At 41.2% G+C, this 288,358-nt stretch overlaps 7 protein-coding genes and 1 long non-coding RNA gene across 10 annotated transcripts; 4 read left to right on the top strand and 4 right to left on the bottom strand.

The window, feature by feature from the left end:
- Positions 1 to 111,465: 111,465 nt before the first annotated feature.
- Positions 111,466 to 121,286, bottom strand: ap5s1 (adaptor related protein complex 5 subunit sigma 1). The gene is made up of 3 exons (XM_075447699.1): positions 121,010 to 121,286; positions 116,035 to 116,326; positions 111,466 to 112,528 (listed from the first exon to the last, which is right to left on the bottom strand). The coding sequence occupies exons 1-3, from the start codon at positions 121,189 to 121,191 to the stop codon at positions 112,400 to 112,402; spliced, it is 603 nt and encodes a 200-aa protein (XP_075303814.1). The 5' UTR covers positions 121,192 to 121,286; the 3' UTR covers positions 111,466 to 112,399.
- Positions 121,287 to 128,693: 7,407 nt separating this feature from the next.
- Positions 128,694 to 136,119, bottom strand: cdc25b (cell division cycle 25B). The gene is made up of 15 exons (XM_075488099.1): positions 135,510 to 136,119; positions 135,253 to 135,350; positions 134,750 to 134,798; positions 133,491 to 133,532; positions 133,290 to 133,323; positions 132,964 to 133,092; positions 132,162 to 132,278; positions 131,923 to 132,060; positions 131,692 to 131,769; positions 131,426 to 131,614; positions 130,815 to 130,919; positions 130,667 to 130,729; positions 130,424 to 130,522; positions 130,053 to 130,298; positions 128,694 to 129,772 (listed from the first exon to the last, which is right to left on the bottom strand). Exons 1-15 carry the CDS (start codon positions 135,716 to 135,718, stop codon positions 129,632 to 129,634), a joined length of 1,737 nt encoding a protein of 578 aa, XP_075344214.1. The 5' UTR covers positions 135,719 to 136,119; the 3' UTR covers positions 128,694 to 129,631.
- A 35,090-nt stretch (positions 136,120 to 171,209) lies between these two features.
- On the top strand, positions 171,210 to 173,325 carry noto (notochord homeobox). The gene is made up of 4 exons (XM_075488047.1): positions 171,210 to 171,564; positions 171,667 to 171,854; positions 171,941 to 172,142; positions 173,195 to 173,325. Exons 1-4 carry the CDS (start codon positions 171,210 to 171,212, stop codon positions 173,323 to 173,325), a joined length of 876 nt encoding a protein of 291 aa, XP_075344162.1.
- Positions 173,326 to 181,509: 8,184 nt separating this feature from the next.
- Positions 181,510 to 184,503, top strand: emx1 (empty spiracles homeobox 1). Its single transcript, XM_075448114.1, has 3 exons — positions 181,510 to 181,858; positions 183,322 to 183,506; positions 184,336 to 184,503. Exons 1-3 carry the CDS (start codon positions 181,510 to 181,512, stop codon positions 184,501 to 184,503), a joined length of 702 nt encoding a protein of 233 aa, XP_075304229.1.
- A 3,772-nt stretch (positions 184,504 to 188,275) lies between these two features.
- Positions 188,276 to 211,944, bottom strand: sfxn5a (sideroflexin 5a). Of its 2 annotated transcripts, XM_075488119.1 has the most exons (14): positions 211,813 to 211,944; positions 210,040 to 210,108; positions 208,418 to 208,495; positions 207,679 to 207,705; positions 206,230 to 206,284; positions 205,585 to 205,610; positions 205,356 to 205,409; positions 204,316 to 204,372; positions 204,171 to 204,236; positions 202,507 to 202,597; positions 198,264 to 198,379; positions 198,075 to 198,160; positions 192,495 to 192,612; positions 188,276 to 190,378 (listed from the first exon to the last, which is right to left on the bottom strand). In XM_075488119.1, exons 1-14 carry the CDS (start codon positions 211,858 to 211,860, stop codon positions 190,301 to 190,303), a joined length of 969 nt encoding a protein of 322 aa, XP_075344234.1. In that variant the 5' UTR covers positions 211,861 to 211,944; the 3' UTR covers positions 188,276 to 190,300. The 2 variants fall into 2 exon arrangements, with proteins under 2 accessions (XP_075344234.1, XP_075344235.1); XM_075488120.1 differs by lacking the exon at positions 192,495 to 192,612.
- A 1,106-nt stretch (positions 211,945 to 213,050) lies between these two features.
- On the bottom strand, positions 213,051 to 244,191 carry rab11fip5a (RAB11 family interacting protein 5a (class I)). Its single transcript, XM_075448764.1, has 6 exons — positions 243,351 to 244,191; positions 225,477 to 225,988; positions 224,494 to 225,091; positions 218,774 to 221,239; positions 215,975 to 216,119; positions 213,051 to 215,817 (listed from the first exon to the last, which is right to left on the bottom strand). The coding sequence occupies exons 1-6, from the start codon at positions 243,725 to 243,727 to the stop codon at positions 215,560 to 215,562; spliced, it is 4,356 nt and encodes a 1,451-aa protein (XP_075304879.1). The 5' UTR covers positions 243,728 to 244,191; the 3' UTR covers positions 213,051 to 215,559.
- On the top strand, positions 243,399 to 251,399 carry LOC142366791 (uncharacterized). 2 transcript variants are annotated; one of them, XR_012766878.1, is made up of 3 exons: positions 243,399 to 243,575; positions 247,232 to 247,367; positions 250,458 to 251,399. It is a non-coding gene; the product is annotated as an uncharacterized LOC142366791 (long non-coding RNA). The 2 variants fall into 2 exon arrangements; XR_012766877.1 differs by lacking the exon at positions 243,399 to 243,575 and adding an exon at positions 246,760 to 247,138.
- Positions 251,400 to 285,562: 34,163 nt separating this feature from the next.
- Positions 285,563 to 287,195, top strand: LOC142366297 (G-protein coupled receptor 151). The gene has a single exon (XM_075448133.1). The coding sequence runs from the start codon at positions 285,738 to 285,740 to the stop codon at positions 286,869 to 286,871; it is 1,134 nt and encodes a 377-aa protein (XP_075304248.1). The 5' UTR covers positions 285,563 to 285,737; the 3' UTR covers positions 286,872 to 287,195.
- Positions 287,196 to 288,358: the final 1,163 nt, after the last annotated feature.

The raw sequence follows: 288,358 nt of genomic DNA, 5'->3' as shown, positions 1-288,358 counted from the left end.
TGGAGGAAGTGGCCGGGGACAGGGACGTCTGGGTCTCTTTGCTTAAGCTGCTGCCCCAGCGACCCGATCCCCGGACCTGCGGAAGATAATGATGGATGGATGGATAAAGGGTATTTTTAAGGTAAACCAATAAAATTTAAATTATTATCTGCATATGGAGTCATTTGTGTTCGTTGAACATTATTTTTACTTTAAAGGGACACTCCACCCATTTGGATTAGGCTTTGCATGAGTGGCATGTTCATTGCACAAATGGCTTGCAGTTATGCAAGCTACTGTGACATGCTAGGCTCAAATGCCATCACTCACTTTGTGATCAATGTTTTGTCAAGACAATTTCGTCTAACAGCCTTCCGGCATTTTCTTCAGTGGGTCCTGCCAGGAGAGAGGTTGGGCAGAGGGTGTCGTATCCTGTTACCTGCTTGTGTCGTGCAGGCTATCCACCAGAACTACCCAGCTCCAGACGGCCATACTGCGGGCACCAAGAAGTGGAGGACGCTCAGGAGAAGCTATAGTTTCCTTGTTTTATATTCATTCAACAGTTGTATTGTTTGTTGTATAGTTATTTAATTAAATGGTTAAAATGTACTTTGTTGTGGTTCTTTCTTAGTAATTAGTAATTTAGTAATTTCCAGGTAGCGTAGAGTCGGGTGGAGCTAGTACACTCTCGGGGGAGTGGCCTGCAGATCTTGAGCATTGCAATGCACTATGGGGATTGTTGTCTGCAATCCACAAGCACAAAAAAGTCATTTTCTGCCTTTTCTCGGTCAAGACGGCACCAAATTAGAAATTTATGCTACTATTGTACTACATATATGGCCCACTGTCAATACATATTAATGTCTCCACTGGTGGAATGTCCCTTTAAGTCCCATTCCAGCAGTCAATGCTACAAAAATCTTTGTTTTTTTATAGTTTTTTCCAATAAATAATATCTCATACCTTTAAAATTGTTAAGGATATGACTACACCTTCCTCATTCTGTAAATGGGGATCTATGAATATGTTAATCTGACCTGGCCCACATATCTGCCTGCCCTTAGCATACACCAGCTGTCTCTGATATGTTAAGCAAGGACCGGTTCTACTATTCGGAAAAAGAAACGGATGGAATTATACAAGGTTGTATGCAAGTAGACGTATCAGAATGGAAAAGTATTCACTTTCTATTGCTGTACCCTTTTTCAGAGCTGCTAGCTCCTGGAGCCAGGACCCAGACCAGCTCTGGGACTTAAATAGTGACTAAGTCAAATTCTATATGTATCACACAGGATAAATATCACAAAGTGCATCACAATTAAAGGTTAGAATATAATATATATATCATGTGGGACCTGTGCCATGTGTATCGCATGTTCACGCACACACAAACACAAACACATTCATCAGACCAGTAGCATGCTCGCTAAGCAGTTGTTGTGTTGTCCTGTGGTTTGAGGTCATCTGTATCCACAGTTGTGCTGTATGTGATTGCTGCTTCTTGTGCTTTTTGTTTGTTTGTTTCTTTGTTTGTTTGTTCTCTGCTTGTCTGCTTACAGGTGCTCCTGGTGGCTCTAAGGCTGGATTCCCCACAAAAGGCCGTGGATTGTCTTCTGTTTTGTTTTTATAGGTGTAACAGCTGGTTGTCTGGTTTTTCATTGTTTTCTCTGATTGTTTCTTCCTATTTCTGTTCTGTTTCTTTTTCTTTGCTCTCCCTCTTTCCCTGTCCCCCGGTCCGGTTCGGCATTATTACATGTTAAGTATTGTAACAAAAATAAATAAATAGGCAGTTGATGGGCATCAAGGGGATCTTTACATTAATAAAGCTTCCCTTGGCATAGGAAACGTGTTTGGCATAAACGGTATTCAGATTACAATTCTGCTGCCATAAAGCCGGACAGGGCAAGGGGTAAAAAAAAAAAAAAATGCTAGAATATAAAACAGGTTAAAAAATTCTCCTACATTATACTCCCAGAACTACCCCCATGCTCCTTGGATGAGCAAGAGTTCCTGCTTAGCTCCTAGAGCTAGCATCATTCCTGGAGCCACGAGCCCGACAGTCTCGGAGCCAGTTATGGTAATGTTGTGGAGAAATTAGAGTCGAATCCCGCGTTGGTCAGCCGTCCATTGGGGAGTTTATTGAACAAACCGTCACAGCAAATGTGCATACAGAATGTACAAAATGTCCGACGAGCTCATCTAGTGACACCCTTTTATACCGTTTTATCATAACAAGTGTACGTGGCCCTCTCCGGAGGCGCCTAGCTTTCGCAGTTTATCATAAACACGCTCCTTCTAACTATCAACAATATTCTGAACCAGTCAACAAGGCCCAGGATGTAACTAGGCCAGAAGTCATGAACATGTCATGACATCCTTCTCCCACATAGTCCCCCCTGAAATCACTTATCAGTGATTTAATAAAGAAATAATCTAAAATAAAAGAAAATCATCCCACATAGTTAATTAAGAATTAATTACCATAATAAACACTAAATTATTCTAACAATTCTACAATATCAATCAACGGGACCATTTTGAATACATGAAAAGGAATATATATATGTGTCTACTCGAATCATATTAAATGATTAACTTAAATTACGCAATATTGATTTCAAGACACTACAAGTTTTACATTGCCATCACACTTGTCCACTGTTCGCAGTGCATAGGTGCGAAAAACCCACCGGCTGCTACTTTCGTAACTCATGTTCTTATCTTGGGAAAATTCACCTACGGCCCCCCCCACTGGCGACCGACCACTTTACCAAGGTCGCACTCCGAACAGTTGACTAACACAATTGGCAATGGACATATCAGTGATCAGTTTTGATTGATAATACACATAGACTGAATACACCACCTTCAAATCAATTAATCACCGTTTTGTATCAAGTACAATACATAAAATTATGGATTATCACACAACAATAGTAATAAAATGCAATGTAATGCAGCTCCTCCAGTCCCGTCCCATCTCCTGTACTCTGGGGTCGTCTGCTTCTGGCCGAACATCCGTCCGGCTGGGTCTGGAACTGCTAAGCTAACTCTGGGAGGAGAGGTCGCCAGTACGTCACTCCCAATCAAAGAGATCTTCAGCATCTCTTCTCCCTGTCAGACTAAACTTGGTTCCACCCTCGAGGAAAGAAACTTGTGAACCGTCCGTTGATAACCTTCATTCGTTGACCCGCTCTCCCATGCGTTGGTCCTCAGGCCTGGTCTCGCATGGTCATCTGCCTCCAGATTCCTTCCGCTGTTTGTTTGAACATCACTTGCAGCAAACACCTTCTCAGAATGGGTATAATGCAACACACCAATAGGGAAACCATCCTCACTATCAACAATATTGCTATTCCCGCCTTAACTGCCATCGCTCCCCCTTCTCCCAAAATCCCAAACAGACCAGTCCACCACCGTTCACCTCCACCAGCATCACACGTCAGCTCCTCTCTCCGTTCTCTGAACTCCTTCACGGCCGTTGTGAACGTTCTATCAGCTGCAGTGTTCCCGGTTATAAATGTACAACATTTTCCCCAACCATCTGGCACGCACCATTTTCCCTTCTAATATACCTTCTAAAACTTGTCTGTTCTACCAAGCCATCATACTCGTCTCATGTCGTTGTTCTCCAAAGCCTGCAAACCCTTCACTCGTGTAGCTAAGAATTCTCTGTTGGTTGTATTATATGTGATTAGTCCATTCCCCATTTTGTTAAATATGATTCCCTGCAAACCAGCCTCAAATCCAGCTGCAATCTCCCTGCGTGCTTTGAGCTCAAAAGGAATCCCTTTCGGCTGTAATATAGCATCCAAGTAAACGTGCTTATCCCTGATGTAGCCATCACTCGATCTTTTAACTCTCCCTTCTTCCACATCCAAACCTAGCATCTCGTTTACCTTGTCATACACTACCACAACTGATGTGTTCCTCCTCACCAGTGCCCAAAAACCTATCTCCCTGTTGGGTAGCACATTTAACAAAACATGATCTCCACACATCCAGTAACTCTCAGCCACTGGGTGTGTCTGATCCCCAAAAAGATATAGAGTTAAAATGATCATTTCTATATTTTCACATTTTGATCCAAATAAATAAATCCCAATAAATCTTGTTTTCATTTAACAGTAGTACTACCTACACGAGTTCCAAAAGCATTCAAACTCACCATTGTAATCTACTCTATAATCAGTGGGAGGCCCCTCCTGTGATGTACCCAGATTAAATTCAGCACAAGAAGACTCCAATTTGTGGCCCTCCCTTATTTTGAAAATAATTATGTAATTTATTTGGCCCGAACATCAATCTGCACTTAATACCACACATAGGAAACAATAACCGTTTATCCTCTTCCGATGTGAACCTACCTTCTCTGCATTCCCGTTGCTGGACCACTGCACAGTCCCTGAAGGTGTGTGGCTCTGGAACAACAACAGGCAATGCTCCTGGAGCGTCTGCGCATATGAGACACTCCGTCGCTGTCAGTTCCCTCGTAGTGTACCATGCCCAACTATACCACATATCCTGTGCTGCCTTAACCCATTTTCCACAGTTACACTGTTTTCCCGACTCCACCTGTGCATGTACACTCCGTCTGTTCTTGGATTAACATGATTATTCTGTCCTGTAGTGCTAATGGTATCAAGTCCCCCTAGATTTTCCCGTGAAATCTTTTTGTTCTTACCACCATAGTGAACAACTCCTTCTGACCCAATCTGACATGATCTTACCAGATTGCCCCTTTGTCGTGGCGTCCAAAGGCGGTGATTTGGTCGTCTCCTCCACCGGACCCATGATCCACACTTCCTCACACTTACCCCTACTTACTCATACTTACTCATCCTTCCTCATACTTCCACCAACCTTTATTCCCACGTACTTAAATTCAAGCTTAACATCTGCCTTTTCACGACTAGCTCTAGTGTGTATTGCTGGCAAAGTTCGTGGCGTGGCATGGTCTGAGTGGGTGTGTATTGTTGCATCATACTCATCTGACCCAGGCTGGCTACTTCCCTGCGGGGTGGCTTCATCACTGGACCCTTCCAGCCTCTCCTGTCCGCGGTATCCCGTCCAACATCTCCAGGCTTTGTTCTCCTGAGCCCATGCTGTCGGCCAACACCCACACCTGGATGCTCACAGTGTCAGAAATCTTAACCTCTTCCTTTTGTTCATCCTTTCCCTCGGACTTAACTCCGTCTGTGTCTTTAGTCCGAACCTTAGTGCAGTGATTCAAATGGTACCATGTGTTGCTACCTTCCACTTGAACTGCTGTTGACGTTGCTCGCACCATTGTGTACGGCCCTTCTTGTCCTGGCTCAAGCCACTTCCCTCGGAACACTTCGATGTGCACCTGGTCACCTGGCACCACTGGCCTCTCAACCAGCTGTTTGAGACTCAAGTCTCTGAACTCCTCCTGTAGATAGATTGTTCTGTGGACTGCAGTTAGTTGCTTCATGTGAGCTGTCCACTCTGTTTGCACCTGCTCAAGTGGGAACTGAGGTGGCGGCCTGGGTCGACCCGTTAGCATTTTATGCGGTGTTAGTGCGTGACTCTATGAGTCTGCATAGGACATCTCATTAGTGCAAGCGGCAAAGCATCTAGTTAGTTTAGTTGAAGCACAGATTCAATTCAATTTCACTTTCCAGGTTCCATTGATCCTCTCATGCATCCCTTGACTCTGTGGACGATAAACGGCCCCACAGCGCTGCTTGATTCGCAGCTGCTGCAGAATGCCTCTTGCACTTTTATACACAAACACTTAACCATTATTTGAGCTAATCTCTGATGGAATGACAAACAGATGAATCAATTATCTTACCAAAAAAAAATTTACGACTATTTATCCAATATGTATGACCAATATCCTTGTGATGGCGTGACATCTGGCTCCAGTAACACCATTGGTGCCAAAACAGCAAGCTGGCACTTTGATGCTACTTTCGCTGCTTCATCAGCCACGATATTACCTTTACCAACCATTTTGTTACCTTTACGATTATTTGACACTGTATCACTGCCAATTTTCAATTTTCATGACTGCAATCCGCTCCTTCATTTGGACCTCCTGTCGCACTGGACTTCCGTCTGACCTCCTGAACCCTCTCTGCTTCATAACTGCTCCAAACGAAGAGAAAATATCATGAGCATATGCAGAATCTGTGTATACATTCGTAACCTTACCTTCCACCAGTCAACATGCCTTCAGTTCAGCCAACTGTGCCGAACATGGCCGTTCACACTTCTCAGCTTTCACCGTCACAAAGTTTCCACCTTCCTGTTTCACAACTGCAAAACCTGCATGATCACCCAAATGATCTCACAACATGAACCATGCACAACATAAGTGACATCAGCCTGCACAAGTGGAGTTGCTCCTATGTCAGGTCTCAGTTTAATGTATCTCACAGCTTCTGCCACACGCTCATGTGGTTCTCCTTCAAACTCACGTGGAATGACATCTGCAGGACCCGATGTAGTACACTTCTGTATTCTCACATCTGGACGTGTCAAAAGATGCACAACCTGCAAACATCCTGTCCGAGTCTCAACATACCTACTCTGATTTATTAGTTCTGAAATCTTATGGTTTTTATTGGAGACATATAAGAAAAATGGCTTCTCATAGACTAATGTTGCCCGTTTTGGATGACTTTTGCTAATTTCGTTTCAAATTTTCAAAGTTGTGCTTTCAACCTTTGATCTTTGGATTTTTCATGATTCCTTCCAGAGGAAGCGCATTTTATTGCATCATCCTCCCAAAAGAAGATCATACTTGTTGTATTTTAATTTTACTTATTTATTCATTAGTTATTTATTTATTTATTTTGGACATGGCGCTTTTCTTACTCCCTCCAAGTGGGATGGAGAGATATCAGTAATTCCCTATGGGCTAACTAGATACTCTAATTCAGACTATCAATGCTAAAATTTAAATTAGAAACTTTGTTCCGTTCAAATTTTAGAACTTCGTAGTAGTGGCACATTTAAATTTTAAATTCAGAAACTTTGTTTTGTCCTAGTAACAGTGACCTATTTACATTTAAGTTTTAGAAACTTAGTAGTCGTGATACATTTAACTTAAAAACTTTGTTTTGTTCTGTAATAATGACACGCCTGAGGGCGGTTTTTAAACCCTTTTGAGTATGTCTGATGTAAGTGTACTTCTTACCTCTATATGTCAATGTAAACCAATACTGGGATTCCTCTGCCAGAGGAACGCCTTGGACCTGCCGGGCCACTTGCTCCGCCCCCCAGGGACTGGCCACGGTCCTGCCGAACACTCGGGTTTCTCGGTGCTCTCGGACAGCTGTAAACAAAGTGTCCCCTCTCGCCACAGGCCCAACATGCCCCCGAGGACCTTCGTCCTCCAGGTGCACCTCTTCTTGACCTTTGACAGGGTCGACGATGGACTTGCCCCTGTGATGGCTGTTCAGCGGCCCCCGCTGTCATGGCCTCATTTCGTACCTCTTGCTTCGCTTGCAGTTCTTCTAACTGCAACCGTGCCAGTTCCCTTTGCAGATCCTTCTCCTGCTCCTTCCGTTTCAGTTCTTTTCTGTATTTGTTTACTGCATGCACCACGTGGTCTCGGAATTGTCCATGTGACATTGAATTCAGCCCCACCACATCCTCCAGCCGCCCCTGAACTGGGGCAGGCAGAGCCTCTTTGATGGAAACTCTGAACAATGTCACCCAAGCTGGGCTCTTCTCGATTTCTCCCTCAGACTCTTGTCTCCATTTCTTCAATTGTTGTGCAATGTACACAGCTGGACTCTCTGTTCCTGACAGTGGCTCCCCCTTTAATGCTTCGAGGTCCACTCCCACAGGAAACTCAGCTCGTAACGCTCTCCAGAGTGCAGCTCGATATGTATTAAAGTCAGTTCCATCAGCTCGGTGGCTCAACATCCAGTCATTCTCACTGTGTCTCAAAATGCCCTCCATGGTAGAAGTTCCAAAACACAGTGCCCACACTGCCTTAATGTGTCCCACAGACAACAGTTTATGCACAGTCTCTTGTTCAAACGCTCTTATCCATCTACTTGCACCTCTGTGAATGTCCGGCAATCGAGCAACCAGCCCCCCTAGGTCGAGCGTCTGCCACGGCACATACTGTCCCTGCGTCATTTCTATCAAACTCGGTGCTGACGCTGTTGGACTCTTATGTTCTTCAGAAGATGCCTTTTGAACTGGAGGTGCCAGTTCGGGTGATTTTTGGTATTGTGGGAGCTGTCCCCTTGCCTGATCTGAATTACAGATGGCGTCTGGCTCAGGAGCTCCATGACTGCTTGATGTAGCTATTTGTAGTTCTGGACGTTCATGAGATATTTTATGATCTTTTATTTCAGAATCTCCTTGTATGTTTGCTGCTCCTGGCAGTGTTGGAAATAGTTCTGCATTTTCAAAGAAATGTAAAACTTTTAATTCAAGCTCTCTTTTTTCCTGTCTCTTTTTGCTTTTGTCCTTTGGTTTGTAAGCTTTAATCCTTTGTTCCATAATCTTACAGGTAGTTACATTGAAAGTGCCACCTTTTGGCCAGGGTGAGACGTTATTTTTTGTTCGTTTTTCCCATTTTTGAGATATCTTTTTAATATCTTTGGAATGTTCAGGATGTTTGGCGCTGATGGTTATTGTTGGTGTTACATCCATTGTTTAAACTAGTTAGTTCCCTTCTATTGTCTTTTGACTTTTTCTTTTTATTTACTTATCTATTTTCTAAATTTCCCTTATTTATTATTCGAATTCCCCCTTTTTTTTTTTTTTTTTTTTTTTTTTTTGAAAGTCGATTTAAATGCACTAATTATTTAACTCTAATCAATGCTAATTTAATGCTCGGCTAAATTTAGCTTAGATGCAGCTAATTACTGGATTGGATGTTGTCAATGCTAATGTTAAGGTTAGCCTACGTTAGCTTTTAAAAGCTTATGCTCTAGGTTGTTTTTTTTTTTTTTTTAAATTAAATTAAACCAATGTTAATTCAATGTTAGGCTAATTTAGCTTTTTGACTTCTGGTTTGGAGTTCGGTTCTAATGTTAATGTTTGCCAACCAATGCCAATTGATGTTAGCTTCCTAGCTGTTGCTAATAAATGCTAACCTATTGCTAATTAAGATTTCAACCAATATTTGCCTTATTGCTATTGCTAATCAATGCTAATTGTCTTTCTGATCAATGCTAATTATGGCTAATGAAATGCTAACAAATGCTACTAATGCTAACCAATGCTAACTATTGCTAATCAATGCTACTTATTGCTAATCAATACTAGCTTCCTTGTTGACCAATGCTAATTGAATGCTAATTATGCTATTCAACGCTAGTGATTGCTAATCAATACTAATTATTGCTAATCAATACTTGCTGTATTGCTAATACTACCCAATGTTAATTTATTACTAATCAAAAGCTCAGTTAATGCTTACTCTGTATGAAGTGACTCAGGCTAAAGGCGTTGCCCCAACTTTTGCTCACCTCCGGATGCTTCCGATCCAATCCACACACAATGTCCTCCACCAATCCAGATGATCCAATGTACGTCACAGCTACGTCAATTCTGACCAATGAAATAAAAATATTTTTTGACCAATGAAATCTGAACACACCTCTAAATCTAACTCCAGTGAAACACATCTACGACAGTAACTTCTAACCAATAAAATATGAACACACCTCTAAGCCTGCCTCCAATGAACCACGTGAATTTTTAACAAATCAAATATGAACACACCATCACATCTGCTTCCTAGACTGGTATTAACTCCTCCCAAGCATAACAATTGAACCAGACATAACAATTGAACCACACCCCAACTCAAAATGGCGTTTGTCACACTTTGTAACAAGTTAAGAAAAAGGAGGAAATACAAACTTTCAGCTGGACAGAGAAGAAATACAATTTAACACAGAAATAACAGTTGCCCTATTCTTCACCTCGAAATGGTATTTGTTAAGAAAGAGAAAGAAATACAATTTAACACGCTGTGGACAGGGAAACTACAAATCAAAAGATACAGAAACAATGCATAAGCGAGAAACTTTCTTTATCAGGAATGTCACATTCACGTCGAACGACGTGATGACTCAATGGCCTACGGACAGAACCTCTTCCTTAGGAATTGCGAAACCCTCATTACTCGACTGATAACAACTCTGCAATTAGCACATTACCTAAAGAAAACTAATAATTATTACAGTACAACCATAAATTGCCCCTGGAAGACACAAGGAAAGAAAGTGTGATCACACACGAACATTTGCAGCAGCAGAGAACTGTCAAGGCCAGAGCACGCACCCACACACTAGCCGCGGGAGCGCGCAGCCCCCTCTGTCCCCCTGAGAGCCAGAACACATTCACTCGCCTGTTAAGAATAGAACTTTAGAAACTTAACACCAATCACAGCAGTACTCAATAATAACAAGATGCACTCAACGAAAATATAGAGTCTTAAAGAAAGAAACCCACAGCGTTTAAAAATAACCGCACATTTCGGCAACAACACCTTATTTCCCCAAGTTATTAATGCGGCAACTATCACAATTAAGCAGATTATACCAATGAAGCAAATTATGACCATAAAGCCAGTTATAATAATGAAGCAAATCTGAGTGTGAATTAAAATACTACGAATACTCAAAAGTCAAGGGATGATATGAGTCAGAACCTTTTCTCTTTTCTTCTCTTTCTTGATTCACACAAACATCAGATTTCACACACACATTGACAGACAACAGAGACCGGTCCCACACACTCAAGTCAGTCGGTCAAAAGTTTTGTGTCAGTCACCGTTCAAATCTTCACATTTTTAAATTATCAATTTCTTTCATTTAGACTTTTAATTTTTCAGGAGATGTTGGTGTCGGCAATATATGGAATACAAAATGTGTTTTCCCTACAAGCCTTGTGATATGGTCTCTGACCAAAGCAACAGATGCTGACGTGTACTTTACCAGCTTCGCTGTGACCTCTTAATAAAAATCTCCTGTGGCCAATTTCATAAACGAATTTGACTTTTCTTCTCCAAATGTCTTTATACTGAGGTCTCGGATAACTCCAAAGAGTTCTAAGCAGATATATAAAATGATATAAACATATATACTTAAAATGTGCCCGTATAGAACTGGAATTGACTTTTTCAGAGTTTTCTTGAACTGCTGTTTTGATTCCACCTCCAAACTTTTATGTTCGCAAGTCAATCAATTACCAGCATTCGTCTACTCCTTGACTAGTGAAAATAATTTTTCACATATATTAATGACTAATGCAAACCATAGTCCCACGGTAGCCCGAACCCCCAATGCATTAAAGGTCGGCCGTCGGCTCTATGACATCACTTATGGACGAGTGATAAACACTCTGCCCGCTCTAAAAGCGTATTATACTATTCCAGTTTAAACTCATCGATTTATTTCCCTGCCCGAGCATTAGCGACTAGCCCTTCTTAATTACCACAAAAAAAAACATCAACACAATAGGCCGACCAGCTGCTCACAGCTGTCTGCTTTACAACTCACATAAGCTGCTGTTCACCCAATTTTATCCAAATTCACACATACGGCACCTCTTGGCCCACAGTTTCCCAAACAATTTCAGCAGCCCCTCTGCGCAGAAGTAAACAATGGAAGGGCTTACCGTGTGCAGGATCCGTCTCTCTCCTGTGTTCTTTTAAATTTGGGGAAGCCGGAAGAAGCCGTCAGCTGTGCTCCACTAACCGAGATCAACTGCGTAATGGTAGGAACAAAATCCCACCTGCCGGCTTGTAACAGCTGATGTCGGCTGTCGGGGCACAGCGAACACGCTCCGCCGGGATCCAGATGCAAACTCTCACGAATTCGGGGTCACCATTATGTTGTGGAGAAATTAGAGTCGAATCCCGCGTTGGTCAGCCGTCCATTGGGGAGTTTATTGAACAAACCGTCACAGCAAATGTGCATACAGAATGTACAAAATGTCCGACGAGCTCATCTAGTGACACCCTTTTATACCGTTTTATCATAACAAGTGTACGTGGCCCTCTCCGGAGGCGCCTAGCTTTCGCAGTTTATCATAAACACGCTCCTTCTAACTATCAACAATATTCTGAACCAGTCAACAAGGCCCAGGATGTAACTAGGCCAGAAGTCATGAACATGTCATGACATCCTTCTCCCACAGTAACAGGGAGCTTCCAAGTGTAGTGAAAAAGAAGATTAAAGAGAAAAACTTTCTCGTTTTGGAGAGTCCTGAATACGTATTGAATTTTGCTAAATCTAATCAACTGCTTCAGGTGCTGTTTGTTTAATCAGCAAACAAGTTAACAAAGATCGCTCGATTGTTGTTGTTAAATTAAAATCCTTCAACTTTTTGGGGAAGTGAAGCTCGAATCACAAACATCTTCGCAAGACTCAATACATACAATATCTGTGAATACTGAGAATACACTGAGACATAGTGAAATTGAAACGGTTGATATAAAGCCACAACACCATTTATAATTTAAGCCAAAACACCATTCATGATTTATATAATGATTTATGCTTTGAATTAAAATATAATATATATATTACAAGTGAAATATTAAAATGATCAGAAATACATTAATTTAGCTGCACTTTTTGTCTTTTGGTCATTACACATCCATGACTCATTGATAATTACATTGTTGGTTTTCCCTTTTTAAGTTTTTGGGGTTATATTTTTTCTCTTTTTTTTCTCATCGCATCATGTATGTCACAAAGAATAGTTGGTTTTATTTTTTGTTGCCCCCCCTTCAACCAGAACTCTTCTGAGCTACATCTTACAAGCATCCTGCATGTAAACTCTTTAAAACCACTCAACTCTCGATGGGGCCATTTGTTCTTAGAGCAGACAGCTACGCTGCTAACAAGCCTCTAAAAGAACATTATGAATTATAATTCAGGAACATTATGTGCTAATTTCTCCAGGGGTAACTCTACTAGCCGAGATGTGCTGGGCTCCATGTGAGGCCTTTTTTTATTTCTTCCTGTCCTCACACACACAGTCACAACAGAGAGAAACCATAACATTTCTCACTGTGCCTATATTTTTGCACTGTGGTGAGTGGGAGCCCATTAAGTCACGTATTACCACAGTCAAGCCATTTCTACCCAGATCCACCCACACCTGCCTGCTCTGCAGGGCATTATTCCATGCCTTTTAAGCCTTGAATACACATGGGTTCACGTGCACACATTAATAACCATCCACAAAAACACTGCAATACACACAGAGACACAGACACGCATTGGTAAAATAGGCACCACCATGTGTACATTAACTGCCTTTAAAATGGATCAACCTCACAGAAACGGTGCACCATAAGTAAAGGCATGAGAGCTAAGTTATGTCAAATACTGCTGTTTTCTCAATACTGGCCACTTTTTCAGCCACAGACATTCGACATATTTGACACATTTTTTCTATTTATTTACAGGTTTCAAGATGTAATCATCTGTACCCGCCATCGGCTGGTCTATCTTCTAAAGCAGTGAACTCAATTTAAAGGTTTTTCAAAAACGTATTACATTGATCCATGCATTCAAAATTGGTTGTTTGCTGTCTTTTTCTCAAAAAAAGGGGGAAAAAACTTGCTTTGGTTTAAAGTGAAAGAAAGGAGAACCCTTTGAGTCTGTAGGCATGCTTCATTTCGGCAATTTTCTAACTTTTGAGAAAGCAGCATTGTGTTTAACTTGGGGCTTACATCATCTTTGATGTATGTAGATTGTACATTGACTATGCAACGTCTGATGTACCATGGAAGCTTTAACTTGAAATGTTTGAAAATAACTGTGATGCACAAAGTTTGAAAAAAAGCATTGCACCTGCCATGTTTGCTTTGTTGTTTTGCCATTCATTTATTAACTTGTTGTAATGCACTCAGCTCCGTAATGACTGTAAGGTGATCAGCTTCAGCTACTAGCTATTAAAATCCATGTTAAATATTCAACTATTATGTGTGTAGGGTGTAATTGACAGTGGGACTGTTGCACTTATTAGGACTGTTTCAATGTGTGTTTTTGGAATAAAAGAAAGAAATCTTCCCCAGCCCTAACCAGAATGTAGTGCATTATTGCCTTAAGAAGTCCTTCAGATAGCTACTCATGTACTCACAGAAAGATAGTTCAATTCCAAGTCCAGAGCACTTTAGGATTGTGTTCTGCACTAAACATAAACACTTGCAAGGACCAGGGTTCATAGCATATATTCTCATCTGCTCCAAAGAAAGTAGACAGAGTTAATTCATGTAAACACGAATTTCATCAAAAAAGAAAATTAAGTTGAGTTATGTCATCAGAAGCCTTGTTTGTTGATATAATAACGGTACCAGGGGAGTTTTGTTCCGTGGTCTGGTTTTGAGCTCCAGTGGTAAACTAATGTGTAAAGAGCCGTTGTAAGAGCAGGCTGTGTGAGTTCACTACAAACAAGTGTTACTGGAAGAAAACATGAGAAAAAGATTGCTCATGTCACAAGTTGCCAAGGGAAGGCTGGGACCGACATTTGAAGAAGACAGAACCTGTAAAGTGTTTGGATCCCTAGGAGACTCCTAACAAAGAGTGGACTGGTGATCCTGACCCAGTCACACCACTTAACACAACTGATATGTGTTTCTGTCTTATGTGCGGCGTTAACGTCTATGTTAGGCTAGATGAAAAAAAGCTCCACATGAAAGATGTGATGGATCATTCTAACTTTGTGTCAATAGCTAAAAAAGACTAAATTATTTCAGCTTTGCATTAACGAAGACAAAAGTAAATAAAGAGAAAAGCCAATCCACATGAATTTAGAGATAAGCAACTTTTCTACATTTCCTCCACACAGAAGGTAAACAGTGAAAAGTTTTCCTTGTTCTATATTGTTGTCAGTTACAGTCAATCATCCTTGAACTTTGTCAGGAAACAGTTTTACAATAATTATGTATCCAAATTCTTTTTTTTTTAAAAGAGCAAATCATCTATGTGTACCTTCACATGCCCTTTCCTTATTGGTTGTGTGTGAGGTGGCCAGAGGGATAGCCAGGCTTAAGTGGGTAGTGGGCATGGCCCCAGTGGGAAATTGATTTAGCAAAGCGAAAGACTAACATTTAACTTTGACAACCTTACATCTGAGTTTATGCAGTGTGTCGATCCTTTTCTCTCCTGAACACTGTTCTTTTCAATATTTTCAGTTTTAGTATTGGTCACCTGTTCTCCAACAAGTAACACTTCATTTAAGATGGCATTCTTTTGTGTCCCCATCCCAATTATATAAGGTTATTGTAGTCCAAGGATCAGCCTGAACCAGGTCTTTTCTTGCCTTAGTCCCTTTTATCCAGTCTTTCCTCTTGACCTCCTGCATCTAAACCAGGGATGTCCAGATCTGGTCCTTGAGGGCCGCTGTCCTGTAGGTTTTAGATGTTTCCCTGCTGAAACACTCCTGATTCAGATCAGTACATCACTAGCAGGCCTGTGCAGAACTTAAGAATCTTTTGAAGAGATCCATTTAATCTGAATCAGGTGTGTTGAAGCAGGGAAACATCTCAAACCGGCAGGACAGCGGCCCTCGAGGACCGACTTTGGACATCTCTGATCTAAACCATCAATCACTGCTTGTGATTAGTCCATCTGGGAAATTTTTTCTTTTCCCAATAATGTTTTGTTTCACTCTTGCTCATCTGGCAGGTACCCAATGGCACCCAATCTCTGCCTATAACAAGATGATGACAGAGAACACATTGGTGGCACTATATGTGCTGAACAAACATGCTCAAAAAAAGACAAAGAAAAATCATGTTATCTTGGAGCTGAGGCGGGTAACTGAGGCTTCATTTCTGAGGAAGAGATGATAACGAAAAAGTTATAACTTACATTTCTATTTCTGATATATAACAAACAGGGATGAACACAGTGCTGTCGTGATGTTGTGTATCACCCGTTAGTCATGACGCAAAGTACTAAAGTAAATGGAGTATATAAACATGTTTCATTAGTTTTATTATAGGAATCAACCGTAGCTTCAATACCCCTCTGATTAATAGCCTACAGAGCTGAAAGAGAAATGATCATAATCGTATTCTTTACATGACTTTAAATGCACATATTGGCAACTTCTGCGATAGAGCCAACAAAGCAGACGCGACAGAACAAGAGTGCAAATCAATTATTACTTACCTTTAGCAAGAATGAAGCTAAGTCTGCATCCGTCTCTCACCCTGTTCTTTCTCTGAGCTCTCCTCAGCAGTGAAATCCAGTATGATCATTCAAGTCCGGTGTCTTGCTCGTACACTTTATCTTTTCTTTCTCACGGTGTGGCGTTGTGTGGGTCTATTTGCTGCATCTGACAGAAAGCTTTATTTGTAGTCGTGACAGTGTCTTTTTGTTCTTTTTCGCTTTGATCGTTGAGGTGAAAATGTGTAATTATCAAGTTGCTGGGGCGTTATGTTGTATCGTAAAGCAACATTATGTTGGGCAGGAAACCAAAGTTGTGAACTGCAGGATCTCAACCCTTGGGCACTCCAGGGCAATTTCAACATTAACTGTGAGTCCTTTGACAGTGAGTCCTTTCTTGTAGTCGACCCAATACTCTTCCCCAGTCGAATGCTTAAAATTCCAGACACGCTAGATTTTCAGTCGAGGACTGAGACATCTCTGCAAACCTCAGTGTTCAGGCAGAGCAACTGATGACAGCTTAATCGAATGCATGAGTTGCCTCACATTTGGGCCATATTTCTGCGACGGGAAAATCTTGTTTAAAATCTTGTAGTGTGAACTAGACTAAAGAGGTCTTTGCATTAATAAATGCCTGCAAAACCTCAGTAAACTGAGGCAACGCTGTGGAGAATAGGTGACCACAGTTCTTCCAGAACAATGTGAAAGACTGATGGTTGCTGACACGTGTCGAGATTTCTAAAATCTTGGAAATGTTAGAGGATGCTCTTTGTTTTTCACGTAACTGGATGCAGGAAGCAAGAACGTCTAAGTCAGCAGCTTTAGGGAGCTTTGTGCCCAGTGTTTTGGTTTGTGTACAAATTTTGTTTTTTATTCATTTATTTTTTTTAATAGGGACAATGCACATTAATGAACATCAGTATAAAAACAAATGTAAATATGCCGGATTATAGCTACAAAGCTAGTTTTCATCCGTAGTCCCTAGGCAGGCAAATACACAAGAAAGAAAATACATAAGAAAGAAAATACATAAGAAAGAAACTATAATATAAGCATCACAGGGAATGTTTAGAGTCTAATGGTCACATGACTGGTTTGCTTTCAGCCATAGTTTGAGCTGAGCTCTAAAGCTGATCAGTGTGGGGCTCTCCCGTATGTGCAGAGGAAGACTGTTCCAGATGTTCGTGGCCCTCACAGAGTTGTTTTCCTGTGGGGGACCTCATAGTCTCCTCTGGAGGAGGCCCTTGTTCTTCTCAGGCCACTTGAATTCCTAAGTTTGAACAAGGTAAACACTGGAGGTGGGGCTAGTCCACGTAGCGTTTCATAAATGAAGCATACATACTTAAAATTAATACAATTTTCAAAATTTAAAAGATTGTACTTTTTTAAAACATTACATACATGAAAATAATTTACTGTGTATTTGGGTTTCATCAATCCTAAACTCAGTAGAACAAGCCAGTTGATTCAGTCGAACAAGTTGATCCGATAAACTCATCATTCCCCATCTGTTCACTATAATCCACTGCTCAAACAAAGCTATGAATTGTGTTTTTTTTTTTCGTACAATAATGTTTCAGGTTGTACGTGAACATATTTGTCTTTGACAGTTATTAGAGAAATATTTTCTAAAATGTAATGAATCAACTTTAACTAATTTGCAAGTGGGCTGAAAATATAAACGCGTATATTGAAATGCCTTAAACTTAAATAAACCATATAAAATCTGATACATAATGTTTATAAAGCATTTTCTTAGAATCTGTTGGCTGACCTTCCTATCTTAGATCGTATTTGACTATGATAACCAATGTGTTTGCTATCTGTTCCAAAGAAAACTTCAATGTCCTGCTGCTCCTGCAGAGAGCTCAGATTTAAATGTAACTGGTCTGGAATTCAGTACGAGCTGTTGTCGTTCTGTGACTATGAGAAGCTGCAGAGACAGAAAATGCAAACTTATTCTGAAGGCTTTGGATAAAAATTGCCTGTCTGTCAGTTGGACATCTGATGGAGTTTCAAACTGAATCCTATGAGCTGGATCTGAGAAAAAGAACTAATGACGGGCTTTACGCAACATGCAACGTTGGTTTAATCTTTATGCTTTTGATACGAAGTTTAGCTAATACAGTGAGTGAACATAAGAAGCCCGTTTTTAAAAACACGTTTGTAAATATTTCCTCTCATATATGTTTCCTCTCCGTGTCCCATTTTTCCTTTGCTGTCTTGTTTTTGGTGTTTTCTGCTGCCACTTGCAAAACCATACACTATGAATAAAACCAAAATCCACCAAAAAGTTATGAATACTGTTTTTCTCTTCCTTTTTTTTTTTTGCCTTGTTGAATCATTTCCATATCAAGGGTTCCATACAATGCCCGTGAGTTCCATTCAAACAGAGCTACTGAAGTCTGAGTTGTGGATTAGAATGTAATCTCAGACTCTTTGCAACTTCTGTGTGCTGCTATCGTTTCTAACCGTACAGGGAGATCCTTTTTTTCTTCTATTGGAGGCAGGCCAAATCTGTTGCGTTTCCATTTTTCAACCTCTCCTGCTGCCCTTATCCAATTCAGGGCTTATGATTGTAATACTAAAATGGAGCGAGTTGTCATACTAGAAACAGCAATGATGAATGCCCCACTGCTCTCTGTGCTTGTTTGTTTTTGGGGTGGCAGAGAGACGGGGGAGGCCGAAATTAATTTTATGCTTACTTGTTGAGGTGCATTTTCTTGACCGCAGCTGCTTTGCTGTACTCTAGCAGCCAGCATTGATTAAATGGAATGGTTCGGTTATCTGGATAAAAAGGGTAGAAACATGGGGACGATAGTGGGCAAGGGAAAATAATGAGTTCTTTCATCTTGGCAGTGAGGGCGTGAGCGTCTTTCAGACTTCCCAGGGAGATGTACACAGCTTAAGGAAACGTTTAATTAGAAAATGCCAACCTTCTGTCTGTGTGCTGTGTGTGCAGAATAATAACATTTCTGATGTCAATATGACTACATGTCTCTTTACAGCTGCTTTCGGACCAACCAGAAGACACGCAATCAAATGACACTGAAGAGTCTGAGAAAATAATTAGCTAATTAGCTTCGATTTTTCGTATGTCAGACTGATAGTTCTGCGCCAACATTCTTCCCGTCCGTGTGTATGTTTGTGTCTGTGTGTGTGTGGGTGAGACAGATACCTGGAATGAAAGTCTAAGAAAAAAAAGAACAAAACAGACAGAAGCCATTATTCTTAATGACTAATGGTAGATGGTATTTTGAAAAGCTTCAGTCTAAAACATGGAAAAAAAAGGAAAACGACCTTGAATTATCACTCCATGCATATATATATATATATATATACATAAATATATATGTATATATATATATGTGTATATGTGTGTGTATGTAAATATGTGTATGTTTGTGCGTGTATATGAATAAAATTTACATTGCTGATGAAATCTTACAGGTACAATGAGGAAACCAAAAATGTCTTTGACAAAAACTAATAGAAATAAAAAATAGAGAAATGTACCGAAGCAGATTGTTGGTCAGGCCCTCTGCCTTCAAGCGTTCCCCCTCATTAAGACACAAACAGCTCACTGTGCACCTGCAGTATGGTTTGATCACTACCTGACGTGGCTAATTGTGCTGACTGCTGGCAAGCTACATGCCTATTCCTCAACATCAAAGCTAAATCTGGATACCCCCTTCCAAAGGAAAAAAAACTGAATAAAAGGGCAGATAAAAAAAATTAAGCAAGAGGAGAGTTGTGATGTTTAAAGACTGCTAAAAGCTATTAAAGTAGCTTGTGTGGTGTTTGGTTGGACATGGGCTCTTTGTATATCTTAACTTAATATATTCAAGGAAAAAACAACAAGGAAAAAAATGCAAATTATTTGTTAACTTGTACAAAGATGCCGCAATAAAACTAATATACATATAAAATTATTGTTATTCAGCGGCATTTTATTACAATCAACAAAAAATGTCCTCTTTGATGCTGAATTATTTAAAAACTTCTCCTGAGACTAGGAGTAAACAAAAAGGATAGATAGAATCTGAAATGAGTGGGATATGGGTTAGATTGAAGTAGCAGTAGATAGCTGTAACAGCACTCTTAGTTATGAGAAACTGGGAGGAATTCCACTGGGGGAGTTAAACTAACAGGTACGCAGTACGGGCCACAAAAGTGCCCATTTTCTTTAGCTAAAATAACAGAAACCCAATTTTCACAGTGATTTGTAAACGCTACATATTGTGAATTTTACACTGCAGCACTCCAGCAACTTCAGACTGTTGTTTACTTTGTCATTATTCTCTCTCAATTGAAGAAAGTCCAAGTTGCTTTTTTTGTACACATGGTGCTTGCTCAGTCTATTTCCCTTTGGACAGCCACCATGCATGCCCAGAATAAGTCCCAATTCCACAAGTCCGCTTCGATTTTAGTAATACTTTATTCATCCATTCCAGGGAAATTATCTTGCAGAAGTATAAAATACTGAGGAAAAATAACTAAATAAAGATGATGATTTAGGGGGCTGCACGCATGGACGTCAATTGGGTAAGCCAAGGTATGGCAGCTGCCACACCTTGGCTCCAGGGGAAAATGTAAATGTTTGTTTTCCTTTTTTTTTTTTTTATGAACTGATGGAATTACTCTGTGTCAATTTGTATTGATTATTCTATTATTTAATACAAATGAACTACAAATTAAATTCTGAACAACACAATCAATTGATCTAAGTATCATCTTCCCTTTTGAAATGTGGTATCTCCCAGCCCCCCCCCCCCCCCCCCCCCCCCCCCCGAGATGACGGAGCCTGGAGGTCAAAACTGATGTTAATAGCGGGATTTGTTGTTTGCTAATTAATGTAAAATATGAAAAGAAAGCAGAAAACTTTAGATTTATTTATCAGCAAAAAAAAGGGCAGGTGATGATGGATCCAATGTTGCCCCAGCGGCGGAGGAAGGAGGACCAGGTAGTGAAGGCGGGATTCAGGCTGTTAAAGGGGAACTCCGGGGCATTTGAAGCGTGTTTCCATTGCTAGAGGTTGTCAAATAATGATAGTATGACACAGAGAGGTGCACATCTGCGCTCCCTGTGTGAAGATCGCTCTGTCCGCACAGCATGTCATGCGAGGCTAATACGTGATGGCTAAGGGGCAAGCGCTAACCCTTCCACGTAAAACAACAACTTGCACACTGCAGAAACGTCACACCACTTTATAAACCATCCGACAATAAAGTCACAAGCCTTACCATCAAAACCATATGCATGGTTCTCACATTACTGGCATGGGGACGTTACAAAACAACTTTATAAACAGCATGTCACTCACCGGCTGGTTGTAGGCTCGCGCATGTGAAAGCCCAGAAGAGTCGATGGAGAATAATCCCATATACAAAACAATTATCTTCTCTAGAAAAACTGCGTTCAAGTATTTAAAACATTACAACAATACATGCCCAGTAATATTCTTGTAATGTTTTAAATACTTGAACGCAGTTTTTCTAGAGAATATAATTGTTTTGTATATGGGATTATTCTCCATCGACTCTTCTGGGCTTTCACATGCGCGAGCCTACAACCAGCCGGTGAGTGACATGCTGTTTATAAAGTTGTTTTGTAACGTCCCCATGCCAGTAATGTGAGAACCATGCATATGGTTTTGATGGTAAGGCTTGTGACTTTATTGTCGGATGGTTTATAAAGTGGTGTGACGTTTCTGCAGTGTGCAAGTTGTTGTTTTACGTGGAAGGGTTAGCGCTTGCCCCTTAGCCACCACGTATTAGCCTCGCATGACATGCTGTGCGGACAGAGCGATCTCCACACAGGGAGCGCAGATGTGCACCTCTCTGTGTCCTACTATCATTATTTGACAACCTCTAGCAATGGAAACACGCTTCAAATGCCCCGGAGTTCCCCTTTAACGAGGTTGTCCACTTCAGCACCTCCGCCGCTAATGCTAATGCTAATGCTAATGCTAACAGGGAGACGGAGACCAGTCCATTGTTATGTTAGCGGCTATGTGAGTGAGACTGCATTTGCACACAGATAAGCTACATAGCAGACTTTTGTGGTGATTATTGTATATTTATTGATTTATTGATACTGTAGTCATGTGACTATGGTGACCTTGCCATACCTTAGCTTTGGCTGAATTAACGCCGCTGGCTGCGCGGTGGTGTGGTGGTTAGCACCATCACCTCACAGTGAGAGGGTTCCAGGTTCAACTCCCAGCTGGGGCCTTTCTGTGTGGAGTTAGCATGTTCTCCCCATGTATGCGTGGGTTCTCTCTGGGTACTCCGGCTTCCTCCAACCGTCCAAAAACATGCATGTTAGGTTAATAGGTGACTCTAAAATTGTGCCTAGGAGTGAGTGAGTGTGTGTGTTGTCTCATTTGTCTCTGTGTGGCCCTGTGATGGATTGGAGGCCTGTCCAGGGTGTACCCTGCCTCTCCCCCATGACTGCTGGGATAGGCTCCAGCCCCCCCCCCCGCGACCTGACCGACGGATTAAGCGGGTATAGAAAATGGATGGATGAAGATAATGATTCAAAAGAAGACATGAAAGTAAAAATTTGGATGAGGAAATTGGGACAAAGTAAATATTGTGTGGTTTAACACTCAAACTGCTTTGAAACTTTTGAGGTTTTAGTTTAGATGACCAAAATTTACTCTTCTGTGGCCTCATTCTGATTATTTCTTATCTCAGTTTCCCTGTCGGAATTCTTCCCTGATATACCAAAGTGAGAGGGCTGTCAACTGCAATTAAGATACTGATTATTCAATTCAGTTTGTTGTATTTATTTAATAAAAATTCATAACAAGAGTTATATCTAGGCGTTATCCAAATACAATCCAATTCAATCCACTTATAATCCAATAACAGGCACTCTTATAACAAAATGCATTAAAATCGTGTTTTTCTGGCTTACTGGATGACAATTATGAATCAATGATGAAAATTGTTTTGGTTTCGTGTGTATTTTTTTATTCATTTATTTTTTACTTGCTTTGATCTGCTTCTGTGGCTTGAACTTTAAAGCGCAAGTCAAAAAGGCAAGAAAATCCCTTTATAAACGCAGTCCATTTACTATTTCCCTCATTTCTGGTTCTGACTCTCCTGTGTGACAACTGTATTTGTCTTTCAGATCCACGTGGGCATCAAGATAAATGCTTCCTCTCTCATCTGCCCTGATAATCCTTGTTAAAACATATATAGATCATAAATAATGGGAGCTGCTTTCTCCAAATCCCTGTTACATGCACTTAGCTGTGGTGACTCTCTAAGGGCATATCTGTCTAAGACACTCCTCAGGTTTGTTTTAGCCATGTATAATCCAGTCTCTTACAAGGAAAAGGCCTATAGGGAACCTTCACGGGTTCTTTGAAGGGGATCTCAAGGGAAATTCAAAAAGTTTCTTCAATAATTATTTCATTCATTTTTTGTCAGATCTGAGAGAACTTGTTTCACAGACGTGGAAGGGTTAAAAGAAGCACAGCTGTCTCTGAGTCTTTGACACAATTTGCAAATATGCTCTTTGGTGCCATACCAAAGTCCAACAGAAATATTGATACCAGAGCAAATTTAGCTTTTTGACCTTGAGGCTGTTTGATGTAACTAACCAAGATTTTGTGAATTTCAATGAAGAGCCTTTCTTTTTTGTCATCTGGCTCTGAGACATTTTTTATTTCTTGTGGACAATGAAGCTTACTGTACACAGGTACAAGCAATGAAAAGCATGTGGGTGAGTGATGAACTGAGAAGAATTGGAACACAATGCCTTTAATCTAATTCATTCTGTTTGTTATATACTTAACTTGAATGTATATTCTTTAATAAGACACCATTGTTCATGCTCAGATCTCAGTCCATCTGGATTTTCCCAGTTGTATCACACTTAGCTGGTTAGGTTTTCACTGGCTTATTTAAACCATTAACTGATGATAAAAAAAAAAAATCGAGATTGGCACTATTTACCAACTTGAACTCAAAATCCAAAAGTGACATAACTGGTAACTAATTTTTTCACTCAAACCAGACAATCCTATAATCCTACAGTCTTTATGCATATACCTGTAGGTATAAAGACTAACTCTCTCTCAGAACTTCGGTTGGCATGTAAACATTCTTGTCACAAACATTGATGATGCAGCCTTTTTAGCTTTTGATTGAAACATCGCTTGAAACTCAAAGGAGCCTCCATGTTGCATTCACAGTCTACAGTAAGCAATGCGAGTCCGTGTTGTAAGAATGTCTACTTTTGCAGGTGAAATGGTAGAACTGCGCTCATTTCCTCAAACACCAGCCCATGAGAGTCCTGAGCCTTCTTCTGCTTCGTAAACACTGACCAAGCTGGAAATTAACATGTTGAGGACTGACACATTGAATAGCTGATGAAATTCCGAAGAAAAGAACATGCTGTTTGCGTCTCGAACTTTGAATGTTTGCGTAAAGAAGTAACTCCTCTTTGACGTCTGAAGTGTACTCTACGAATGAAAGTTTGCTATGGATAGTTTTTTTTCAAGTTTTTAGGGGAAAAGGATGGGAAAACAGAAACTAAAACTAAATCTACACTTAAAAACATAGTGGAAACATGAGAAAATATCAGACTAAGAAAGCAACATTTCTGTGGTCCACACATAGCCAGTTTTGGAGAAACCTGGACATTCAATAAAGAAGAATGTGGTTTTGCAATTGGTGGTATGTGTTCATAATATCCAGTTGTAGCATTCCAAATAAAGGTACATAAATGAAGAATGTCTTCCTTCACTGACTCTCCAAAAAACAGTATTGTGCAACACCAGTGCATAATCACCCCAGCAACAGCCACAGCCACAACAATGTCAGGTGGAAAAATTAAGAAGGAGCATTAATGGCAGGGTACAGCAAGAAGAAGGAAATACTAGTAAATAATTCCTTGCCAAAACTCTCCTTCACACCTTCCACATCTTCAAGGTGTTAAATCACTGCTGCACAATGAATGCTAACAGAAATGCTTTCATGCCAAAAACGGCTTTGCAAAAGGGACAGTGTTAGGAGATCCGGGCCTTTATATCCCACAAGAAAAAGCAGCATGGCTGCAGTAAGTCCTGTGTATATCCACTTATGCATTAAAAACTTACATTACATTGTCTATAGTTTCATGAAGTTTCTGAAGCTAAAATGTGGCATAATCAACAGCAAAACTAAATCTACTCTTCAGAACGTTATGGCGATATGCACTCTTCATAACAATGACTCTGGGGAGGAAATACAGTGACATTTAGGGGACTGCGTGGAGTTTGTTTGTGCTATATTCTTTATTCCAGTGTTTTCAAGTATCCGTTATTTCGGGGGTATGCCATGGATAGGACTTTTGGGAAAACTATCTGAAGGGAAAGGGTTTAAAATACTTTTTAATTTTGCAATATTAGCCCTCAACACCAAAAAAAAAAGGATCCCAAAACGTGCTCTGTAATTTGAAATTTAACAACGGTCCTATGAAAAGCTATGGTGCGTCATGTATTGGGAATGAGCTCTGCCTCGCTTACTGTCTTCATTATAATCTCAAAATAACTCCAGTTACCATCTGCAGATAGAAAAAGTGTTAATGAGAGATGGGCTAACCAAGGCATCATTTTGTTATCAAAACCCAGAAGCTGTCAAGTTACTTGTTTTTGACAAAGATTGTTTGTTTTTCTCATTAAATTTCTAAGGTACAAAACAAAGCATTGTACTGGTCCTTTAAAGGGTTCTTCAGCTCTCAAAGGATCTTAAACGACCTCTCGATGAACCCTTCTTTTGCAAAGTGTGACGCCGACAGATGCTACTCCGCTGGCCTCTAAAACCAAGTTAAACACGGAGACGGGTGCAAGGTTATTGATTGCCTCCATAAAAGCTGGTGAGTGCTACAGGAACGGAGAGTGGAAAGATGGAGGACAGGGTGAGAGGCGGAGCAGCTGCGGGCTCGGCTTTCAGAGAGGCTGCAGTTTGTTATCAGAAGAGGATCAAAAATCACACAAATCAAAGCAGGGAGTTTCACAGGAGGGGGAAATTTACTGATACACACGTGCAGTACAAAACACAGCAACGTGTAAGTCAAGGGTACCATTGTCAAGTAAAAAAAAGACTATTTTAAAATAAGCACATAAAGACGGACACTCACAGATAAATATGATACAGACACACTCAAAGTTTAACAATTCCTCATTATGCCACAAGCAAACACACTAAAAAACACACTTAGACTCACTGATACAGTCACGGTGAATTCAATAAAACAAATGCACACCCCTGCTTATTAGCTGATAGTCAGTGCATCAAAGCTTCTAACAGCCTGAGGATTAGGTTTACTTTAGGTTATTGGATTATCTCTCCTCTGTGTAGTGTTGTATCTTTAACTTTTAGGGTTCAGTGCTAGTTGGACCAGACTCTCCATACAGGGACATCGATAGGTAGGTTAGCTTCGAAGTAGAGTTTAGCTTGTTAAGTCTGTATGCTGTGTATGCTAACTGCAGTCAGCACAGCAGAGTTCCCTGGCAAACAAGGTTCCAGGCAAATACTGTTTGAGAAAAGTGATCTGATGGCAGTGAAATGCAAAAATCAAATTACTTCAATGAAAATTGATCACCCAGCATATATAAGCCAAAAACTTTGTTAACTTCCTTGTTGCAACTAATCAGGTTAATTGGCAACAAGTCAGTAACGTGAGTGAGTATAAAAATAGCACCTTAGAGAGGCAGAGTCTCTCAGAAGTAACACTGAGCAGCACTGCGTCTACAAATTGTGGAGCAATTTCAGATTACTGTTCCCCAGTATAAAATGAATTAAATTAGAATAAAAAGACTTTGAATACTCCATATCTACAGAAAATATCATCAAAACATTTCAAATATCCACGTTCTGTTGTGAATAAAACATTTCTAATTACAACTTCTGTCATGATCATGCTTGGCTGTGTTGTTGTTGTGGTTTTCCGGGCCTTAGGTAGGGCTGAGCAGGTTTTCAGGAAGTCCGGAGCGGAGTGTGGATTGCTCCTGCCTTCACACCTTTTCCTTGTTTGTCCTCATAAAGACACAGTCTTAAGGAGCTTCAGGAGCAACCTGCCTTGGCCAGATTGTCTCACTTCACCAGTGGTAATTAGGCTGACTCCTGGGTTCCATAGTTCTTATCTTGCCCTCTTGTTTTCTTTAGTGCCGCTTCCGTTGTCGATTCTCCTCACTCTGGATTGCCATGCTAAGGACCTAGCAATCGTTGTTGGATTCCTGTTTCCCCTACCTGCATGCTCGTTGGGAGACAGTTGGGACAGGGCCATGTTTACCACTGTGTAGCATCTACCCTTCTTTTGCAAAAGTCTGTAAATGTCTGGGAACTGAAGAAACCAGTTGATGCATCTTTGGAAAAGGAATGTTGGATGTTGCGTTTCATGATGAGCCACAATATTTTCAGTTGGTGAAAGGTCTGGACTGCAGGCAGATCAGATCAGTCCAGCACCTGTCATTTTACTACAAAGCGATGCTGTTGTAATAGAGGCAGTATGCCCTTTAGCATTGTCTTGCTGCAATATGGAAGGCCCTACCTGAAAAAGATGTCATCTAGATGGAAGAATATCATGCTCTAAATTCTTTCAGCACGGATGTTGCCTTTCCAGATGTTCATGTTGACAGTTCCTTAGGCTCTAATGCGCCCCCGTACCATTAGAAATGCAGGCTTTTTAATTGAGCACTGATAACAAGCCAGATGGCTTCTCTTCTCTTTAGTCCAGACAATTTTGGTTGACCACAGAGCAGTTTTCCACTTTGCCTCAGCCAATTTTAGATGAGCTTTGGCCCGAAAAAGACAGCAGCGTTTCAGGATCGTGTTCAGACATGGCTTTTTCTTCACATGATTGAGCTTAACCTGCATTTTTGGATGGCATCTGTGAACTGTGTTCACAGACAATGATTTCTGATAGAGTTCCTGATACCATGAAGTGATTTCCATGACAAAATCATATCTGTTTTTATTGCAGGGCCACCAGGGAGCTTAAAGTAGGGGCATGAACATCAAGTATTGAATTTCTGCTGCTCTAACATCTCAAGATTCGCTGAATCTCTTGATAGAGTCTTTGCAACTTCATGTTAAGGAACAGTACTCTGAAATGGCTTCACAATTTAAAGTTTTTTGCAGATTGCTAAATATCTGCCCAATCTTTGCTTCTGCGAGGACTTGCCTCTTTTTTTTTCTATACCAAATTATGTTTCTACTCTGTTGCCAATTAATCTAATTTGTTGCAACATGTTGTTCCAGGTGTTTCTTTTTGGTATTGAGACATGTTGCTTCCATCAAAATCCTAATTGTCTTGAAATGGTAAACATTTGATATTTTCTATGTTCTTTTGGGATTAAAATACTGAGATATTTGCAAATCGATGCATTCTGTGTTTGTTTACATTTGATATTGCATCCCAACCTCTTGGGAATTGGGGTTGCAAATTCATCCATATAGGAAATCATAACACACAATGTTTGCATACCAAAGTGTTCACAGGAACTGGCATAATCCCAGTGGTATCACACCTCAGTTATTTTCATCTCAAGTTTTCCACTGGCTGATTTAGACTACCTTTTGTGGCTTGAAAGCATATTAATAGGAAATGCAAACACTTTCAGCAGTTTTCCTTCTTTTTTTCCCCCTCTGTCCAAAATCCCGATGTGAAAACACTAGCATCCTTTGCCATTAAACGAGCTAATTAAAGCAGAGGCCTGCCTGGTACAATAAGCATGAAGACTTCCCACTAAAAGCAGAGAGGGAGCTCCATCAGCCAAAGTTAATTAGCTGTTGTCAGGCATGACTCACTAATAAAGGTAAAATACAGATTCTAACTCCACACATCTTTATAAATTGATAATTTCTAAAAGATGTTAACATTTTTCCAAGAGCAGTAAAAGTTCTAAAAAGCAAGGAGAGCACTGGGGTGGAACATTGCACTGACTGGTGTGCTAATGACGCACCTTTTGTTCATGCCCTGCTGCACACACACAGACTTTCCCACTGGTATTTGCTCATATTGTTTTTAATGCATCTGGTGTTTTAGGACTCTAAAAGTGTTTATGTCAGTTGATAAATGGCATCATATTAGATGCACACTATACAGAAAACCCTGTGTACGATAGAACTGAATTGAACTGGACGACAGAGAGTTTGCAACATCACAGCCACATTTGGGTTCTTGTTACAATATAATGACTTGTTTGTGTGAAGTGACGTACTTGTCATTCCACCACTTTAACATTCTCTTGTAAAAATGTTTGAAGTCCTCCGGGTCAAGTAAACAGACAGAGCAGTAAACTACGGCCTTGCCTTTTGTATTTGCACCTAAAGTTTCATGCCTAAAACTCACGCTGAGAGTTCCACAGCCGCAATGAGTGACAGATGGAAAACAAAACATCCAAATAAATTAATAAATAAATCAAGACTTTGACAAATATGTCATACTAATGTCAGTAATTTACGTCAATCATTTCTATAACCAACACTCAAAATGATCAGTAGGATTACATATTTTCTTAAACCATTTTGTTGGCAGGAGACAAATAACATTCTGAAAATTACTTCTTTTTTTTTTATTTTTTAAATACAAACTAAAAACAAGAAAAACTCCCAAAAGTGTGCAGTTCTGAAAGTTCTAATAGCTTTAACATCCTTTTTGATTATAATTATTGACCAACAGCCATTTCCAAGTTCTCTCTTTGATCAATAGCACAGATGTGAACTGTGTAGTGTAATTATAGCCACCATTATAAAAGGTTGAGTAATGTTGGAAAAATCCTCTTTTCGCAAAGGAGCATAGCAGCTGTAATGGTGCTTTATGCAGCCCACAAGGTTAAATGTTGTCTACATGGATCACTTATGGTCTGTTTTTTTTATCCATTGATTCCTTTAATCCTTCGCTATGTGAGTCATGGAATTTCAGGCAGCTGTCGCTGTCTTGCACCATTCTATGACTCATTAACATCACAGGAGGAGAATCCCCCCCCCCCAGCCAGCCCTTCCGCCGTGTAGTCCATCTCCTGCTGCAAAGAATCCTTTAAATAAAAACTTTTCTGTGGGTTTGCCTGTCCACTTACCATAGTGTATTATGTGTTCTTTCATTAAAAATCTTTTCTTCAAATAAATCTCCATGCTCATTGTGGGTGGGGGTTGGTGCACCAGCTGCAGGAGAGAGCTCAGGGAGCAGCACCAGGTGAGTGATTAGTACACCAGCATCCACTTGTCTAATCACTCCTCTTTTATAAACACAGTAGCATGCTGGACCTGGAGAGAGAGGACAGTGGAGTCAGCAGCACGAATCCTGGAGGGAGAAGGCCTGCGAACGACTCGACAAAAGAGTAATGCCTGGAGAAATAAAATATTGTTGAACCGTACCAAATCTCCACGTATCTTTGCTGAATGAACCCGCAGTGGCATCAGAAAACCACCACCCTCATGCTCAAGACATCTGAAATGTCTACATTTGTTTCAAAATGCTGTGTCCATTTGAGGAAATCTTTTGGTGATTGAAAATAAGGCGATTTTTGAAAATGTGCAAGAACATGAAAATCATATTCACTACATGATATTACAGTCTTTTGCGGGGTTTTTAGGAAAGATATATTCAAATCGTTTTCTTAAATGTCTGAAAGTGTATTTTTCTGTGAGAGATGTAGTCTGGCATGAACTTTGAATTTTCTGCCAGTCTTACAGAGAACTCTCAACTCTGGTCTTTTGAGCACAACATTTGTTGTGATTTCGTGCTATATAAATCAAACTGAACTAAACTGAATTAATGAACTTTACAATGTATATCACTCCCTGCTTCTGCTTCTGTTTTGCTGAGATTGATATCTGGGTCATAAGCAGGACGATGGAGGACAGTGTAAACAAGGAAGCACACGTAAAAAATAAATCGGGGTGGAAATGTTGAGAACATCAAGTTTTCAAGGGATTTCACCAGTGGTCAACAGTAATTGTATGAAGCTAAAAATGTGCAAACACTCACAGAAGTCGGGAAAAAAAAGGAACTTTGCAAAACTCACTAAAAGCGCGGCACAGGCTGGAAGTATAAAATACAAACCAAAATCGCTTGCCGCCATTTTCTCTCCCTTCGTAACACTGTGCTGCCGACAGCCGCGCCTGTTACGGTGTTTGCTGCTCAGAAGCAGGGGGCTGCTCGGTCTGCACTTCGGTCTGCACTTCGGTCTGCACGTCTACACAGCACGCAGTGATATGAAGGTAGAGAAAATAGCGCCAAGCGATTGTGAGGTCTGACTTTTTCCTGGACAACGATTTTATGATGCAAATGTATTACTCTTTTGAACGCATATTGTTTTGAGAAGCAAGACGCTTTATTTTTGTGGCCCCAGCCAACTAGCCGGACTACCTTCATAAACGCCAAAACGAGCCCGGAACTCGGCTCACAGGACGGAGCGGGAGGTAAAAAAATGTTCAGAAATAATATTGCTAGTATGGGATGTCATACAGCTTCATGTCAAAAGAGGCGAACTATCCCTTTAAGCATTGGCCTCTGTACTTTTGTATGAGTCATCATATCCTTAGCCAATGATTTAGTGACGGCTTCATCCTGACATCCTAACCCTATTCATTGTTTTTGCATGGTGTTAATTTACCTGAGTCCCTCTTACACCTTTCATCTTATTTAACACGGAACCACAGTGAAACTAGCGTCAAATGCAATGTCATGACAACTAAGCTTTAACAACACAAGTAGTTTGATGTGACAATTTCCATTTCAGGTACAGCAAAAACAACTGCAACCTTCACTCTATTTCATAGGAAATCTGCAAGATGACTGAGGCCCAAGTTAGTTGTATTCCATCGCTTTAGTACTAACTGTTTAGCTTTTTTATTGAATCCATAAAACTGCAGCGTATAATTTGTGCACATGTCATCGAGCGAACTGCATTTCATATATTTCAAAGAGAGCTGGATGACTCTAAGCATAAGCCATTTTTCAAAGTTTGCTAAAAGGAATATAAGGCATGCAGAACTTGTTCATTCACTTAGCACAATGGGCAAATGTGTTTTGTTGACAGTGCGTATGTTTTTGGAGTTAAGGCTGTGACACAAAAAGTCACTGCACATTCAAATGCAAAAGGGATTACAGAAAATGACAAAAAAAAAAAGCTATTTCTTTCAGCAGGAAATAAAGTCATCCTTGCCCACCTGGATTTAGACAGACATGTTTAGAAATACATGTAAGGTGGAAAAACACTAAAGTGTTGGAGTCCAAGAATTTAAGATTCATATGTGTGTGTGTGTGTGTGTGTGTGTCTCCATAATCTGTGTGGGTTGTGTGTTTGTGCGTATTCATGTGTGACTCACTCTAAAACCAAACATGATCAAAGCCGGGACAGACTGAGGCGGACAGACAGTGAAGGACAGAATGAGCTCGAGATGGCTCCAATCCAGTCCTCACATTAGCTGCCCGTTGGTTAGACTTTCAAATGTTTGGGCAAACGGCTGATTTGACCAAAACTGCAGCAGGCTCTGTGCTCATTCGATGATGTCTTTGAGCAGCACCAATATGCCTGCAAGGGCATATTGGCAAGCAACAGGCATGTGTCTCTTCCCTTGCACTCCTTTGAATGTCACACATCTGGGTGTGTTGTGTAACATGGCCAGCAGCTTGCCAAGAGGTAGAGATGAAGAATAATTCCCAAAATGTGTTATTCCACGGCCCTAGTAAGACATTTTTTCCATGCTGGTCAGTATTATACCTGTATGTGAGAACGAATGTTGCAAGGCCTTTGGCTGGTTTACACAAAAACTCAGAAGCAGAAGAGAGATTTCCGCAGAAATTCCTGCCCCTCGATAGCCTGGGAATTCCCATGCTGCTTTGCGCTCGATTTCATTCTCACTGCAAAGTCAGCCTGGAAACCACCGCCCTTATTTTTTCCAGAGTTTGGGAACCAATCACAGAACGGGGGGGGGGGGGGGGGGCAGCAAGACGATGACGACGTCTATGGCTACACCGAAGCTTGTAGAGTGTTAATCCAACATGGCAGCGGACACAACGTTACCGTTCGATGCAGCCTTAGAAAGTGTTTCGGAGTAGATTCACCCTAGGATCATTTGAACCGTGACATCCAGCCAAGTAGCCCACCCGAAGTTTTTCCGATATTGGCTGAACATCAGCTGAATTACTGAGTTATCCCGAATAGCTTAGTACAAGCGCTAACGGACCCTGGCAGTATCTCCAAAATTACCACACTAAAATCACATGCCATGACACCAAACTTCTACACTAGTACAAATATGGTCTGTACTCACAAAACGATGCATTTGGAAGTTTGTACATAGTCCAGGAGTTTATTATTATCAACACAAGCCTAATAGCTTATCTGCTGCTAAAGCTGCGTCAACGTCACTTCTGGGAGCTGGGAGCTTCAAAGTAAGATGAGGGTTGATCTACTACTGTAGACAACAAAGCAAGGCTGTTCAATTTCTCCATTATCGAAATAAATTCACAACTCTACAACATAAAAATTCATGTAGAATATAGCATATAGGCCTACTATGTTGTCAATTTAAGTAGCTTAGAGCGCAAGTTTACTTTTATTTTACTTTTTTTTCTTCTTCCTCATCGAATTTCTGTCGTCATCTGGTATAAGTGATACAATTGGCTATGAATCGCGCGTAAAGCAGCATAGGAAGAACCTGACGTCATTTGATAGACATTCGTAGCGCCCAATAAACGGCTCTAGGCATTCGTAAACCACGCCTCAAATACGAGAAAATGCACACCTAGTTCCCAGACCACCATCTCATCGAGATTGTGGATGCGTCAGCCAGGCTAGCCCCTCGAGGTAGATTCAGCTAATGTGTTCAAGAAGTTATGCCTTTTTTTTTTTTACTAATCCACACATTGTGTGAGGCCAGTCACAAAATGTGTGTTTTGTCCAACATTAAACAAAGAACCAAAGTGTCAGCTGAATCAGAACAGGTTAGAAGCCTGATTTTTAATAATGTGTTTTTTATTGCCAAGACAAGGAAAAGGAAAAAAACAAAAAAACGCATGATTGTTTGACAGCTTTCTCTGTTGCTACATATTCATGACTATTAATTTGAAGTTGCACTGACCTAATATTATCACATTATCGATGTGAATGGAGTCAGTTGTAGTGATAACCAAAGAGAATTATGACCCAACTCTAGCTTCTTTATGTTGCCTTTTAGCTCATTTGTGTGATTTTCAGGCCATTAAATTCTGTTAAACTCCAGCAAACCTGGCGAGTGGCTGATGAACACAGAGCAACAAATGAGTTGACTATTTCTTACTGGAGCTGCTAAGAGCACTAAAAACAGAGTGAATATTGAATTTGCATTCTTTTGCTGGGTATTAATGCAATCCTAAATAAAATACAATCTTTCCACGGGAGTAAAGGCCCATTACTAAACGATGTATAGTAGGCCAACCTTACAGTCAATTATTTACAGCTCAGTCTGCTAAAAGAAGCTCGGTCTGTGCCTTAAATAAAAAGAAATGTAATGCTGAAAAGACCCAATGAGACTTCCATCTCTTGAATAATGACAGAAGAATTCATATGAATCTTTTATAATAAGTCCCTTATTCTGTTTTGAGCAGAAAGAAACTCATCGCAAATGTTGGCATTGTGCTACTCTCATATTAATCAAACAGCCTCTCGCAGCTTAACTAATGCCAGTGGATGATAAACCTTGAGCATTTGGTCATAATTCTAGCATCAAACACAAAATGACATTATAGAAAACTAATGTGCTATTTCATGGGGTACTGTACAGCTTTTTTACTTTAAAAACGTAGTATTTCATTATCATTTCTCAGGGGGACAGACAGTATTATTCGTTGGTGAGCACTGACTCTGAGTCCACGACTGCCAATAAGAACAACTTTACATAGATATTTCAGTGAAGCAGTCCAGCAAAAGCTAGATTGTGTATCTTTACACAGCATCATTTCTGCATGACATGGTTCCTCAAAAATGGGTTGAAATGAGTCATGGCACGCTGTTACAACAGATACCACTGTGAAATGCACTGTGGACTGTATTCCTAAGGTGTAACAACAAAATAAAACACTATCTCATGCTAAACCTAAGGAATGTGAAAATCCCAAAAATAGCTCTGTGCATTCACAGACAATGATTTCTGGAAGTGTTCCTCAGTTCATGAAATCATTTTCATGACAGAACCATCCCTGTTCTGAATACAGTGCTGCCTGAGGGCTCAAAGATCACAGGCATCCAATATTGATTTTCATACTCTAAGATGTCTCCAGATTCTCTGCTCTTTTGATGACATTATTTACTGTAGATGATGGAATATTCAAAGTCTTTGACAACAAAGTTGTAGTTTTTTGCTGATTGCTGAACTTCTGCCCATCTTTACTCTGCCTCTTTAAGGGGCTCTATACATGCCTAATCGTGTTGCTGACCTGTTGACAAATTATTTGTCTCCATAGCTGTTTCTTTTAGTACTGCCAGCCTTTTTTTGCCCTCAACTTTTTTGAGACAAATTGCTGCCATCAAATTTAATATGAGCTAATATTTTTAATGAAAACAGTAGAATGAATCTCTTTTGACATCTGATATGTTCTCTATGTTCTACAGAGGCATAAAATACTGGCTTATGAGATTTGTAAATCACTGGATTTTGTTTTTATTAACATTTTACACAGCATCCCATCTTTTCTGGAACAGCGATTGGACATGGCAGAATTGTGGATATTCTGAGCTTAAACTCTGAACATTTATTTTGAAAATGACTTCCTGCATGGCATTTATAAATCTAAGTAAGGCACCTATATTAATATTGCACTCACTTATCCTCAAACACTGACAAGAATACTAATTGCAGCAGGAACCTTCGGGATGACTGCACATTATTAACCCCATTTAAACATTGTCCTCGACCGTACTGAAAAAAAAATAAAATCCCAACACACTCTCAGTACAACAGCTGTCAATGGCCAGAACTGAAACATCAACAGTGCCATTAACCTTTGTAACAGTTACTCAAAAACTGTCCAGTCCTACAGTTTCATGGTCTTCATTCCATATCATATGATAGTGTAAATTTGACTAGAAGCAAGCAAATGAAGATGGAAAACAACAAAAAAAAACCAAACAAAAAAAAACACGTTTCACTCTTTAAAAAAGTTTTACATGGCTGTATTCAGCCAACGATGCCAGCCAAGCTAAAGCTAGCACAGGCACTGCTAATCCTGGTAATATGAAAGAAAGAGAAAAAAAGAATTGTTCAACTTCCAGAGACTGCCACCTTCTGAGTCTTTGCTGAAACCTGGCACATATCTGTCTCCTAACAATTTACTGTTTGTATCAGGTACACACACAAAAAGGTAAAAGCTGTGTTTGAATTGTCCTCTTTTTCACTAAAGATACCAATTACAGCTTTTCTCGAATGTCAGAGCACATTTCAGGAAACTGCCCTCCGTTTTCTCTAAACACAAAACACTTTTCTCAAGCCAGCTCCACAAAAACTCGCAGTCTCTTTGCAAAACGAAACTCTCACTCCAAAACCCAAACTTTCAACCACAAAACCCAAACTTTCAACCACAAAACCCAAACTTTCACCACAAAACTGTTGCTCCTATGGCCAAAACCAAACTTTAACAAAATGGTCCTCACAGCTTGCAAAAATGTAAACACTATTGGATATCTATCACACACTTCAATAAAAATTGAAAACACAATGTTCAGGGTGTGATGTTCTAAGTACCCCATCATTTGTATAGTAATCACATCTGTATAGTAAGTCACAGATTATTTTTAGGGGAATTGAACCCCATTTATTGACAACCTGTACAAACGTACTTTTCCCAAAACAAATTTCAAAAGTGAACAAAAGCATACATGGGGATACATGTCACAAATTCTTACAGTAAAGAGGTACTATGGGGTCTGTGGGGGGGCCTGTGCAGGGGGGCTGTGCACGGGCCTGCGCATCACGTCATCGGGTGGGGGTCAGGCCACAGGACCTCGTCCACATCGCAGGCTATGTTTTCCCTCGCCAGGCAACGGGAAAAAAGCTCTGGCATGACCCAGCCTGAGTAATCCCCCACATCATCCCAGGCCAGGTCCATGGCCCTGAGGAGGTTCTCTCTACTATATAGTTGCCGGTCATACACCTTCCACCGCCATGATGAGAAGAATGGGGTTGAGGAAAGGTGAGTAGGGTGGCAGACATACATTGAGGAATTGTTGGTGTATATTGAACCACTCTCTTATCTGGTTGGTGCGGTGAAAACTGACGTTGTCCCAGATGATGACATAGATGGGAGGAGGCTGTGCTGGAACCAGATTCTGCAGCTCACGGTCAATCAGGATGTCCCGTACCTCTCCCAGGAATGTGAGGAGACGCTGGGTGTTGAAGGACCCAAGGAGAGCCTGCCTGTGGAGAAGCCGTTCTGAGGTCATGGCTGCACATAGGGAGATATTCCCCCCACGTTGGCCAGGAACGTCCACAATTGCTCTTTGGCCAATTATGTTACGGCCTCTCCTCCTTCTCTTGGTGAGGTTGAAGCCAGCCTCATCCAGGAAGATGTATTCATGATGTATTCATGTATCCAACCCCAAGATTCTCTGTGGAAATGAATAGAGTATGGGTAGTGTCACAGAAGGAGCACTACAGTACACTGTGGGCTACTGTGCAGTACAGTGAGCTTGTACACCCACTGTACTGTGAACAATCAACATTGTATACCCATATTTATACTTACTTGCACATACTGGAAACGTAGCTCTTTGATTCTGTCCGAGTTATGCTCAAAGGGAACTCTATAAGCTTGCTTCATGCGTAGCTTCTGGCGACTCAGACTCTGTCTATGGTGGCCAAACTGACTCTGTCAATACCTCCAAAATTGATGTTGTCAGCTATGACTCTCTCCTTTATTTCCCTGAGTCTGATGATGTTGTTTTCCCGGACCATGTCCACAATGAGGATCTCTTGCTGTGCTGTGAATAGGGGAGCCCTTCCACCATGATGTGGCAATCTTTCAACCCTATAGAAACAAATATGCTTTCACTCTTCAAAAACAGACTTACAATCTACAATATAAACATCAATGGAAATGTCCAGTCTCCCAAAGCAAAGGTAATGTGGTGAAACCAATTTAGATTGTGGGCTACAAACATTTAGACAAAGTAACTACAGTACATACCTGTTGTGTTTTCTGAATGTCCGAATTATGGTGGACACTGAGAACCTGCTGAGGTTGGGTTGGACTCTTAGTCCAGCTTCTCTCAGTGACATTCCATGGTCAATGACAGTAGCTCGCATTTCATCTGTGATGATTGTACGTGGTTGTCTTGCTCTTCCTCCTTGCACTCCTCCTCTCCCTCCTCGCCCTCCTCTGACACGAACTCTGCCTCTGTCCATTCTGTTGCCGTTTGGCACCTTCAGCAAACTGTGCATACTAAACTGGCCTATATAGGTGTTGTCACATCATTGGCAGGTGTCTTCAATTTTGAGTCGTTGTGGGTGAGCACAAATTTCTATCATGAATCAGTGTTGTGGAAAGAGAACTTTTTTCTGTCCATCACTTCACATTTTTGCTACGTACCTATTCTGCCAATGTCTTTTTACGCAACAGGAAAACCATGAATTTCCAGCACATAATTATGAATTGATCATCATGCAGTTAGAGTAGCCTAAAAGCCAAGATAGGTGCTCGGTTAAAAAGCCCCACTCAGACTACAAGATTTTCTGCGCAGTTTGTCCTGTTGTTCACATTACATGTCCCTGTGTTCAGGACTTTTAAAGTCATGGCATGTTTGTATTACATGGCTGATAAGTGGCAGGAGAAGTGAACAATTTAAACAGAAGTGTATTACAATATAAACAGCATAGATCCATACTTTGAGCTCTACTGCCGCTCAGATTCCTGTAAACTGTATTTTTTAACTGAGTGAATGCTCTTTGAGTGAGTTTCTAAAGTTACACATCCAGGGAAGTTCACAAACAATTTTGCAATAAATGTGTAAAATCTGCCTATTAACAAGCATTCTTTTACTGAAATCTGATTCACTACTCAATCAGTACCACATTGGCTATATGTTATTTCATGGATTCATAGTGAGAGGATGTTTAAAGTTGTTAATAAGCATCTGCTTCACACCTGGTATCATTGACTGTCTGTGCCTGGGACACGCAACAGATGGAGAGACATGAATCGAAGGGTTTTTTTCTACGGTAAGAAGTTGAGGTGAGGCTGGAGAAGCTGGAAAAAGTTGTCTTCTGTTGCTGCAGCAGCAGATTTTGGTGACATCCTTTTTATATTGCAGTACTGGCTAAATAGGAACAGGTAGCAGAGGAGATGAACTGTGCAACAGACAGATGGGACAGAGTGACATATGGGCAGGTAAAGATGAGGAAGGTTTCCAAAGACTCACAGTTGCATTCCTTGTCACACAACTGGAGAAGAAACTCTGAGGCATGAGTTGGTGACTGAAACAATGTCAAGCAAATAATTTCTTCATAAATATATATGGTTAATATCTCTGTTATGTGGAGTAGATATGGACAAAGATGTGATTTTGGAGAATATCTTTCAGTATCTGCGTAAAACATGGGTGGGCATTCAGGGTGGTGCTTTAGAGTGATTTAGGTCCTACTTATCAGGTAGAAGTTTTTGTGTACATGTTGGAACTAGACTTACAGTCTGTTGTAATTGTGAATGTGCATTGTTTTGATTTTACTGTTTCTTTTGCATGTTTTCAATTGATTTTAAGTATGTTTTGCAATCTTTTATATGTAGCTCAACTACGTGCTAGATGTCAACAGACCTGGAGCAGAGATCCTTGTGAAGGATAGGAATGTCTGTCTGACACAGGAGGACTTCTGGAGACTGGGCCTTCCCAAATATATGGAATCAAATGTCAGTATGCTAAAGTTTTGACACCCATTGTATCAGGTTTCAAACAAATGCACAAGTTACTTACCTTTGTTACACTTTGTTACAGATTGGCAAATCATGCTTCAAACTTGTCAAGGAAGTCGCCCAAAGATGTGTATGTTTTGTTTTTTTTATCTTTTCATTTATTAAAACATATATTATGCACTTGCAGAAGTAGGCCACTTCACTTCCCCCTCTTTTTTTCCAAATAGTGCTTATGAGTGGTGCAACTTGTGTAGTCCAGTTTTCCCTTGACATTGTACTAATTATTGTGGATGTCATTTTATCAATATAGGGAAAAGATGTCCACATTGTGGACATGTATGTTGTGCCAACATGGAAATCTAAGACTGTGGACCCAATAGCTTCTTTGCCTGTAAGTTATTTTTTCCTGTGACCTTCTGTGTTGCTTGACATTGACATACAGTACCGCAAATTCACTTGTTTAAAATACTAGGGGGACCTCCTGCCTAAAGATTGCATAATCATCCCTGCCTGGAGTCGACAGCCAGGAAAAGCTGACCACTATTTGCTTTGCGTAAATCTGAAATCCTCAACAGTCTATGTAAAATTGAACTCAATTTGTGCTGTATTTTTATCTTTTGTTTTGGAATATATGAAATGTTTGCTGTTTTGGAAATGGAACAGGTCCTGAAGCCAGCAAAGAAAGAGATACTTTTGCTGGACTCGCTTAGACCAGACGGCTCTGAGATCCTGAAGAAGGATTTTTCTCTGCTGTTGGAGAGACTGTGTCACTACGGAGCACACCGGGTCTCCATTTCAGGCCCCATTCCTACTGTGGGTAAAGGAACTGAACTTTTCAGCAGACTTCTTGGCCTGAACACATGGTTGTGAAATGCATGCGTCGCCCATTGGATTAAGTTCATTGATAACTTTAATATCTTTTGGAACTGTAAGGAGCGTTTCAGACCTGATGGCGTGCATCCCAATCGAACTGGATGCAGATTACTTGGTGCACATTTACGTCATGCTGTTGGGACGGCAAACCCAAACATGACTATACAGATTAGACTGAAGGACACAGCAGCAAGGCAAACAACCCCCAGCCCTCCCCCCTCACCAGACCCTTTACTCCACATCACCCAAGGTCTCCAAAGGATGTCTCTATCCCAGCCAGGACTCCAGCGACCACCATCTACCGAGAAACGCAGGGCACCCCCTCCTCCTCCTCTTACATCATCTGTCCTGGCAGAGCAGGACACGAGGGGATGTGCAGGATGTTCAAGGAGCAGCACAACATCCAGAGTTCAAAACAAAGATAGCACTGTTCAAACCAAAGATACCATGCCATGATGTGTTCAGGGTCCCTGCTATAGAAGTCCGACTTCTGACAGCTGTTCTGAGAACAAGCTGGGGCCCAATAGGATTCCTGTATTAGTTAGTAAAAGAAGGAATCGAAAACAGTCAACCTGCTGGGTGAATCTATCTAATCTGTTAACGGTACCACGTACAACTCAGAATACAACAGAGACCATTGTAAACTCCACAAAGCTAGCCTTACTTAATATTAGATCTCTGTCCAATAAGTCACTGTTAGTTAATGACTTCATAATTACACACAATTTAGATTTTCTTTGTCTGACAGAAACATGGTTAACAGAGAGCACAAGTGCTACTGTTCTTAAGGAAGCAGCTCCCCCAAACTTTAGTTTTATGGATAAATGCCGAAATGGGAGGAAAGGTGGGGGGGAGGCCGCCTTATTTAAAGATACATTCCAGTGTAAAGAGATATCATTTGGTGAATTCACTTCTTTTGAATATCTGAGTTTTATTTTAAAGGGTGTTCCTAAAATCCTGTTCTTAATCATTTACAGATCTCCAGGATACTGTGCAAGTTTTATTGATGATTTTTCTGAATTATTGTCTGTTATTTCGACTGATTTTAACCATTTTATCTTGACCGGGGATTTTAACATTCACATGGATAACATGATGGATGGTACTGCCAAAGAATTTTCTTCTGTGCTGGACATGTTTGGTTTGTGGCAGCATGTAACAGAACCAACCCACCTTCGAGGTCACATTCTGGACCTGGTCATTTCTAAAGGTGTTGATATTTCTTCTGTTGTTATAGATTTGGCCTTGTCTGACCATTTTTGTATTTTATTCGATTTACATATTACTCAGAATGTTCAAACAACGAGCTTCTCAGTTAAGAAAAGGTACATCAATGAGAAAACAAGTGCTCAGTTTAGGGAGGCCATAGCTATGTTACCAACAATGAGTGCAGAGTCGGTTTAAGGGATGCTGGATCATTTTAACTTGAAATTTTTTTATGTAATGGAAGCTGTTGCACCGATAAGAATCAAGAGCACCTTGATCAAACAGAAAACCCCATGGAGAAACACCACTACTGTCAAAAATCTGAAAAGAGAATGCAGGAAAGCTGAACGTAAATGGAGGAAAACAATTAAAGCTTCAGATTCACTGTGAGCTGTACAAAGAAAGCCTGCATAGTTATAACAATGAGCTGTGCAAGGCCAGACAGCTGCATTTATCTGAAATGATTAATAAGAATGTCAACAAGTCTCGAACTCTGTTTGCTATGGTTGACAAACTCACAAATCCTCCTAAACAGTCAAACCCAGACCTCCTCTCCACTGAGAAATGCAACGAATTTGCCAACTTTTTTAGCCAAAAAATCAAAACAATTAGACAAAACATTAACGCAACACAGACAAACAAGAAAACTAATCTGTGTCTAAAATCTAGAAATAACTCTGACGTTATGTCACAATTTAATATTGTTAATTTAAAAATCCTAGAGGAAACAGTTCGGCAGCTGAAATCAACAACTTGTTCTCTGGACATAATACCATCCAACTTTTTAAAAACTGTTTTTACCTCAGTAGAAAGTGATCTCCTACGAATAGTTAACAGCTCACTGGCATCAGGCATTTTTCCCAAGTCACTAAAGACAGCTGCCATTAAGCCACTCCTAAAGAAGAGAATTCTAGACGCTTCTATGATGAACAACTACAGACCTGTCTCTAATCTCTCTTTTATATCCAAGATTATTGAGAAAGTTGTATTTAACCAGCTCAACGACTTTCTGAAGGAAAGTGGAAGTCTTGATAACTTTCAATCAGGCTTCAGACGTCATCACAGCACTGAAACAGCTCTGGTCAAAGTGTTAAACGACATTAGGTTGAATACTGATTCTGGCAATGTTTCAGTCCTGGTTCTGTTGGACCTCAGCGCTGCGTTTGATACTGTATATCACAGAATCCTGTTGCACAGGCTGGAAAACTGGGTTGGGCTTTCTGGAGCGGTCCTTAACTGGTTCAGGTCCTACTTAGAAGGCCAGAGTTATTTTGTTACAATTGGCAGCTATGAATCTGAGCACGTGGCCATGACTTGTGGAGTCCCCCAGGGGTCAATTCTTGGACCTCTTCTGTTTAACTTGTATATGCTCCCTTTGGGTCAGATATTGCAGAATTTTAACATCAATTATCACAGTTATGCAGACGATACACAACTTTATGTGTCTCTGTCACCAGATGACTGCAGCCCAGCAGACGTACTGTGTCAGTGTCTGGAGGAAGTAAACACCTGGATGAGAGAGAAGTTTCTACAATTAAATGAAGACAAAACTGAAATCATTCTTTTTGGGAGCAAAGAGAAGAGGATCAGCGTTGATAAATATCTTGAGACTCGGGACCTTACAATCACTGACCAAGTTCGTAACCTCGGAGTGTTGATAGACTCAGATCTGACTTTCAGCAGCCACATCAAAGCTGTCACCAAGGCAGCATTTTACCACCTCAGAAACATCAACAGAATTAAAGGTTTCCTCTCCCAAAAAGACCAGGAGAAACTCATCCATGCATTCATCTCCAGTAGACTCGATTACTGTAATGCTCTGGAAGACACACTCGCTGTTAAAATTCGTGACTGTGGCCAGTCATGACCAGGATAATTCATCCATATTGAGTGCTTTAATCCTGCTTAAATGTGCCAAGTATACTATCCCATTAACTCCATTTGTAGCACTTGAATGTTCAATTTAAATGTGCTCTGCATATCTATAATTCATTGATTGCAATAATGTGTGATGTTGTTTGTCTTGGCAGCGTCCCAATTACCCATCGCAGACAGTAATGACTTGAACTCGACTCCACTGCACAGAAAATCTCGTAATCTTAATGCTCATCTTCTTCAAAACACCCACTAATCTACTTAAAGACACCTTAGAGTGAGACTACTCAGTAAACCTCTAACATTGTGCTCTTTTGGGTCATTTTTAGACGATGAGAGCTTTTTGGGGGACTAAAGAAAAAAAAAACAGCCACCACTCTCATTATCTGCCCTTTCACTTTTCTGAAGCACTTCGAAAGAATTTGCGTCCGTGTTTGTGTGTCTTGGTCTATCTTCCTGTTGTTCATGTTGGTGAATGGTAATCTGAATGAATAATTAATTTGGCTGTGAACCAGTTATAAATGAGGTTTAATTTTCCTTTTGCTGAAATACAAATGTGCTTTGATGTTTCACACCAAGGCTGGCGGAGAGCAAAAGAATAAAAATAGAAGACAGCTCTGTTACAGCAGGTTCAATGACAGCGCTCCCTAAAGAGGATTTTAGTGGGGGAGAGGATTTAAAGCTAATCCTGCCAATAGAGTACAGTATGAATGAGGGCAACCAAGTCATCCCTGATGCTTCTCAGAAAAGTTGTTCAATGACACCGCTGTCAAAAGCTCTTAACTGATCAAACTGGCAAATAGGTATACAAAGCAGGCTGTATTTAAAAGAGCTTCTATCCTGATACTCATTGATAGAAACAAGCCTTCACCACAATGGTCACTGATTTTTGCAGATATCCAGCAGAAGCAGCATATCCTTTCTGAATCCCAACAAGAGACTATTTAACACTAGCAGAAACACATATACTATATACATATAACACTGCTTAAATTTATTTAAAAAAAAAGGAGGTTTTTAACTTGCTGTTGAAATGGAATAAAGACCAAACTTCAGTTTCGATAAGTTGCTCCTGTTGCTATTGGTTTAGACTACGTTTGTGTTCCTGTGCAACAGAAAATGGTATAAGGATAATTACTCTTGCTCAAATAAGGAGCAACTCAGTCTTATTGTAATTTAGCCAATAATGCAGTCCTTTCAGTGCCATGTAACTCCATTGATTAATATCGTTTCTTCCGACTTCCGGTTCACAACCCCGGGAAAAAATGGAGGGTTTGTTTCACTTTCTTGCATCTCTCATGCAGTTTTCTACTCTTGATTGTGTCCCTCATGTTATCAATCGTGAACAGAAAGTCGTACAGGGCATACACACCTTCCAGTCTAGAAAATCTGTCTGTCAAGCTTGTAATGGCAGTGTCAATCAAAGGGAGGAAGAATTCCCTTCTGAAGGCCTCTTCTGGGGTCGATTGTGTTTCGTCTGTACTCTCGTACAGGAACTGCCTTTTCTTTTTCTGCTGCCTTTTCTCAGGTAATTTCCTCTCAATTTCCAGATCTTCTGCAATCTCCATTGCATGCGTTTGGCTTGATGCTAGTCCATTTTCCCTGAAATCTTCTAGGTACACTGTCACTCCCTCGGTTTCTTTTTTCAGTGTTTGCATTGAAACATCCGGGCTCTGGAGGAGCTTGCTCACATGGTTAACCTGATACAAAATGTTGTACCAGGTTATAGTGCACAGAAGAACGGACCATGTTTTAAGCTCACCATGTAAGCTTTTTACTGAGGACATGGTCTCTGGCCCCATCCACACGTAGCCGGGTATCTGCTAAAACAAATATATTTTTCTACGTTTGGACCCCTCATCCACATGAAAACGCATGAAAACGCATCATAAACGAATATTTTTAAAAACTCCGGGCAAAGTGAAGATTTTTAAAAACTCCAGGCAAAGTGAAGATTTTTGAAAACTCCGTTTATGCATTTGCGTGTAGACAGAGATAACCGGAGTTTTGCGTTTTCGAACATCACAATATGCGCCAAAACAACAACAAATCTGCTCTGACGTCAAACGTGCGACCTTTGTTTACTGAAGAAGCATGGATGCCTTGAGAACTGTGGTGGTTATTATTGTGCAGGCGCTGTTTACTGCCTTGATTTTACACGCCCAACTACTGCTCCAAGAGCACAGGCGACGGGCAACATTGCGGTCGGTGATTTACCCCCTCATAACAACTCCACGTAGGCATGTTCTTCGCCGAAATCGTCGACGCCGGTTTTGGATCAGACCGGGACGCACTGCCAGCTGGTGGGAAAACTTTGAGATGCAAGTCGTACTCCCAGAGGAATGGCGTGACAATTTCTACAGGTTTGGATGCTTATGAATGTGATTGAAAACGCAGATGTTCGGTTATGTGTGGAAGGTTTTTTTTTCGAAAACGAGGTAATGTGGATACAAATTATTTCATAAACGGAGGGGGGGAAATAAGCCTCTGAGTCCCCCTTCTCTGTAGCAGATGTCTGCAGTGCTGACAGTGCGTCTAGTATTTCAGGTAGCTGGTACCACACTACCTTCACACTGTCAATTCGGGCCTCCCATTTCGTCCCTGAAAGTGGCTTAAGGGTGAGCTGCTTCACATGCTGCTTCAAAATTGCCCAGCGTTGCACAGAAGAACTGAATAGGTTGTACAGTCGTTGCAGCACACCAAAAAAAGACATGGACAACACTGAAGACTTGGCAGCATCTGACACAACCAATTTTAGTGTGTGACTGCTGCATGGGATGCATAGCGCCTTGTTGTTCAGCTCTAAAATTCTTGCCTGCACACCCTGTTTGTGGCCCATCATATTGCTGCCATTGTCGTATGACTGCCCACGGCAATCTGAAATGCTGAGGTTGTGCTTCTCCAACTGGTCAAGCAGGATTTCACTGAGCCCTTTACCAGTTGTATCTTCAACATGTACAAATCCAAAAAAATGCGCAGCAATAGAAACAGGTGTTTCACAGTTGACAATCCTGAGAACAACAGAAAGTTGTTCCTTGTGGCTGATGTCAGGAGTGCAATCCATGGTCACGGAGAAGTATTTTGCTTTGTGCACAATTTGTACGATTCTGGCTTAAATATTGACAAAGAACTGATCTTGGTGGAAAATGCCCAACCTGCCTGATGGAACCACATTGCCCCCTAGTGGTCTGCAGTGTTGATTAGTTGAACATTTAAATCCCCGAGGACTCAGTAAAATGGACAAGATATATGCAACAATTAACTTTTATCGATGTCCCTTCGGTATCTATTTGGTATTTGTTTGGTATCCCCATTGTTAACAGAGAAAATTAACATTGTGTGGTTCACTATTCATATGTCACGATTTCATAGATATTCATCTGAATTTTGAAAGTCATAATCATCAATTACGTTGTGTGTTATTTTGATGTCTTTATATTGCAAGTCTATGTTATATCTTTAATCTTAACAAGATGTAGTGTTTTCAGAATCACCGAGACAAATGTTCTATGAGACAGAGTAATGGAAAAATAGAATTTCTTACACAAAGACACACAGGCAGACATTCACCACAGTTCAGGCATATCATTGGCTGAAAGAATAGTGTAAGCTTACGTCATGCCCCGCCTCCGAGAATCAAACCACGGAACCGCGAATCCAAACTCGGAGAGAAGATCAAGAAGAACAAAGAAAAAGGAAGAAAGAGGACAGAGAAGAAGGAGATTTGAGCAGAGAACAGTTGCTCAGAGAGAGTTGGAGATGGTTTGAGAAGAAAAGAAGAGCTCACCAGAGTTTTGGGAGTTTTCCCATAATCTCAGGAGAGAGCGGAAGGACGTGAGGGTGAAACCCTCCAGAACCCAGTGAGACCCCGGAGACGAGAAAGAAAGACCCGAACAAAGATAAGAAAAGAATGAAGTTTTCCTACCAAGAAGCCAACTCCAAGCAACCTTTTATTAATCTTCTGTGAACTTAAGTTCAATTCATCAGAGAAGCAACGGACCAACTCTGACACTCGGAGGATTCGATCATCTAACCACAGCCCTCGGCACCATCGTTCCCGTTTCCCAGTGAAAGAAGCAACTGAGAAGTCCGCTAAAGTCAGCCACCACAACCAGGAAGGCCCAGAGAGCGGAAGAGAAATCCCCTCGGACCCCGCGTGGCCGCTGCCGTGTTCCGAGCTGACTAAGCAGAACTTCAGCACAGTAAGACCGACCCGTTTTCACCTTAAAGTGGGTTTGATGGATGTCTCGAGGCTTTCACAGAATGATAAATTAATCCGAAATGTCAGTATTTAGCGTCAAATAGTCAGCCAACCTGAACTATTTGAATACATCCAGTATCCCTCCATTCCCCATATTTTATTTTCCATTCACTAAGTGTTTTATATAATCACCCATATTCAATGCATCTCCTGGTTCATGTCTAAGATAATATCATTGTAATAAACAGTTCATATATCTATATATATGTTATAATCACAGATTGTGTCGTATGCTTTTTTTACGTAATGTCTGTCCAACCAAACGAGAACTTTCACGAAAGTAGCGAGATATGAGACTGATTATTAATTGATTATTAAATTGATTATTAATTTAACATACTAGGATCGTAAGATTTTAACAGTTTTCCTCGCTGACTGTAACTTAAAGCAAGTTAAAATAAAGGAAGGTGGTGCCCTAAATTCGAGGTTCAAGGTTTATTTGAGACAGTGAGAACGTCTTATAAATCCTTATATTTGATGCATATATAAATGCCCAATAACGCTACAGGTGTGGACTCTGCAATATTTTCTTCCACTTGCTCCTCCTCATAAACATGCGACGAAGACGATGTTGATGGCCCTGGTGCAAAATAAATAAACAAACAAATAATTAAATAATATTCTTTTTATTTATATTGCACATTTTGCATGCATTGATCTCAACAACTCAGTTATTCATTAACATTAGTGAATGTCCCACATTTTAATATTTGAAATGTCCAGAAGACTCTGTGGGCAAGTGGAATGAATACACACACCTATGACTTGAATTATAAAAATGTAAAGTCATTTCGATAACATCAAGTGTGTTGATAGAAGGCACTAATAATAGGTAGAAAAAAACTTTACCTTCAGTAGCACCAGAGACAACACTTGGTAGAGCGGGATGAAAAAATTTCAGCAATGCCCCTTGGAGAAAGAATAAGTATGATTAGCTTGGTTAATTTTCAAATGCTTTTGAAATCCTATCATTTTACAGTCTGATAATTGTGTTGAAATAGATATACACCATGTGCAGAATTATTAGGCAAAAAAGTATTTAGACCATATATTTGATCAACTCTACCACGTATTTTACAACTCTAAACTGTATGAACATGAAAACCTACTGGATTTAAGCATTCAAGGTTATGCAGATTCATTTGTAATAATGAGAGAGAGTGTGATCTAAGGAGATAAATACCCCAAATCAGGTGGGCATAATTATTGGCTAACTTTGTTGTCCCCTGAGACAATGGGTCACAAAAGAGGTCAAACATACTCTGAAAAGTAGCCTTTATTTAAATTGCCGAGATATTGGTCACATGATCATAGATCAGTCGCACCATTACAAAGCCAACGGGGTCACAAGAAATGTGTTCACCAACTGCTAAAGACTGCTAACAAATAAAGCTTACCAGAAAACTATTAGCCTACTTAGTTCCTATTGACATTTTTGATAAGCACGTCCCATGCTACAAGTGCATGAACTTTCCCACACTGTGGGACAGCTTAGGTAAGCTAGTTTCCACAGTTCCTAGCTATTTGTCGTTACAACCTTGCTACTCTTGCAAAATACATACCCTGGCACAATTTTCATGTTGATTGTGTATATTCTACTTACCGGTGTCTTGTTTTTTTTCTCCTCCTCTTCCTTTTTCTTCTTCCTTTTTTGGTTCCCAGAAAGATAATTTCGCTTCTTTGTCAGTTCTAGCTATTTGCACTTGACTTGACGCTGTCGCTGACGCAGCCAACCAATGGGAAGGGGGGGCCCCCTCGAGCTGGGGTATTTCGACTACACTGTTGTTGCGCTTTTCGGCCATCGCATGCTCTAGGGAGGCGCTTTTGCTGCTACGTCCTTCAAACATGGCTACTGAAAAATGACTCGCCGCGGTGTCCGCCCACCACTACTATGTTATCTTATCATTATCTTATCACTATGTTATCTTATCATTAGTACTATCATTAGTACTATCTGTACGAATTATGCATTAGGACAAATTATATACAGCAAACCGCACACAAACCCGCACCTGCTAAAGTTGTGCTTGTGAAGAACTGCATCGGTTGCGCTCCTGTGAAGAACTGAAAGGTTATTTTATGGCTAATGACATGGAAGTATGGAATATGCCTTCAATGCATTTGGTGGCTATGAAAAGAGCCGTTGTGTGGCTCTTAAAAGTGCCGTTGTATTGCTGGGTGTCAAGGCTGCCAGGTGACCGCCCCCTCATTGGCGAAGTAGGCCATGAACGTCTCCCTCACCCGAATGGCCTCACGAGTGGCGTTGTTGCTGCCTACTCTGGAAACGGGCTGGAGGCCAGCTGCATCGCTGTCTGCATCCGTGGGTAAAGCCGTCATCAGTGCCAGGTCGTGAGGGGCGGTGTGCCGCAGATAAATGTGCAGCACACAGGTTGCTTTAACGCAGTAGCGGGGCCTTTAAAAATTGAACATTCTAAATGTGACATCACGAGCGAACAAAGCTACCAAAGGGAATTCTCAAGCGAAGCTTCTCCAGCTACCTCCGCTACCAGGCAGCGTAGGTCGCCACTGGTGTACACGCAGCATTACCCTACTGTGGTTGATTCCCTGTGGACCTCGTCAGCAGAAGTCCATCAAATTTCTCAACCATTCTCATCCTTTCTGCTCAACCCAGATTATGTCATCAATGACCTATGACTATGATGGCGGGGTCTTTAATGCTTACATCATATACAACATCTTAACTTCATCTGTCCATTTTTATATTTTCTGAGAATTTAAATCCTAAGTACTTTTTGTGCTGGATGAGAAATACGTAAAGTGATCAAAAAAGTAAAAACTTCCCAATCATTTCATTTCATCTGAGTATTTGTATGTATTTGACTGACTTTTTTTTTTTACTGACTTGTAACCTAGGCTGAGTTGTGCACATTTTTTTCAAAGTGTCTATTTTTGCTGCTATTTTGTTGATATGTCTCAGTTGCTGTATCAGACTGACTTCATGAGGTTATTGTCTGCTGCAGGACTTAGTCTTCTTCTAGTTTCTAAAGAAAGCTGGGTAAATTATGACCAAACCTCTCTAACTGGTATCAATTTAATTCAGTTCATGTTTTATCTTTCCAAATATGTTTTATCTAATAATCTATGGAGAGAAAAAAGTCAAAATCCTGACAGAAATAGGAATACTATTGGATGTAAACTAATAGCAGAGAGCAAAATTTATAATGTGTGTATTTGGGGTAGACTGATCTCACTAGTTGTGGGTCACACTAAAAAAATGTCACTTCTTCACCATTGTATTGAGTTCACAGCCAGGCGATGACTGATTGCACAGAGAGGTCAGGAGGAGCCATGGGCAGACTCAGTCATGATGTGGGGTGCCATTAATGGTCTGATCCCTCCTTGCACCGCTGCTTTAGCCCTTGACACCTATCACCTTGAGTTGCTCGCCAACCCTGACACTTATGATTCGTCCCCTGGGCAGGAGATCCTGGGAATAGACCTTATCCATCATTCTGCTCTCCTCCAATAAAATTATTTGCCAGAAAGTATAACAACATGGGGCACAGGAGAAAAGAGATTTAACACCTAAAATCCAAGGATAACTAATCCTGCATTGAGCTGGGAACAAGCTGATGACAGGAAGGTCAGATATACCACAAAAACAGCAGAGGATCACAAAGTAGGAAGCATTTTTTTAAGACTACTTTGACTAAGTATGGGCTTAAATAACATTAATGCTGATCTTGATCAGGGATTCAGCTCATTTCAAACTGAGAGGAAATGAGGTGAGGGTAAGGTGTAAGAGTTGATTCAATCCACCTGTTGAGGGTGATAAAATGCTACTTTTGCTTAGAAATTGGTACATTTTACTCTGCTGTGTACAGCAGCCTAAAGTCATCTTTTAAAGGTCCACTGCTGGCCTCTTGAGGCTGCAATAGTAATTAAATCATCACATTCAATACAAAAGTGTTACGTAGGCTGGATGAAAGGACACCTCGGGGGCACAGAAATTGCCAAAATTATTACCTTCTGAGGGGTTTTGAAGGAAATGTGATGCCAATTTCTATACCATCTATTCCATTTTTCATTGCCTAAGTAATAACCCTGTCTTATCTGACCATTTTTTGATTTTGATTGGATTAAGACCCAAAAGTCAAAGTCAAAATAAATGTGCATGTAGACGGTGAAGCAAGTGGTGGATTAGACTTTGCGTTCTGCGCATGCTCGAGATTTTTTCCTGGGGTCATGAACCGGAAGTCGGGAGAGACGATATTACTGTTGTAAAGAAACAAACAACGCGATGGAGAATGCTCCGTTGTGCATCGCGTTTGTGCAATAAGCGGCTCATTACAAACGAAATGTAGAGGGACGTACCTTCATCTTGCCCTTCATTCGCCATTTTCTCGAATGCCTGAGTCTGTTGTTGTTGGTGTTGAAGCGGCCAACAGGAAGTGGCTCTATTAGCAATAGTTGAAATGGGTACAGCGTCACCTATCGTATCGGAGTATGACATGCTTTGTGCCTCTGATCCGATTCATTCACCGCCATATATCCAAGGATAATTATCCTTGCTCAACAACATTGTAATTTAGCCAATAATCCGATCCTTTCAGTGTCATGTAACCCCACTGACTGTGGCCAGACTGACAAAGAGTCCGAGCTCTGTTGAGCCAGGTATTCCTTTAACTCTCAGCAGTGATGATTTCATGAGCTTCTTTATAAATAAAATTGTTTCTATCAGAGAGAAGATTGATGGAGTCCTTCCCACTATTATCAGTGATGTATCATCAAGTACAGCAGCTTTAGAAGTATCTTTAGAACCTGATTTGTATTTAGACGGCCTCTGCCCAGTTGATCTCCCTGAACTAACAACAGCAATAGTCTCTTCTCAACCATCAACTTGTATTTTAGACCCAATCCCAACCAGAGTGTTCAAGGAGGTTTTTCCCATATTGGATTTGATCAAAAAAGGCTGAGGTACATATCCTGTCAACAAAGACTTGTTGACAGGATATGTACCTCAGCCTTTTAAGGTTGCTGTTATTAAACATTTACTTAAAAAACCTACTCTTGATTCAGAAGTGTTGGCTAATCATAGACCTGTATCCAATCTCCCTTTAATCTCTAAAGTTCTTGAAAAAATAGTTTCAGCTCAACTTTGTGATCATTTACACAAAAATAATCTGTTTGAAGAGTTTCAGTCGGGATTCAGAGTGCATCATAGCACAGAAACGGTACTGGGGAAAGTTACCAATGATCTCCTCTTAGCCTCTGATAGCAGACTCCCTGTTAAATTCAGAATAGAATTTAAAATTTTTCTTCTCACATATAAGGCTCTTAATGACCGAGCTCCATCATATCTTAAAGATATATTTTCCGAACGGAGCACTTCACTCCCAAACTGCAGGTTTACTTGAGGTTCCCAGAGTCTCTAAAAGTAGAATGGGAGGCAGAGCCTTCAGTCATCAGGCTCCTCTATTATCGAATAAGCTGCCAGTAAATGTCCGGGAAGCAGACATCCTTTCCCCTTTTAAGACCAGGCTTAAAACTTTCCTTTTTTTTTTAAATGTTTTTTTATGCCTTTAATGGATAGGACTGTTGGAGAGAGACAGGAAGCAGAGAGAAGGGGAAGACATGCAGCAAAGGGCCGTCCGGTGCAGGACTCGAACCAGTTGCAGCGAGGACTGTAGCCTCTGTGCGTGAGGTGGCTGCTTAACCCACTACGCCACTGACTGCCCCAAAAGTTTCCTTTTTGATAAAGCTTATAGTTAGGGATTGTACAGGTGATCCTGAAACATCCCGCTGCTATAGGCCTAGACTGCTGGGGGAGCTCATCTGTCACACCTTTCCTCACTTTACTCTTTTTTTCCCCGGTATAATTTCTCAAATGACATTATGTACATGTGACATTATTGTGGTCATTAACTCGTGTTTCCCTGTTCCAACGGGTATCCTTTGGATGGTGTTATGGTGTTTTTTCCCCTCTTTTCTGTCCTCTCTAACTCCAGCTGGTCGAGGCGGATGGCCACCCTTCCTGGTTCTGGTTCTGCCAGAGGTTTCTTCCTGTTAAAAGGGAGTCGTTCCTTTCCACAGTCACCTCATGCACGCTCAGGACGGGAGATTGGACTGAAGACAAGTTTAGGTGTAATCTGTTGGTTTCCTTAGCTAGGAAATTGTTTTTTAATTGGCTCTATATGAATGAATTGGATTATTTTTAAATTAATTATGATTACAATGAATTGAACTCCAATTGGCTTTAATTTGACTATATTATTTAAGTGCCTTGAGATGACATTTGTTGTAATTTGGAGCTATATAAATATACTGAGTGGATAAATTGAAATTGAAAGTAATGGAAACAACACATTTAACAATGTAATACACATTCTTCTCCACAGCACCTTTCTTAAGCTTCTCCTGGAAGATCCCAATACAATACCTCGAGCACTCGAGCAATGCTTTGGTTCTCAGGAAACCCCAGCACCTCTGATCATAGGCCAAAACCATCTCTGAGTTGGCTATATTTGGTATACGGAAGCATTGGTTCTTGAAGTGTGAGGTGTATGTAAAGTCCAGGTTTTTAATTTTCCAAATTTGAGTATTTTCCAACCATGTCTGAGTGACATAAATTTCTTTATCTGACAACAGTATTTAATTCTGTAAAATGTAACTTTAAGACTGATAAAGTTTTGCCTGAATCTCCTGACACTGATGAGTTCTTTCGACTCGTGAAAACATTGCAGAATTATAACAGGGCCTTAAGAGCGCAAATGCACAAACTCTAAACGTACCAATTTTCCTTGCACAATCTGCCCTACTGGATTCACCTAGGGACGTAATGAAAGCGGTGTTTGCATTCTCAAATCAGGCCAACGAGAGAAGGAGGGCCATAAAAGTTTAACGTAGAGAATTAAATGCCTTTCCAACAGCTGACAGAGAGGTGTGCTGCAATGCATTAAAGGGTGCTTTCCTCCATTAAAAGCCCCCCAAAAAAGATGTCTGAGGGAATCTTTTAATTATGATAACTGCATTATAGAGGAGGTTGAGATCTAATAGCTCATGTGTTAACAAAACTGCTTGAGCAGCATTTAAATGATGAACAAGGAATAACTATTTGAATCCTCGAAGGATAAAGCACTGAACATTCAGGCCATTTCACGCTGTTAATTCTTCATAAATGCCTTTACAGATGCAACAAACATCACAGAGTGAGCAGCATCATCTTAGTGTGGATTCAGGAGAGGGTTGCCGGGGGGACCTATTGTATACAGGCCACTGAAGTTCTTTGCTTCAAGTCACAGGAAACATTTCTTATTCGTCAATCCAAATGACACCACAATGACAAAAACGTGACAAAGAAAAAAAAATCTGCAGTTTTGAGTTATCAGTCAGTTTGATGTTTTTAACTCTTAAAGGGACACTAGGTAGCATTTTTACCTAAAATTATAGCCTTCAGGAGTTTAACAAAGGATAAACAAGTCAAAAGTAAGCGAATGAAGCCTGTCTCGCTCCCAACAGGGGTCTGTATGCTGAAAATCCCATATGTAACTTCGGCAGGAGCGACCCGCTTCTGAAGTGTCGTGATGCGCGAGAAGAGTCGTTTGTGTTTACGGCACTTAGCTAGGTACTGTATGCTAGCTGTAGTTGTAGGCTATGTGTTCGCTTGCGTTGAAGAGCCAACACCAAGCGTTTCATATTCTGCCTTTCACAGACTGAATATGAAACGTTCGATGTTGGCACTTCCCATCTTTGTGAAATTTCTCCAAGCGTGATCTTGTTCATCTACCATAGTGACCTGCGTTTTAGATCGTAAAGAGACAGGTGATGACGGTGCTCTAATTCCTCCTGAGTTCGAGACGTAGCCTAGCTTCAGAAATACACGGACTGACCTGATTAGAATAAGAATAGCGTTTTGATCCGAACAAGAATTGTTATCTACAAATGAAAATTGATTAATTTGTGATTGTAATCGGAATAGTGTAGAGCTAGTCTGCGTTTATTGCGGCGTGTATGTTGGTAGTGCCTGCGCGCATCTGTCTAAGATGTAACTTTTGTAAGTGTCTGCTAATACAAAGGAATCACTCCACGAATACACCATGATGAGGGAAGAATCCCATTCAAGATCAGCAACAGTCCATCCATACATCCATTATCTGCCGCTTGTCTGGGGATCGGGTCGCGGGGACAGCAGCCTGAGCAGAGAAACCCAGACGAGCTGTCCCCGGCCACTTCCTCCAGCAACAGTATTATAGCATATTATCTTGAGTTCTCTCTTCATAAAATCTCTGATTATAGTATCTTACGTGGGCAGTCTACACTTGTGAATCAGATGACCTAACTGCACTGACTAAATAACACAACGGCAGCATTCGCCACGATGGTTAGTTAGTGGGTGTGTACAGGTGGGCATTTTTACGACAGTGTAGAATTTCAGTTTGACCAATAGAGATCGCTATACTGCCGCTAAACTACCTTGTATCCCTTTAAAGCTGAAATTCCAGTCTTTTAGTTTGTAATCATGGGTACCTCTAGATCAGCAAACTCCAGATAGTTTGAAATTAGCTCAGAACAAAGAATGTTTGTTTATGTTTATGTTTATGCATTTGGCAGACACTTTTATCCAAAGCGACTTACAGGTAGGCAGGTAGGGTAAGGGGGTCTTGTCTAAGGACCCCTACTGGAGGTAGTACCTTTCATGCAGGGGAAGAAGAGCTTTTTCTTGGGGGAAGCCTCCTCCAGAGATGTAGAGGATCTTACTAATGTGTCCTATGATCGCTCAAATTCCTTGAGATTTGACAAAGGGGCTGGGAAAGGGAAAGGGTGTCTCCATTTGCTGGCTCGGAAGCTATGACAACACATAAACAAGAAAAAAAAACAGATACACCATCACAGCCTCCAGAGAAAGCTGTGTGGATGTATGAGTCGTCCTGGGCATCTGCTGTGCAAGTGTGTGTGTTTTTTTATTTTATTTATTCATCTGAAGGTTTTATTTTTGCTTGTTCTGTTCTGAGCTGTGTGGGAGAGTGTGGGTACTTGGTTGTCTGTGGTTGAGGGTCTGGGACTTGCGTCCTTCAGCCTGCTTGTGCTGTTGCTGGCGGTGAGTGCATCTTGGCTCCCGGTGCGCTTTGACGGGGGCATTGGGGTGTGTACTGGCCTGCTTTGGTTGGCTGTCTGGGGTGCCTGGTCCTTTTGGGTGTTGGGCAGCTGAGTCTGGTGAGCTGTCGGCCCCGGTTACTTGGGGGCCTCTGCCCTATGGTCGTGGGGGCTCTGTCCAGGGCCTTCCTCTGCTATCTTCTGGGTCGATGCGTGGTTGTCCCTGCAGTGGGCTGCCTGAGTTCTGTGCTTCATGGAGGCTGCTGGCTGCCTGGATCTTGGGGCCCTTTTCTGTCTAGCTCTGAGCCCTGGATGGTGGCCCTCGGCACCCTTGATTGAGCACAATTCATGTAAGATCTGTACCATATATTTTGCATGTTCATGCACGCGCACACATTCATTCACTCAGTAACATGCTTATTGTACAGTTGCTGTGTCATCCTGTGGTTTCAATTCATCTGTATCCACAGTTATGTTCCATGTATATTAGGGCTGGGCAAGTTAACTCGTTAATTATTTAACGCCGACAAATGTTTGATCGCGCATTAACGCAGTTTTTTTTTTTTTTTTTAATTAAATTTTTTTTTACATTTATTTTATTATTGTAAAAGTCTGTTGCTGTCTGCTGCGGAACCGGAAAAGAAAGTAATTGGCGGACCCACCAAACATGCTATACACTACTTTTGAATTCATTTTTGGATTTTGCGTACAAATGCGTTTAATCCCGATTAATCAGGGAAATCATGTCATTAATTTGATTAAAAATTTTAATCGTTGCCCAGTCCCTAATGTATATGCATGCTCAGGACAAGGGATTGAAAAGGACGAAAAGTTTTGGTGCAATCTGTTGGTTTCTTGAACTGAAATTGTTGTTGAATTGGCTTTGTATGTATGAATTGGACTAATTTTGAATTTAATTAATTGAATTTAACTGCATTATGATTACAATGAATTTAACTCTAATTCATCAAGGCACTTCGCCTTGAGATGACATTTGTTGGCACTATATAAATAACCTAAATTGAATTGAATAACATTGACTTGCTGCTGGTGTGGTTGCTGTTTCGTTTTTTTTTTTTTTCACCATTTGTCTTCCAAGAGGTGCTCCTGATGATTCTTCACCTGGTTTCCTCACAGAGACCGTAGGATGTTTTCTGATTAGTCCTTCTAGAGATGTAGCAGCAAGTTGTACAGTTTTGTCTGTTTTTTTCATCATCTTCTCATATAATTTCTTTTTATCTCGGTCTCGTTTCCCTTTCCCTTTCTTTGCTCTAACTCTTCTCTTGTCCCCCAGTCAGGTTTGAAATTAAATATGTATAAAGTATTTTAACAAAAATAAATAAATAAGCAGTACTGTGGCATCAAGGGGAGATTCATATTCATAAAGCCTCCCTTGGTAGAGCAAATGTATTTGGCACAACACATATTCTACTTGCCATGATGCTTGACAGGACAAAAAGAAAGGGTAAAAAAAAACAAAGCAACTAATATCAAAGTGACCAGCATGACGAACCGCCACTACCAAGATCACTGCAGGATTTCTCTGATTGGTAAATATGCTCAGTACTCAACAATTGTGCGATTGTTTGTGTGTGTAACAGCACTTCTGAGTGATTGTAGAAGCAACAAATGAATACATTTAGTTGTCTTTTGTGTAAATGTATTAACACAAAGTACCATTAACCCCATCGGTTGCATTTTTACTCAGTGTAAACATGCTGTTTATACTAATATTTGTTTATATGTCTAATGCCAAAACAACACAGAAATTTGAAAGTGTTTGGCTTGTCCTTTTAATGTCGGAACAGTCTCAACTTTCAGCTTCAGTGTCCCTTCAAAGCCAACGTCTTACTGGGCCTTGTTCATAAAACTGTCCTCTGTGAAGTGTAGCAAACAAATACAAACCTCTTTTCCAACTGTGTTGCTGGCCAGGAAAGACAAACCGCGTCCACTGATCCAAGATTGCAGAGTCTTTAGGGAAACTGAAAAAAGGTCAACACATTTTCTTGAAGACATCTCTGAAAAGTATTAGTGGATCACTCGTTCCTTGTGGTGCAAAAAGTTCTGCTTTGAAAACACTGGTGGATAACGGGCTCCCACTAGCTCCCACAGTCATGGAGAAAATGACCTTAAAAGGAAATCCTAAACTGGAAAGAAAAAGCCTGGAAAGGAAGAGTTGAAGACTATTGGATAAAAAATAAAAAAAACTTCTACATAAAAATACTAATAAATTTACGTACATTTTGTTTTTAGCTTTGGGTGACTTTCAAGGTGATAATACACTGCAGATGAGTCAGAAAACATGGGAAAGCATACCATGGTGTTTTATCTAGCAAGGGGCCCACTGTCTTAATCCATCAAACTGTGATGAACAAAATAATTAACTGTTACAACTTCTTTGTGACTAGTATTTAAGTCGCCTGAAGTGACTCAAGAAAATTACTATTACAAAATGAAAAGCTGCTATAACCCATCTATTAATCAGTACAAATCTCACAGTTTTAACAGAAACACTGTCTGATTACTGAGATCTTAATTAAGCTTGTTGTCTTTCAGCATCTAAGATTCATTCAGAGTTGTTTTGATCATTAAGAGCTGAGTTGGAGCTTTTTAAAGGAAATTAACTTCTACTTCATTTGGTTAGTCATTTTTTTCCCCCATAACTTTATGTTCTTGTTTCCTGTTACAAAAGTACTCTCTTTGCCACAGTTTAATGTTTACAGTTCAGGGTATGCTACCAATAATTGAGAAAATATGCAGAGGAGCAGCTGATTATGCAGCACATCAGCCAGGCTTCCTCAAAGTAATTAAAATTTGTGATAAACAGACCATCTGCTCTGCAAAGTATTTCTATTATCCAATTTCAACCTGAATTTATTATCTTTTCAGTTTTTCAGTAATTTTTCAAAAGCCTCCAGGTGGGTAAACTCAATAAAACATTGAAATAATAAGCTTTAATGTGGGGATAAAGAAATCCTACCAAATACCAAAAACCGAACATCAAGGTGAAAACTGAAAAGCAATATTTCACGGTGTAGACTGCGCAGACCAAAGTGCAGACCGAGCAGTCCCCTGCTTCCAAGCAGTAAACACCTTAACAGGCGCGGCTGTCGGCAGCGCGCAGTGATACGAAGGGAGAGAAAATAGCGCCAAGCGATTGTGAGGTCTGACCTTTTCCTGGAGAACGATTTTGTGATGCAAATGTATTACTCTTTTGAACGCATATTGTTTTCAGAAGCAAAACGCTTTATTTTTGTGGCCCCAGCCAACTAGCCGGACTACCTTCGTCAACACCAAAACGAGGCCGGAACTTGGCTCACAGGACTTAGTAGGGGGTAAGTCAATGTTCATGCACGATATTGCTAGTCAGGATATCAGTGGGATGTCATACAGCTTCATGTCAAAAGAGGCGAACTATCCCTTTAAATATTTCGTGTGACTTAGCAAATCATTTTAAAGTATGCATGCAAATATTACATACAAAATTAGTAGGGGAGAAAAATTATTGAATTCACATTAATAGGGAAATACATGGAATCTGAAATTCCTAGTGTAATGCTGATTTCACCTTATTGTGCCCATAGACAGAAATGTCATATAATATCACCAAAATAGCCCAATCAGTTCAACAGTGGGAGCAAAGAACATTCAAGGAAATGTTCACACGGAGAGATCAAAATACATAGACACACAACACATACAGTAAATATCAGCTGCTGCCTGGAAGCCGCAGTAAAAGGATAGATGAGGATCAAAAGCCTTCAGCTGAAGAACTAAATGTGCCCATGTTTCATGATTTCAGACAGGAGGACATTTCATTTGAGACGGATTCACTGAGGTAAGCTGTAGGTTACAGGAAAAGCCTCAAGTGTAATGATGCTCTGGCTCTGGTGCAGTTTGGTCATGATGTGCTCCGGTGCATTCATTCTTCAGGGCTTTCCGGCAAATAACTGACTATTGATTACCAATGAGTCCCCAGACAGAAAGTTAATCACAAACAAGTTTCAAAATCCATTAATTATTTGAAGCCATTTATCAAGCATAAAAACTGTCAACAACAGGCCTACTTTCAAAATGTGGGATGACAGTTGTAGGATAGTTCTACAACGGGAGTTCGAAGCCAAATTGGCAGGTTGAGGGTGTGGAAGGGAAGACACGGATGCGGACTTACAAAAAAAAGGTTGATTTATTAATAGCAAAAACAAAGTACCAACATAAAACACGGCTGAGCCGGAAAAAACGTAGTTGTGAACAAAAAACAAAAGCACTTGACATGGCATGGAATAAATACTTAACTTAGTTGTGGCAACGTGGCATGAGAACTAACAGCAACAACAACATGCAACAAAGATCCGGCAAAACTGACAGGGGAAGCAGGAAACTAAATAGGGAGTGAGAGTGATTGGGGAGTGAGTGCAGCTGAGGGAAAAACACAGGTGAAGTGAGTGAACGAATAAACAGAGTGCAGGGAAACTAAGGCATGACAAAAACTAAAGATGGACTGAAAACAAAAGCATAACCTAAACATGAAAACTAAAAACAAGAGTCTCTGGGCGTGACACACCTTACCAGGTAATTCCATTACCTGGTAAGGTGTGGCTCAGCTGGCTGGTTTTACTTTGCCACTGTAAATAGTAAAATATAAGTGATGCTAATTGATCCTTTTTTGGTACTACCTCAGCCAAGAGTCCAAGGGGAACCAAGCAGATAATATATGGCGATGTGGAAACACTGCAGACTGCAGAGAGAATCGTGGCCTGTGGGTGTTAACAATCTCTCTATAACAGCACACACACTTCATTGTTCTAAAAAGTCAATTGAAAGTCCAGTTCACAATTTACAACACAAATCATATATCTCATGTTTATTTACTACAACGTTCGGCTTACAAATAAACAAAAAACTCTATTAGGCAAGGCAAGTTTATTTGTATAGCACAATTCAACTACAAGGCGATTCAAAGTGCTTTACAGATACATTAAAACAGTAGAAATAAAAAGCATGATTTAAACTTGAAAGAAATAAGAACAATAGATAGAATCAGATAAAATCAGTGGTTAAAATGTGATTAAGTTTTGAGCTTTATTCAAATTTAGCTGAAAATAGGTGTGTCTTCAACCTGGACTTAAACACACTGAGTGTTTCAGCTGATCTGAGGCTTTCTGGGAGTTTGTTCCAGATATGTGGAGCATAGAAGCTGAATGCAGCTTCTCCATGTCTGGTTCTGACACTGGGAACTGATAAAAGACCGGATCCAGATGACCTGAGGGGTCTGAAAGGCTCATACTGCGTCAGGAGGTCACTGATACATTTTGGTCCTAGACCATTCAGAGCTTTATAGAGCAGCATCAGAACTTTAAAGTCTATCCTCTGATGGACAGGCAGCCAGTGTAAAGACCTCAGAGCTGGACTGATGTGGTCCACTTTTTTGGTCTTAGTGAGGACTCGAGCAACAGAGTTCTGAATGAGCTGCAGCTGTCTAACTGACTTTTTAGGTAGAACATCAGGGTAGAACATTTTTAGGTAGAACATTAGTAGAACATCAGGACCAAACATCAGGTCCAAACATAAAAACATTTGCTCATTTTATTATTTTAACTGCTTGGCTTGCTTTGTTCAGTGGCAACTCTAAAAGAGGGCTTGGTTGTGTGTTCAAAAGAACAATGCATGGTGAGGTTAACAGACAACCCCTTTTGTAGCATCAAACATTTTTTTCTTTAGACTGAACTCACCACACTAACCCATTAGTAGCTTTCACTCTACACCCTTCTGGTGTTTCCAGAAAATCAAAGTAAAATCTTTATTTGATATATTTTTCAACTGAATTTCAAAGTAAATTCAGCATCAGAGCAGATGAATCAAAGAAACTGCACAAGTCGATAAAGAAGGATGGCTCTGTGATGGAGACTGGACCCCCTGGAACTGCCTGTGAAAGGAACTATGCTGCTCAACATAATGGATAACAGTGCGTGCCCTTTACACAGCCGACTGATCCAACAATTAAGTGTCCTCAGTCAGACGCTTTTTCAGCACCACAACAATAAGGACCAGTGCGTCAGGTCATTCCTGACCACTGAAATAACCTTTTAGGCCAGAGATATACTTTTTTAAAATTATGGATAGCAAGGGAGTAACTTTGATTTTGACATTGGTGGGGACACAAAAGTGCTCCACGACAGTTTTTTTTTTTTTTTTGCATTACCAATCATAAGTTAATGGCATGCAGATGCTATATGTTAACGAGCCATCCTAATGTTTAGGGAGTTGGTCTTTAAATCACAGGGTTGCAGGCTCAAATCCCACGATTAGGCTACCTCTGTTTACACCCCCCTCCATGACTGGAGTGACCTTGAGCAAAACAACTAACCCAACATTGCTCCAGAGACTGTAACCAATAATGTGTTCTTATAAGTCGCTTTGGATAAAAAAAGTCAGCTAAGTGTTATGTAATGTAACTCATATAATGCAGGGTATCTGCACATTTTTTATCAACAAATTTAATGACTTTTAAGACATTTTTAAGACCTCTAAGAATAAAAATTAAGACCATTACCACGGCAAAAATATATATAAAAACTACACTCTAGGCTGTTTGGTGTTGAAAAAAAGTCCAGTGTGAAATGTGTGCCTCAGTGATACTGAATCTGTGTCAACATGATCGCATAAGATTTGAACGCACAAGGGAACACCACACACTACAGGACAATCATGCCCAATTGTCACACCTCTGCGAAGGAGTGTGTTTTCGCTGCCATTTGTCTGTCTGTTTGTCTGAGGCTCTGAGCAAAATAAATCCATAATTGAACCTAATTTTCGAATTATGTCTACTGTGCTTTTAGAACTAGCAAAACGATTTTACTACCCAAGTTAACTTAAACCAGAACTTTGGACAACTCACGTGAAGCACAGACTACAGTGACTTTGCATTGCATAAACCACACGACAAAATCTAATTTCCTTCGGGATTAATAAAGTATCTCCAATCTAATCAATTAAATAAAAACGAGCACAGACCGCTCATACAGTCAATGGCATGCACCCATAGAAAAAATACACACTCTCACACACGTCACACAACCTGACTATCGACTGCTAACAACCATGATCAGTAACCTACACAAACCCAGACACATAATGGCTCGGCGGCCAGCAATCGGATAAACCAATGAAGTGAATCAATACTGTGAAAGAATGAAAACAAGTGAATGAAACCTGCACTCACCCTTTATGAGGTTAACTATGCCCGCCCCTCCATAATCTTGCCCCTGCTCAGCCAACTCCTTGACGTCTGGTATGGTTGGTAACGTTACTGCGGCTAGCATTAGCAACGAGGCTGCTAGGCATGCTAAATCGGTAAGCATTAGGCTACTGAAGAAAGCTAGTCTTTTTTAGCTACGTTATATTATCATCTTTCTTCTCGGCTATAAGTTAACCTTTGTTTACGGCCACTGGCCCTAACCTGACGCGCTAGCTGTCAAATCACCGGAAGTTTTCACCGGAAGTACTGGCGCACACACAAAACGTCAGCGGTCGCCATATTGTGCACAGAGCGATAGAAAATCGTCTCTCCAGACATATCTTGCTTTCATTTCGCCCAGATGAAATTTAATGCCACTCTTCGAAAATCGGCGAAATTTAAGACATTTTAAGACCTTAAAAAAAGTATTTTTTATTTAAGACTTTTTAATACTTTTTAAGGATCCGCGGCGACCCTGAGTAGGGGGCTGAATATTGGTAGGGACGTGACCCTAGCGTCCCTACCCCAAATTACGCCCTTGATGGATAGGCGTATTTATCACAGGTGTCTCGTGTACCCTGCGTTTGTTTGAAGCGTTGTTTGTGCACATCCTCAGAAATTAACACTACATGTTCGCAAGCTGCAATTTGTATGTGACTGGTAGAGGCAGTGTAGGACGAATTTCACCAGATGTAACTTTACAGGGTTGGGGAGACAAGCTTGTAGAGAAACTTTGCAATTATCTGAGTCTTTACGATGTATCTTTGCTAACGCACAGTTAAAAATATGCTCATCAAATTGGCTGGCAAAGAGATTGGAAGCATTTTAGAGACATCCATGTACAGAGGAAAATGTTGAAGAACCAGAGTGGGGAGGGTCCTGATGGTGTTTTATTTTTTCACGATCTGAGTCATCTGGTGTGCCCCTTAATGGAATCCTCCATTAACAGGCTTGGTACACAGTAAGTATATGAACAATTTTCCCATGATGGAGCTTGTTGCTTACTGTCAGGTTGGGGTGATGGTGCGTAGCGTGAATGGACACGGATGCGGAATTCAAAAAGGCAAACTTGATTTATTTTCACAAAACGGTTAACACAAAGCGCGGCTGAGCCGGATACCAAAACTAGACTGTGAAAAAACAAAACAATACTATGACGATGAAAAAACAAAGAACTTGACTTGGCATGAAATGACATGACATGACAACTTTTTCAGGAACGGGGCCGTTTTTTCCCGCATTCGGACATACAGGAACGCGTAGTGTTTAAATTGGCTTTTGTAAAGTGGGGGAGCCCTTCACTCGCAGTGGTCAATGTCGCAAAACATTTCTACTATGTGAATACACTGCTACTAACACACCGTTAATTCACATTATGTGTTCTTTATTAGTTATTTATCTCATATGCACATATCACAACAATAACATAACTTTAAAGGTGCACTGTGTAATATTTTTAGCAGTTTCTTTCCAGAATTCATGCTGCCCTTTCACAATTTTTACCTTTTTCACAAATACTTACCACCACCACCATCAGATTCTAAGTATTTATTATGACTGGGAAAATTGCACTTTTCATACATGAAAAAATGAATCTTCTCCATGTCTACCATTTTGAATTTCTAGAAATAGACATTTTTAGCAGCAAAACTTACTGTACTTTGGTCTTACTTGTAAATATTAGATTATTATTTAGTAAATATTCATGAAAAGATCAGATTAGGTAATAGGCAGCACAGTTTCAATGAGTGCAATACCTACTCTGGCCACCATCCTATACAGTGCATCTTTAAGGGAAGAAGAGATGGTGAGCAGCAGTTGCAAGTAATGCAGATGGTTCCTTCCTAAATTAATTTGTTTCAGAACCTTATTCCCATTTGTCCTTTGACAATTCATTTTGTTTGGCAGTTTCAATGAGCAGTTTAGTTGCAATACATACTGTGGCCACCATCCTACACTGTAACTGGGCCTGCACTGGTGCTGCTGCTGCTGGAGGGGTCTGTAGCTGGACCTGCTCTGGTTCTGGAGGGGTCTGTAACTGGGCCTGCACTTACTCCTTTGCTGCTCCTGACAGTGGTACTGTTAAATGCATACAATATGATGGTTCCCAATTCTAAACACAGGTTTTAGGAATTTATAATCCAATGTATTAAATATGGCTGGTTTTTTTTTTTTTTTTTTGCCAAAATGACCTCAACATACCCACTGAAAAAGTCCCTCAGTGTCCGCTTCATTGTCAGAGTTACAGCGTCTGAACAGAAAAATCAAGTTAAATACCAATGTATGTGGGGGTGGTCCACTATGCACTGGCTCACAAACTTGAATGTAGTTCAAATCAACATGAGCTACAGTACAGAATGAAAAAGAATTGAGCTACCTAAAGACATTGTGGCACTGAATCCATCTGATGTTATTAACAAGCGAAGCAAAAAAAAAAAAAAGCATTTCAAAAGCCTACCCTACCAACACTGCCATTTACCCCTTTACCATGTGTGCTGAAGTAGGCTACCACTCATCCTTTCCATTAGAATAACTAATTTGTAACGAATAAGGAAGTTTAGCGACCTCATAACTTTGGCCAAACTCATAGGATTGGGAATCGAGCACGCTATCCAGGCTGGTGGTTGTCTCACTAGCAAGAGAGAAGTTTGCTAGTTTCCATTCGCAAAGCTACGTTGCAGCAGGCATTCGTTCAATCAGTTAGCCAACTCTTTTTTCTAAACATTCTGATGTGATATTTAACTAGCAGGCTAGAACCCACAGAATAACTAACTTGGTAAATAAACAATCTGACAGAAATACAGTCTGAAATACAAACTTGCTGGTGATTTTTATTTCTCGACTGAGAGCCGTCTGTTAATGTTAGCAATGTAAGTTTACTTATAATACAAAAGGACATTCATTGCCTGAGAAGCTAAAATACACGAAAGAAGCACAACTTACCCCTGTCTTGCTAAAGCATTGTTCCTATGGTGATAAATGTATTTGCAAATTCATAGCACGAAGATACAGCAGAGACAGCTACCAACTGCAAACTCGTTTCACTCAGAATGACACGACTTGATGAGAAAATTTCGGACGCGCATGTTACACTGCCTGCCTGGCTGGATTGAAAAATGCTAACTGTGATGTCATGGCTCTGCGCATGTGCACATTGCTGTAATTCACCTAAACTTGCTTTTATTTTCAGCGTAATTATTGACAAACCTTTCCCGACAATTCTAATATTTTTTAGAAGACTTGAAAAATGAATTTAATCACATTAAAAAAATATTATATTTTTATTTAAATATGTGTTTAAATATGAACACTGCAGGCGGAGCGGAGCTCCGTTTGCCAGTCCGTCCGAAGTGAGGAGGCGGAGCTGTGCTCCGGAGCGCTCCGCCCCAATTTAAACCCTGGGAACGCGGAACCATCGCCCTCAGTTCCTGTAGTCATTTTAGCTCCTTCTCCGAGGCTGGGTCTTTTCTGGGTTCTATAGGAACACATCTGAGGTAGGTGTTTGGTGGTTGGTAGCTACGCCCCATGTCATGCCGTCACGGCTGAAATGTTTACTCATACGACACATACACAACCTGAGCGTGTTTAATTAAACTTACACGTCGTCTCCTTTGTCTGGGGCGCTCTGCTCTCCTTTCTTCATGAAACGAAGAAGTGTGGCCTGCGCTCCATCCTTCGTCTCCTGACTCTCTCTGTGTGCTCTTCCAGCCTCGATGTTAGACGCCCGATGTGATCGTCCATGATTAATATCACCGTCATGCAGACCATGAACACGGTGGCCTCCCCGCTCTCCATATTAGCTTCTTTGTGGTGTTTTTTTCTTCTCTCCTTACTTTTCGCAGGTTTTGTTTTGTTTTGTTGTTAATGGCGCTAAAGTAAGACATCACTGCCGCAGACGGTTGCGTCGCATCAGTCCCGACCTGGTCCCGACTCATGTGCGAATGCAGACTGAAACCGTTCCGCTGGGGAAGGGCAGTTATTAGAACGAAATTCGAGGAGGACCATTCTTATAACAGCGTTCTTAGAACTGCCTCATCTGACACTTCCTTCACTATTTTCCTCACACTCTGTCCACTTACACCCAGCTCCCTCAACATTGAGACAGCAAACTTTGCTACATCCTACTTTCACTGGACATATCCTAACTTTCCATCCTCACTGCTCTGCTTCTACCGCAACTCCACATACCTAAGTTTTTTCCTTTCATATGCTTCTGCTACTAATTCCTCCCAAGGAACAGTCAGCTCTATCATCATCATCATCATCAACTTTATTTATAAAGCCTTTTAACACAGCCTTGGCTGAGAAAGAGTGCTGTACAACACAAAATAAAACAAGGCATAAACCACAAGAACAATGTAAAAACAACAATAAACAACAACAAGATTAAAATAATAAAAACAATACAGTGGAAACCGCTTATAGTGGTCAAGGATATAGTAATCAACCGCTTATATAGATCATAAGGCTTGGGACAGAATCATTTCTATGCAAATGCTGTTTAAATCATTTGTTTATAGTAATCAAGAAATCTGCTTATAATGTTCATTTTTGGCCATTTTATGAATGTAAACATGTGCAAAAATAATTTTAAAACTACGTGTAGCTGTTTCATTTTTTACTCCCTTGATTCCTTGCTGGACGTCTGCTTCTTCCTATGCTTCTGCCTCGCCAGCTAACGTAACGAGTTGACACCGGGCAGCAAGCGTGCGAATCATGGCTGGAAAAAGGAAGTCATTTTCTCTGAATGAAAAACGTAGTCTCCTCGAGGCATATGACAAATTACCAAAAACGAGCCAACGAGATGCTGCGGCGAAGCTTGGCATTCCTCAGGTGCTTTTCCCGGGCGCCGTCGTTTTCTTTCTCCGTCGTTAGCATTAATGATTGTCTCTCGTTGCTTAATTAGACTGCACAAGGTAGCCTGAGGAATGCCAAGCTTCGCCGCAGCATCTCGGCTTGCTGCCCGGTCTCAACTCGTTACGTTAGCTAGTGAGCCAGAAGCATAGGGCAGAAGGAGACGTCCAGAAAGGAAGACAGGGAGTAAAAAAATAAAACAGCAAAAAAAAATAAAATAATACAAATTTGGTTTTAGTAATCAACCACCTATAGTGTTCAAATTGGCTCTGGACCAACGTGATCACTATAAGCGGTTTCCACTGTAAAACAATAACAGTAACAGAGTCTCATGCTGGGTTAAAAGCCAGGGAATAAAAATGGGTTTTAAGATGAGTTTTAAAAATGGGCAGTGAAGGGGCTTGTCTGATATAAAATGGGAGGTCGTTCCACAGTTTAGGACCAGCAGCAGAAAAGGCTCTGTCTCCTCTGAGCTTCCGTTTAGCCCTCGGTACCTCCAGGAGCAGCTGATCAGCTGACCTGAGGTACCGGGCAGGAGCATACGGATGGAGCAGCTCAGAGAGGTAAGGCGGGGCGAGTCCATTTAAAGATTTAAAAACAAATAAAAGAATCTTAAAATGGATTCTAAAATGCACAGGCAGCCAGTGGAGGGAGGCTAAAATGGGAGTGATGTGCTCCCTCTTAGGTGTTCCAGTTAGGAGGCGAGCGGCAGCATTTTGGACTAACTGGAGACGTGTGAGGGAGGACTGGCTGACTCCAACATAAAGAGCATTGTAGTAATCCAGCCGAGATGTGATGAAGGTTTCAAAGTGTGTGCATGCAAGGAAGGGCTTTTCCTTTGCTTCACCTATGAAATAGACTCTTATTCTACTCCTAGACCACAAGACTAAATCAGGCCTTCGATTTGTAGAGGCTATTTCCTGGGGAACAACAAGTTTATTTTCTAAATCTACCTGCATCTACTAATAACAAGCATCCTCTAAGCTGCCTTGCCTCCTTATTGTCTTATTAACTTTCTCCCCCTCTTGAACAAACTGAATTGCCACTCTCTTCAGCTTACACCCTCCTAAGTTTACCTACCTTTGTTCATTTTCAATACCTGCAGCTAAGAATTAATATTCATTCATCTCAAGTCTCCTTCATCTTCCTTTTACGCTTAGTCACAAAATCTAAACTCCACTACGCAATCACTACAGTTTTTCAAGAACAACCTAAACTAAGTTGTTATTCTGCTCTGTTGTATGTGCTGCGTTATGTGTTTGCATGTTGTTTATTTGATGCTGCTCGATATCATGACCTCAGCCTTAAGTTAAGAGAAAAAAAGAGAGCTTCGCCTTTGCCTCAAAAGTGTTTTCAGTTGCTGCTGTTCTGCAGGTGTTTTGATTTTCATTGACTAAGTACCCCCTTTGAAGGAAACATTGAAGGCTTTAATTTGGTGGAAATGTGTGAAGGTGCTTTCAAACTGTAATTACAGAAGTGTAGCCAGAGTGTTGCACCACTTTCATCTTTACGCTTTTCAAAAATAGAGTTTGTTGTGTCTTGGGAGCAGTGGTCATCATTCCACATAGATGCTGTCAATGAAAACACGTGCAAAGACGGCATTGTATTTGGTAGAATGGGTCATTTCATATAAACTTAAGTTATTGCCAACAATTTAGCATTTTCGGTAAAGCAGCTTTCTGAAATGATTGCAAAACTCCACGTGAAACAGTATTTGTTTGTCACCTACAAGTCAAAGTGACAATGCTTCGATTGAAATCTCTGATATAAAAGGTGTCTGTGTTTGTTCTTCAGGCTGGTGTTTTGTTGATAACGATGTGATGAGGTTTTGAAATATCCCAATCTAAAATAGAGAAGAGAATTATTTCATGCTGTGCTCTCAGACACATTTGCCTTCTTCATCATCAGGCAACCGGTGGTGCAAATCCAGCACCTACTCCCTGCTGATACACAGTGAACAGATTAAGGCAAACTGTCACCTCTCAGCTTCCCATTTTAACAGTACCCATTGGGCATCACCTCATTTCTGAAATTAAAAAGCAACAACAGGCTATTGCTGTGAGGCTCTTATGTGACGAGTGGTCTCAGAGGAAAAAAAAATCTTTAGAGGAGCTTCGTTATTTAACCTCGCTGTATTTTGTTTCAAGGAAATTATGGAGAGGTGTGAGCTCAGTGAGTTCCATCTCAATCATAGCTGTCACAAGAATTTATTTCTGAGATTCCTTTTCATATGTTTTTTTGGTTTATGGCCTACTGGTAACACAATGACTGTGAAGACAAAATTTAACAATTGAGCACACACTGATCAGCCATGACATTATGACCACTGACAGGTGGGAAAAAAAGATTTACCATATCTCTTTACCATAGTACCTGCCAATGGATAGGAGTTATAAGGCAGCCAGTGAACATTTTTTCCTAGTCAATGTAGTGAAAGCAAAAAAGGATTTGAGTGACTTTGACAAGGGTCAAATAGTGATAGTGAGTACCCACCACCAAAACATTCTACAATGGGGACATGCTAGTAGGAAATAGACCACAATGCAAATGAAGAAGGTGGCCTGGCCTTAACTATTATGTTTTCTTGAGCAACATTTGAATAGCAAGGTCCATGTGTGTCAATTACAGGGGAAGACATAGCACCAGCATTCCCTTACCCAGGCTCCGCCCTCGCAGTGACGCAACACCTTCGGCTCTGCTACACTTACTCAGGCAAACTGCTCATTCAGGTGGATTCGAGTTCCCGAAAAAATGGGAAGCTCCACCCACTTTGTTGGGAAGCAATCAGCTTTGAGCAGCACCAACGGCCCAGGGTAGAGGCGTGTTCAAGGTAGTGACGTGGTTGAACTGCCACTCAACCCATGGATTGTACACGGAAGCGCCTGCGCTTCATTCAATATCAACATGGAGCAGCGTCAAGCTTTTGACACTGCTTTAGAGGCTGTAATGAAACTGTTCGACGGGAGATTCTCGTTAAAAATCGAGCAAAGAACAGCCCTTGAATCATTTCTTGACAGGAAAGACGTTTTCGCCTTGCTCCCTACTGGCTTTGGTAAGAGTTTAATCTACCAGTTAGCCCCGCTGGTAGCTAAATCACACGTCAGAGGAAAGAGTGGTGTGATTGGCTTAAGCTTAGGCACAGCCTTTTCTGGCCACAACCAGTAGCAACCCGAGGGAGGTGGGTTGACCAGGCCATTTCGAATCGTATTCGTTATGGTCTTGGTCAGACCAGAATCTCGAAGAGATTTGAAAGTCTATGTTAATCAGGCTAGCATTCCCTGTGGGAAGAATGCAAGCCAGCAGGGGGCACTGTGATGGTTTGAGCAATGTTCTCTTTGGACACTTTGGGTCATGCCATCCAAGTGGGTGCTACGTTGACTTGTATAACCTACGCACCGCTTCCTGAACAAGGAATTCTCTGATGGTAAACGACTCTTTGCATAGGTTAATACACCCTATCAGTGTGAAAATCATTCAGGAATATGATGGGAAATTTGTGAGATGTGCTGGACAAACAAGTCCGATCCATGAAGGCCTTAAATGATCTGCTACTGATAATGTGGAGTTGGACGCCACAGCATACATTCAGAGGTCTAGTGGTGTCCATACCTCAATGAGTTGAGTTTGTTTTAGGAGCAGAAGACGTAGCACAACTCAACATTAGGCATACCCTATGTTTTTATGCCGTTCACCCATTCATTTGACATTTTCTGTAGTCTTACTAAGTTACAGTTTCTATTTACTTTTCACTCAACCAAAATATTAAATGCATATCATTTTCACAGGTCTTAATGCCAAAGGTGACTGGTTTTAAGTCTTTAAACTTCATTTTTACATTGTCTGCCTAAGGCTGATCATTCAGATACATTTGTATCTCATGAAAGTTATATTGAGCCCAGTTTTACACATCTATGTTGTCAAGTTCTTCAGGTCAACATTTTGAGGAGGAAAAAAAAACAACAGGTGTCCTTCAAGCATGATATGAGAATTCAAATGTAAAACTAATGTTTGTGTGTTGACCACAGAGCAGAAGACAGATCCTGTTTACCCAGCCTTGTCGCATAAAGACTGGGGGCAGGGGGAAACGGCTAGCGAGGCTCACTCCAAAGAAAATCATGCGACTGAATTCAAATGGGCGCAGACCTATAATTACTGAGCTCCTGGAGATGTGGGCAAGACATCAGATGTCTAGACCAAGACTAAACCCACGCAGCAGCAGAGTGCGCTGCACAGATTTACACAGTGGATGGATAACTCGTGAGACTAATCGTAACTTTTCTGTTATTGTATAAGTTAGGCTGTATTATTGACACAATGTTTTAAATTTGTTTGAGACCCAACTTTTTCTTTTTTATTTGAATAAAAGCTTAGCTAACAATCTTCCATTGTAAGAGAGAAGGGATAAACATATTTTGATGAAAAAAGATTACTTTACCGTAACAGAATAAAATGTATCAAAATATTCAAATTGGAGAGTGACTGGCTGGTTTAAAAATGGGGGTGTGGAAAGAGGGTTAAATTAGGAGACATATTTGGTCTGTGAGCAATCTGTATGTTAAAACGATCAATATTTAATCTTTAATTTACCTTTACATCTCCAGAGATCTTCCATGTCTACTTTTTGGAATGTAGATGTTCTTAAATGGGTGTTGCTAAATGAATATATTGCTGCCCCGCTTCACAGTACATGCATTTAAATTGTAAAGGATTTCATTATCAAGCTCAGTGAGTCAGAGTCTTTTGGAATCATGTGAAATTGGCTGTTCTTATTGGGATTGCAGCTGACACCATTTATCTCACTGGGACCTGCACTGCCAGTTATGTGATTTTATACAGAAAAAATACCTGGGCAACGTGCTGGAAAAACTGATAAAATGCAATTGGTATGGTGCTGAATTTACTCTCTGTGGATGAGATGGGATTTCTATCAAGGTGTTTACGTGTGCAGATCATCCAAAGTGCTTCTATTCTATGTCTGATTTTAGATAAGACAGTGGGTTGGGAAATTACGGCACCTGTATCCAAGGCAGACAACTGGGTTCATTTCACTCACTGGAAAATACATCATGATTTCACTTCTTTCCAATTTCATTTATGTAATTTACACATAGTTTAACAATTTGACCAGTGAGCTGAATGTTTACAACAGACAGTTTGTTTATAAGTTCACATTTGACATCTTCTTCTCTAAATAAGATTCATCAACCTGAAGTGCCATGAAGTGTACTTTTTTGAGGATTTGACTGCTTGTCTAACAAAATCATGGAAATCTTAACAATGATAACCATCACAGTTAATGTATTCAGTTTGTATTATTACCAATAGGAATGATAACCCAAACTAGAATGGTAATAAAAACAAGTTGGAACAATGGAATAAGCTGCCAGTAAATGTCCGGGAAGCAGACACCCTTTCCACTTTTAAAGACTAGGCATTTTTCAAATGATATTATGTACATGTGACATTATTGTGGTCATTAAAGCCTGATTTATGGTCGGTGACGCAACGCAAGACGAAACGCAAGCCCTTGCGCGGTTACAAGCCCCCCTTGCGTGCTTGCGTGTGTCACCTCGATTTTCTAAACTCTGGTTCTGCCAGAGGTTTCTTCCTGTTAAAAGGGAGTTGTTCGTTTCCACAGTCGCCTCAGGCACGCTCAGGACTCAGGAGATTGGACTGAAGACAAGTTTAGGTGCAATCTGTTGGTTTCCTTAGCTAGAAAATTGTTTTTGAATTGGCTCTATATGAATGAATTGAACTGGCGCCCTGTCCAGGGTGTACCCTGCCTCTCACCCAATGACTGCTGGGATAGGCTCCAGCCCCCCCGCGAGCCGACCGACGGATTCAGTGGGTATAGAAAATGGATGGATGAATGAATTGGATTATTTTGAAATTAATTATGATTACAATGAATTGCACTCCAATTGGCTTGAATTGGACTATATTATTTAAGTGCCTTGAGATGACATTCGTTGTAATTTGGCGCTATATCATGCCTTAAACACCTGTAATGGAGTACATTCAATACTGATACTCAATACTAGTTCACACACACATGCACAAACACACACAAAAGTTTTTCCTGCTGCGTTTCTGATAAAAAGAAAAAAAGAAAAAAGCATAAACACAACCAAAGCTGTTTTTTAAAAAAAATGTAAAAGCCAGCTTATGCTAACCCGAATGCTACACTTTATTCAACACAGGAAAACCTGAGTCATCAACGGCTGCTAGTTACCTTTGTTAGCTACTACCAAAAGCCAGTGTGTGTAGCTACTTCCATGTTAAAATCAGGCATTTTTTCAATTTAAGAATGAAACATTCTTCCTGCACCCTAAACAAGTCACCACAGCGGTGTGGCAGTTTTTTGGTTAAAAAAAAAAAAGAGGAATGTTGGTAGGCTGCAATGAGAGTTGGTCAACAGCTTAAAGAGGATTGCTTCCTGCTTCTGAAGAGTGCAGACGTGTCTCTGCTTCCTCCTGCTGCTTATCGCTTTATTTGCTTTTAAATCATTTTACTTCTTTCCACAAGTCTTGGATATAATTTTATTCTTTTTCTTTTAAGTGAACCAAGACTTTTTAAAATCATTTTTATTCTTTTTACATCTTATCTGACGAGCCAGCGACTACAATCCTTTCAACATGCCCTGTGAAAGCTGTCGGATATATCAACAAGAAATTTGGGCGCTACAAGTAAGGATTTTTGCCTTAGAAACTGAAATGGGACTTCATGAAACGCTCCCAATGGAATCCAGTGGTAAGAAGTCCACATTTACTTCCAAAGGAAAGGGTGAAAAAACTGCTACCTCCAACTTAAAGCTAAATGATACTGTGTCTTTTCCAAGACTCTGTAAAGGCACGTATAATGGACTTGGTGCAAAGCCGAAGAATCGTCAAACTGTTGGTATCAACAGAGAATATGTAACATCACCCGGAATAAAGTTAACAAACAGATTTTTACCACTGTCAGAGCCAAATGTGACTGAGTGTAACAGACAGAGAGACGGTACAAAGAAGCAGATGGACAGAGAAACTGTGTCGAGTGTCAAGGTCAAAGATACTCTTGTGCTTGGAGACGGAGCCATATCTAATATAAACATGAACGGAATGGTTACATGCAGCTATCCAAGTGCCACTGTCTCTGACATCACAAGATTACTACCAGAGGTACTGGCAAAACACCAAGGGGTGAAACAGCTGATTGTGCACGTGGGTGCAGTGGACATCAGAGAGAATCAGTCTGAAATCTTAAAAAAAGACTTTGAGAAACTGTTTGAGAGTCTTGATAAAGTGACAATACCAACATTCATAAGTGGACCTCTCCCAAACATCGACAGGAGGATCAACAAATTCAGCCGGCTGCTTCAGTTGAACACATGGCTGTCCAAAGTCTGTGAGTCCAGAGGACCTCATTTCATCGAGAACTTTAATCTTTTCTGGCAAAGAGATGATCTCTTTCAAAGAAAAGGCCCACACCTGAACAGAGGTGGAGTGAGACGACTGACGGATAATCTTCTCCACGCTCTGAGGCATCAGAAGGGGCCAGGGCCAGGACCAGGACCAGGACCAGGACTGGGTCCTGTGCTGCCGCAGAGAGAGAAGACGAGCCAGAGAAGAGCTCCTGCCTCGCCACCCAAGGACCCAGCAAAGGATTCAGCCACAGCAGCCACAGCAGCACCTCCAGCATCCCGAACACAGGATTCAGCAGCTCCACCATCGCCTTCACCACGGGCCTCACCACAGGCCTGGGACCCACCTGCTGCATCTACACCCTCCAGAGATGTTTCACCATCGTTCTCTTCTCCACCGTCACCCAGGAGATTTCCTGATCACCTTGAAAGCTTGGTGAAATCGGGGATTAAAATGGTTCCTCTCACGCCAAACATGGCAAGATCAAGAATTCTATCCTCAAAGAAGCATCGAGCCCCTCTCCCTCCCCAGCCTACTCCATCGACCAAAGCCCCCCCAGCTTGGCCCCCATCACCGGTGCCCACAGCTGTCATTTCCAACAGCGTCAATGCTGTTGTCTAGGACACTAAGGGCCTCTGTGTTGGTAAACACCATCTCAACCAGAGGTCCAAGGATGGAGTGAAGAGAGGGACAATCAGACTGTCCAATCAGAGAAATCTTATCCATATCCCTTGCAAGAACACAGCATCCAGTTCAACTATAACTAATCTCAAACACGCAGTACTCAATGTCAGATCTTTAAGTAACAAATCATTCTTAATTAATAGTTTTATTTCCTCTCACAATCTTGATTTTATGTTTTTAACTGAGACGTGGCTCGACAAAAACACAGCTAATGCAGTCCTGATTGAGTCTAGTCCACCTCACTTCAATTTTGTGTCTGAAACACGAGAAAACCAGAGGGGTGGGGGTGTTTGTGCCATGTTTAGGGACAATATACCCACCCACAAGTTGTCATTTGGGTTTTTTTTCATCATTTGAGTATGTGTCATTCAAAATGGAGATAAAACAATCTTCCATACTTTATATCACCATTTATAAACCACCACAGAATTGCTTTATTGATGATTTTACTGAACTACTTTCAATTGTGTGCACTGCTTTTGACTGTTTAGTCATAACAGGGGACTTGAATGTGCATGTGGACGTAGCGCATAACAAGGAAGCTAAAGAGCTCACTGCTGTCCTTGAAATGTTTGGTCTAACTCAGCATGTGACTGAGCCCACCCACAACAGAGGGCACACTCTAGATGTGCTCATTTCAAGGGGTATTGTTATTTCAAACGTGAATGTCGTTGATGTTGCTTTATCTGATCATTTCTGTGTTTTCTTCGACCTATCTACTTTACCCAAAACACCAGCTGGGTCTGCAGTTGTTCGGGGAAGACTCATAAATGACAGAACAGGGACACAGTTTATGGAAATGATTAGGTTTGAGAACACCCTGTGTTCTGATGTTGATGATCTGTTGAACTCTTACACATCAAGTCTCTTAAATGTTTTGGATACCATTGCTCCTGTCAAGGTTAGAATGGTTAAAAGTAGGCAAAGGGCGCCATGGAGGAAAGAAGAGTCGGTCAGGGCACAGAAAAGGGAGTGCCGGAGAGCCGAACGGAAATGGCGCAAGTCAAAGCTCCAGGTTCATTATGAGACTTACAAAGAAAAGCTATGTGTGTTCAACCAGACTTTGCGTAGAACAAGGGAGAGTTATTTTTCTGAAATCATCAAAAACTGCAGTAACAACTCTCGTGTCCTGTTTGCTACAGTAAACAGATTAACAAACCCTCCAGTTTCACTGCCTTTAGAACTCATTTCTACATCCAAGTGTAATGAGTTTGCAATATTCTTTAATGACAAAGTTCAAGGCATTAAAAATGCAATAATTTCCACAACACAAATAACTACTCTGCAGCCAGCAAGACACCTAGAGCTGACACATTTCACACCTGTTACTGACAAAACAGTCGAAGAGACCATCTGCAGTCTGAGTTCATCAACGTGCTGCCTTGATGAGTTGCCCACTAGATTCCTAAAGTCTGTGCTGAGCAGTTTGTTACCACAACTTGCTCATCTAGTCAACATCTCACTCCAGACTGGAACATTTCCAAAGGCCTTAAAAACTGCTGTCATTAAGCCTCTTCTAAAGAAGAGCAATCTTGATGCCACAGTACTGAACAACTACCGGCCCATATCAAACCTGCCATTCTTAGGCAAAGTCCTAGAAAAAGTTGTATACCAACAGCTTAGTGACTTTCTCCTGTCTAACAATGCTTTTGATACTTTCCAATCAGGCTTTAGGCCCCACCACAGCACTGAGACAGCTCTGATCAAGGTGACAAATGACATCCACCTGAACACAGATGCAAGTAGAGTCACAGTCTTAGTTCTGCTGGACCTGAGTGCTGCCTTTGACACAGTTGACCATGCGATCTTATTACAGAGGTTAGAAGACTGGGTGGGAATCTCTGGTCGTGCTTTAAACTGGTTCAAGTCCTATCTGGAGGACAGGAAATATTTTGTTGAAATTGGTAACTGTGTGTCGGACCAAATGGCTATGACCTGTGGGGTTCCCCAGGGGTCAATCCTGGGACCCGTATTGTTCAATCTGTACATGCTTCCACTAGGCCAGCTAATACGCAGCTATAATGTGTCCTACCACAACTATGCAGATGACACTCAGATCTACGTGTCACTGACGGCAGGAGAACACGGGCCTGTAGATACACTGTGTCGCTGCATCGAACAGATCAGTGTGTGGATGCAAAACAATTTCCTCCAGCTAAACTCAGACAAAACTGAAATCATTGTCTGTGGCCCACATAAACAAAGAGAAAGTGTTATCAGTCACCTTGAGACTCTCTCTCTAAAACCTAACTATCAAGTTAGAAATCTCGGGGTAATATTGGACTCAGACCTGAACTTTAACAGCCACATTAAATCTGTAACATCAGCAGCTTTTTACCATCTAAAAAACATTGCCAGAATCAAAGGAATAGTGTCTAAACCAGACTTAGAGAGACTGATCCATGCGTTTGTCTCCAGCAGGTTAGACTACTGTAATGGCCTGCTCACTGGGCTCTCTAAACGGGCTATAAGACAGCTGCAGTACATCCAGAACGCTGCTGCTCGAGTCCTGACTAGAACCAGGAAATACGACCATATTAGTCCAGTGCTCAGGTCTCTGCACTGGCTTCCTGTCGCTCAGAGAATAGACTTTAAAACAGCTCTGCTTGTGTACAAGTCTCTTCACGGTCAAGCGCCAAAGTACATCTCTGACATGTTAGAGCCATATGAACAGACTCGGGCTCTGAGAACCTCAGGGAGGGGTCTCCTGCTGGTGCCCAGAGTCAGGACTAAACAAGGTGAGGCTGCGTTTCAGTTTGATGCTCCTAAAATCTGGAACAGTCTTCCAGAAGATGTGAGACAGGCCTCAACTCTGACAATGTTTAAATCCAGGCTGAAAACAGTTCTATTTAGCTGTGCATATGACACCTGAAAGTATTTTATTTGCACTCTTCACTTTTTAATTACTTAATGATTATTTTAATGGGTTTTAAATTTCTGTCTTTTATTTTTTTAATTCCTGTTTAATGGTTTTATTGCCTTCTTGTGATTTTATGTAGCTGTAAAGCACTTTGAATTGCCCTGTGTATGAATTGTGCTCTATAAATAAAATTGCCTTGCCTTGCCTTGCCTTAAAGATAAAGAGGGGCTGTACCACTAACCTGGTCACCTATCTTTGACCACCCATTTGATGGGCTTTCCTACGATAGAGCGAGCAAGATGCCGTAAGTCTGGTGCCCCAGGAAAAGGAAATGATAAAGTCTTAGACGTGTGGTTAAAGATAAGTTATAATGACATTTGATTAGATAGCATTTTCTCTTCCCTTGTTATGTGCAATAATGCCACATGTTGTAAGTAATAGGGAGCAGGGCATTCAACTCAGTTAAGACGATGTGAAAAAAGGAATGAGAAAAGAAAAGCAGACTTGAATAGTGCATGTCAGGAAAAAGCTATCATGAAATCCCTGGCCTACTTCATAGCTGTGAAAAATAGAGAGGACAGTGGCTCCTAAATATGCTCACACAGATGTTACTGTTTTAGTTGACAAAATGCATTGATCATTGAAACTTTGATTGATCCCTTTATTCCATATGTATCATGACCGTACATTTTGGGGTTTTTGTATGTTATTGTGGATTTATGCTCAACAACTGCCCACACATATTCCGATCTATAGATGGCGAAGAATCTGACATGGCAAGCTGACAGCTCAGTTTTTCCTGATTATGCAACAACAGTGCAAGTATAGCTTTTAGTTTGTTAAAATTATCCATGTGGCTCTGAACAAGGCCCATAGCTTTTTACTTGGTTGGGGTCATAAAACAGTCATTAACTTGTACCGAACAACTGACTGAAGAATTGCATGTGTAAAAACAAAAGACTGTTGCGTATATCACAGAAAAAAAATGTTATCAGCTGTATTATTACAGTAGATCAGTACTGTATAGGAACTTGCATACATACTAGTGCTAACCAAACTGGAGTATTGTGTTCATATCGGATGTATTGGAAAACATTACAGGTAATTAATTTCCCTCATCCATTTTTTACATGTCAAACAAGGCTGAAAAAGGCAAGAGGAGACAAAGCCTACAGTCAACTGCATTCACATTTTCCCTTTTCATGTGGGAAGCGAAGCTGTCACGCTTTTGTACCTCGCTGACAAATGAAAAATACAAAACTACTTTTCCATTCATTTCTCCATAAACCCCCACCCTTAGGGATTTAGAGATGTCTATCATTGACCGCATGTTTGGTACCTGCTCATTACTGCTTTCTGAAAGATTACAGGTTTCTCATACAAACAAGACAAGGACACAATACAGACGGGCATGCTGAAAGGAAGCATGAGGCTAATGGGTGCTCAGCTGCACACAAACAGAGACAAACTGTCTTGAGTGTACCTTTTTATAGGCAGCCAATCACAACAGGCAAGCCAGACAGATTTGCCAGTTGCTTTTGTCCCTGCAAGTGCTGAATCAAACACGACACCATTCCCTCCACCGCAGCCTTGCTCCCTACCATGAACACAGAATCTACAGACGTGTTTTGCCTGAATTGATTTTTCCCATCAGTTTGTGCAAGAGGGGGTATTTGTTTGCCCATCCATGCTGCTGTGCAATGGCACACTCAGTCCACGGGTAGACGTGTGTGTGTGTGTGTGTGTGTGTGTGTGTGTGTGTGTGTGTGTGTGTGTGTGCGTGCGTGTGTGTGTGCGTGCGTGTGTGTGCGTGACTGTGAGTGTGAGTGGATGTATATATCTGCGACAAGGCCATCCATCTCAGACAGTCCCATCTGTGTGCAACAATCTTGTTTGCTTATCCTCTGACCAGAGTGCAGCAGCAGCCAGCTGTCTGCAGGTAAGCAGGCAGTCGAGCTTTGGAGGAGGAGACAGAGGAACAAGGAGAGTCGGAAGACTCCCTCTTTGATACCAAACTTCCACACCCTTTCTTACTCATCTCTCAGTCTTCCTCGTTCTTCCTCCGAGCCCCAACCTTCCCTGCCTGCTGTTTTACTTTCTACCCTCCTGCACCTTTTCATTTGCACTGTCCCTGTCTAATTATCTTTCCAAAGCCATACACCCCCCCACCCCCTCAGTCTCTCTTATCCACTTTCTTTTTCTCTCCCTACCCACCTCTCTGAGTTGTGTCTCGCATCTGCAGAAAGCATCCTTCTCATCATCATCATCATTCTCCCTCTCCGTCTATATCAGAGAGCAGGGAACAGCCAGTTAGGAGCGGATTGGGGTGAAATAACACCCAGTGATGAATATTCATCCCGTCCCGGCAGTCGCCATCCCCAGTTGCTGTGCCACTGAGGCCTCAGGGCACAGATGCCATCATCCATTTGTCACATGCAAGATTGGACCAACAGGAAGGTCTATTGTGCCAAGGCTCTAGTGGGGGGATGGGACTCATGTGCGCCACCATGAATCTCCACTGCACATTACAGGGAATTCTTAGAATTTAACACAACTAAAGAGATAGAGAATTGAATAAATGATAGGAAAGTTTGGCTTTCCTTTCCAATAAGGTAATGGGGGAAAAAAAATTACTTTAAAATTTGTGAAAAATCAAGGAGGCAACTCACATAGAAAGGCAGACTCAGAGATGTCATATTAATCATCACATAAGACAAGGAAAAAGTACGAAAGTATTCTCTTTTTTTACAAAAGCAAATTAATCAGTTTACTTTGATCACGTTATTGTTGTCTTGGCACAAAAGTTGTGCACAAGCCTCCAGTTAGAACAAAGGTGCATCAATGAGAAAGCTAAAGGAAGCACGATCAGAGCAATCAAGCTTTTGTGGCCTCTGGCACTTCCAAATGCACATCTTTGTTTTGAACATAAAATGACAAAAGAAAATGACAAATAAATCCAAAGATGCATGAAGTAAATGAAGCTTGTGCAACACTGAAGAAACTAAAAAATGTGTTTGACTGGGTTGCCTTACAGCGCACAAAAAAATTGAAAAGGAAGATCTAGATTGTCAGTAAGTAGGGTGTTTGAATTGTGAAGACTTCTCTAAGAGACGCAGCTTCTAATTCAAAGATAATTTTCTCTGCAGGCTCCCTGGACAGTGTGGAGTAGAAACACAGCTAATGGATAAAAAGAGAGCAAGGTCAGATGGGGGGAAATACCAACATGATTGAGGTTCCTGCCCAATTAACTGGAGATCACTTAAATGGTTGGAGCTGAAGAGGTCATTATCCTAAAGCGCTCTGAAGAACCCATTAGGGCTTTTCAAAGCTGGACCCATGACTCTTCCACTTTGTTTTTACATTTTGCCCAATAAAAAGACACATGGCTGATCCTGTTAGTTAGATAGATAGATAGATAGATAGATAGATAGATAGATAGATAGATAGATAGATAGATAGATAGATAGATAGTGACTTTATTCATCCCCGAAGGGAAATTAGGTCATCATAGCAGTATGGTATACAATAAAATACAATAGAATAAAAAACTGAGGTAGAAAAATTTTTAAGTTAAAACACAGAATAGGACAAATAATATACTATAAATATGAATATGTAACTAGAATGTGCAAAAGATTAGAATTTTTTATAAATATGATATATAATATCAATATGCTTATATTAGCACATATATCAATATCATATGAATTAAATGTTCCAGTATTTGAGGTACAGAGTGCAAAAGTTGACAGATAGATTTAGTCCAGTTCTGTAATAGTAGCTCTGTAAGATGAGTAATGAAGTCTGATTGCGGTTGGGAGGAACGATTTTCTGTGTCTTTCCTTAAACAGCGGGGTTGAATTAGCCTGGCGACGCCATCCTACGTACTTCCGCCCAAAGATTTTGGCTCCGCACATATCCTGGCCAAATCCCCCTACCTCGGTTCGCTCAGTGTTTTGCCAATCAGCAAACAGTTGCGAGTGGTGACGCAGAACTCACGCGCGGAGTCCATTGTAGTCCATATAATTGTAGTTCAACCACAGTGGAAATAAACATGGCGACGGAAGAACGCTAGAAGCTATCCATGAAGTTGTCTCAACCCTGGAGAGCATTACACAATTAAAACAAGAGCAAGAGGAATGCCTCGTCAATTTTGTTAGTGGCAAGGATGTCGTAGCTCTCCTTCCAACTGGCTTTGGGAAAAGTTTGATTTATCAAATGGTACCGGTATAATGAAAGCGGATGTGGGAAGCGTGATTCGCGAGCTAGAGCCTCGCGAGAGTAAGCATGAACCTCGGCGCATAACCAACGTCATTTCTAAACATTACTGATTGGTTAAGGGAACTCCAATGAATTTAAGTTGCTGAGTAAGGTCCCACCCTCCATGGAAACGGATTCCTCTTGTGTTTTTCCGCACTGTTTGACGGAGTCAACAGTCGGCTTTCGCCCAGGCTAGGGTTGAATGAGTCTGTTGCTGAAGCTGCTCTTTAGTTTGTCCAGTGTTTTTTGGAGGGGGAGAGAGGGATTGTCCATGATTGCCGGCAGTTTTGCCAGCATCCTGTCCTCCACCACCGGATCCAGGGTGACAAGCTTTCCTGATCAGTTTGTTCAGTCTGTTGGTGTCCTTTGCCTTGATACCCCAGGACACCGCAGCAAAGAAGATGGTACTTGCCACGACAGACTGATAAAACATCTGCAGCATCTACTTGCAGACGTCAAAGGACCTGAGCCTCCTCAGGAAGTAAAGCCGGCTCAGGCCCTTCTAATATAAGGCCACCGTGTTAGTGGAGCAGTTCAGTTTATTGTCCAGTGTGACACCCAGGCAGCTGTATGCTGGTACCATCTCCACATCTGTCCCACCGATGCAGACAGGAGAGGGCAGAGGCTTGTAGTAAAAATTGATAATAATTTAGATATACACTCGGTCGGTCACATGAACTACATAGACATGCCCTCACCGCCCTCACTGCCCAGACGACATGCCCTGCAGCTAGGCGCTGCTAAGCTGCTAGAGACGGAGGTCTTTTCTCTATACCAAGTACGCTAAGTACGTACTTGTGTACTGACTAGTATGGAGTTGTCGGAAGTATGGACTTCTGAGGACTGAAGGACGCAAGTACGCTCATTGTGCATTTGGAACAGAAGCGTACTTGATTACGTCAAAGACATTGCCGCCAAAAAAAAAAAAACGGAAACGATTGTTTTTAGGATTTTTCTGTTCATCGTAGCCGCTCTGCTATGCGGTGTGTGATTTCAACAGCAAAGAAAAAACAAAACATTTCTAGAAAATATTGAAAATGGACCGAGCTGTGCATGCAGCTGCTGTTGGAATGCTTTATTTTAAAGCTGGAGAGAAAGCGGTGAGGCTGAGGAGGGAGATACGGGAGCGACGAGCCAGGATGCGGAGGAGGAGCAGGCTAATGGCATACCTGTCAACTTTGGTACGTTTTTTCCCCCCAACATCTCTTCTTTCAGTATTTAAGGATTATACAAACAGTGGACATCAAGTACTTTTTGTACTGTTTGTATATTTTGACATCTCAGGATAATCAGTCCAGCTTTAGAAACAGAAAAATACCTTCAATAAAATCAGTTTGATGTAATAATGAACGAGCACAACAATTAAATTAAATTATTCAATACACAAACATGAATACACATCTCACATCAGCTAGCAGAAAAAAATATTCAGATTCAGTTAAACTTTTAGGTTACTGTACAAAATGATACAAAATCTCTGTCTTACCACAACGTACAAAAATGCGGTGTGGTAAGGAAGAAATTAAATAAATTAATCTTTTAGTTTTAAAATTAGTCTTGTGTTTCTCATTTTTTCCTTGCAACAGGAGCAAGACCCTTCACAAAGATACTGCGATCTGAACACCAATGTGCCAGTCCTGGACCTGTTTTTTTCTGGAGCTGACCTAAAACCAGCTTTTAGACTCTCTAGGACCAGCGTTACCATGTTGGCCCAAATGTTGCCCCGAAAAAAAATACATGGATGGAGCCATGAGATAGAGGTCCTGGTCACCATTTACTGGCTTGCCTGTGGGGCCTCCAACAGGGTAACTGCAGACATTTTTGCTATGGCAACTGCCATTGTCTGCCGAATTGTCCACAACGTTGTGGAGTAAATGATGACCATCCTCCACAGAATGATTCATTTTCCGAAAGCAGAAGAGCTGGAGGAGGTGGGTGCAGGATTTGCACGCCTTGCTGGCCATGAGGGGTTCCGCTGTGCTGTTGGTGCCATTGATGGATGTCACATCAGAATTGTTCCTCCTGCAGAGTCACAAAAGCAAAGCTACATAAACACAAAGCTTTTCCACCTGTTGCTATGGGAACCTTTCTTGATGTGTACATTGGCAACCCAGGCTCAGTGCATGATGCCCTTGTCCTACGACGATCGCTCATGTACAAAAAGGCCCTTTATCCACCGTCTGGGTTCTTTCTGCTGGGAGACGGTGGATACCCCCTGCTTGCAGCATCCTGTCTGTGTCATCACCCCATACCGAAGGCCTGTAGCAAGTAAGTGGTCATTTTTCAACGTAATTTTTTACATTCGGGCCAAGTGGAGGAAAGGTTCAACAGGTACCATGCAAAGGCCAAAAATAGTATTAAGCCCACCTTTGGCATGCTTAAGACACGCTGGAGATCCATTTTCCTTCGAGCGCTGGAGATTCGGCCCATCTTTGCTCCAAAGGTTGTAGGAGCCTGTTGCATCCTACATAACATCTGTGTAGCAGCAGATGACATCTTGGATCCAGAAGTGGATGAAGAGGAGGACGGAGGTGATGATGATGGAGGGGAGGATCCAAATGAAGATGCTGGCCACCAGCACGTGTCAGGCAATTTCCTCCGAGCCAGGCTTGCAGCCCAGCTTCCAGAGACCAACTGAGGTGAGTAGGTTTTGCAGCGGTATTTGTTTGTGCACGCCACATATTATTCATTAATTACCAAAATTATTCACACTATTTTGGACTATATTAGTATAAATACAACAACAATGACAATAATAATTAGAAGAATTTGAATTGTGATTTTCTCAACCTCTCATTTAAACAAATCAGTACTTGTTTAAAACATTTGTATACATACAAATTAAATATATAACTTTTATAACCTTGCTGTCTTGCGCAAAGTGGACAGTCAAGCACAAATACATTTAAATACATTATTTCTATATCATTTAATTGTGTTTTATTTTATTATCAGCACTACGAATCAAAAAGGGCAGATTACTAATCAGCCTCATAGAGCGAATTCGTAGCTATACAGTATATGTCTTGAAAAAAGTATGAAATGTCACTGTGTGTGTGTGTGTGTTTTATGTGCATTAGATTATAGTTTATTAATCATATTTCATTCTGCAGAGATGCCTCTGCAGGAGAGGACATTAAAACAAAAACAAAAGGAGCGTTTCAAATTCATGCCCCATGTGCCCCCTTTTGACTTTGAGCACCTGCCCCTCCAAAGCATGGCCCTGCTGTCCAGGGAGGAGTAGGCCTTCTGCAGCAGGTGGATGATTGCATCATCAACCCCAACATGGGGCTGAGAAGCGAGCTGCAGGGGGTCTTGTCATGTGCGCAGCAGCGGTCTGAGGTGTGCCAGGACCAGCCTCTCCATGATCTTCATAATGTGAGAGGTCAGGGCCACTGGCCTGTAATCCTCCAGTGCAGCAGGGCGTCTTTTTTTGGGCAGCGGAACCAGGTAGGACGTTTTCCAGAGTTCTGGCACTCTCTGAAGGTGTAGGCTCAGGTTGAAGAGAATCTGGAGAACTCCGCAGAGCTAGCTGGAACATGCCTTCAACACGCAAGGGCTGATACATGCAGCCATGCATTTATGTGTGTCTTTGAGCTCAATCATCTACAAACACTATCAGACATTTACTAATCTGAGGTGTGATGCACAGTAGGAGCTATAGACAGACTTTTATCCCTTTACACTGGGCTAATCCAAAAGAAAAACACCAGAGAATAAATCAATGTTTTCCACCAACTGAGCACTGCACACAAAGTAAATCCAAGAAAAATCGACTTTCACGTTAGCCCTGCAAAAGAGATGGCAGACAATACAAAGTACAAATGTTTCACTGAACAGCCAGAGAAACATAAATTACAACATCAATATATATACTGCTCTAAAGGCACTGGGTATTTAAAGTCATGTCCAACTTGATTCCACAAAATGTTGTTTGGGAATTATTCTTTCATGCACAACAAAAATTCATAATCTGACTTTAACGGAGCCATGGCTTGAAAATAAATGGAGGCTTTTATATATTTTTCTAGGCTTTAGTGGTCCCCTAATACTGTATCTGAGTTTTTCCCCAATATTCTGCCTTGGTGCAGAATTACAGCCAGTCCCAAAAATGAGCTTTCCTTAGGATCCTCAGAATGAGCTGTTTAGGGTCTGCAGCTTTAAATGCAAATTAGGAGGAGAAAGGCGGGGCAAAGATGCTAGGGACTAAAACTAGCAAAACCTGTTGAAATGAGCTTACTTTGACAATATGACGAACTAGTTAGTGAACAACTTTCCAGGAGTGAGGATTTTGACATTCTCATCTGATTGCTCCGGTTTGCAAAGATGCACGTAGCGTGAATCATTTCAATCAGGGGAAAGGCAGATATCGTGCGCGCCATAACACCAACAGCAGGATGGCTATCAAAACAACAAATAAGTACACAACACTCGCATTACAGTAAATGAGGTGTCCACTTGCATACCTCATGCTATTTACCTCTACATTAGCGACAGTGACCAAGCTATTAGCTGCAGAGCTAACGACACAGACAGACTGACCGTTTTGACTCTGGAACCATGAATGAATCATTATCCTGATGAAATGCACTGATTTGCGGATTCATTGTTCTTCAGGAAGCTTGAAGTAGGGGGTTTTGGTCTAAAATGAGCGAGCTAACCATCTCATGGGCATCCAAACACCTCCAACAGCCCAGTTGGCAGAGATAAGAGCTTGCTAACATGACACGCGCATACCTGATGCTATTAGCTGCATAGCTAACGATACAGACACTTTCTTGTGGTAACAAGCTATGTAACTATACTGTACATACAGGAAAGCAACACAATTATAGAGCGTTAAATTACTTACTTGTCCGAGGTCTGTAGTTGGGCCAAAGAGAGTTGGTACTGATCCAGGATTAATTTTCAGACATTCGGCAAGGCCAGCTCGGTATTGGCCCAAGTTCTGGAAACATTCGTCGGTGAAATGTTTGGCGCACACATACACAAATCTCTTCGGTTCTGTCGTCACTTTCCCAGGAAAAACAAAATCTGTCCACTGGCTCTTTAGAGGTTCTGATGCAGGAGCTCTAAACAGATTTTTTACATCCATGCACAGAGCAATGAGCTGGCCAGTTTTGGCATAGCCATATATGGGCTCTGGGGGGAAATAACCTCGACGTCACATGAGGCGCTACGTCACATGAGGCAGCTTTCCCGATCAGGCCACCTGCATGGTCACATTATCAAAGGCGGAGAATAATTTCCAGTGCATGGTTTAGGTCTTTCGTCATTTTTAGCCTCTGGGGGACCGCAGGCAGGCTAGGGGAACTCATATTAATGTTAAACAACCTTAAAAAGGGAAAATTTCATGCCATGGCTCCTTTAAACATCATAGCAAGATCTCCTGTATAAGTCAAAACCAGGACGAGTATTTCATTGCACTGGCTGTTGTACAAGCAGAAATGAATACGATGGTGAGATTTTTTCCACTGCTTCCATTCAACGCTAAGGTGTTTAACGTAGAGTGTGTGCTTGTTAGGCAGATATATGGTTATTAAAAGGGCTGAAACTGAAGTATGTTTGTGTGACAGACTCTGTAAACTTTTTGATTAGTTTGCCACAAAGCTTCAAATTTTGCTAGCCAATGTTAACTTAGCTGCTGCTATCCACAGGGACTGAATCCATATAAGCAGCTGAGGGAGGAGGAGGAGATAACAAACATGGTGACATCTCCTGTCTCAAAACCTTTCATAAATTGCGACCAATGAATGGATCATGCATTTCAATTACCATCCTTTATTTACAAGAAAACCAGAGAACAAATTTAATCCAACATGGAGGGACTGGGTGAATGAAGTCTTGTTCAATTGGATTCCACATCATGTTATGTACAAATCCCTCACTCATCAATCACACTCTGACCGTGAACACCTGTGCAGCATCTCCTGGCAAACGGAGAAGGTGGGGGGTGGAGAAAGAATGAGGAGGACTGTGGGGTGATTGAAGGTGCGATATTAGGATGCTATATTTAAAATATCAAAAATGAACTGAGATTATGAGGAGTAAGAGAGGAAGTAACAACAGTTTTTTTCTCACAAATGGATAGCTGTTGCCAAGTTGGGACTCTTACAGCAGCATATATATTAATATATATTTCCTATTTTTGGAAAATCAACCAAACAGAAATATTTGGTACTGCAAGCCCCAAATACTGAGACTCTTGAAAGAGCTGCTGCTTAATATGGCTATAGTAAAAATGAAATACAATATGGAGATTTTCCTCCATAAACTTCCCGGTGATTTGTTTGGCCTGTGCTCTCTGCAGTGGAAACACAGAGGCTCAGGGACCCACAGCCCTTTGTGGATGTTAAGGCGCATTTCCACTGTAGGAACCTTTTGCAGTTCCTATAACATTTTCAGGAATGGGGCCGTTTTTTTCCCACATTCTAACATACAGGAACCAGGGACCACGGCCCTCAGTTTCTGTAACCATTTTAGCTCCTTCGCAGAGGCTGGGTCTTTTCTGGGTTCCATAGGAACACATCTGAGGTAGGTGTTTGGTGGTTGGTAGCTACGCCCCTTGTCAAATTTCTACTTCTTCATGTTCCTAATCTGCTCAACGCAAACAGAATAACGGCTGAAATGTTTCCTCATACGACACGGACTCAACCGGCGCGTGTTTAATAAGTTAAACTTACACGTCGTCTCCTTTGTCTGCGGCGCTCTGCTCTCCTTCCTTCATGAAACGAAGAAGTATGGCCTGCGCTCCATCCTTCGTCTCCTGACTCTCTCTGTGAGCTCTTCCAGCCTCGATGTTAGACGCCCGATGTGATCGTCCATGATTAATATCACCGTCATGCAAACCATGAACACGATAGCTTCTTGGTGGTGTTTTTTTGTCGGGAGTATTCTATTGGTTCAGAAGGTACTCACTTGAAACACCGAGTTCTCTGGCTCCCTTCGGTTCAGATCTTTGTGGTGTTTGGGGTCATAAACCATTGGGTGCTCTTCCACGGTACAGATCAGCTTCTCCTCGTCCATTATTCCCTGAGTGATGCTGACCTGTTGCTAACTAGCTTGTCAACAGGAAGCAGCGTGTTCATTTCAACCAATAAGAAGTGTTTAGGGGCGGGGCACCGCCGCGAAATGTTGTCCAGATAGAGACAGCGCGGGCGATTTTATAAGGGGTCGGCGTCATCGCTGGACAGAGCGACATCGCTCGCGGCATGTCAGGACAGGCTTATTGAAAAGTATTCTAATCACTTTTTGTCAATTGCTCGCTCACATTCAGTCAGGATGAGGTGTTAGAAATGCGTTCTTAGAACTGCTCTGTCCGAATGCAGCTTTAATTTCCTAGGATAGTTCTTCTATTGTTGTCAGTTTATTTGGCAACTTTATTTCAGAAAGTAAGTATCAGGATAACCACATTTAGTATACTGTCCATCAGTTGTATCACTTTAAATAATCTTAAACAGTGAAAGCTTAATAATCATTTGGGACGGTACACATTTGTTTAAAGACAGACAAGTTAAACATCCTCAAACAAACAGTCTTTACTTTATTTATGGTTAGCACATAAGTGTTCAAACTTTTGACTGCCAACATATTAACAGCTTTCAAGAGCAGGGATGCCATGTAAGTTGAGTGGTAGCTGGATATACAATACAATAAGGATATAATATATAATAGTTTGAGTATATGATAGCTTACCACAAACAGGATGCAGACGGTAAACTATTATACATTATATCAAGGCAACTTAAGTTCATGAAATCTCCCTAAACTAATGCTGCACTTAGTTTTAGTATTGAAATAAACATGTGATTTGGTGGTGCTTGGAATAGTTAACAAATATATAATTTCCCTATTTCTAGTTGAATTAACAAGATTGTTCTCAACAAACATCAGGCCAAGGCAACCAAGATGTTCCCACATCAATGTTTTACTGCCTTTCTCATAAAGATACCACATCAGCTTCAAAAACAGATTGAAAACGATAATTTCCTAAGGGTGAGATTGGATAAGAGTCTGGGCCACCCTCATTTCTTTATGTTTTGCTTCCAAGGACCCGGACTTTTTTGTAATCTATTAAAGTGATTAAAGAACCTCAACATTATTGAAACATTTTGACAGAGAACAGAAACAGTTCGGGCTGTGTTGAAGAATAAAGGTGGTCATACTGTTTCTGTTTCCCTGGCAATATATAAATAGATTAGAGAGTACTCGAGACTTTTGCACAATGTTGTGTATATATAAAAGTCATTGGTATGTTTCTTGCTTATGTTTGTTGTTTTAAGATTAGACTATTAATCACTTAGTTCTCCCCAAATATTTCTCCAAGTATTTAGGTACCTGAGCTGAATAAACTGTACATTTTCTTTAGTTTATTTTTAAGGAGCGATTATTTCTCATTCAACTTTTACCCCCAAGGGAGTTCACAGAGTGGCTTTTCTCATCCTTCCCAAAGTGATGGGATTCAGGGGGATTTGAGTTGTTGAGGCTCTCCAAAAATGCAAAGAGTTTTCAACTTAGTGTTCTCCCTTGCCCTGACGAGGACAACGCAGTTCAATATTTGGCCTGTTAAGGTGTAATCCCGCCAATTGTGAGGTATGATTGGATAAGATGGATGTTAGTACTGATTGATCTATACTAAAACTTGAGAACCAGCCATGCGCTCTCTGTCATATCATTTTAATCCCAAAAAGGACATATATTCTCCATGCGTGGGGATAATGTGTATACCATCAAATCATTATTAAAGTGTTATTAAATGGCTGTCTTACACGGTGTTGTATTCATTTGAAAATTGTCCTTTTTTTGCACATCTGATAATGGAATTAGGGAGCTTTTAGTTCAACATTTGGAAACCAGACTCCATGTAGTCACTCTGGAGAGGAATTACCTTTTTCGCAGAAAAGATGATACGAGTCCTGTGCAAGATACACCAAATTTTAAAGTAGTCAATCAGTATGTTTACATGACATTTGCAAAAAGACCTAATATGTGCTAATACATCTAAAACGGGAATATTAAATCAGGTCAAATTAATCCTGCATACTGTACGCTCAACTCGACTGACACTGCCCAAAGCACTCTGTGCATGCTTCACAGTTCCAGTCCAGTACACAGAAGAAGAAACAGGTGAAAACAAAGAACAACCCCGGCGGATAGGGTTTTTGGTCAAGACAGTATGCAAATGTATATTAATGCAGCCAAATTCCCAATAAACGTCATTCACTTATTTTCACATTTTGTTTGTTAAAGAGCTAAATGTGTCACAAATTGTGACTAAAACAATGCTGCTTCCCACATAATGAGCTTATACTTGTAGTGGGATGTGGGGGCGAGCTGTACAACACAACAGTAACTTACAACAAACTTTTGCTTATTGATATTTTTATTCATTGTCATTGACAACTGAACGTTTGCCTGGTGTTGTGTGGTCCTTGCTCATTCTGCAACTCACTGAACGGACTACAGTTGAGGAGTCAACAGCCACATTTAAGGTTATATTTTCACTGGTAATGCAGTCATACAAGGTCTCCATCTGTGCCTAAAGCAGAGAGGAGCAGCGCAAGGGTCATTTGCATAATGAGGCAGAAATGCAGACAAAAACGGAAAAACAGAGACAGAAAAATGTATAAAGAAGACACAGATATAAATGCACCTTGTGAAATAAATAAGAGGGGGAACTTAAAAGGGGATGTAACGATTTAAATCTAAGATTTAGATTTGTTTTATTCATTCACCCTAAATTATCAATTTAAATAATTCAATAAGGAGAGATTGTTTGAAAAGATCTAGTTAATGGTACAAGAGTTTTCTTCAATTTTCTTTGGCGATTAGAGTATCATGCATCATTTTAATGGAGCGGTGAATGAAGGCAGGGGATATGTTAGAAATATCAATTTATGTCATATTTATCTCACAGTTCGTGAGGCAAATACTGGCTAAATGGATTTTTTTTTTCTTATTATATTTGCTGCATTTGTTGACATATTAATTAATTTATTGAGTATTTCTGTATTATTTAAGTTATTTGAAACTTTTTTTTTCCAATGACAGCACTTAGCAACAAACCTAGCTATTTGCCCATACATACTGACTGTAGAAGAGTGTCTCTGTTGCTGCCTCATGAATGCAAGTTCTCCGGGGAAGCCAGGATGCTTCCAAAACCAGTGGAAGTTTAAGTTGCTACAAGTTTGACCACGGTCATTTGTCACCTGACTTGAAAAGATGTTTAGCAAGTGACAAAAGACACGGAGCGTCAGCTGACATAAATGGGAATGAGCATGTGAGAAGAAAACTAAGCAGTGATCATTTTACATGCAGCTGCAGTTCAGGGGTGGAAGAAGTATTCATATTGTTTGCTTTAGTGGAAATTCTAATACAGCAATGAAAATTCATAGACTTGACTTTTCATGTGTGGAGCCCCACTGGCTTTTGGGTTTCAAACGGCTACATAAAGTACGTATACCTCATGCCAGGTGAATGGCATGGCTCCAAGAGGTACTTACTGGGCTATTCAAGAACGTTTACTTATTAATAATAATGCACAAGTCAATTGCAATTGTGAGACATAATAATGATGAGCTACAGGAGTTCATAGTTTCCCCACCTTTTTATTCCTATCTACATCTCTCCCAGCAGAGCACAGAAACATTGCCATATGACCTAATTATCTCTTATTAGTGGCCTCAGTAATTACAGGTCCTTTTACAGCTCCATCTCCTCTCTCTCACATAGGAGGGTATATCAATTAGACTTGCCTTGCAGCTCTGCCTTCCTCTCTCACACAGCCAAGCCGCACTGTCACCTGTGTAGCCAAGCATAGCCAAGCGGCAGGCAGCCCTCATGGAAAGCTCCCACGGAAAGATAGAAGTGTTTCTGTGGCTAAGCTTTATGGATTCCAAATCATGCGCCCGTTGATGAGACATGACAACAAGACAGCTTGAAGGGGTATCTTTTTTTTCTTTTTGTCAGTGAAGAGAAAATAACTTTTTACACCATTTACTGCAAGCAGCACATCATGAAAATACATAAGAGGCAAACTATGTGTTGGAGCACATCTTGTCATATATAAATAGTATGATATTTGAAAGGTCTCAGCTAACTGAGCGACACACAAATTCCTCAATCAAGTAATACTTGTCAAACATAAGTAGGAATTAAAAAAAAAAAAAAGAATCAGCAGCCATTATATTCTTCTGCTAAAAGCAAAGTTGGATTTATGAAAAGGAAGAAACTCAGGTGGAAGGAAACAGACATAAGTGTCTAGAAGCACCAATGTAAAACTACGTCTCCTCCACTCAAGCTTATCATTTATCTCTCACTCCACCTCTGCACTAAAGCGGTCACCCTAATTAACAGGGTGCACAAGCAACACCAATCAATACTGCAAAGGGATAATTAACCCCTTATATTCTGAATCGTTCCAGCAAAGGTGAAATTGAAATTGATTGAGCATACCTTTTGTTGCCTAATTGTGGCCCTCAGTAAGGTGAAGGAGGGTCGACTAAACGCTTGTGTGCCATTATCTGGATTCAGTTGCATTGATGTCAGCAGCAGGGGTGCAGCAATGATGTGTTGTTACAGCTGAAGCTGTTCATTGGTGACTTGAAATGGAAATGTGACACAGGAAAAGGATTAGTTTCATTATTTTAGGAACCACTAACCTCAAGCCTTCTTAACGCTGCTTACCATTTGTCTAAGCTTCCTCACAAAACCACAGCCAATTTAATTTCTGGGATGAAACGAGGCTCAAGCAACAGGCCTCTAGTTTTGAAAAGGGACCGATTTTATTATATGAATAAATCTGTCCAAAATTTGAACTGCAAATTAATTGGAAAAATCCTCATCCATGTTTCACTGGATGTTTGTTGCAGCATTTGAGTTATACCCAGAGCTTCTCTCACACCCTCAATGCATAGCTTCGAGATGACAGTGAACCGGAGACAGTGCTTACAAATGAGCATTCAACTTGACCTTTTTATAGCGCCAACTGTTCAGTAACCTTAAATATGCAGACAATGTTTTTGGCTGACCTCATCCACTTACAGTATGTTTTACACATCCATAGGATCCAGAGTACTTGACAAGCTAGAAATAAATTAATTGTTAATATGAATATCAATATTAAAAGCCCAAGATATGCCTGGAATAATACCACAAATCCACATCAGTAGTTGAGGATCATGAGGTTAAAACAATTCTTCCATTGATCATCAGTGGAAATGTGTCATCACTGGCACGTAAAAGCGATTTACTTGGAGCACTGACAAGCACGCAGTGGGAATATCATGAATGCATTATCTTGTGTTTCATCCTGACATGGCAGCAGGAACATTTTCAGACTTTTTCTACCTGTCTCTCTAACCATATGGGCCGACAGAGAAGTAACAGTAAAGGAGAAGGGATTACAGTGCTTGTTAACAACAAACAGTATAATCCTAGACGTGTTACTGAGCAGGAACATCTCTATATCTTAGATATTGAATTGTTGGCTGTGAGTTTCTGTCCATGTTGCCTACTGAGAGAGTTCAACTGTATTACTTCTTGACACTGAATGCGACACCATCAGCCCAGCTGTTGAGTTGCTACACTAAACTTTCCAACAACTTTTTCTATAGTTTCTTTCTTTCTTTATTATTGCAACAATATAATTTCCCTTTCAGGATTATATATTATTAAATGTATCATTAAATATAATATCATTGAACTCAATTCCATTCAATCAACATTTACTGCAATATGACATGTTAAAAGAAAACTGACTATATTAGGAATTTGGTGACAAACTTCATTTAGTATTCTGTTCAGTGCAAATGAAAAATATTGTACAAGCAACACAGCACTAGCTGTCACTGTTAAGTGTCTGTCTAAATGAAGCTGTGTGCAGTACTAATGTAAATGCAATCTAAGTCTGAATGTCTGAATAACAGTTTAACAGATTATAATAGCCATTCCTGTTATGCATCATGCCGAAGAAGGGTTTAAGGGGGTCCTATGTTGAAAAAAGAAAACATTTAAAACATCAGAAATTCATCAACTCTAGCTAGCAATACTATTATTACATGAAAAATGCCTTTGTTAAAGGCAGCTGAAATATACAGCGGAGATAGTTTAGGGACGGAATGTATTTCATAAAGATGGGATGCTAAGCTAACAGCTAATCGACACCAAAAGACCACATTTTTGCCATTTTAACTCAACCCTCAAAAATGTCAAAATAGTCAGCGAACATTATATTGTAGCTTTTTTTTACTTTTCATCACTTTTGCATGTAATTTACTTTGTCACTATGTTTTCTTAACCAAACACAAGCCATGCAACTGTCTGATGCAAAATGCACACTGTGTTAAAATCCACAATAAAGTGTTTGCTCAAACTGCTATGAAATTTTTCATTGATGGGAATTGCAATGTGTTTTTCTTGGTTACTAGTAATCACCTGCCAGCATTTTTCAGATTACATCAAAGGACCAGACCAGCAAAGACATCATAACTGTCGCCACAACCAAAAGAGTTCTAATGCCAAATAAAAAATGTTTATTCTAAACTTTGTGTTCCTTGTGTGTGTTCCAAATTTTCCAAAGTTCGCTGTAAACCTGGGTAAGTTTAAATATTGTGTTGAATCTGACAAACATTAAAAATATGTTTATTTTCAAATGACTGCTGGTTAAAGGATGAAATAAAAGTGCTGTTGCTTACTGATTTGAAATGGGTATTTTTTCTGTTATTCAGTTTGAGAATCTGTTCATGAAACATCACTTATTAAGTACATTTAAACATTTCAAATTTGAATTTTAACTTCTTAAGTTAGACAGTGAAGTTCTTTTTTGGACAGTGGGAGGAAGCCGGAGTACCCGGAGAGAACCCACGCATACACGGGGAGAACATGCAAACTCCACACAGAAAGGCCCCAGCTGGGTGTTGAACCTGGAACCTTCTTGCTGTGAGGCGACAGTGCTAACCACCACACCACCGTGCAGCCATCTTTCAGAGATCCAAAAAGGAAAATCTCATGTACTGTTGTTCATCTCAGGGTGTATATACTTCACCATAATAACTAGAAAGGACCAGGTGGTTATTTATTGTGTTCTGATATGTATTACCTTATAACTAAGAGGGTGTACTTTCTCATGGCTGTAGATAGAGCTCACCTGTGCAAACACATGATGAAGCTTGTGTCAGTGCCACATGGCTAAACATCATACTTTTTACTATTATCTGGGTTAGGTTAACAGTTTTGTCTCACCTCTCTTCTTCTGTATCTTCTTCTTCTCTGCCCATAACAGTACAAAATACAGACTGAAAGGTTTACTGTGAAATATGGATTAAATATGTCTGAATTTAATTACATTCTTGTATTTTTCACCATTGAGCAACGTTGACTGATTAACGCTGAGTACTTTGATAAGAAATTGTTCAAATACATTCAAGTTTTATGATGCCTTTGGGCAAAGTGAGACCATAACCGAAGAAAAATAACAAATGAGGAAGAACGAGCACAAATGAGCATGTCGGCAAAAAAAAAAAAAGAGTTTTTAAAAAGATCCAAGTTTGCTGGTCAATGTCAATAATCAGTGTTTGAAACTGCTCATCAGTATCACTAAAAGTTTTTCTTGGTTGAAACACAAGGCCATCACTTTCTTACTTTCTCTCTTTGAGAATGAGTCAGCAAACAGAAAACTTCTGTTCGAGAGGACATCAAATTCAGGATGATGCAGCTTGAAAGCTTGGAACTTGCTTTAATGAGCTGTGGACTGAATTTTCTCATTAAGAGTAAAGAGCAATTATCTGTTGGATATTGCTGTCACACATACACACTTGCCAGAAGAAATGTCATTTGTTGCTGATAGATGCTGCCCCTCTTGTAAAGTACAAACATTAAGTCCATCTTAGCTCTAAGGGGAACAATAACAACACTGAGCCGAGGGAATAAAGCTTTCCTGGTCATTATTCCTGCAATGCCACTTTTGACACGGTAACTGTGTTGGATCAGAGCTATTATGAAGGGATGCCAATACTTCAACTCAGTCAAGATTAGAAAAAAACAGCCTCTCACTTATATTCTGCAATTTTGTTAACAAATGGTTTTGATGTATAAATATATTTTTTTTGACAAAATGTGAAATTGCCCAAGGAGCTTCTTTGCTTTTCTTTTATGTGGTATTTGCCACTTTTCCTCAGACAAAAGGTGATAACTTTATACCAAACTCATCATCACACCTGATGGAGTGATAAAGGAGACACCATCTGTAGATACAACAATTCTTTTATTTTCCTTTGTTTGGAATAGGCTATATGTTAGAATTCGCTGATGTCCTTGTGTTGCCTGAGAATAAAACTCTAAGAAGCCCGAGTAAACTTCTGCCTAGAATGTGAACAATTGTTGGAATTAGGACCTCTTGCATCTATGGTCACACAACATTAGCTTGATCAAAATATTCCATTTCCCATGCTCTTGATGCGGCAAATGATTCCTCAGTAAATAGCATGATCACATGCGTATGAGTCATTTGCCAAGCAATATATAGATGTCTTCAGGGATTTTTCCTTGTGGAAACAATTGGGCTCCATAATTTCTGGATACATTCCTTCCTCTTTTTAATGTATTTGGGAAGAGTTGTGTATTCAATCATGATGGCCTGGACTCTGGCCAGAGCTGGAAGAGATATCAGTCAAAAACGTACCCGGTGATGTGTTATGACGAGGTTGCACCAAGGTATTTTCAGAGAAATTACTCACACGGGGGGACAAAAATCCTGCAGCCCACACACATATGTAATTATTAAGCTGCCATTACAAATTAAAGGGGTTTCTACTCTGTATCCTCAGATAACCTGAAATCATGCTGGTGCCTTATAGCATACAGAAATAGCTAAGATGAGCTAGAGTACATCATCTAGGACAGTGTTTCTGTGTTTTATGTTACTCAGATGACATTTGCTATGACATGTAAACACTGGACAAAGTTCTAATCTCTTTGGATGTATGCAGTCAATGGGCAGCAGAAAACATGACAGTTCTATTTCAACATATTGGAAGCTTTCACGGTGAAAAGTAATGGACGGTGAGACCCGATTTGGGCTTCCTTGCTTTTAGAGTGGCTTCAACCCAAGCAAACTGACGCAACTGACACAGGGGGCCGCTCCTGAGTGACTGCAGCTTAGTGAAAGATGACACGACAAGCACATAGTGCTTTCTGCTGCACATCCCTGGTGTCACAAGAGACCCACTCCCTCCCCCTCTAATTGCAATTTCGTCTTTAAAACTGTATTACAAGCCACAACGGAGGACTCGATGGGCTACTGCAGTCTGCAGTGAATCACACGCAATGCAAGAGGAATCAGTCTTGGTTGTCAGAGAGGAGGAGAGGGTTTAATTTGTGGATATAAAAGAAAATGTATATTTACTGTGTTATTGTCTCACATCTCTTGAGTCCTTATATCAAAGTGATGCTGCAGGAGTGGAAAAATTAAGCAACCAAATCCTCTGAATTAAGTGGCTCGCAAGGGGACCTGAAGCCAAAGGTAGATCGTTCAAAAGGTGGATCGTTCATCCTCAAATGAGCGATCCAGCTAAACACACCAAAACGAATGAAATTTTGTCATTATAATCAAATGCTCCAAATCTATTGTAACCTGAGATAACTTTCATGTAGGTATACAGTATATGTTATACAGTTTTATGACAATGAACTGTAAGTGGTTCCAGTGGCAGAGAGCAGTTAATTAAGTTTTTAAAAAAAAGAGACTCTTCTGATTAGATTTCCAATATTCATAACCTGCAGTGGGTTTCCTGTGGTCTATTTTAAGTGTTTTACTGTGTTAGACCACATGGCAGCAAACCAGAGAGGCTCTTTAAAACATTACTGCAACTCAACACACTTAGCCAAAAAAGGGATGTCTATTTCAGTATCTCTTTGTGCAACCAAACCGCTGGCAAGGTACATACGTGTTCTTGGTATAAATCCTAACTTTTTAAGCTGATTAGGTGACTAACTTGACTAACTTTTGACTGTGACATATTGGTTACTGCATTTCCTCCATTCTGGCAGACAAAAACTACATTACTTTAAAATCATTTCTTATATTGCTCAGACACTGTGCTTAAACGCACTTTAAACTGACAAGCAAAAAACAATCGTATCCAGCCACAGGAAAGATACCAGGTATGAAGAGGATGTATTTATTGTAACTAAAATCAATAATAACTAATCAGAAGAGAACACAAACAGAAGATTAAACAGGCAGGAGGTTCCTGAAATAAAGTCCAGGAACAGGCAAACATGAAGCTGGACAAGGCTGACATTACAGTTTTCTACTCTTCATTGTACTGGCAAAGCAGCACAGTCAAATACAACATCAATGTCCTGGACATATTCAATTCAATTCAATTCAGTTTATTTATATAGCGCCAAATTACAACAAATGTCATCTCAAGGCACTTAAATAATATAATCCAATTCAAGCCAATTGGAGTTCAATTCATTGTAATCATAATTAATTTCAAAATAATTCAATTCATTCATATAGAGCCAATTCAAAAACAATTTCCTAGCTAAGGAAACCAACAGATTGCACTGAGACTTCAGTCCAATCTCCCGTACTAGCAACATTGGTATTAAGTTATGTGTCAGTGGAGTGTTGTTTTACATTCTGATGCATAATGCATTTTTACACGAACATTCCATAGTACAGTTGGCGAGTAACCATTCATTCATGTTCAAACATGTTAAGATTCTTGTTAGCAAGGTTAGCGCCATGATGCTATCATGGCTAAATCAGACATTGCAATTTAAACGAAGGGGAGATCAGTGCATATTCTGCCGTTAAACCAAGGAGATAGCAGTGCACAATGTGACTTTGCACACCAAAAAAACTCCCAGTCCAAACAAGTTTGGTTTCAGAGCCCAAGACTACACTTGCATGTGGACAATAGGCACAAATGCACAGAAAAATCTGTAAATATCAAAATATACTATAAAAAGTCAGACAGACAATTAAACTTTGTTAAAAAACTTAGAAGCCATCCATCCATTTTCCCAGTTGCCATTGGGCGAGAGGCAGGGTACACCCTGGATGGGTTACGGGGATGGGTCCATCACAGGGCCACACATAACAAACGTGACAAACAACCATGCACACTCACAACCACCCCAAGGATCAATTCAGATACCGCAATTAACAGGCATGTCTTTTAACAGTGGCAGGAAGCCAGAGTACCCAGAGAGAACCTACGCATGCACGGGGAGAACATGCTCAAACCACACAGAAAGGCCCCAGGCAGGATTTGAACCAGAAACACAACATTACCTCATAGAAGTGGCTAGCAGACAGCAAACCTCCTATCTTATTTTCCTGATGGGCCTCAATCACGCGGGATCCTCCATAAATGAATAAAACATCTCCATTTAATTTGGAAAGCAGTCAAAATGAGGCACGTTTCCCCGTTCCGGGCTCTCACATGCCATAAGCACTATGTGGTTGAATTCTTAGCTGTTAATGAGCTGTGGTAAACTGGTGTAGAGGCAAAAATATGGAAAGAGACTATTTTTATACAGCGCAAATTGCACTATTAATTTGTTTACACAAATTAAATCAAAGGTAGCAGCCTGAAGATCAAAAACATAATCTTGTGGGTGAAACATTACAAATTGATATCTGCGGTAGGGGAATGTTTTTGGATATCTAAGAAGGATATTACCCAAATGTAAAATATTTTAAGATGTAGCAACTCTGAGTGCAACACGGAGCACATTCAAACCCAATGCAATGCAATGACATGCAGTCTTATAACTATAAATATGCTGTTGAGAGCATATTACATCTTTTTTTACAACAATACAACATTTTTACAATCGATTCAGAGTTGAATGACTTAATTGAATCTTTAGTGATGTGTACTAATAAAAGTTCTGTTTTTAGTGACTCAGATTTGCTTTGGTTTAATAACAATTTAGACATGGTTCAGTAAGCACTTTCACTCGACACTAAAAAAGAAAGATTGTGTTGGTCTGACCAAAATGGGATCTTTATAATGCACTTGAAAATATTATTATAATTCCAATCAAAATCGAGTCTTTCAAAAACAGTCTAACATATCCAGATGCATGTACACGCTCAACTAAACTCAAATGGGCCTAGGTGTTCTGCGAAATGCTCCAAAGTTCCGTCTTATTGTATCTTTAAGTAAAAACAGTCAAATGTAAGTGTATAACAACATAGCCAATTTTCCAGTAAAGCTGCTCTCATTCACACTTGTCAGATGACCAAACATGTGGGAAATGATGATAGAAAATCAGCCCATTAAGATTGTGTGTCATCTCGCAGTCACGCAAGCATTTCCAGGTTGTTGTCCAGCATTATCTGGCAAAATCACTGTTCAAGTAACTTAAAGACAAAGTTAGAAGCGGCAGAATGTCTTGAACATTTTCTCACACAGTCCACAGCATCACAGTCACACATACTTAGTAAATAACTTGATTTCCCTCTGGTGTGGTTATACTGGGACAAAGATAGTGGTCCAATTAAATAGCCAAGTCGATTTGTAACCGTAGCTGGACTACACTGCACACAATTGTATGTGAAAACTTACCTTCCCTTGCTTACATGTACCTGCATTAGACAACAGAATGCTCTCAATTTAGAGAGTCAGGGAGAAATTCTGAATGCTAACAGATACTGAGAATGCGGCCACAGGAGAGGGATTTTTTTATAATTCAAAACAACTGAGACCACTAAAATTTCATAGCGATCCAAGTGAATGCTACATATCATGATTTTTACACCATATCCCTTCTGCATCCAACCAAAGAAAGTTTGTTTTGCTACACATCATTGCATGCACTGAAGCTGTCCAACGTATCTGCCCTTTAATATGAGAGCTGTTTGAAGTAAATACTTTATTTAGGTCTCTTATGAGGGGCCACACAAATATTTCTCCAAAACACCTTAGTTCTTCTAATGGCAACTGGTGCTGACGTGTTAAAAACACAGAGAAGAAAAATATCTTCTATCTTCTTTGTAAACAGATGCCTGTGGATGAGCCTGTGGTAGGAACCACACCACAGCTTGATGGTTTACCAAGTAATAGTCTAAATATGTCAACACATCAAATGTATATTTCACAGGTTTTTAAGGTTATGTCAAGGCACATGCCATTAGAAGACTAATAATGGACCTATGGTAACAATGATCACATTCTTAGGATGTAAGTGTATTATTTGTTATGTATAGCCACAAACAGGCTTTATGCAATGGCTGTACCGTGGAAGATACATCATCACCTACACAAATGACTGTTGCTCTTATCGGCTACTTTAGTTACCAATCATCATCGAGATCCTTGACATGATCATCATGGAAGAAGAAGAGCAGCCATTTTCTTTAAGCTCAGACTCTTGTCCATTTGGAGCTTTTACCCAAGACTTGGAAGCTCCAATTGGCTGAGGTGAACTAAGTGTGTGGGCTCCATTTTTACCATTGTAGAGTCTGAATGCAACAGAAATTTTAAGAGATAATGAGTGTAAATGGTGCAACAGAACCACTGATGTCATGATGTTTATTAGACCTCCATTTAGACCTGTCTATCTGTGTGTGAACGTCATGTTCATTATTCTGCTTTATTCTGTTCATTATTCTGATAACAAAAGTGGAGCCACGTGTGAATCTATTATTATGATGGTACAAGTAGCTCTAAAGGAATATTTTCATGATAACACCTTCATCATCCTATTGCACAGGTCTGAATGAAGTTTAGAAAATGAGAACCAGGAAGAAGATGAAGGCTCGTATGAGCCATTCATACACCCAACAAGCCTGCTTAAAATACTGTAACACAGACTTTCACTGCTATTCTACCATAAAAGAGTCAGTCACTGTAAATTTATTGATGTGCTCATAACATTTATAACCGGTGCTCCATAGTGGATATGGTGATATTTGCTCTAAGCAATTCCAGTTATGATCCCAGAAGATGCGTCTCACTGTAGACGAGCCATAACCTCTGCAATTATCTTAATTACTGTTAAAACTGCTCTCATTGACCAATTGCCAGCTGTAAAGTACCACGCGGTGTGCAGCATGATAAAAATGCAAGCATAAGTTGCCATATAAACAAACATTACAATGAGCTTGCAGGTTTACGGTCTGTCGGTGTATTTTTAGGAGAGAAAACAACCTGCAACGTTTTCATCTTTGAGAGAAATGATCGTGAAATGTCAGACGTTTACTTTTCATATGATGTAAGGTGGCTCCTCATTTGCTTTCTGATTTCATAAGGAGCATTTGGTCGTTCACTTGGCTTATTTACAGATCAACAAATAAATTAGAGAAAGGAAAAACAACAAAAGATAAATAAAGGAAAGTCCGTTATTTTCATTTCTCTCCTTGAAGTTGTTTTTTATTTCCCTGCAGACTGCTCTGCCTTGTCTTTGGTAATGAGCAAAACCAGCAAACCTTCAGAAGAATCCAACCACAAAGGCAGCTTAATTAAGAAAATGATTTACTTCTATTGTAATTAATAGAGTTGTTAGAAGAGATATGATAATTTCACACCGACAAACATTTCGCTGCCTTTAGACAGCAGACGTTTTTAAACATGCGTGAGCCAAAAAAGTTTAAAAAGCTTGAAATGGGAAATATAACATGATTTTAGAATAACAAGAAGTACAAATAAATAATTTTGTGTTGTGCAAATAAACAAATTTAAAATTCGATGCCACCAACACACTTAAAAAAGAGTTATTATTAAAGATATTGTTATAAATAGATGAAAAATTAAATCAGCTGACAAACATGTAGAAATTTGAAGTACAGCAGAGAAGAAGGTGTGGTAGAGATCTTCAGAGTTCACCATCAATTGGTTGGGGTGTTTTTGTAGCTTGGCATCAACTTAGCAGAAGATGTCACACGCAGCATAAGCAAAGAACACTGACTTCTCTTGTAATTTTTCTTGGACAGGAAGACGTTGCAGAGATGCTCGTCCTCAGTCTTCCGGATTGCACCATCTGCTGTTATGAAGCACTACAATCCCTCCTCCTTCACAGTTGCATCTCTGTCAGCACATACAATTTTAAAGCTGAGTAGAGAGGGGTTAGAGTTGTTCCTGCAGCCATGTCTTGATGAAAACAAATATTGCCTTCCTGATATTCCTGCTGTGTCCTCATTAGGGGTCAAAGCTTGTCCGTTTTATTTGACAGTGATCTCACACTTCCCATGATGATCGAGGGAAGAAATGGTTTAAACTTCCTCCTCCCTTTTCTCCATTGTGTCCCTGCTCTGTATCCTAAATATCACTTTTCACCTCATCTTAATTTGGGGTCTTTTTACGGATATTACTTGGGCTTTGGAAAGCTCGGTTAGCTGCTCCAACAGGTTCTCAACTTCACTATTACCATGGTTATGGTAACATAAACAAAAGGCTTGCCAGAGTTACCAGCAGAAGTTCCTCCAGCAGCACAGCATTGAAGACCAGCACAGAAAAAGGCTAAAGAAATCACATGAAAATGCATAATTTCACAGAAAAAATCTCATAAAGATGTAAAGACACAGTATGTCCAGAGCTGCTGCAGCAGACCATCTGCCGCTATGCTGGTACCACACGAGGGAGAACATGCAAACTCCACACAGAAAGGCCGCAGCCAGGATTCAAACCAGGAACCCTTTTGCTGTGAGGCGATGGTGCTAACCACCACATCACTGTGCAGCCCAGAAAATGCATGATATTGTGAAAAGATTCAGGGAGTCTGGGGAAAGGTTGAGGATGGAAGCCACAGCTGGATGCGTATGACCTTTGAACTTTCAGGCCGAGCCACAGGGGAAATCTTCATACTATCATGATCAATGTATCCACATGGACTTGGGAGTACCTTGGAAAACCATTTTCACTTTACATAGTTCACTGCTGAACACGAGCTCATCTCAAATGGGGAGAAAAGCAGTGGGCACATGTTCTGTGATCAGATTAATCAAGTTTCAGCAAGTTTTGAGGAAAACAATTACGTTTGATTGCATGTAATTTAATATGAGAAAGACCATTCAGGCTGTTATCAATAAAAGATGCAAAAGACACGGACCATGATGGTACGGGTGATTGTAATATCTGAAGGCACCATCAATGCAGAAGCGTATACTGGAATTTTGGAGACATATGCTACGATTGAGGTTACATCTTTTCCTGGGAAGTTCGTCACTATTTCAGCAGCCAGACATAATTCTACATGACTTGCAACAGCAGAGCTTCATAGACACAGAGGGTGTGTGCTTGACTGACCTGCCTGCAGTCCAGATCTGTCTCTTATTGAAAACGCATTGAGGAGGAAATCTGAAAAAAAACTACCACAGACTGTTGAGCAGCTGGAATCTCGTATTAACCGTTAACCTCTGAAAAACTGCAACAATTAGTCTCCTCTGTTCCCAAATGATAAAAAATGTCATGTAACATAATGGTAAACACACCTCTATTCTAACTTCTTTGATTCAATTTGTTTATATTTTCTAAATACAATGAAGCTGGTCAGTGAAGACAGTGAGCATCCTTCCTTTGAACATGTGTCTGTTAAATACGTTAAAGGTTCAAATGAGTGAACAAATGACAGATTTAGGGGTTTTGATTCATTTTGGAAAATTTCCCAGCTTTTCTGAAATTGGGGTTTGTAATTCTCTTTTGCCGTCTGTGTTTGTGCAGGAAAATTTTTAGGATAACATTCAGAATTACAGCAAAGAACCAAAATGACCAAAGTATGATTTATTATAGGAGTATTATGACTTCCAAGTCATGCATGAATTCAAGCTAAGCATTAGGATGCCTTCATAATCTACGTCAAATTACCGGAAATCTTCCTCCTACACAGGCAGTTAAAGAAAAATCTTTTGCGGCACCTTATATGGCTGGCTTTAAGCTGTTTTCACAGAGCATTCCTCAAGCTCTACTCCAATAGAAATTCCACTTAGACTTGGCCCAAGAGAAGAGGAATATTTGAAATTCTAGAGATGCACGCATGAAATGGAATAGAAATGATGCCTAATGTATATGAATGGGAGCCGTGGCGTCCAGGTCTTTCACGCTACATGCCCTGACAGAGGCTAAAGTGAATAAGTCGTCAACTCGCATTGAAATTCATATTGTATCCCAGGCTGGTGCTGAGCCCATTTTCTCCACTGTGCTCTTGCCATGAGCCATACAATAGTCACGGAGACATCTAATGAGGCAGGAGAAAAAAAATATTCAGAGGAAAATTCTTAAACTCAGGAGTTGGCATACTCAATGGTCGGTCTCAAATTCAATGAGAAAAGCTTTTGCTGGAGCTTGACGCTGCTGAAAGGAAGAGAACAAAACGCAGGAGGAAGAGGAAATTGAGTCTGTGACTGAGATGGGCTGTGACAGTGTCAGCTTTGGTCTGGTCGGCCACCGTGGATGATGGCTGAATATGAGGGCAGCTCGCATCCAGAAGAAGGACGGCATGGGGGGACGTGGGGGGTCACAGCTGTGTAGGAGAGCCACGCCGCCTGCTACCTTTTAGCACAAGACGCCCTGAAGGCCCTCCCCTGCTCCGACAGCAGCTCGTGTACCAAGCAGTAATCCAGATTTCGCCTTTGATCTATTGGCTCTGCTGCTTCGTGCATTTTGACCTTTGGTCCCTTCAATAAACTCGCCCCAGTTACCATCTGGTTGGGTTTTTCAGTGCAGACGATTTTCAAAGTTTGAAAGTACATGATGGTTTTTTGCTGTGGGAGTTATTTTTCTCTTTTTACATGTACTCCAGTTAATGGCCTTCAATTTGCTCCCTCTGTGAGTGCTATTGAAGCCCAGGAGTGCTCAGATTCAGTGTAACTTCATATTCTAGCAGCTGATTTTACCAACAAGCTTGTGCCTTGAGCTATTTACCTGCTGTGTTCGGCAGGAAGAAAAACTTTTCTCAGGCTTTTCTCAGGAACCTTATTCCATTAAATCTTGTAACTTTAACCTAAGAGTTCCCCTGTTCTAAAAACAGCCGTGCTCATTTTGTTCCATCACCAAATTTTGCCACCCCGTGATATCTTTGTGCAATTATACTAAGCTACTCTTAGGACCCTTTGACACCCCATCTCAATATTCCACCTAATTATTTGTACACCATGATGTTTAACGGGTCCTTATTTAACAATCCTGCCCACCAACCGGGCTGTGCAGTAATGAAACGGGGGATAGGGCCTCACCATCACAGCTGATGATAGCACAACACACTCACATCTAAAGCAGACTCTGCAGTTTTAATCTCCACTTGACATTAGCTCGTGCATTTTATCAAACACCTGCTTGTAAGCATGCACTTCCTGTTTCTCTGCATCACTCATTAGATGTGATTACAAACTGGCCTCACACACATGAGAACAATTTGAGTGCTGCGTGTTTGATGTTTACCATCTCATTTTTAAATTGTTTCAAGGCAGCGGCGTTCAGGATTGTTGCAGCACACTGAGTTTCTGCTCTGGTGTCAATATTTGTCTCTTAATAGCAGGTCTCGTCATGTTCGGCTGCATGCTGCCCCCTGGTGGGGTCGCTTGGCACTGTACTCAGATGTGGGAAGTGTAATTCACAAAATTGGATGTGCAGATCCAAAGCAGCCAGTTTAATGCAACTAAATGTTACATGTAACGACTTAAAAATAATTTGCCCCTTTGTAATAACTTATTCATGCTTATAGAATAAACAAGTTTGAAACCGATAACTGTAGAGTGGACTGTTCTGTCATTCCTTTCAGAACAAAACTAATTAACATCAAGTGCTTATACTGATTTCAAATGATTGATTAATTCCCTGTAGTTTACAGTCAAAAATATGAGGACACCTGAGGTGCCAGCCTCAGATGCTGTTTGAACATCTCAGGTAAGTGACAAGAGCAAGTCAAGAAATTTATTTACTGATTTATTCAGAAGTTTTGTCACTGATGTGGAGTGATGAGGAAGCCAGGCTCAGGCTCAGTGCTCCGGTTCAGCCCAAAAGTCTTGGAAAGGTGTTGATTTGGTTCTGTTTCATTTGGTTCTGTTGATTTGATACTGAGCATGACACCGCGCCAGCCAGACTTTCTTGTGATCTTTTAAAGTTGCATTGTGCAGCAGTTCTCCCGGCGTTTTAAGGTTTTAATCTGGATACTGACTGCTTTCTCACTCATTTTGCGTCCGGTCCTTGTATCTGACCATTTTCAGAGAAATGTGTTTTTTGTTTGTCAAAGATGATAAAGAGACCTCACTGAAGAGATGAACCAGTGTTGTGTCTGCACATAATAGACAACTTAGCACAGAGTCCATTTTAAAATGCTACATTTGCTACTGTCAGTCTGTAGCAAAAACACAAATACAAAAATGTCCAATTATTTTGGACCAACAAGGTGATTTCCAGAGATATTAGCTGAAAAAATGGCACGTGAAGGACAAAATAAGTGTCAAGCCTAAAAACTATCTCCAGCACATGAACAGTATCTGAAAGGGATGTACTTAAGAAAAAGCTGACACATGACCTGAGATGCACCTTCAGTTGATCTGTCTTCCGTTCACTGAAGCCTCGTCAGAAATGGTCTCCATGGAAGGCTGACTGTCAAGAAGCCTTTCTTAACAGACTGTTTTTGCCTTTTATTTCCATGAATGTTTGCACAGCACTTCACGTTTACCTGACAATATATTTAGAAATGAGGGATGGCTCAAGACTTTGTAACAGTACTTTTATCGTAAACGTAGTATGTGAAAAAACTGCTGAAACATTGAAATAAGGTCACTAAGAAAGGAAAAAAAACAAATCAGTTGTCTTTAGGAGCAGTTAGTGTGCCGCACGCTGCAGACAAAGCTTCCACGTTTTCCCATTTTGTGTTTTGTTTTTTTAATATTCAACGTTATTCAACTTTCAAAGAACGCTTCTTTGCTACTACGAGAGAGTTGATGAATCTTTTTAATGCAGGCAAAAAAGAGAACATCATTCAGACAGACTGCCCTCTGCTTCTAGAGTCACGGCGTCGCTGTCGAGTTTTGTTGGCAGAAAAAAAGAAAAGAACATGTAAAACTAAAGGACAGGAGGGAGACGCAGTCAGCACGACAGATGTTCACATGATAAACAAGAATACAGGATGTCTGTGCTGTGGTTGTTTTTGTCATTATTTCGTTTTGTTCTGCATTCTGAATGCCAACATCTGTGCGTTCCCTTCATTATGACTTCATATGTGCCATTTCCATTCTACTCATAACAGTGACATTTCTGCTTCAGCCAACAATAAACAGGTCCGACTTTGATCTTTCTTTGCTATCACAACATGACTCATGCTGCAGTCTGCTTTCTTCCTTCTCTTCGGCTCTGTTAGAAAGCAATAATACACTATGAGAATTTCATTAATTTACACACACACACACACACACACACACACACACACACACACACACACACACACACACAAAAAGGTCAAATCTGACTCCTCAAGGCCCCACTGTGACAATTCAAGTATGGCAAATCAGATAAAGGACAGGCTTTGATCCTGGCATGCGAGTCCTAACTGACCCCTTCAGTTGCACTCTTTAATCTGCCACATTTTCATTTCCACTCTTCAATTTGACGAACACGATTTGAAGTGAAGCCTCCCACACGGTGAACAGCCAGCAGTGAGCCGCACGTGGCTGACAGGAGAGGTTTCCAGTCTTTGTTTACACGTCCAGCAGCATCCACATCCAAAGCAGCCAGCACCTCTGCTTCTGACGCACAAATGTCCCCAAAGGTAAACAACAGTGGGCTTGTTTGCTTGAAGGTTACAGCAGTCACAGCGAGCAGTTGTTGACCTCAGACTGTAGGTGAGAGACTTGGCCGCTGGGGTCACTTTGGTTCATTTGGCCATGTAGGCTGCGACTTCCTTCTCCAGACTCTGGGCAAAGCGGTGGTTGAGGAAGAGGAGCTGGCCGTGAGGCAGCAGGCGGCTGAGCAGAACATCGATTCGGCTGCTCTTCAGGAGGACCTGGACGGAAAATGCCATTGGTGACAAATCGCATTTAATTCTGATACAACAAAAGTGAGATGTAAAAATAAATTTAAAAAAAAAACTTGACAGTGCAAAAGAGCACGCCCTCAAAAGACAATATATTGTGGAGCCTCTTGTCTGTCGAGGTATGCTTCTATTAGGCCGTAAGGTGAACCTCGAAAACTCCTTCAGAACACCAGGCTTGTTCCACGCTCTCCGAACCAAACACGCTTCAGCTCATAAAAATATTGTTGTTATGTTGAGGTTTAAAAAAAAGTTTCGCCGCTCAGAACACAGTACTTTTTTAGTTCGCAACGTTTAAAGGAATAACTAGTGCCTGGCAAGGCGTATGTACATATTCGGCAGGCGTAATAACAGTTTGGCTCGCGAGAGGTGCCACGGTTGAGACGTCATCAGAATGGACGAATCGGATAGCTGGTATGTCAGCTGAGCTGGTAAACAGAAGCAGCACCGCAGTGGCAGCGCGATCATCCAGCAGTACCGAAGAAGACGAAATTTCGACCGAAAATGTTATAAAAAAGAAATCTTCCAAACGTAATATTTGTTACATGCACATATCTTCTGTTAAGCATGAGGAAATTTCATGAGGAAATTTCACCTGCACAAGGTGGAATGGAAGGAATCAGAAGGAACAAATAAAGAAGCACTTGCTGAGTTCTTATACGATGCGTGGCCACATGCTGATCTTACAGCAGTGGGAAGAAACCTCAGCTTGTACATAGCACAGCAACATGTCACTGTGTGACTGTACTGGAAGGTGTGCAGTCTGTTCATGCTGTGGAAGACCTGCAGTGTGACCACGAAGAATGTGACACTGGTGTTTTTGCATGCACAACATGCTGCACAGGAACATAAGACTGTCATTATTAAGAGCCCTGACACTGATGTAGCAGTCATTGCTGTGAGTCTGCAGAAAGATTTGCCATGCAGCTTGTACTTCCTCACAGGGACGGGCAACAGAACACGCATAATGGACATTACCAAGGTGTCATCAGCTCTCGGAGCCAGTGTGTTCAGCCTTGATTGGGATCCATACATTCACTGGGTGTGACACCACAAGGCAAAAAGAAGACATTTGCTGTGGCATGCGAGAAAGATGTCTACCTGAACTTTCAGAAATCTGGGGACTGAATTTAACTTGGACCACTCTACATTTGCATTACTTTGCAAATATGTATGCCATTTATACGATCAGCCAACCGCAGAAAACATCAATGAGGCTAGGTACAAAGCTTTCTGTGTGGCATCATCAGCATTGCCAGAATTATCTATCCCCCCAACAAGTGATGCCCTCCACCAGCACTGCAAAAGGGCAAATTATCAGGCTAAAATAATGAGGTCAGATTGGCGCTCCATCTCCCACTGGACATGGTTGGCATCTGGAAGATGGAAATCTTCAAGTGACATGGATGACAAGAAATCCAGCACTGACAGTGAGGAATAGTGTTTGTGTGTGCGTGCTTTTTTTTTTTTAACTCTATTCTATTCCATTTGTATAATTCCTTTTATTATGGTTATGTATATAAGTTTATAAGTTTATGCCGGTTGATGTAAATGCCAGTTGATGTGTATGCCCTACTTGTTTTGACTTTGTTATGTGTTGCATAGTTATTACTGAATAAATCAGTAAATGAATACCTGAATGGTCCTTATCATTGATAATTAGAATTATTTCCATTCATTAATAAAAAATGACAACATGAAAAGGTAACCTTATCATCCACTTGCACAATAGTTGTTTGTACTACAAATAAAGCACTGTTTGGAATTAATTTAGCCCACGTTACAAACACGTGGATGGTTATCAATAATTATTGGAATTCCATTAATTGATCAAAATGACAACATGAAAGGTCAGTTGCATAATTGTGCTTCGTGCTGTAAATAAAGCACTATTTAGAATTTATTTGGCTCAATTCAGAAATACATGAATGAGCATTATCGTTGATAATTATTATTTTATGTTCACTTTAAAATGATATTTTGCGAGATTCCTTTCTGTAGGTTAGATAATGACAGCACCAGGCAGGTTGTCATTTTTCCAGTTTGTTGTCGTAAATCGGCAACGTGATTGGTCCAGCGCGGTCACGTGGTGTCTTGTGACGTCAAAATCGTCATTCAGCCGAGGAAAATATTTCTTCGGAAAACGTCTTGGTTTAAAAAAAGTACAGGATTCTGTAACGCGAAACTTTTTTTGTATGTGCAAAATAACTTTGTCATTTTTATCAGCTAACGGGCATGTAGTTCGGAGAGCACGGAGCGAGCCTAAACGAAAACGGGGTTCACCTTACGGCCTATATGATTCTGGGACATGTAGCCACAGCTCCATCACGGTTAAGACTGATGGTTTCTGCTTCTCAGCGGCTCTCAGCATTCCCTCAATTCTGCCCCATTTCCATAAGTCCATGCTCATGAAAAACATCCCCACTGCACGATGCTGCCACCACCATGCTTCCCTGGGGGTATGCTGCCCTGCGGGGAACTGAAGGTGTTCTACTGTGGCCTCATTTTACCTGATTTTTACACAACTTCTCCTTTTGTTTTCAGTTATCTGCAGCTGACTCAGCATAGCCTTCGGTAAGGATGACCAGTTGTCTCTCTTCGTGTGTACAGCACAGTCCCTCGTCCCACAAATTGACATGATGTTCCGCAATTTGATTTTTATATATGTCAGAAGCCAACACTGCAGGGCGGCTTTTTAGAAAAAAGAAATCCATGAGTGGAATAAGACTATTGATGGGAGATGGGAAAGGTGCGTTCAAAATCAATTCTATAATTCCTACAATGTTACAAGGCCTAATCTGTAATGTATAGTGTTTTTAGTCAGACATTATAACAAAACCTTCGAAGTTAGACATTAGGGGTGGGCGAAAAAAAATCGATTCATGTACACATCGCGATTTTTAATGGGATGATTTTAAAAATCGATTTTTCTCCCCAGAATCGATTATATTACGTCATATCCGTGTCCAGAAAAACTTCATCAATTCATTACATTAAGTTATGTTAAAACTAGCCCTCATTTGTGCTGTGTGGACATTTGAATTCATTTTGTAACTGTAAACTTAAAAAAATGCTGTGCATGTTAAGTACCTCTTTTTGTCTGAGTTGAAATAAATGTCAGCTGCTGGACTGACTGACACAGACTGATGTGTATCGCTTATGGGAACAACATTCATTCTAGGAGTGTATGATTCAACTTGTTTGTTTTTTAAGGATAAAGAAAATTGCAATTACTAATTATATCGAATTGCAATTATCAAGAATCATGATATAAATCGAATCGGCACCTTAGAATCGGGATACAATCGAATCGTGACCAAAGCATATCGTCCCACCCCTATTAGACATTGGATCTAAACTTTAGACTTGGTTCTGAAAAATCTGATTGCTTTATGGGTTTGAAGAGTTAACAACAACATGAAGGCTCTCTTTAACGGTGGATGAACGCAGCACACACGCCTGCTGGGCGTTTGGCTCACCTCGCTGCCCTGCCCCAGCATGTGCAGCTCCTCCAGGCAGTGTCGGGTCAGGTTCCTCAAGGTTCCCTCAGCCAGCAGCAGGTTCTCGTGGGGCTCACAGACCAGTGAGAAGCCCAGACTCTGGACCCCCAGCCACAGGGCGCTCATCTCTTCAGAGAAGGGGTGTCCTGATCTCAGTCGCACCACTCCGCTGTCAGCATCCTGAGAGACCAGAGCCTCCTCGCCGGGAGCGTGCTCTATCAGCAGGCGACCAGAAGCCTCGCGGGACAGGGAGATGGCACTGAGGACCTTCCTGAGTCACAGAGGCACACTGGGTATTATCTGACCTGCTATTTTTCCTACTTAAATTAAAGCTTTTAAAGCACAATCAAGTTCTATCAGAAGAAAAAACACCTGTGGAAAAAGATAACAACCTCATTTGTAGGTTGTTGAAATTACCCACCATTATTTTGGCATGTTGGATCAAAACCGTAATTAAAGTCTTTTCCACCGCAGGGAGTGAGCAATCTCTTCTGACAAACACAAACAGCAACGGGAAATAAATGAGACGAAAGCAGAGAAGACTGACAGCCTCCACCGCCGTCTCCATGATTCTCAGCTCACCTACCGTGCGCCCCAGAAAATTAGCAGGACGAGGTCGCCGCTTCGCTTTTGGGTTGCAAAACCCAAAACCCTTATCTTCTAATTAACTTCATGCTCAGTTTGCTTTGCTTTTGTTCCTTTGGAGTGTAAGTGTTTGTTAATACAGCCAAGTTCCCAATAAAACCGCCCAAAGCCCAATAAAGCCAGAAAATTATGACTGCAAATCAGCCCATTAAGACTGCGTGTCATTTCCAGGCTGTCGCTCAGGTTTTAGAACCATAGCGTCACCTGACAAATTGACCATTTTAATTTAATTTAATTTAAGAGAAAGTTAGAAGCAGCAGGATATGTTGAATATGTTCTCACAGTTGGTTGTGTTGCAACGTTCCGACATGCTTCAGTTAAAAACTTGATTCCCCTTTTGTGCACGTAAATACCAGGACAAGGACGGTGATCTAATTAAATGGCCTCAGCTGTGCATGTAACCATGCTGAGTGTCAGCCGTCACTGTGGATGACGAGTGTAATAATACAGGGTTTTTTTCAGGATATAGGTGAAACATTTTACGTCAACACTTTTATTATTAGGGATCCACAAATAAATGATATGCCGACATTGTTGGAAAACCCATCAGAAAACCCAAGCAGAGGATTAGTGAATATAAACGCACACATGCCCATGTGTTGGTCTCTTATTGCAAACCTAAACTGCTACACAGCATCCATCAAGCCATCCCATCCATTTTCTACTGCTTATCTGTGGTCAGGTCGCCAAGGCAGCAGGTCCAGGAGGGAAACCCAATACTTCCAGCTCCTCCTGGGGTATCCCAAGGCGTTCCCAGGTAAGAGGGAACACCTCACCCTGAAGTCTCCACCCAGTTGGAGGTACCAAAAAACCTCCAAATGGAGGTGACCAAGAGGCATCCAAATCAGATGCTCGTCCCACCTCAGCTGTGCTCAGTTTCATGGAAAAACACTGAAGTAAGATTTGACACCAAAAGCCTGAAGTTACGTTACACCTTTTAGGACTAGTGGGACCAAACCAAATAGACACAAAATAACCCCAAAAACACAATTTTTTGCGTATTGTGAGTCTCCAGCTTTATACTTTACGAAAGTTTAATATAATTTGGTGTCACTTCGTTGTTTTTGCATATGAAGGAGTCCTCCGACTCTCTCCTCTGTTGGACCACTCAGTAATGGGTCCATGCTTGGATTACATGGGTATACAGTGGTCTGAAAACAGCCAAAAACAGTACCAACTCGGGTGACCAGATTTCCCGTATTTTCATTACTTTTCACACGTCCTGCAAATTGAGACGTTGTCCCGCATTGTTATTGACGGTCAGATTCCAGTTTTGAAATGCGTGTTTTATAATCTGGCATTTATCAAATCGCTGTGTGGAGAAAGCAGTGAGGGACGTCATCAGGGGGCGGGGCGGGCTGTTTGATCATGTCAATCAAACGGGAACGCGGACGCAGGTTAAGCGCGCCCCCGGTATGCAGCCCGAGATATGGTCGGAAAGGGAAGAAAACATGACTCGTTCAACTAAGAAAAGAAAATGCAGCTACAACAAAGACTGGGAAACTATCTTACGGAGCCCCTAAAGGGATATGGAGGGATTTTTTTTTTTGCGAGATCTCGTATTGCGAGATCTCGCAAAAGTTTTTTTCCCACGTCAGTGAACCGGAAGTAAAACAGACACAGCGATTTCAGATGTCTCTAACTTATGTCAAAGCCAATACTAAAATAGAAATCATTAAACTTCTCCCACGGATGATGGGTAGGCTCCTCCATCGCTGTCTGTTTTACTTCCGGGTCACTGACGTGGGAAAAAAAACTTTTGCGAGATCTCGCAATACTTTTTAAGAGATCTCGCAAAAAAAGAAAATCCCTCCATGTCCCTTTAGGGGCTCCGTACTATCTACCCCTGGGTGAAACCAGTGCAAGGCGAGTCTGAAAATACAGGGAAGCCATATTTAAAGCCCTTATTAAAGCACTAGAACTGAAAGGACAATTGTAGTCCTGACTGTCTGTTGTTGAAACGGGAACTCCGGTATATTTGAAGCGCAATCCCATTGCTAGAGGTTGTCAAATACTGATAGTAGGACACAGACAGGTGCAAATCGGCGCTCCCTGTGCGGCGATTGCGCTGTTTGCGCAGCCTGTCATGCTAGCCAAATACGTGGTGGCCAATGGGCAATAATAAACCTTCCACGTAAAACAACAACTTGCACACTGCAGAAACGTCACACCACTTTATAAACCATCCGACAATAAAGTCACAAGCCTTACCATCAAAACCATATGCATGGTTCTCACATTACTGGCATGGGGACGTTACAAAACAACTTCATAAACAGCATGTCACTTACCGGTTGTTGGTATGCGCGCATGTCAAAGCCCAAAAGAGTCAATGGACGATACTCCCAAATACAAAACAATCATCTTCTCTAGAAAAACTGCGTTCAAGTATTTAAAACATTACAACAATATTACTGGGCATGAAAAAAAAATACATAAAAGACAAATAAATATTTGTATGAATAGGCTTAAAAAAGACATATATAGGCCTATTATATTTTATAAAGGCACTCGTGTCTTGAGGGTGGATTCCCTCCGGGGATTCCCTCAGCCACTGCCCTCCCGTTAGAGGTGGTGGTGCTGGGCACCACCCGTTTTACGGGCATCTGCCTTCTTTCTGTTGGCTCAGTAGAAGTCTGTGTTAGTTTAAATAGGCTTAATTATTTAACAGAACATGATATAGATGATGACTCTAAATTTTCCTTAGGAGTGAGTGTGAGTGTGTATGGTTGTTTGTCTCGTTTGTCTCTGTGTGGCCCTGTGATGGAATGGCGGCCTGTCCAGGGTGTACCCCGCCTCTTGCCTATTGACCGCTGGGATAGGCTCCAGCCCCCCCGCGACCCGACTGACGGATTCAGCGGTGTATAGATAATGGATGGATGGATGATATAGATGAGAAAACATAGTTTATGTGTGTGAAAACAGCATTATGTTGGGAACAAAATAACTGCACAGTCAAATAGCCACTTAATATTTACATTACAGTGTAAAACATGATCAAAATGAGGTACCTCCATGCCGAGGTCTCACCTGTTCACAATGTTTTTATATTTCATCTTAAACTGCTGCCAAGTGCGCTTCTCCCTCGCGAGATTGCACCTAAATGAAATAAATGAATGGGCTACCATTCAAGCAGTTTCCCTGTAATATTATTGTGATTGCAAAGGACTACATTTAAACTTACACTTTTGCTGCTGCAACGGTGTTGCACTTATTTCTAAAAACGTATTGAAACTCGCCGTATGAGTGCATTGAGATTTCCAATTCGAGGTTGGTGAATAACGTAGCCCCTCTTCTTCCCTGTTGCCAAGGTGACTCGTCGAATCGGGGCTCCAATGATGCTGGCTTTTTAAAGTTGTGGTGCACGCGCTAAACTCAAGGTGAACCTACTCAGAGTTGATTAAACTCACTCAAATCAGTGTTTCTGGAACCGAAAACTCAGGGTTTTCTATCTCAGAGTAGATCAACTCAGAGATCAGGAATAGACTCAGAGTTCGTTGAACCTGCTACGTGAAACGGACCCCAGGCCTGGAAAGTTTCAAATGTTGCTAAAGTTTACAGATTTTAGAGCTGAGTTTAGAGCTTCAGGCCGGCTGATTTCGGCTCGGGTAGGAGCGAAAATATATAGTGGTTACGTCACTTATGACGTCATGACGCAATCTAGCGACTTCTAGTGACTTTTCAGAGAGCCAATAGCAACTTATTGTGATTTTTTTTTTTTGGCAACACTGGTCCTACTGTCAGTATTTGACAACCTCTAGCAATGGGATTGCTTCAAATATACCGGAGTTCCCCTTTAATTGTACACAGTCAGGTGTGTTAACTTGAGAGGCACTGTGAAATAGTATGAAAGCTCCATGCTTACTATGTTTTCTTACGTGAGAGAACTTAGGAAAGTTGAATCTAAGATATCTTTGTTAAGTTTTTATTTGCAGTGTTATGTGCTATTGTATCAACCAGATGGCAAAGCATAGTAATGTTACAAGCTAAGGGGCAGAATAGAGATGTTTACTTCTTTTAAGTTATTTTAGACTACCTCGATGCATTGGTATCGCACATTGTCCCACACAAACATGGTCTTTGTCCCACATCTGGTGAATTGGAATCTGGTCACCCTAGTACCAACAAACACACACCAGAGCTATAGAGTAAATACAAACACGTTCGAACCGAGTGATGTCACTCTTCTGGTTTGTTGTAGCTGCTGGCATTTGAATGAAGACCATCCCACTGTTGGAGCACTATCCGCAGTGTCCACTGTTAAACTATTAGAGGATGTTTCAGTGGTTTTACCACAAACCGCGCTCACCTTGCTACCACTAAGATCTTCTCCTTCTGCAGGAGTCGTCTTTCCTCCGGGCTGCGCTCCCGGTGCCGCTCAGACAGCAGCGCCTCGTCTGGACCGAAAACCCGGGAGTAAAGCACCCGGGTCTCCCCGGCAGACAGGGCGCCCACGGGACACACGGTGTGGATCAGGAAGCACCGCACCATGTTCTTACAAGCGAGGAAAAACCACGACAACACGGCTTATTTCTTCTAACAAAGTCTTCACTCTCTCTGCTGGTTATTCACTTCCGCGTTGATCAGCTGACCGCTCTCGTCCACCGTTGCATTAAATCGTTTGAAACACCAGAGGGCGCCCACGGTCCTGTTTCCCCACTTTTTTTTAATGAGGAAGAAAGCGTGCTGGCGGAAACAACAAGTCGTGCTTATGTTAAAGGGACACTATGTAATAAATTAAGTCATTTATTAGCTCAAATCAACATATTCATTCATAAGTTAGTTCTCATTGGTGTAAAATGATCTCTGTCAAAAATCTCACTTATCCTCCTGAGTGAAGAATAACTTGTCTGTATCTACATAGAGCAGGTAAGCTCTATGGAGGCTGCCATGTCCTTCCGCTCTATGAAAAATGACGAAGTGCCGAGAGGGACATAAAGCACTTCGAATCGCGATTTCCCCACCAGGCCTACAAGCAGAAATGACGTCATTGTGACGTCATTTCCGCCAAATGGCTTATTACAGCCGCTAATGCTAAATAGATTTTATTCCTTGGCACATATGTCTTTGTGTTCATTAGCTTTCTTTTTGTAAGTGCATCATCTTCTTCTTTTTATTATTATTCCTATGCTCCCCCTGGCTATCTTCTTTTTGGCGTTATGCTCACATTTGTAAACTGTTATTTTGTTGATTTACTAATAAAGTTTAAAAAAAAAAAATGCCAAATAGATTTTATCTCGTAAATGATCCCACTAATAATGCATTGATTGTTACCAAACTTCTGCCGTAGTACACATAGGCTCTTAGCTCACAAAACGAGGCATTAGAAAGTTTGTAAGTTTACCGGGAGTTTATTTACCGCTGCTAATGCTCCTATTGCTAACACAGGCTAATGCTAACGCTGCGTCAACGTCACTTCCGGTAACTCCCGGAATATGACTAATTGCATTGCTTGCACACCAAAGGAGATGTTATGTTATCTGACATGTTATCTGTCATCTGTATTCATAGTGTTGTTGTATGTGTGTTATATAATCCTTTGTACTGTGTGTCTTGATTTCTTTTTGTTTGTATGGACCTTGAGTCTGAAGCTATAGCTTCTTGAATCTTGACACATTCCGCTTGCCGTAGTTCAAGAAGTTGCAGCGCACATTTGAAAACGTGAGGCGCTAGAGAGCAAATTCATTCAACTTTGCAAAATAAAATTGCACCACTAGATGGGGGAAGAAATTACATAGTGTCCCTTTAAATAAAACTTTTTTTTAAATATATTTTCTTGTCTTTCTTTTTCTTTTTGACTGAAAAAAAATTAATAAAGCCGCTAATACACACAAGAGACTGGTTATTGATTCATTGTTTATTTGGAGTTCTGTTTATAATGTCTAAAAATCAAGAATCTTTATTGTCACTACGCAGGCATAGTGAAATTTTGTTCAGGAGCTCCTGGCTTGGGATACACAAAAAGATACAAGGCACACAGTATAAAGATATCTAAATAATACAAAAAAAAAGTTAAAGTAAAAAGTTACAGTGCAATCCAATTGTTTTATGACTGTATTGCACATATTGCAGCACAAGTCAAAGTTAAATAAAATTGTAGTGCAGTGCGAGTGTCTGTCTGCAGCGGTTTTTAATAATCAGTCTATGGGTGGGGGTGGATGCGTGGGGGTATGGGGTGATGGATTTTACAGCTCTGGAGAAGAAGCTGTGTCTCAGTCTGTTGGTGTGTGTTTTGATACTCCTGTACCTCTTTCCGGATGGAAGAGGCACAAATACTTCATGTCCTGGGTGGGTGGGGTCTGTGGCTATACGACTGGCCCTCCTTTGGACCCGGCCGTCGTATATTGAGTCCAGGTGTGGGAGAGGACTCCCCACAATCCCCTGTGCTGTCTTGACCACACGGGCCAAGTCCTTCCTGTCTTGTGCAGCGCAGCTCCCATACCACACTGCTGCACTGAGACAGAGGATGCTTTCTGTTGTGGTTCTGTAGAAGTTTTTCAGAAGCTGAGGGGAGAGTCCAGTCCTCTTCAGCTTCCTCAGGAAGAAGAGCCTTTGTTGGGCCTTCTTCACCAGGTGGGATATGTGCATGGACCAGGTGAGGTCAGATGTGATGTGGATGCCCAGGAACTTGATGTTGTCCACCCGCTCCACCTCCGCCCCATGAATGAGGAGAGGGGTGTGTTCTGACTTCCTGGATCTCCTGAAGTCCACAATGACCTCCTTGGTCTTGCTGGTGTTCAGGACAAGGTTGTTGTCTGAACACCATCCTGTCAGGTGCTGGATCTCCTCTCTGTAGTGAGTCTCATTGTTGTCCGATATGAGACCCACTACGGTGGTGTCATCTGCAAACTTCACAACCATGTTTGTTGAGTGAATAGCAGAACAGTCGTGTGTGAACAGAGTAAAAATTGCCGGGCTGAGCACACATCCCTGCGGTGTGCCTGTGCTCAGGATCAGTGTGGACGATGTGCAGTCATCACCACTTGACCTCACCACTTGAGGTCTGTTGGTGAGAAAGTCTCTGATCCAGAAGCACAGGGGGCCCCAGGGGTTGTGAAGTTTCAGTGTCAGCTTGTCCGGAATCACAGTATTGAAAGCTGAACTGAAGTCCACAAATAACATCCTGACATAGGTGTTGGGATGCTCCAGGTGAGTCAGGGCCGTGTGCAGTGCTAGTGAGACTGCGTCCTCTGTGGATCATTTCTCCCTGTAGGCGAACTGATGTCTGTCCAGAGTAGCAGGAATGATGTCCTTGATGTGACTTAGGACAATCCTCTCAAAGTACTTCATGGTGTCAGAGCGACAGGGCGGTAATCGTTGAGGCTGGTGACAGCAGATTTTTTCGGCACAGGCACAATGATGGAGAACTTGAGGCAAGCAGAAACAGAAAATGTTTGTCTGTGTCTAAGGTCTTCAACTTTTGCTTGTTTTCTACAGCTACATGCCACCAAACAGAAGATATTTAATTTCTTACAAAAAAGAAAATTGTAAATACATGCTGGGATGAGTTAACGATTCATCTTTGCAAGATTCTGCACAAGATTGATAGGTTTTTAGGGGAATTGTATCTGAAAATAATTACCTGTGAGGTTTTTTCATTGTATTCATATCAATTCATTGTATTTGTAACATTGTAAAGCTGTAAGCTTTCATTGCAAAAAAATAAAAAATACATTTCCAGAATCTAACACATTCACATTTCAAACAGCGTGCTTTTACTTCCTTGTGGGCATTTTAATGTTTTTGTAGTAAAATCTACATTTAATTGATTGCCTTGTTCGTTTACATTGCAAACTAATCAGAACGATCAGAATCAAAACATCAAATGTCAGTGGAAACCTGCAGGCTTAGTGGAGCAGTATAGTTTAAGTGGATGGAATGGCCCCTGAAAGACAGGAGGCTGCAGAGGATGAGGGAGAGCAGAGTGCCCCGGGGTCTCGACAAACAGAGGCAGCTGTTAATCCAGCAGCTGCTGGTGGTCACGCTTCTTTACTCAGAGAGGCCCTGTTCAGTGTGTCAGCGTGTGTGTGTGTGTGTGTGTGTGTGAATAAACTGCCACAGCACCTTCCTGTTAACCTCTTCATCCTCAGCCCCTCACACAGAGCAGCTGAGACTCAAACTAATAACCAATCGTGAGAATGCGCTGCTCCTCGTGTGCTTGTTTCACTTTGAGGGAATGTCCTAGAGATTATTGTAAGCAATCCAAATAAACTGTTTGAGGTTCTTTTAAATGACTTTGACCCTTTTGGTGGATTATTTTTTTTAAGGCACGTTAATTGTTATAAAAAAAAATGTTTTTAAAAGCGTTGTGGGGGCATCACTTTGGGCTCCAGATGTGCATTGAAATTAATGTATGATATTATGTTGGAAGGGCTTCATCCCTCCACTGAGTAAAATTAAATTCATCTGTTGTTTGTTTAATCCCTACGGACAGGCAGACAAGGCAGAAACAGATAAATCAGACGCTTTTTACTTTGAATACCCCGAGTTGCCTGATTGAACCTGAGAGCAGACAGTGGTGACCTCTCCGAGTGCAGCTATTAGTTTCATGCATGGCTCCAATATTTGCAACATGAGCAGTTACACAGAAGTAGAAATGCATAAAGGATCAAAATTATTCTATCATGTACTTTTATGTGTGCTGAGCGTTTTCAATTCAGGAATGGAAATGGAGCATTTTAACAGCGTGGTGTAAGAACCTTCACTTTAGTAAAGCATCTGAGTGTTTGGTCCAAACGGCCGTGTTAATCAGACTGCTTTTCATCTGCCACAGACACAAAAATTCAGTGTGCAAAGGGCGCACTACAATAAGAACTGGCATAAACATATCCGGTTTAATTCAGGGACTTTTCATCCAGGACCGGTTCCAAATCACATTTATTCAAATGCTATTTTTCAAATGCATATTTCAAAACTTGTGCTCTATATACAAGCAAATCATATCTGCTTTGGTAATTCCCTTAACTCTCTCTAAACACAACTTTGGATCACAGCCGTACTTTTTGTATTTGCATATCTCTCCCTCTATCTATCTATCTGCTTAATATCAGTAAAAAAAAAAAAAAAAAAAAAAAAAAAAAAATCAAGGAAGTTTTTTAAGGGAGAAGATTGTTCTCTTTGCTTAATTTGAGTCCATGACTGGCTGTTTCCGCTGATCTGAATGTAAGAAAGAAAAAAAAAAAAACGAGACACTGACGTGACAAATTTCACCCACTTCCTACTCTATAATGCATCCAACATAACAGTCTAATTGTGCTATCACTTAATCATTGACTACTTTAAAGCCACACCAAGTTTAATTTGGATTTATTCTCAGGTCAGGAGGGCAACATCGCCTGTTCCAGCTGCTTACGTGAAGCTTTTCATGAGAACATGTGTGGGTGAGAAGTGTTTCTGCAATGTAATGATTAACCAAGACCAGTTTGTACACATTATTCCTCAGTAGTAAGGAAGCAAATCGGCAGGTAATTATTGGCTAAAAAATCATTGAGCACACTCAATGTGAGAGTTGCAGACCCTGCAGTAGCTGTTTGATTTGATCAGGTTTACAACACAGAGCTCATAAACAATGAGAGATGTGCAGCAGCTCGTGTCATGATCACCACAAAAAAGGCTTAGCAAGTTTCAGTGTTTCTGAGCTATGAGTCACATTTCCCTGTGATGAAACAGCTGAATAAGAACAACAGGATGTGGGTGAAAAGGAAGGGCGATCAGCCAGCGACACAGACCAATAACAGCGAGGCTCGCTGGTTTGAAATAAAGGAAGCTAAAAACAACACGCAGCGGGCCACTAAAATATTTTTTTATCTGCTGCGCGTTCCCAGCACGGTGGTGTGAAAACATCCTGAGTGTGAAATCACCTCAAACCGGAGCGACAATGTGCACAGAGCAGAAACAGGCGGGAAAAGAACGCCTGTAATCCTCGAAAACACCCTGAACCAAAGGTTGTTCTTGCACAACCAACAAACCCCACCCATGCTTTGAAACCTCCGTGTTTGTGCCGCATGCTTCACTTGTCAAGTTGTGTGCCCTCTGATTTACAGGCTGGTTTGACAGTTTCCTGTCAAAGTCTACAGACAACGGGTCACAGCAGAGTGGTGACACCCAGGCTGGAGGGGTTTGTGCGAGGGCAGTTTTGAACGGCTCGTAGCTGCCTGCAGCACCCAAAGGTGGGGTGTAAAGGTGAAACCACAGGATGGGTGGGGTAGTATTCGAGACACCCTGCAGGGTGCTGCATGGGTTCCCAGCGGGATGCTCAAAGTGCACAACAACAGCTTTGAAAGACAAATACATTTATAAACACATCTAGAAAACAAGATAATTAAGACATTTAAATCTTTGCAGTTTGGAGCTTCTAAAAATCTATTTCTGGGCAAAAGTTCCCAGATTTTACATAACGAAGTATGTTTGACTCCTGTTTCAAGTTTTCCCGAAGGGAAAAGTCCATTATGCATTATGTACTTTGTGAGTGAAGTTTAACTGTTTGTTTACTCAAACCTGGCCAATAAAGCCGATTCTGATGTATACCTCACACACAGTCACGGTTCAAGGCCTTTTATATGATCAGTTAGTAATTTTACTTAAATTAAAAAAAATAAAAAAGGTAGAAACCTCATCATGATTATATACCCACTGACCCATGTAAAGACAGCTTAAAAAGAGATATTCAGGCACCCCCTTCCTCCCCTCTTTTAGCTGCACATGACAGCCAGTGAGACACATTTTTCACTATGAAACTGTTCTTTAGGGCTCAGCCAGCGAAATGCAAACAGAGGTCCTCTTTCCCACAGCTGAACAGCCTCTGAGAAACTGTCCGATTTCAAACTTTGGCAAAGTGCCAGATTTCTGCCTCTACGACCTCCAGTTTATCAGACGGGTCACGTTTCTACAGCACGTGGTGGCTCTGAATTGGTTTCCGCCCCTCTGCCCTTCCTGCAGCAGAACTGTTAACCTCCTGTCAGGACACGTCAAGGTGCCAGGCGCTGCCTCCAGAGAGAGGAATGTGTGTGTGGAGGGGAGGGGGAGCAAGCACGTGCTGCAGCAAAGAGGCCACTCCCGAGGCTGGCTGAGGGAGGGAGGGAGAATTTGAAAAAAAAAAAAAAAAAAGGGAACTGCTCTGTGCAGGAAAACTCAAGTCCCCGCCAAGCAGAGCTGCAGACCAAACACAGCAGATGTGTTATTATTGGAGTTCAAATGTGGACGAACGAGTCTGCCTAGAGTCCACGTCTCTAAACATTATTTGGGTCAGAAACCTTCACCCCAGAGATGACACAAGTTGTTGTTTAAAGAAGAACTGCGGTATTTTCAACATTAAGCCTCATTTATGAGTCTGCAATATTTTAGAACCCTCACCGCTTTTTTGATGTTTACTGCTGTCTCCGGTATTTGCCTAATTTTGATTCTTCTCAACCTGCTTCAGAATGGCAAGTCATGTGCATGTCCAAAAAGGTCCGTAAAAGCACCATAAACGTCCGTTTTCAAAATCATCAACTCACCGGAGGGGTTACTGGTGTGCACTGGTAATCCATATCAAATTTTGTTGCGAAAAGTTGCTTCTGTCGTGTTTTATTTGACATTTTGTACTGGATGTTCATTGATATTACTCCGCCACCGCTAAGAAAATAGTGCGAGCATGAACGAACTGCCAAATAAAACACGACAGAAGCAACTTTTCGCAAAGAAATTTGATATGGATTACCAGTGCACACCAGTAACCACTCCGGTGAGTTGATGATTTTGAAAACGGACGTTTATGGTGCTTTTACGGACCTTTTTGGACATGCACATGACTTGCCATTCTGAAGCAGGTTGACAAGAATCAAAATTAGGCAAATACCGGAGACAGCAGTAAACATCAAAAAAGCGGTGAGGGGGGTTCTAAAACATTGCAGACGACTCAGAAAAGAGGCTTAATGTTGAAAATACCAGAGTTCCCCTTTAAGAGCAGGTTTACAAGACAGTTTAAAAAGAAAAACAAGCCACTAAGCAAGCTGTTTGAACGCACATTGGATCTTTATTTCAGCAGCTCCCCCACGAGCCTGTACCAAAATATTAAAGCCACCCGACTCATTTCAAACTGACATTAGTTCTGCAGAGGGCAAGAGGTTTTATCTGCGAAAATCAAGGAGTCAAAGCAAATCAGAAGATGTTTTTCTCCGATCAAAAATCTCCTCGCCGACCTGCAGCATCAGAAAAAGAAAAAGAAATCTCACTGCACAGTTAACAGGTAGTTTTGGTTTGCTTTGGTTTCCGACTGAGAAAACAAATCAAGTATTGCAACCGATCAGGAAGGAGAGGAACATAAAGAAAGAAAGAAAACCATCTCTGCTTTCACCTTTTACGGTTCATTCAATTTACCAGTCAGCATTTCAGGAGAAAGATTCACAAAAATAAACACATCAATTTCTAAATAAGGGTTAACTCATTTAAAAAAAAAAAAAGTACAAAAAGTAGTATTAAAAAAAAAAAAAAAAAAAGCACCTCACCATTCCAAGGCTTTAAAGTAAGTGCTTTGATAAAGTTCAGACAAAAACTGTAGTTTGGTTGGATTATTGCAGTCCGGCACGGATTTGTGCTTAAAAACCATTTTTAAAAGAAGACTGTAAAACAGGAAGTAGGTCCAAGTGGTTTAAAAAAAAAAAAAAAAAAAAAAAACCAGCAACATACAAAAATCGCCTTTTCAAATTCTGCTCGTTGGACCTTGTTTAGGCCAAAATGTTTTCTTTAAAATTTGTATAAATAACTAACTTTGCTATAGCTACATGAAACTTACGGGACTGTATGGGGAAGAAAAAATATATATATATAAAACTGTATGTATATATGCCCTTTTCTGCTGGTGGAACACCAAAAGGTATTTCCTGGTTGGTGGGGTGAGGCCTTGGGCTCAGTGAGGAGGTTGGACTGAGTGTTCGTGGGGATGAGGAGGCGCTCACAGGTTCTTCAGGCGGCTGTACATGTCTCTCTTGCTACGCTCCCCGGCCCAGGTGCGACTTTTGAGGCGAAACTTCCTCAAGTCCTCCTTGAACTCTTCGTGGTGCATGGGCCGGTAGGACTGAGGTTCACACTGGGCCTGCGCAGAAGGAGGAGGACATGAATTCAGAGCACCGAACAACCTTCAAGAGTACGACTGATCCCCTATTAAATTCAGATGTGACAAACTCAAAGAGCAAACGGCTTCCAAGTTTGAGAACAAAGAAGGCAAACGGACCCAAAGTAAGTAAATAAATAAATAAGGAGAGTGGATTTAGCTGGAGTTAACATGTTCTTCGGAACGATCTCTTATAACCTGGAGGAAGGTGAAGATCTAACTGAAAAGCTCCTGAATGGACTATAAACAACAGATCACCAACCTGAAAATGAGGGAAGAAGTCTTTGTATCCCCCCTTGAGGATGTAGAGCTCGGGGTAGTGGAGTTTGGGATACTCGTTCAAAGCGCGGTCTCGCTCCCTGACGAAGCGGCACATTCGAGGGCCGCGCTCCGACGAAAACTCGCAGTGGAAGATGACGACCACTCGTTTCTCTAGGCTGGAGGGGACGATGGGGGTCTTGAGGAGGAAATCCTCCACTTGGTCTTCCTGGTGCAGGTTCAGCGCTCCCTGAGACAACAAACACAAGCCCAGAAAAGCTTAGCTCAGAGAACTGAAAGCCACCCACCCACCACACAAACTGACTTAAGTCTGACACTTTCTGCACCCAGACACTTTTCTACATGTTGACTCACTTTGATGTGTCCGCCTTCGAACTCGTAGGGGTAGCGGCAGTCAATGACGATGACTTGCTCAACTACATGATCAAACTGGTTGGTCAGAGCTGACACCATCTTGAAAACAAAACACAAACAACACGTTTTAATCAAGCAATTAAAAGGCTGTCAATATTTTATCCTAAAATTAATCCGACAGTAAAAAGACACAACGCATGTTCTGTGCTGGCTGAGCATTGTGCAAGGCTGGCGTCCACTCACCATCTCTGAGGTAATGTACTTGAGGTCTTGATGTTTTCCCTCCACTGTTGGGAGTACGAAAGGCTAAAAAGACAAAAGAGGATTCGGAATGCCGTTTCACTTAGTTCAATAAAAGCCACACAGCTGAGGAGTTTTCAGTCTTCCTTACCTTAGTGAAATCACCTATTAGCTCATTAGAACCATCCACCCTGTCGAGCAGCGTTTCAATGTCTGTCTGACAGAAAGACTTGGACCTCTGTAGCAGTGCACTGCTCTGGAAGGAGAGACGGGAAAGGCTTAGGGAGGCAGTCAAAGAGACAATACAAGATAGTCTGTAAAGCCAGCCAAAAGCCACCGAGCCTCACCGACTGTTTCAGCGGCCATTAACAGGCCATTTCATTTGTACCGACAGCAGGTATTCGTTTTGCCTGAAATAACTTTCAGCATTCCAAAGGCAATGGTTCAGTATGACACCAAACATGATTTTAGTCCAACGTCTTTTTGTTCGCAGCTAGTAGCTGATGAGGTGGAGAAGAGAGTAATTCCAGAAAAAGAAGAGCACATCTAGTCTAAAAGGAATTCTCTTGCTCAGTGACATTTTCTGCTAGTTTAATGAGTTTGTGCTCATCCAGATGGAAGAAAGCATTTTTAATCGTAGATGGTGATTTCCACCCAACATTCCAGAAATGTTTCCCCAACTGTAATTTCACCAGCTGTGAGACAACACAGAGGGGGGTTTACATGTGGCATTCTGCTTTGCGTAATGGCATCATGACTCACCATTCTTGGGGATTCAGGGTTTTGCTCCAGGGAAGTGACCTGTGTTCCCGCCACACTACGCCGCCTCTTCACCCTCACAGGCGTGTTTTCATCCCCGGGGCAGTCGGGACGCTTCACAGAGGGACGGGACATCGGACTGGGCATGGAAGGCGAGCGGAACAGGTTTCGTGGCCGCCACCGCATAACAGGCTAAAGATAAAAGAGTAAGGAAAACTCACTTTTGCTTTTCTCAACCTCAACAGAAATCAAGAGGATGGTGAACTTACAGAGTCTTCTCCTATGCGGTCAGCCATCAGTGGGGCAGTGAGCAAACTTGCCATTCCCATCGGCATCCCAGAGTCGCTCTGTAAACAACACGGAAGCATTAGGGCTCGTGTCCACATATGAGAAGAGAGTGCGTGTGGCCTCATTAAGCTGAAAATCTCTACTTCTTTCCACCATTGTACAGTCAGAGCAAAAACTATGCAAGACAAATAAAAGGCTCGTGCCAGTCTCACCTCCATGTTGTCGTCGAGTACGTCCAAAAAGCCGTCGTCGTCGTCGTCGTTCAGAGAGGAGGTGAGGGAGGAGCGTCTCAGAAACATGGGGCTGGAGTCGTAGAGGTCCAGCTGCTGGACTGGAGGAGGCGAGGAGAGCTGGACAAACATGAAAAGGGCAGAAAGGTGTCAGCCTCCTTCTAAAGCCAGGTCACAACCTGCACAGCAAACACGGGCAGATTCTTCACATGCTCGCATACCATGAGAGCCGGCGCCGAGTTGGGACGGAGGGCAAAGGCGTCCTTTGAATGTTCGCTGTTGGAGCGCACGCGGTACCGCGACGCGGGCTTGGATGGTTTTTTAAATTCAAAGCCCTCCTGAAAAAAAATTAAACAAATTCTAAATGACAACAACCAGTAGGTCTGATGGATGAAAACTTAAGCAAAACAAATAATAGTATTACAAAATTTCTGCAGGCATTCATCATTTGTTCCAAATGTAAGCTTTGGTGGGGAAAATGATATCCTCTTGTACCAACCTACTTTTAAACACCTAACATGGACACCGAGACTATTCTAACAATAACTCTAGACTCCAGAATTGTAACCTGAAAGATGCAATGCCGTCGCCATGGTAACATGCACTTTTTAAGTAAATGCAGATAATAATAAGCTCCAATCATGACAATGCTGCCATCTTAAAGTCAAGGAAGGATGGAATAGAACAATACTTTATTCAACCATAACAGGATACTAGGATCCTTCTGTGTATCTTTACTGTTTGTCAGACACTTCAGATGGATCCCGACTGGCACAATATGCATTTGGATTTGTGTTCGTTTTCTCCATAAAGTTGTTAGTATCACAATGTGTTCCATCACAAGGGTAGTAAGAGGTAGCAAACAGCCATGTCAGTTTTCCTAATGCAAGACAGGAGTCTTACTAGCATAAGCGGGACACAACTTGGTTCCATCCAACAAAGTACATGTACTTTTGGAAGCAGAGTTGTTGAACACCTTGTCATTTTGTCCCAAAAACTGAACGCTACCACACTAACATTTACCATGTTCTCCTTGTTGTCGCGATGAGAGGTGGAGGATGTATTCATTTGGGAGGGTTGTTGGCCAAATATTCCATAGCGGTTAGAATCATCTTGCCCCTTCAGAGATGGACTGAAACCAAGGAGCTGGAGCTAGGGGTGGGGGGAGAGAACAGAAGCAGTGGAAAAGGCTCAGAGACAACAAACAACCCGTTCTTTGCAATTGTGTTCCATACTTTTGTGTCAAACTTTTTCAGGTTCTATTTTAACTAAACGTCAAGTAAAACCAGGCCACGTTTGTCATTGTCACCCTGAATGCACACAAAAACAACACGATAAAAACGGCTTACTGGCAATGAGTTGATTCTTCGAATTGGCATCTTCCTATAATTAATAAGAGAGGAAAGGAATGAGCTGCAATCAAAACAAATTAACAGGCAGATGTTTGGTTTTTTGTTCCAGTGAGGAATTAACACCTCCGTTTAACAATGCCGTTTGAGTGAGAGGCCGTAACAACCAAACACGACGTCACTGATTGGAAAGCAACTTACTCGTTAAAAACCCGGCTCGACTGTTGTATGGCCTTTTCAAATCTGTAACAAAACAGAAAAGATGTTAAAGAAGTGTGCAGGAAATGTAGCCAAGAAAGGTCAGACTGCCTTAAAAGCCAGTATCAAAACACTGTACGTTCAGAAACTACAAAGAATCTGGAGCTCTTTTGAAAAACTATGGGGAACGGTTGGACTTGAGGAAGCTGGATGAATGAAAATGGGCGAGAGGTGGTCCTTTGCATTGGAGTAATGCCCACCTGTATGCTAAACAAGGGGAGCTGAGAGCTCAGTGTGCTGCTCAGGGGGATGGGAGAGGAGGAGACGGGATGCAGAGATCAGCTAATCCACCATATGCCTGCCGGAGCCAACGCTGCCAAGCCACTCTTCTGCAAGAGCCCTTTGTTTGCCGAGGGGGGAGCGTGTCCCACTCAAGGCAGACCACAAGAGGGGAAAAGCAGTTGTTCTCTATGGGTGCCCTCATTTCTATAGCATTGATGCAGAAAAACTCCAGCCGCCCCCTCCCTTTTTTCCTATTGAAACAACACAGCATAGGAAGAGTGTGCCAAAATCCAAAGGGGGTGGGTATCATTAAACCCGAGCGCGGGGCACATCCTCCCCCAACCTGAAAAACTCCTAGCAACCCAACAGCTGTAAAAGGAGGAGAATGAGGTCCTCAGCACCCAACACTGCACTAAAGGAACTCACATCAGACAGCAGCAGATGTCGGCAGGGACTCACCCAACCGAGAACTAAGAGGCCACCCATGATCAGACAGCTGAGGATATGCTGACAAACTGGTCAAGATAAGAGTGGCGGGCACAACTGCTGCAAACAAGTTTCACTGGGACCTGCACTCAGTTTAAGGCAAATATTAAGCCCGTATTTGTGCCGACAGAAACTGAAAATAAAGTACACCATCTCCCATGTGATCTTTTCAGAGTCAACAACTGTAATATGATTTTGCAGCACAGCAGACCGTGTTTTTTCCCCTAGAAAACAAAGAAAGTTCATCTCTCAGGGCCTGTTGGCTAATCTGATTAGCAAAACAACATGAGTGAACCAGTCGTCTTAAAGCCAACGGAAGAAACAATAATCCTGCAGATGAGAAATGGCGCTTGGCTCAGCTGAACTCATGCATAGGGTGGGGAGGTGGGGGCTCAGAGGGGTGAGAAGAGGGGCAACGCTCACAAGTTGACTTATCAGATAAGACAGGGGTGGGGGGGGTGGGGGGGGGGGGTGAGGTGGACAGTAGAACTTACGTGTCCTCCACTTCATCATCTGAAGGGCTGGGGAGATCCAAACCAAGGCCTGAAGGAGGAAACGCACATTTCATAAATTGATAAATGACAAACTATCAGTTAAAAAAAAATACAATTGTCTTTGACATGATATTTTATCATTTTTAAATAGCAGGTAAACTAAAGGATTCAAATTGGAAAAACTCATAAAACGCCTTGATTAGTACAATTAACAATCAAAAATCCAGAGCCAATAAATCACATGAGACAAGTTAAGAGAAAATCCTCTCAACTGATACGATGTAGTGATCAACATTTTGGCCTGACAAGTAAACATTCTTAGTTTTCTGATAAATCATTTAAGTCAAGCATTCCTACAAAGATTAAATAAACCACTGACAGACCACAGCTAATGTTAAAGGCATGCGTGTGAAACCAGGAGCAATAAGTTGACATTAACCTCTTTTTGTATCAATGCTAATAGCATCAATAAACACACACAATGGAAATAACCGGGGGCTCACCAGCATCAGATGAGACGTCAGAGGCAAAGGAGGGAACCTTCACAAGGGGGGGAAGCTTTCTCCTTTTCGGGGTATCACATTCGCTGTGTGGCTGTTCGCTTAAAAGGAAGAATCATATATAAATGAGTGATGTGAGCACAAGTCAATTTTCCGCATGCCAAGTACGAGTCATAATAGACTAATAAGCTTTATTTATCTCTTGCAAAACTTTAAACGTAAAGCGTGTGAGCTAAAACACACAGTTTCAATAATAGTACCTTCCGAGGCCAGCTAAATTGTTCATGTCCAGAGCTAAATTGGTGACTGGAGACAGCACCGCCGCGGGTCCAGGGGAGAACAGATTCCTGCAGTGCGCGGTCTTTGTGCTGAGGTCCGGCAGAGTGAGCGAGGAGAGCCCGTGGATCGCATCGGGCCTTCTTTTAAAAGCGGCGTTAACGGGACTAGTGCTGCCAATGGTGGACTCCATCTTTTTCTAGGTATCCAATCTAGACGAGTCTTACAGGCGGTAGTATTTACTGGTAGATTTAATCAGAACTGCGAGTCAGAAAATGCCAATTAGCAACGCGGTCCAAACTACACGCTAACCCGGAAACTAACCAGTCAGCTAGCGAAAATATAACAAAACATTTTTTTAAAAAACGATCCGAAAGTGATTCGGTGGCTCCGAGTGAAATAAAACTTTCATCCGGCCTGGTTATATTACTAGAGCCACATAATTGTTGTTTATGTCTGAGAGCTACTGCGCAGTACGTTCTCTCTGACAGCCCCCTGGTTTCTGAGAAAGACCGTGAAGCTACTTGTATTTATGTTCAAAATAGAAGCCCAGGAGCGGCAAATTTTTGGCCAATCAGGGCCATTGTATCATCCTGCAAACCAATCAGCGCTCCCAACGACTCTCTGTTGTTATTTCCTTACCGGATGGGGACGAGCAGGATGTGACAAAACACTTTAAAATGTTCATGTCTTTTGTCCTCAAACTGTGAGATGCGAACTTTTTTTTATACTTTTATATTATGCATTTTGAAAAACGCGCGTTTAGAGTGTTTGTGTGAAGTAATTTTCCGACAGTAATTTAACATAAAAATCGTCCAAAGTGCTGCAGAAAAATGTTTGTGGATACAAGTCTTTGTTCATCAGCATAAATAAAGATACACTGATGTAATCATAATCACTTAAGTGCTGTGGAAATCAAACAAACTGACATAAAGATTTTAAAATCTTATTCATGTTAATAAAGCAATATTCAAAGGTTTTACTTATCTCTACAGTTAAAATGTACTTTAGGTATGACAGTCAGTAGTGGAGAAAGTAAAAATATTCTGCTACAAGTAAAGGTTTTTCATTTAAATAGGTTAATAAAGAGGTTGAAAAAAAATTAAAACATTATTTCTATTGAAATTCAGAGATATCAGAGAAGTGCAAAGTGGCATAAAGATTTTAGACAAAGTTCCTCAAAATTCTAACTTACTTCAGCTCTTAACTTAAGTTTTTACATTTCACCAGTGCAGATACCAAGAGCACAAAAACACAACATGAGTCCTGTAGCATAAGCACAGCCTTGTCCTCAAGAAGAACCTCCTCAATCTCTTGTGACTTCATCATTTGTGTGCTAAATGGCAGACAAGCTCATTTGCCTCCCACGCAAAGTAATTCAGACAAAAGAAATCAGTTCCTCGCCCGTGTAACAGGGTGCATATGTATGAAGGACACAGGGCACATTGAGCTGTGGTATCTGGTTGTGATTGCCCCATGCAGGGCAAAGTTCTGAGAGTTTCTAATTTACAGAACAACTGGCTTGTAAACAGTTCAACCAGACAGAGGCTGTCCAACTGACAAAACAAGACAGCTGTTACAAGTAAAAATGCATTAGTATTCTGCCTGAGGTTTGTAAGAGGCTTCTCGATGTTTTTCTGCATATTTGAAATAGTCTGTGTTTGATTACTTTTTTAAAAGTCTTCTAAAGGAAAGTCCAGCTTTCTATAAACACCTTTTTACAGTGCTGAAGGCAAAATTAGGCCAAATTTATCAAGAGGGGAGCACCCATTTTAACACAACAACAGTGCTTTAGTGTTCCAACAAGATGGTCTTTCAGCATCATTTTCAGCAAACCTGTTAATGTGAGCAGAGGGAGTGTACCGACCTCTCGCTTGTGGAGTAACCACTGTCCAGTGAAGCACTCTTTGTTCAGCTGAAGTATCCATGAGATTGGCATTGCAAATGTAAAAGAGGATTAATGAACTACCCCAGAGAGGTAAGAGCACGAGCCTGTGACTCCCTGCTCCACACCCCACATCTGAAAAGGACAGACAAAAGGGGGAAGGTGACTCACACCAAATAAAACCACCTCAAATCCTGACACCCTCGGTTTCCACCAAACCTGCACTCACACCAACAGCCAGATGATAAGATCAAAAATCTGCTTTTTATTTTTTTTTTTACTGCAAATCAGGTCATCAAGATCGCATTGAACCTGAAAAAAGAGAGAAATTCATGGGCAATGGCATTACACAAAATCTGTTACATCTGTACAGTACTTTCACTTTCAAACTTACTTGACTTGACTGTAATTCATTCAACTGATAAACGTGATGTCATAAACAGAGATAAGAAGGACCCTAACAATAATACACAGAGATTATGTTGATCTTGTTAGTTTATTGCTGATTGGTGCAGCATGTCCGTACTGTTAGGGAAAATTATGTACCGATACTTGACCTGTAACTGTACTATCTTTAATTAAAATTAGCTATACATGCGTTTATTGTCTTTTTTTTTGTGGCTGTCACTTTTTTAAATTTATGTCAGATCAGTAGTAAACTCTTTTCTGCAGGTTGCTGTTTGTGTTAGAATGTGATATGGTGTAATTAGGACACTTATAACTCTTCATTCTCCACAAACGATCTCATGGCTAAGTTGCACTGTTTTCAAACACACTATTTACAGTAGTGATTGGCTGTAAAACTACAGGGGATGGAGGCTTTTCTCACAATCACAAGCACATAACTGCCATTTTATTGTCGTGTGAAGTCTCGTGAGGCTAATTGGACCATCAAACTCTCCACTGAGACCGAAGCAAATGAAATTCTCCTCAGCTAAGCTGATGTCATCTTAAGACTGCACACTTGAATAAAAAGTCTAAGGGTTCTTAAAAGACGCGCAGCAAATAAGCACTTTGAACACAGAGATGTCTTCTAATTGGTGTCCAGGTGGTGTTTTTTGGAAATATCTTACAGATCTGGCCAATCTCGAGTCATTGTCAGTTTGTCTTCAGTTTCCCTTCTCCACATGGTTATGAAGTTGTGAAGGTGTTGCTTATTTTGGAGACATCAAAGTGAAGAAAATTAGAAAAGGGGATTGTGTCATATTAAGTCAGCGTTTGGCTTTCTGTCGTCCATTCTCACGCTCTCATTAGTAGCATTGAACAGCAAATCAGAGTGAGCTCACCAACAGAAAACAAACTGATGAAATGTGTAAGCTGAAAAAACATAAAGAAGTTGACAGAGTTTGATAATGTTGATGGTGCTCACACACCAAAAAAAACAGAGAAAGACGTGCACAGACGCTCCAGAAGTGCCGTGGGGCCGAGTGTCAGTTTGGTTTAACTGCCCAAAGAGAATCAAAATGTTAATTCCACGTTTTCTACATTGAGCTTTGGCTTCAATGAAGAGTGACATAGGATTTTTATTTAAGTAGCAATGCCAAAAAGTCAAGATAAAAGATGTGTAGTCTTGCATTCATCATACTAATTCATAATTCATTAAAAGTACCAAAAAAAAAAAGAGCCAAAGCAAACCCAGACAATCGTAATTTGGCCCATTAAAAAAAGCAGTAGGCTACAATAAACTTTAAAGAAACATTCAAGAATTTCTAATTCTTTGCTCTTTGGCTCCCTCTACAGCTGTGGGGTGTGACACTACTGTCAGAAAAACACATTTTTATGTGAGCCCTACAAATCAACAGTCATTTACATAAAAATGTTTTCACGGTGAAGAAGCCACATTAAAAGCTCAGTAAAATGTCAAGCATCCGTAAGGCAAAGTGATGTGGTGCTGGGCTGGAAACCAAAGTCGTGAACATGTTTGCTCAGCCCCTGTGCGCTCTGGGCCAGATTCAGGCCCAACGTGAGCTTCAAAACAAGTCAGGAGCATACAGCTTTAAAGATCACACACTTCTCTAGAGTTGCTTTAAGTATCAAAAGTTGTCATTATTGACATATAGTAGAAAGACTTCAGCCAGTTATATCATTACAGAATTGTATGGAAGAGGGAGTCAATTAAACTACTTTGTTCATGGCTTTGCAGTTTAATGCCTAACAATGAATTACTTCTTTGTAAACCATAATGTTGGATGTCAAACTTTAATTTTAGTTTAAAATGTAGTTCTGAAAAAAAAAATTGTACGAATTGCTTTCTTCAATATAACTTCCATTTTGATGTTAATTATTCAACCCATACTCAAGTGCAGTGTAAGATCGCAGCCTAAAGAAGAAATCAGTGGTCAGTGGTCAATGAGCGGCTGATTGGACACTCATGACCATTTGCATTTTGTGGAAATGCATTGTTGCAGCAGCATTAACATTAACACTAGTTCAAACATTTCATTAGCACAGTGACAGCTCCATCACAAAGCACGCAGACGGTAACATGCATGGACAGAGGAGACCTGACTGTTACCTCAACCACCAGCCTGACACCACAGACGAGCTCATTAACGACACTGTTCACTTGAGGAATCTATTTCAGCGTCATATGTGTTCTGTGGTGTCAACACGAGTCTTTATGGCCCTGTAACTTAAGCGGGCAGAACTAAACATTTCATTGCTGTGCTCAGTCCAAAGACAGGTTGCATGAGATATATTTCTATCCTTTTGTCTCACTATTTTATAGCCATGCCAAAATAAAAATACAAACTGTGTGACACACCAATCACAGATTCACCCACGAATGCAGCTAAAATTTGTTAGTTGGATCTCTTGCTAAAAAGGAGGACCAGCATTAGTAATTAATTATAAATATAAACAAAGATTATTGATGAAAGGATACAAGCAATTGAACTGACAAACAGTGTATTTTCAAATCCAGGTGTTCTAATGAATTTTATATATTTTACTAATATTTTAATTATATTTTTAACATGAAACATTATATTTTAATCATGATTTAATAATTAAAGATTTTCAAACAACTTTTTATCACTTCCTTTCTAATAAAAGAAACTGATACATCTCTAATGTATGTGAGTTTTGAGTTCAGCTTGGTTTAGTTTAGCCCTATAAAGACCAGAATGAGAAGAAAAATAGCTCATTTAGATTTTACTGACTAACATGCTATAACTTGTTGGTTTAATCCATACACAGACCAAGTTGTGGATTTAAAGGGAGTTGCATGCTGGAATATTTCTTGCCAGACAAGAAATTCCTCCCAAAATCACAGCTTAAAAGGCTTAAGTGCATTTACCATTGTTTGAGCAATTTCTGATGTCAACACAGCGCCAAAAGGGAAAATTCACATGTATGCAAAGTTTGACAGTGGGTGGGCCTAATGTTTGGAATTGCAGCAATAACCAGTCTCGAGTTCATACACGTGATTAGTAAGGTGATCTGATCAGCAGACGCCTCCACTGCAAATTGAAAAAGTTTCAACGTTTTCACTGCAAATGCCATCAAAGTGAAGAAATGGACCCAGAATTCAATTCAGCAATGCAAGACGTCGCCTCATTCAAAGTGAATGTGAAGCGAGTCAGTTGACACCTGAAATGTGTATGAGTGAATCTGGCCTAACTGTTTACACATGTATTTCCGGCAAGCTATTACTTCACTGCAGTTTCCAACAATAGACATTGCTACAGAGAAAATGGTACCACTACACCGAAGGAATAGCACTCAAAGAAGTTGTACAGGAAATATAATATGCAGCCACAACTACACATTAAAAACTTATGTCTCACTTTCAAGCGCTTTATGATATTTTTGTATAATTTACAATAGTTGTAGCTTCTTGGGTTTTGGCCTCTGTTCGCAAGGTCAAAAAATTAATTATAAACCAAATGTTACATTTCTGTCTGTGAAGATGAAATTGAACAACTAGCATATAATTTGAGGCTCAGACTTATTTTTTCTATGCTTCCAATGTTCATGCTAGGCTAAGCTAACCAGTTTAGCTAGCTTGGCAAACCAAAAGACATGGGGGATCACTGCATTTGCTGTTGAATTATGAGTCATCTTGCATTGCATGTCCTGCTTTTGTCTCATCTGAATTTTTTTTTGTTTTGGTGGTTAATAATTAAAATAATTGAGGTACATAAAACTGAAGTATTAGTTAATTTCTTTTCCACAGAGATGGTTGAAAAACTAGAGCCACGTCTACCTTGATTAAACAAATCTGCATTTTGGCTAGATCAAACCCTCTCAGTCATCAACTGAATCATTAATGATCTGAGAAAGTCCTGCTAAAATCATAACCCTGTACAAGTAAATCTCAATCTCATCTGATGACTTCATAATTATCCACTCTACAGAAGAATGATGGGTACATATGTGTGGAGACGATCAGTGAGCCACTGCTTCCCCCATCCACGTCTAGGATATCTATGCATACCGGTGTTCCCTTTCATTCTCTAGTAGCGTCAGCACAGGCTCTTTGTAGGTATAGCTCAACTCCTAACAGTAGGTACCCTCCTAACAAACACCTCCAGGTGCCGGTCGAGGAGGAATAAGTAAACATCTGCTGTGCTAATGGACTTCAGCTCAGAGTGAAAGAGCTCCAGCCTCTGGAAATGAATTCTGGAGGGAAAGAGACAAAAGATGAGGAGGGGACGAAGACGGGAGGCTGCAGTTTGTGGGGGTTAATGAAAGGAAGGAGGAGGAGAAGGTGGGGGTCTATAGATTGAAGTGACAAATCCTGACAAGGCTGCGAGTGCTTTTACATTTTTTTTAAGCTACATTGGAGAAAAGGGAGGAAACGTGGGGTTAAGGGTTTAAGGGAGGCAAAGGGAGGGAGAAATGATTTCCTTTTGTTTTTCAAAAAACTTTGCACAGCACTTAGAACTGCTTGTTTGTGCAAAAACATGCCATAAAAAAGGTCTCGTTATTAGTATTCATTAAATATGAAAGAAATAGATTTTTTTCTAATACAGTGCTAAATGATCTAATTAAACAGTATTCCTGTCTAAGCGTTTCATTTTAATAATACCACAGCACAAAACACAAGCAAACACTGAAAATGAAAGGGTTAAAAATGGTTAATAATGTAAGGAGGACCACAGTGTATACAGACCAAAGGTGTTCTTTAACTATGAGTAAAAGTTGTCACTGTTTCATAGATTTGGACACAGTTTAACGTCTCTTCAAAAGTATGATAAAAGAAAGTAATCTCCACTCTCTATCTCTCTATAAATTCATAAATGCGAAAATTTAACAAATCCATAAATGAATTTCGTGCCTATGTGTTAAGCAGCTTGTTAAGAGTTTGCTTTCAGGTTCAAACTGAGGGGGAGAAAACAAAACAAAAACCTGCCACTGAGTAAAAATTTGTGTGTAAATGCAATCAGTTGCTAAAAGCCTTTCAGTTAGCTGATCTTAATCTATGCAGATTACTGGTGACCCCAGCTCAGGTCACCATTATCAGTCACTGTACTCGTCACTATATGTTTACTGTAAATTTATTGTGTATAGGACAACTAAGGGGTTTAACAGCTGCAGTTTCTGTCCTTGACTTGTACATACTGAGATTTCTGCAAACTTTCTGAATCTTTTAACAATGTTATGCTTTGAAGATGTTGAAAGACCAATGATCTTCACAATCTTCCACAAAGAAATATACACATTTTTCTTAACAGACTGGTTATTTTTGAGGGACTTTGGCAAAAGCAGTGAACCACGACCCATCCATGCTTGGAAAGACTAAAACTTTAGTTGATGCTCCTTGTCTACCCAATCCTGACCCCCACAAGCAGGTTCTATAAACTTGTCCGCCTTTCTTTCTCCCTCTCCTAACTCTTTTGAGTGTGTTGCTGGCACTGAATTCTGGATCTGATCAAATTTTCAAAAACAAAATAGTTTTTCAATGAATACACGGAAAGAATAACTTGTTTGGACTCTGTTTCTGTTAAATCAAAGATTGCCATCCATGGTCTTATTTTGAAATGTAAAAAACTGTACTGATGAAACATTTTTATAGTCATGATGTGACAAAAAATAATATGAATAATAATAATTGTTGTTGTGATGATTAAATAAAGTGTTCATTATAAAAAAAACAATAATTCAAAAATCCATTGGTCAAAATCAATACACAAATTCTCCGTTCATATGGGTGCAAATTTAAACACGCATTGGTGCAGTTACTTTCTGACATTATGGTTCCGTTTGGTTTTCTTCTGCTGTGAAAAAGAAAGAAGAAAAATCCCTGCTGACAACACCTGCACTCACACATTTACCAGCATGACACTGCATTGAAATATTCAAGTTGAAAGCTTATTTTCACTGTGCTCCAGCCTGAGTGTTCACTCCATCACATCCTCCCGCTTTATATTTGCAGCCCACACTTGCTGCTGAAGAAAAGAATGACATCTATTTCAGATATAAAGCCTCTGCCCTTCCAGAAGTGAGAAGGTTCCTTTGTTTGCCTGCTAATGTGTGACTGATGGGTACGTACGTGTGCGTGCATGTGAGTGCATGTGTGCGCTCATACATCTTGAAAATTGCACCGAAAGCAGCTGGCAGCAGTTGGGCTGCCCATCTGTCAGAGGCAGAGCTGGGGCCTCATTTCTACAGGATCAGACAGAATGTTATTAATCATGTATGAGGTCATGGATTAAAAGTTAATAAGTTCCACAAGTATCAGAGGCAGTGTTATTAAATGTTCATAAACCCAACAATTAGCAGCTCTTGGTTCTAATGTCCCTGATGATTGATCCCTTATTAATACTGGGGTAATGAAGTCTAATGTCACGGGTCTCTGCAGGGGTTAAACATCCTGTTCAGAGGACATTCAGAGGCGGGAGAACACTATCTCGAATTGCTCAGACTACACTGACTTATTGACAAGCATCAATCATTTTAAGAGCATCTTAAGGGGACTCAAACATTAAACAAATGGCTGTGATTGCTGTCCCAATTCAATTTTTTACTCAGTCATTTTTATCACGGAGGGGTTTTGCAGGCTTAAGGACAGAATCATGGTAATAGGCCTGCAAAATGAACTAACTCATGATTTTTATTTAAAGAATTTGTGGCCTACAAATGAAAAAAAAAGAAACATTTTGTAGAGCCGCAATAGACATATATCCTTTAACCACATTGAATGAATCAAATTAATCTGAAGGCTACCTGAAAATGTTTTCCTACAGTTGCAGAAAAGATGGCACATTTTGATTCATTCATTCATTTATTGATTCATTTCAACACAGGACTGTATAAAACAATGTTTATAAAGTAAAGTTGATCAAAACAGCTGCAACAAAAATGACTTCATGGTTCATTTATAGTATGGTGCCATCTGCTGGGACTTTTGGTCACTACACAGACACAGATAATACAAAAACAGGGTATTTCTAAATGAGCAAGGTGGCACAGAATGTAAGATCTAAGTATATACACACAAAATTGTAAATGTTTAGATGGTATATTTTGCCTTTAAGTTAATGAGAAAATGGTATCAGGACAGTGTCTGATGTTTTCTTTTCACCTGACCACATGAAGGCAGTGTTGACTCCAAATCAGCTCCAACCTTCAGTTTTTAGCTCTAAAAAATTTGAAAAAAGGAAATATCATGTTCATTCTGTGTTACTGAAAATTAACCCCACTGTCATAAGAAATAACACAACACCATGATAATCTAAAGTCATATTTATTTGGGAAGGCAGAGCTCATTAACAAACAAACCAACTTTATTTAGCTTTAACCCCATATCCAACACTAAGCTTTGGTTTGTGGACTTTCGGCTGCATGTGAGTCATATACTTAGTAACAAACCACCACAAAAACCTAGCCCCAGGGAATTATGGGCAAGGTTTTGGACTAATTACACTCACTTGTGTTTTATACAAGGTATAAATGTGACTAAATCGTATCTAAGTGCTGAAACGATGGAAGCAGGTCAGTCACAAACGCTAAAATATCACCTCGTGATTTATGTTTCTGAGCACCACCATTAGTGAACTTTATAAACATCAGAGGGCTCAGAGAACAAACCTTGCCAAGTTGCTATGGAAAGACCAAACAGGGCAACGCTTAGATTGATGTGAGCATGGGCTTGAGTTACCAGTTCTAACCTCATTCATATGAACACAAATGAGACTTTATTAAAGGATAAGACCGGTTTTTTGACATTGGGCCCTTGATTTCACATTATAACATGATGTTCTACTCACCCCTGCTTGTTGTTGGTCATTTGGAGCTGTTCCGAAGATATTCGAGAGGCGTCTGGCTGCTCTCTTGAGATATTCGGCCATGAAACGGTTTCCTATGGGCAAGCTTATACAGGCACAAACTATGCTGTTTATAATTTATTAATTACTGTACACTAGCACTGATAACGTGGAGATGCGTCGCTTACTTAAAAAAATCCGGGTTACTAATTTTGAATTTTAGCCGAATGAATAAATAGGCAGCAGGTCTGTGGGCTGTCTGTGGTAGTAGCACGACGATGACGTCAGTAACACCCACTTTACGACAAAAATTCAAAATTACAGTAACCCGGATTTTTTTAAGTAAGCGACGCACCTCCACGTTATCAGTGCTAGTGTACAGTAATTAATAAATTATAAACAGCATAGTTTGTGCCTGTATAAGCTTGCCCATAGGAAACCGTTTCATGGCCGAATATCTCAAGAGAGCAGCCAGACGCCTCTCGAATATCTTCGGAACAGCTCCAAATGTTCAACAACAAGCGGGGGTGAGTAGAACATCATGTTATAATGTGAAATCAAGGGCCCAATGTCAAAAAAACGGTCTTATCCTTTAATGTTTCACTGCAGTCAGGTGTCACTCTGTCAATTATGATGCTTTCAATACAAAGTTGACGACTTTGACGCCTGAGATTCTCATATCATATCATAGGTTGTGGTGAAGGTGGCCATATTTGACTGGCATTTTGGCTGCCATGCAAAGGGAAAAAAACTGGGAAAAGTCCCAGAACTCCCGAGCAGTTCCAGAAGTGTGATGTCACAGTCATAGCCTTTAAACACATTCCATCTTAGAAGGTAACTACTGTATGACATTTTCAACTAATAACTACAATTGATAAGAAGTTATTCTGAATTCAGTCGATCCACAGCAAGCAATTGTTCCGATATCGTTTAATTTCTTAATGATTTAGTTTTCAACTGTCTGTTAATCAAGTTTTACAGACACGGTTCCTCCTATTCAGGTATGTTCATGCAAAGATAAACGGTATACCTCTCAAATAATCTCAAACATAAGAACAACTTTAGTATGGGAATACAACTGGTAATGTTGTGTGTTAATGGTATCTTTTTAGATCAAATGGAGACAGGAAATGGACCCCACATCGGTGCCGATCAGAGTAAGATATTCACTCTTCATCTCACATAGATTTTAATTGCATTTCACCTGAAAATAAGTCTCAAAGCAAGACATGTCTTTTTGATATATAATCATGGAACCAGGTAAATATTGATATATACAGATCACTGTTCATTAGAAGTCCTGAAGGGGGTGCTGGAGCAAAAAAAAAGTCAAATCCAGACCTCACCCTCTGCATGAAAGGTACTACCTCCAGTAGGGGTCCTTAAGCCTGATTCTTACTCGGCGCAACCTCGCTTTGACCCATTCTTACTAGCTGGTCGCAAATGGCGCAAACGGTCACGTGACCCAAAATTCCGCCACGCCCCCCGTCGCAAGCTAAAAAATCCTCGCGCGTCGCAAGGGCGCGCACACAACTTTTTTTCTGACTTCGTGCGAGCTCAACCAGAAACAGCTGACCAAGAGAAAGGAAACATGAACACTGCAGAGACCGCGGTGACCGAGAGGGTGCGCCTCTACAAACATCTGTACGACACGTCTATGAAGTTACACTGGGACAACGTTTGACAAAGTTCGTCTTGTTGCAAAGGACGAACATTCCACCTTCTCTTCTGTTTTTGCTGCAGCCGCTTAGCTCTGAGATACATATACAGTTCTACACCCAGAGTAAATTCATTCCGCATCAGATGTGCCAGCCTCTGCTGACGTGACACCACAGGTGGCATTGTGTATGCTTTCTTCGTATGCTTTTCTTCGTCCGGTTCTTCAGCTTGTTTCCTCAACAGTGACGCCCGCTGGTCTGGAGAGAACTGCAAATGTGACGCATACTCGGCGCAAACTGCGCTTATGAGCTGAAGGAACTGTGAAGGGGCTGGCGCTTTCGATGACGTCATTAATGGTTCTCGAGCCAGAACAGTTGCGCGGTTAACCGAGTAAGAATCAGGCTTTAGGCAAGACCCCCTTACGCTACCTGTCTACCTGGGACATGAGTGTAAATCGCTTTGGATAAAAGTGTCTGCCAAATGCACAAACATAAATAATCATGAAAAATCTGTGTTTTGATGACAACTTTCCATGTAACGTGGGTCCAAAAGACATCTGGTTCATGTCTCCAAATCATTTTGCGAATTCAGTAGAGGTATATTGTCATCCAATAATCCAGGACATAGACTGCTTTAACACAGACTGAAATTTTTTCTCAACCCTAATGGGTTTAGGTTTAATGCCTAACCTTAAAACACAGACCCTTTAAATGTGAGGTCTGGTCCTTTCTAGGTCTTAAAGTCAGGTTAATACAACTCCAGATCAACAACCACTTCTGATACATTGGACAGTCATTTTTGTCGTCAACAAAATCAAAGCCAAAATACAAAAGCAGTAGATGCTGGAGTCAATCGTATAACAGTGAAAAGGATTAGCGACAGAAATGAAGATGGTAAGAGGCAGTCAGATGCTGCTACAACTGCACTGTTTCCCAGTGCCAGTCCTCAGGCCTCACAGCTCTGTATATATTACGTGTCCTTGCTCCCACACACGATCCAAATGTTTAGATCAGTTCTTCACATCTTTATCAAACTCTGCACAAGTTGTATGATTACTCATTTATTTGAATCAGATGTGTTGGAGAAAGGAAACGAGCAAAACATGCAGAGAAGAGGGGCCCAAAATGCCAAGAACCTTTCACTCAAGTTGAGGTCTGGACTTTGACGGGCCCATTGCAACAGACCTTTCAGACGCTGCTTTACAGATGACATGAGGCGTTTGTGCTGATATGCTGTGTTTGCTTTTCTCCAAACGTGCTGCTGAGCATTATGACAAAACATCTCCACTTTTTCTCATCACCTTAGTTTATTTTTTTAATGCAAAACCTTACAAAACGACAACAGAAATTTTTCTTGTGTGAAGGGAGATTTTTTTTTTTTTTTACTTGTCTAAATAATCTTTTAGGAGCAATTCTTCAACAGTGGCTTCCTGCAATTGAGGCTTTCGCACGAAATGATCTGCCTGATGATCAAGTGTTCGAGTTGGTGGAATTTATAATGGATAACGACCTGGAGGATGAAGCCATTGATCTAATGCTGCAATCTGATGAGGGGCTGGAACATGGCAATGCCAATGATGACAATGACGGCATTGCTGAAGACCATCAGGTTGGTGAGGAAGCTCAGGGGGCTGACGATGAGCCTCAAGCTGTCGATGACTTCAATCAGGCAGACGATCCACTTCGAGGAGGATCTGGTGGGCCAAGAGAGGATGAATTGTCTGAAGTTTTCTCTGACAGTGGGATCGATAGTGAAAGTCAAAGTGACAGTGAGCACTCATACAGCCTACTGCTGGGACATTCCCAGAGGAGGCCTATGGAGATTGATGATGAGCGGGATGATGGCATGGAGCAGATGAGCAGTCAGAGTTTCAGATCGTGGGACCGATCTCATAACTCCGTCTCCAGCAGCGACACCGACAGTGACACAGATGAAGAAGACGCAGAGTCAGTGCGTCAGAAGAGAGCAAGAGGGGAGGACGAAGAGGAGGATGGGAGAAGCAGCAAGCAGTTCAGACACTGAGAGAAGTTTGCTGCTAGAATGTCACAATTACACCTCAGCTCCAGAGGTAGGTTAGCAATTTTCTTTACGCATATAAACTAAATTAGCCATTTGTTTTTGTTAATTTTGGAAGAGTGGTGCATTTTTTGGAAGTTGTTTGAGAAGATTGGCCAACTTTGAAGCTGAGAACTTTGCTCCAACCAACATCACTGACTGTCCACTTGCCTTTTAACATGCAGTTTCCTTTGTGCAACACTTCAACAACAGCATTAAGACTGCATCACCTCTCCTCCACCTACCAGGCTCCAGGCCACATAAAGCCCCCGACAGCATCACTGTTGCTCAGAACACCAACACCTCCCCACATCACTGATACACCATCCACCGGCAAACCAACATCCCATTGGCTTCACTTCTCCTCAAAATGCCGGCATCCAGCCAACATCAAATGCCCACCCAAGGTCACCGCTTCTCAACCGACAACGCAACATCCAGCACCGTCGACATCGCTGCGGCCTGATACCAACCCGCTGCTGCACAAGCATCTGGCCAAGATCCGGCACTGGTCAACCACCTGCCAAAACCCAGCCAACATGACTCATGTTCTGCATCATCACTGATCATAACAATGCAGCATTCCTGGTACTCCATGCCCCAGTGACACACAATGATTAATAAAAGGGTTTCCTTATAATATTTGTACATTCAGTATGATCACTGATATAATTAACAATAGACTTATTAGCATTGAATCTAAAGCAATTTCGCACTAAAATACACATTTAGAACCACAGTCCTTACTGGTGTTTCCTGGATTTTCTTGTCCAAAGCCAACCAGAAAGTGACACTGGTTAGTAAGGCTAACCTTTAATATCATGTCTCAGTCTTAAAAAACATATCAGACTTTTTTTTTTTTTCAAGTTCTAAGATCTTTAGAATCAATATAGTAACTGATAAAACTGTCTGCCTATTACTTAGTTAAACACATAATCCAATGTTTCTGAATTTTTTTTAAAATGATTGTCGTTCAATAATTGAAACAAAAATGGCGATTGGATCCTACATGGGATCAGATTCCAGCAAAACACCCGCTTGTTAAATAGCAGATCATGCACCCAGCAACTGAAAAACTTTTAATGAACATCTCCATTTTTTTCCCTCCATCATTTGACTGTTTTAACAACCAAAAAAACACTGAACTGATTAATAATTGAAAATGAAATAAAGAGAAATAAATAACAGTGACGCAAAGACTGTGTCCAGGTAGCAGTCACTAATAACAGAGGGAGGTCCTCACATAAAACACAACGTGGCGAACATTTAATGTTTATATCAACGGTTGGTTGAATATGCTTTTGGAACTTGTTGTTTAATGTGTTTTTTGTGTGTGTGTGTTTTAGATTTAAAGAACCAGCACAAAGGAGGTTCACATAAACAGCACGAACTTGGAAGCCATTTAATAAAAGCGTAATGTCTAAACTGCGGTCCTGTTCTGGGGAGGGAGTTTCTCACAAATGATTATATGGGGTTTGAAAGACAGGTCACAGATAACTATATATATATTGAAGTAAAAACAAACAAAAAAAATAAACCTGATTAAACACACTCCCTCCCCAGAGTCTATGGGCGATTTTTGTAAAGTAGCATGAACTCTGGGGTCCTAAGTGTGATCCACAAAATGAAAGCAGTTTAAATGAAAAACAGCATCAATAACAGAACAGCAGAGAGACCATTTACATCAGAAACAATCAGACATCCTTCCCCCTACAGTTCCTATGATGCTTGAAGAGAATTCATTCTTCATACAGCCCCTCTTAAGAATGCATAATATTCCATTTTAATACATTTTCACAAATATTTGCAATCAAGGATATCAAATGTTCGTAAACACTTGCATAAAAACCAACATAACTCTGTGATTTCACAGTTCTTCTTCATAAGACCTTCTTCCCTATGTCATTTACATGTAATCGTACAGCCTGTGTTACTTCTCATTGGACCCTATTTAGTCCTTAATAGTGCATCATACTTAGGAAAAATTCCTGATCCACTGCCCTCTTTTTAGTTCATGTCTGTTTCTACTAGAAAAGAAAGAAAAAAGAAATAATCTTTGCCACATGAATTCGAGTGACAGTGCTGAGACACCGCTGACACCTTTTCACAGCAGCCGTTGTAACATGTCACAGCGAAGAAAGCCCAAATGTAATTTAAAACCTCCTCCAAAAAGACAGTTTCAAGCTTTCAATTTGAGTTGAAGCAGCAGCTGATCTCTTTGTCTTAATTCATGAAAAAATAAATATAATGTGTACCATGCAAGTTTTGGGATTTCCTATTTGCCAGCCATTTCTTGGCCATATTAAAGTTAATAGTTTGTAATAATAAGTGAGAATGTGTGGTAAAGTTGAAGATAGCAACCATTTGAAATACTGTCCACCCATTATTTAGCAACAAATATAATCTATGCTGTAAAACGAAATTAACCGTCGGGGAGAAAATATTCAGCTTTGACTTCACTCCTGAGACAGCGAGTTTATTGATGTTTTCTGCCTTCATTCATCCCAAATTTGCTTCGCCTCTTCATGTTTTCCCTTCTATGATGAGGATGATTCTCATGCTCATGCTTGATCCTCCATTTGTCAAAGATTTACCTTCAAACTTTTCCCAAAACAGCATACACAACCACTGAATCTCCCACTTTCTTCTCCTCTGAACAGGAATCCTCTACTTGCCTTATTTGGTGGAAGGTATTCCTAACGGTGCAAGATGGCCGCACCGGTACAGCTGTTGTATTGTGTCGCTTCGCAAATAAATAGCATGGGTCACATTTAATTCAGCAAAGCCTAGCATTTGATAATGTGATCATTGTATTTCTTGTAGATCTTTGTTATTGTCACACACTGCTACTTTTGGGAAAACACTCTCTAGCACAGCATCAGTGACAGCATCACATACTTATGTTTCATTTAAAAAGTGCTTTCATACTGCATTACTCCCTCAAAAAAAGTAACAAAATATCAATACCCTATCTAATCTGTGTAACTTTAGACAATGTGTAATCGGATTTATTTTTATTGATATGAAAAAGATATCATATCTCATGAAAACTGTAGGTGTTTTTGTCTGGACAAGCAAATGGCTGAGTCCTTGGCCCTTCTGCTAAAACTCAAATTTTTAACTTTATTAACAGGTCTATTAGGTGGCTTTTATGTATCACAAGTCATGTCATGGGCAAAATCAGCCATCAGTCCTGTGGCTGAGGATATCTGCTTTGAATCCCCAGAGCACCACCTATATACCCAGAAAGGAGAAGGTCAGATATGTTCTGTGTTGGCTATTTTCAGGAACCAGTCCCAACGACCTGCAGGGTGGGGCTGTACGTTTAATTTACGTGTGCTTTGAGGAAGTGATGAAACAAGATGGTAGCAAGCGACAAAGAGAAGCTTGCACGAGCTAGCTGATGGTGAGGAGGAAGGTGTTCACAAGACACTCTGATAAGAAAAGCGAAAGAGGAACAATTGTGCTTATGGAACATGGGCTCATTGGGCTGTTTGGCTCTGAGAAATCAGCCTCAAACAATCTTGGAAGAGAGTAGTGATGTGAAAAATTAAGGATGTAATTATATTAACAACATGGAAAAGTGGGAGTGACAAAGAGACCGACCTGCAAGGAGAAGCCTGAGTGCAGCCTAAAGATATACCTATAGAATGAGAGGGAACATATCTTCTGTTCATGTGTGTTGTCACCTGAAGTGGTTCTACTGTGTTCATCCACCAGATGTCACCAGCTGTAAACAGATCTGGGCTGAGCCTGCCAGCCTGTGTGTGGTCTTGTTTGAAGTGTTCAGTGTCCTCTTGTAAACACACTAAATTAGCCATTGTGTCCCTCTCTCTTTGCATTGGTTAAATGACAGGAAAGTGAGGTGTAATGTGCCTTTAGGTGGTCTGTCCACACTAATTATTGCGCTCAGTCCATCATGGCCCACAAAGTCAGCATTTCTGTCTTTGTTTGGCGTTTCTCCAGGGAGACAGCTGCTTTGATCTGCAGTTTGAGGCTCTGATTGTCTTCTGCTCGGACAGAAGTTACATGGACAGATACAAAGGACGACAGGCAAGAGGGACAACTGTAACTCTGAAGCTACAGACTGAAGCTCCAACACTGCTCAGAGGAGTGAAGGCGAAAACACCTCAAAACAGCATGAAATTAAACACATAACCTACACAGAAGATTTAAAACCTGATCTCTCAATACAAGATCTAACAAGTTCTTCTTATACCAGAGGACAGATATTCTAGTGACATGTTCCAACATGAATGACATTCAAAATTATCAAAAAGCCCTAACATGGTAAATCAGTATCATATATGCAGACTGGGATATAAATAGCTGACCCTTGCCTGCAGGTCCTCGCATGTAATCCTGTCACCTTGAGGAATTGCATTACAGCCTGAGCTTGTATTCTCTGAAAGAGGCTTATTATGATCGTGTCCACCTCTTTTTATTATGCTGTAAGACAGAGGGGATGTTTGCAGCTGCAGTGAGAGCCTGCAGGAGTGTTGAGCAGTCATCCACCACCTGCAGCTGACTTCTCTGCAGGTGTCTTCGACATTAAATCGCAGCTGCATGGCACCACAGCCACATTACCGCAGGTACATGATCACTTCCGGATTTAATCACGCTTAGTGATATGTTATACACTATATATGACACATTGAATCTAGTTTGGAATTGTTTTAAGAAAGCCAGATTGTAATAAGAAATGTGAAATCACACATCTCCAATTTCTTTTTTGTCTCGAGGGATCCTTTTGATGTCAGCAGAAATCCCTACTTGAGACATGCATCAGGCTGAAACTTGGTTTCTAACATTCCATGAAAACGTAAAAGTTCGGAAGGGATCCTTATCAAAAAAGAATAAGGATCGATTGTCATTGCACAATCGGCAATGACTCTCCACACACAGTGAAAAGGCAGCAGATCTCACACACGTTTCTGAAAGCAGGTAGTCAAATTCCTCCATTGATTTTTCAACATCCATTCAGTCCCCATTACCGGCCAGACAGTGGCTGACAGACAGTCAGGTTGAATATGCAGGTTTGTCATCATTTTCCTGTAAAAGGCCCGAGGAGGTGAGCGTGGGGGGTCGAGGAAGTGTGGCAGTAATATAAGCAAACAGAGAATGTGAAGAGAGGAAATGGCCTGTCCCAATAATCACAGCCCAGGAGCAGCAGTGCATTCAGCTCGCAGCGCCGGGGTGCTCGGCCGCTCTCTGTCTCCTTTCAATGCAGCAGAGCCCCGCGAGCGGCGCTTTATGGACAAGCTCTGACACCCACAGGAAGTGTAAACAGAGGTCAAGTGTTAAAGTCCAACCCGCCAATTCTCACCTCCATTAAAGAGAGGGGGGGGGGGGGGTCTCCACATAGTCCTCAAAGCACCTGGGTAGAGCCCCCCTTTAAAACACTGCAATGATGGGTTTTATACAGAGGCTTTACAAATCAGTGGAGATGTGAAATGTCTGCGTGACTTTTAATGCACCGGTTCAGACAGTAGTGTTCATGGTACATGGACTGCAGTCATGAAAAGTGAGAGTAGAATTTTAATTTCAAATTAATTATCCAGCATGTGAGCAAAAGCTTTAACGGAACCCCTCGGGCATGACTCCGAAATTTCAGCTTCAGGTATGACATGTAACCACGTTTTGAATAAAAACGCAGGACTTTTATACCACTTGGTTATTTCGTGCGTCTCTAAAAATGAGTGATGGTCGAACAAATGAATTAAAAAAAGAAATAAAAGAAAGCCACCAATCTTTAAAAGGTTTAAAGGAATGTTTTGACTAAGTGAGATATAAAGATCACCTGTCTCTTCTATGTCATATGACGCAGTAAGGGTTAAAGGTTTTGGGACAAAAGCCATGGGGCAAATCTAAAGCTTTTGAATAAAAGGGAAACATAGTATCACTTTAAAATTCAATGCAGTCATAAGAAGTTGTGATTAAGCTCGGCCAACTTCATTTTTTAGTGTGCAGATGACAGAGTGGTGTCAGTTTTAATGAAAAGGTGCTTTTGGACTGCAGTTCTTATGACCACTGGAAGAACTTCTCCCCCTTTTTGTGACAATCATAGCTCATAGAACTCCATTTAGGTTAGAGCTCTGGTAAAGTTTTTTTAATCTATGTTCCTAGTTTGTACTTTTCCACTCATATACGCTCATATACGTATGTCCAAGACTTTAAGATGACGTAGCGGGATAAAATAACTGGGTCAGATAGGTCTGGTACAGTAGATACACGCCTAAAACAACACTCCCACACACACGTTGTTTATCACATCCAAAGAACATGACGAAGACGGTGGTTGGCTCATGTCACTAAGAACTGTCCAATTATGCTCTGTCGAGTGTAAGTACAACCTCTGTGAGATAAAGGTGAACATAAATATGAAATGTTTCCGGGGGCTCGGTCTGATGGATTTCCTGAGAGAGCTCCATCACTCCGAGTCCAGCGCTGCCATACTTTACATGTGACCACTAATAAATACTTTGTTTAACTTAAGATTCCTCCAGCTTGTTCTTGGCCTTCCAATGAAAGAATCGGGCTAACAATGCACAGGAGCATACTCAAGTTAGTCACTCTTTAAATTAAAGTAAATCTTTGGAAATACGACAAAAACATCACCAAAACTGTTCAAGACATCCTGCTGCTTCTAAAGCCCTGTTTCCACAATGCAGTCCGGTACGGGTCGGTTCAGAACGGTTCGCTTATTTCAGTGTTTCCACTACCACGAAAGCATACCGGTCCCATGGTACCCGTTACCATTTTTGTAACCCCTCTGCTTGGGGTACCTAGCACACAGGACCGGTTCTAGGCTCTGCTCTCCGTTGTTGGTGAGGAGCCTGTGCGAAACAAAAAAGTTTTCCAGCTTATTGCCACAAAAATAGCAGAGAGTGGTTTCAACCGGACTGCGAGCCAGTGTCGCATTAAGCTGAAGAAGCTTGGAGGTGGTTCGAAATTATGGATGTTATTTTTTATTTGCTGTTATTTGCTATTTATGCTTCGGCACGCACTCCGCCCACCCCTGAGGGTCCCCTTTGTACAGTGGGAACGCAAGCTGACCCCAAAGCAAACCCGACCCGACCCGTAACGGACTGCATAGGAGGCTTAACGTTCTCTTTGGGAGATCCCCGACATGTCAGTATAACCGAATTCACTGCACAGACGTCTGTAGGTAACTTTTAGAGCAGAGTGACAGTCTGGAAATGGTTTAAGCGACAATGAGTTGACACATAGCATTAATGGGATGTATTTCACTCACAATTTCTGATGTTTAGTTTTTGGTCGGACCAGCAAGCGAATTCATTTTTTTCAGGGTCAAGTAAATGTGCTCTATTTCAACTCCTACCTTGGGTCAGGTTCTCTCTCAGTACTCATTACCAACTCCTAGCATACTGACGCTTGGCCGAGAGCCTCTTGCATCAGTTTTACTGTCACTTTCCGAGGCACAGGGACCTGCTTTAAAGCTGCATGTAGTGAGGAAGTGAGGCACCTGTCCCATTGTACCAACAGTAAAAGCCAACAGGAAAACTCACAAGCATGAGACCTGCGCTTGAGTTCTGTCGGTCATGTTTCCTCAGTGCACACATTTAATTTTTTCTGGTTTCTGGTCACTACTGTGGCGCAATAAAAATGCTTGGCTGAGATAAAGAAAATATTATGGTTAGGCTTAAAAAACATAATAAAATACATTTTTTAAAAGCTTCAGTATCATTTTTCATGTTGCAGTGGCAATATATCCCCGTCATAACAAACCTTTGCCTGGCCGGGCAGCCCTGCACACCCAAAAGTGAGGCTTTGGGCTTACTTTCTGTATTCAAGACTGACACAGTGGGCTTCTGACTAAGCGTCGGCATGTGACAAATTGGGAGTGAGAACAGGTTGCTCCGAGCAAGACGGCAATGGGAAGTGGTGCCTGGGTGAAGAAACAAACAAAACCATTATTAAAAATGAATGAATTAATAGATAAAACCTGTGTAGCTACGGCTACACGAAAACGTTTTTGACTGTAAACGATACTTTTTCTTATCGTTTGGCTGTCGCGGCCACACGGAGCCGGCGTTCCCACTACCCCAAAACGATAGTTTTTGAGAACGGGTTCCAGAGTGGGAAGATTTTGAATCGGTGTCGTTTCGTTTCCATTGTTACAGTGAAAACGTTTCTGCGTCAGTCACATGGCTAACGCAGTGACGTATACACATACGTCAGTGACCAGAAAAAAAAGCGGCTTCCATTCAAAATCCGGAAGAAGAAGACAACACAACAAGGACAGACAGCGATCATCATGGACCCCACAACATTGATAGTAGCACTGCTGCAGACACTGCTAACTACAGCAGCGTTGTTGAAGGAATATTTACAGGTGATGCGCTGGTAGAAGTAGGGGCGTACACGCATGCGCATTGCTTCTTCTATTGTTCTGGTGTAACCGGTGGGGGTGGCTTACAGCGCACCTAGAGGTGTTTCGTGTGTACTGCATCGTTTTCAGCAAGCGTGCGGTCGAAATCATTTTCGTACCCGTTTTAAAAAAAAACCTTGTTTCGTTTTCGTGTAGCCGTAGCCTTAGAAAGATTGAGGCTACGGCTACACGAAAACGAAACGAGTTTTTTTTTTAAAACGGGTACGAAAATTCTTGCGACCACACGGCAACGCGCTGCTGTAAAGACTCAGGTCCAGACGAAAACGGATGAAAACGATGAAACGATGCAGTACACACGCCACTGTGTCACGCCACGCTGTGAGACAATAGAGAAGTGTTAAAATTGGCTCACAGCGTCAACGTTTGACTGACGCAAAAACGTTTTAGCTGTAACAATGGAAACGAAACAAGGCCGTTTTCAAACTTTCCCACTCTGGAACCCGTTCTCAAAAATTATCGTTTTGGGGTAGTGGGAACGCCGGCTCCGTGTGGCCGCGACAGCGAAACGATAAGAAAAAGTATCGTTTACAGTGAAAAACGTTTTCGTGTAGCCGCAGCCTGATATAGTGTCGCCCCTATAAAAAAACATTAGAATATGAAACACAACCAGAGGTGTCAAAAGTATTCACATTCATTACCCAAGTAGAAGTATAGATACTAGAGTTTAAATAGACTTCTGTAGAAGTTGAAGTATCAACTCAAGCTTTTTACTCAAGTGGAAGTATAAAAGTACTGGCTTCAAAACTACTTAAAGTACAAAAAGTAAAAGTAATGTCAAGAAAAAAAAAGCCATCAAATGTTATAGGCCCCGCACCACAGGGGCCTAAAGTGCACAACACGATCTCCCCCAAAAACATAATTTTTATAAAGGCCATAATGACTATAATGTTATATCAAAATGTTAATGTTGAAAAATTTGGGATGCACTCGGCTACCTATTTCAGCCTCATATATTCATCAGTATTTTCAATTATACTTTACAAATCCTACAGTGGTGAAATCTAATTTCACTGTAGAGAAGTTGCAAAAATGCCTATATTATGCAGAGAAATACTTGAAAAGATAAACTGGCGGAAAATATTGTATATTTCCTGAATTGTAATATAAACTTGTGGTATTGAGTTTGGGAGGAAGCTGTATCTTGAAAACATGTCTCCATCCAAGTTGGCATTTCCCACTGCTTCTTTTCTTTTTTTTATAAATTGATCACAAGCAGTGTTCAAGATGTCAAGTAGAGGAATGCCTATAGGGATCAGCAGCTTCAGTCTCCAAAGGCTGGTGTTGTCAGGGAATAGGACTTGAGTGGGTTTTTAGCCTCTTCTTTCCTCCAGAGGGCGTTTTAGGATGGGCTGCTTAGGCTGGTCGTCTGCAGCAGGTGCTCCGCTCCCGCACCTGTAGATCATCAGCCTCATCACCGGGATGTATATAAGGAGCCGGACGCCAGCAACACACTGTTGGATTGTTACTCTGATATGGTAACTCTCAAGCCCTCCTGTGACTTTTGATCACCGATATTCTCTAACCTGTTAATGCTTTTCCCAGGAAGTTCCACCAGTGAAGCTTCACGACCTTTTTCCGAGCCAGAAGACTTCCCTCCGATAGAGGACCTCTTTGGAAAACTCATCTAGCTGGAACCACTCTTTGCATAGACCTGCCCGCCCTGAAGCAGCCGCCCTCTTCACTTTCTACCTGGACCTGGAAGGAATCTACAAACCCATTCCCAAACAGCATCTCTGAATCTCAGCCACCTCTCCCTGGCGGAGGAGACACGCCCCTGAGTAAGTCGACTGCAAGCCACGTTAAATTCCTCCTCTTCCCGCTTATCTAACCCTGTGTCCTGTGTTGCAGTGGATCTAGCCCTGAGCCGCCTCACCGTTCCGGACATCCCCCTCCTAACGCTTACAATAAACTCGCTTTACCAAATCCTGTATCTTCTGAGTGTTCTCTGTATGTGGGTCAGAAGCTTGAACAAAATCATGACAGGTGTCCTGCATATTTTAGATGTTTCCCTGCTCCACCACACTTTTATTAATCCAAATTAATGGATCATTAACAGATGTGTGATAACAAGCTAATGGAGAACCATTTGATCTGAATCAGGTGTTCTGCAGCAACTCCTAAAGGTGCAGGACAGGAGTCGCTGGTCTCAGTTCCATCCGAGGCCTTTTGCTGTGTTTCCAGTCTGTTTCACTTCACAAATGTGGACATTTATAAATGCCTGTTTTCTGTGTTTTATAGGATCAAACGCGTCACAGTCGTCACCTCCAGAAACTCAAAGGCCATCATGATAGATGTGAGGCTCATTACAAGAAGGCCTGTGTAAAGACAGCAGATGGAGAGGACGTCTTTTCTACATCAGAAGGGTTTAATGGTTAGTTTTGCTTCACCTTTTTCCTGATTTACATCCCAGAGATGAGAACTGGTGTGTCATCAGTGTGTGTGTGAATCTGCCCTTGCTTTCCCATGCTTTCCCAATTGTTTTGTCTTCCCATTCCTGGATCACTTTAGGTCATCGTGGAAAAGTACAGAGACTATTTCATTCATAATGTCTAAGAACAAAGCCAATTTGAACAATTAAATGTACCAGTGTATATGGCTTGAGCTGTTTACCTGCTATAAATTTGAAATCAACTCAAATTTAGACAGCCATAAATAATGTTGGATTAAAAAGTCTGTTCAACTGTTAAAACGTTCATTAAACAAAAATGGCTGTCAGTTATCCATTACAAGACTTCAAGTGCCACCATCATGAAGCAGCGACTATGCTTATCAGAGAACAAATGCATGTGGTGGTGGCAGCTGAGTCAAATCATGCTGCAGATGAATCGCTGCAAGACTAAAAAAAAATACAAACCTAAACCAAGCCTTTACTTCATTTAGAAAGGTGTGTAACCACCTAGTCACTGGATACAAAGTCCCCACATTAACGAGTGTGTGTTCGTGTGTGAGGCTGTACATCAGTTAAGCACACCACATATCCGAAAGGGAGCAGGTGAGCCTGGCAGGGCGATGAAGCGCAACACTGAAGCTTTGATACGTGCTTCAGACCCTGAACTACAATTCCATAGAACCACTGCTTCGAAGCTTCTTTGCGTGTGACGTGATTTGTACCGTGCAGGGGCGATGGATCGTGTACAGACCAATAGTGTGTCGGAATGGTATATGGTTATACTTTTCATCCAATCGCATTCAAATTAACTCTGTGTTTTTGAACGATGAAAAAAAAAAAAAAACAGGCCGAAATGAAATACGAGTAACAAGGCTGTTTCGAAAATGTTAGGAGTAGAAAGTACAGATAATTGCGTGAAAAAGTAAGGAGTACAAGTGAAAAATTGGCAGAAAAATAATTACTCAAGTGAAGCATAGATACTCAAGTAGAATTTTTGGGTAAGGTAACAAAGTATTTGTACTTCGTTACTTCATCTCTGAACACAACACAAAGGAATACACCAACAATAAACCCTGTGGTTTGCTGAGTTGACATATTTCCTCAAATAAAAACCAGGTTTCAGTTGAAAGCAGGATCTCTTAATCTTACAAACACAATCAAATCAATCTTTATTTATATAGCACTTTTCATACTAAAAAGCAGCCCAAAGTGCTTTACATAATAAAATCAATCAAATCAATTCATGCATAAACTCACACACAACATCACACCGACAACCACACTGGACACATACCACCCCCCAACATGAGCAACATCAATATCAACATTAAAATATGGCTTGGCCAGATTTTAAGATTGGCATTAAAGGCCAGCCTCTAATGCCAGCAAGGGCATAAACAACAACAACAGCAAAAGACACCTGTTACTTGCCTTGCCTTACTGCAATGTGCACACTGCAGTGCACACTGTGACTAATTCACGAAAAAAGGAAGCTGTGCACTGGTATGGATGCACACATCTGCTACGATAAAAACACGGCTTAGAACAAGTGTACGGAGTCAAAGCAATTCGTAAGGGATTTTAATTTAATAAAGTGCAGTAAGTGCTAAATGTGTGGTCACATCTCGTCAAGCTAATAGATAGTTAGCCTGTTTGCTACTTCGTTTATTCAACTTTCTGGCACACAGGACGGTCTCCCTCCACAATGCACCACATGTACAATGAACACTTGTCCTGATTAGAAAACTCCACTTGTGAATCATTTTCATTTCCAGCTAACTCGCATGCAGGTACGTGGAAGTGAGACGCAGGTGTTTTTAGACACCGTTTCACATTTCGCTTTGAGGCTCTCTCATGAACTTTCACGAGTGTTCACCATTTTTGTGAATAATCAGAGCTGCGTGTTAATTGTTAAAATGGTGTTTATAACGGTGAAATTTGCATTGTTAAAGAAATGTATTTCAATCCTAACCCTAAACCAAGTGATGTTGTTTTCTAAACTAAACCAAGAAAAGACAGTTTCATCCTAACCTAACATGTCGCGTTTAAATGTAACCGCAAGAAACGTAAAGGCAACGAGCAAAACGTTGCAAAACTTATGGCTGCATAACGGTGAGTTGAATTGTAAAAAGGTAGCATGTGAGCCCAACCATGTTCATTTTCTGCCTGTTATCAACAAATTTAGTTCCCTAAATCCAACCAGAAAGTGACAGAAGTGTTTCAGAAAGGTGTTGTCATGTCGTGTCATTGACTGAAAGTTACTCAGAAGAGAAAAAAGCTGTTGACATATGTTTATCTTGATGTATAAATGATTAAAAGCACTGCACGTTACAGTACCATCCAACAACCCCTTCTACATCCTTGCCAGGATTTTGTGGTTTCTTAAAGGTAACACTGGAGAATGACGTATCCTCTGATGTGGAATCCTTCATATGAATCACTTTTCCCTCCTGCTATATATCATGGTGATATTTTTTGAGGACGCCATTATGGATTTTGTTTAATCATATGAATAAACGACCTATATGATCATTTCAGTTGAAATCCTACCAGAGAAAGAGCTTTTGAATGCATGCAGGCCTTCAGTGTGCCTCCCAGCCCCCATTTCTCTCAGCAAACCCTGAGAACTATTTTAGTGGATAAACACAGTTGAACATTTCACAATTGTGGCTTTTTCTTTCTCTCTGTTTTTACCATTTTATCTTACTATAACGCACCATGGAAAACGGTTCAAGAAGGCAAAGTATCTATTTTGTTTCATGTCGTCCATCTTTGCAACAGCTATACTCACCGGGGCCTCCTGTCAGTGTGGTTAGTTACTCTTAGCAGTCTGGTTTTCTTTTAAAAAGTCCTTACAAATTTCCCCTCCCATGTGTATTTGACCTTTTGTCAATTTCTGTCATAGTTAAAGAAGTTTAGCAGACTGCTAATTAATTTTCCGTCTATAGAAGTGTTGAGGCTTTCATCCAACAGGAAGATTCTAAGTTTACTGTCGAGCAACTGCCCTTAATATAGAACTGCACCGGAATCTAACTATTCCTCTGTAAACCTACAATAATTCCCTCTGTTGTCTGATAAAAAAAATACACAGTATTGAGTTTCAGTATGAAATTTTGTTTTAACAAAATTACTTGATGTGGGCCACACAGACTGATACCCCTATCAAGAAGGTCATGCTTCTACGTGGGTGAAAGGGTTACCGGAATGATCCAAAGATGCGGTTTGTGTTCAGCCCGTTTGGTTTCCCGATCTGCATTTTACTAAACATTTCTTTACCTGATGACCGGTGAAAGCTCCCACTTTTTTCTGGATTCATTTAACTGTAATTAGGTATCTGAAACTCTCTTTGGTGCAGAAATGTAGTGGCCTGCTTTTTAGCGTCAGACAGCTCGAATACACTCACGCTCCCATTCCCAGGACGGGGCTGCCATGTCAGTCAACAGATACTGTTCAGCTTGAAAGTTAATACCTCATTAAGTGGTTAATGATATGGATGATTATTTATGTGGATGGATGGAGGACTTTGTGTGGCTAAGTGGCCACTATTAGCCCAGAGGAGAGCAGCTCATACAGTAGCCCTTCACAGCAGTGGTGTCGATGCTAATGAAGAGGCCCACCCTTCTGCCACACATGGAAATGAAAAACAAACAGAATCTGCGTGGGAATGTGCAAAAGATGCATTTTAAGTGCTAGAATTAGGCAGTTCATTTCACATTTTAACCATTTAGTTGAGGTGTCAATCATGCACTCTGATAACACACATGCACAAAACCTTGAGGGGTTCTTTCCGCTTTCAGAAGACTCTTCTAAAATACTCAAGTCTTGACCCAGTTAAATGTTAGTCTTTGGTTTGGTTACCTTTTGAATATCGTGCTTTTTCAAGCACACCACTAACACAGCTTCTGCAGAAGAAAGTTATAGTGTCATTAAACAGCCAGACAGACTTTGACTGACTGGCCGTATTGTAAATGCTTAACTTGGACCTCCCTTCACTATCTTGAGACTTGTTTTGACAAGACCTGACCTGTCCCAAAGTCAAGTCTGATTTTTCTTACACAACTTTAACATAATCCATGCAACACTGAAACATTTTGAACTGGGATCCCTCTACATATGTGATCCTGAATTAATGTCATGGAAGGAAGATTATTATGAGAGCTCATGGATAAAAGTAGGAGCTCATCTTTGTTCGAAGCTGGGAAACAACTACTGCTTCACTGTGCTACGCTGTACATTGCCAAAGCACCTGATATTTGGAAACTGGAATTGACCATCACTGAAAAAATAGTTGCGACCAGAGTCTTTGTATTAGAATGGAGTAAAGAATAAATTAACAAAGTGAATAGTGGATTCATTCAGCAGGTGTGGAAAGCCGTAGTGGCTTCGAGCGTGGGCCTGACCTTTCTAATGTACATCAAGACTGATTGTTTCAAGCTAGACGGTGCATGTCCACACATGTTTTTAAATTGTTTTCTCTACCCAACATTGGTGGAATTTCCCCTTAAATGGAAAAAGTAAAGTTAGTTTATTCTCATTTATGTAGTCATAAAGGATCTGTGTGAGAGAAATAAACGTTTTAATGCCCTTGAATAAATAATTTGCTCTTATACACCACGTATACATTTAACTTACAATATGTATCAAATGGAATGCTTCTGAAACATAAAGGTTATTTCTTTTTAGAAAATATTTTTTCATAGACCTTAAATCAAAAGAGAATCAAGTATTCATATTTTCTCAATCAGAACTGGTACACAACAACAAATTATTTAAAAAAGGCAATAAAATGTAAAAAGAAAATTAAATGTTTTTACATTTTTCTATCTTTTAATCTTAAAGATAAATTGAGTCTTTTGCATTTTGTTGTTATTAATCCCAGAGGGTTGGAGACATGAAAACATATCATTTGATTTGATAAGAAATTAGGTCATTGTCATACTTAAAAATGTCCGAAAATTTCAAAAAAGGTATAGAATCTAGAAGTATTTTGTCAAATATTAATGACAAGCTTCATGCTTGACTGAAATGTACAAAAGTGACTATTATATATTATTGGTCTATTATACGCCTTTTGTTATTACTGGTTATTACTAATAATTACTGGTGCTTCTTGACTTCTTTTATGAACAGCAAGAGGCACAAATACTTCAACTGATTTTGACTGTTCAACTTCGACTGTTTTTACACATGGTAGGTTGAAGTAAAGCCCTTAAACACTGGGCAACCAGTTGAAAACTTCAATGAAAACGTGTTACTTTCAATTGTAGGCCATATCAGGTGTCTTCATGCTGCTCCATAACGTCACAAGGACGTGAATCAGCTCTCAGCAGGGCTAGGATGTGTATTTGAGCCAGACAGAGCATACCTGCTCCTTAAACTGGACTCCCATTCATAGTCAAGGTGAGGGCCACGGCTCAGCAGGTACCTGTAATGACCCCCTCAGGGCCAGCTGCAAGGCAACAGAGGCAGGTAGTTCTGGATCGTTGAGTAAACAGCTTCATAAACGCATTAGTGATGGATGTGGACAGGAAAGGCTAGGAGCACCGTGGCTGCTAAATGTGTCGAGCAGGTGAGAAAAAGAGTCCCTTTCACCTCAGTAATAATAATGATGACAGTGTTTCTTCATGCTTTTGTTTCATTAAATCATGTGTGAACTGAGATTAAAGGTAAGATAGAGGAGTATCTCCTTGCTGCAGCTGTCACGAATACTTCGTACTGTCAGGGAGGAATATTTACAAGTCGAGATTAGATCTCATCCTCTGTTGCAAAATCTTCCATCTCATATGTTAAACGTGCTACGAACACACACGAGTTTTCAGCTCATCCAAATGTGGAATCAGTACAGCTGCTAAATCATGCTGAAGTATCAATGTAGTGTTTTAATGCTGTCATGTTTTAACTATTTTTTAAGCGGTAAAACAGAAAACTACGTCTTCAGACATCGACTGAAGAATCCAAAATATTGACATGTTATTATAGTATTACATTTAACATTAATCATTATTTCCATGTTTTTATGATCAAGCTTTAATGCTTTTATTTATGTAAACCACTTCTTCCACTGTTGACTAATGAGAAGTTCAGTTTATTGAAGTGCACATTATCCTGTTGTGTTCAAGGAACCAACCCAGTGTCACAAGAAGACGTGTAACAGGCAACTTTGTCCACACGACCAAAACAGTAGTGTTACAAATTGTGATATTACTCGTTGTTCTGTATCAGGAAGCATTCAGATGGCATAGTAGGAGCCTGTATATATTCAGCTGTGTCTAAGCCTAACGCTAAGCATAATTTTGTAAATATCTAAACTTTATCCTGTAAATTTTCATAAAAACGGGAAAAGTTGTTGGATGATATCAGTTTGGATGGATTTGAACTTGGTTCAGTGATACAATCAGTGATGTAATGCTATCGTCCACCCCTCATACGTCCTTATAAGTGTTTCAAACATGTAATAGCGGTGCGATGTCCCGTTTGTGACAGTTTTATAAAATGCAATATATAAGCAAGTTACAAATATTAGGCGCATTTTTGGAGCCTTGAAAATGTAGTCGTTTTACAACGTTCCACCATTCCAACATCCAACATTCAAACGTCCCACCATTCCGACAAGCAAACGTCCCACCATTCCGAAAAGCAAACGTCCCGCCATTCCGACAAGAAAATGTCCCACCATTCCGACAATCAAACGTCCCACCATTCCGAAAAGCAAACGTCCCGCCATTCCGACATGCAAATGTCCCACCATTCCGACAATCAAACGTCCCACCATTCCGAAAAGCAAACGTCCCGCCATTCCGACATGCAAACGTCCCGCCATTCCGACAAGCAAACGTCCCACCATTCCAAAAAGCAAACGTCCCACCATTCCGACATGCAAACGTCCCATCATTCCGACATGCAAACGTCCCATCATTCCGACAAGCAAACGTCCCGCCTTCCAAAAAGCAAACGTCCCGCCATTCCGACAAGCAAATGTCCCGCCATTCCGACAAGCAAATGTCCCATCATTCCGACAAGCAAACGTCCCGCCTTCCAAAAAGCAAACGTCCCGCCATTCCAAAAAGCAAACGTCCCGCCATTCCGACAAGCAAATGTCCCGCCATTCCGACATGCAAACGTCCCATCATTCCGACAAGCAAACGTCCCGCCATTCCGACATGCAAACTTCCCGCCTTCCGACATACAAACATCCCGCCATTCCGACATACAAACGTCCCGCCATTCCGACATGCAAACTTCCCGCCTTCCGACATGCAAATGTCCCGCCATTCCGACATGCAAACGTCCCGCCATTCCGACATACAAACGTCCCGCCATTCCGACATGCAAACGTCCCGCCATTCCGACATGCAAACGTCCCACTATTCCGACAAGCAAATGGTCCCGCCTTCCGACATGCAAACGTCCCGCCATTCCAACATCCCAGCATTCCGACAGAAAAACATCCGGCCATTCCGACAAGGAATGTGCGTTATTCAACAGATAACAGTCCCTTCTTTCTGTTCATGCATTTTACATGTTTTAAGACATGTTTACAGATGTGATACAGTCCTTAAAAGCGTAATTAAAGCCTCTCCCCCTCCCTCTGTGCCTGTTATTCTTCAAAGCTGTGTCTGTGTTGTTCATGTTCCTCAAGTCGTTTTTTTTTTTTTTTACTTTTTATTTTAGGCCTTCCTGTTAGCACTTTGGTGAGCTGCTATTGTTGTTTTAAAAGTGCATTATAAATAAACTTTGACTTGACTTGACTTGAAAGCTTGTGACGTTTGAATAATATTAAATTGATACTGAATTATGATTTAAAGGTCAAATCTACAGTCAGAGGGGAGGATCAGGTGGATGTGGGCTTATTTCGTATTTTAAAAATAAAAATAAAAGATGATGGCACTCAGAATCCATCCATAAGGGCGGTGTTGTTACTATTTCACTATAAATCTGGTGTGTGCGTGTAACAACTGTCATGAAGGTGTGTCGGATACCGTCAGATCCTGACAATGTTATGAGTCCGTGGTCATTTTCAAAACGCACTCCAAAAGCAAATTAATGATATTCAAATAGTTTATGACACAAAAAGGAGCGACAAAATTAGACAAACACTGTTCACTTATTGATTTAAAACTAATAAAAAAATATATAATAATAATACGTTTTGGGTAGCCTAATATATGAAATTGGTTTTATTTGCAGCACCGGGACGTCCGACACAGGTGAGCTGTCATTGATCATCTGTAATTGCAATTATTAATGCTGCATATGATGCCAGCGTGCAAAAGACGCTCTGTGGAGAGCTCCGCTCCAGCTGGCTGCTGAGACAGCTCACTGACACTGTGTTTCTGCTTAATCTAATATGTTTCAGACTGGCCCGATTTACATTATTACCTGTATTTTAATATTTGAAATTTCAGGGGATTTTGATAATAATTTATTATAGCTGGTTTGCGAGGTTGTGGAGTTCCTCTAAAAAAAGGCTTTAATAGGCTATTAAAGGAATTGTCGGAATGGCGGGGTGTTTATAAAAAATTAAACATCCCGCCATTCTGACAATTGGAGGCCCATGTCGGAATGGCGGCATGTAACCAATGCAGAGGGCATCTCTTATAGCCCAGAGAGTGTAACAATTTTTAAATGTTCAATGTGGAACTGCAACATTTTGCGCTGCACACCAACGTAGCTGTCATATATCTGTGTGTGACAGCGTTGCAGTGGATGGAGCTGTCTTTTTTAAAGATGGATAAGTTGCTTCTCTTTTGCTGATTTGCATCATCAATCCAAAGAAAAATCTTGTCAGGCAAGAGGATAACTGATCTAAAGGGCAACCATTTGATATCATAATGTTAGTTCAACATACTTTGCCAAATTTTATAGCTATGGATTTGACATATCTTTGAAAAGTGGAAAGAAGTTAGACAAAACCTATGACTGTTTGGGTCTATGCAGCACTCCCAGATTTAAAAGAAAATCCCAAGAAGAGGCCAAAACAAGAGCTGCCACTTTGGATGTAAAGGAACCTGCAGATAGTGAATAACTGATCGCTGCTGATGAGTTTCAAGCTTTTTGTGAAAGGCTCATTTGGAAAGGATAGCCCATTGAGCCATTAGAGAGCAGCCCTTAGCTCTCTTTCTCCTCTCGGGCCATGACTATGAAAGGAGGCCTCTCTGGGACAAAGGTCCGTGTATTCCTTGTCTGGCTCCAATACACAAAAAGAGCACACTGCAGCAGCAACTGCAAACTCTGTCAGTACTGGAGCCAAAGGTGAACGTTTTCTTTTTTAGTTTGTCTGACTGAAAAAAATTGCGGGAACTAGGACTGAAAATAGCAGCAACATTTGAATGCATTCTTAATCCTAAAATAAAGGTGTGAAACTAAGTTAACTCTCATTATGATCAGCGGCCACTCAGAAGTTCCTAATGTTTTTATTTCCCATCACCCAAATTTGAAAACTCACTAAATATTCAAAATTGGTTGTTTAATTTGGGTCATTTTGTATTTAAAAACACTGATGATTCATGCAGTTGTCCATTCAACGGAGGAAAAGTGGATAAATCTATCTTTTCCCTTGTTTTGACAACTTCCAACCTTTCTTTTTCCAGAATGAAACCGTGTCAAATAAACTACTGTCACAGTTGATTTGACCCCTAATTGTGCCATCCAATTTAAAGCTGGTCTGTTTCAAGACTGAATGTGAATTAAGAGACTTGCCAGGACAGAGAAACAGAGTCCTGGGGTGGGTGGTCCGGCCGAAGAGGCAGCAGAGGACGCATCCTCATTGTTCAGGGCCCCGGTGGAGAACGTCTGTGTTTGCCCTCTTCATTAGACATTCTAGTGTCATCTGACGAGAATAAATAAAACGCGCGGAGGTCAAAGGGAATGAGCGGTTGGCTCCGGTGTTTAAATGTGTTTTAACAGTTACTTAAAGTTCGGGGAGACGCTCTCTGCCACTTCCAAATGATGGAAATGAGCCTGCAGAGTTTGCAGAGCTGGCAATAATCCGGGGTTGAAAGAGAGAAAGTCACCGGGCAGTGTAAGAAATCACTTCCTTTAAAGACGCCGCCCTGGGTCTTTTCCCTAAAGGTCGAAAATTGCACGTTCAACACATTTGCGCAATGGCAGCTTAATGACATGCGTTTTATTTAATTCACATTTTGTATTTATGAACGATAAGTCAGCGCGCACCGAGCTTTAAGGCTTTAGGCCAACTTGGATTGTCAAAGGATTCAAGCAAAGCCCCTCTCTGTTTAAGCAGCTACATTCAAAGGATGGGAAGGATCAACCAGTGGATTAATGCCGTGAAGAGTGAGATTAGCAGAGTTTCAGTTCAGGCAACCACACCTGACCTGCTGAATCTGACGCTTCTATCGTGCAAGGTGGCTCCTCAGTTTTAAGTGCCCCAACGCTGCTGCCAAAAGGCACACTTCTTAAATAGTTTGGTTTTAAACAAACAACAACATAAATGTACAGACTGTTTAAATGAAGAGTGATTTAAAGGCATGTCAGCTTTGAGATTTCTTTAATTGCAAAGAAATGGGTGAAGGGCGTCAAATGTGTCTTAAATTTAACTGGATAGAAACAAAAAAAACATCTCAGTAGATTCTCACTAAATTGTTCAGCTTAAACTCAGTCTCCAATTGTGAAGTGGTTTGTTACGCTGCTTAAAGCGTCTGTCGACCAGCCAGGATTTAAAATGCTCCAAATAAGATGATTTAGTAACATCAAGGCTTTCCCAGCGGTAATGATTACATTTGGACTTAAGATCCATGCAAGAATTTGTTGCCCAGTAAATCTCTCGGGTTCCCAGCCCCCAGCGCTCTTCAAAAGCCTTTTCATTCAAAGGGTTAGGATGTTTGACAATCCCAGCTTGTACAACTCCACCAATTAATTGGATACGTTGTCGGGATGTTGGTCTCTCTCATCTGCTACTTAGAAAGACAATGGATCGATGGGGGGGCTCTTCACACCTCCTTGTGGGGCTGAGTATAAATCGGACCCCTCCGCACAGGGGCAGCATTCATCTTCCTGTTGAGCTTGGAGCGACATCTACTTTTCCACAAAAGACTTCAAGATCGAGCTTTAAACATGCAGGTTCCGAACAGAGCTGTGGGAACTTATGGGTACTCTGTGCGTAATTACGCACCAGCAGCGCCGTACCCACTGAACAACGGAGGACAGTGTGCTTCACCGAAGCCCCCCAGCGGGAAATCTTTCACTATCGAGGCGTTACTCGCCAAACCGGAGGAGACAACCGGCGGCCGGGCGAGTCCAACTCAGCACCCACCAGCGCCGTTTCTGCCTCTGCCGATTGCACCAGCACCATACCTCTACTCACCAAACGTGATGCACTCCACCGTCCACACCCAGCCTGGATACTCTGTCTACTGCTGCCCACCCTTCACCTACCAGGCATCATGTCGTGGAGCAATTTACGCACAAGGTAAATGTGGATGATGAGCAGAGCGTGACAGGTAGCCAAATGAGATCTGTTGATGTGGCAATGAGATTAAAGGTGCCCTCTCCTCTCCTCTCCTCTCTATAGCTACTATGTCCAAAGTCAGCGCAGGGCTGCATTCGTTCAAAACTAAAGGCGGAAAGTCGAAACGGATGCGCACCAGCTTCACCAGTGAGCAGCTGTCCCGACTGGAGAAGGAGTTCGCACGGCAGCAGTACATGGTCGGCTCAGAGAGATTCCTCCTGGCCTCCGCTCTGCAGCTCACAGAAGCTCAGGTGAGAAGTGGTTAGCGCAGCATTAAGTGAAGAAAAAATCCGTCCAGTAGTATTTCTATTTCTAACGTGTTGATTCCTGTCTCCAGGTCAAAGTTTGGTTCCAGAACCGACGCATCAAGTGGCGAAAACAGAGTCTGGAACAGCAGCAGGCAAAACTGGCCAAGCTGGGCCTGGCTGCTCCTCCCAAAAGTCCCGGATCGCAAGGCCACGGAGATGAAGGCAATGAGGATGAGGAGTTCTCCGAATCAGATGTGGATATCGACGTGTCCGACGACTCCGCAGACCACAGTTAACCAAACTCAACTGGACTTTTGAGAAGAAAAAAAAGACTCTACTGTACATACTGCTGAGAAAGGAGACCGCTGTCTCCAACTATGAATATTTAATAGATTTATAGTTATATATTTAATTTTTTACATTTATAACTTGTTGTCGGGTTAACTTCATGTATTGGTTTATATCTGACATTCATAAACATATTTTATGACATTAATGGCACCCTGGTCGTGATCTTTCCTCTCTGTTCAGAAGTTAAAGGTGCACAATCTGTCTGGTAACAGTTGGCCGTTTAACACACACGATCAGCTCGTGGCTGATGTCCAACATGGACACACACATTTCTGTCAGAACAGTTCTGATGTTTAATCACTTCTTGTCCGTGTAGGTTAAAGAAGGCGTAGCTCAAGCAGGAACATGTGGCATCATGTGTGTTGCTCCTCCAATCAGGGTTTAGCTGCCAGGTACATTCTCACAACTAAAAGTTTTTTCCCCCTCTTTCACTTCTTGTATTTTTCCACATTGTTCCAGGAGCTTCAATTAAAAAACATATAAAGCACATGTGTAAATGTAAGAGGCACGAATGCTTACCGTTTGATGAATTTAGCCGTAAGTTTGAGGGATACATCACTGTAAAATTGAGGCAAACTGAGATCAGTTTGTCAGCGCAAACCTAAATTGAGACGTGATGAGATTCCACAACCCTCAGAATGACTGAACATTTGCAGAAATACAGCCCATCTGTGACCAATCACTCCCTTCACTTTGTCACTTCACCACTGTGCCCCTCTGATCTTTGCTTATTGTTCATCTCGTCTCACTCTGTGCACAGTGTGAAGATGATGGAGACATTTCCTCCCAAGGTTTGATCTCACGTAAAAGTCTGGGACAGACTCGGGTTCCCCTCTGCTTTAAGCTAAGCAAATAAATAAGCAGCTCGGGGATTAGCTGGGATATCTGTAACCCGGGGTGGTAGGGGTCACTGTGTCTCGGAGCTAGGGAGCTGGGTCTCGCTGTTTTAATCTGTTTAAATGGTCTCTACGCCTGTTCTCGCTGCTTCTCAGTGGACGGGGGCTCCCACACGCCCACCCACCGCCGGCAGGTGTCCCCTCTCTGCTCTATTGAAACTGGACGTCTCTCCTTCCAGGCGGAAAGCGGCTCACGCTGTCCACCGAAGCCTGCCTGGCAGACATGAGGGATGAAGCAGGAGAGAGGACAGTGTGTGGATGTGGGAGTGCATCAGAGCGGCTAATTAGGGTGGCCAACCTGAAACTGGTGTCTTGTGGAGAACGCAGACATATTGAACTAAGATGGCTGACGACATCCATCTGTGAAATCTTAAAGCTATGCGATTAAACATTCACGATGTTTTGTCCACAAACGTGTGCTCACAAAGATTTAGCCTCCATAGAAAATACTTTTAACAGGAGGTAAATGCTGAAGGATGCTTTTCTGTCCCTGCAGGTTGGAAATATTTGTGCTTGAACACATTCACCCACTAAAGCGAGAGAAAAAGTCACGTCTCCAACTAACTGGTGGAAAAACGGAATCCGATGCTGAAACAAGCTTGAAAGATTTGACTTAGCAAATTACCAGAAAGTGTGAAACCTTGGGAAGACTTGGGACAAAATGCTATCATTAAATGATTTTGCATTCTTAAAGCTGTTTACTCTCTATTGCTTTACTGCACATAATGTGCTAGCGCCTTAGAATTGACTTCCTGATCCATTTTTGAATTAGGAAAAAATAGTGTCTTTTCAAAGTGCAACAGTGCCACAAACAATCAGACTTAGAAAAGCATCAACCCACTGAAAAATGTTCTGTTGAACTACATGAGAAACTGAGACAAAATATGATACTTTCCAGTTCTTCTTACATTGTCAGCTAATTATACTCCACTGTTCAAACTGTAGCAAAGAAAGCAGAACACTGCAGAGCTGAGGGCAGCAGTGATGCTGCAGGAAGCAGAGGACAGTTGCCAAAGTTAATAAACGGCAACGGAGTCGATCTCCTCTGTCTCTGTTCCGCCGCCCCCCTGCTCAGCCTGATTATGGCTGGAGCACAGCTGAAGGAGCAGAATTTGTGTAAAAGCCCCAGAGAGCCCTTTCTGATGTGATCAGCCAGGAATGGCTCTCAGAGTTGCCCCCTTTCCTCTCTTCTCTCTACAGCCCGACGTAATCCCATTGAGGGACAGAAAGAAGCAGCCAGAGGCCTGGGAAAACCAAGAGCGTCCTGGGGAGGGGAGGTGGGGGTCACCGAGCTCATCATCTCAATTAGCACAGGGCACCTTAACGGCTGGAAACACGCCGGCGCTGGCTGTGTTACTTAAGATTCTCTGCAGGGTCTGAAGGGAAGCTTCTTATGAGAGACAACTGTTATTTCTTCATATGATAAGAGTTTAAATGTTTAGTTAACTTAGTCAAGAATAAACGAGCAATTTTGGAAGTTTCTTTATCAGAGAAGACAGTGTTTTGTTGGTTTCAGTTTCCAGATGTGAGGATTTTCCCCACAGTTTTTGTGTTGATTTATTTTGGATTGGGTTTGAAACCTTGATGCGCTGCCAGGACATGTGAGGAGCTCAGACCGTTATCATTTCTGAAGCTTTCTACAGTGCTGCAGTTATGAAGTTATAATTCATTTGTGTGTCTATCAACTAAACTTAGGATCCGCTTTGGTAGAATAATGTGTCATTTTATTAAGAACGTTCAGTTCAAGTTTTTACATTTTCATTGTTGACCTTCTCTGCTCTCTGAGGTTCCTTCCTGGTTGAGGATGGAACTTGTGCACCCTCAGGTGCTGGCAACGTGGGCCATAACAAGTGGAAGGTTGGGGAGGGGGGAAGAAAATAATGGGCATTAAAAAAAATTTAAAATGAATTTGTTTTCTACGATTTGTTATAAAAGCAACAGCACTTTTAATTTGTTGAACACTTATTGTCCGTATTTTGGTGTTATTGACTGAAAGATTGAAGCTAAACTAATTTTGTCTTTTTCATCTTACCCTTGTAGTCAAACCTGGACGTATTTAAAGCTTAATTAAAGCTTTTTAACTGTAAATGATCCTGCTCTGTAGGTCTGAACTCTAAAGGTTTAATATCTAACCTTTTGAGTTCTGTTGTCAGAGCTTCTTCGGTGTTGTAAGAAGGACTGGCAACATTCCAAAGTTGTAAAAGCTTTTATAAAAAAATGTTGCAGGCATTAAATACAAACACGGATGTGAATTATTACATCAAATGAAGATGACAAAAAACATTTAAACTGCTTGCAAAGAAACAGAAGTCAACGTGAATGGAAGATACACAGTTTTTTCTTCTTAATCTACCTTTTCAATATCATCCCAACCTTTTCTGATGTGGGGTTTGTCTGTTTGTTTTTTACACTTTGACTGTAGAACCAAAGACTTTGCTAAATAGAATGGATACTTTTCCGCACACTAAATGTTTTTCTCCTTTTGTCATCACTGTTGGCACGGAAAACACGAATCTCACCATCAGTCATGTTGTATTAATCATTCAATCATTTTGAAGTAGTTGCATCCTTGAACTGGTATGTTGTCTCGAATGGAGCTTTCAGCCACTGGCGGTCATATATGACTGAGTCCCCACCCGACGCACACACACACACACACACACACACACACACACACACACACACACACACAAATGAGATTGTAATGCAGCTCTGAGGTGTGAAAGTTCTCATGGAGAGCCATAGTGCACTTCATTTGACCAATGCGCCTTTTAAGGCATGGCGATTGTTTAAGGGAAGAGAGGGGGAAAAAATCCCACATTGCATTTTATTTGCAGAGGTGAGGGCCCCTCTACTCCATCTAATAGTCATTAGCTTTCATTACAAGCGTTTGAAGTAGGAGATGCTCTTTGTCTGGCCGTGAAAGGGCTCCGCTGGAGACGCACAATGACTTCTGACACGGGCACAGACAAGAGGAGCTCCCCTCGACTGGAGCAGCCTTGGAGAAGGGAGCTGCGCTGGTACGTGGAGAGAGAACATTAGGAGGCAGGTTAAAGGCCACATAGCCTAAACAACAGAACGAACTAAACCAGCGTTCGACTTTTACGCACACAATACCATCACCACCAGTGATCTTTAGATAAGGAAAGGTTCTCAGTTTTTAACAGCTGTCCAACAAACGACCCAAAACATTAATATTTCCGACTACTGAACGCATGTACTTCTTCCCCAGGGCGGGTCGAAAGGGGGTTGTTTGTTTACTAGGAGGGGGGCCGCCGGTGGAGGCTCCGCGCTCAGGTGGCTAAACGAGCCCACTTCTCGTGTGGGTGGCACAAACGCAGCGACGTGCTACTTTTCCCATCTCGTTATAATGGGGTGAAATTTTCCAAGTATCTAAGTGGGACAGATTAGCTGAACACACAACGCTAATGCGAAACAAAACGGCCAATTAGGTTATTAATGAACGCAGGTGGTGAGGAGGAAACGGTGCTGGGAGTCGCCTCTGATTTCATCTGACGGCTTTGATCAGAAAACCAGGGGCAAGCAGGGTGTGGCTGATGACTTATTACATAGAGCCATGTGCTCAAGATTAATGCTGCCCAAGCTGCATCACGTCAGCAGGGAATCAAAGGTATGTCATATATCTTCTTCTCGTGTTTGATAATGAAGCCTTTATTCAAACAAATGTGGTCAACGTGCATCAGTGATCTGATCAGTAATAATGCACCAAGATGTAGTCTAAAAAAAGGTTTGCCCAAAATGCAATGAAACTGAGATCTGTAACTTGAAAAGTCCCCCCCGAAAAAAAAAAAGTCATTTTAAGCGTCCTCACTGACCAGCTTTATCTGTTTTGAGAGAATCTGATGCCAGCAACACACTCATAAAAGAAAGTTGAGACAGTGGCAAAGAAAGAACCCAAGTTATACTTTTGCGGAAGATTCTACAATGGCGAGGGTGTCAGGATTGGCTAGAAAAGGAGCATCCAAAGAATTTCTCGTCATTCCAAGCAAGAATAGGTCATGACTCGTCACTGTGTCACTATGGCAGTTATGATTCTGAAAACCGGAGGAAGGGCCAAGGAGCCACTGTTGGATGCGAGTGACCTTTGAGCCATCAGAATGAGCCATCAGAATGCACTGCATTGGGTTAGAAGTACCGTGATGAACCATGGTTACTGCACACAGCCCACCGCTGCATCCAGAAATGGAAGCTGTTACTGTATTACACAAGGAGCGAGTAGTCTGTCAGTCCTGTGCAAAAAAAAACACAGCAGAGGTCTCTGAACACGAGCTCATCCCAGATGGAGAGAAAAACAGCGGACATGTGTGCTGTGGACCAGGCGAGTCCACGTTTCAGCTGCTTTAAGAAACACCACCCAAGCTGTTATCAGAGAAAAGTGCAGAAGCCAGAATGTGCGATGCACTCATTTAACATGACTTACTGCAGCGTGGCTTCACACACACAGTGTGTGTGTTTGACTGACCCTGCATGCAGTCCAGATCTGACTCCTATGTGTGGAGCATCACAGAGAGGACCGTCAGACAGCAATGAAATTCTGTATTCAGCAAGAATGGACGCAGATTCCTCTCATAACCTTTCCAACAAATAAGTTTCCTAAAACAAGCAAAAAGGTGTTGTTAACGTAACAAAATTAATTTTTGTTGTGTTTTGCCGAAACCAAAGTTTGGATTTGTCCAACATTTCTTTTCACACGAGACTTTTAATAAAGTTTCAAACAACTGAACAATTTTCTTGCATTTTGAGGAAAAGCCACCCTACTTTTCTGAAAACGGCGTCAGCACTTAGTTCGTAATGTGAAAACATTTAAGCGTAAGAAAGCCAGACACAAGCTTCTAGAATGGCATCACCACAAAAAAAAAAGCGACTCATACTCACAAGTGTCCTACTTTTCCTCTTTTTTTCCTCCCACACACAGTTGAGGCCCTTCCTGGACCTCCAGCCAATGAGGTCACGGTTTTTCTTTTGTCACCCCTGCGGAAAATTTAAAAAGTGCTGTCCCATACGTCACCACTGGATGGCAGCATCTGCACAGGAGACGATACTTAGGCTACCAGAGCAGAGAGTGGGTTCAGCTAGCTCAGTTGCACTACTGCTTTCTCTGGTTGCATTCTTTTTTTTTTACCTGGATGCATTTTACTATCCCTCTTCTCCTGGCTAACTGGTTTTGTTCATCAAAAAGTAGTGGCTCCGAGCAAAAAAAAAAAAACAAGAAAAAAAAAACAATACTCTACAACATAGCCTCAATCAGAATCAGCCTGACACTTTATATGCAAACGTGCCGCAAATGCATCCACAAAACAAATGAAAAGAGATGGATAGTAAATAGTAAATACAAGTAAAACATCAGGTGATGGTGTAATTTAGGAGCAGCGGTGGTCATAATAAGTCGTGCAAGTAAGACCATAGTGCCCCAGTAAAATGACAAATTGGTCTTGTTCAGGACAGGAACGATATTAAACCAAATCCCGTTTGGCTGACACTGGAGGGCAGCACTGACACTCACGGTGATCTCCGTTTTGGATCCATTTCCTGAGACCATCAAGCAAACCCTGCGGGGTAATAGCAGATGGGCATTTAGGAGCGCTCCTCTGTACAGAGGCTTACTGTTGGTGTGAAATCTGCAGTGTCCTGGGACAACTGTGTGGCTGAACAGTTGGGTCTGATCAGAGCAAACTCCAGACATGTTCATCTGACATTCAAACTCATTTTGGGCGTTGTGACTCTTTGTATTTGTCCACAACAACAACAACAACAACAACAATAATAATAATAATAATAATAATAATAATAATAATAATAATAATAATAATAATAATAATAATAATAATAGTAATAAAATACGGACAAAACCTGAGCAGGAAAAAACTAAGAGACAATATAATCACGTTTTAAGCAGTTATTATTAATAATAAATGTACCAAAAAAACGTGTGATTTTTATTCTTTAAAAAACAAACAACTCATTTGTAATTGTGTTCTAATTCTGTTACTTTACAATAATTAGACCGTTTGGTACAGGTCAGCCCTGTTAGTGTTTCCAGTCTTCTTGAGGTGAAACAGACGCTCAGACACTTAATTTGCTTTTATGACCGGGGGGGGGGGGGGGGGGGGGGGGTTTAAAAATATCAAACTCTTTCAGCTTATCTCAGCAATATCAAACTAAGCTTCGCAGAGACGTAAAGTTGCGGAGTTTCTGAGAGCAGCCTCAGCGGAGTGGCCCTCCTCCGGAGCCTCAGGGGAAAGTCGACAGCGGGTACGGAACAAGGGTAGACTGCCTCGCTTGTTCTGTTTTTGTTGTTTTAGGTGAAGCAGAGTCATCTGATCATCTATTAACCAGCAGCGTTCGGGGTCAGCGCGTAAAGGCCCGCAGGGTTTCATCATTAAACTCACCGGCATTCTCAGCCGGCTCGGTCAACCCACAAGTTCCTGCTGCTGCTGCTGCTGCGAGATGAAGCGAAAAGGACAGCGAGAAGCCGTGGGAATGACTCACGTCTCCCTCTGACCTATCCCCGAGCTGATATGTGTATAATGTATGCACCATTGAAATACAAAAGACTGAAGAATCTGGGGCCATAACGGCTGCAGTGCAGCATTTAGGCCTTTAAATTCAACGTGTTTGACGAGTGGATGGAATCCTTCACCTTCAGTTCGTTTGAGTCGCGCAATGAGGGGAAAAAAACACTTCAAGGACAACTGGAAATGAACCTTGAGGCCACGCAGAAAATAAACGGAGGCGTTTATCTGTCAGAAAACAAGCGGCTCCCAGGACTGCAGCACAGCCGCGGCCGTCTTTAGGAGCCTTTAGCTCTAAACGCCTAATCAACGACTTGTTTTACCTTATAATATCCATCGGTAATGATTTTCTAATGCAGCCTCCACGCAAAACGAGCGCATTAAGAGGGCAATTATTAACCCGGTTAGCGCCGGGGGAGCAGCTCCAATGACTTTCCTCACAGGGGACAAACTCAGTTCACTGACAGGCGAACACGTCCAGAGCGCACCGGCGTCACAGCAGAGGCCCAGAAACTCTGTCACTGAATACTCTCAGGTGGCCGATTTCTGAGGCCCGACTACGATTCGGCTTTTTATTTATCCGCAAACCTTATTATCACGCTACTCAGTCGTGTAGGACTTTCATTCTTTTCATCCCCCAAATTGGAACCGTGACTGAAAGTGAAGTTGAAAAGTGAAAAGTTGTTGGAGTTGGACAACATTGGGTTGGCTGAGAACTTCTCTTGCGTGGAATCCGTGGTGTGAAGCCGTGCTCTTGTATAAGTGACAATATCACACTTTGGACATTTGTACACATAACGTCACGCGGAAAGGGAAACGTAAGCAATTTACCATAAAGTCTCGAAAATGTCGAAGCTTTACCATCATTTTGATCACGTTTGGCAGGTTTGTGTAACGCAAGTTTGTTATGAAGCTGCAACGTTTTGCGCTGCAAACACTGAATCCAACAGCAACATTGTTCTTTTATAGTGAGGCCAGTTTGTTGCAAAGGAAAGCTAAAGCTGAAAAATAATCTCATTCTACAAAAAAAAGGTCTATCTGTGTGTTTATTAAATGCACCAAAATAGCTACAAATGGAAAGAGATACGCTCCAACTTCGTTTATGCGTCAAAATGAGCAACTGGTTTCCAGAATGAATAAACACCAAACTGGCTGGAAAAAAATGGAGAAAGGTTTCCTCTCTGTGTGTCAGAAGGGTGAAAGCTTGTAAAGTTGCGGCGTTCTTTGCTGCATTTCATTCAAATCTTTGCGCAGAGCTCAGAAAACAGAAAGCAGCTAAATTTACCCAACTGTCTCACTGACTCGGGCTTCCAAAAACTGACACCCCAGGAATATTCTAAACATAATCTGCTCTGGCGCAGCCTCCTCTGACCCCCCCGCCCCAAGGCTGTTTTTCTTAATAAGAACGAGATATTAAATCTAAATGCGAATCATCGCGGCCCATTAATTGGTGCGCGCATGTTTTCTCAGCAAGTCCCTGTAACTAAGCCGCCCGGTCTCGTGTGATCTGTGAAGCAGGTACTCAAGGAGACCAATTGGCAGCAGCTCTGGTCCAATCAGATGCCTTGCTGGGTTAGCGTTGCGCCTCCTGGAAGGTTGGAGGCGCTCCTCGTGGTGCGCACTTGTGCACAGAAACCCTCTGGGAGCGCACAGACTCTGCGGATCGGCTCGGCTTTCAACATTGACTTTTTTTGGGGCAGCAGCATCTTCATCGGGCAAGCTGGTGATAGGTGAACCCCCCCTCCCCCGTCAGCCGCCAACACCCGACCATTTTTTGGTCATGATGCACCTCTGAGCGGGGTTTACATTTTCCAGCAAGAGAACGGGGGGGAAAAAAGACTCTTCACTCTCTGTTGGTTTTTAAATTTCCATCCAAAGATGATGTTTTCGTCCGCAGGCAAACGCTGCTTCACGATAGAGTCTCTGGTCGCCAAAGAGAGCCCCCTGACAAACGAGGACCCCATCCGCCCGACGGCTCTGAGCTACTCCAACCCGACGACGGATGCCTTAATGAACAGTTACCAGAGCCCGGCGGGCAGGTCTCTCTACCAGAGCCCGGACCTGGTGTTCCCGGAGACGGTTAACCATCCATCTCTCACCGTGGCCCCGCACCAGCTCGGAGGCTCCCACCTACAGCATCCGCACTTCTTCGGGACGCAGCACCGAGACCCGCTCAACTTCTACCCCTGGGTCTTACGGAACAGGTTCTTTGGGCACAGGTTTCAAGGTAGGCTCAACGATGCACAATAAAGTTTGGCCTGCTATCGCGCTGTGTGGTATCGTAAATTAAACTCAAACGGACACATGTAACACAGGGACACATGTGGATATAGGCGCAGAAAGTTCACGCTAAAGATTTGTTGCAGTGTATTGAGAACTCCCACGTGTGCGTGCAGTGAAAAAACAAAAAAGATATTAATGTGGATTGAAAGAAATATTAAAACGAGAATAGTTAGAAGTAAAAATTGCCGGCGAGATCCCTTCAGTTTCCAGCAGCACTCTCAGTCTACTCCCGGAAAACCACAGCAGGAACAGATAAACAATCATTTATTTTCTTTTTCTCTCCCCCTCCTGTGAAACTCGCCCTACAGGAAACATTCAATTCACTTCATTTAATTAAAAAAATACTGCACACTTACCGGATTTTTAACAGAACACAAAGGAATCCAAAACTATGCAGATGTTGCAGCGACGCAGACCATAATAACTCCGAGATTTACGGTGGCTTATTCTTCTGCATCTCGGCTTCTAACGAAGGTTCTAACAAAAAATGTTTTTTTTTTGTTATAATTAAGACAGAATGTTGCGGATTTAAGGAAGACTTGAACAAAACTTAGCCTAAAACTCATCACCGTGATGAGTAAAAAGGGAGCGCGAGGTGGGTTTTAATGAATGCAATGAAAAGTGAATAAAAAATGCAAAGGCAGGACGAAATAATCAAACTGGTTTAAATCAAATATATAAAAAAATTAATTAAAAAAAAAAACACCTCAAATGGAGAAATCCATTCCAAATGTAGGCTATGTTTCCGAATCCCAGCTGAAGCGGAAACGTGACGCGCGCATTTCAGCAAGAAATGTTGTAAAAAACAAAACAAAACAAAAATAATTAGAAAAAATGTGTCCCTATTTTATTTACGCGAACAACAAAACTCTCTATTAAATGCTTTGAGTTTATTCATCTGCTCTGCCTGCCCGTAGGTTACATTCATTTATGTCATCGTTTATATCATATTATTTTAATTTCGTTTTTGTTTTTTCTTTTCACTTTATCTATTTACCAATGACGGTGCCCATAAATCAACATCTCCAAACCCAACAAGAATTCAACTCAAAGCAAAAAAAGAAAAGCAGGAGAATAAAACATATACTGTCAAAATAACTGATATCAAACCCAAATAAATAATGATCACACACACACTTAGCATAACAACGTAAAATCTCGGCTCTCACAGAAGAGAAGACAGACACAAACCTAAAATCAAACGCCGACGTCCTCAGTCTCTCTAAGCCGCGTTCACGTGTTCCTAACACCGCTCTTTATTGCCGCTTTCGGCCTTTTTGGATCGACAAATTTATTTTCTGGTTAACTGCATGTGACAAAAAAAATATATATAATTGTACAATCTTACGATACAATTCCGAGACTGACAATTGTGTGTTTAGAGTAACGCTGAGGTTTTGGTGTCAGGTAACGAGGTGTCCCAGGACAGCCTGCTCCTGCACGGCCCTTTCGCCAGAAAACCCAAACGCATCCGGACGGCCTTCTCCCCCTCGCAGCTCCTCCGCCTGGAGAGAGCCTTCGAGAAGAACCACTACGTCGTCGGAGCCGAGAGGAAGCAGCTGGCGAACAGCCTGAGTTTATCTGAAACACAGGCAAGTTGCGGGGTGTTCCACTTGTTTCCATCATTCTATGACGGCTCAGTTTGGGACCCCAGAAAAAAAACTCATCCCAAATTAGTCGAAGCCTAAATTAAGCAGACTTTTGTTTGGGCTGCGGAGTTTAAGAAGCGCCACCAAAGTCTCTCAGATGTGCATATTCATGCTTACTCTACAATAAAGGAGGGTAAATATTATTGACGCTAAAGACTAATGAGTCCACACCATCTGGGTGTCAATTAGGTCTAATAGCTATTATAAAGAGATATATATTCCGAGTCAGTGGTTTGATAAATAAGACTCTCTCGGGTTTAAGCTTTGCTTCACTCCGAGAGGGCTCGCGAGGACTGATAGGCTACTGCTGGTAAAAAAAAAAAAAAAAAAAAAAAAAAACTTTTCAAAGGTTAATGGTCAATGTCCCAGCAGTGAAAGTGAAGAGAAGGCCTAAATGTTGCTCAGTGAAGGACGGTGATATGAATGCGAATAGATGTGTTGCTATTTCAAAAATGCATCCTGGAAACACGTCAGTCAGCTGAGCTCATATTCCAGGGTCACACCAGCCACATAGTAGCTCGGTCAAGAGCAGAAATAAAGAGCCGGCTCCCACAAACAGAGAGTAAATTGAAGCTGCGGTTTTTTCTTCAGCTGATAGATAAAAAAAAGCTGATTATTTCTTCAGCCAAGTGTTCGTTTCTGCCCGAGCACTCCAAACAAAACCCAAAGCTGGTCGGTTACAGTGACGTGGGGGGGAAGCGTCATTTGATTATAAGGATGGATGGAAATTTGAGCCTGAAGTCACAGACTGATCTTCTCTCTCTCTCTCCAGGTGAAGGTGTGGTTCCAGAACAGGAGGACCAAGTACAAGCGGCAGAAGCTGGAGGAGGAGGGCCCGGAGAGCCAGCAGAAGAAGAAGGGGAACCACCACATCAACAGATGGCGCATTGCCACCAAGCAGTCCAACTCCGAGGACATAGACGTGACCTCAGAGGACTAAAACCCCGCGTCCCCTTTTCTGACGCATCAGAGGACCAACGCTATTTATTATGTGATATTATTCAGTGTATTTAGACACGTTAGGGGAAGACTGGAGGACGAAATACGCGATCACTACACATGTCGTCATCGCAGCGCCGCGCTCAGTGACTCTGGACAGAAACGTGTAATTCATGACATCCATCCTGAGTGTCTGGATGGGGGGGGGGGTCCTGAATGATGGTTGGTTTGTGTGACGGCCAGAGATGAAGGGAAACGTCAGCCTCCAGCACACTGCTCTGTTCCTTTTGTTTGTATTTAAACTGTACATAAGGCCAGCAATGAAGGTTGTTTCTGAAAGAGGGCTTTTGTTTCATCAGAGCTTTTTTTTTTTTTTTTTTGTCTAATCATTTGCTTAAGTCATTAACACCTCATTGTTTACCCCCACCCGCTCAGCCACCTGTTCGCCACCTTAATTCAAATCTCTTCTTAATAATTAGACGTGTTGACTCGCACTTTCAATCCACCCGGTGGGCGCGAGTGTGACCGGACAGAAAAAACTAAACAGGAAACGTCTCGAGGATCCCAATTTGTCACTCTGCATGATTTCGATGTCGTGACTTGAAAAGCCGTTCGAGCGCTTTGTCAGAGCTTCTGATGAAGATTCCTCCCCCGCGAGGCGACTCCAGGCTGCGGGGAGAGCTTCTGCCACGCCACATCCGTCAGTGTGGTTGTTTGAATGGCGTCTCCATTTGTCCACATGTTTCAGTAGGCACTGTGTGTAGAATAAAACATTTATGAGAACACCCTTTTCAAGCGGGATGTGTAATTACGGAGAGATGGTTTAGAAATAAAAGAAAAAGTTATTTCTCAGACGGGGGGATGCGGTGTTTTTGTGTAATTCAGGTGCGCAGTGGCAGAGCTCACCTGTTAGGACGTACTCTCCAGCTGAAGCTCTGTGTGTGTGTGTGTGAGACATGATGCTCCAGAGTTTGTTTGGGGAAAACCTGCGGCGGAACACAAAGCGGTGAGCGGGATGCGACGCAGAGGAAACAGGTGAGGATGGAGGATTTTCTGTCTTCCGTTTGTTTTTGCTTTGGGAGCTGAAAGCATGACCGTCTAATTGTGAACTGAAGGACAATTTGGGATCAATTATGAAGACTACAAAAAAATGCTGCATGAAGGTCAAACGTACGAACCCCCCCCCCCCCATCATCTCCAGAAAAGCTGGTAAAATGCGACTGATTTGTTTGGAAATTTTCAGTCTTTGCTGACCAACTTAATTCTGTTTAGAAATTTTAAAGGAATCTGGAATTTGATGCCAGCGACATACTAAAGTTGGGATAGTGGCAAAGAAAGACAGAAACAATTATAGAATCTAAAAGTAACACAGTCAGTGTTTGAACTGGTGACAGGACTGGGTATTAAAGGACTTTGTATCAAAGTATGCCTGATAATCATCAATAGGGGAAAATATTTCTAACTTTCAGCATCTACAGTGTGTGATATTGTGAAGAGATTCTGGGAGTCTTGGGAAATATGAGAGTGCAAAGGCCGAGGACGGCTGGATGAACGGGACCTGGGAGGCCTCAGGTGACGCTGCATTGGAACCATCATCAGGATCAGTACAGGCACATGGGCTGGGGAGGGCCCTGGGAAACAGTTTTCACTAAAGACGCAGCCAGAAAGCCTTACACAAGCAGGAAGCCATGTATGGACACAGTGAAGAAGAGGACACAAGCTCATCACAGAGGGACAGAAAGACGACAGTTCTGCAGTCAGATGAGTCCACGTTTCAGCTGCTTTTAGGGAGAAACCAGACGCCCGTTTCTGAGCGCCAAAGATGAAAAAGAGCATCCAGGCTGTTATCAGGTTTGTGATGGTATGGGGGCGCATCATACGTATAATTCCCATGTGTGTGAAGGTACCACTGATGAGGAGGAGCATGTCGGAATTGTGGACAGAAAAATGCAACCATGAAGGCATGGTTAGGGTCGAGGTTGTTTCAGCAAGACAATGTCAGACTTCATTCTGTGCGACTAAAACAGTGTGTGTGCCGGAGCTTCCTGCAGTCCAGATCGGTCTCTTATTGAAAATGTATGGAGCACCATGTAGAGTAGAATCAGCAATAATTTGCATCCCCAGTTCCCAAAATATCAAAAAGGAGTCATTAAAAGGAAGAGGGATGTAACACAACGGTGGAAATGCTTTTATCCCAACTTTATTCAGTGTGTTTTTGGCATTAAAGATGCTGGTTGGAAAGAAAAAAAAAATACAATAAGGTCGGCAGTGAACACACAGAGTCATATCCTTTGCGCTTTCTGTTTAATAAAGGTTCAAACAAATGAACAAAAGCTTTGATTTTATTAAGAAAGCTTCCCATCTTTTTCTGGAAATGGGGTTCGTGTCTATAAACAAAATCATGCGTGTCGACAACGTTGCAGGACAGCTGCACAGGTGTCAGGTGTGTTTTCCGCCGGCTGGTATTTCCTCTGAATTCCAGCAGTCAACAGAAGTAATTCTTATTCAGAAGGCCCGTTTAAAAAAAAAAAAAAAAAAAAAAAAAAGAGAAAGTAGTTACAATAGCGCAGTAGCTCTTTCACCAACTACTTCAGTAATCACCTGTCAGGAGAGACGGAAGGAACCTCCGCCTAATGACCCCGAGGCTTCACAGAAAAGCCCTGGCGTCTGACCCTGACGTCTTGTTTTGTAAGCTAAGAGGCAGCGAGACGGAGGAGAAAAGAGGGAAGACGCCGGAGTAAAATGCACAGCGGCAGCCTCACCTTTTTTTACAATACGTCTGACATCTGGAGGTGCACAGGGGTCACGCGGCTTGCTTTGAGTTCCCAGGATATCCTATACTCACTGCAGGTGCAAATGCACCCTAAAAGGACATCCCGATTCACTCTCTAAACAAACACCACCAGAAGTGTTTTGTGGCTCACTCGCAGTCACAGCTTTTATAAGTTCTTGACAAGAGGGGTCGGTTCAGGCCGGTCACATCGTGGTTCGGCAGAAGGTTGGCACGGTTGTTACGAGATGCATGTTTTGCTTGTCTGTTAGGGCAACAATTAAGTGGAAAATCACGCTCATCTCCCTAAACGCCGCGTCTCTCCTGTTGCTGGAGTCAGCAGACAGGAGACTGGGAGCAAGAGTGAACAACAAGGATCTCTCTGGAGGATCCGAGCGCTACGAGGTGGGGGAAGGAGGCGGCAGGTCCCTGCTGCTGTCGCTGCAGCAAAGGTGTCAGAAAACCCAACTGAACGCCGCTATCTGATCACTTGCTTTATGTGGGATGAGTGAAGCCTTCCACAAATGAGATGTTTTAATGCAGGGTGGAAAAAAAAAAATCCCCGTTGAGTGATAAATCATGCAGTGCAGTCCACTCTGCTATGCACTACAAATCAAAAAATATAGAGGGGAAAGAAAATAAGAGCTCATCTTACAAGGCACTGTTCCAAAGAGATGCTGAGAACTGCAGTGCAGAGCACCAAAGATCCAGCGATGTTAGTATCTGACCAAGTGCGATTGGTAACAACACAAACTAAACAGAGATCAGATGCATCCGTTTGTTTTTGTTTGTCCCACTGTGGTTGCGTGCCATAACTGTCACCCAGCATCTCCCAGCCATCCTGCAAGTGGCCTCTTGTCGAATTACGCTTTAGTGCAACCTACCCTGTGCCGTTCCCCCCGGCAACCGTGCAAACAAACTTATCGCACAGATCGTGACGAAAGACAAAGCGCTTATATAAACCAAGTGACATTAGACAAACATGACACCTGCACCCTCAAACTGGAGGGGGATAAAAATCGTTTTATTATTGACAGTAATCACAAAACGTCATTGAAAGCGTTTCAAACATTTTTCTCTGAAGCCTGATTGTTATATCTTACAAAGTGTTGACAGCGAGGCCAGGTGGTTAAGAAACAGTGCCTCGATTTAAACCGAGAGTGATTTGTAATAAATCAGTCAGTTGGAGGACTGATGATAATGATAACGTTCATCTTTTAAACATAAGCAGAAACGCTGTTTTCAGGACCATCTTCTATAATTCTGAGAGTTCTGTAAGTCCACAGATTTGTTGCTATGGCGTAAGACAGTTGCTTTGTCCAAATTTAACAAAATGTCTCCGTTTGTTCCTGTACCATTTATGGCATAAAACTCAAAATACTTCCAAAGACTGCTCGCTAGTTTCCTCTATTTCTGTAGCGATGTAGAAAAGACAACATGGGGAACGTCAGCTTCATTTACAGAGAGGTTACCGGGGTGTGCATTAGGCCGAGCTGATGCTGCCTCTGCTCCATTACGAGGCAAACTACATCTAGCGGATTATTCCATCTATACAGCCTATGGTCTGAAGCGTTTACAGATTGTAATTTAATACATTTAATTTGTACAAATGTTCACAGTCTCCCCACATTCAAACTTTAAAGAAAAATGGAAAAAAAACGTATATTTTCTTTATTCCACAATGCTGAAGTTTCACCTAACAGGACAATAGATCGTATAGAAGAAGTGAATGTAGCCAGCATGGCTTCACAGGTTGGTTTGTACACCGTTGCACCTCAGCAGTTGCCATCTTGGTTCGTACTAAACCTGAAGTGGCCAAGAAGGTGAAGCTGAGGAGCAGTGTTTTAAAGAGTGGACAGTAATGTGCATATTTCTGGTCCAAGGACAGAATGTGGAACGGCTCCATTAATCCACAGTGCAAAATGCTGCTGTTGCAACAATAAAGGCTCAAAAGCTTCACATGACTTATTTCCTGACAGAGATGTTAAGTTATGACGAGGGTGTTTAACATCCTGGCGACTATCATGATGATGACATTGAGCGTGTCGCTACATCATGATCTACATGCGTGATACTATCTATTTAGCTTCAGAGGCTCAACATGAGAAAGGAGGGGATTGTGGGAGGTGTTTTTCACAGACCTCCTTGCTGGGGAGCCGAGTTTGAGATTTTCACTTTTCCACATTCTGCTAAAATACGTGGTCGGGTTTAGATGTTACAAAATACACTGCCTGGCCCCAAGACAAAAAAAAAAACATAGCATTAGCTTACGGCAATAATACTGACTTAATTACGGCACACATGTATGTTAGCCACGAAAAACTGAAGAAAAATTCCCATAGGAATGGAATGACAGTGAAGGCAGCAAAGGGTTTTGTTGGGTCTGGAAACTCAGAATTACTTCCAGGAACAATTGACTAACTAAAGACATAAGGAAGGCTGATGTTTTTTTGAATGGGTGTCTGTTGGAGGTGGAGCCACGTGGCCGTCTGTAGTATTACACTTTAAGTCACCTTCACCCTGGATTTAATTCTGACAGTAAGACTATGTCCATCTGTTATATATATAACAGATGTTTAAGATGTACAAAGAAGTTGGGAACATCTGCGAGAAACAGATGGGATTAATTCATCATTTTGAATAGATCTGCAGTTTACTGTCCGTTCATTGTGAAAAAGACAACAGACAATCCTGTGAGTTAGCCAACAGAACCTGCCAGCATAACAAAGTTGTTATGTCTTCTCTATTGGTAAGAGCAGAGTGACCAGAACCAGCCTGTTCTGCCATAAAGCTTTGAATGTGTCACTTATTTGGCATTTCGTCCTTGTCGTTATGTTGCTAATACTTTCGAGCTGTTGTGTTGTACATTTTCCCATCACCCTTACAGTTTATTTAATGACCATTATCTCTGCACCAGCCGTCTGTAAACGTATGTTACCTCCTCCACACCCGCTCTCTGGCAGCTTCAGACGGTTCAACCCATGATGAGCAGCGGGTTCTTCCTCACTTGAATGTCGATAGAGATCTCTCACAGTCCTTTATTGTATGTCACAATCTTGCAATCTGTTGCCATAGCGATCTCTGGCTCGAGCTGATTCACACTGATCTGTGGGAATCAAAGCAGAACAAAAAGGTCGACAGTTCAGATGCAAATATTTGGCACAAGCTATCAGATGTATATATTGTATGTGTGTTACATGCGTTAAAATATCACGCACGACTTGCAAGATTTTAAACAATTTTCAATGTAACCGAACCATTCTTAAAGGCTTTCAAATGTTCTCAATTTAGTGCTAATGTGCAAAAAGAGACAATTTGGCAGATGAAAGTCTAATTTGAGGTTTGCGTCTCCTAATATTTGAACCAGAGACAGATGGCTGTTGGAGTTGAAAGCAGAATCCTAATCAGACATCTTGCTAGGTGTGAAATAGGGAAGTGGGACAAATTGAGTAGGCGGGGGATCGAGGGGGAGGAGGGCATTCATGTTGCTTATTGGGGAGTTTTTCTCTTTTTTATTTCTCCCTTTCATCTGCTATCCTTGCAAAAGTGCAAAAAAGGACTTGTGAGAGAAAAACAGGCCAGTCCATGGAACGGGAGGCAGCTTTTCACAGGACTGTTGGCGGCACATATGTCTGAAGTTTTTTGCCATATGGCTGTCTGAGCTATTTCCAGTGGTAATTAAATCATAAACATTTTAAAGCCAGAACTGCTTGGCTTGTGTCAGCAAGTCACCTGGCACAGAGACAACACAGACAGGGAGATGGAGAGAAAAACAAATTCTTGCCATAGCCATTTAATGAGCAGGATGACACATACTGAGGCAATAAGGCTAAAGTTAGATCTCAGCCCGCTAGCCTGGATGGCATCAGTGGCAGTGAATAAAGGCTGTGGGCAGATCCTAACAGCGCAGGTTACGTCTCAGAGGGCTACGACTCATTAGGAGGAGGCTCATTGGGAAACACTGAAGAGGTCAGGAGACCTCAATCAGAAACATCAGTCACAGAAACTGTCATGGCAGAACTGAGCAAAGCAGATATCCAATACAGCCAGAATTAATTTCAGATTTAAATTAATATCAAAATAAACTAAATGAAACAACACTTCGTTTCACTAGCAGTTATATCATTGATGGTCCTTGCTTTGGATGCAGTACTGTGCAAACGTCTTGAGCCACCACTCATTTCTTTCCATTTTGCTTGAAATGTGCCAGATCTTCTTGTAATCTTTCTGTGTGCTCTTCAGAAATAGTTCTCCAGGCTTTCTGAAGGTCTTTCAAAGTTTTTCTTTGGAGATTTTTTACTTTTCCATTCATTTTCAGTCCAGTCCTTGTACCTGACCGTTTTTGAGATACACCAATCAAAATAAGTTCCCATTTCTTTGGCTGCATCTATCAAAATGTGCCCTTAAAGAAAACTGAAGAAACTAGAAGGTAGAAGTGGAGGACCATAGAAGAAGTGTCAGGTCTAAAAAAACTATCTACAGCAGATGAACGGTATCTTAAAATGATGTCTTTAAGAAAGAGGTAGTTGATTCATCTACTGTTCACTGAAGCCCCATCAGAAATATTCTCCCTGGAAGGGTGGCTGTTAAGAAGTCATTCTTGAGGAAGGGAAACAGGGAGAAAAGGTTGAGCTCTGCCAAATGACACAAGAAGTGGACTGAAAATCAGTAGCAGCAGGTCTGATGGAGGGATGAATCCTCCCCAGAGCCCGGACCTCAACGTTAGTGAAGCAGTGTGGGATCATCTTGGCAGAGAACGGAAAAAAAGGCAGCTGACATCCAAAGAAGAGCTTTGGGATGTCCTTCAAGAAGCCTGAGAACTATTCCTGAAGACTAAATTAAATTACACAACAGATTGTGTGAGAGGATTCAGATTGTGTTCAAGATTAAATATGTCAATGGCAAATTTTGGCTTTCAAACTCATTAGAATTGTACAAATAACATTTTTACCTTAAGCATTTCTGCACCTATTTCCTTTTTTCCTGGTAGTGTAGGTTACCACATAGGCTTTAAAACTAAGGAAACCTTCAACCTTTACCCAGCTCATGAACATGTTTCCAGTTGCTCTTCGGTATCTGACAGCTCATCGAAAGATAGAATGATGTCAAAAGCTGTATGTTTGAAAAACTCCAATGCGCTATCAAAGCACGTTTCATAGGAATATGGTTGAAGAAAAAAAAAAAAAACTTTGGCCAAGAGGAACAGTTTTGTGAGAAGATACCTGAGACATCTGCGGGAAGAGGCTGATGGCGAGCGGCAGAGCCAAGCCAAAAGCAGCAAGACACACCAGACTGTGAACAGGCAGTATGAGCCTCCGATGTCTCTGCAGCAGAGGGAGCCTGGTGGGAGACGGGCAGTCAGCTCTTTTACACGGCAGTAAGAAAGCTTCAAAACATATGAGCAGCTGCTATTGTGATGGCACTGGTTGAAAGATTTATCTTCCACATGCCGACACGGTAAACGGCAGACTTTTCACTACAGGTGACAAGGCAGCACAGTTCAATACAGGGTGGGCTACATTTACATTCAGACTTATTGTATATTTATTGTATACGGTCAGAGGCTACAGCTACAGCACATCAAACTGAATTCAGCTAAGTTAAGATGACTCTGTGAAGGTACGACTTTTAGAATAGCAGTGAGAAAAGCAACATTTAGAGGCAGTTACAGGTAACCAGGGTAACATTGCTTTACACAGATTAAAAGATTTCATATCACAACAACCTGCCTGCCAGAAACATAGAAATAGATGACCCTTTATATCTGCAGATTCAGATCGAGCCTTTGATTGGAATTAGAAGCAAACGCTTCATTACGTGCACACTTACAGGCGCAGGATCAGCGCTCATATTTGACAAGAAATAACACCGGACTTCACAATTCTAATGAAATATACGTAAAGGGTGCTGGGCGGGTTTAACCAGCCAGTCTTTAAGTATGTTGTGCACCTGAGGAAGGCTTGCCCAGGCATTTCCGTTGGTGTGTGTGTGTAGAATGTAATTCCTTTTGATATATGGAACATGCTACTAAGTTCAACACGAGGAAAAATTTCACAGTAGCAATGGGAAAAGTTCAATTTAACAGGTTTTCCAGACAGTTTTATGGAATATGTGCTTGGCATTAAGTGACAGAATGACATTAACACCAGCGGTAACCAGTAATACTAGGAGGAAATTCTATTTTGGAGAGGTTGGTCTGCCTGGTTGGTCATTTTTGTGAAACATATATGAACTACTACGTCTGCACAACACATATCTACAGTTTTCACCTGAATGTATTCAAAAGGTTGTGATCGATCTGACTGTCAAGCTAGTAATTAGTGCTTTTGCTTCTCAGGAAGGGTTAAAGTTACAGTGCACCTCATGGATATCACAGGGATTCCTGTCAGAATGAATGGGCTTTGGTTGACTCACTGAGGAACACACAGGTATCTGGAAACAAGGCCTTAAAACACGAACAGCTTTACAGCACCGGTTCCAGTCACTGTTACCTCAGACACTTACACGGACCATGGTACAAAGACCGCAGACACTGACGTTCTGCAGTAAAGAAACTGGAGAGACAAAATATGGAAAAAAAAAAAAATCACCGTATATGGCGGTCTCTGAAAGGGCTACGACATTTATGAGGTCCGAGTTGCTTCAGATGACAAAAAAAAAACCAACACAGTTTTTCTGGTAGCCCTTTTCAAAGTAGCTGTAGCTTAGTTCCCCCATCAGAATACCTCTGATTCTCCACTCAGAGCGCTCTGGCTGCTCGGAAATACCTCACACGACCCCACTTCAGAAAAATTAAATGTCAATTTAAGAGTAAAATGTTTTACAAACCAGCAGTATCAGTCTAAATAAAGATTAAGGACATTTCACAAATCTGTCTCCAGAAACACATTCTCTCCTCCCTCTGCAGTGCCCTCCAAAGGATAATCTCCTATTCAGTGTGTGGGACAGCGGACTCAGCAGGAGCTTGAGAAAGAGCCGCTCCATCTCTCCTCCACCAGTGACGCCCCCCCCCTCCTCAATAACAAGGAGAGCTACTGCCTAATGAGGGAGCTCATTAACACATATGGCTGCCATGGTTTAATTAGGCTACACACACACACACACACACACACACACACACACACACACCTTGGAGGAGTGCATTTAAAATAAGAAAATAAAAGTTGTGAAGTATTATGAGATGCAAGTGGCAAGGTAACATAGGTCTAGGCGCAAGTCTGTTTAAGAACCTTTAAATAGGGTTTAAAAATAAAAACAAGATGTTATCAACACAACTTCATATCAAACTGTTTGCATTAACATGCTCTCAGTAACCTGACTGAAGACCAGCTTCAGATTTGTTTTATCCTTATCTTAAAGGGATAGTTCGCCTCTTTTGACATGAAGCTGTATGACATCCCATACTAGCAATATCATTTATGAACATTTTCTTACCCCCCTTGCTGCGTCCTGTGAGCCGAGTTCCAGCTGAGTTTTGGCGTTGACGAAGGTAGTCCGGCTAGTTCTCTGGGGTTTAAAAAAAAATAAAGCGTTTTGCTTTTCAAAATAATATGCGTTCAAAAGAGTAATACATTTGCATCACAAAATTGTTGTCCAGGAACAAGTCAGACCTCACAATCGCTTGGCGCTATTTTCGTGCTGTGTAGACTGTGCAGACCGAAGTGCAGACCGTGCAGTCCCCTGCTTCCGAGCAGTAAACACCGTAACAGGCGCGGCAGGCGGCAGCAGGCAGCGATACGAAGGGAGAGAAAATAGCGCCAAGCGATTGTGAGGTCTGACTTTTTCCTGGACAACAATTTTGTGATGCAAATGTATTACTCTTTTGAACGCATATTGTTTTTAACGCTTAATTTTTTTAAACCCCAGAGAACTAGCCGGACTACTTTCGTCAACGCCAAAACGAGGCGGGAACTCGGCTCACAGGACGCAGCGGGGGGGTAAGTCAATGTTCATAAACGATATTGCTAGTATGGGATGTCATTCAGCTTCATGTCAAAAGAGGCGAACTATCCCTTTAACACCTCAATTAAAGCCTCGATTCACCGTTACCCAAAGCAAAAAACTCAGATATTCATGGAAATGAAGATGTAATCAAATACCGTGCCCCCCCCCCTTTTTTTTGTTTGGTTTTGTAGTCTAGTGCAACCTGTGATTGCTTTTGAGAATGGAAACAGATTCAAAACTAAAGATTTGGAATTTCTACACTGACCAAAGAAAAAAACACTTGTAGAAACACCACAGGAGGTTTTGAAAGAAAATCATTAGGTATGGCTTTGTTAGGACTTTAAAATACATAGTAGAGATACTTTACTCGTTCAGTTATTCTTCTTCTTGCTTACAGGGGCGTAAGAACTTTGCAAGTGTGCAAAAAATGATGGAAATGTTGTCATCAGAGGGTGTTGGTGCAGCAGACACTGTCACGGGATGATCATACCGCTGCCCACAAATGCACATGCTCCTGTTACAGTGGCAGCATGGAGGACCACGCATCAGTACACTTGCATCTACAGACATTGGTGTGACACAATATTCAAGTCTGCACGCTACAACATGCAGGACACAGGGGTGCACCACCAGAGCCTTGCATATAGACATGCATAAATTAACAGCCCTTTAAGACCAATTCATGGCAGCCACATCCGTACGAGTGAGCCAGTCCAAAGTTCATGCATTTCAATGCATGCAGCTGCACCAAAGCTTCAAAATCATAAGTATGTAACAGTCTTTTGTACAAAAAAAAAAAAAAGACTGAGGGTGTGCAGTTAATCATGTAGTGATACTACAAAATTGTCATGGCCAAAAGCCTTCACAATAACTCTATAATTACACTATCAATAAAAGACATATTTAAAGCTATCAGCCCAATTCACCTTTGGAGCTTATCGTCTCCTTTTCTTTGGCAATTGAATTACACTATGTAATTCATTTCTTAATGTTTGAATTTTAGATGAAATCATGGTATTATCATATATTAATTATCAAACCATATTGAGATTCCATTCTTTTTCTGATCAAAAACAGACAGAAATGTCTAAGCAGCATCATGTTCACAGTACACTGTTAAACAACAGAGTCGGGTTTTCGTTTTATACATACTGTCGAAAAACATTTCTGGTCCCAAGTTAAGTTACCTGGGTATGTGGACTGAAATGGACAAATGCAGCTTCCATGGGTGTGCATGAGAACAGAACTGCCTGTCAGTGCACTAAATGTGTTCTCAGCAGTGTAATCCATCATCGAGGGGCCACCTGGGGACCCATCTCTGTCCCCTTGTTCTTGCTCTATTGAGTGCCAGTGAAGGCAGGCTGACATAAAGAATAGCTGAGCACCACTCATATGCAAGCACAGTCAACCACGCAGCTCCCTGCTTACTCTAGCTCTCTCACACACACACACACACACACACACACACACACACACACACACTCCCTTATTCTGTATCACCCTGTTCAGTCATTCAGCTGCCAGGAATCCCAAACACACCTGGGCAGCTGGCTGTGCTGCCTGAGCCCGCCTCCTCAGAGCGGTCGGGACAAGTGCTGTCAGGGAGCTACAGAGACGGCTGCATTCCTCAGCACACCACAGGCGCAGTGAGGCCATCACTCACAGGACGTCCGTATAAACACGTCGCATCATTAAGACATCATTACAGTCACATCATGTGACACTGAATTTCAGTGGTGGGGAGGGTTCACCTGACAATGGGGGCTCATCAAACTGTAGCAGTTTTTTTTTTTACCAGTGAATCTGATATTAAGAATAATTCATTTATTTGATAGAATTAAATTGGGAGAAATGTCCAGTACTAGCATACGAACAACATTTGTTTTACTGCCATTACATCATTATTACTTTGTTTAGAAAAAAAAAAAAAGAAGTTCAGAAATAGATACAAACAATGATTCGTTCTGTATGAGAAAAAATTGGCCGTTTGCCAATTTTTGTTAGAAAAGCAACTCTTGGCCAATTAAATACACATCAAAAGATGCATTGACAGGAATGTGTCAGCAGAAGCTACAACTGTGCTGAAAAGAGAAAATGACTCAACATCCCCAGCAGAGCCAGAAGCTTAGGACAAAAGTAAAAAAAAAGTGAAAAACTATACGTTATTTATAAGCAAGGAAGACACACTTGTTCTTGCAGTTTCTTTTCTAAAACTTTTTTGTTGTTTACTTATTCATTCATTTTTGAAGGGTTACTCAGGGGCTCAAATGACTTATTTCATTTGATTTGATGTCCACTGTTTCTATTTCCATCCAGTTTTAGGCTTTCAAACTCCACAGTAACGAGTACATTGACACATTGCAGGTAGAAAATCCAGCGGAAACACTGAACTTTTCAGCTACAATCATCCAATTCTTTTTGGTTGAATTCTAATTTTGCTTCTCATTCAGTTTCCTAAAACTAACCAATTATTAACAGAATAAAATCAAACGAGTCGTATTTTGCCCATTTTAAACAAGTAGACACAATTTGAGACTCAGGTCAAAATGCCACATAAAGACTGTACAGCACTCCCCCTTTTTAACCGTCCATCGACTGTTCTTTTCATAGCAAAGTGTTTTGGGGTGTAAAGTGAACAACTCGACTCTGCATCGCCCCCTCTCTTCCACTGGGTGTGTCTCATCTGAAATAAGTGTACTCTGAGCTTCGCTCAGGCATACAAATGAGATTTTTGGACCCAAATCACACTCGCTGCAGAACGTTAGGTTAGGCCTGAGAGCTTTCACTAGCACACACAGCAAAGCCAGCTCAGACAGCCACCAAACAAATGAGGAGAAAAAGAAAAGAAAGCGTCTTACTTTTCCACTACAGCCATGATCAAAGGAGGAAGCAACAGGATAGGCATGGGCATGACCACTCTGGTTAGGGCTGTCTCCGTAAGTGCCTGTCATGGGAATCATAAGAATTTAGGAACATTGCACTCTGTGTTGATGAGTACTGACAAAACAGCATGATAAACACACGTTTTTAAGAGTAATTCGACATACATGCCTGGCAGCCACTCTTGATGTCCCCACCACTTTCCCATTACTGTCAAGCACACTGATGCCCTCTGACAGCTCGGAGTGTCTCATGAGCACCACGTTGCAGACATTTGCACTGGCTGTGAAAAGCAAAGAATATTTTCAAAGATTAAAGAGTATTTACTTGCAGTAGAGCATATCTTCTTTACAAAATGAGTAAAAACTGTTTTGCCCTGTGACTTGTGTGTGGGCAGTGCTGCTGGAGCATGGAGAAGTTGGCTACCTCTGTTAAGGGATCTACAGGGAAGAGCATTAGTAGGAGTGGACACCTTTGGAAGTATGGGGTAAGAAATCGGTCAAAAAGAAACGTGCATCCGTGCAAGTAATCCGCGCATATTTGGGAAATATGTGCGTCTTTGGTTGTAGTTGAGCATAAAATAAATATGTACAATCTCTAAAAATGAGTCCATCTGTGTTTATAATGGGTTGTGTTTTGATATTTGTCAAAATACGAATTGAAAAGTTACAAATCAAAAAGTTGTACCTGTATTTTGACAAATATCAAAACACAACCCATTATAAACACAGATGGACTCATTTTTAGAGATTGCACATATTCATTTTATGCTCAACTACAACCAAAGACGCACACATTTCCCAAATATGCGCGGATTACTTGCACAGATGGACGTTTCTTTTTGACCGATTTCTTACCCCATAGTGCGCGCACACAAGCTGGGGCAGACTCACGCTTAGCAGCGTGTGCACAAGCTGTGATTGACAGGTAGGATTCCTCCACCCTAACGTGATTGGTTAAAAACAGCCGGGAGCGCTCGATTTTTGCAATCACGATTACAGGCTTTAGAGGGAGCTACAGAATTCGGGATTTTTCCTAAACAGCCTATTTAATATCGGAGTGTCTACTTGCACCCCTGGTACAAATAGCATTGGCCACACAGCTGAGCTATTCACACCCCGTGACGTAACACCAAAATAAAAGCTGCTGGCTTGCACAAAAAACATGGCGGACATCCGTTTTTTCGTCATCAGAAAGTGAAGAATACTGCTAGGTTTCGGCACTAATATCTGTTCCAATTAAAAACTAGATGAAAACATTGTGTTTTATTTTCATAATCAATGTTCAGTGAACACATTACAACCGTCAGTTTGTGAGTTTTTAGAAATTTCGCGATCATGACGTTCAGCCATATTAACTATAAAATTACCTGTACACCACATATGTGTTATAGACTCAACTATTGGTAAGTAATTTGGGTTAAGATCCAGGAATCCCTGGTTCGATTCTTGCCCGATGCGTTTTGGCAGTGAGAAGTGATACTGCGCATACCAACGTCTCTGCAGAGAAGGCGCGCGATTTGAAAAACAATTCAGTTCTCAAACGGAAGTTTTGATTGCAACAATTAGCTAGTGCACAAGGGTGTAAATAGCATACATTGCTATAAATAGCATACATTATTCTGAATGTCTATTAGCACCCCTGGTACAATAGCCTTACACTATTCACACCACTGATCTATAAAGAAGGTTCTTTATAGATCTGTGATTCTTCACACCCCGTGAATTACCACCAAAAACACCTTACACGTGAGCACAAAGGCCATTGCGGACATTAGTTTTTTCCTTATCAGAAAGCAAAGAATTCTGACTGCATTAATATCTTTTTAAATTGAAATATAGATGTCTTTCTTAACTCTTAGCTGAGGACATCTCTGGCCTAATGGATAGCGACTTAATCCTCTATACGGGAGACATAGTCATGTAAAAAATGTCTTATAATAAGTAGATCATTGCTCTGTAAATGAGAATGCATTAAAATTGAATTATGCGATCAATATGCCAGTGTAAATCCACAGGGGTGTAAATAGCATACACTTCTATTTGCACCAGACGGGGTATCAATAGAACACATTGCTGAGTGTACCGGGGTACGAATAGCATTCACTGCTATTTGCACCAGGGTACAATCAGCATACAGTGCTAATTGTACCAGGGGTGCAAATAGCCTTACCCATTTAATATTCTACTTCCAGAATCCCATGACAGTTCAAGCTAAAATGACTAAAAAGAAGTTGCCGACGGCAGCTTTAAGTAGAACTTTGTGACTACAAAACGACAACTCCGTCTTTACCAAAAAATGGAACGCTGAGTGCAATGTCAATAAAAACAGAATGCAATGATTTGCAAATTTCATAAATCAACATGTCAAATACCAAAAGTGAGACATTTTACGATTTCATGCAAAATGGTCACTCATCTTTAATTTAATGTTAGCAACACGTATACAAATGATTGCAGATATTGCAGGAATAAAGAGCACTAGAGTACTCTCAGTATGAGGACATAAAAGCATAGATTACTGTTTCTTACTCGTAATATTTAAAGTCACAGTGTTGGACCTATGTTTTAGAAGGAAAAAAAAGACAAGCTTTTTAAAAATGCGCTCTCGTGACATCTTTTGATGATTATCATCAGAACAGGATTGACAGTCTGATAAAACTATCAGCAGATATGCCGCTAATCCTTACCAATCCACCCCTCCAAAAAGGCACTGACCCCTTACTTGCTCACAGACCCAATAAAGTGCGTCACTGCAGTCATTTGCGTCATAATTCATGAAACAGTTTGCCACGTCCGAGTGCGACTTTAAACGAGAGCCAATAGCGGACAACAAAACCAAGGTGGCTGGCAGGCTGACAAACAGCGGTGTGGTTCGCCCCTGATTTATTCACGAAAACCAAAATGAACACAAATGTATGTTAATGTAGATAGACCTTTCTTCTTGACTCTAATAGGAATAAGAAAAACTCATTTTAGAGAGTTTAGTGGTTGTGCCTCAAGCCTTTTTAATTTAAGACAACAGCATTCAGAGTTATCTTTCCCGAGGCCCGCGGGGACGGCCGGTCACTTTGTGAGGGGAATTTAATTGACTGAGCAAACAGCTCCTATTACCTACAAGGGATTTTCTTTTTTTTTAATCCACGCCAATTAACTAAAGGATAGATACAATGATTTTGGCAAGGCATGACAAAAACTATAGCAGAAAGATCAAATTCTCAAAAACATGTTTGTAATTACACGAAGAAAGACATCAGAGTAATTAGACATTTTTGATAATTGCAAAATCTGCACAGTTTAACGCTGACACGTGGTTGTAATTTGTATTTATTTGAAATAATTACATTTATATACACTAATTACATGTGATAACCAGCGGTACATTCGTGGAAATACAACCAAGAAATTTCTCAAGTAATTAAGTCTTAAATATCACAAATAATGACAAATATTTTCTAAAGAAAACTAATTAATTATACTCCATATTTCTGCTCACATGAATTTCCCTCCAGTTAAGGTCTTTATAATTTAATTGAATGACAGGCCGCCGCTTGATTAGGTTATTACAAATAAATCTAGCCTTAAGTAAGCAAACAAAATCAAACGGGTGAAAATTCAAACAGCACTTTGCTTTCCCCTCGCTTCAATTAGCTATTTTAATTACCTTTTATATGGGCCCACAAAAACAACAACAGCAACAACAATGCACAAACTGAAGGCAGGTAAATGAGGCCTTGACGCCACTTTAGGGGTAATTATCCAATTTGTTTGTGGCAGCAGAGTTCCAACGAGCAGCCAATTACCAGGCAAAGGCTACGCTGCAGAAACCTGTTGATTTAATTAGAAGAGCCGGTATGGTAAGGGAAAGGGAGTCAAGCGGGGGTGGGGAGGAGGCAGGCAAACAATTTAATTATGAGCCAGCAGCCCCGGGGCATTCTGGGACACGGGTTTATACCCCTGGGTGTGATTGTGTTTGTGGGAGAGTGGCATGAAAATCAGCTTTGTGGCTCCACACACGTCTGACAAAGCAAGCTCTCAGCAAGGCTCTAACCCTGCAGAGGCGACGACGGACTGTGAGGAGCAGGATGAAACTCAATTTCTCAATCTTGGCTTTCACACAGAGAAATATTGTGATCACTACAGCAATAACAGGTATTTTACGAGACTGAGGATAAGAATGAGCTTATGCCCGAGCAGCAGAACGCCCTGACATCGTGCTGACAGACATAGAGAAATATTATGTGTGCCGCCTCAGAAATACTGTAAAGATAATTAGTCCATTATGAATTATTCCAAAAAAATGCATGTGCAAACAAATAAATATTAAAAAACAGTTTGATCGAAAGGAAAAATATATTAAAATACTTGGTCTGCTGAGCCCATAAAGACTGTGACAGCTTTTGGAACTCACCCACAGCGGGAAAGGGGATGAACCTCTGGACCAAAAGCCTGGTGGTTGAACTGAAGCGATTTGCTTTCTGGATTAAAACGTTCAGCCCAACCTGAAGACAAAGCACATTATTTAAAAAAAAAAAAAAAAAAACAGCAATGATATACACTGAATATTCAGAAAATTCTAAGTGGGACAAACAGCGGAAAACCAAACTCTGTACAAAACACTTGTGGAACTCTGCTTTATTTTAAACCACTAAGTGGTTGTATTCAGAAGGGTACATGCGCTCAGATAACACACCGACGCGCCACTTCAGCCTCTTGCTCTCCTCGGCCCAGCAGGGGGTCGTCACCAGAATGGCTGTTTAATTGGAGAGCTCCTGCCCACCTCCCGGCCCGCCGTTCCTCCCACCAGACTCCCCACGATTTTTTTCTGTGCTTGCTGTCGTCGTCAGGCCTGAGGCCATCAGCCGGGTGACGCCCAGCAGGACCAGTAATTGGCTCGCTTTGAGCTCCTTGTCCATGTCAGACAGGTGTGCGAACGAGCTTAACAATCTTTTAAAATTTGAGTCTTTGATGACATGAAAGTAAGAAAAACCGGTGAGGGTATTTTTAGGGGTTCATGTTGAATGCTGACATTCAACTTCTTTAGATTACATAAAAAAAAATTAAAAATGAAGGTCAGCTGAGGTGCGTTTGAGTTTTTAAAGAGTTGACATAGCAGATCAGTAAAATGTCAAAGCGGCCGCCATCTTTATAAGGGGGAAGTCAGGCCTCCTGCTTGATCGATGTTTTTAATCGATGCTGATCTATTTACACACTTATGAACATCACAACTCTCTGAATTCTAAAGTGATTTTCAAACTGTTGGATTCGTTACAAATGGCCATTATTCTGATAAAAGTAGGAGTTCTGAAATGTTCCAGTGTATTCTTTTTTTCATATTAAATGTGACACAATATTGTTTAGAATTTTGAAAGAAACACTTATTTACACTTAAAGCCACATTTTAAACATAAACTATACTACTTCTGTGCAGGGGCATGTAAACAGCAAAAAAAAATAAACAACTTAGGGCAGTTGTATAAGAGAGATTAAGAATTCACATGTATCTTCAGTAGATTCACCACAAAAGGGTGAGCAGCATATATATGAATATATATATATATATATAAAAACAAACTATGCCTGGTAATATATAGAACCATAGTCCAAAGCTAGATAAGGAGCAGACAACTGATAGATAAATATTTTGATGGATTTATCAATAACGATATAGTTAAATTATAAAAAGGTACAAATGTGAACTTAGCACATTATTAAAGGACGGGAATAACAATGACATAACGTCAGAGGAGCAGCTGTAGTGCAAATGGAAGGTGGGAAAAAGGAAAACGTACTACAGCCTCTAACTGCATTTTTTCAAAATCACACTGAAATCAATTTAAAAACTTAAAGACCCAAAGGCACTATTATAGATGAATGATGAATCAACAACTCAGACTCTGTCTGACCAAATATCTATTTGAATAATTGCTTCCTGATATTAATCTTAAAATAAACATGTTTTAATTAAAACCCACGAGCAAGACGGTGGCTGCAGAGACGTATTTTCTGACATGTCACATGGCGTCGCACATTTCTTGTATTCTAAGTGATGACATCATTAGAATGGGTACTCACAGCAATGGACACAGCACTGGTCACCCCACCAGCATATCCCTGGAGGAATTCGGAAGCTGGAGCAGGCTAAAAGAACAGCAGAAAGGAAGACAGATTAATAAGAACAACAAAAAACAAAAGAGGATTTTTGTTCCAGGTGCTGTACCTTGGAGGCGTTGCGGTTGCAGAAGTTAACGCAGGCATTGTGACTCTGGTTCAACCACTGAAAAGAGAAAAGAGGCTGAAAAGACGAGGAGCTTCACAGTAAATGGAACATTTACTTGTCAGACATGCATTAGTCTTTGCTTACAGCAGGCATATCGAGTCATTTTCAACAGTTTTATATGTTTTTCCTGATTACAGGAACTTTGCGAAGTGATAACCTTTAAACAACGGAGACCACAGAAGTTCATTACTGAATGTTGGAGAACGGGGCTGACTGAATATCTTACACTCAAGCTTCACTAAAGCTCCATTTACACTGGCCAAAGAACACTAAAACCTGCTTACATGTCTTTGGGAGCATTGTGAAAGTCTTTAATCGGCACCTAGTCATGACTATTTAACGGCTCCAGTCTTGAACACAACACCTGTACATATGCTCATTTTTACCGAGCATGCTGCGCTCTGGGCTACAATGGTGTGTGTGCACAGCTCATTTTTTACCTTTACCTACTGTAACGTCTCACATGGGAGTTTTGAAACTAACAGCGACAAACTCCTGGATGAAAGGAGACATTTTTTCATTTTTACCCTTCTGCTCGAAGCTTCTTCTCAGTCTGATAAACTGACTGCTTATTTCAGAGAGTCGTGGTTATCAGAAATTGTTGTCCAACACAGCCCACAGGACAAAGCGTAATGCTTTGTCCTGTGTTGTGTTGTAATAGTTGTCCGAATTTTAAAAACCTGCTTCAAATTACAACTTTTTAACATAAAAACTGCATTACTAATATTTGTCTCACATCCTTTCTGTGCAAATAAAACTCTCTTTAGCTTCAGTTGTCCTTTTAGTACCTTAAAAGTCATATATTTGCATTTCTTAACCTGGTATTTCATTGGCTAACAGGACTGTAGATTGAAACTGGCGGGTGAAAAACCAACATTCACAAAAATACTGATTAGTGAGCATCATCTTTTTAAATGAATTAATAGATTGGCAACGTTAATATTATTAGAACGGTCTGAGTTGTACTGTTCAGTGAATACCTGCCAGAAGATAGTTGAGACCAGGGTTTGATGAGGGAGGAGGAGGCCAACAATCTGCACGGGCAGGAAATAAAAACCCCATGAAAACAAATGCAAAACACACAATGAAAACTTTGCTGTGATCTTTGTCTATACTTATTAGATAAGCACAGACTAAACAAGTAAGTCTTTCCATACTTATTAGATATGTAAACAATTTATTTCGATATCTAAAATAAGTAAGTCTTACCACTGGTGTGCCAAACGGGATAAAACCTATTGAAAGACAAGTCGGTATCATCATTCTTATCGCCTCATGCTTGTGGATACAGTCATTATGGGTGCCAATGCCGAAGGCTTTAGACAGGCATACTAATCTGTTGCCAGACTAGTTCAAATTACTCTGCTGTCAGTCAAGTATTTCTAATGCCTCATTTTCTAATATTTCATGGTGATTATTTGGAGTTATCTCTGAGTGTGTGCAGCTTAGGCAGAGCCTTGGTTTCTGCCTTGTGTCCATCTTTCTGACACAAAGAGGATGTTGGTCCTGACAGGTTAATCGCGGCTATCTATTTCTCCTTTAGTCTGCCCCGGTTCGCTCTTGCTCCCGCCCACCCATTGCCACTTCAAGGTCATTTACACAGAAAAGTCGCCGTAAAACTAAAGCAAAATACTGATGTTTGCGTCTTCTGAAACTCAGAGAACTTCTCTGTCACCATAGGGGAGAGGTTTTAATCAGCACCCAGCTGAGTGTGACCTTTTCGAGGCCTGAGACAGCCTGAAGAGCCCTGTTGAGCCATGACAGTTCCCAGGGAGAACAACGCCTCCATGTTGGACCACATAACAAGCCCCCAGATCCCACGTCCCCCGAGCCTTCCACACCGAGCTACTCTACCTGACATCCGAAAGGGCATTGGGATCTTCTCCCCTGTGTCAGGATGGATAATGGACTGTAAAAAGAGCACAATGATTAGAATCAGATGATAATGAGTACAGAAAGATAACTCGATAACAAGAATTAATATAATCTTTATTACAGTGAAACTACTGTAAACAAGGTACCAGATACATTAGAAACAAATTGTGACGTAGTGTGACTATAACCAGTGTAACCGATTCAGTTTATGAAACGCATCACACCACATGACTGATACTGTGTGGGTCCCACAACACATATGAAAGAGTTATTTATCTATCCATTTTACTTTATCAAGCTCCACGATGTCAGCAGCAGATACCACAAGTCCTGCAGGACGGTGGGTAGGTTATACACGCAGGGCTACAATTACCAAGTGATCAGAGGCAGTGTTCAGGTAGGTGTTGGCTGGGAAGTGAAACTCAATTCCAAAAAATAATTTCTATGGTTCCAAAAATCAGCCGTTTGAGTTTGAATGACCAGACTAAAGATATTTTTGCTCTCTAAACATTAGATCTCTCTTTCTTTTTTTTACTTTTTAGAAACAAAACTAGGAACACATTCGAATAAGAAATGAGAAGAAGAACTGAAATCAGAACAGATACATTTAGGCAGTATTTCTTGTATTTGTAAAGATTGCTACAGAGACAGACCTACTCGTGCAACCTCCAGTTCTTCTGTTTTTCAAACACGCCATTAGCACAGGTAACAAAAATCAGGAGTCGCACAAATGTCCAAAAAGAACGCAGTGCCACATCGAATTTTACCAGTACCATAAATTTAGCTTCATAACGCCTCCAATGACTTGCCTTCTTCCCAGTTTGCTCCATGCTTTCCCAAAGTCAGCAACACACACACGCACGCACACACATACATACATACATACATACATACATACACGCAAGTCACAGTGATGTAAAAGCAATCATGATTAATTCTCCATTGTCTTATTGTTCTTATCAGAATATAACATGTCCACCAAAAAGAACCCATCCTCTTTTACATATCCGCCTTATCCAATATGGGTCATTGGCGAGCTGAGGGGCTATCTCAGGTCAAGGTAAGAGGTGGGGTACACCGTGGACACGCCGTCAGACAGGGCAACAGACATACAAATAACTGTGCACACTCATTCATGTGGTTAGTTTAGAATCACCGATTAACCGGTGGCGGTGGGAGGAAACTAAAGTACCCAGAGAGAGGCCATGCATGCAGAGAGAACATGCAAACTCCACACAGAGAGGCCCCGGCTACAGTGCTAACCAACACCACCGTGTAGTCCAAATACAAGTGTAGGTTTTTAACTACTGATATTTCTGTCATTTTTCTCACAATCATGGACTCCCACCTACACTGTACCAACTACAATATTCAATCAGATTGAAAACTATGTGTGCTGTAACCCAGAGGAACAGTAAACAAACATACCTGCTTTATCTTCTGAGCTTTCCACAGCTGTAAAATCAGAAATAAAGAAAAGAGACTTTAATTTTCTGAATACTGAACAGTGTGAAAATGTAGTTTCTAAAATTCAACTGCTGATTCAGAGGTAATGTGATTTGAAGAGGCCATATATGCACAGCATGTTTTATGAGTTTAACATGTGTCCCCCACCGTGTTTTATCATGAAGATTCACTTAAAGGAATGGTTGGTAATCCTGGAGAGCTAGCAAGAGAGCTAAGTGGCACCTCCGCTAAGCTCTGGTCTTGCTTCTGGCTTTATCCAGAGCCGTTTCTGCCTCCGACTTTCTTTTTCTTCCCCTTTTAGCGGGGCGAGCCGTTACAAGTAATGGTAGTTTTGGCTGCATTTTCTCTGCCATTGCACTCACATTAATTATGTTCGGCACCGGTGAAATCGCGTGCGTGCGCGGAGGAGAGAGCCGACAGAGGGCGGCGCAGGCAGAACGGGCAGAACAGACATGCAGGCATCTGATTGGTTCCTCGGTTTTTTGTCCTCGGCCCGAGGAGTTTGGATTGGTCAGTTTTTTTGTCAGTGCTGCAGCTCCCACAGAGGTCGGATTATTTTCGGACCTTTTTCTAAATACATCACGTATAGATTACTCTCAGGATAAACGGACAATTTCACCCGTTATTACAAAATGTGTTTCTGAACAGGATTACCAACCATGCCTTTAACTAATGCTAAATGAGGCTTGTGAGAGTTTACCTGAGCGTCTGTCACTCCTGGAGGCAGAGCTCCTTGTTTGAAACGGTCAAGCAGCCCAACACACTCCTTCAGCCGTCTCTGGTGTGACAGGAGATAAAGGACATGGAAAATGAGGCCAGGGAGATCAAGATTGGAGTAGATTAGGAATCTTGGTTTCTCTTCCACTAAGTAAGTGACACAGATGAGAGTGTGATGCATTTGTGGATTTTGCAGATTTTCATTTGACAAATGAGTTTCCTAAAAAGGTAAGCGTTTTTCCTGTGGTGTGATCACGGTCTAATGCTGAGTAAAAACACAAAGTCATGTGGGCCAATTTGCTCTAATGAGCTCGACAACTATGTGTGTGTAGCAGTACAAAGTGTGTACATGAGGTCAAAATGTGTGTGTGTGTGTGAAAATTATGGCCTTCTTTGCTCCACTCTCATCAGGGGCAAGTTGAGGCATACCTAGCCCAGCAAGGTGCAAAGCTAGTGCTGGGTAGGTGTGTGTGTGTGTGTGTGTGTGTGTGTGTGTGTGTGCGCGCACACACACACACACACACACACACACACACACAAGAGAGTATGCAGCTTCCACCTCTCACAGTTGCCCCATATGTCCACAGCCCCATCACATCCCAGGAGCTATCTCGGCTATTACCCTCACCAAAGAGCTCACTAACAGCTTCATTACCCAGAGAGCCCGAGCTCTGATGACTCCATGGAACAAAATTACCCCAACACATCTGAGACCTGCAGAAATGTTGCGAACAAGCAGTGCAGCCTGACGTTTAAAGATGGCAGCTTGTTATGCAAAGGTCACACACAGTTTTGGCCAATAAATTACTCTTGTTAAACAGAGGAAATCAAAGTAAAACATTTAAATATGCAAGACTGAATATGCGTTGTGGTCATTCTGCCTATATGTTATACAGATTCTGCCATACACTTTTACTCCATCATCGGATTTGACCGCATCAACGTACAAGGTCATGTGGTCCTGACCCGCCTATTTAAATGAGGTAAATCCAACCTCAGCTGAACAACAACACCGGGTCATTATCAGTTCAACAAAAACTAAAGTCCACCCTTACTGCTTCCACAGAGATTAAAAGGGTAAGTACCTGATCAATTCACACTTTACATTAATTGATCATCAGCCAGTGTGAGCACATCTATAAAAGTAAAAAGATTATTCATAAGTGGAAAAAAATTCAAGACCGTGGTCAATATTCCCAGGAGTGGACGTCCCAGCACAGCAGCAAATCTATCACAGAATGTCTGAAAAGGAAAAGAATCAAGGTGTTGCAATGGTCCGGTCAAAGTCCAGACCTCAGCCTGAGGAGATGCTGTGACGGGAACATACGTGGGCCAAAATTCCTCCACGATGTTGCGAGAGACCAATAACATTATGTTTTTTTACTCTTTATTTATTTATTTATTTCACACACACCACTTCTTTCTTACATGAATTCCGACATGGCGTAAATATGTCATGTGTTGCATTCACCTCATTTTAAGACCTAGTCTGGACCAGATTTTCTTTTTATTATGCACTGGCACATAGTCCCTTGGAACTGAAAGAGGGTGCACTCCCTTGTTCACATTCCTCTCGTTAAGTTCTCATTAATTAAGTTTGCGTACCTCTGTCACAAAGAGTGTGCGGGGGTCAATCACATCCAGGAAGTGCCTGAACCGTCCAAAAAATGTGTCCTAAGAGAGGAAGTACATGCGTAAAATTCATCTTAACTGACAAAAAAACTAAACGTTTATTAATCAAACATTAAATCTGACACCAAACATGTTAATCTAATCTAAACACCGATACCAGTAACAACTAAATGTAAGCTATTAGCTGCACCTTGTAGTTTTTGTAAAGTTCCACAGAAACATATGACGAGAGACGAATAACTTGAGAAAATGTAACTTTCCATCTACTTAACAGGTGACAGTCTAATTTTTGCTTAAGTACAAGCAACCGAACCAGATTCTGGATTGTTTTTTGAAGCACAGAGACGCAGAGATTCCAGCTGTCTCCCAGCAAACGGCAATATTAGAGCCTGCCAGCTGTTTTAACACAGCAGGTGGGGCCTCCTCATTAATGCCTCTGGCAAACTGTTTCCTATCTGCATCTTTTAGAGCCCCAAATCCACTCACGCCCAATGCAATTAATTCCTGTAATGACTGCGCCAGAAATATCTTTCGATCATTTATTCATGGCCGAGCATAAGGAATAATTTTGAGATACAGCAGCACGCCGGGCAGCCTTGACAGACACACATCCCTCCCCAGCTTGAATCTAATTACACTTATTGCTAATTTGGATGGAAATCTGGTATCTGACTTATCACTGCACCTTGGCACTTACTAAACATATGGATGCTTGATGAAAACATTGCACGGGGAAAAGCATTTTAAATCTGTTCAATTGAGTTATTCACCAGTGCCGTTTAAAAGGACCATTTTGAGTTAACCCTGGTGAGTGGTGGAAGACGGGGTATCGACCATGATGATATCACAACTATCATAGAAACATTTCCTAATTCAAACAATGCCAAAGCTGCTGATTTCAATAAGCGACGTATAGGCCTACCATCTGTGGCATTTCATTTATAAAACTTACTATTGCTGTATTTACCATTACTTCATTCAATAAAAGTGTATTCTCGCAGTTTAGTGTTTCATTTTCATGAAGTTCAAGTCAAAACTCAGGAGTAGAAGCAGATTCCACTCAAATGTTGGTTAGGGTGATCTCAATCTACTAAACCCCCCAGCTGATGCCTTGCTTGTTCAGTTGGTAGAGAAATGCAGGGATGCAGTTTTGTCACTATTGGCAGGCTGATGGCTTCACACTTAAGTAGAACTTTGTGACTACAAAACGACAACTCCGTCTTTACCAAAAAAATGGAACGCTGAGTGCCGACTGCCGCTTTAAATGTACCGATGTGTAGTGTCGCCTTGAAAATGATTTAAGGAGCTGGAAAATCGTTCTCAAGAATAGGGTCTTTTACGATGAGGTTCAAAGGAAAATGTATTTTAGTTTATTTTTACAAATATGTTTTCTTTTACTTGCTCGAGAGAATTCTGTAAAAGGGCTGCTGTTTTAGACTAATTAGTTTTAGGCGGGTGCAACAACTAACCTTAAACTAACAAAGTAGGCCTAGTTCAGCCAGACAGCATTTCCTTTTCCCCGAAAGCTCGTGTCATTTTAGGCTCTTACTACATCATCATTTGGAACGCCAGTTAGAATCGACTTCAAAGACGACCGCTGGTTTCTCCTCGCGCGTCCAAAGTCTAACTTTGTTGTTCACCTTTTCCTTGACACTGGACTCACATCGTAGCGGCGCTGTAGCTCTCAAAGAGAGAAACGTGACATTTGACAACCGTACATTGTTTGTGGTGTAGAAATAAATGTACCTGGTTGAAACGAGACTTGCCATACTGGAAGGTCGGATATTCAGACATGCTGCTGCAAACAAAACAAGTCGATTTTTCTCCGAGATTATAAAACTTTTCTTTCACCAACAGCTGTATGGCTGCTCGGGAATCAGTCAGTTGTCACTGGTCAGGTTGCATCATGGGAAATGTATTTTTTCCCAAGCTATTTTGCTATATGCTAGGGTTTCCGTTGTTACGGCCAACTACATTTCCCTGGAGAACACGGTTAATTTTCATGGTTGTAGAAGAGAGGTTAAAATTGGAAGGTTGAGAGTTGCAGATCATTTTTGGGTTTTGCTACATTGTGCAGTTCCACCGCAACAATATGTGTCTTTTAGAGGAAAACATAGACCCCTAGTGGTGGTTCAGCACTAAACTCAGCAGTGTTTTAAGATACATATGCTACGTTATATTGAACATCTCCAACTTTTCTGCACATATCCCCACACAAGAAATAAATAAATTAACTAAAGCATGGTCGTCAGGTTCCCTGCACTTAGTGGGTTTATTTTACATATAGATTAATTGCATGCACCTGTGTTACTTCCAAGAGAGCAAAGAATTTTTGGCCTAAATAGTGTTCTCATCTGCAGTTTTCTCACGTGCCATGTTTTGTTCCTAAATTACTGTGTTGACTCAGGTTGAGTGTGGCTGGCTAGACCTCGGCTTTAAAACCAGAAATGACCTAAATCTGCATTTTCTTTATCACCTGGTCCTCAACTATTTTCCCCAACTCAAACTGTCAAAGTTGGCTTATGGCATTTCTGTCGCATCTGGCCAATGCAACACATCCCATAACCCAAGTGAGGTCCAGCACGTGAACACTGGTCCATGTCCGGCCCACATAACACTTGCCAGAGCTGTAACTGGGCAAGAAAGCCAAAAGTAGATGAAATTAGCCCAAAATGTGTCTCTTATCTGCGATCAAGGCTGTAGCTACTAAACTTATATTCATTATATTTTTGCTGAAGATAAATTGTCTCCAATTGAGAAGTTTTATAATGTAAGACAATTTAACCTGTGTGTGGTTTTCAGACAGCAGGGAGAAAAAGAGTGGAACAGCATTTGTACCCTCGTGTGGACGAAAACCAGTGACAGGAAATATCACTGAAAAGTCAGATAGAATAATAAAACTCACAGTGGTTAGTAATAAAAGGGCTGGACCACAGTGGCTGAAAATATGGAAACTTTCCCAAAGGAAGAACTGCAACCACACGTACGGTGAGCAGGAAACACAAAATACTCTTTATTAAATATACAAAATTTGTGAAACAGAATTGCATCACGGATTGTAAACGTTCCAATCCTACATACCACCTCGAGCACATTCCAACCTGCTACACGATCGAGGAGAAAATACAATCGGTTCAAACTTAAATTAAAAACCTTGTCAAATGGAAGACACGAAAGAAGATGTTTGTTCGCGCACTTTGCAAGTGCCGAGTTATATTCAATATGCTTCTACGGTCACCTATGCTCTTGATGCTTTGCGATCACAGAGTGGAACTGAGGTGACAACGTGGGCTTTGGATGTTGTACGCTTTGATCAAATCGTCATCGTTGTTGTGTCAAAAGAAGGCCAAGTGCTTACTCACAGAGCGATTAAAAAGTGCAGTACAGTGTACAGTCGATCTAACTATACCAATATCACACAGACGGGTACAGTTGAGTTTTTCTTGTGACGATTAAAGTAGTGCAAGAACATCCACAAATGCTGTTAAAAGTGGCATCATAGAGTACTTTATGGTGTATCAATCAGCTCTACAGATTAAGTTTCAAGGCTTTTTTTTTTCCATTGTTCTTTTTTTTTTCTTTACTTTTTTTTTTGGCATTTCACGGTAAAACACTGTTATTACTCATTTTCTATTGGTATGCATACAATTTGTTTCTGTGCAGTGATCTAAACAACGTCATAAACAAAGCATCAGAAGAGTCAAAAGAAAAAAGAAAAGAAAAAAACCTTCCAGTGAACAGATGGCTTTTCTTTCTCAAAACCTGCCTCGAGCCCCGACAAGTAAAATGAAGTGCTAGATTCTCGACGAACCTCAAAGTAGAACAGAAAATAAGGCAGCGTTTGGCATTTCGATACGGCATATATGCTGTAAAATGCGGTATATGTCCCTTTGTGACACCTGAAAGCGCCGTGCGTGCTGGAGCAGAAGCAGATGTGACACACAGACGCTGAGGGAGGGGGACTCAAGTACCAGCATGTCGCAGGCATCGTCTCAACGCGCTGGAGTCGTGTTGATAAGCGCGCATGTGGGGAAGGAGGAAGCATGAAGATCAGAAAGGCTGCGGCGCCTGATCTCAATTCCGAGTGATACTGTCTTCACCTGATAACACTGTGACCCATATGAGAATCAGTTAGCTTATGTGGCTGAGCATTATGGGTGTTTCCAAGACAGGCCCGCTTAGAACAGACGGAAGAAAGAAAAAAAAAGAGAAAAAAGACGGAGGAGAAAAAGAAGGAGCAAGCAAAAAAAAAACAAAAAAAAAAAAAAACTAACAGCACTTGTCATGCGGCATAAAAAAAATAAAAACCATTCACTTGTTGGCTAAGAACACTTTTGAACATTCGTGAGCTACAGTCAGTTCCCAGCTATGTGCACGTGACGAGCCCCCGCACCCCTCATTTGGTTTTCAAAAACAAGTCAGAGCACTCGGCTTTGCCAAGGGAACATTTGTAGAGTGTCAATCCAAAACAACTTCTAAAGAGCGTCTAGAAAAAGTGGCACCAATCAAACACTGGGAGGCATAAGAAGCAAGTTGCACAACTTCCCTATAAACTAAAACTCACTTCATATATGAATTCTGGCAAGTTTCCTGAACGTATCTGATAAGATTTTAGACTGATTTCCTTCCTTCCTCTCAGGTAGCCAACCTTTTTGGATCATCTCAGTCAAGCCTAAACCTGCAGGAAACACTTTGCCTTTGTCATTTGTTAGTGATGCGTTGTCATTGTGTAATGCATGCGTTTTAGGCGGAGCCTCCCTTTAAGGGTTTCCCCTGTGCTCCAAACAGACAACATTGAATAACTCAAATAATCAATCAGGAAAGTAATTAAAAGGGAAACTATTTTCGGCTTTGCTGCTTTTCTTCATTTTAATGTAAAGCAAATTTAATGTCTTTGGGTTTTGAACATCATAGGGATTTTAAAGGCATCACAAAGCAGAAAGAAAACATATTTTGCTTTTAAAAGAGAGGAATCAATCTAAAACCTAATGGTGTGCTGTGGAAAAAAAAAAACATTCCTCAACTTGCCGACTCTCCCCTCGCTCCAAAACTGCAACACTTTCAAACGAGTGCTTGTTTCGACTCAGTGAGGAGTTAGTTGGATAAATGCTGCGATGGATTGAAACTCCACAATCTTCTTTCTCTCGTGACAAGGTGACAGAAGTGAAACGTGAGGTGAAAAGGGGACTCAATGTTTCTACAACCAGGATCCCAAAATGGAAGCATCTGGGTCTGGAACCCCACCACCTGGCTTTGTGACCCTGAAAACAACCTGAGAATGCGCTACATTCAAAACCACTCGAACCAAACCCACCATCGAAGACGCGTCTCAGTGAAATAAAGCATGCCGGCCTGAAAACGTCGCCTCGACACCTCTCAGTGCCTAAATATTTGTATCAAAAAGGACAGCAAAGCAGTGAAAAGACTAAAGAGCTGTTGTGGAGGTTAGAGTGAACGGATGCAGATTGAAGTGCGCCTCCTTTCCCTCCTTCGTCACTTGAGCTTGGAGCGCACTTGCAGGAGGGTGGGCTTCTGCTCCATGATGCGCACCAGCAGCGTGTCAATGTAGTCCTCCAGGTCTTTGACTTGCGGCTTCAGCTTCTTAAGCTCCACCTCCCGCTTGCCCAGCAAAAGTTTCTGACGCTCGAACTCTGCCTTCTGCCTCTCCAGGTCTGCCTCGCGTTGCACCAGCAGGGCGACCAGTTCGCTGTGAGTCAGGTGGTAGTACGAGCCCGCTCCTTCCGTCAGAGACTGAGGGCAGACACAGAAGCAGAGGAACGGGGAGGAAGGTGAATGAAAGACATGACTAACTTTTCAGCTCTTCTAATGCTATGGAAAAGACAATAAATCACTGATGTGTGCTTTCCAGAATGCCCGAGCAGCTATTGCTTGAGAGGACCAACTGTACCTTCCTTCTGTCCGTCCCCTGGTCCGTGATCTGGCTGCTCTTCCCTGGGTGGATGGTGAACTTGAGTTTCTCCAAGCCGGTGGCAAGCACTGACCGCTTCTCTTCAGCCAGCGTGGCAGTTGTCAGGGGCTTCACGGGGTGGGGGCTGGAGAGGACAGCGACAAGAGATGCATGCAGCACACACAGTCAGGCAGTTACTTACACCTCTCTTAATGTTCAGTGTCATACAGACGACTTCTGGCTGACATGAGGAACGAAATCTGGCTGCCATACTGGAGGTCTCCTGTTCTTAGGCGTCTGTCACTAAAAGCCAGTTAATTTAACCGTTATTCTTCAATATTTATGACTGCGTATGAAAAGATATAATTGTATAATAAACTGACGAAGATGAATTGAACCCCCAAATATATTTTCAACATTTTCCCTTCCTTTTGCTGACATTTGAAAAGAGTAAATAAATCATATATAAATAAATCCAACACGGTTAGAAGCTGTCAGCAATACTCAGTCATTGACTTAAAGTATTTATTTTATTTTTTTTATTAACTGGGATGTATTTTGATCAGGCATTAAAGAAGGTTGCGAGATGTGATCGAAAGCTCTTAAAATCATGTATCACATGACTAGTTTTAATGCATTTGATCACAGTTAGGCACAGATCAGACACACAATTGAAAGCACCGGTTAATAAAGTAAATGATTCTGATCCCAATCAGTTCAAGCATCCACAAGATGAACCTGAAGCAAAACCAGGCTCCCCCAATAAGTCCACAGGACCAAAATGATCCGCTACGGACACCTCTAGGAGTCCTGTGCCCATTCTGCAAAGTGTCAGAGCTGCTTAGGGGGAACTACAGTACAGTAAAAGTCCTCAGTCAACTTTATGTTTTTGCTCTCTGGAGCCAGACTTTCTTGAAATCTTTTAAAGTGCTCTGGAGGAATAGTTCTCCAGGCTTTCTGGAGGTCTTTTCATGTTTTTCTTTAAACCTTGGCTACTCTTTCACTTATCTTCAGTCCAGTTCTTGTACCTGAACCCATCCAAAATAATGTGTTTTGTTGTTTGCTATGCCACTAAAAACTGACCTACAATCGTTCAAACTTAAAAATGGGACCTAACTCAAGGGATGAACCTGGGTTGTGTTGACACAACAGACAACAACTGTCTTTAGGAACTTTGTTACTAGCAGTCTGTCACAAAGACACATCATTTGTTTCCATTTCTTGAGTTGCAACTATAAAAATGTCCAAAGATAACACACTTTGAAAGACATATAATAGTATTTCTGCAGCAACAAGGTGCTTCCCAAAGAGCTATAAGCTGAAAACTTGGCATGTCTCAGCATGGTGCGTGGCGTGCCCTTAAAAATAATTGAGGAAACTGTGGAAAATTAGCCGTGTCAGGTTTAAAAAATGATCTACAGCAGACGAACAGTATCTGAAAGTGACGTCCTTAAGAAATCAGGCACGGGACCTGAGAGATGCATCTGACCCTTCAGCTGATCCATCTGCTGTTGGCCCAAGCCCAACCATCAGAAATGGTCTCCATGGAAGGGTGGCTGTCAAGAAGCCATTGTTAGGCAAGGCTTGTAACTTTTAAGCTTGTTAGAATTGTAAAACTTTTTATTGTTTTTAGTACAACCTAGAGATAATTGCAATACTTTCTGCTGATATCCGTGCTATTTAGAGTTAAGATTCCCCCTCAGAGGCTACTGTCTGACCCTAACACGGACTGGTTTGTACAGCAAACCTTTCTGTCGGTTTGTGGTTGTGTGTGAGTGAAGCTTTTTAACCTACACTTTCCCTCTGAACAACCGTTTCCCTTAAAAACAATGCTTGTGTTTGGAAAGTATAGTTTCCTTTTTGGAATTTAGCTCACAAAAAACAAACAAAAAAAAAAACATACCAACACTCTAATACTTGAATTTAAAAAAATATTATGAGACAACAGCTCAACAATAGCACAGGAAAGAGAATTTCCTGTGTCAATGACCTACATTCACAAGACTAGCTGCAGTGACTTGCATTCACACTCAATAACAGAGTCTCTTTCGACCCGCTATCGTCGGTTCAGCGATTATTTGAGCACAAGAGATTGTTCTCCAGACCCCCAATATGACACCAGACACAAAGGAACATGTTCAAATTCAAAATAACACTTCATAGATCAAGATTAAAGGAGGTCTGACAGGTGTAACATTCCTCAGAGAAACTGGAGGGAATTAAAATTGTCTTAAAACTGAGACTTAATTGCATGCATAGGTGCAATCAAACATGTAGAACTGTGTTAGGTGCGTTATTACCCCAAGGTGAAAAGGAAAACAACAAAAACAACACCTCTTTTCGCCTCGTAAAAAAAAAAAAGAAAAAAAGAAGAAGCCTGATTTCTGGTTGAAGTATTGGCAAATGAGTGTGGCTGTGTGAGAACGCCGGCTGGCCCTGTGGGGAGGGTGGAAGGTCTGTGTGTATGTTTGTGTGTGCTGGGAGGGAGGGGTTGTGTGGCAGGGATCAGGGCAAAATAATAACTGCTAATTGGCCTGAGGCTTTGTTTCCCCTCCTGTTACCACAGCCAGGACACACACAAGAAACCTGCGGAGGAGTCCTGTTAACACCAGTATATGCACGTGTGTGTGTGCTTTAACAAAGTGATGAAAAATAGAAGGTCACACCACAAAGGAGAATGCCCCCGAGAGTCGGCAAGGAAGAGAAGCAGGCGGAAGCAGAGCGGCAGGAGATTGAAGAGACGACAGGATAGAAATTCCTCTCCAACTTTTCACCAGCACTGAGCATGTGCAACCTCACCTGTTCTGCTGGTCGGCTTCCCGCTGCTGCTGCTCTTTGTCCTCCGGCACTGGCTTAGGTCCGGTGCCTTGTGCTGTGCTGGGCGGCAAAGTCGCTGAAACATTTAAAAGGGGACGGAGGGCACAGAGCGCTACAGGAGAACTACTGCTTACGGGAGTTAGAAAAGGAGCAAAGGAGATCAGAGAAGGGAAGTCGGGGCCCAACTGAGGTGAGGAGGTCTCCTGTATTACGGCAGGATCACTCCCAAAAGAGGGCAGGAGCACTTCGTCGAAGGCAGGTGCAAGGGTGCCCTCAGACTGGGAGCGGTGTAGTGTGGCATTGTGTGCCTGTGGGCACATTGAGAGCATGTCTCTTACGATGCCGTGCTGATCCTCCACCCCTCCTTCACTGAAGCTCTTTGGATTCCAGCTCATGTCAGAGTCTGGTGGTGGTTCAGGGGGTACTTGCAATCCATCTCCAATTGTGAGGCTTGGCTCAAGAACTGCCGTCTTGCCCTGAGCCCCACAGAATGGCTCTTCGAATTTGTTGGTTTGGCCGATTTCTCCATTCGATGACGTGGATGTGTTTGCAGGATCTACTAGCCCCAAATCGGTGTTGGTCTGAATGTCGCTCACCTCGCCGCAGACCGTTGAGTTAGCAGAGTACAACGTCTCGGTCAGCTCGGAGACGCTGGAGCGTTTGGAAGAAGGGTGAGAATCGCAGCTTTGGTAATCCTGTGAGTCAGTGCTGACATAAAAGCTTTGGCGCAAGCTGCTGCCACTCTGATCGGATACCTGTGTGTGCAACAAATTGCTGTCAAATTCTTGGCCGGGACTATTCATAATGTGGCTAATGTTGAGGGAATCGGCAAAGAGGCTAAAGGGCACGCAAGAGTCTGGGTTGGCATCCTGCTCTCCGGAACTAGGGTCCCTGAGGGACGCATCCAATAAATCCTGCTTGACATCAGGGGAGGAGGTTGTGATGTGCAGTGTTGGTAGTGTGGAAGTGAGTTCATCACCTGGAGAGCCAGGAGTCACTGCTGAAGCATTGTTCACAGAGTAATCATTGAGATCCACAGCCAAAACATTTAATGCCTCCATCCCTTCGTCTTTACTTCCATTGTCCGACTGTGGTTCAGAGAGTTTTGGCAACAGGTCGGGGTACACATTAGAAATGTTGGCGGTCTGAGCATCTCCACTTTTACTTCCCGTCTCCCACAACTGTGGTGCTAAAGAACCCGCTGAACCTCTCTCATCTACCTCTTCACCATCACTGTCCTCGTGCTGGATAACAGTTTGCTGGGCATCAACTAAACCGTCCACAATGCCATGTTCACACTCTGAGGGCTTAACATTTTTTTCCACAGTTAGCTCAGAGGAATCCTCACGGCGGATGAGGCTGGTTTCAGCTTCCTCAGAGGAGGATGCCGAGAATTTGTCAGACTGAGAGGAGAAACAGCAGAGGCCGTCTTCCTCTGCTGAACTGCCGATGCCAGAAGACACAGGATCTGGGGAGTTGTTGTTAAGTTGTGTAGATGAGGTATGAAAAGAAGGTGCATTCACGTTAGTGTCAGAGAAATAATTAGTAGTGTTGCTGTCTTGTTTAGTTTCAGTGCAAGCGTTCAGATTTGGAGAGTTAGTTGTCGGGGTTATCGTAGTTATGTCGTCGCTCTCAAAGCTTCTGTGCTCTGGGATCGTTTCAAGGAATTGTGGAAAAGTGTCAAAGTGATACGTGTTAGTGTTGGGCATCTGGCTGGTGACTTGACGTGCCTCGAGGAAAGACTTTGTCCCTGGCTGATGATGTAGAGAGTCATAAACATTTGTGCTGTCATCAGCATCTCTGACTGGTAGTAATGACTCTTCATTATTGCAGTGTTCCAGTGGACGGTCACCGAGCGCGTTTTGCTGCGTTCTGTTTTCTGTGGCGAGGTCCTCTGGAGACTGCAGCCTGCCAGCTGCAAACGCTTCAAAGCATTCATCCCACTCTGAATCTGGTCCAAGCCCCCCGACGGACATAAAAGGGTTGGACGACTTTCTGACAAGAGTGTTCTTCCCTTCCGTGGGTGGTGGAGGAAGAGGTCTTCTCCCAACGTTGGCCATCACTTCACTATTCGCGACAGCGCCAATGGCGGAGCCCTCTGTGGTTGGGTCGTGGGTCGGGACAGAGTTAGGGTCACTCGGCTGAGGAAATAGTTGAGTTATGGGGGGCCGGGAACTGGAAAGATAGGGCAAAGGAGGCGGTGAAGCTTTTAAAGTCTTAGGAGTGAGCATGTCTTCATAGAAAGGATTGTGCTGCAGGAGAGAGAAGAAAGGGTTGCAGGGGGACATGGGAGGTGGTGTGGTCTGTGAGTGGCAAAAGGGGTTAGAGTGGTGCAGTGCAGAAACTACAGAGGCAGAACCTACAGGGGGACCCAAGGGGTGGTGGCTAGGTGGAAGAGGAGGTGGGTGGGGGTCAGTGCAGGGCTCTAGTTTAGGTGACACCACCAAGCTGTGAAAGGAAGGGCACACAGTCCTCTTGATTAGTTAGGATTGATCACACAGCTTAACTAAAACCTGCAGAAGGTGTTCTGTGTCAAATCACATCTTAAAAGCAGATTATGCAGAATGTTCCTTTAAGAATATATCTTTATAACAAATCAACTCCTCTCAGTCATGTCTTAAGACCCAGTGAGAGTGCGTATTCATCTGTTTCTCGGCATATTAAAACAGGTCTATGCTGACATTTTCTTTGTTTCTTCTCATTTTGCTGGGTTCATTTTTGGCCTAGAAGCTGTGCAGACACCAGCCAATGACAGTGTGCAGGCGTTATTTCTGTTAAGAGTAAATGCCTTTCTAAAATAAAAGACGCTTTGTTCTTTTCAAATGTGTTTCTTTGTTCTGTAGCTGACTGCAGTTTGTTACTGATTAAATAAAAACTCTGCCATTGTAGTGCTGCATTTAAAGCCCAATAGGGATTTTGAGTAATTTCTGTTTTCGAACAAGAAAAGTTCTTGTTTGAAAGTCTGAATAACCCTAACCCAAATCCAAAAGCCAGCTTACAAAGCTTGTGTTTGGACCGCAGGAACCTTTTTTATAATTTTTATAACTACTGGATGAAGTCTAGGGCTGAGCAATTTTATCGATACTGCGATATATATATATCGATATTTCGTTTCCCGATAAAGTATCGATTTTTCAGCACCGAGGATCAATTTTTTAAATTTATTTTTTATTTAATTTTTTTTAATTTATAGCAAACTTTATTGAAAAGTCAGACGCTACAATTAGTGAAAACACAGAACATTAAGACAATACAATACAATGCCAGGGGGTCACATTATACAAAGCAGTGATGAATTAGTTCATAAAAATGTTGTATAAACTGCACAGCTCTCACGTTTGTGACATGTTCGTTTGTTTCCGTTTGTCTGGATGTGTTGTCCTTCCGGTTCAAAGGTTGGACAACCAGTCCAATCAGCAATGATTCATGTCAAATCACACTGTCCCCTTTTTTTCCCCCAGAAAATGATGTGAGTGAATCGAATCGTATCGAATTGTATCGAATCGTATCGAATCATATCGTATCGTTGGCTGAATATCATCTATCGTATCGTATCGTGAGATTAGTGTATTGCTACAGCCCTAATGAAGTCTCCCTCCCTCGTCACCGTGTACACAAGTGATGGTCACTGCATCACTTGAGCAATCCTATCTGTAGTGCAAATTATTTCTTGTCCTTCCTGGAGCTCCACAGTCCCCACTGCATTTGGAGAGCCTCTGCAGGCCTGTTTGGCCTGACCTCCAAGGTACATTAAATGCAGCGTCACTTGGCAGCAAAAGGGAGAAAAGCCCAAGGTTGGAAAGCTGTGTTTACAATCAGTGGGCACTCATTCTACATATTGTGCTTTTTACACATTTTTACAGGAAGGTTATGCAAAAAAAATCTGCTGAAAATGGCTGCCACAAGACACGACGTTAAGAACCATTAAAGTCAAATAAATAGTCAAAGTGCAGCTATAAAACCAGCAACCCTGCTTTCATTTCAGGAAGTTATTCAACAGATTGCTATAAAAATCTTAATTAGTGCAGATTTAAAAGAACTACATTACGTTTGAGAGTTAACTGCTGTGCAAACAGTAGATGAAAAGTAGCATTTTATTTGTTAAAATCACTCACATTTTCAAACTCTTTCTAAACAATATTACCACAGCTTTATCTATGATATCACTGGCTAATGGTGTAATCTTTTGCTGGATAAGATGGTGTAGGTAGTCGTAGTGATTACACAGTGCTGCCTGTGCCAACTTGGCACTCCCTCCCAGTGTATCTAAAAGCATGTGTAGGCTGTGAAAATATGTAGTTACAGAGCTGAGGCGGAGGTATTGTGTGTACGGTGGCCAGAAATAGATGACCTCACTTCAATCAACAGGTGCTTATCAGTCCGGCATTTTGTTTACACTCTTAAAAGCAGCCGTACCAGGGCTTTCTGAGCACTGAAATAAAGATTGATGATATATACTAAATCTAATAAACAGCAACGGAGCATTTCGCCACAGGGCAGCAGTACAGGAGAAAGTACAGTAGAGCAGATGACACCCCCAAAATGAACTACTCATCTGAGTATGTGCTTATGTTACAAGTAGAAATAAAATGTGATGGGGTTTTCTTCCCTCCCCTTCGCCCTTCCAACGCGCAAATGACAAATGCTTACACAGGGCCCTCACACTCATCCACAACCTATAAGGGAGCAATGATTTTTCCAGCTCACGCTATCATCTTTCAAACGAAATTGGCATTATAACTCAACCATATAACAGCAAGCAAGAGGCTAATTTAACAAGAGCAGCTCGCCTCCTCCATCTGCATTGCAGATACCTGCTGTAACCAGAGACTAGGAGGCCAGGAGGGATGCACAGGGCTGGAGGCTGTCATGCTGGTGCACAGGAAGTAAACAACTACGCTGAAATGTAGCCCCCCGTTGTATACATCCACAAGTAGGTACTCCACTTCAAGCTTAGACACACAACACGTATCATGTAATGTTACACAAAGAATAAAAAATAAATAAAAAAAACAGAAGAATGCTGGCCTTAAAAAATGAAACTTCAGCTGACTGGGACACGGGATCGCACTTCCTTCATTGTTCAGAAAGACCAGAGTGTTAAGTCGCTGAGGCTAGAGCCAGGAGGCAATTAGCGCAGTGTACAGACCGGTATTTCTAGTCCGGTTTTTCTAAAAGGTCAAAATCATACCTGTGAACTTGTTTAATATGTACACAAACAGATGTAAGAGGGCTAATGCGGGTCACATTGAGGTTACCAGCTTTGGGAGTACCTTTGAACCTGTGCATTGACCTAAAGTATAAGACTTTGCTGTGCGACTGTATCTAGCAAATCACATTAAAGCTGGAAATCCTACAAAGAAATGCAGGGTTGATGGATATAGTATAGTTTTAAACTAAAATCACACTAATTAGGAATCTCAGAGCTGCCTACACTTTGAAACCATTCTGTTCTGCCCTGTTTTCACCTGAGAACAGAAGTGTAAGAACCCGGAGCAGTTCGACACCTCTTTTTGTGATCTCTGCAACATGAAATCTGTTCTCAAAAGTGCAGCTACTCATGCTCATGATGGCTGCTTTTGACCTTGTTGCTTCACAGTACTAACACACTGAAATGATAATTCATCACCTGTTCGGTGCATTAACAAATGAAGCTGTCGCTGAGCCATTAGTCAGCTATGTGATCACAGAGTGCATCTCACCTGGGCTTGCTGTGCGAGTCCTTTGATCCGAACCACCCCTTGTGTTTCTCCTCAATGACAGCAGAGACCTGTTCAGACTTGTCCTTGGGCTGACTCTGACCCTTCCCCGCAGACTCACTCCGCCCATGCGAGAACAAGTTCCTCCTCTGCTTTTTCCCCTGGATCTCTGACTCCGCCTTGGAAGCCGAAGACAACGAGGCAGCTTTTGGCTGAGCGGCCTGTTCCAGCCGCTCATCTTCTTCACTCAGCATGGGGCCACTTTTCTCTAGGGCCGCTGCAATGGCGGCTTTCTCCTCCTCGCCAGGTCTGTCAAAAGACCAGCGGCGCCCGTCTCCCACTGGGCCTTTGGGGAGTTCTATGAGCGAGTGTGTGCTGAGATTCTGGAGAGACACGGAGAGAGGGATGGACTTCTGCATCGGTCCCAAGCCTGAAGAACCTGCAGGTTTTCCTGAGCCCGGGTCCAGGGGCTGGACGTCATAAGCATGGCTTCCGTTAACACAAACAGTGGGCTGAGGCACTACGATGGTGATCTCACCGGCCTCATCCCCGAACTGACATTTGAGAGAGGACGATTTGGGCGACGTGTTTGCCGTGTGCTCTGCAGATATAAAGCAAGAGGAGAATGAAAATAAAAAAAAGATGCAGACAGTCAGTAGCCTTTCTTTCAATGCAACTGTGATTAAGTCTTTATGGGTAAAATGAGACTGTTTCTCTGAACTTTGCAGAGCAATGTCGCTCCAATCTAATACTGCAGATAATTCTTGGGAAGGTGAACTTCTTTAAAGTCAATACAATTGTGAAGGTATGGCACGTTGCCATGTACGCTTTTCATTTTAAGGTCAATGATTCCATAAAGGCTGTTCATGATGCACTCCTTACATCACCTACCTTTATACCTTTAACATATATTTAACTTAAAGAGTAGAAATGTAAAATATTCCTCACAAAGGGACAACAAGCCCTGGTCTCATGGCGATACTCACCTGGGCTGTTGTCTGCCGTCAGGTTGCTGCTGTTACTGGGAGAGTTGGAGAGGTCCGACACCACCACGCTGATACCGGCGGTGGGGCTGAGGCTCCCGCCTCTTGACGATGACTCGCTACTCTCTGAGCCCAGAGAAGTGCTGGAGCGAGTGTCGGACGACTTTCGCAACTTTCCCCTGAAGAAGAAGGTCCTCATCTTGCTTCGACGGGCCTCGCCCCCCTCATCGTCCTCATAATCCTCCTCTCCGCCTCCGTCACTCGGCAGTCTTTGGCGTAACCGAACGAGAGACCCGAATCCACTCGGCTGGACGCCTAACGAGGAGTCATCGTCGCTGGATCTCCTCTTCCCCTTGATGCGCTCTTTCAGTTTGCTGAAGGTGGAGGCTCCTTTGTCCTTCATGACGAGGTCATACATGCTGGCTGTCAGGTTGTTTCGGGTGAACTGGATGGTGACTTGGATGTCTCCCCGCTCCTTCTCCTTCTTCCCCGTTTTAGAGTGGAGTCTGTACCACCTGAAACAGAGAGGCGTCCATTCAAATGAGATGCACAGACGCACCACGTTAATCACTTTGCAGGGAAACATTCTGGGGATTTCAGCATGTAGAAAAGATTATCAGTGAGGGTCCCATTTTGCTTTAGCAGCACTTTGGACATAATAAACACACACACACACACTGCTAAATTGTATCAGTTTTGTGACAACTGTGTCATCATTTAGTAAAGCCATGAACGTGGTCGTAAGGTCATGTGAATGACTGCACTTGTACCAATGCTACACTGCTGTATGTGGCTACACATCCCACAATACCACGATGAGGCCCCTTTTTTTGTCATGATCCTGTAAGCAAGAACAACGTAGCAAAACAACTAGTACTAGTTCATGCATTTGTTACTTCAGGATTGGACTACTGTAATTCTTTATTAATGGGCTGTCCCACATATTCTCTGAAAAGCCTTCAGCTGATCCAAAATGCTGCAGCCAGAGTTCTGATGAGAACTAGCAGGAGAGATCATATTTCTCCAGTTTTAGCTTCTCTTCATTGGCTCCCTGTTAAATTCAGAATATAATTTAAGATTCTTCTCCTCACATATAAAGCTCTTAATAACCGAGCTCCATCATATCTTAAAGATCTCATTATAATATATTTTCCTAACAGAGCACTTTGCTCCAAAACTGCAGGTTTACTTGAGGTTCCCTGAGTTTCTAAAAGTAGAATGGGAGGCAGAGCCTTCAGTTATCAGGCCCCTCTCTTGTGGAATAAGCTGCCAGTAAATGTCCGGGAAGCAGACACCCTTTCCACTTTTAAGACCAGGCTTAAAACTTTCCTTTTTGTTAAAGCTTATAGTTAGGGATGGCTCAGGTGATGTTAAAAGGGAGTCGTTCCTCTCCACAGTCGCCTCAGGAACGCTCAGGACGGGAGATTGGACTGATGACAAGTTTCGGTGCAATCTGTTGGTTTCCTTAGCTAGGAAATTGTTTTTGAATTGGCTCTATATGAATGATATGAATGAATTGGATTATTTTGAAAATAATTATGATTACAATGAATTGAACTCCAATTGGCTTGAATTGGACTATATTATTTAAGTGCCTTGAGATAACATTTGTTGTATTTGGCGCTATACTGGAGAGGCATCGAGGGGAAGTTCTTGGAAACACCACATTGTGACTCATGGCAACGTCTCATCTGTTCTGTTGTGACCGTTATATATACATATAAGAAAAAAGATATGAGTGAGAAAAATCCCCCCAGCTAACATGCTTTTCTGCACCCAAAAGGGAAGTTCACAGCACTTCAAGGAAGACAATAAAATAGACTTGAAACCAGTATCTGCTTTTAGATTGTTTACTTCCTGTGTCACTGTTCTATCTTCATGCCACACCTCAACCACAATCCCGTTTACCTATAACATGATCATTATGAGACACATTCCTGCCCAGATCTGCGAATACGATTCGACTGCGCCACATGACCTTTAAGAGAAGATTAAGAGTCCAGATTCAAGAATTAGTTGGCTCTATTTGGTGTTAAAACCCATCTGTTAATGCTAAGGTTTTACATAAATGTTTAAAGACACATGTTTAATAACCCATCTGGTTTGTAGCCGGTTATAAATTTAGGTACATATATAAAATTACAAACTAAAACCAAAAATCATAGGACATACTTCAATAACAAAAAACAAACAAAACTGTAGAGGAGGGCAAGTAACAGCTGTTAATCAAATGGACTTAATAATTTATGATCACTTTCATAAAAAGCAGAGGTTTGGGCAGTTTACTGCTTTGCAGGATTCAGATTTGTATTATAAAGCTAAGGATGCCTTCAGTTTACAAACTAGCATCTGGACAAAACACAAGACTTCTGGAACAGTGGGCCTCATGCAAGAACATTTTCGTATTTTTATTCTAAATTTCTCTCACTTTTTTCGAACGAAGGTCTCGTACGAACACGCCACTCAGATTCAACAAACGCTCTTATCTCCGGAAAAAGTGTGTAAACGACCTGCGTAAATAATGAATTCCACCTGTGCGTGTATAATTGCACGTGCACGAGGATAGTAAATTTGCATACTCCACGCCCAAAATGATACCATATAAGGCTGTGCTTCCTCGCTCCTGTGCCAGGAAGTGTTGAGTGTTGAGTCATGAGAATGGCATCAAGAAGCAAAAAGAACAACTTTACGGGCTCTGAGATTGAAGTTCTGCTTTCAGAGATCCAAAAAGGAAAATCTGTCATTTTAGCAGTGTCAGCAGTGGAATTACGGGACTTGCTAAAGCCAAGAAATGGGAAGCAATTACGAGTGCTGTTTATTGTCACCTGCAGTTCGTAATGTCACCGAAATAAAAAAAAAGAAATGGTTTGATATGAAAATGGCTTTAAAAACAAACGTCTCGCCATGGGCAGGCGCTTGATGACTGCAACTAAAGCCGTGCAATCAGTTGTTGCCTCATCATGATAGCTCTTTGATGGGGCGGTCCATGAGGGGGGTCTTCTGGCACCACACCTTCTGGTCTGCTCGGGCAGGTTCAGGTAGCAGCAGACCCTCGTTCATGGCAGTATTGTGCAAATCTGGCATGCCTTCTCTGGGCTATAGAGCAGTTTGCCCCCCGCTGTATGGAGACACACCCACCTGGCCTTCAGCTCAGTGCGCTCCACAACAGGGGCACGGGTGCTTTTATGTGTATATGTGTGCATTGCTACGATGATGTTTGGCAGTCCAGCCACGGCATTAAAGTCCCTCTTAATTTGTACTTGTTGGACAGCGGTGTATGGGAATTTGATGTACCATGGGTGATAAACTGATGAGAGTTTTGATGACCAAGGGGAGCGCACGGCTCACAGAGGACTGGGACATCCCCGATCTGTCTCCAATCTCGCTCTGAAAGGTTCCAGTGGCCAAAAATCCAAGGGTTGTGAGGACATGGACGTGTGGTGGAATTGGGTTTGATTGGCGTGTTTCTCTCTGGAGTTGTGGCTCTAGCAAGCTGCATATTTGCAGCAGCACAGTCCTTGGTGATCTAAATCGCGATGTCAGCCATTCGTTTGTCTCTACACGGTCTCTTCCAGGAGCCTGACGCGCTAAGGCATCCAAAAGTAGAAAATCAGCCGCTGGTTACACTTCCCATTAACCTTGTTATATACAGAGTCAAATTAACCTTCGATTAATGCATAATTATAGTCAAACAGAATAAAATAAGCATCATTATGGGGTATAATGTTTATATTTATTTCTGTTTGCTTCAAAGTAATTAAATATACAATCCATTAGTCAAGCAAACTTGATTGGAATAACAGCGGACTATTTTACGAAACTCCTACGACAGGTCTGGATCACTCCTAAATTCTGTTCGTACCTGAAAGAAAACGTAAAATACGAAAAGATTGGTGAATGCGCAAATTCTCTTAAATCACTCGTACGGACGATTTAAGAACAAATCTGTGCGTACGAACGGTTCTTGCATGAGGCCCAATGTCCTTTGAACAGACAAGACCAAAGTGGGGATGTTTGGTCATAATGCACAGCAGCGTGTTTGGTTGACACCACTCTATACCAACTGTCCAGCCCAGTGGTGGAGGGCTGATGATTTGGGCTTGTTTTGCGGCCTCAGGACCCGGACACCTTGCAGTCACTGAGTTGGACCACGAACTCCACTGTTTATCAATGTGTTTTAGAGTCAAATGCCAAGCCATCTGTTGGACATCTAAAAGCTTGGCCCAAATTTGGTCATGCAACGGTACACCGATCCGAAGCACAGCAGCGAATCTACAACAGAATGACTGAAAAAAAGAAAAGAATCGAGGTGTTACAGTGTTTCCAGACCTCAACCTGTTTGACATGCTGTAGCGGGACCTTAAAGGAGATGTGCATAAACAGATGCCCGTAAACCTCAATGAAGTGAAGCAACAATGTGGAACAGTCGTCCACAATTCCTCCACAACAATTTGAGTAGTCCCTCAAATAACATCACACAGAAAATGATCACTTCCAGTGACTACTGCTAAAGGTGATAGTGAATCATGCAATTGGTGTTTCATACACTGAATCTGTATTTTAGTGTAGCGTAATGTCATCTGTTGTTGTTGATTTTTTTTTAATTCACCTTATTTTAAGACCTGGTTTGACATGTGCAACTTAAGAAAGTTAAAAGGATAAAACTACAGAGGTAAAACAGATAAGCTCCACCGTGAGAGAAAACAGACTGAAGGAAATCCACTCATGTAAAGGTGGTGTGAACCCCACACATTAGCTATCTCAGAAACCAGCTTTTCATTTCCCTCCACAAGTTTCCTTCCTTTTTCTATAAATCAATAGCATGACTGTGCAAAGCCTTGCAAGACAGATCAACACACTTAGCATATAAAGCATTAGCTTGTACAGTTGTTGTTGTTGGGTGTGCGTGTGTGGTTGGTTTCAACCAAAATGTTATTTAAAAAATGTTATATTGTGCTCTAATAGTGTATAACAATATTTGTTCATGAATTTGTCAGGGTTTTTAGAAACCTTAAAGAATGCCCTATATGATTTTGGTTGTGCTTACATGCAAGACACCTCGGGGAATGTCACTGCACATGCTCAGCTCCCAGGTTGCTGCTGCTCTGCTGGGCAAAATGAGGTAAAGGGAAAATGAATGCTGGCAGGGAACACTCTTTATTGGAATGGGGAGAAATATACACACAGGCTTGGCTTTACAAGGGAAACAGATAATGTCAGATAATATCAGTATAAACGCGATTATCAGATCTTATATCTTGTTTGAAAAAAAAAAATAACAACATAAATCAAAATGTGGTATACTGCCCTGCGCTTGGCCACTACTGTGGAGTAGTGTGTAGGTTCATGGAAACGTTTAAGCAATCTTAAAAATTTAAAAAGAATTACAACCCTTTAAGTCTAAGAGTTGCAATGCTGTGCAAAATGTAAATAAAACTTGAATGCATTCATTTGTAAATAACTGAAACTGTGTATTTAATCAAAAATTAGCCCATAAATATGCAGGCACACAGGCAACAAGGCAAAGCTGTGCAATGCCGCCACAACTGGAAAAAAAATAAAAATGTAATTATTTATATGAAAAGGCAACAGGTAGACCGAGAATTTCTGCGTTAAATGCAAGGAGGGGCTCGCCACTCTGAAAGACTGCACATGGAAATACTTTAACAATTTAAGGATGTGTCTCAAGATGAAATTGTAAAACACTCAGAGGTTTAAGCATCAACGGGATGTGATATCACAAGAAGATGTAGGGGGAAAAAAAAAACGCACGCGTAAAGGGACAAGGCCAAAAACCAACATCAAAGGGCTGACGAGCAGAACAAGACTGCAGTGAAAATCATAAGAAGGTGCGTTTGTCCCTGCATCCACTCGTGTAAGCTGCCAGGGGAAAAAAAGAATAACTTTACACTCATGATCCAGCAGCAACCCCGAAGCTTGTTTAAGAATGAAAGTTGTAAACTTATTCTGGAAATCATGGAGCCTGCATCCTCCAGGATACAGATGAGAGCGACTGCGTGGGCTTGTTATTAGCACACAGTTGAAAAGTAAGCATCTGTGATGGGATGATGGTACACAACACAAGCATAATCTTATTTAACAATGTGAGCAAAAAATATTGCGAAGAACATCATCAACCTTTCATTCCAGATCAAATTCAATATCCTGCTCGCTACAGAAGTGTCTGTGCTGCCTGATAAAGTAAATAAGTCAAACAACCGTTTAAACCTCATTTGGAAGCCCTGTTCAGTTCCAATGTGATTACAGAGGAAAAGAGGCACGAAGGTTTCCTGCTACAGCAGAAAAACTGCTGTAAGTGTAGGCCGCAGAGGAGGAAAACGCAGGTCGTAAAATTCATGGCACAGGCTATGCAATTATCATCATCCTGCTGCTGACCTAAAGTTCAGCCCTGAAAACAAGGCAACGCCCACGAGGAGCACCAGTGGAAACAATCAGCAAACATACACTCTCCTTGCAGTCCAACTCGAAGAATCCCAACATAACAAGCAGGTGGAGCCCAGCAGACAGAGGGGAGGGGAACGCCGCTTTTTCTAGCTCCGCAACAACAACAAACTCGACGTCTCGCATAAACACAATAGAAATTTGCCACGTGAGAATTTTGTTTTCTTTAAGCGATCAGGGGCTCATTCAGAGAATTTAAAAAGACAGAGGTAGCCATAGGTAGGAGTGGCACAGTCTAAAAGCTGGAGGATTATGTTTTTGGTTAACAAATTAACTTGATGTAGGCTGAAATTTCTATAGAGCAAGTATTTACCAAGTAGCATTTCATGAAATAAAATCCTTTTAGTGGATTACTAAACAACAATGTTAAGAAAAGACAGATTCCGAGCTGTCAACACAGAGAGGCATTCGAGCAGCACACAGACTTTCTCGCAGGCTCTCATGCTTCCTCAAACGCCGGTTAGGTGTGGGCTCGCGTTTCAACATCGACAATAGTATCCGTCCTCCTCCTGACACATCAGCCAACTCCCTGTAGCACAAGGTGGGGTTCGCATTCCAAATACAGGAGCAGGGAGCTATGTCATGGTATTCCCTTGGAGACAAAAGCTCTTACTACTGCAACCGGAATCGCACCACTGGCCAAGCAAAGATGGTCATTTAGAGAAACTATTTCATCCAAGTCTCTGTCTTCAGCTTCATTTTCTTAGACAGCAAAGCATCAGAAACGGGAAAAATTCTGATTTTGTTTTGCATTTACGTTTTTGACATCCATTTGACTTGAACAGCGTTAGATTACAGTAGTGGGCATAAAAATGACGACAGAGTAGTAGAGGCTCCTGCGTGAAGGAGATATTAAAAAAATAAATAAAGACCTCTCTGGTGACACACACACACACCATCCCCTGCTTTAGAAGACGATGCAAATAGGTCCTATTTATGTCTGTGCACCTGTGGGTCATGTGACGCCCGAATAAGCTTGACAATAACAAATGTGAAAGTAAGATAAGAGACGAGAAGGCTAATTACAGAAACTGCAACACCGACAAAAGCAACAGCCTACATTTTAAAGGCCACATTCTCCAGCCGAGCACAGTCCGTAACCAAAAAGGAACCAGTTTCCCAAAGGCATCATCCCACGCAGGAACCGCAGCTCAAAAAAGCTGTCGATTGGAAAGCATTTGGGGTTTTAAGCATCCAGAGTGAAGCTTATGGGAACCTCAGTGCTACAACAATCTATGAAAACAAAATGTTCTTCCTACTTTTTTTTTTTTTTTTTTTTTGTCTTGGAAGTCTCGCAGAGATTTGGATACTCATAAACAATCCCATTCCAGAGCTGCAGAGCATGACTGCGTATCTGCTTCCCCATCTTAGGAAAAAAAACAACAAAAAAAAAAAACAGGAAATCATAACACTCCACCCCGTCCTAGCATGACACCATCTCCCCATCTCTCCCTTTCCAAGAGCCACAGAGGACCAGACAGGAAAAAATAATAAGAACACATTCCCCACCTGAAACTGCTGCCTTACCGCAGACAGAGTGCACTTCAGTTTAAAGTCCAAGCACACTTCAGGGCTATACAAGGAGTAAAAAAATGACAGCACAAGTGGGCCATCGGCCTATTTTATCAGGTATTAGTTGAGCCTCCGTGGGAGCTTCAGTTGTATCAGAGCCAGAGAAAAGACTAAAATAAAACTGGTTCCAAGGGTGTGGGAGCAGTGTCGGTTTTAGAAGTGCACTTTGTTCACACAGTGTCTTGGTGCTCAGCATTGCATCAGTCTGAGTTACACCTTGTTCATATCCACCAGATGAACTTAAGGTGAGCACCAGCTGCCAACAGATCTTCTCACAGTGCAACTTTAGAAAACATGGGCACGTGATAAAAATGCTTCCACCGCTAAAAAAAAAGCTTGATTTATGCTTCTTTGTTAGATCAACACACAGACTGGTAGAGTTTCAGCTTATAGCTACACAGGCACATCCTTTTTTTTTCTAACTACAGAATCACTAGTCTTGGGCATTGCGATATACTAAGTAATTACAGGAAACCAAGAGGAATGATCGTGTTTTATAAGGCTGTGGCTTGTAGTACGTTACATTTTTAGTGAGAAAGACGTCAGGCTGTAGCGTAGCGACAGCAGCAGGCTACGACATGGCCGTACTGCTCTACGTCATTGCTTCTGCCTCAACCCAACACGGACAGAAATCAAGCTCAACACATGTGTCACATCTGGAAATAATGCTAACAGCCATGCTAGCTGCGCTGGAAGGTTCCACCCATGCTAACACTTCACAACAACAGTGTTGTATGGGTTAGCATGCTAACATTTGCTTAGTAAACTAAACTTTAAGGTACAGCAGAGGTTGATGGGAATGTCAAGTGTTTTGCAAGCAGTCACAGCGATAATCCACTTTGAGGGATATTGGAGAAGACAAGATTTTCTATCAAACATGCTCTGATCAATCTCAACGCTGTGGATCAGAAATAATATAAACTCCTATTGTAACCATTACGCAAAACACAAGCAAAACCTTCAAACTGAGTTTTGCCATATCTTTTTCACCATATTCTCATTCCAAAGCACTGACTTCATGAGACCAGTGGAGAGACTTGGCACAATTTTCTGCTGGTGGCCAACTTGCTTATCAATGTGGCAACATGATGTCCCAAATTGGAAAGCTGCAAATTGTGAACTATTTAACAAACTGAGGGACAATCAGTACATATCTACATAATGTTAGAAATAAAAGCTAATAACTGTTTCAGTCAGACTAAAACATGTCAACTTGTTAATCCAAATTAAATCCCACTTAATTTACTTTTCTTGAAGATGGACTAACATAGCAAGATAAGGCAGTTTGGAGTTAATATCTCCTGCATCTAAACCTTTGAGTGGACTCAAACTGTTCAAGGTTTGACCTTGTTTTGGTCTGTGACGTAAAAAGATCCATTGGGAAAAATCCCAACGCGGCAAGAGGAAGGAAGAATATTGACAGCTCTATAAGCAGTCAATATGGATGTGCTTCTGTCAATGAATTGATTCCCTTTCCATGCTTGTATACTGGGACAAGGACACTAATCCAATTAAATGGCCTTATCCATGCTATAACCACAGCGTGGCTTAATTGTGCATGTAAATATACTGAATGACTCAGCAGAAATGTCACCAAAGAGGATACATGTAGTAAGGATATGTAAAAGCTATAACAGTAAGACCGCGATGCCTGGTAAACAAGTGGAGCTGCTTCGTTTGTGTAACCAAGAGGATACTTCCAGTTACATCAGTTTCAAGGAATCACGCCAACAAACCCTCAAAGAGGACTGTGGGTAGCACTGGTCACGTGGCCTGGATTCCTGCATCACCAGCAGAAGCAGCAGACAGGCCGCAGGACCCGCACCGCATTCCACATCTGGATGTGATGATCTCCAACCTCACCACCTACTTCCCTCCTGATGCTTTCACACGACCAAGCACTGTACTCTAAAAGCACGAATCTTCAGGCACACATCAGGGATGAACAATCCCAGAAATGGGTGACTCTTGTTCAAAATGAAGTCAATTCAAAACCCAGTTGCACGTGTAACATTTTAAAAGCAGATAAAGGAAAGCTTCATTAAAAAAGAAAAAAAACTGAAGTGGCCAGTTGGGATACTCGGTAAAGAGAAAGTCTACAAGACAGTATTTATGAACAATTGCTTGTAATCACAAAAATAATAATGTAGGAGATGGAAAATAAGAAAGGTGGTGATCATCATGCTATTATTACTTTGTTAGCTTATAATAATCACCCTTTTTTTCTCCCATAACAAATGGTTCACGATATAAGAAAAAAAATCTACAGACTGGCTGTTATCATGAAAACTTGCTGACTACTGATCTGCTGTTGAAAATCCAGTGAAGCAAAGCTGAGAGTTTCAAAAGTGTTCAGCCTTAAAGGATGGGTAAGAACTGCCTGTGAGCAAAAGTAGATTTCAGCACATAAATGCAGGTGCAGCAGATTAGAGGAGCACCCGAGAAAGCAAAGTAACAATATTTCATGTGGTTACAGAGGTCGCAAGAAAAAACACAGCTTTCAAACGATTGGCCTGAGCCATTACTGTGCACGGGCCATCCTCTGAAACCTTCACGGTCCAGTTCTGCATTACAGAGACAAATTCTTGGTAGTCAAATGAGACAAAAGTGCTTAAAGCCATAATGTGTAATATTTCACGTTGTCTATTAACAAATTTGAGTCTTATCATTCACAAGTATTACCTCAATCGTTATTAATTACCTCCATCACAAAAGTGCAGTGTTCTTATATTCTTTATATTCAGCATGCGAATGTACATAAGAGTGTTACACCCCAATGGATGTCGCCATGTTTCTCCGCCATTTTTAAACTACGGGATTTGTAGAAGGACATGTCATCAGCTTCGCATTTTCCGTTTACACATTGGAAACGGAAAATGCGAAGCTGATGACATGTCCTTCTACAAATCCCGTAGTTTTAAAATGGCGGAGCGACATGGAGACATTCATTGTCCGTGAAATATTACACATTATAGCTTTAAACTTTCAGGGTTGAAGGGCTTCAGCAACTTGACATCTGTGACATCTGTGGCTAAACGCACATATTTTATGAGCTGACATAGCTGGAGTTATGCATCGCCAACACTCAACAAGTTAGTTACTGATATGTCTGATTCAATACAATACAAGTAACATTATTGAATATCTCGTGTCATTATAAAAACTTGGGGAATAAAGGTCTATCATTGATGGATAATTTAGAGTCAATTAAAATGCAAAGGCCCTAATATTGTACAACTCTCCAGCACTTCTGGCCCCTGTTGTCTGAAAACCTTAGTTTTAGCTCCTTTCTCGTTTAGTCTGACCCGACCCCCGACCCCTTGATGCGGGTTTTTTTGGGTAGATCTTTGAACAAAAACTTTTAGAGCCATTTAAAATATGTGTCTAGCTCATTGCTTTTCAGGTGTGAAGTACATTAAAGTGCGATACCTCTGACAGCTGTTGTCACCTATGGCTTTGGTAGACCCCCATTCAAAGACTGCCAACTTGTCTCATGAAGTGTCAGTAAATTTAGGCCATAAAATGACAGAAAGTATAACCCATGGGTGTTACACTTTATGTATATAACATATGGAAGGTAATAATAATAATAATAAAGTATTGCAGGTTCTATACCGTCTGTATTTCTATAATGAAGCCAGATGGGCTGACAAGGGATTTGTGATGCAGAGTGCAGACATAATTCCTCTACATGACTCAGGAATACAACCCTGTAAGAATGAGTGGAATGTTACAGTAGCCACTGCATATCCTCCTCTCTATATAATGAAATTTTATCTGATAAATCTCCACTGAAAATCTTTTGAAAAACCAGAGCTGCATTTATACTATCTAGGTTGACTTTTCAGGTCACGCTGTAATATAACATCTAATGTCCATTACACGAGATTCTGTCCAGGCTGCAGCTAGAGGAAGTCTGTTGGTTCTTAGCAGAGGATTTTTCTGGATGTACATCCCACACTGACACACACACACACACACACACACACACACACTCTTTCTGCCTCACTCAGCAGTGGGAGGTTCAATTCTAAAGCCTTAAGCAACATCACAGGTTTGTTTACAGCAGATACACGATGGGTGACTGAGACAGAGTTGTAACAGAAAGGAGAAAGTAGTAAAATACCAAAGATAAATCCTAATACTACCACCAGCTGATTAAATACAGATTCCCTGACTTGCAGTGCAAAAAAATAAATAAAATTGCTGAAAAGTGGAATTGTCCTCTTGAGAAAAAAATTGATTATGAAGGAAAACTGTGCATGGTGCACCTGATATTCAGCAGAATTCATTTTGTGTTAGCAACACAGTTTGTTTCCTACATAGGCTGATCTGGCAGTGTTTTTGTGGCTTCCTCCTTACCGACCTTGCCGGGGAATTCACCTGACGCCCACCTTTCCTGTAATCTGCTCCACACAAGTAATTCGCAGCCACCACTTTGAGGGCAGTTGTTGTTCTGACTCCGATTCATGAACTCTACCAAGTAGGCTCAGGTGGTTGGTATGGTTTGCTTTGTTGGCAAGATTACTTAAATGGTTGCGGACATGTATGAATAATAGTCAATATGGGCCACGTTAGCTGCGCCTTCGTTCTGTATCGGTGTCATGTCTGAAAGTACAGAGGCGGGTTCGAAGTTGATGGCCCAAGTTTTTCCAAAGAAATCCTAAACATTTTGCTCCCATACCCCAATTTAACATCAACATAAATATTCCAACAGTCAGTATAGCATTTTTACTGGCAGCTATTGTTATAATTTAACTGCTAAGAATTCACAATGTGACTTGTGACTAGTTATAGCTAGCTTGCTACCTAAGCTAATGTTTTAAGCTAATCAATTTTAGCATTCTTAGCCTACAGGTTTTAGAAGAATAAGTTATATACTTGTGACTGTACTAGAAAAAAAAAAAAAAAACTAAAGCTAACAAATATGAAAAAGGTGTGTATTCAGTTTCCACTTATGGTTACCAGAAAAGAGTCTGTTTAGCAAAAGTAAACAGTAAACTCTATAAGTTTTAAACATTCATAAAACCGAACAAAGCTAATAATGCATAATCTATCACAAACAGTATTTAATTTTGTGGTCCTTGGTTTGAATGTAACAATGTTACTGTAGGGAACAAGACAGAAATTCAGATATGCTAATTCCTTCCAAACACTCTTGATTATAAAAAGAGCTAATACGAGTCCTAATGAAATCTTTAAGTATGATAAGTATTCTTAATCCAGTCAAAATCATTAGAATAATGACTTCAGTTGAACATGGTCTGTTCATGGCTGTGGTTGTAATTTAAACCTCCAAACTTGACTTGATGTCTGATAAGGCAATATGGCAGAAATCCATATAATCACAATGGTAATCCATCTGAAATATCAAACATTCATCGTTGCATGTAAAAATAGATCCACAGTTACCTATAAAATCATCAAACTGATGATGAAAAACAACTTTTGCTAAAGCTCCACTTATTTACCTGTTAAGAGGAGAAATTTTTATTTTTTTTTAAAAGTCAAATGTTAGGAATGAACTGTCAAGCTCAAAATGCACATTCATTGAACTGTATTTGAATACAGTAGTTCAATTCCAAACATAATTCAAATTCACTGGCATATACATATTAATTAATATAAAAAGTAGGGCTGGGCAAGTTAACTCGTTATTATCGCGTTAACGCATTGATTATTTAACGCCGATAAATATTTTATCGTGCATTAACGCATGTTTGGGTTTTTTTTTTAATTTAAAAAACGAACATTTTGGGGGGCTTTTGTGCCTTTAATGGATAGGATAGTTCAGAGAGACAGGAAGCAGGGGGCAGAGAGATGGGGAACGACACGCAACACAGGGCCGTCCGATGCGGGACTCGTACCGGGGCCAGCTGCAGCGAGGACTATAGCCTCTTGAACATGAGGCACCTGCTCAACCCACTACGCCACAAACCACCCGTTTTATCATTTGTTTTATTTTGTAAAAGTCTGCAGCTGTCTGCTGCGGAACCGAAAAAGAAAGTAATCGGCGGATCCACCAAACATGGAGAAGGGTACGGAACTTTTACTCGGCCATTTTCATGTTAAAGTTCTTCCAGACGGCGGAGTCGACAGAACCAAAGTCATCTGTAAACACTGCCAAGTTGAATTGTCTTATCACTGTAGTAGTTCCAGTCTAAAATATCACTTAAAGGCAAAACACACAACTGATAGCAGCAAGTCATTCAAGGAAACAGACAGTGGAGCGAGGCTTCTACATAAAAACTACATAAAGATGCTGATGTTAAAAGTGTGTTTGCACAACAAATGTTATGGCACTTTCATTCATATGGCAGCACATTTAAAATAAAACTAAATGCTAAAAGCTATACACTACTTTTGAATTCATTTTTGGATTTTGCGTACAAATGCGATTAATCATGATTAATCAGGGAAATCATGTGATTTATTAGAATAAAAATTTGAATCGTTGCCCAGCCCTAATAAAAAACAAATAGTTTATTTGTATTATATTTTATACCACATTAGGCAAAAATTAGACAAAGTTTTACCGCAGCTCTGAGTTCAAACTCTACTCACATCATTTATGCATTTAATATGTCAAATAGATATGCAACAATCACAATAGACAACACTACCACTGCTTTCTGAGCTTGACAGCATACATCTGGGAGTGTGAAGAAACTATGAGCTCTGAAAAAACAGCTCTGTCTGATTGTTTGGGGCCGCATAGGTCTGAACACATGTCATTACTGAGCCATTGAGATTTGCAGGGTGCCGTTATGCCATAGAAAAGAATGGTCCAACTTCCCTGCTTTTTATCTCCACTGACAATTCCAACTCATGCTGTATTCATTGGAATACTAGCATCCTAGAACCAGATATTGCAACAACATACTTGAAACCTTGGAAAACCATTGGTTTATAAACAATGGTTCTTTATGTTATATTTTGAAATCTTAAGCAAAATGCAGAGGAATGGACTAACGGTGAAGCCCTGGATTTATCTATCTGATACGCAACGAAGGGATTGCGATGTTAACTGCGGATAGCCGGCTGGCCTTGAAGTTGCTTCAGTGTTCCTTTCTGCAGTGCGGTGTCTGACACAGTTCACCTCATGTTTCACAACAAGATTGTGACAAAAAAGAAATCAGTATCATCTGTCTAAAGCCAAACTATAAATAAGGGAAATGTAAACATCTTACAATAGTTCCTGTGTGTTCTCGTGTGAGCTTTGAGCTCCCAGGCTAGGTGCTGTACTCTCTCTCATATGCTATGACTTGCTTCAAGGGTTACCAAGGGTGTGTCCAAATCTAAGTTTGCATGGCCACACAACGATATACAGAGCTATAAAGACATGGCTGACAACCTGCATTTCTGTATTTTGACCAAAGTATGGCACGGAAATTTGATTAAGACCTCAGAGAATTGTGGCAACTTAAGAAACAGGGTCACATTATGTCTTCTTCAAAAGTAGAAAATCCATTATCTAAAAACATCTTAAGTGAGTACTTGTTTTCCATTGCAACAGCCATGGCTTCAATGTAATGCTCATGTTAGCATATGTCAACAGATGCTGCTGTAAGACACCACGAGTCAGCTCTCTATGTTATGACTCCCCTCTACTTTAACTAAAGGTTTTGACTTTGATTATTATCCAATGAGTTCACTGAAAGGCGTTAAGAGTAAACAGGTTTGGTTCTGGAACCAAAAACTCACTGATCGGGTTGTGGCCAAAAGTGCAATATTGTCATCCCAGACAGGAGTAGAACAAGACATCTATTAGCTGCAGAAGAAGAGTGATACAAGTGTTTTGGGGTTTTTTTTAGGATAAAACAGGTCAAAATAATTATTTTCTCACGTTTTTAGAAAATAAATTCATTTGAATTAAGTTCAGTCCACCACTCTTTGAAAACTAGAGCAAAATAGAGAAAATAATTAGAGAAAATAGCTAAGAAGATAATTTTGACCAATTTTAAAGATTTATGTTAGACCAAAGTCAGACAAATCCTCTAACATCTTACTTTAATGCACATAATCAAGTCTTCCTGTCCCACCAAATATCTTTTTTAAAAGGCTGAAGAACTGGGGAGCGTTGACTGTGAGAGACGCTGCTATTGACCAGCCCGGATTCACCGAATACCACACGGAGACACCGAATGTACCAAGTCACCAAACTGCTGACACATCATCATGATCATCATCCCGGGCAGGCTCTAACCTTCATGTGACCAGCTCCAGCGGGGCCGACGGAAAGAGACTGGTTCCCCTTTCGTCTCAAATGCACGGACACATCTGAGTCAAAGCGCAGCCAGGTCAAGCTGCAGTCTACTCAATCAAACTTCCCTCTAAAGTGAGACTTAAGAGGCCAAGAAAAATATTTCTGAGACAAAATAATCTCAAAAATCTTGTGCGTTATGCTGCAAGATGAATGGCTTAAAACTTAGATCACCTTGGTAACTTCAGCTGAAAACATAACCTCCCTCAGAGAAGTTTATGCTCAGGTGGGATTGGGATTAAATCGTCTGTAAACAGCGCCGTTCTTTCCTGGATTCGTTTTCTCGACGATCACACAGAACTCCCGAATCTGTCGTGCGTGATGTCATCACCAGACCGAAAGAGCCCGACTGATGCTGCGCAATAGCTGACAGAAAAGTCAGTCATTTAAACATCCAGTCAAAAGCCAGGGCGTGAATTCAGAAGTCGATCAATTGTCTGCATCTTAATGGTCGTATTCAACCGTAACACAATGACTTCTTTTTATCCATTTTAAAAAGTTGGTCATTTAAACATTAAAGATTAAAGATGATTTTCAGCTGTGGGAACCGGTGAAAACAGCTGGTAAGTGTTTGCAGTCACAGTAAAACAAAGTGCAGGCTATGCCAAGTGTTACCATGGAAACCATGCATCCAGATCTGCTGTACACCGCTGGTAATGAACCCAACGCAGTTTAGAACATTAGTCTGTATATCTGAGAATATCATTCAATAAACAAACCTATCGTAGTAGTAGCCTCAGGCGGCCATCATGCAACGCTGCAGTAAAAACTGACGAGCAAAAACTCCTGTTTGCTCTTGCTGACCTTTCTGCTAGTAAAGTCAAGTTCGACCTGCTTTTAGTGCAGCCCGTCCGGGGTCTCCCTCTGGGATGGATTGAAAGCCTGATGGGGAATTTGGGTCCTTCCAAAAACGTTCAGATGAAGCAAATGTTTCACAAAAAGCTGCACACAAAATCAATAACAACAAAAAAAATAAGGGGGTCTTGGTCTCTCGTGTGATTGGTCCATCATCACCAATCAAGCCTTCAGTTCTTCTTTCTTTTTGGTGGGCTTTTGCAAAACAACATGTTATGCTAAAAATACCTTGTAGCTTTGGGATCATGAAACTGTTAGCTAATCCCTGGATTTGGGACAAGCATTAATCCCCCTCCCCTCTCATCCCTCCCTCTCTCCCTCCCCTCCACATGGCTCAGCTATTGGGAAACAACACTTTGGAGAGCCCACAACGAGCATCTGCTCTAAGCAGTGAGGAGGTGAGCTTTCTGGGGGAGCCTTGGGGCTCAGGGAGGAGTGTGATGGTTGGATGTGCTCAGAGTTTAGTTTGGTGTATCTGTGGGAGGGGGGGAGGAGGGTGTGTCTGCAGGGCCCTGATGCAGCACCACAGATTTGACAGCTGTGTTAAAAGCTCCCACAACAAATTGTGTAGGAAGTTAAACAGCAGCCCGGAGAAAGAGAGAAACACCCCGGTGAGTTCAGTTAACAGGGAAACAGACAAAGACGAGGCAGATGAAGCATGCGCAGCTTCTGCAGCTGCGTGCTGAGAACACACAAAGGTATTACATGTTAGCAGCTGAACTTACTCGTTTTTCAGGCATCTGCCCTCATGAAACACTTTATCCAGCTGGATCACAGCCTGTCCGAGGAAGGCGTCCTGCCCTATGAGCGCCCGGTGCATCACGGTCAGGATGAGCTCCTTGCTCCCGGCAGGGTATCCGCTCCGCCCGCCGCTCTCTAGCACGCCGGGCTGCAGCTCGAACGAGCACTCCTCCCTCCACTCCGGCTCGGTGGTCTTCTCCACCACGCAGGTCGAGTATTTCTCCTTCCCCAGTTGGATGATGGTGTACACATCGCTCGTGCCATGCTTGCCCTTGCCCCGCAAGCCCCTGCTTCTCAGCACCGTCACCAGGACGTTTGTTGGTACCCATTTCTGGTCCTCCTCTACAGTTAGCGAGGACATGTCCCCCCCCCAGACAGACAGACCGACAGACCCTGCCGCGCGCACCGCGACGACGCAAACGGGGTGAGGTGGTGGTGGCGTCCGCCGCTTCCTCCCTGCTCAAAGCGTGCACGGTCACATCAGCTCCATGTCGGCGGGCGGTGCCGCATTATGGCCGTCTGTCGTCTCTGTAAAGTTGCCGTTGTGCTCGGTTGTTTTCAGCCTCGGCTGCTCCTGCGTTCCGGCAGTCTGCTCTGCGGCAGAGACAGCGTTTGTCCTCGCACGGCGCGTCCCTGCCTCGCTCCCCCTGCCGTACGGGCCTGTCTGCGGACAGCGACGTCACGCCTCTATCCTCCTTCTTGAGCAGGACGAGGAAGTTCAGCGGCGGCTTAACACATGTGTGCATGTACCGAGACCACAGAACACGCCTGTGCTGGGACTCGGGGTGTGAAGTTTCCTAGCGGCGTAGCTGTGGTGCGGTGAAATGAGCACCGCTCCCCTGAAAAGTAAACTTGCGGTGTCCACATTGCAGACATGCTGCTGAAGGAGGGCCCCTGTACTACAAGCATTGGTTAAAGCAAAGCTACACAGTTAGAGCACCCGAACCTGCCCCTTAAGGTTGATCTAATACAATTGTTATTTATTTTCAGTCATCTGTCTTTTTCTTCCATATCTAAGTCATCTTTTGATCTACAAAGCATCAGATTCACATCACTTTGATGTTGGAAGATGCTCTATGACATCAGCAGTAATATTTGAACATTAAAGAAGCTGGACCCAACAAGTTCTCCATATTTTTTGCTGGAAAAATTACCTGAACAAAATATGTAAGGGATCAATCTTATTGCCATCATCACATTTTACTCTACGACCCAGTCTGTAGGTTGATAGATTAACTTGGCTCAGTTGGCATTGAGATGGATGGTTGACAACTGGTCAGTAGCTGCTTTTGTTCCCTCAGCAGTACACTTTTAGGACTGCACTGGCTTAGAAAGAAGCATGAACACAAGTGCGTCGGTCAGTTGTACATCACCTTCATTGAGACAATGTCCAAATGTCTTTATTGAATTTCTTTCAATTCTATACATCATCCAGTAACTTTTCCAAGGATATACATCATAACAGCTCTGCCCTCTCCACACACAAACTCTGTTCCAGCTGTAGTTGCTAACTTTAGAGCTTTGATCAAACTAGCAAAGCTCTTCACTGACTCACTTTTATGTGTCACAAGTCATGTGATGGGCAAAATCAGCCATCAGTCCTGTGGCTGAGGATATCTGCTTTGAATCCCCAGAGCACCACCTACATACCCAGAAAGGAGAGGGTCAGATATGTTCTGCGTTGGCTATTTTCAGGAACCAGTCCCGACGACCTGCAGGGTGGGGCTGTACGTTTAATTTACGTGTGCTGTGAGGAAGTGATGAAACAAGATGGTAGCAAGCGACAAAGAGAAGCTTGCACGAGCTAGCTGATGGTGAGAAGGAAGGTGTTCACAAGATACTCTGATAAGAAAAGCGAAAGAGGAACAATTGTGCTTATGGAACATGGGCTCATTGGGCTGTTTGGCTCTGAGAAATCAGCCTCAAACATTCTTGGAAGAGAGTAGTGATGTGAAAAATTAAGGATGTAATTATATTAACAACATGGAAAAGTGGGAGTGACAAAGAGACCGACCTGCAGGAGAAGCCAGAGTTCAGCCTAAAGTTATACCTATAGAATGAAATGGAACATATTTTCTGTTCATGTGTGTCAGTGGGGTCACATGGCACTGAAAGGATCAGATTATTGGCTAAATTACAATAAGACCGAGTTATTAAATTCATGTAGACACCTTAATCGGACAGGAAATTGAACCGGATCGGATTACTCGCGATCGGATTAAGACCCCGAGATAACTGGGTTGAAAGTCAAATTAAACCTGCTTGTAGACGCTGCGTTCTGCGCATGCTCAAGATTTTTTCCCGGGGTCGTGAACCGGAAGTCAAAGGAGACGATATTACTGTTGTTGTCGCCGTCGGAAAGAAACAAACAACGTGATTGAGAATGCACCATTGTGCATCCCGTTTGTGCAACAAGCGGCTCATCACAGACCAAATGTAGAGGGACGAAGCTTCATCTTGCTCTTTGTTCACCATTTTCTCGAATACCTGAGTTTGTTGTTGGGGGTGAAGAGGTCAACCTGGAAGTGGCTCTATTAGCTATAGTTAAAATGGGTACAGCGCCACATGCTTTGTGCCTCTGATTCGATTCATTCACCGCCATATATCCAAGGATAATTACTCTTGCTCAAATAAGGAGCAACTCAGTCTTGTGGTAATTTAGCCAATAATCCGATCCTTTCAGTGCCATGTAACCCCACTGACTGTCACTGCTTTGCAAATCTGACATGAAGATAAATAAGGTAACTCCACATGAGTCCCCTAATTGTAAACATAACCAAATAACATAACAGTCTGACACAAACTTTGGGGTGAAGGCCACAAACTTCTTCACAACAAGCCGAGAACTCCCCAAACGCACCATTGGGAGGCCCCGCAGATCAGCACAAGTTCAATCTCACATCTCTTATTTGTGCCATCTCATATCCTGTCTTCTCCTTCATCGTGCCTGTAACTCAGATATCAATCTCAGCAAAACATTGTGAAGGAAGTCATTATCTAAAATTCCTTCAGAGGGGAGAAGAGCAAGAAGAGAGGGGCCACAGTATCAGCGAAGATGTACAGGTGCATCCTTGGCAGAAGTCTTTGATCTGGGATTAGACAAGTGGCCTGACATGTTAATCCCAGACTGTAATGATTCATTTTGAAATATACTGCTGATTTTCAGCTGACGGATGTGATAAAAACACAGCGTTAGGATGTAACAAAACAATGGCAAATGATGCCGCTGTCATGTGAAGTAATCAGTTCAAACTGACGACTGTGAAGCAAGGATGTCCCATTTTTTGCTAAATGTGTGTTAGCAATCTCTGCTGGGAGGGAAAACATGCAAGGAGAGGAATCCAGGAGTGCTGAAATGAGATAAGAGGGTAAAACCTGCATGGAAAAGATAGATTTAAGACTCCCTGTCTGAAAATGAAACCAATGCAGAGTCTCTATTAGGGAGTAACTTGAAGTTCAAAAAGAGTTGAAATGGTATAGAAGTCTATGGAAGAATGACTTTACTTCTCACTTGATGTGACACCTTTGTAAATATTTTTGTAGTGATTTTGAATGAATCGTAAATCATGGATGTACTGAGAGTAAAATATACAACAAAGGCAGGATTTGTTTTGGGGGAGGAGTGTCTTGATAAGCCAATACTCAGTGGTGTCGTGGTGCCAGGAGAAGTGGATACTTTCTTAATCCGATAACACTTGATGATTGGACAACGGATCTCTCACCTTGGAAGTATATGAGCCAAGAGTCTCTATTTGCAAACTGCTGTAGCATTGTAAGAAGTGTTTCATTTTTTAATCTGTCTCATTAACTGTTTCCAGTAGTAAAATATCCCAAAGGTCATAATTTGTTGGGTTGTTGTTTGCAGAATACCACTGGGCCAGGAGAGACCTGAGCACGGCACGACCTGCTCTATCCTGCCTCCGACTGGCTCCAACTCAACCTCTAACCGACATCATGCTCTATGCTGAAACCTAAGATTAGCCAGTTAGAGGCAGAGAAGGGTGAGTCACACTTTTGCCATCCTTGGAAGAAAATAATGTGACTTGCAGCACACTGCTAACTGAGGTGCACATCTGAGGAGACTTAAAAAGGATTTTAATCGACGCTACGTGGGTAAACATCTTTTTTGTGTGTTATCCCTGCACCACACCACTGCACAGTGTGCAAATTTTCTGCACTTCTCAGTCCGATCAACCGCTTGCTCATGATGTCCAGTTTCAAAAGACTCCAGCTGTTGAAATGCTGGAAAAGTTCACAAAGCAATGATTAGTTTTACAGTAACTATGTCCATTTTTAGTGTCTGAGGTCAGATTGCACAGACAGCATGAATAAATAGATGCCAACGCGGGCTGAGAGGTAATGCAGGCTAAAATCTGACCCACAGATCTAATTTGGTTTCATAATTGAAATAAACTGAACTAAATGTTCCCCAAACCTGAAAAGGTTGAGACAATATAGAAAATGTATAAAACCACAGATTCTGACATTTACTTTGAATGTCTATATGAAGCCAAGATGTTTTATGTTTTGTGTCATCAACTTCATTTAATTGGTCGACATGCTTTAATTCTTGCATTTTAGACATGCAACACATTACAAAAAAAAGTTGGGTGGTGAAGCTTTTACCTCTCTGTAAATGTTAAATTTCTTCTAACAGCACTTAATAGTGATTCTAGCACTGAACAACAAAGTGTTTTAGGCCTTATTTCCTCCCATTCTTCCTGCAAACGTGCCTTATAGTGTGCAGCAGTTCCAGGTCGTCATTGTTGCATTTACGTTTCAAAGCTCTCCACACGTTCTTGATTGGAGACGGGTCATGACTGCAGGCGCCAGTCCAGTAACGGTTCCCTACTCTTTTCGCTTTTGAAATATGAAAAGAATGTGGTTTTACATGGTCTCCTTGAAAAAAAAAATAATAATCATGATTATCCCTGAAAAAAGATGTTTCCTGGAAGGCAGTTTATGTTGCTCATAAATGTCCTTGTACTGTACAGTTCTGCATTAATGCTGCCATCACAGGAGTGTAAATGAGCTTTGCCAAGTGCATTGAAACAACCCTGTACTGTCACAGAACCTGGCTTTTGGACTTGTAGCTGACAACAGATGAAAGGGTCCTTTTTTGTCTTTAGTGTGGAACAATTTTTTTCCAAAAAATACTCATTGGTCTGACCACAATACATGTTTCTACTGTGTGATGGTCAATCCCAGATGCCTCTGATCCCAGAGTAATCAACGCCAACTCTGGAAAAGGCTGACTTTAAGGTGGAATTTGTGAATGAACTCTTCAATGATACCTGTAGACTGATTTTCAAACTCAAAATTCATCAATTTAGCACCTTCTAAATCTTTCCAACTTTTTCTTATATAGATTTGTATGTGTTTTAGCAAAGGCTAACTGTAATGTTAGGCTAGCTTGCAGGGTTCAAGTTCATCTGTCAAGCTAACCACGACGAAATGTCTGAGCAAGTCAAATTACACTTTGGACAGATAATGGAAGCTTAACATTTTTACTATAACATCTATAATGTCTGCACATTTTTTAATACTTTAGAGAGTAAATCAGGGATGTCCAAAGTCGGTCCTCGAGGGCCGCGGTTCTGCACAATGATGCATTGATCTGAATCAGGTGTGTTGAAACATCGAAAACCTGCAGGACAGCGGCCCTTGAGGACTGGATGTGGACATCCCTGGAGTAAATGAACTATTCTTGATATAAAATGAGTGGTTCATTCATCATGTATTCATTTATTCATATTAATACATTCTCCATTAGTGGCAGCTTTTCACCACCATAGCTTTGTTTGATAGTGATACACAGAAGAGTGCACAGACAGGTTTTATTGTCATCAACTGTGGTTTAGCACACTTACATTTGGAGCAGAGGTTTATCTATCAAATTATATCGACCACAGATCTAGTTTTTAATGCCTATGAATACTTTTTCCTTTCCAGTGTAGGCTTTTCAGTGTTGAATTGTCTTGTTTTTCACCACTAATGCACTTGCGGAACCATGGCAACATTGTGATCACAGCCCTGGTGATGACATTAAGTCAACCACTTTTGAGATTCACATTACTGATATTGTTGGCACATCCTATTAGTGCGTTCACATGACTGAAGAATACAAGTCAATTATATTTTTAAAAATATGTTGTCTCCTGCTCTGTACTCAATTCAGTGTTTTTTTTTCTTTTTCTAAAGGTCCCTTTGATAAACGTAGGTGCAACACAACAGTCACAGAATTAAGTTAGGGTTTAAAGATGGAAAAATGTTTATCTTGTTAGCAATAATTCAACACAACCAGGGGAAAGTTTTTGACAATAGTTTCAGAAAGGTCTACCTCAAAGGTTCATCACAAGACAAAAGAGAAGGAAAACTCCAAACCAGCTCATCTAAAAAGTGCCTGCCAAAACATGTACAGGGGTGACACCAAGAAATAAAATGATGTGCCCAACAAAAATCAACTACATGTGATTAAAAAATATCTAGAATATCCAAAACCTCCAACCACATAGCTTAAAACTTATTCAAAACTTAGCCAACTTGCAGCAGCAATTGTAGGTGGGGGAAACAAACACACAGGTACCATGCCAACCATGTCACATCCTGGTTTCTGAGGCTGTGTTTACTCGTGGTCTTCCAATCATTCTTCTGTGTTTTGCTGTTGTCCCCCGTACACAGTTGAGACCCTGCTTGCTTTTCACCATCTGTCACTGTTAAATTCCCAGTAGACTTGTCAGCTTCAGTCTGTCTGACCCTCATATAACCCAGAGCATGCAAGGTTATGTCTGCTTGAGACGGACTTATGGGTGGACTGGCCTGTTAATGTTGGACAGTTCTAAATCTAGTTTTAGTCATTTCAGGAATCTCCTTAGATTCTTTGTTGGCTTGATGCACACATGAAACATATTCATCACTGCAGTACTTTCCCAGTGGGAGTCTCCTATTTTCTTTGTTAAAAACCAGGGGATGATTTTTTTGTTAAGTTCTGGCCAGGCTGTTTATAACCACTGTTAAACTCTGATTGTATGATTTTATTTTATTTCACACACGACTGTTCTGCTATTCACTCAACAAACATGGTTGTGAAGTTTGCAGATGACACCACCGTAGTGGGTCTCATATCGGACAACAATGAGACTCACTACAGAGAGGAGATCCAGCACCTGACAGGATGGTGTTCAGACAACAACCTTGTCCTGAACACCAGCAAGACCAAGGAGGTCATTGTGGACTTCAGGAGATCCAGGAAGTCAGAACACACCCCTCTCCTCATTCATGGGGCGGAGGTGGAGCGGGTGGACAACATCAAGTTTCTGGACATCCACATCACATCTGACCTCACCTGGTCCATGCACATATCCCACCTGGTGAAGAAGGCCCAACAAAGGCTCTTCTTCCTGAGGAAGCTGAAGAGGACTGGACTCTCCCCTCAGTTTCTGAAAAACTTTTACAGAGCCACAACAGAAAGCATCCTCTGTCTCAGTGCAACAGTGTGGTATGGGAGCTGTGCTGCACAAGACAGGAAGGACTTGGCCCGTGTGGTCAGGACTGCACAGGGGATTGTGGGGAGTCCTCTCCCACACCTGGACTCAATATACGACGGCCGGGTCCAAAGGAGGGCCAGTCGTATAGCCACAGACCCCACCCACCCAGGACATGAACTATTTGTGCCTCTTCCATCCAGAAAGAGGTACAGGAGTATCAAAACCCACACCAACAGACTGAGACACAGCTTCTTCCCCAGAGCTGTAAAATCCATCACCCCATACCCCCACGCATCCACCCCTCCACCCCTGCCCATAGACTGATTATTATAAACCGCTGCAGACAGACACTCGCACTGCACTACAATTTTATTTGACTTATTGACTCACTTATGCTGCAATATGTACAATACAGTCATACAATAACCGGATTGCACTGCAACTTTTTACCTTTTTACTTTTTACTTTAACTTTTACTATTTTTTATTCTCTTGTATATTATTTAGATATCTTTTTATATTTTCTGTGTATACAAAGCCAAGAGTTCCTGAACTAAATTTCATTATGCCTGCATAGTGACAATAAAGATTCTTGATTCTTCTGATTCTTGATTCTTATGTATCAAATCATTACTAATATGTGTTTCCTGTAAGACGCTGAGCAGCAACAAACTAATGTTTCAGCAAATTTAAAGCACGAAAATAGCCTTTTAACCATTCCTACATATGAAATATAGCTTGATGTGCCAATTTTGTGTTGACAGGAAAAAAAATCTTTCTTTCAGTGTATTTCTTGGTGGTATTTTCACAGAAGCACTTGAGATTTTCCACTCAGGTGAAGACTGAGTAAACAGATTGGATCTCAAGAGGAAGGCAACTGGGCCACTTAGGAAATCTGGGAAATCTCAAGAGGAATAGCAGGGTGAAAATGTGGGCTTCTTCTTTGTAACACTCTCTTCCTGTGCACAAACCCTCCCCTTTCTTTTGAAATGTCACAACTAATTCTGACTGGATGTTTATGCTATGTCCACTGTTTGGTTCCAAAAAGAGGTGGCTGAATTAAACTAGACAAGGGTTTTACAATTTTGGGACTAATAATGTTTAGAGTTCCACACATTCGGTTTATCACTGCTTTGGAAAAATCAATTTGTCCACTGTGGTCACATTAATTAGATACCAGGCATGTGTACGTAATGTGTCGTATGGAGTTAATAGTGGAGGCGGTAATGAGGTTCAGGAATAAATGAGTTCTGAGTGAGCTCGAAAAGTAGGTTTGAATTGAAAACTTGGGTTTTCCTCCTCTGTGAAATGAACCATGGAGCGTAAGGGGTTCTGATAAATGGCATGATCTAATAAAAAAAAAAAAGTTTTTGAAAGTCGCTGCTGAAATATATTTCTTAAGTTGCCGAGATGGAAAAAGGTCATTCTTGCAGCGCAACAAAGCAGGTTTGGTTGGTGAGAGCCCAGAAGTAAAGTGGACAAATAAGAACGCGCTATGAAAATCTGATCTTTTTAGTAAACGTAGAAACATTTAATCCCTGTTTTATTCATCTTAAAAGGTTAATATGATATAACTAAACAGATGACACCAAATAAATATTTTTTAAAAAATACATGTAAGATATAATTGTGAGAAAAACTATTTCTTTAGCAAAAGTCAGGGCACACATATATTCATCTTACAAGAGCCTGTCTTATTTCGGTTTCAGACATTCAGTTTGGTTTGCTTTTGAATGTGCTGAGGCCTTCGGGAGGAACATAGTAGATGCTTATAAGTCCGGGGATGAATATAAAAAGGCCTCAAAAGAATTTAAAGTACAACTGGACAACGTTTACAACAACTAAGGCTCCAACAATCCTAGAATGTCATCACTGGACCTACTGGAAGCTCTTGACTTGGTCGATGTATAAGAAGCACGTCGACGCACGAGCATCGACCATCAGAACGAGGCTGCTCACGATAAAAAAGATAATCGGGGCAAGACTAAAGTTTGGCAGAGAAAACTTAGATTAAATCAATCTAAAAACAAAGGGGCGTGTATGTTGTTAAGGCCTTGAGAACTCCCCATCGTAGAATCCACTATGAGATCTTCGTTGTGTCAGAGGGAGCTTGAAGAGAATGTGAGACCTTGTGTCCAAAAACTGAGCTACTGTGGAGATGGACCGTGGGACACAAAAATGACTGCAAATCACTGCACTGAATTCACAGAGAAATGGAGAATTCTGGAACGGCCCAGTCCAAGCCTGGATCTTAATCCTGCTGGGATGCTGTGCACCAGGGAAAGACCTCAAGCCAAGAGAATTCTGCGTTCATGAGTGAGGAAAAGGTTCAGTGGGCATTATAAGAGATCCTTATAAGAAGTATCTCTTTGAGTTTATTTATTTTAGGTTTAGCTTTAAGATGTCTGGACCTTTTCCCCAAAACAATTAGTATCTTTTTAATTATTCTTTCATTTAATCAGTAAATTTGTTGTCGTTGATTTTTTTCCACAGATGATGCATTTCTATCTCGACTCGATCTCCTCATGTTTTCACATGACTGTATCTGTCGCCGTATCCTGCTCTGAGGGTATCAGCAAATAAATCTTTATGTTGGGCTTTAACCTGCTCGAACGGGCCAGGTTAAAGAAGAACCTCCATGCATCTGAACCGTCTCAGTACCATAACTGGAGGACATACACTAACATGCAAAAACATTTGACCGAACTGTAACCCCAATTATAAATGCAAAAGCCTTGTTGTATTCATGCAAATCAAAACGCACTGGATGGGCAGCAATGTCGGACACGCCATGCGTGAGTTGTGAGGGCTCGCTGAGGTTTTACTGATAGAGCCCAGACTTCTGATAGAAATTTAGAGATCTGATAAAAACTCATCACTCACCGTCTAACCAGTCCAGTGAACACAAGCCTGCATTTGTGCATTTATTCAACAACTTTACCACAAAATGGAGCTTGTTCTACTCCTCTACATCTTTTTATAGGTTAGGAACTGATATACAGACAAGCCTGAAAAGTGTTTTTTGATGTTAAAAAAAATATATATGTATATATATATATATATGTATATATATATATATATGTATACATATATATATGTATATATATATATATACATATATATATATACATATATATATATATATATATATATGTATATATATATATGTATATATATATATATATATATATATATATATAGATATATATAGATATGTAGAGAGAGAACAGAAATCAGAAAAAGCAATTTATATGTAAGAGAATACTTGTGCATGAATACATTTAGTTAAAAACATTTAAGACTTGTTTGCTAATATAGCTTCATTTCAGTGAAAATGCCAATCTCATATGTAGCAGCTTTCATGCCACAAATTTCATATATAGAAGCTTTTATGCTGCTTTTAAACACTGAAAGTCTTTTCTCTTCTCCTTGAAATGAAGAGCTTGGGTCTCAGAGAGGCTTATGCTCACAGCGCCCTCTGGTGGTCATAACATGGAAAGGAAAACCCCAGTTCAGCATTTCATCATCGAGCTGCAAGTCATCCTTCAAAAACAAACGGGTACATTTCATACAGTGTTGCCTCAATGAGGTATGAAGGGAAATCCCCATTGATTAGTTTGGTTTATGTTTGGTTGCATTTTTGCAGCAAAAAACACGAAACACACATCAATCTCATTCCACGGCTACTGTAACCCTCCACTTATAAAAGGGGGAGAGCGCACTGGAGGTGGGTTGATTATAAAAAAGAAAAGAAAGGAAAAAGAGCATATGAGACTGCCGAGTGCAACAAGAAAATCTATGTGAACCCGTGACATTTGTAAATTCACATCCTCCACACAAGTGAAAAACAGTGTCTCATACATGAGCATCAAAGAGGATCCATAAGGGCTCGGGCTATCACTGTTCTGTGGAAGCTTGCTCCTCTATACATGTTTAAAGATTCCAACCCCTGTTTTGTCAAGAGCACCTTGGTAGATTGGTCCATTAGGAACAACACTGCCATAAAGGCTAAGTATTACTTTCAGTTCAGTGTTTTTGATGTACAGTACTGTGCTAAACTCTTCAACCACCTTTTTATATTTTGTCAGAAAATGTGAAAAAGTTGCAATAGTTCATTAAAACATGTGTAAACATAAATGGAAGTAAAGTCTATGAGGAAAAAACTGAGTTTGTACAATTCTAAAGACCTTAAAGGGGAACTCCGGGGCATTTGAAGCATGTTTCCATTGCTAGAGGTTGTCAAATACTGATAGTAGGACACAGACCGGTGCAAATCGGCGCTCCCTGTGCGGAGATTGCACTGTTTGCGCAGCCTGTCATGCGAGGCTAATACGTGGTGGCTAAGGGGCAAGTGCTAACCCTTCCACGTAAAACAACAACTTGCACACTGTAGAAACGTCACACCACTTTATAAACCATCCGACAATACTGCGTTCAAGTATTTAAAACATTACAACAATATTACTGGGCATGTATTGTTGTAATGTTTTAAATACTTGAACGCAGTTTTTCTAGAGAAGATAATTGCTTTGTATATGGGATTATCGTCCATTGACTCTTTTGGGCTTTCACATGCGCGCGCATACCAACAAGAGGTAAGTTACATGCTGTTTATAAAGTTGTTTTGTAACGTCCCCATGCCAGTAATGTGAGAACCATGCATTTGGTTTTGATGGTAAGGCTTGTGACTTTATTGTCAGATGGTTTATAAAGTGGTGTGACGTTTCTGCAGTGTGCAAGTTGTTGTTTTACGTGGAAGGGTTAGCGCTTGCCCCTTAGCCACCACGTATTAGCCTCGCATGACAGGCTGCGCAAACAGCGCTATCTCCACACAGGGAGCGCCGATTTGCACCTGTCTGTGTCCTACTATCAGTATTTGACAACCTCTAGCAATGGAAACGCGCTTCAAATGCCCCGGAGTTCCCCTTTAAGCCTTTATTCTTTAACACCCTGATGAACCCTCTAAGAAGGACATTCCAAAGCTCTTCTTTGGATGTGGGCTGCCTTTTGTTCCCTTCTCTGTCAGGATGATCCCACACTGCTTGAATAATGTTGAGGTCCGGGCTCTGGGGAGGATTCATCCCTCCATCAGACCTGTTGCCACTGATTTTCAGTCCACTTCTTGTGTCACTTGGAAAACCTCAGCCTTTTCTCCCTGTTTACCTTCAGATGAAGGGTCAGACGCGTCTCTCAGCTCCTGTGTCAGGTCTTTGCTGGATTGTTTCCTATTTCTCAGGGACATCACTTTCAGATGCTGTTCATCTGCTGTAGATAGTTTTTTTTGTTTTAGGCCTTCCACGTCTTCTTTTGTCTTTTGCTCGCCCTGTTTCCTTCATTTTTTTCTAAGGACACACTGCACACCGTGATGAGAGGTTTTTAGCTAATAGCTCTTTGGTAATCACCTTGTTGGTGCGAAAATGATAAATTATGAGCATCAAACTGGTTTATATTTGGGATTTTCACAAGTACATCCGAGAAAGTGGGAAGAAATTAAGTGTCTCAGTGACACAAGATAACAAACGAGATAAGTATCATTTAAAATGAGTATGGATTTATTATGAAACACGGATAGAAGTTTGATAGTTTGATCACTTTGTCTCGTAAAAGAATGTATGGATTGTTTAGTCTGTAATTAACAAAACACTACCATCGCTTTGTTAATTTAAACATGTATTAATGATACATCTGCAGCGATTACTAAACTAAATGAAAGCTGCAAATACTCCTGACAAGCTGGAGACTCAATAATTACATTATGTAAGAGTCAAATAACAGTTTATGATCAAAATGTTGCTTGTAGGTAACCATTGCTTATGTTAACTACAAGCTGATAATCTGAGTCTAATCTAAATCTTTGTAATGGCCTTCCTCACTTGCCGATGAAGATCATGTGATATGATCCCAAAACGGTTGTTAAATTGAGACAGTTTTCTTCATCATCACAAAGTTGCCTCATAACAGTTCATGCATGGACCTACATGAGGCTTTCATGCTGCCTAACATCTCCGGATGCCCCCTAATCACCCAAGAGACCAAACCTGTTAGAGAGCCATGAAGACGTCTAACAAGCTCTAAATGAGGGGTTGAAATGTTTGGCAATATTTTTGAAAAAGTAATCTGCCTCATTAAGATATTATCTCCACCAATCATAAAGACGGCAAAGAGATTTATAGAGAAAGCCCTGTGAGGAGATCAACTCTGAGCTTTGACCCTCATCAAAGAGCGATTTCTTAATCTATTCTGGGAGCTGAGCTGTCAGTCATCCCCTCATCAGGCTCTGTGATTCATATCAGACCCTGACACCGACAGCTGTTACATAACTGCGGCTAATCCACAAGTAAGAGGCTGTGATTGAATGCAGACACACGCGTGGAAACACACACTCTGGTAAGGGCCAGCAGCTGCAGATAGATGAGGCCTGCGATGGCTCCAGTTCAAGCAAGAGAGTGCAAATGGCCTACTTAGAGTTTAAACGGAGTAATTAGAAACCTAATCAGGCCTCACTTTCTCACCCCTGATGAACGTAATGAAATGCCGCGCTCCTGTCCTCGTAAGTGACGCTCCCACCGACCCAGACTGACGGGCCCCGGAACAGCTGTGGATGCCCATGCGTGCACCTCACATCACAGTGTGTTCACAGTGACATTCTGCAGTCAGAGTTTATGAAAACACAGGCCGTCCGACAGATAATTGTAAAGGATTTTCAGTTTCTGCACTTCATGCAAGTAAACAGTTTTTATGGCTTCACATTTTCAGTTAGTTTGTAGGCCTACCAACACCGACACTAAAGGACAATGGTAAGTATAATTTAGAATACATTATAGTAGCATTACCAATCCTATTTTTAATACATTCTACAATGTTTACTGGTTTGTTCACTGGACTGATTCACACATGCAGCACTGAATCCCTGCTAATTGCTGGCCGAAATGTGTTGCAGATGCATTTATGCTCCCACAACTGAAATATGTCATTAACTGGATTAGGTTTGAGGTTGTGAGTAATTTCTTGTGCTAATGACCTTTCTGACAACTCTGTGATGGCATTAACGTTTGGCTTTTTGGTTTTGGATCAGAGAGGAGATTACTCATCAATCTCAGAAATACAGCGCAACAAGTCGATAACATGGCTTTTTTTAATTTTATTTCTGTTGTACCTCAAAAAGACTGCAAATGAGCAGCAGCTGTCGCTGGGAAGTGTTTGCGCAGTGATTCTGGGTTTTGTGTGAATCCAAATATTTAGACTGAAGATCGGGTATCTGCAGGCCTCATAATGAGTTTTCATCAGGACTGAACAAGAAGCCAGATGATGGAGTGAAGAGAGTGAAGAGGAATGTGGAAAGCTGAATAACTCCAAATATTTTTTTTCACCATAAATTTGATGATATGTATCCATGATGGAAAAGCTGAGCAGTGTACTTCGCATGAGATGTGGTCACAGCCTTTCTTTGTCTTCAGGTAGATGAGTGTTACACTGAATAAACAGCTTAGGAGGAGAAGGAGACCCTGAGCAATTCATTCTAAATGTTCCATTTCTAAACTAAGGATGTGTCTAATTCGTGAGAATTACATTAAGATAGAAATGTTGCAGGTATTAGTTCAAATGCAAAAACCTATTATAGACCCACTTGTAATTAACACAACAAAAAAAAAAAAGCATAATTTTGCTTGTCCACACGAGCAGCTGAAAGGGAGATGTCACATCTAAGAAATGCTGAAGCACAACAAGACTCCTTTTCACATGCTGGAAGAAAGGACATTTACAAAGTCTCAAAGTTTTTACTACTGCATTACAATTGAAGGCCTTGGTTAAAACCTTCCCCGCCCAGTGCGGGTGCAGGTGTGTTAAGGAGTGACAGGTGATGGACCGAGGAAAGAAGAGAAAAGGGAAAACACATATTGGCATTTCTTAATGAAAAATGTTCAATGCTCGAAAATAACAAGTGACTTGATTTGGTAAAAACGGAAGAATATTTTCTTTTTATGAAGGGAATATTTCTCTTGTCTCTTGCAGAAATCCCTCTTTCCAGAGAACAGCTGCCAGAGAGCGGCGTGTTTTTTTTCTTTGTGGGCTCTGTAATAAGGTGTTGGTTTACCAGCTCTGGCGATGAGGGTTCTCCCTTTGTAACGCTTAACCGGAGACTTAGTGGTCTTTGTCCGATTTATTTTTCAATTATCTGCTAAACTGCGGCTGAAGGCCATGTGGGAAAGAGCCGAGGACTGACCTCAGCGGCTGTCAATCACCCAGCAAGGAGGAGAACGAGGGCACAGGCCCTGACCGAACACTTAGAACATGGAGCTGCTTTCCAGCAGATGAATAAGCATTCATTGTCGTCTCTATGTTCTTAAGTGATGAGGCCTTTGCTGTCAAAACCAATAATAAAAAACTACCGTTTAAAACGTGTAGGTTTCTAATGCAGCAGGCTCTATCATATTCATATGGAGTGGTGAAACAAGAATAAAATACTGTAATCAGTTTAGTACAAGCAAGTTTGTATTTGGGCGCCATCTGTTGGTGGTGAAATGAACTACAATAGAAAAAACTTTTTTTTTCCTCACAAAACATTTTTTTTCTTATTGTATTTAAAGTAAAAGCACTGCTTTTGTAACGTAGGCTGTAAGTAATTTGCACCATTTCAATTTATTTGTTATTTATTTGTTGTTATTTGTTATTTTTCTTTCTCCGCATCTATATTAGTTACTGTTGTTGCTCCTTGGTCCCTTGAGATAAGGGACCAAGGCGTTCCTCTATGCACTATGTATGCTAAAAAATGACAGTAAAATTGAGTGGATCTTTGTAAGCATATATGTATTTTTAATATGCAAACAAAGCTGTTATGATAGATTGTTTCAAATAAACTAATTAAGAGCTGTAATCTATCATATAACGTGACTTGTGCATTAAAGATACTGTCTAATGGTGTAATGATGTAAGGTTTTCCCCCTCTTTTACTTTTATTCATAGGCAACCAACAACCAACAGTCATCTCAGTGACAGCAAACTGAAATCAGATTGGGGGAAAACAAAGGGGAGACGAAAAGGAAAGCTCAGCCTGCAGCTCAGAGGAAGCCCTCTCCTGCTGCCTGCTTGTCTGTGGTGAATATTAAGTGTCGGCCAGATGATTTGTCCTTCTGTTTGCCCTCCTCTGATACTTCCTCTCTGGGCGTCACGTCTCCCATGAAGAGGCTAATCTGCTCACTGTGGGGCTCCTCCCAATGAAGAGCTGAGAACAAAAAACAACACACTCGGATATATACAAGCCATTGTCCTCGAGTCAGTGCAAGCTAGTTGTCCTGTTACGCTGATCGCAGCTCTCCAAAAGCTATATATGCATGAGTTCCACGTATGTGGGCCTTTCACAGAGAGATGGAGACATGTCTGAAGTCATGTTTGTGTTCTGTGTTAAGTATCTCGTGGAGAATTTGTCATTTTGGTTTTACTTCATGCAGTTCTGCTGATCCAGTATCGGAGTTTGTGTATTCTAGAATAACAGCAAGCTATAATGAAACCCTTAATCTCATTCAAATTATATCAGTTTTGGACTATCTTGAGGTAAGGGTGCAGAGTGTGTTATGTTTCCAATTCTTGTTGAATTTCAAGTTAAAGGACAATCTATCGGCAATGCAAATCTGACAAATAAAAAGCTGCAAATAAAGAAATGTGAACCAGACACGTTTCCATCAACTGGTTTGAAGTGAATAAATTTGTCTGCATAATGTTGCCAGAGGGTAAACAGTATAGATTATGTTGGTATTGGTTGTTATTGTGCAGAAGAAGTAGTTGTGCTTACTGGAAACAATAGAGGAATTGGTTCTACTAACTGGAAATTAGAGCTCATACTTTGAGGAGAAAAATAAATTGACAATCAGATACGATACTGAGTGGACATCCAAAAGAGGAAAATAGAGAGTGCTCTCTGGGAATATCTGTGATATAACATCATATCTGGAAGGATGCTGATCAGTCACCTTGAGTTCGCTGTTTGCCGGCTCGGACTGGAAACAGCAGGTGATTCATAAAGTTGTGTCCATGGCGTCTTATGTGCATCAAATGAGCAATTCTTTTGTGCATTAGAAGATTTTTTAAAAGATTTTTACCATGTCTTTCCCCTTTTCTCACTCACATCTTCAAAATACAATTTAAAAAAGGAAAACCCAGGTCGTGTCATGCCTGCAGCAGACAATGACAACCTCAAAAAAGTTCACTTTCCCCATAAAAAAGCAAACAACAAACCACATATGAAAATAAATCACCCTGATGATTAAAATCTGTCATTTTAAGTTGCTATATCATGATGAGACAAGAAGATCTAAAGCACCTGCAGGATTCAAGTATCTCAAAACAGGTCATGCAAAACATTGTAAGATGATTTAGATGACATCTAGAAACACGTTCCTAAACAGAACCAGGGGGGAAAAAGAGCAGGAAAGCGAGAGACAGAGCAGCCTCCCGCTCTGCAGACTGGAACAAAAGAGACAGGCTAATCTTAAAGTGGAGCGAGCAGGTCTGTCTCACTGTTTGATGTCCCCGGGGAACGCAGAAATCATGTAAGCCCCCTATAATTTACTGTTTGGGGTTGCCCGGGCAGGGTTAATTCCCATGAGGACCTTCGCTCAGTGTTTTTATAAAGTTGGGATTTGTGAAGCGGCTCTCGTTGACCCCCTGCAGGTCATGAGGGCAGAGGAGCAACGTGACCCCTCTCAGGACTCAATATGAGTGTCTGTGTGAGATGAATGCCTGAAGAGACAGGAAGACTTCACACGGAGCAACTTTTCTGTTTGGGATGTTTAAAGGAACAATCACGATGGCTTTCTGTCCTTGGACTTGGAAGACTGAAGCTTTAATGTCTTCAAAAAATAGTCCCCACAGAAAGCAATGAATTGTACTTAGTTGTGACAGTAGCTTATTGTGTTTTGAATGAGTTGTCAGTGTGGCCAAACATTGAAATCAAACAGAAACTTGGGTTGACTTTAACAGTAGGTCTCTGTATTAGAAAAACTCAGCTGACATTTTTACCAATTCCTAATGAAAATGGTAAAGACGGCTTAATAAACAAACACAAATGTTGAAAAGCATTGAGAAGCAGTTGGCCTCTTCATGTAATCCGCAACACTCTGCAGTCTTTTGAAAAACATTTAACAACAGTGTTAAAATCCCACTCCAACATTTGTTTGTCCCCTGGAAAATTGTTCCAAATGTCCATTTGGAAATTTTCTGGCATTTTCTGACATGAAAACACCTCTTATGGCTTATGCTCGCCTCCTAAACCTCAGTGAGTGAATGGAGAACTGTGAACATGCTAACCGCTTGCTACTTTTTCTTTTCTCCTTCACACTTCATTGGTCAAACTAAAAGTACAGTCCAATTTACGTTTAGGACTTACCGTTATTTAAAATGCAAAAAAATTCAATAAAATACAGACAATCTCCCAAAAGGACAAAATACCATGTTTTTCAGTGCTACATAGATTAAATAAATGAATGTTTTTAATTTATTACAGGCCCTCTTTTGCCTTTTGCTCAATGGCAGTGTTAGCTCGATTCTTTCATTGGAAGCTCAAGAACAAGCAGGAGGAATCGCAAGTTAAATTAAGTATTTATTAGTGGTTACAAGTGAAGTATATCAGCGCTGGACCCAGTACGTCAGACCTCTCGCAGGAAATCCGTCAGACCGAGCCTCGATTTCCAGGTATATTTTGTATTTATATGACTTATTATTTCACATAGGTTCAACATGCTTCGTCATATTCTCTGGATAAGCCAAACAATGTGTGTGTTTGTGAATCTTGCACCTGCTTTCCCAGGATAATTGTTTTGTCTCACTATGCCTGGATCATTTAAGGTCATATATCGTGTGCATCGTGGAAAAGTACAGAGACTATTTAATATGCATTTATAATGTCTAAGAACAAAGCCAATTTTAACAGCAGCTTGGATAGGCCGTGACCCTGAATTCGATTCATCGGGTATAGAAAATAAATGGATGGATGGGTGGATGTTACATAACTGCATAACTGCTACATAAATTTAATTGATTAAAATTATTTGTGCTGTTTGAATTCTTGATTAAAGGCAAGAAATAATGGTTTTCTTCCAGTAACCTAAATCTGCATTTATCTGCATTATTCATTAAAACAGTACGGTTAATAAGGCCTCTGTCATGTAGCGCCTGCTCACTTCACCAAGCTAAACAACTGAAGGCCTTGGCTAACTTCACCAGGTAGCTTTTGCTAGCTTCCTTAAAAGTGCTTTGATGAACCTTAAAAGGTTCATCAAAGCACATGCAAAGTAGCTGTACAGCCCTACACTCATTATATGTCTTGTAATATATAAAATACTTACACCTACGGATATGTTAACAAGGGTTGAAACTTAAAGGGAAAGTTGTTGTTTTTTTTAAACCTGGACCTTAAAATACGTTCATCTACTCACCGATAGTTTGTCGGCGTCCTTCGGAAGATATTTAGATCACTCGAGATCCGCATATATCCATATAACGGGAGAGAACAGGGCATAGACAATACAGCCTCTAAATAAGGCATTATCTGTCTTTATTTCACCAATACTTTAAAGGAGAACTGCGGTATTTTCAACATTAAGCCTCTTTTATGAGTCGTCTGCAATGTTTTAGAACCCCCCTCACCCCCTCATCAAATTTTGATTCTTCTCAACCTGCTTCAGAATGGCAAGTCATGCGCATGTCCAAAAAGGTCCGTAAAAGCACCATAAACGTCTTCAAAATCATCAACTCACCGGAGTGGTTACTGGTGTGCACTGGTAATCCATATCAAATTTCATTGCGAAAAGTTGCTTCTGTCGTGTTTTATTTGGCAGCTCGTTCATGCTCGAACTATTTTCTTAGCGGTGGCGGAGTAATATCAACGAACATCCAGTACAAAATGTCAAATAAAACACGACGAAATTTGATATGGATTACCAGTGCACACCAGTAACCACTCCGGTGAGTTGATGATTTTGAAAAAATCATAAAAGAGGCTTAATGTTGAAAATACCGCAGTTCTCCTTTAAGACGAATGCATGAATGAACGTGTACTATTGCACTGTTAGTTCAGAGCTGCTGTGTTGTTGTTATCTGGGGCTTATAGGGGTCTTTCTACACGTTTACTGTGATGACTTCATCTTCGCGCCGCTGCAGCTCCGTGCTCTGTGACAGTCCACTAACTTCACACTGAGTTTGCTACTGCTAGTTTTGTGTAATATGACACGTTATTTATCAGATTTTGACGACGTGGAAGACAACTTTGAGTACGATGGACGTCCTTACTGGAGTGAATGAGCTTTGCTGCAGCGGCGCATGGCGATGACATCATCCCACTAGACGCGTGTGTAGAAAGCTTCCTGTAAGCCACCCGATAGCCCCCCTATAACAACAACACGGCAGCTATGAGCTAAAAGTGCAATAGTACGCGTTCATTCATTCGTTCATTTGTCTTAAAGTATTGGTGAAATAAAGACAGATAATGCCTTATTTAGAGGCTGTATTGTCTATGCCCTGTTCTCTCCCGTAGATATACGCGGATCTTGAGTGATCTAAATATCTTCCGAAGGACGCTGACTTTCACCAAACTGTCATAGGTGACTATTTGAACATATTTTATGCCAGAAATAAGTTCCAGGTTTAAAAAAACGAACTTCCCCTTTAAGTAAGTGGAATCAAGATCTGAATAGGACATTATATCGTCACATTTGCTGTTGATTAGTTGTGGGTCTACAATAATAAGAATAACATCATTCATTTGGAGTTCAGTCTCTTTAAGCTCTGTTTTTGGTCTCCACCAGCAGCTGTGCTTAAAAACAGAGCTTAAAGAGACATAATGGGTTTCTTAACTGCTAAATGCACCACTGAGCTAACTTGGCTAGCAAGTCTGTGTCTCTGCAGTTTGCTGCTGGGCAAATAGTGTACAGTGGGTTTTTAGAACAGATTATTTGTTGAGGTCTTAGAAGGGTTCAGGTGATAAATCTTTATGGCTTTCGTTGTTACACGGTCAGGTCGCGGGGGGGCTGGAGCCTATCCCAGCGGTCGAAGTATAACATATTAAGAAAAAATATGAATATGGACACTTTTGCATTGCTTGCTGTTGATAAACCCCATTGGTCTCCATCATGCCACAGAGACATCCCATGCGCCTCCATGACGGGCCCATGTATATAAAACCTTCCCTTCCTCTGTTCAACTGTTTAACTCCGAGGGCGTCCAGACGTGCCCACGGAGTCACTGCGGTTCTTAGTCGTCACGGTCAACTCCTGCCTGCCGGAGAAGAAAAGGAAGGTCAGGATTAAGTGGGACTGTTTGCTCTCTGGGGCCCTAAGTGACCTTCAACCTGCCCTCCAAATAGACATGCTGACCACTCCTATTGATGGCATCGCAAAGCACAACAGTGCTTCGAAAGAGTGTCAAATCTGTCTTCATAGCCGCTGAGAATATGATGATCTTGTGCTTGAAGTTTATTTGTGAAATTAGCATCAGCAAACAGTAGCATTTGGTCAAATGAATGCTAATCTCTTCCCCTACTCCCCAATAAAGACATGCAGTTTGGCATGAATGAAAGTGGGAGAATAACCCAGCAGCTGCTTCCAAGATTATTTTGTCTGGTATAAATCTAACTGAACACCATGCAAACACCATAAATATTAAACCTTTGTATCTAAATCATGCACGCTTCTATCCTGAAAAGAGATTTTTAAGCTGTATGATATGAGTGTGTCTGCTTTTCTAACCCTAACCAATGACATTTCAACTCATAAACCTAACCGATTGCAGAACTGTTCACGCCTAAACCTAACCACCTTACCTTTTTCATCTTGAAACTTAACAAGGCATCAATTGAAAACACAGACAAAGCTGAAAAGTGAAGAATTTAGAAAACACACAGGGCAGGACAGGACATAAACTCACATCTCCTACATCACAGTTGTGTACGTGTAGCGCTCTCCAACCCTCAAATGTGGACTCATCTTTTACCTGTTAATCACTGATCCTCATCCTGATTAAGTCTAGTCATAACTCCATATGTTAAGGAAATTCATGGAAAGGGTTATTCTGCTATTAATAATCTTTGCATACGCATGCACAAAAAAAAAGAAAGTAAAAGAAAATACGTTGCAGGATACAATTACGCAGTTCAATAGATTAAGGCGTGGGACTGTTTCACAAACTTCTTTGAGACTGTTCTGTTGGAAATCAACTTAATGTACCGTGGAAAAAATAAAGAACAGGCTATACAATTCTCAACTGAAAACAAGGCACAGCTGTGCAGTGAGAGCTTTCACCCCCATCCCTCAGACATGCAGATCCCAATCAGAACGTACCATATCTCCCAATCATAAAGCCACTGCTACCATGAGTGCCACCCCGTAGAGTCCAGTGACCAAGTCATGTCATAGATGGGAGCTTCATCTTTACAACATTATAATTTGACATTTGTAAATCCTTCAAGTAAGCTGATACGGTGTTTCTTCAGTAAGTATATAAAAGGGTGGTATCAAAACTCTTCAGCCTTTTAAATCTGCTCTCACCACAGTTTGTAGTCACCAGGTTCCTAATGTTTTTTAGACAAGCAACTGGATTTTTTTTTACAAATCAGCACATATATAATTAGACAAAGCCTCATTTGTATAATTAGAGGACATTTCAGAATAGCCATAATACTAAAAAAAAAATCAGTAATTAGCTGGAGAGATTTGATGGTGATATGGACTAGTTAAAAGTTTAACCTTGTGTATTTGTAGACTCCCAACTAAATGTTTTTTACTTCCATCCTTTCCAACAAAACTGCTTCCACACACTCAAAAGGGGCTCATTTCAAGTTAAAAGGTAACTAATGGAATACATTTCTGTGGTGGAATCTGTGCTTTAATATATCACTCCCACATAAGTTTGATGACAAGATCATGCTCCCTTCAGAATGACTTGTAAAAACGTTTAGTTATCTTGGAGCAAAAAGAAATAGGCGGTAGATGTTCAGGGTCGAAACTTTATCCAACTATCTGATAAAACAATAGAATATGGTTGATAAATTCTGAAGTACTGAAATAAAAGCTTAAAGTTCTGTTGTCCTTTAAATGGTAAAAAACAGCGAGAATGTGTCACTATATGTCCTGTATTAGCAAACTAAATGTTTATTTTTCCAGTATTTACAGCAATCAGCAACATTTTTATTATTTCTGTCGTTCGTGTAAAGCTTGGTCATTACCTGCTGGTTTGAAATGATTTCCAGAAGATTCTTTATCACTGTTTGCAGAACATTCGTTCTCATTTAGTCGCTGGATCAATAGCTGGATTTACTAGATGCATTCACTTTTCATATGCGTGTGCAGCTGAGTGTCATGAATAAAAAATGTTTAGATTTTTAAGAAAGGGTTTAAAGTGCAAATGTGGTTTGTTGACAAAGTGTGAGTAACCTGTGAGGACATAATTGCCTGAGCAGAATCCGGTCAGGGTATTAATGCTGCTGAGATGACGGCAGAAGTTGTGCGTGAGGACTGAGCAGACATAAACAGCGCCAATCTGCCGATGAGATGGACTCTAATCTGAATTTCAGCGCCGGCCAGTGTCAAAGCCAAAGGCGCTTGTCCGTTTGCATTCATTGACAGGATCTCAGGAGTTATTTGTCAACACGACTCGAATAGCTTTGGTAATCTCCCCTCCTCCGCCTATAGACTGATTGATAATTGATCCCTGTTCAAACAGTCTCTTTGGGCCACAGTTGCCTTTGAATGCCAAACAAGTCATTCTGCCTCGTCCTGTCACAGCAGCCTAATCCGATAAACGAATGGGAATGAGTGTCGTCCTCTGGTGATGTCAACCTTTCACTCTGCCATTTATCTCAGATTGTTTACTGATGAGGCCCTCACAATGATCGAGGTCGCTCAGGGAGGCCTGCTGCTCTGCTCAAAAGAAGAATTTGAACTCTTGCTCTGGGAAAAACACAATAACCCAAACAGTAACAGCTGCAAGTGAAAACAACAGCACAAAACTTTTGGCTCTTTCTTAGCAAATCTAGTAAATGTGAAAACACTAGAAAGGCTTTCGCCCCATCAGTGCCTGTTGTTTCATCATTTCAATAGTAAAGACTAAAATATACTTTCAACTTTTGTCATTAGAATCATTCACAGATTTCTACGTGGCCAAAAAAACAAAACACCGAGTTTTGTGCTTATCTAACTTTTTCTTTATGTCACTGTGAGGCTCAGGGGGTTTAGGTGGAATATCTTGACAGGTATTTGGTGGATAGTCATGAAATTTGGTTCAAACGGACATGTGTCTTGTAGATTTGCATTAATAAACATCCTCTCCACAGCAATGTTCCCTCTAATTTTTCATGTGTCTGGGCAAACACACAAGCTCTCTGAGCACACTGAGGACCACTGTGAGCAACATCAGATGTGCACGCTGTGGCCACACACCAGTATCACACCTGTTTAAAACCTTGGATCATAGCAAGTTACATGGCTTATTAAAAGAATCAAATCCCAGCAGTAATTTTCATTAGTTTACTTTTAATATAAGTGATTTGGCCCACTTAAAGGATAAGACCGGTTTTTTGACATTGGGCCCTTGATTTCACATTATAACATGATGTTCTACTCACCCCTGCTTGTTGTTGGTCATTTGGAGCTGTTCCGAAGATATTCGCGAGGCGTCTGGCTTCTCTCTTGAGATATTCGGCCATGAAACGGTTTCCTATGGGCAAGCTTATACAGACACAAACTATGCTGTTTATAATTTATTAATTACTGTACACTAGCACTGATAACGTGGAGGTGCATCGCTTACTTAAAAAAATCCGGGTTACTAATTTTGAATTTTAGCCGAATGAATAAATAGGCAGCAGGTCTGTGGGCTGTCTGTGGTAGTAGCACGACGAGGACGTCAGTAACACCCACTTTACGACAAAAAAATCTAAATTACAATAACCCGGATTTTTTTTAAGTAAGCGACGCACCTCCACGTTATCAGTGCTAATGTACAGTAATTAATAAATTATAAACAGCATAGTTTGTGCCTGTATAAGCTTGCCCATAGGAAACCGTTTCATGGCCGAATATCTCAAGAGAGCAGCCAGACGCCTCTCGAATATCTTCGGAACAGCTCCAAATGTTCAACAACAAGCAGGGGTGAGTAGAACATCATGTTATGATGTGAAATCAAGGGCCCAATGTCAAAAAACCGGTCTTATCCTTTAAAAAAGAAAAAGACAAAAATCTTGTTGTTCACTAGATGTGTAGTATGTTATATGTGAGAGTCATGCTTTGGCCATGGGAAGAGTCATGCTTGCAGCCTGCATGTTTTGCAGAGTAGACCTTTTTCACTCGAAAAAGAAAAAAATATCAGCCAGTTTCACCACTTGTTCTTCTGTTTGCACATACTCAGACAGCCATTCCATCCTAAAAGAACCGCATTTCTTTTTTTACTTTGGCTTGTGTTGCTGGCGCTGCCCGTTCGTTTCGTTTAACTCCTAACTCCGCCGCACTGTTGTTAGCTAGCTAACCTGCAAGGCGCGTATGGGCAGGGCACATATGCAAGCACTATCAATGCTCTGATTGGCTGCATAGCGTAAGTAAACTCGTATCATTGGCTGAACACCTGTCACTCATTGCGTTACATTGAAAAATGGTACAGAAAAACATTACGCCTGGTATTAGATTATTTTATTTTATGCGCTGCATAGATTTTCTTGTGCGCTGAGAATGTGCGAGCAGTGCGCGATTGCGCAGGCGCGCAGCTTAGAGGGAACATTGCTCCACAGCATCCTAGCAGGACAGAGGAGCAACTGCAGTGAGAGGCTCATCTCTCTGCGCTGCAGGACTGAGAGGTTCAGGAGGTCCTTTGTTCCCACAGTCATAAGGCTTTATAACAGTGACTGCTGAGTTCTTCTCAAATTGATTGATTGATTTTTTTTAATTTATTTAGTCATTTATTATTATCATTATTATTAGTTAGTATTTTTATTAGAATTGGTATTATTATTGTTGTTGTTAATATACAATCATTGTAAACATTAATAATTTTTTGAGCTACTTGACTAATTTGAATTTCCCCCATTGGGGGATGAATAAAGTATTTTTCTATTCTATTCTATTAGCTTTAAAGGAGGACTTTAGCTTTGGCCATTGAAAATGATTACCACCAAGGGGCAGAGTTTTACCAGGCAAGGTGTATTTTTCCGTTATGATTTAATTACAATAGGCATCACTGTGCCTAATTGTGACTAATTTCTATCCTATGTAGATGGTACTTTGGTTTCTGGTTTGTATGTCAACAGCGTTACCGTATTCGCTATGGCAACCTATAAGAACTCTCAGAAAGAATGAACAGGGAAAAGATATAGATAGAAATATATGTAAATACACACACACACACACACACACACACACACGCTAAAGAAACTTCTAAAGAAAGTTGGGACAGGGTTATCTTTATCGCTGTGTGGTATCCCCTCTGCTTTTAACAACAGTCTGTAAATGTCTAGGATCTGAGGAGACCAGTTGTTGGACCTTTTTAAGGGGAATGTCGTCCCATTCTTCTCAGATTTCTAGCTGCTCAAGCTGCCTGGTTCTGCTTTGTGATATTTTGTATTTCTTGATGTGCAAAATATTTTCATTAAGTGAAAGGTCTAGACTGCAGGTGGGTCAGTCCACCCACCTGGACTCTTCTATTTAAAAAATCATGCTTTTTAACTTTGTGTTTCTCCATACAGTACCTTAAAGTTGTTTGAAAATGGCCATTTTCATTGTCATTTTCATCACAGAACTCTTTAAACTCACTAGACGTTCAACGTAATCTCAATGTACCATGCTTCTTTTGTAGTTTTTGCTGGAGACTTAGCACCACCCACTGATCATCTTGACAGACCTGCCCTTAAAAACTAACAAAATAGTAGGGTATTGGAAACATGTGTGAATGTGTACGCAATTTATTGTGAAGATGAAGATTATGATGGAAACCAGCTCCTGACTCACTCCTCCATCTTGTGATCCAAAGTTGAAGCAATACACAACGGTTAAGGCTGGCTCGAGTTGGCTTAACTTCAATAGATAGGTCTGCAACACAATGCACAGATATTTCACCGTATTGAGCATTTTTGTATATATTTTAAATTTTTCCCTTTTTGAACAAACAGTATGTTGGGAATGAGGTGTGCAGTAGTGGATGCCCCGAACACAGGCTCAAAGTCAAGAGGTAGAAGGATGAAGAATAAATAAGCTTTACTTCATTAAATCAAAAGTCAAGCAGATGCAAAGGCACATTGTCCAAAAATCAGAAGTCCAACAATACAGAATGCGGCACAGTTGAAATGACTAGACTTAACACAGAGATGAACAAAACACAACGGAAACAGCAATGACCAACGACAGGTGGAAAGAATGAAATGTGGCAAGTTCCCAAAACACACACACAAAAAAAAGTAGCAAGAAGAACAGCAAGAATGAACACAAACCAACAAGGACAATCTGGAAAATGAAGAAAAATCAGAAAAAGTGTACATTCTGTGTAATGACTGATTTTAACCAGGGGGGCATGGCAGGTGAAAAGCAATCAACAGAACTAAAATCAATCAAACATAGGGAGCGAAACTAACACAAATGCATAAAGAATAACAACTTTCCAAATAAACTCAAAGTAAAGCTAATTAAAACTTGGCACATGGATCAACATTTGGCATCTATCAGTTGACTTTTCTTTTTTTTCTTTGCTTTAAAGCCACAGTGATCAGTGCAGCCTAATATAATGTCTTCCAATGTGTTATTCTGCTTATCGTGAAGGTAAAGGGTCTGCAACCGCTTGCACTCACTCCGAAATGTGTTGCAACTGTATTTGCCACAGTGTCACAGTAAATAGTGAAATGGCAATGTTCCTATCATGCCTATCTTTTGTGTGTTGGGCTCGATGTGATTATGAAACTACAAGCATGCATTCTTTTCCAGTGTCTAAACCTCAGTTTGGGATGTCCAACTCAAACCGTATCATTTATCAGGGGAGGAGAAAGTTTAAGAGGATTCTTTTAAAAAGTTGTATCGGATAGATTTAGGATTTTCTCATGAAACTGTTGCATTTTGTGCTTTGGACCAATGTGGGGAAATAGGATGTGCAACTGCCTCACACTTAACACTTTATGACTAAAACTTGGCTATTGGGGGCTCTTCAGAGGAGGGTGAATATTAGACATGAGACTGTCAGGTGATGAGAGACGCAAACACAGATGAAGTAAAGTTGCAAAGGTGATAAATAAACATTCTCCTGACATCTAGGTGGCCAAGAACATGAAATCAATTAAGTTTGCAGGTCAAAAAGACCACCTACTCACAAAGAGCTGCGCAAAATAAGGTTACAAAGGAAATTATTCATGTCTAATAATACCTGTATGTTGGCGAGCTGCAGTGGACTTATGCTAATGTTTTCTCTGCGTCTGTGCCGAACCCCGCCGCTACGTTTGCAGTGAAGAGGATAGGTCAGTCAGCGATCAGCTCAGGCCCAGAGCAACACAATTTTATTTGTAAGGCATGACACGGGGAATGACATTTAACTTGTTATTATTTCCCGGAAAAGATTAATGATAAATTGTCCATTATTTTTCCTTAAAAGTGAACGATAAGACCACAGTCATTTGCCCCAAAGGCTGAGTGCCACCACTATGCAAAATGACAGCCAATTATCAGAGCCTAGTTTGGGATAATGACTTTACAATGAATCTTTTGATTGAAATGTAACTGGGTTGGCCCTGGGCAAAGTGAAAAAAAAAAAAAAAAAGAATAGAAAAGTTACAGACGCAATGAGCACTAAAAAACTGTGTCTCCAGGTCTCTGCCTCTCTCTCCACTCCTCTTTAGAAACAGCTATAGGAGAAGGAAAGGCAGAGACGTGCATATATTGATGAAAAAATTATTAAGTTGCAGAGCGCTTGCAGCAAACATAAATTAGCATATTCAGGGTAAATATGCAGACAATTTACGATAATAAGACCGGATTATTCAATTCAATGAATGTTAAATAGATGAGGAAATGGTATGTGTCTTATCTAGTCAAAGCTTCTATTCATTTTAATCGCCTCCCCATTGAACTCTTCATTTTATTCTCTCTGAGTTATTGTTCCCATTCTAGCCAGTGATGGCACCTATGGGTCTTGGGAGATTTCCACCGGTCACGTGGTTTAAGTGGCATTCACCTCATTCCAGGTGGAAACAGGGAAAGTCGACGTCACCCCGGGGCCAGCATCACGATAAGCCCCTTTTCATTATGCACAGGGCCCGATGCAGAACAAGATTAGCGGGGGCCTTGTGTGCATAAAGGCGAGAACATACAAGTCATCTAGATTAAATAAAAATAGCCTTTTTCCCCCCGTAACACAGAGCATAGAAACAAAACCCATTCCGTCTTTCATGGTGTTCAATAAAACTTTAACTTCAAGCACTTTGACTGTGCGCCTGTGTGTGTGTGTGTGTGTGTGTGTTCTTTTGGACTGCATGCACACTGACTACTATTTCTGCAGGCTTTCCTACTCTTCCACTTGTTTGACAAAGCATCATAAAATGAAAAATTGGGACTAATAATTAATCATCTTACACATACAACAGATTGAATATAAGCATTTAAAGGTCAGGAAGTAGGTGTGTGTGGTCTTGTCAAAATGAAGCGTCGACTATACAAGACTCGGTCACGTTTTCTGATTCTGTTTAGTTTGTTATTTTCCCATGAAAAGACCAAAAATCGACAATGTGTTGTCTCTTAATACTTTATGACGTATAGGACCTGTGACCCTTCAAGTTCCCTCTAAAGACTTTTAACATAGTGGGAGCTTAGGGGGCATCGAGGTAACATACACAAATAATTGCCAGTAGAATTCGTTCATTGGTGGGTTTTGTCGCTGATATGTCAGAGAAGCAAAAATGTAGACAAAACATCGGACAGGAACGCCTTACAGTTACAGTAAGCCAGAAAAAAAGCCTTGATCCGCTGTGATATTAAAATTCAGATTTCCACACCAGTCCTACCCCAAGGCAACAACAGCAGGACAGCTGTGCGTCCCAACAGAACCTACTTAGGAATGGCTCAAAGAACACGACTGAGAGTCTGAGGTGTTCAGCAGGCCGTCAAACCCTCCAGACATCAATCTGGGGGGGTGTGATGGCATCTGTGGGAAGCAAACTCAATCCACCAAGAACCAACAGGACCAAAAGGATCTGTTGCTAATGTCCCGTTTCCTTACACTGGTATATATAGCTGATGCTGTTTCTAAAGAGACAGTACTGCAGAATCTGCTCATAAATTCTCTTTCAATGAGTTATTGTCTTTAATTGTGAGAATGCTTTAAGGCATTCTCACAACTAAGTTCCTGTTTCTCTTTATTATTATTATTCCGCCAGTTTTCGACACCTAACTACTGCTGCATACTTTCAGCTATTTCTACAATTTTGGTATCAAAACATTCAGCTCTTTCAGCAGATTCCTGCTATCATTTTTGGTGTTTTTAACTTTTACACTTTTTAAGATATTCAACTTTTATTCAAATTTTACCATCATTCGAATGAATAGAAACGGCTTTCAGCTCTTCCAAATCATCTTCCTCTTTCCAACTATTTCTGCATGCTTTCAGCTAGAGACACCATTCAAACTTTAAATGGGTCACAAGACTGAACACTTTGCTCTTTCTTGAGTTTTATGAATGAGCACACAGTTGAGTGTGTGCTGATAAGTTTCAAATTTTTCAGTTTTTTCAAACAAATTCCTCTAACTTTCATACGGTTTAACTTAGAGAAACAAATTATACCTTAAAATGTAGGAAAATTTGCCCTCTTTCAGCCAATGTAACTACTAAGGAGCTCACATTTACAGAATTTCAGCTATGAGCCTTGAACCGAGATCAACCTCTCAAATTCTCTGACTAACTCCAATGTTAAGTTTGGTAGTACACAAAAATCACAAAATTCCTTCAACCAATACCATAGCAACCGTTTTTACTGCTAAAATTTAACTATTTTCATCTATTTTAGCATGGTCAGCTATCCCCATTCAGCTTATAAGCATTCTCACTGCTGTTTTGCAGGAACAGCTCTTTCTAGTTATCTTTCCATTTCTCCTTAAAAACATTTGAACCACCAAATTTTCTGTCACTATTTCTGAGTAATTTTTTCCTGTTCCTAACATCAATGTGGAATTTTCATGTATATTATTTAATCTTCTTCCTGTCCCACGATCAAAAATGCAAATTGTCAATAGTGGCCTCATAGTCCTGAATCACTGACATTTGATATAAAGAAAAATACTGCTCCTCTTTCAATGATGATGCAGCAAAAACAGAATCTAACATTCCTACAGCCAGTTAAAGAGGCCCCCTGATCACATGCACGGTGGTCAAAAGACATTACCTCAAAAATTAAAAAAAGAAAAGAAAGAAATTGAGAAAGTAAAAAAACTATCTCTCTTATCGCTAAAGAGAGCAAATTTTTCAAGGGAAACAGTTCATTTAGATTCGCTCCATTTATAAACTGCTTTGAAAATGAATGCAGCGAAGTCTCCATCTAGTGGCTTGAAAGCTGAAAGGCTTTTCCTGTTCATTTATACAAACCATCATCTGCTTGCATCTATCTATGATTCCAGACCCTGATCATTTCGCAAGATCCATCCATCCATCCATTTTCTATACTGCTTAGTCCGTCGGTCGGGTCGCGGGGGGGCGAGAGGCGGGGTACACCCTGAACAGGTCGCCAGTCAATCACAGGGCCACACAGAGACAAACCAGACAAACAACCACACACAAGCTCACACTCACTCCTAAGGACAATTTTAGAGACACAAATTAACCTAACATGCATGTTTTTGGACAGTAGGAGGAAGCCAGAGTACCGGAGAGAACCCACACATACACGGGGGAGAACATGCAAACTCCTCACAGAAAGGCCCCAGCCGGGAGTTGAACCTGGATTTCACAAGATCGTTCTCCTTAAAAAAAATAAAAATAAAAAATAAAAAATAGAACGATAAAAATCTAAAACAAAAAACTCTGGAAGGTTGAGCATTTCAACTTAAAGCACTACGGTTCTAGTAAATTATGGTAATTAACGGGCGTTCGGTGGTATCAACCAACATAAAACATACCTATCTTTGTGTATAACTGTTCCAAGATCTCAAACAAAAAAAAATAATAATTGGGTCAAAAATGATGTGTTGCATTACCGTCCCTCTCTTGTAACACATGGTGGCGCTCTTCTATCAGGGACTCCTCTGGTCGCATACTTGTCACAGTCAAACACAGTCTGTGCGGTTCACTGAAACGAGGCCTTCTATACCCCACAGTATTCAGCCAACAGACAGGGTTGGCAAAAATGGTGTTCCAGCTCATTTGAACAAATGGAGCTGAGGTCAAGATTAGTCAAAGTTCAGGCTCGTACAAGCGTCCGTTTGAGAATCTGTGAATTCTTCTGATAATTCAAAGCGCTCCAGGTTTTCTGATGGTCTTTTGAAGTTTTGCTTTGGACATTGGCTGGTATTTCATTCATTTTCAGTCTAGACCTTGTAACTGACCATTTTCAGAGGGATTTTTTTTGTTCGTTTCTTGAGCCACTTCACTCTGACTTTTGAATCATCGAAGCATAAAAAAGGCACCAAAATCAAAGGATAGCTGTGTCTACACACAGGGACACACAATTAGTTCCCATTTCTTTAGTTGCATTTACAAAATATGCCAAAGATAACACAGTTTAACAAACATAAAATAGTATTTTTGCACCAACAAGGTGATTCCCAAAGACCTATTTGCTGAAATGTGTCGTATCTCTGCATGGGGTGCAGTGTATCCCTAAAAAAAAAATCAGAAACTGAACAAGTAGAAGACAGAAAAAGTGATTTACAGAGGGTGAACAGTTTCTGGAAGTGTTGTCCTTAAGAAATAGGAAAAATCCAGCAAAGACAGGACCTGAGGGATGCATCTGAGCCCCTCGGATGATCCATCTACTGTTCACTGAAGCCTCATCAGAAATGGTCTCCATGATAGGATAGCTGTCACAAAGAGATTCTTAAGGAAATGAAATAGAGAGAAATGAAACAAGAAGTGAACTGAAAGTCAGTTGCAACAGGTCTGATGGAGGGATGAATCCTCCCCAGAGCCCGGACCTCAACATTACTGAAGCAGTGTGGGATCATCTTGGCAGAGAACGGAACAAAAGGCAGCCGAAATCCAAAGAAGAGCTTTGGGATGTCCTTCAAGAAGCCTGGAGAACTATTACTTAAAGAAGTTACAAAAAGCTTGTCTAAGAGGGTTTAGGCTGTGTTGAATAAAGGTGCTCATACCAAATATTGACTTTTAACCTCTTTAGACTTCAACTAAATCTGTTTTTATATTCTGTATTTCCATTTATCTTTGCTCATGTTTCAATAAATTGCTGCACTTATTTGCTGTTTTTCTGCCAGTGTACAAATGAGAGATACATAAGACTGATGCACAGTACTGTAGAAGTATAAAGAAGTGGAAAAATTTAGCACACAGCTGTAATACAATTAACCCCAGATGTATTGAAGTTAAGTTTAGCTGTCACTGTTAAGCCTTGATTGGCCGTGACAGCCGACAGCAGGAGCACAGCAGGTAGCAGCATTGAGCTAACTTTAAAAATAAGCTAGATAAACAACAGCTTTTTCAAAAGCAGGTATCAAACTGGCAGTGTCTTAATGTACATTGAACCTGCCAATGCCTTGTTTGCAAGCCCTCATTCAATATGTCTTTTTATGCATTTATGATTAAAGCCCACGTCTCCATCCGGTCCCCTCCTCCCACACTCACACTATAAAAAAGCCTGACATTAATTATTTGCTATTTTGCAGGCGGGAGTCTGCCCTTTTCCTAAAGGGAGTCATTTATCTCTTTGCATGATGCCTGACTTCAAATTAACAAAACAGTGATGAAGATAATGATGTTTCCTGCAGCTCTTCGCAAGGCTTATGCAGAGAAATTGGATCAGTTAATGAGCTGAAATGAATCTGTTATCCAATGTATATAGGTTTTTTTGCAACCCATGTTGTCCATAGGTTGCCGTGGTAACTTTCCGTTTAGACGTCTAAAGAGCACCTTGGTGTCAGCAGCCGTCAGCTCTGTTTGACGGTGATGATGGTGGGGCTTGAAAGGAGTCAATTTTCATGTATAACTGAGGGGCAATATTAGCAGCAATTTGCTAATCACTTCTCTACTTCTGAGCAATAGCATCAATAACCGTTACCAAGGAGACCCTTCATGTCTCTGAATGAAATGCACTTGTTGTCTTTTACAATGTAAAAGCTTTTCTACATCAAGGGATCTGGGACAGACATCTGCCATGTAACGACCTGCTTTAGAACAGACATCCCTGTGGATGAAAAAGTACTTCGTCTTTGTTTCTCCTCAGGAATATCTCCGAAGGGAACATTACTGGAGTTCATTTAGACCTTTACTCAGCTCTAGGTTTTTGTTCATGTGCTTCCTCTCCTCTCATTCATTTCCTTTTACTGTTATTCTGTCCCTCTCCGGCTCTGTAAAAGCCCTGGGGGATTGTGAAGGATCCGACTCTCACACAATACCGAGCCAGTTGAGGCTTGAGTGGTGGGAGCAGCGATGTGAGGGAAAAAGTCATTGCCATTAGCTTCTTTCAGCTCATTTGGTTTGGGTTGGTTCCCCAGAAAAAGCTTCAATATTGCATTCAAAGATGCTACATGTAGGCACGCACACAATTTAAAAAGGAATCCCTCGTCTATGCAAGACGCCGCTGAAGTGTTGTGCTTCAAAGATAAGACTGCAACCATCGAAAACCCAATAATGTCCTTCACAAATGCTTTTTTTGAATAAAATGTTCACATTATAATAGTTTTCTCTCCATTTAATCCAGTTATGTAACTCATTTATAGCAAGGATACATTAAAGTCCCCCTCTAATAACAATCTGTTTTTTTAACATTGTTTGAATAACCATAGGCCTAAGATGTTTTTTATTTTAGTCTTTTAATATTAATTTTAGAATTTCAAAAATCATTTTGGACAAATACAGCCTTCAATGCCATGGATGAGAAACCAATACTAACTACTTGTGGGGTGGGGCTTTGTAGCTAATTTCAAGCACTGTGAGATATAGATTAATGAGAAGTGAGCACAAACTAGGAGAAGTTGGCACAAATGAGGTGGTAAAGACAGTCCAAGCAATGAGGAGAAGTCACTTGGACTGTTTTGTAAACCTAGCATGTACTATTTTTGACTGTGATAGCATGAGATCAGATTCTGTGAGGCTTTGGGTCTTAGCCAAAGAACTATGACTGAAGCTGATTCACTTTTTTTACAGTGTCTTGTCAAAATTACTATAGAGGATAGAGGTTTGCAGTCGTCAATTTTCAGACAGCTGTTTGGAAAATTTGACCGAAAAGAGGCTGGGTTATGCCACTAAGCTAGCTATATGGTGGGACGCTCTTTTCCAACTGTTTATACGGACGGCAGTGTTAGTGCCATTAGGCACGTCCAATCTGTAAGTTTGTTCTTCTAATGTATTTTCTCTCTGTTCTGATTTTGTTCCTTAGCTCTTTTGCTCCTGAATTTTTTAATTCAAGAGTTTAGTGTCTCAGTATACTGTCAGTGGTGCCACAACTCAGTAGTTACTCACCAAAGTACACTCTAGCAAAAGTGGGTGCCACTTCTCATGTGAAAAGCCATTGAGTATCACACTCAGTTCGTACAAATTAACAGCCCTCATCATTATTAGTTTGATCAGTATTAGTCAGTTATTTGCCAGTTCAAAATGAAATATGTGCACTTTACAATATAAGCAACCAAAGTCTCAGAGCTGAGAACAAGGTTTAGCTACCATTAGCATGATGTTAACGGCTAACATTGCCAAGCCGAAGGCCCTAATGGTCCATTGCTGTTTTTATTACTGTTTTTAATTTTTGTTGAAAGCAGACAAAAGTTATACAATACATTAATGCATTCTCATTTTGATATTTCCACGTGAATATGACTTTGTATAATTTAGCGTCATCTTCCTCTCCTTCATCTGAAAATTGTTCACTTGTTCAAACATGTTGAGTTTAATTACGCCAATATTAGAACTGGTCATGGTGTAGCAGAGTGTCGCTCAGTTAGATTAGACATGACCTCCTGCCATATGATGTTAGGCTGATGAGTGGGCAGAGTCTAATAAGCATATTAATATTCATGGATCCCAATTTACAGGATGAGAAGAGTTGGTTTTTTTTGTCGTACCACAGATGAGTTCTTAGGGCGTTAATAGTTGTTGGAGCGGGACTTTAATACAAGTCTAAGAATCAAATAAAGTCAGTTAACAGCATGCTGACATGGCCACAGTAATAATCCTAACATGTGGACGGTTACCATGTCCAGTACGTTAGCTTAGCAAGTTAGCATTAATCAAATAAACACATAAAACTCAAACTAGTGGGATTCTCTTTAGCTTAGAAGTCAGGGGTCAATAGATCTGCTTGATACATTCTCTGGACCTGATGAAAGCCAGATTAACTTGATCCTGGAAGAGACATTAATAGATAAAGGAACCGTATGTTGTATGTTAGAAAACGTAGATTTAAGCCAATTCTATTTTCAAGGAAAACATGTGAGGATGTGTGTTTTTGTTGTCATGCTTTTATTTTTTGAGTTCTTTCTGTGTTCCCGGGGCTGTGTCAGGGACTTCCTGGCGGTGGCTTTGACGGCTGGTTGTTTGCTCACTCTACTCACCTGTGGTGACTTCTGTGTACTGAGTACTTAGTGCTCCAGTCTACTGCTGTTTTGTTGCCATGCATAATCTCTGATTGTTCAACAGACGTCGCACCTGTTACGGAGTATTCAGCTGTGCTGGAACACTGACCTGCAGCTACCGGTTAGAACTTTGTTTTCTCCTCTTACTGGATACTCACCTTGAAGGACTTTTTGTGTTCCCAGACTTACCTGCGTATCCTTCTGTAGATCCTGAGTTCTCAACCTGAGTCACCTTTTGGACTTCAGCGCCTTTTGTTAACCCTTTGGAATAAATCTGTTTCCTTTACCCTTTGTCTCTGCTCATCACTGGGTTCGACCTGTAAAATCCCTGATAAGTTACAACAAAAGATAACCTTTCACATATCTCATGTAGAATTTTTTTTTAGTGGTCCATCAGTCTCTTAAATTAGCCAATCAAAATTTTCAACTAGAATTCCCTCAACAGCAAGATGAATGATGATTTTATTTCCTGTTTTTCAAATCCCTTATTTCAGCTCTGGACATGGCACAGTTAATCCCAGCACTTTCAGTCATTCATATTTTCATGATGCATGTGCAAAATCAAAATATAAACAGTTTTTTTCGCTGACAACTCATTACTTTAACACTCTTGTCACTTCTTGGTTGGATTTAGGAAATAACATCACTTGCTTCAAATTAGAAATCAAAACCACTTGTTCAGATTAGAATAGAAAATAATCCCAGCTAGGGCTAAAACACTTCATAAACACTATCTTTAACTCTATGTGCAGTTTCTGTAATGACTATGACATATTCTCTGACTCACAGAACTACAGGTCATTTTGGACTGCAGTAGTAAACAACCCATGGTCTTGTATTTGGAAGGACCGTTTCAACTGCAGCTACAAAGGAACTAAAAACCATGACGATTTCTGCTATGCTTGACAATAGGTTTGCGGTTTACTGTATCTTATGGAAAAGTGTTTGGTCTCTACCAATTATGTCTTCCGTGACCTTGATTTTTAAAGGTGCATACACTTGATCAGAACAGCTGCAAGAGTTACCTGCAGGTCATGTGATGGAAATTCTTTTGTATTTTTGCATCAAATTGTCTGGTCAGGGGACAAATTTGTTGGGGTATTTGGATATTGCTATCTATCTATCTATCTATCTATCTATCTATCTATCATGCCAGATAATCTTACTTTACTTGGTGCTGTCACTTTTATCATACTAGGATTTCCATGTAATTGTATATTCCATCTTTTAATATGAAGTACTTTGGGCAGAAGCTCTACATTAAAGATGCTTTTTTTTTTTAATTTTCATAAAGTGAAAATATGTTGCTCCTGGGGGATATCTTAGAAAAAATTTTTTAAAGTTAAAGAAATAGATTTGAGTGTTAACATTCATGTTTCACTGACTTTTCCAGGAGTCTAATTAGTAATAGCTGAAACCTGTTTGTATTCTTGGCCTTACACAGTTCATATCATATCTAACATCCCTGATTACTGCACATGGTGAGGACTGCACCCCTGCTTGTGTTATTATATCATCCCTCTAAATAACACCAGAGCCTTTTTCCTCTGCAATCACACTGTTGGAAGTGATCATTCACCAGATCTGAAGCTCCAGAGTCCCTTGAAAGCCTCTCTATCCACCCATATCTCGCTCTACTTCATGACACCTCACATCTTCCTCACCACATGCTGTGATGGTAGTGCCAGTCTCCTAGCAACCAGCCCTCTTAGAGGAGGTGACAGCGTTTGAGTGGGCACCCTCACCTCTCCACGTTCAACCCCCCCCACCCCCCACCCCCCCCCCCCACCCCACCCCCCACCCCCTCCAAGCACCCCACTACCACCCTCCCCTTCACCATCCGGATGCTCTTCAAGTCAAGTAAACACACCTCACTCTGTGGTGCATTCAGCTTCGTGCTCTTATGTATTGTACAACGTATTAGCCTGATAATTAACCTGAATTTTGTCTGCATTTATTTCTTTTTCTCCCAAAGGAAATACATTTTGAAGATTTGAATCTCTTCTGTTTCTAATGAGGCATACTTCACAGAGAATGTATTAAATGTATGTAATAATATGTCGTATGTTATCTCATTTCCCAATGAATGGAGACTAAAGCATGGATCAATTCTTTATGAATCTGCTATAAGACAATAAAAACAAAGTTAGAGTGTGGGGTTTATTCCTTTGTGATAGGGATGGACTTACAGACTGGATCATGATTAGACTGATAGTGACCTTGTGAAGTGACTTTGGTATCGGCTACAATATGACCAGTTAATTTGGTACATTATCTTAAATATAAATAAGGACATTTATATACTAATTGTATGCAGTGAGTTAATCTGAAGAGCTGGTGTCTGGATCAACAAATCTTCTGAGATGGGGTATCATGATTGTTTTTCGGAGAAACACAAATATGGCAGGTATAATCATTGCTTATTTATTAATTATTAAGCACAAGCTCATTATTTTTCCACAAATCACTGATCCTGCAGCTAACATTTTTTTTTGCTTAAAGCCTGTCATATCTCTAGCTGTTAAAAGTTAAATAATGAAAGTTAGAAGTAAATAGTGAGTGGATTTTTGGACTGGATGAGGGCTTTCCAAAATGATAAATGAGTTTTAAAGACCAGCAAAGATTAGCATCTGAGACTATTGAACATAAAACATATGACAAAGTAAGTGTTAAACAAAAATTCTCAATAAGTATAATGTTCCTCACGGGGAACCCTTCTCCTAGTCCCTCACATATACCAACATACATGAAATGTTACACTGTGTCATTATTTATATGACAAAAAAAAGAAGCAATCTTGGGAAAATGAAGTCGACCCGTACTGCTTCCAAAAGAAATAAGAACGTAAGCAAACAACCAGATGTTGATAATGAAGTGCACTTGATTAACGGCAAGTGTCAGCACCTCTATAAAAGCAGACGTTTTGGCAGTTTGCTGGTCTGGAGCATTCAGGTGTGTGTTAACACAATGCCAAGGAGGAAAGATTTTCCACAGGTGGAAAACATTCAGTTTTCCCAGGAGCAGAAGTCCTAGCAAGTTCACCCAGAGGTCAGACTGTTCAACGCTCAGAGAAACTGCGAAAACAACTAGAGCTAGTGGCATGGCGCGTAGACGTGTAGACGCGTAGAAGCATAGACGCGTGTGTAGAAAGCCCCCGATAGCCCCCAATAACAACAACACGGCAGCTCTGAACTAACAGTGCAATAGTACACGTTCATTCATTCATTGGTCTTAAAGTATTGGTGAAATAAAGACAGATAATGCCTTATTTAGAGGCTGTTTTGTCTATGCCATGTTCTCTCCCGTTATGTGGATATATGCGGACCTCGAGTGATCTAAATATCTTCCGAAGGACACTGACTTTCACCAAATGGTTATCGGTGAGTAGATGAACGTATTTCATGCCAAAAATAAGGTCCAGTTTAAAAAAAAAACTAAATTCCCCTTTAAATGTTAAAGTTTGTGACAGTACAATTAGAAGAAGACTGAACAAGTATGGCTTGTTTGGAAGGGTTGCAGGAGAAAGACTCTTCTCTTTGAAAAGAACATGGCAGCACAGCTTTGTAAAATCACATCTGAACAAACCACAAGACTTCTGGAACAATGTCCTTTGGACAGAGCAGACCAAAGTGGAGACGTTTGGTCATAATGCACAGCAGCACGTTTGGAGAAAAACCAAACACAGCATATCAGCACAAACACCTCACACCAGCTGTCTAACAGGGTGGTGGAGGGCTGATGATCTGGGCTCGTTCTGCAGCCACAGGACCTGGGCACCTGGCATTCATTGAGTCCACCATGAACTCCTCTGGATACCAAAGTATTCTCGAGTCAAATGTGAGGCCACCTGTGTGACAGCTAAATCTTGGTTAAATTTTGGTCATACAGCAGGACTATGATCCCAAACACAGCAGCAAATCTACAACTGAATGTCTGAAAAAGAAAAGAATCAAGGTGTTGCAGTGGTCCAGTCAAAGTCCAGACCTCAGTCTGACTGAGATGCTGAGGTGGGACCTTAAGATTGCTGTGCAGAAACCAATGCTGCAAACCTCAATGAGATGAAGCAAAATAACAGACTGAACCAAAAATCCTCACATAGTGAAGAAGATTGCTTCAAGTTATTGTAGCTAAAGGTGGTTCTACAAGCTGTTGAATCGTGAGGTGCATTTGGTTTTTCACAGGCTGCCTCTGAATTTAGATTACATTTGAAAGTTTTTTTGTTAAATAAATAATGACACAGTATAATATGTTGTGTTGTTGTTCATCTGAAATTGTATTCATTCTGAAGACCTGGTAAGGACCAGCTGATTTATTTTCATGTCCTAATATGCAAAACCTTAGAAATGAAAGAAGATGTACATCATTTTGCACATGGCTGCGAACCCACATGTAAGTACTGCCCTAAATGCCCTAAAAATAGTTGCTATCTTATGCAACAATGGTCATAACACACATAATAAGAGCAACCCTGCCTGACTGGAATAATCTGAGCAAATTTAATATCTTATAAATCCAATGTTGTATTTGAAAAGTTACACATTCTTGCTTTCTCCACAGATTCAAACATAAAGGGCCCAAACTGTAGAATTGGCCCCAAAGCAACAAAAGTGTGGACGCTTTATTAAAAAAAAAAAAAAAAAAAAAAAAAACAGTTTTCAGGTAGGCCTACAGTCTGTCTTATTGGCACCAGGTGAAATAATTGTCGCCCGAGTTTCACGTTACATTTCTATTTTTTTTTGTTGTTGTAAAGAGAATCATCATCAGACTACTTGTTACTTTGACACAGAGCAAAACTTGCTGCACCACCCGTTATCCCCCCTGAGGCTGTGAGTGTAAATCGCACCATGTGGGGCTCACTTTTGGGCAAGGCTGCAGGTTGGAGCCACACTGACGAAGTGACGTGAGTGGTTGACGATGCTAAATGGCAGCACTTGAAATAGCCTCTAACTGGCAGCCTGCTCACACTTGCCGATGCAATCGTGACCCCGTCAGTAGCGTTTCAGCACCACGGCGCGCAGGACAGCTCCTCCGCTCGCTTTTTACTCAAGGATTTTTTTTTCATTTGAGGGAGAAAAGTGACTTTTATTCGCTGACTGAGTTTAATTTAGTATTAAGGGACCTTAATTTTAAAAGTCACAGTAAAAGAGATGGATATTGATCGACCAGCTAATGTGTCCTTTTTTGATTTCGTTGGAGGAGCCCAGCTTCTCCAGTGGGAAGACACCCGGACAGCCGTGACTGTCATCCTGATCGGGATCTGTGTGTCCGGAGCGGTTGGAAATTTGCTCGTTTTGCTGATTTTCATCCGCGACTTCAGAAACGGGAAGGGGTCGGAGGTGAAGGCGCTTCTCGCCTCCCTGGCTTCCACTGACTTGGTGATCCTGTTACTGTGCGCCCCTGTGCGCGCCGTCACCTACTACAAGCAGACCTGGACCTTGGGGAGTTTTGTGTGTCGCACCACGGACTGGTTCCAGCACTCTTGTGTGGTCGCAAAAACTTTAATCCTCGCAGTGACCACCAGAGCCAAGCACACTTTGGTTCCACGCGCGTCCGCGGGGCCCCTCTACAGTCCGACTTGGATCCACGGAGCCCTTGCGTTCGTTTGGATCGTTTCCATGATGTTTCCAATCCCTCAGATGCTTTTCGCCACTTTGGTTCCGCATGGCAGCAGCAGTATTTGCGTCTCCGAAATGCCACTGTGCGCATCTGACTTTATGACTTTGTTCTACAAGATTTATCCAACTGTTACCTTTGTTGTGCCAGTTATCTTTACGCTTGCCTACTACACCAAGACGCTGTACACCGCGGTGAACCATGCACCCAGCCCGCAGCACCAGACCAAGGTTATCCTAGTTTTACTGTGTTTAAGCGGCGCACTCGGGATCATGCTGCTCCCGGAGTGGGGGACATTCACCTGGATCAGACTCGGCTACAGCAAACCTCCCGTGGGGCTGGGGATGTTCGCGCAAGTCCTCCTTTACGCATGCAGCTCTTTGTCACCGGTCATCTTGATGACCATGTACGACGACGTGCGCCAAGGACTGATCGCCATCTGGTTCGTCTCGACCTGCAGAAGCAGGAAGCGCGCGCCCTGCGTAAAGTGTCCAAAAACGGAGGGGAACGGAGCGGAGATCGAGGCGAACGCCGTCGCCAACGCGGTATCTCAGGAGAAGGAGAAGACGTTCCCCGACGTGGAGCACTTTTGGACAGGGCGCAGGAATACGCACGTCGAAGATGAACAGGATCCGGTTCCGTGGGAGAGAGAAGAGAAAATGTTGTAGTGAAACAAGTTGTCAAAGTTTTTGGGTTTTTTGTAGCAGCAGCGTTGAACTTGTTGTCGGCTGGTTTTCTAGTTCGTGACCCACACTGCAAACCCTTGTTGAACGGCTCTTGAGGCCCCTTTGCTGTCGTTTGATTAGATGTAAAATAAACTTATACACTTTAATGTTTTGATATTTCTATTCTTCTGTTTTGAATGTTTAATTTATTTATTTATTCACTGTACTATCTATATCACATCTTTATCATCTGCAGAAGACATTTGTACAAATAACAAACCACTGTGAATATTCTGGACACTCAAGCATCAAGTTGTGATTCTGTATGTGTTATGTCTAACAGTATTAAAACACTCTCATATATCTGAACTGTTGCTGATTTGCTTCTTTTTTTTTTTTTAGAGTATGAACCACTACCTTAATCACGGATAAACTCAACATCCATCAAATCTCTCCATTTAATTGGGAAGGTTCCGAGATTACTGTACCATCAGAGATCATTTCTGCATATTAGATTCACAGCTAATCCAGCATCCTGTTTGAGGTCAGTGATGATATTTTAGGGGAAGCAACATTTTTAAGCCCTTTTAGCAAGTGTGTGAGCTGGTCAGTGTGTACAATATTCTGTCCAGTAATAATCAATAAAGCCTTAACTTTTAGGCATACGTTCCAATTCCTCATTTCAGCACACCACACATAGTATAGATGTAACTAAAGTTGTCATATAAAGGTGGAGTAAAAACTAGGCTGAAATATTTCCTCCCTAAAGAGCAGATGATGATGGAAATGCTCAGGCTAAGTATGTAGTTGTGTAAATGCAGCCTCTTTCCAGAACTATCTTATTTAGAGTCAATCTGAGTTCATAATAGAGGAAAACGCAACCAAAGATGTAATTATGGATTTAGAAATATGTATATTATGTTTTTATATAGGCCAAATTATATAGTTATTTGCATGCATATTTCAGTTTAGTATAATCATATATTTTTTTCTCTTTGTTGAAGTTGGAGCTGAAACGTTTCTCACAGCAGACTTGTTGCTGAGCAACAGTGGAACTGCATTCTGTTGAACTTCAGTTCAGTTCCATCAAACTCTGCTGAGTTTGTTTCCAAACTAATAACAGAAGTGATCTCGGGGGAACTTTCAAGTTAAAAACATTTCCCCAGGTCCACCTCTAATCATAGTTGATACAATCCAATTCTGTAATTGCCTTAAATGAAAGATTTGTTCTTCTTCAATTTTCCCATCACTGTCCAAATCTGAGTGAGGTTACGCTACAATTCAGACAAGATGGAAGATGTTTGCTTTTGAAAAAGAAAGGAAAAAAAGGTTACATTTATTTCTAAAACAAAATGCCAACTTCTTCCTGAGTTTTCTTTCGACATTGTGATGCTATTTTTGTTGCATCATCTGATGCTACCACAGATTTTCTATAGAGAAAACTTCTCGCACTATGATCTTGGTAAGACATGTTGCTCCATTAGTGTTCA

The sequence above is a fragment of the Odontesthes bonariensis genome, chromosome 17 (assembly GCF_027942865.1).
Source record: "Odontesthes bonariensis isolate fOdoBon6 chromosome 17, fOdoBon6.hap1, whole genome shotgun sequence".
NCBI lineage: Eukaryota > Metazoa > Chordata > Actinopteri > Atheriniformes > Atherinopsidae > Odontesthes > Odontesthes bonariensis.
Note: the sequence above shows the minus strand (reverse complement) of the source record. Positions and strands in the feature narration are given on the sequence as shown.

Coding starts and splice junctions, on each gene's coding strand:
- ap5s1 (XM_075447699.1), bottom strand. CDS start 121,191: ATGGTGCGGTGCTTCCTGATCCACACCGTGTGTCCCGTGGGCGCCCTG. Junction 116,327..121,009: donor AAGATCTTAGTGGTAGCAAG/GTGAGCGCGGTT, acceptor TCTGTGACTCAG/GAAGGTCCTCAGTGCCATCT. Junction 112,529..116,034: donor TGCTGGGGCAGGGCAGCGAG/GTGAGCCAAACG, acceptor TTTTCCGTCCAG/GTCCTCCTGAAGAGCAGCCG.
- cdc25b (XM_075488099.1), bottom strand. CDS start 135,718: ATGGAGTCCACCATTGGCAGCACTAGTCCCGTTAACGCCGCTTTTAAA. Junction 133,093..133,289: donor GAAGAATCAACTCATTGCCA/GTAAGCCGTTTT, acceptor CCCCACCCCTAG/CTCCAGCTCCTTGGTTTCAG. Junction 130,299..130,423: donor TCGAAGGCGGACACATCAAA/GTGAGTCAACAT, acceptor TTGTTGTCTCAG/GGAGCGCTGAACCTGCACCA.
- noto (XM_075488047.1), top strand. CDS start 171,210: ATGCAGGTTCCGAACAGAGCTGTGGGAACTTATGGGTACTCTGTGCGT. Junction 171,565..171,666: donor TGGAGCAATTTACGCACAAG/GTAAATGTGGAT, acceptor TCCTCTCTATAG/CTACTATGTCCAAAGTCAGC. Junction 172,143..173,194: donor CGACGACTCCGCAGACCACA/GTTAACCAAACT, acceptor GCTGCTTCTCAG/TGGACGGGGGCTCCCACACG.
- emx1 (XM_075448114.1), top strand. CDS start 181,510: ATGATGTTTTCGTCCGCAGGCAAACGCTGCTTCACGATAGAGTCTCTG. Junction 181,859..183,321: donor CTTTGGGCACAGGTTTCAAG/GTAGGCTCAACG, acceptor TTTTGGTGTCAG/GTAACGAGGTGTCCCAGGAC. Junction 183,507..184,335: donor TGAGTTTATCTGAAACACAG/GCAAGTTGCGGG, acceptor CTCTCTCTCCAG/GTGAAGGTGTGGTTCCAGAA.
- sfxn5a (XM_075488119.1), bottom strand. CDS start 211,860: ATGTCTGAATATCCGACCTTCCAGTATGGCAAGTCTCGTTTCAACCAG. Junction 204,373..205,355: donor TCTCAACTATCTTCTGGCAG/GTATTCACTGAA, acceptor TTCTCTTTTCAG/TGGTTGAACCAGAGTCACAA. Junction 198,380..202,506: donor CATCCCCTTTCCCGCTGTGG/GTGAGTTCCAAA, acceptor TGCTTTTCACAG/CCAGTGCAAATGTCTGCAAC.
- rab11fip5a (XM_075448764.1), bottom strand. CDS start 243,727: ATGTCCTCGCTAACTGTAGAGGAGGACCAGAAATGGGTACCAACAAAC. Junction 225,092..225,476: donor GACGGCAGACAACAGCCCAG/GTGAGTATCGCC, acceptor TTATATCTGCAG/AGCACACGGCAAACACGTCG. Junction 215,818..215,974: donor AGGGGACGGACAGAAGGAAG/GTACAGTTGGTC, acceptor GTCTGCCCTCAG/TCTCTGACGGAAGGAGCGGG.
- LOC142366297 (XM_075448133.1), top strand. CDS start 285,738: ATGGATATTGATCGACCAGCTAATGTGTCCTTTTTTGATTTCGTTGGA.